General features: G+C 44.3%; 2 protein-coding genes across 8 annotated transcripts; one reads left to right on the forward strand and one right to left on the reverse strand.

The window, feature by feature from the left end:
• The first annotated feature begins 66,084 nt into the window (after nucleotides 1-66,084).
• TSPAN18 (tetraspanin 18) lies at nucleotides 66,085-193,940 on the forward strand. 6 transcript variants are annotated; one of them, XM_058829670.1, is made up of 11 exons: nucleotides 66,085-66,243; nucleotides 90,422-90,526; nucleotides 126,828-126,958; nucleotides 159,658-159,747; nucleotides 165,417-165,508; nucleotides 166,276-166,470; nucleotides 171,679-171,753; nucleotides 185,129-185,227; nucleotides 186,401-186,580; nucleotides 189,335-189,418; nucleotides 190,338-193,940. In XM_058829670.1, exons 5-11 carry the CDS (start codon nucleotides 165,446-165,448, stop codon nucleotides 190,383-190,385), a joined length of 744 nt encoding a protein of 247 aa, XP_058685653.1. In that variant the 5' UTR covers nucleotides 66,085-66,243; nucleotides 90,422-90,526; nucleotides 126,828-126,958; nucleotides 159,658-159,747; nucleotides 165,417-165,445; the 3' UTR covers nucleotides 190,386-193,940. The 6 variants fall into 6 exon arrangements, with proteins under 6 accessions (XP_058685653.1, XP_058685671.1, XP_058685637.1 ...); XM_058829688.1 differs by lacking the exon at nucleotides 90,422-90,526 and adding an exon at nucleotides 138,548-138,763; XM_058829654.1 differs by lacking the exon at nucleotides 90,422-90,526.
• TP53I11 (tumor protein p53 inducible protein 11) lies at nucleotides 193,931-218,644 on the reverse strand. 2 transcript variants are annotated; one of them, XM_058829709.1, is made up of 8 exons: nucleotides 218,514-218,624; nucleotides 205,433-205,511; nucleotides 201,035-201,391; nucleotides 200,426-200,484; nucleotides 199,801-199,849; nucleotides 199,264-199,360; nucleotides 198,625-198,726; nucleotides 193,931-197,693 (listed from the first exon to the last, which is right to left on the reverse strand). In XM_058829709.1, the coding sequence occupies exons 3-8, from the start codon at nucleotides 201,161-201,163 to the stop codon at nucleotides 197,560-197,562; spliced, it is 570 nt and encodes a 189-aa protein (XP_058685692.1). In that variant the 5' UTR covers nucleotides 201,164-201,391; nucleotides 205,433-205,511; nucleotides 218,514-218,624; the 3' UTR covers nucleotides 193,931-197,559. The 2 variants fall into 2 exon arrangements, with proteins under 2 accessions (XP_058685692.1, XP_058685700.1); XM_058829717.1 differs by lacking the exon at nucleotides 205,433-205,511 and having other exon boundaries at nucleotides 218,514-218,644.
• Nucleotides 218,645-288,358: the final 69,714 nt, after the last annotated feature.

Consider the following 288,358-nt stretch of genomic DNA (forward strand, 5'->3'; position numbering starts at 1 on the left):
AGGTCTCTATGAACCTGTGGAAGTGATTCTTCTGGAAGATGGGCTGAGGCAGTGTGGGAGCCTCTGGAAGGTGAGATGTACTCATAGGAAGAAACTGCCAAAGGAGGAGGGGGAGGCCTTGGCACATGGTCTGGAGGTGAGGGAGGTGTCTAGGACAGAGAGTGGTTGTGTGGGGTTTGGCATGACAAGGCAAGGACAGGAATGGCCCCCACAGAGCAGTGCCCTGCCCTGAGGAGCTAGCTAGTATGGCCAGGTAGATTGGTTTGCTGAGCAAATGCCAAGCTGTGGTCTGGCCATGAAGGGCAGCAGGACGAGTTGCAGCCAGCCATGGGGGCAATGCAGGAAAAAAAATTCTCTGGAGGAGTTGTTCTCGGGAGACTGGGACTTACAAGGCAGCTAGGGCAGCAGGTGGCTGTATTTCAGCTGAAGTTTACCACATTAGTTTTTGCCAACAGTGTGAAATGGATGAGCAGAACTTCCGTGCCTGAGCGTGAACACTCCAGTGCAGGGCTGCTCTTGTGGAAGTTGTCAGCAGGGAATGCAGAAACCACAGCACCTTTATCCTTAAGCGACTCCATTGCCTTTCCCATTAACTTCAGGATCAGTTTGAAACCAATTGTTTATAAAACAATCTGAGAGGTTGCCAGAGTTGCCTTTTGAGTAGTTCCAAGTATTGGCAGTCTGTCTATTTCTTTATACACTCTCACCACAGATGTTATGAAAACAATCTCCTGCCTCCTGTAACACCGAGATTGAATGTTCTTTCTCACGCTTGCTGGCTCTTCCTGGAGTCCCCAGCAATTCCTGCTTTGGCTAATGAATACCAAAACTTGATGAGAAAGTTTGGCTGCAGAATGCTGTGGGGGTCCAGGCTCTTGGCTGCAAGGAATCTCCTCACACTGGTGAGCTGTGAGCAGAAGTGAGATGATGTCCTACCAGGGACCAAGGCTCCAGAGCAGAGGTATGTCTGGGATTTGGGAGCCTTCTCTTGTTATCTCTTAGATTTCCCTCAGTATCCCTGTGGTCATTAGTGAAGAGCACTTGCACTTTGTTAGAGTAGGGAAGCTGGTTACACCAGCTTTTATGTGATGAGAAGATGCAGAGAGCACATCACAGTTCCGATGGCTATCATAAAATAAAGTTGGCAATTTCATGCCTGGCTATAGTGAAAGCTAATTAGCTCAAGTCTCTTTCATCTGAGCAAGGCAACAGCAGGATTATATTGTCTTCCTATTAGGCAATAGTCTTGCCTGACATGAAATGAGATGTCTGGCGATTCTCATAATTGCATACAGCTATTTATTTTTTACCACAGCTTGATTGTCTCACTCTAATAGGCAGCAAAATGGTAATGAGATCTTCTCCTCTCCTCTTGAATTCCTCACAAGCTATGCTGAGGATTCCTGTGCTCCAGTAGCAAATGGGTGGGTAAAGCAGCAGTAGAGGAGAAAGCAGACTCTTTGTCTCTACCCAGAAATTGGCTTGGTGCGAAAGGGTAGCCTGCTAGCTTCTGACTTAATGATGGAATCTCCTGAGTAACTGTTTCATGCTCAACCCTTTATTGTCCCAGACTAAGAGAACTTCTGTCATATCCTCCTGTTATTGCCAGCAGGACCTTATAAGAGTTTTGCTAACTGTTGTTTGCAGGAAGAGGACTACAGCAGCCCATGTAATTGGTTTGTAATATGCAGAGATGTTTCCTGTAAGGATAAAAGCTGAGGACCAGAAGGTTGAGAGTGTGGCATATTTCAGGATACTGGGAGGCTTGTAGTGCTTACAGCTGCTGTTATCAGATCCATCAGTAAAGGAAAGCCTGCCTCACTGACAGTGCAAGATTATGATCTGTGCAGGGACAAATTAAAGTTTATTAAAAGTGTAAAACTCACTTGTTTATAGCAGAATGATTGGTAGCAGAAGCAGAGAATGTCTTGATAGTCTGGTTGGGGGATTAGGAGGAGTATATTTCATAAAATTATCATAGAGTATTTTAGATTGGTGGTCCACTACCTCCAGTCCCTTTCAATGGGCAGGGACATCTTCAACCAGATCACGTTGCTCAGAGCCCCATCCAACCTGGCCTTGAATGTTTCTAGTAAAGGTATATCTACCACCCTGCTGGCCAACCTGTTCCAGTGTTTCAACACTAGAATTGTAAAAATGTTTTTTCCTTACATGTGATCGGAATCTACCCTCATTCAGTTTAAAGCCATTACTCCTGTTCTATTGCAAAGGGCTCTAGTAGAAGGTCTGTCTCCATTTTTCTCATAAGAACCTGTATTTGTGGTGTTGAGGCTAAGCCTGCCCAGACAGCAGGGCTGCTATCAGACGTGCCAAGGGGACCAGCTTGACATGCTGCATCAGGTTAGGGTTATCCAGAATTTTTAAGTGCAGAATGTACACTAATGAATACAAAGTGTGAATGCAATTCTAACAGCCCTAGGGTTTTTTCTGCAGTTACTTACAAGTACAGTGAGGGCTGGAACCAGAAATTCTGAAGCTGGTGTTTGCCCTTTACTCAGGAATAAATGAAGGCTGGTGTTGGTAGAATTCTTTGGCTTCAGTAACATCTTGCTCATTGGAATAAAATGAGACATGAGTTAAGAATGAAGGGTGAATAGCTATGCAAGAAGGTTCTAGTTTAGGAAAACTTCTGGCACCAGAAATTCTTATTAATATATGGCTAAATTTGTTAGCTGTGAGATGGAACAGATTTGAGAACACCTCTTACTGCTGTATTCTGAAAAACTAACACCGGAAAAAGAAACAATGATTGTGTGGTGAAATGTGTTGAGAAGGTCAACCTGTTGACTAGCTTAGGTTTAGACATTAAATAAACTGTAAATAAAACATTCTGGTGCCAGTTGGGCAGAAGGTTCTAGAACAGTCTTTGTGATCTTAGCACCCATGGCACAGCAGTGCTCCAGGACTGTGCCTGGAAAGCCAGCAGCTGTGGTCAGCCTGCTACCAGTATTTTGTTGCTTGGTCAGGGAGAAGTTCAGGCTGATTCCTTCCTAAGTCTAGGCTTTATCACAGCGTGGTGTTAGTGGAGTACCTGCAAGCTATAGGATCCTCCTGAACATAGTTCTCTCTACAATCCATGGAAGTCTTTTGTTATGTAAAAATGACTCACATTCTCCTCATCTTTCTTGCAAACTCTGATGCTACACCTTAACTGCTGAGACCTTATGTCATCTAAATAATGCCCTTGAATGTTGCTGTTTTCGTGTTCTATTGCAAGCTTTGAGGGCATGATAAGAACTAGTCATGGTCTGTACTTCTTTTCCAAAAGTCTAACCCCAGCTATACATCCAGTGTTCAAAAGAGTTTGGTGTTGCAAGCTCAAATAAAGCACAATTTATTTGAGGGGGCCATATCTGCCTGCCTGTACAACTTTCTGGGATTCATGAACAAAAAGAGCTTCAGTTACTTCCTATTCATAATCCTAATTTTAGCTGAAGGCTGGGAGGCGCTGGTTTCCTCGAGGTACTCATGGCTTGGGAGGAGCTTTCTGGCATGCTTACACTTACTTTTGGAGACCTGCATGTAGGAGTCCGGCTGAAACTCTTTGATGCTTATATTTCGAACAAGAATTATAAATCCAGCCTGAACCCTGGAATTCACTCAGCTCTGCAAAAGGTCTCTGTGCAAGTTCAGCCGGAGCCACCGGGTGTTTGTCACAACAGCCTCATCATGTTTGCAAGCTCTCTGGCATTGCAGTAAAAACTGTTTATTGCAACCTCCCAATGCTGGTCTTAGCAGTAGTCTGCTGAAGTCTGGAGGTCTCAGAGAAGGGGTAGTTTCTATAATGTTACTGATGGCTGCCCATTAAAATGAGTTTATGAATACAAGTTAGTGTGGAGCAACTTTATTCCTAACTCCAGCATTTGGAGAGAACACAGAGTTAGTTGTAAGGCTGCTTTGAATTTTGGCACAGGTGACAGAACTGCTTGGTGTCTTTCCACCAGAGACGCAGCCAGGATTTGGGCTGGGACTAAGATATTTATCATTCTGTTCTGCCTTCCCTTGCCTACAGGGTGAGAATGAGGGCTGGTTCCAAGAAGGGCCGTAGATTTTTAGGCACCAGTCAGGATAGCTTTAGGTGAGGCTATGTTTAGGAAGCATTCAGGAGAGCTTGGGGACTAAAAGGGGTTTTGTGGATTTATTCAGGGTTTGTAGTTTGAAAAGAGAGGTTGGTGAAGGTTTTGGTAAAGGCATGAGTCTTGATGTGGCAAGTGGTTGCAGGACTGGATTTAAAACTAAGACCAGGAAAAAAGTTTGGCCTGATCTAAGGCTTTACTTCAGCCACAAACTGATCTGATCTTGATGTGGAAATCTCACCCCAGAAGCTTATATGGGGTGCTGCAGAGTCATCAGCTGTTGGTCTTGTCACCATTATCCTACAGTTTCAAGTTGAAACTCTTTTTCTATGAGTCACACAACATATCAGAGGGCTGATTCTACTCCGTGGAAATCAAGAGTCAAGTTATGTAATAAATCAGAAATATTTGATCCTGCCTTACTCCAATGATACAATTATATTTAATTTCAGTTTTCTGTGATCTGAAATGACATTGCATTGTCCATTAGCAGTTTTTCTCCTTTCAGTACTTTTTCTCCCTCCCTCAACTCCCACTGTTCTAACCCTTTTTAAACTAGGGTCCTGAAGAAAAAGGAGTGTGAAGGCAGTGTTTTTAATGGGATAAAGTATCCCATTTTATCCCATATTTAGTTGCAGAACTAGCAGCTTGAAACATTTTGATCTCTTAAAAATCCAGGGAGTGGGACTCATTGGCAGAAATTTATCTTTTCTCATTCTTTGAAGGTTTCCAGCTCCATTAGGCCTTGGAATGGACTTTGAAGGCCCTTGAGCAAGTTGCTTTGATATGAAAAAGGCTAAAGTTCCTGTGATCTGTGTGTATGAGGAATTCTTTCTTGGAAGCAATTCCTCAGACTCGTGTTGCAGAAAGCCTTGTCATCTTAGTGCACTTTCCAAAATGCTCTGAGGGGGGTTGTTTTGTTTAAGGGAAAGAGGAGGCAGAGAACCAATTCTTGCCAAGGTAAGAGGCAAACCTCTTCCGGAGCTACTGCCATCCCTTATTACCCTCAGGGGCTTCTTCACTTGCTATTACCAGAGAGTTTGTGAACTTTCTCAACGGCTCATTTCAAACTAAAGTGTCCATGTTCCTTCTAGAGCCTGCTGCTTACCAGCTCCATCCCAAATTCATGGGCATGGGAGGGATTCTCAGAGCTTCTAACTTCTAGCTGTAAGCTCTCAGCATACTGCATTAAATGCTGCCACCAGCTTCAATCAGGGAATGCAGGGTGCCTCTCAGCGAGAGATGAGGAGCTGGTTTAATTGGGACATTCAAAGATGTGGACTTAATTAGGCAATTTTCTTCACCTTGCCTGGGGACAGGAGGAATCACTGCAAATAGCCAATGGAAAGGTTTATGAGAACAGTTAATTATCTGCTGCATCTTCTTGTTCTTTCCCATGCAGGCTGGAGCTCCTCAAACTACTTTCAACTGATGTCAGGATTTTTTATCATTTACAAGTGGTTCTCCCATCACCCTTTCAGCAGCCTTGTTCTACTTGGCTGTTTCCCCATTGGGACTGTGCATTCCCCATCTGTGATCCATAGGGGAGAGCAGCAAACCACTGTTTGGGTCAGATACTCCATCTAAGGATGAGGTGATTCCCAAACTCTTCTCATCCCAGAAAAACTCTGGTTATATCATCTTCCAAAGAGATAAAGAGGTTTGCTTTTCTTTGTTATTTCCACTTTCTGGCAAAAATCTGTGATTGCTTTTTTGTTTAAAAGAAGCTATAGGTTTTTATTCATGTTCAAAGGCCTACAGATTTTTCAGTGAAAATTAATAAAATCTGGAATTAAAACAACAAAGGGGATATGCACTGAATATTTGTTGTATTTTTCAGTAAATGAAAAATCTTTTAAAAAAATCTGTTGCACATTGCTCTTTTTGTCTAGAAAACACAATTTCTTGTCTAGCCCCTGTGTGTATGTAAAACACCTTGCCCTTTCCCCTCTCTAATTTTAAGATTTATAGTCTTCCTTTCCCACTGCTAAGCTTTCCTCCACTGAAGAAAAATAAAAACAGCAATAAATTTCCAAATTCAGTTGCCAAAACTAATCCGTCATTTGAACATTGGCACCAGCTCTGATAAGATATGGACCTGCATCATTCGGCCTATTCCATGAATTTTTGTTTAGTTATAGCTCTTACTCCACTGGGAAAAAAAGTTCTGCTGAAGCCAAAAGATGGGTGGGTATTTTCCATCTAACAATTCCATATGTTACCTGCTGGGCCCCCATGTGACAGAGTTGTGGCTATTTGGGAGTACAGTTCTGTTGTTCTGTATTTAGTTCCAGTCTCAGTACTGGGTATATAAAATTGAAATGTGTTTCTCCTTTCTGCTCCCTTTTCATTTATAGCTTTATAAAAATCCCCAGCCAATATCCCAAGTCCCACTAAATCTTTAGCTGTCTTTTAAACCAAATACATAAACCTTGGTAATAAATAAAATAACACATTTATATAAAAACTATCTAATTCTCCTAATAGATCTCCCTAAATTAACATATGTCACCCATGATATATTAGTACATACATCTGTATTCCTGATTTTCTGTAATATCTTCTCAGGAATTTTAAAGATATAAGTCTCCAAGTCTATCAAACTTATTTTTCCTAAATCCCTCTATGAAACATAGATGTATAACTTTAATTTTTAGAAGAATTGTATGAGCATGAAAATTATGTCCCACAGTAACTCTCTTGTTGTAGTTAATGTCTTTTTTTTTTTTTTTTTCTGTTTGCTAAAAACATTTAGCTTCCTTATTTCTTATCTGACGTTACCTGACATGGTATTCACTCTTCAGCAACCATCTGTCTTGGCACACTTTGCATTTAGCTAAGTGAGGAGACATTTTCTTTCATGCTCTGTGAAAATTGGTAAGCCAGTCCAGTGGTAGTGGGCAGAGAGGCAGAAGTAGAGGCAAGAAAGGAAGGAGCCATAAAATTCAAAAAACCTTCTTTCAAAGCCCGGTGCTCCCCAAAGCAGAGTTCATCTCTCTAAGGTTGGGAACACAACCTGGGTGCCAAAATTGGCAGCCTAGTCACAGCTGAAAACCTAATCTGAGCTAGGAGGTGACCCCTTCAGTGGCTGCTGAAGGGAGCCTCAGACTATAGATCAGAGCCATTACTGCAGGGCATTGGTCTCTCCCTGCCCCTTCTCTGTGGAAGCTGAGCATGGGTGACTCCCTTAAACTCGACACACACTGTTACCCTGCCCTTTGGTTAATCTCAAACTTGGCTCATTCTTTCAAGTTTCAGCTCTTGAGTAAGATCTGGAATGTCTCTTGGGCTACACTCGTGGCAAACATATGTTGGGGTGTAGGCCACGTGTGGTGGTGATGGGGCGAAAAAAATAGTATGTGGAAGCTTCTCTCTCTCCCCTCCACCCTCTTTGTCACCAATCCATTTCCATGGTTTAACATTTGTGATCTGAAGAATCTGTTCCACAGGCCCTATTTCTGGCTCACTCTGCAAGTTATTCCTTTTAACAGGCCTTGCCAAAAGTGGTTGATGATAGCATGAGGGAGAAGTCTAATGGATTTCAGCTACACTGTTCACATGAAACCCCTGCTACAGAGCTGACATTAAGTGAAATTACTGCTGAAATAGAACCTTCTCATGTCATTCAGTGGAACCTGTTCTTACTGAGGTGTGACATCCTTCTCCCAGTGGCAGTGCATGCCCTTAAACTGTTCAAGATCTGCAGATCTTCCCAATTTACAGGATTATCTGGCAAATGTTTTTGCTTTGTTGAGTGTACTAGAGATGTGCTCTTTCCACTTCACTGAACTAACTAGATCTCAGGCTTCTAGTTTGGAGGTTTTCTTGTTGTTTTTTCTTTTTTTATTGCACTGGTAGCTTGGATCTAGGAACCTTGGGTAAAGTATCACTCATATTGTCTGTGATACCTAACATGAGGTGAAAAAGACTATTTCCAGCAGCATCAAGAAAATATTGTAAGGAGACTCCAGAATTTCTTGAGGAAAGCAGGCTGTTGGCAATGCTGTGATGTTGGAAATCTGCTTAGAAGGTCATGAGAATTCATTGCTGGGAAGAAGAAAGGTAGGAATGGGGACAAGGTGACATAAGCACTGCCAATGCCTCATGCCCCTGGCTCCTGAAAGCTTAGATGCTCCTGTTGGAACTCCAAGGGGCAACCCTATGACCAAGGAGAGCAATTCTGCTGCTCTGGTAGGATCTAAATCTAATCTTCTCTCTGCTGACCCATGAAAGGGCAGAAAACTGGAGTTTTTCTTCTGAGATCCTTACCAGACTGCAATTCTGATTAGTTGTGGCTGGGAAAGAATGCCAGGCTTCATTAGAAATTTCATCCTTTTGAAATTCCCCAGGAGCCAAGCAAGGAAAAAAAGAGCATCTACTGACCAGGGACAATAATGAACATGTAGGCTGCTGGCAACAACATGCAGAGTGAGGTACATCCTGGTGTTGCTCCCTAATATTCTCCATTAACAGCCCACAGGCATCCTGGGGAAGGAAATACAGCAGACCAAAGGCCAGGGAACAGACAAAACAGGAAAGGTACAAACATTCAAGACCCCTCGCAAATGAATCTGATGTATTAAAATGTATCCCACCTTCAGTCAGAAGCTTTATCAGGTGCCCTCCTGACCCTTTGTCCTTCTGTCTCTCTGCTTCAAGCCTGTTGCCTAGCTGGGAGTTCTGCCTTGGCATTTGTAACCATCTTATTTTATCAAAATTCCTTGCTCTTTGACTAGATCTTTTTCTCATGTCCCTTCAATTTGAGCTAGTTGAATTTTGCTTGCTCTCCAGTAACTATTTCTTTTTCTGCTGTCAGTGAGTATGTGAATGGAGGAGTCTGCCTTCTTTCTGTCATTTCTGTAACTCCTTCCAAGCAGCTGGAATTTATTTTAATAAAGTTCATTTCAATGGAGCCTGGAGCCATAATACATGAGGCTGTGATCTCAGACAGGCTCATAAATTAAGCAGGGTCAGCTCTGGTCGCTGCATGCATAGGAGACCTCCAAGGACACCCTGTGTGCTGCTCAGGCTGTGCCAAGGATGCAGCGACTGCCAGACGGTGCCTGCCCAGGAGGCTGTCTCCTTTGGCATGCTGTCCCTGGCCACTGCCAAATGCTTCAGAGGGAGATACACGATCCCTGCATTGGGTGAGTTATTCTTAACTGATCTTAAGATCCTCCTAGACCTTTGTGGCATGAAGCTGCAGGTTTGCTGTCTCACGTGTGCGAGGGTAGCTGGGGACACTGGGCTTACACAGCACATGGGCCACTTGCTGACAGTCATACAAAAGGTGCTCCTGCAGGCTGCTCTGCCACCAGCCCCATCCCAAACCTCACTGTCTGTCCTGAAGGCTGAATAAACCACAGGGGTATCTGGACTTTGTGAGGAAAGGAGCCACCTTGAACATACCCTTTGCAGTTTTCCCCCTGAAGCTAGATAGTAAGTATGTGTTCTTAAAAGATAGTCTTGTCATGAAGACTCCAAAAGACAGTGACCTCTGCTGTAGTAGTCCTGACTTCCCAGGAATTAAAACTTATTTAAATAAGAAAGAACTTTTCTTGTTGTACTTAAAACTGTTGGTTCACATTATGTCTCTGACAGAAAAACTGAAACGCCTGTCTGCTTTCCTCCTCCGCTTATTAAATGCTTTTCTGTGTGTAAATTCCTATATTCAGCAATTATGTCACCTCTAAAACTTCTCTTCTGTAGGCTGAATTAATTGAATGGAATAAGCCTTACATTTGAAGTCTTGTTTTTCAGTTCTTGTGGTCCATACTACAGATAGCCCTGCTCAGTGATAAAGCCTGTGTGCTTTGATATCCAGCAGCGTGTTTTTAATTCAGATTACAATAAAATCCACTGATTAACGGTAAAATAATCCTTTAGGCTATGTTCAACACTGGTTCTTCTTCACCAGTGAACTTATTAATTTAACCTTTCCCCTCCCAAGTAGAGGAAACTCCCAAACATACTAAACATTTTTTCCTGTTAACATTTAACAGTTTTTCTAATACCCTGATCTTAGTGTTTAAAGCAACTGTGAGACGTGGTCTCTGTTTTCTGGAATAGCATGATGTGGAAAGAGAGGCCCTCAAAGAGCAGGAAGGCCTCCAGGTCAGGAACTTTCAAAAGCTGTCCTGTGACCTTCTCACTAGAGAGGGATGTACCGACCTCAGGAGAAGCCTCTTCCCTTTTTTTATAGTCTCTAGTGGTGTTGAGTGAGATAGGACTATTTGTTTTCCTTCTCTTGTTTTTCTGGCCCCCTTTCCTCTTGCCATAGTGTGCTGCTTCACCAGCCGTGGAATCAGAGTTTGCACAGAGATCTTATTCACCAAAAGTTTAAATTCGTAGCACTGCTGTGCTTCCCACTTCTCTTTCTTGATGCCTTTTCTTTTGTATAGTTTCAAGATTATCTCAAAATTTCAGAAGAAACAAACGCTGTTTGAGCAGGCATGAAGTGGGTTTTTCCACTGACAAAACTGATAACACTTCTCATTTCTGACCAGAAATTAATTTTGTGACTCCCTTCAGGTTTTTTTCTCTGCTTAGAAATCTGCTATCAGTCTGGAGTGCAGTTTTTATTGGTTTGAATGTGAAATACATCAATAACAGCCTCTATATAACAGACAGGCAGATGCTAATCTCCAAGTCTCACTTGACTTTGAGTTTGTTTGGTATCTGAATCTAAGTCTGCAGAGGGACTGTGACAAAAGAGTGTTAATGCCTGTTACTAATTAGTTTCCTCATCTTCTCAGTGTCTGACTGTGCCATCACCTGAGAAATATTGCTTGCATGGTGTTATAGGAGTGTCAGATATTCTGGATCTGGATACCAGTGCTGATGTACACTCCTGAAATTCTGTCTGGGCAATGACAAGGACTCAGCCAGATGGTTTTACTTGAGAATGACTGGGTATACTCTGTAAGAGCTGTGTTTTGTTTTCATTCTGCAGCAAAGATACTCTTCAACATCCAGCCTGCATTTAGTTATAATTTGCTCCCAGGGTTAGTGTCCAGGGTGTATTGCAATATCTCTTGTATTTTGTGGTGTCTGTATGTCCCTGATTTCAGGTATGCTACAGGTGTGCTACAGGAGTTTTCTTAGTAGCTATCAGGTATCCTGGATGAGTGGACTGAAGTGGCACAGGCTGCTTAAATGGTTGATGCAGGAGAAAGGGATACTGAGTCGAGTCAAACCAAATGGAGAGTAGAAGGAAGTTGAGTCAGAGGTTCTAAATGTGCATCAAGAAGGAAACTTCCAAAATTTTTCTCTTTTGCAGAAACAAATAGAATTCTGTAGTGACCTCAGATGTGTTGTGTGAATGGGTGTGGAGGTGGGTGACTCTGTGAGTGTCTACATAACATGCTACAGATGTTTTTTATGTTTGCTTGCTTGTTCTGGACATTTTGTTCAGTTCAGCTTTGTATTGTTTTCCAGACCTTTATAAAATAGCTCATCTCCAGGCACTGGGCACTGCTTGGTGGAGGTATAGCATCCACCGATGAAACATTTACCATCTCTTGAGATTAGGAAGAGCTGCCTTCCTTTTCCAGAGTGTGCCAACAGGCTCAGCAACATTCCCTGCCCCCAGTAAAGGTTTTGGCTGCCTGTGCCCAGGAGCAGGTCTGCTGTGTGCAGCTGTAACCTGGGGTGAGACGCTGTGAAACAAGCTGTGTGAGATCTGCGTGGAGCCTTGGCAGGGTCCCCCCTGGAGAGACCTGGGAGAGTGGTGAGAGCTGCTGCTAAGCTCAGGCCCTTTGTCCTTACTGCAGCTATGTTGCAGATATGCCTGACCATGTTCCTACCCCCTGGTCCCTGAGCCAGTGACTGGAATTCATAGCCTGGCTCGAGAGCTGCCTTGCCTTTGCGGACTTGTCTGGCAACTGCTGGACTGAGCCCAACCCTGATTAGAGTCACTGGACATGCTCTGCTCCTGCCCTGCACTCGTGGGTGGGAGCACTGCCCTGCCTCCCCTGCCCTTGCAGAGCCCTTGCAGAACCCTCAGCCCTTGCAGAGCAGCCCCCTCCTGCTGCTCTGACACCCTGCATCTGGCAAAGCTACAGCTGAGATATGCAGGGCATCCCAAGCTTGTACTAATAAAACCTTTACAACATCCCTCACCACAATGTGTTTCTGAAATTCATCCAAGAGGTTAAAGCCTTGATTTGGAATACTAATCACTACCTTTCTATTAAGCCAAGCTTTTTTTTGTGGTGTTCAAGCTTCCAGGGAAGGGAAAAGCCTACATCAGAGATGGAGTGAGACATTTGAAAGACAAGATCCGCTTTTCATACATAATTACCACAACTTCAAAGTCCACTAGCTAGCACCAGTAGCACATGATTTATTTCATAATAGTTCCATGTGATACAGTATTTTGAGAGGTGCCTTTTGTGGGGTTGTTTAAATATATTGGGTTTATGGAAAGTCAGTTAACAGCAGTTTCAGCCTCAATGCATTAATGAGTGATACAAACTGTACAATAGGTACAGCATCTCAAAGTCCTCTGCACGTGTATTCACAGGGTTCTACACACAGAGTGTTTTTAAAATAGGACCTCCTTAGAGTTTTTATTTCCAAATAACACTGACTGCACTTCAGAGATCTTGCAGTTCACATGAGAGAAGACTTCCAGCAAAAAATAGGAATTGATCTGGTTGTCTTCCATGTGGGCTGGGCTGAACTTACTTTTCCACAGCCTTTAGGAAAGTATTTTCCAGCTGCTCCTTTTTTCTGACCAAAGAAACTGAAAACAGAGGCTGAAACAACAGCGTCTTACGGGCCACTGGAGGAGACAGAAGGAGGCCATGTGAGGAGGGGTTTTCTGGCTGTGATTCCGTTTCTTGCTTCCAAAGGCCTTGTCGTATTCTGCATTCCACCTAATCCTCCAGATTTAGATGCTAGCACCACTGGGGCAATCTGTGTGTCCTTTTCCAATCAGCAAACGGAGTAGCTGGCTAGCTGGGGATGACTGACTCCTACTGCCCAGAGATTCTCTTTACTGCCAAGACTTTGCACCACCCTGACTTAATGGACTTTGCTTGGAGTAACAGGACCTGACTCCTAAGATGAAGCAGGTAAGGGAGGACAAATACAGCAACTGAACTGATTCCTGACTTTCCAACATGTAAGTATTCTAAACTGTGGGGAAAAACTCATCCACGCTTCTTGAAGTCTTCACAATCTCTTCTTTGTGTCCTCTTTCAGGGCAGAGCTGACAGGAACTGAGACAACAATCAGCCTGTATACTTAATTAGTGCACTTTCCCTTGAGTGGCCTGTTGCTTTTAGGCATAGATACAATCTGCTGTGCACGACATCCATTACATAGATATTTGGAATAAAAGGTGGGAAAATATCTCCTTTTTATGTGTGCTATCTCATCCATTCCTATTTGGTGACTGGGGGTGTCCTCTACAGTCAAAACAGGACTGGGGGAAAGTACTGGTGGGAATTCAAAGGCACAGCTTAATGTATCTTGCCAAAATAAGTACTCAGGGAAAGGCAGAGAACTACTTCTGTCTCTGTATTGCCCATTCCACGCAGCAGAATCTGGGTGAGTGGTTCTGCGTAACTGCAATTATAAGGTCCATGCCTGTATCTACAAAGAAGTTCTAAATACCAAGAACATGAGCCTGGGAGAAGTTTGAAGTTCCATACAGAAGCAGCAGGATCATCAACTCAAGAAACAGAAGTGACAATTGCATTTGTTTAACACTGCAAACAGACGCATAGTATGAAATCAGGCACTTGAGCTGCCTCCCAGTTCACCAAAACCATTACTTGTTTTAATAAATTAATTTAATTAATTAATTAAAACATTACTTGTTTTAATGTACCAAATCTGCTATAGACCCTCAGCTGTCCCCCTGGGCAGCAGTTGAACTCAGCAGTGTGTGGACATGGATGTTCCCTGCCTGGTGCCTCCTTGCTGTGGCCTTGCAACATAGGACTACATAGCAAAGGCCTTGAGTATTTCCTTGCTTTTTCCTGGTTCCTCCTGAACTTTGCCCAGTGACTGCACTACACAGCTATAACTTGTTTTCTGATAATCTCCCTCTTAGCCATTTGGACAATTTAAGAGTGGAGTTATCTACCTGTGGTCCAATATTCTACACACTTCAAGAGTGAGCTTGTTTGGATAAGGCCCTGAGCCTTATCCACAACCTGAGAGGTGTCCATGCCCATGGCAGGGTAGGTGAGACTAGATGATCTTTTATGTCCATTCCAGCCTCTCAACACTCTGTGATTCTATGATTGTTAAAATTATTTCCCCATGCCATGTTCTGGTCTCTTTCTACAGGACAATCACACCAAACTTTGTCATCTTCGAGTCTAGGGGTCTGGGATCAAAGCAGCTGAGATTGATCCTGCTCCCATAAATTAGCTCTTTTGACCAATGCTCAGGAGAGTCTAGTTGACACAATTTAGCTGCATTTAGACATGGGGAGGTGAGGAAGTAGCTCAGCTCATCCCGACTCAAATGTGAGTGCAGTTATAGTTATACATATATAGTTATATATGTTATATATATAGTTATATTTGTTATAGTTCTACACATCCAGCCACTACTGTCAGCAATGGCTAATTCTATAATATGGTATCAGTTGTTCCACTTCTTTTCTTATCTAGTTCCTTTGTTCCTAGCCATATTTCAATAACATAGTTTCTTAAACTCTGCTCCCACTTCTCAGTTATTGTCATTCCTGTTCCAGGGAGCAGCCTGTGTTGTCATAAGGAGCTGTTAAAAACTCCAGGGGAAGCTTAATCACAACATTCATTTAGAAACCAGTAAAATATGAGTGATAGCATTGCTTCCCCTGGAGATGAGGAAGAGTTAACAGTTTGTAGACAGTCAAACGCTGATTCTAAATGGGGCTGCAGCCCTTTCAGAATCAACTGTTCTTTTTTGATAGGTTTTTGAAAGGGAGGACTTAAAGAGGCTTCTAAGTAGCAATTTGGAGGGTAAGTATTAACTAATAGTTGATACTTTATTACAGTGCTAGAGGGCACTGTACTGTTGAAGGTACTGTTTATGGATCAAATATAATAGCTAGGAGCTAGACAGTTTAATGGCTTGAGATTCCTTTGCACGTTTTGTTAAAGAGACATGTTAATCCTGACAGTGTTGTAACTCATAATAATTGCCCTCCCCCTGACACAGACGTTCTCTCTGTTTAGTTCTTTGTTGTCCTGACCCTGTGGACTCTTTTCTTCTGAAGATGTGCAAGAAAATATAAAGTGCTGCCATTCTGGATAGAAAAACATTCTGCATGCAGTTTGCAGTGGTGCAAATGTCTGTGTGTGGCTCAGGCCACATGAAATCTGAATTTACTTGTCTGAAGAACAGCTGTGGGCAGCAGCCCTCCATGAAAATGGTCTTCTATCCAGTTAGATCATCTTTAGAGTTGATAGATAACAATGAAATGTACTTCTAACTGCTGTCGGTTCAGATAAACACAACTTAAAGCCCTTTCTACAGAATGCCACTCCTTGTTTTACAACACTATCAGAAAGCTGATAGTGTCCATCACTGTGACTAAACAATTATCACCTTGTGTGCTTTGGTGTTAAGTGGTTCGCTGGGGAAAACTGTTTTATCTCTGCTGCTGGACTTTTAAATTGCAAATAGGAAATAGTGACATTCTCTGAAAATTCATACCTTGTCTACAAAGTCCTTTATGGAAGTTTATTCACACTTTTTCCCCCTAAGATGTGGTTTCATACATCATTCATTCATTGGTCTAAACAAAACATTCATACATTGGTCTAAAATATTAAAATAGTTTTGTTTATAGATTAGAATTCAATATCAAAGTTAAACATGAATATTCACTTTTTAAAGTTTGTCTGTTTTTTCTCTTACTCTCACTTTAATTTTTTCTTATTAGGAAGAGAATAAAAGGAAGTGCGGATTTTACTGTTTTTTAGAAATATTTGTAAATATCAAATTTCCTACAAGTATTTATTTTCTTTATAAAGTTTTGAAAACCTAATTTCTAAGTTTTCACTTAGAAATTTCTTTTAAAGTAACTTGACTAGTTCTCTTTCTGAACTTCAGTCAGTGTTATCGTGTAAGTTCTTCCTGTATAATCAAAACATGAGGAGAAGTATGTTATTGCTGTTTCTGGCCATCACCAAAAATATCAGTCCCAGACAGTGATATCATGACAGCAAAGCAAACCTTGAATGATGAACAGTCTGTGCTTTTACATGGTCCCAAATAGAAATACACACAGCTAGCAGACCCATGAAATCTACTGTCTGGAAGATTTGTTGCAGCGGGTGAAAGTGTCTTCGGGAAGAGTTTTCTGGCGGCAAGCGTGTTGTGGGTTTGGACTTGGGTCACTGCCCAAGTGCACTGAAGGGACAGCATGCAACTGAAGGTCAGGGAGACCCAAAACTGTGAGGGTAAGCACCAAGAGGGTAGATGTTCCTATAAAAATAATAATTTTTATTGCCATTTTCTTTCACTGCAATTTTCCTTTTCTTTTCCAAATTGTGTGAATTAAGTCTGAAGAATGATCACACTGAACACCTGAATTGTCTTCAGTGGCCTTTCCTACCTTTCAGAATATGACTTCTTTCTTCACCTCGCATGGCTGTGCCTGCAAATCCCATCTTGCACATTCCCAGGCACCGGTTTCCAGAGCAATTTCTGCTTGGCAATGAACTGCTATTTTTTCTGCTTCCCCTTCCATCCCCCAGTTCGTGTTCTAAGCAGCTGTGAGGTGGGCTGATCCTTCTCAGAAAAAAATCTAACTGTTGGCCTGTCACAGGAAGAGAATTAGCTCTCTTCACTGCTTTGAATCCCATGGTCCTTTCTTCTTCTTTCCTTTCCCCTTTGCCTTTTCCCTTTCATCTCAGCTTACCTTTTTATTTCCCTGCTGCTGCCTTAGAAACTGTGGTGCTCTCTCATTTTATTCTCCCCACACTGATCTTCATGGATTGAAGACATCAGAATCACAAAGGAAATTTTTCCAAGTCCAAAGAGTTGTTTTGAGAGGTGGCTGGTAATTTTTCACATATTGCGTTTTTCTAAGGAGATACTTTACAAGTATGCTGGGTTTGATTAAAATGGAAGCTCATATCAGAAAGGTGAGAAAGACACCAGTTCTGCCTGATGTTCACCTGGAAGGTAGACAAGGAACTTGAGGGTGGATTTATAACATTTCAGGAAGTTTCTTCCAAGCCATATGCATCTCCCTCCCTAAAATACAAGAAATGTTAATGATTCCCACATACTAGAAAATGGTTTCCTTACTAGCTGTTGCACATCTGTGATTAGTTTATAAGGGTTTCATTTTGGTCTTAGCTCCTTATCCTACAGTACACTGAAGTATTTGAGTTGTTTTGTTTTGTGACACTGCCAGTGGCTATAATCTTTATCCACAAAATCTTTCTTGTAGGACTTCTCATCATTCTGTTTTGCAGTGGATGGCACAGTCTTGGGTGCTACAGGAACTTGCAAAACTACTGGACTGACACAAGGAAGATGAAGATTGGTGCTCATTAGAAGGCCTCAGGTAGCAGTGACTGCAATGCTCCTCATTAAGGAATATGTGTTCCTGGTTTTCTAGCTTACTCAGCCCCCTTACAGCACACTTATGTGCTCCTGGGTGCCATTTCAGTCCTATGACTTACCCTTTTCTCAAAATGTAGATTAATAATGGGATGCTGGCCAGCACACAGGGAAGCAGGCTAATGGCTAAGAGCGGGAAATAGCCAATTAAAGGATCAAAGTCAGGGAAATTAAGCCTTGAGAGGAAAAGACACAAATAGGGTGGGGTTGGGAAGAGCAGGGTAGTAGTAGCCCTCAGGGGACACAGCAGAGTAGGAAATGGGACCAGAATCAAAGCAGCTGAGAGCAAAATGCAACTGCTATCCCATGTAGGAATTGTCTTAGAAGGGAAAGAAGCAGCACAAGAAGAGAGAAATGGAAAAACTGTGTGGTATGTACCCCAATTTTGAGAGCTGTTTAGCCACTGCACCCTCAGGGCCGCCTCCAGTGAGCCGGGCTGAGCACACAGAGCTTCCCACGAGGTTCAGCATCTGCAGTAGGTGCCTGCAGCTTCTGCTTCCCTTCTTGGCACCTCTCCACTGCCCCTTACTCTCCTTCCTCCCTGGATCCCTCCCTCACATGGCTCCTCCCAAGTCCCTGTCATCTTGTCTCTGCTTCTGAAGCAGTGCTTACTAAGACCCTTACTGATATCCCCTGCTTTTGACAAGCTAGTTCCTTCATTTCAATGCCTTAAGTGCACATAGATGTGACCCTGCTTAACCAAATCAGCTATTTGGAACTTGGTGCAGTGTGGCAGTGAGAGCACTCCTACTTTGGAGTAGAGGGAACCTGCACTCACCCAGCTGAAGCCAGCAGGAGGTGACTTGAACAGCACTGAAATAGGACATTCCAAAGAATGTGCTCGTGTTGTGCACTGAGTGAAGTTACCCAAGAGACACTTCTGTTGTAAAAGGGTTTTTATGGCAAATTCGATGTTTACAAAACAGGGAAAGTACTGAAATATTTGTTTGGGTTGATTTTCCTCCCCTGAATCATTTAAATGGCAATATGCAAAGCAAAGTAATTTTTCTTGTATGTCACACTGTTTCATTAAGGCACTAACAGGAGACACTCGATCTAGAAATTAAGATAAGTTGCTTCAATCAGTACTAAGTAGCAGGTGCCCTTAGTGATTAAATGTAATAGAGTATTTCCATTATTCTATTAAGCTTTATGTCAGCAGTTGTCATAGTTCCTCTCATATCCTGAAATACTGTGAAAACACGTTCAGAACAACATTTCGGGATCTTGGAATGAGTGCTTTCTGAGAGTGTAGACAAATACAATTTTCTTAGCATGGAAAATTTACAAAATTTGTGTTGGGTCTATAGCAGATTAAAAACCAGGAACTGATATATTTTCCTATGAAGGATGAATTATTAGGTTTAATAATACAGTATATTTCTGACACAGTGTAGAAGTTGTTCTGCTTCTTTATTTATTATATTATTTGTGAAAAGCACAGAAGTACCTTTCTCTGAGGAATGTGCTCTGTATCTTTCTCAGGGTACTGTGCTCTTTCCCCGCTGTTTGGTGCTTCTCACATGTATTGAGGGTGTTGGGGATAAAACTAAACCTATTACACAGCAAGATACTTTATTATTTAGGTTGGAAAAGACCTCTAAGACAACCAAGTCCAACCCAGCCCTGCCAAATCCACTACTAAGCCATGTCCTTTAGTGCCACTCCTGCTAAATGCCTCCAGGGATGGAAACTCAGCCACTTCACTGGGCAGCCTGTTCCAGTGCTCGATAACCCATCAGAGAAGAAATTTTTCTTGCTGTCAATCTGTCCCCTGAGTTCAGGGGGACAACCACTGTCCTGTCCTGCTGGCCACACTGCTCCTGATACAGGCCAGGATGCCATTGGCCTTCTTGGCCACCTGGGCACTGCTGGCTCATGTTCAGCTGCTGTTGACCACCTTTCCTAGGTCCTACTCTGCTGTGCAGCTTTCCAGCCCCACTTCCCCCAGCCTGTAGCGCTACATGGGGTTGCTGTGATCCAAGGGCAGGACCTCACACTGTGACTTGTTGAGATGCACACAGCTGGCCTCAGTCCATCGATCCAGCCTACCCTGACCCCTCTGCAGAGCCTTCCTATCCTCTGGCTCACTCCCACACAACTTGGTGTGATTTGTGAACCGAGGGTACACTCAATGCCCTTATCCAGGTACTTGATAGACATTAAACATGACTGTTTCATCACTGAGCCCTGGGAACACCATTGTGACAGGCTACCAGATGGATGTAACTCCAGTCATCACCTCTTTTTGGGCCTGGCCATCCTAAGAGACTTTTACCCAGTGAACAGTGCACCCATCCCAGCCATAAGCAGCCAGTTTCTCCAGGAGAATGCTGTGTGAAATGGTGTCAAAGCTTTACTGAAGTCCAGGTAGACAACATCCACAGCCTTTCCCTCTCCTCTTAGAGGGTCACCTTAGAAGACCATGTAAAGCAGGACCTGCCTTAAAGCAGCAGATAGAGACAGAGAAAAGCAATAGAATAAATATTTGAAGGATGATTAGGTCAGTACCCTGGGCTTTTAGCTGCCATTTAAATTTAAATATGCACTGCAATGAAATAAATGGGCCAAATGAGTCTACAGAGTGCTTTGGTGATGTGCAGTCTGAGACATTCATAGCAAATGACTATGGGCTAGCTTCCTGTGGTCAGCTACTGGGGGTGAGTGGCCTCCATCACACACTCCTCTATAATGCATTGTGTGGAACAAAACACAGCTGTAAACAGTACCTTGAGCTGGGTTGTCGAGGCAACACCAAGGGGTTCGTACCTGGTGCACTGATCTCCATCAGCCCTGATTCACATCATAGCTATATTTAATGTTCACAATATCTTTTCAGGATATATATTATATTACAGAACCTGACAACTGTAGAATTCCAAGTCTGACAATCTTGTAAGTTAATAATGAGCTTTTTTTCTCAAAGTAACAGGAAGGGAGGCATATAACTTATCTACTTAATTGAAATCTGAGGACTTCTGGTTTTATTTCTGTCAGCACAATCCCAGGGAAGTCAATCATATGGAACCAAGTGTGCAATTTAATTCTAAAGTGTTTGTTATATTCAAGATGCCTGTGTCCACATGGGGTGGGATCCTACCAATCCAAACTGAAACAATTTAATTTCTTTCTCAGCTGAACTTTTATTGATTTAAGAAAACCACATATTTTCCCAAACAACTGGTGCAAGACAGGTGAGGCAGCAATTGTGTGGGAAACAGCGGCAGGATACATACACTCTCCCACAGCCTCCCTGAGAAGTGGGAGAGAAGGGGGAAAAGGCTTGTGATAACACATCAAACTCCTTTTGTTTCATCTGCTATCAAAACAGTAATGTGATTCTGTTAATTTAGATAAATATCTAAGGGCTGGTTCTACTCTGGCTTACATCAACTCTTTATTATACTAATGTGTAATATATGCGTGGCCAATTCTGAGATAACAGCTGTAGTTCAGTGTCCATTCTGGCTGCATTATTGCTTAGAGAGACATGCTATTTTCTCAGAAATGTTACTGAAAAAAGAAATCCACAGGCCAAGAAAAATGGGAATTTTTGAAAATGTTTCTCATAGCTCCATCTAGGCCCATGCTGACTGAATTCAAATAGACTGATGGGATCCTTACTGCTGTTCCACATATTCAAAACAAAAAGGCAAATTCAGCAGTCATTTGATGGCAGGAATAAGTCCAGCTCCTTATGTATTGTCTAGTTCCCTTTGAGAAGGCTTGCCCACCTGCTGTCAAGAAATGCCTGACTGGGTTAAGCAATTTGCTGGCTGTGGTCAGGACAGATATCATTGACTGAAATATAGACACCTAACTGCTGGTTTTGTGTGCGATTATATTGTATCAGCTGAAGGACTTCGAGTTTGTCTTTCTTGAAAGCCCAACAAGTTCCTCTCAATTCATTTTTTTGGCTTGCCAATGCCCCTTTGAATAATAACCCTGTCCTGTAACACTGAGATTTGGTACCATCCACAAACTAGCTGAGGTGCACTCTGTCCCAAAGTCCAGCTTATTAATACAGAAAACACTTGATATCAAAAAGCATTGTCCCCTGTATTGATCCCTAGGGAGAATCAGTCACCAGGCACAACCTTTTAAGCCCAGACATTCCTTGTTTTTTTCTTCATAGTCTACCTATTCAAACAAAATGTCATCAGTGTGACTATGAGGATACCATGGACACCATGCCAAAGATATTTCTGTACTTAAAGTAAAACAATATTCACCACTGTTCTCTCATCCACAAGTAAACCATACAATTTGCTAGAATAGTGGTCCTTTCATGACAAAATCCAGTCCTTGGGGAGAAGCAGTGCTGAGCATGTTCCCAGTGTTCCCTGGCTTCTGCCTTCCCTCCAAAGATCTTCCATGTATGAGATCAGTTCCAGCACATAACTTCATTCTTCCAGTGCCCAACGCTATACACGAGTTTCCCATGCAGAACTCTGATTCCACATGCTTTCCTTCTCTTATTAACAGAAAGGAAAGATGCCAAGAACATGGGAACGTGTGTCCCAAACCACAGTCTCACATAGGAAGTCTGCTTTTGGCCTCACTTGACAGCATTTTGTTTCCATTGAGTCTCTGTGCACAGTGTGAAGATGATAATGTTTCAGTGAGCAAAGCATAAATGCTCTGTGCCAACCTGACAATCCCATCTTATTTTGCACACTCAGCTAGGGATGTCCCTTTCCTTCCTTCCCTCCCTCCCTCCTCCTGTCTCCTAGCATCCTGTTAAGTGTCTCTCCCATTTTTCTCTAACATACTAATCAGTGTGATCTTTACAGAACACATTCAATTATTGTTATTACTATGGTGTCTGGATGTGCTGATGAAGTTCATGATGCTGCTATAGCAGGTTGTAACCAAGCATACTTTACCCAAAGGTTTTTTAGCCAAGTATGACAAAGGCAAGACAAAATCAGAGCAGTGAAGCAATTTGCATGATATTGTTTAAATCAGGAGCAGAACCAGGACCCACAGATTTAAAATCTGTTTGATCATCTGCTAAACCACAGTTTCTGTAAATCCACTGTGGTGGTTGTTCACATGCCTGGGTTGCTAGTCCTGGTGTCAGAATGCTTTTTATATTCCTTTAATCCTATGTCTGTGCTCCAAAGTTATTCAGCTCTTCCCAACATCTTCCAAACATGAGGTCATATAATTCACCTCAGAAGAACACAGGACTTGTGTAAAAAAATCTTAATCCCCGTTCCTCCAGCATTATCTAGAACCCAGGTCCTATGCATACCAAGTTTTACTTCTGAGTCCTTTTGTTACCCTTCTCAGACTTCTGTGTTATGATTCAGTGCCATGAATCTCTATGCTATAAATACCATATTTGTCCCCTGGTCTCAAGAAAAGCTGATGTGTATGGAGCCTCTGGTGTTTGGGAGACCAATTCCTCCACTACCTGCAGAAGAATGACTTCCCTTGTTGGTCTTGTCAGTACATTTTTCTTCCCTTCAGGAATTTAAATTACTGTATTCTGCCAAAATTTCCTTCAAGGAAAATTGAAACTATTCCTGGTACAGTGTGATTATTCACTGGAGCATTTTACCGAGGTATGCCCTCTGGATATCTTCCTATTTTCCCTACAAAATCACCCTGGATGTGGCAACAAATGCAGCCTGCATTCAGCCACTGAATTAGTGTCCATGGAACCCTGAGGAAGGGGAGCTGGAGTGCTGGAGGTGCATGTTTACTCTGAGTCGTGGGCTTGGCTTCTGTAGGACCTGGAGGTGGATCCCAGCTGAAGAAAAAACGACCCAAGACCATGCCTCTGCTGCTGCCACAACCTTAATGAGCAGGAAAACAAAAGCAAGCAGGAGACCAAGCTGGCCTTGAAATGCTGAGTGGGGCTTTTAGAAGGAAAGGAGAGGATAAGGTGCTTGGATTGTTTAAACAGCTGCAATGAATCAGCAGCTCTCTTTCCCCAGTCCTCCCCTTGCTGCACAGCAGCCCCCGCTGTGCCAAGGAAAACAAAGAAATCCCAAAAAGCGCAATCCACCACAGTGCAGCCGAAGCACACTGCAGGACAGAACCAGCCCTTAAACTAGGGAGTCAGAAAAGAGATGGTTTCAGATGAGGCCTAACAAGAGCTGCAAAGACTTGTTCCAGGAGCAAAGGAGAACAGGAGGAAAAATGGAGAGGAAAACACTGAAAAGGAGAGGGCCAAACTTGGCTTTGCTGTAAGCAGAGCCATCTGGGCTAATCACAATGAAAGTTCCTTTCAGCTGTGGCAGGATGAGATGTGCTGCTGCTGCTGCTGCTGCTGCTGCTGCCACCTGCAACCTGTGGCTCCTGCCACAGCTGCTCAGCACCACCAGCTAACAAAGCTGCTAACCAACGTGGCAGCTTCTGTGGCCCAAGTCAGTACAGCTCTCTGGGAACTTAGAGCCTGTGGAACCATATTCAGGCCACAGCCAAAAAGTTTGGAACCTCGTAAGAGTCACGTACCTTACGGAGAGAGCTTGGGGGGTGCTGTCACATGTGGATCAAAGCAGTGTTTTGAGGACAGCCCCTATGAGGGGTCCATAGGAAATCTGCAGAGAAACAGGTGAGTGAGGATTGCTAAGGCTCAATCTGCAGTAGCACTCAGGTTATTGGTACGAGGCCTCCAATCCTCACCCCGCTCCCTTCGGCAGCCGCTGGGCTCAGCTCTTTGCCTGGCTGCTGCTGGATCTGTTGGGCCAGTGCCTGTTTAAGGATAGTTATTGCAGGGAGTGCAGTTACAGACTTTGTAATTGCTCAGCTGATGCTGTAATGGTCTCTCTGAGGATTCAGCCCAGCAACGGTAATGATACAGCTGGCCTGTCTTGCCTGATGGGATCATTTCCACTTTATTATAGCTGTGATTTTCAGCTCAATAATTCCAGAGTATTTTTAGGCCCTTTGAGATGAAAAAAAATGTGCTGAATTTACAATGTTGGCTTTTTTGTTTTGTTTATTTTGCTTTGTTTTTTTTGTTTCCTCTTAACTGGTGACCAGAAGAAAAATAATTTTCCAAGGAATGTCAGGGAGGGGTTGCCCAATTGAGCTTTCTTCCTGTTCCCTTTCCAGAAAAGAAGGGAACACTCAGTAAGCTTTGGAAAGAGGTCAGTGGAAGGGGTCAGTATGTTTTTTGGGATGAACTGGGGGCCAAAGCATAAAATGAAGAGGACCACCTTCCTAAGCTAAGACCACCTTCTATTCTGTCATCTTATGGAAAAAATCTTCCACAGAGAAATGAGGTGAACTTCACTTGTCCATTTAAAATTGGACCATAAGACTCTCTGACCAGATAACAGTAGGAGACAACAGAGAGACAGCAAATTGTCAGCAGCAGCACCCATCCTTGTCAGCCTCCAGTTGCTAGAATCACAATTGCTGTGTCCTTCCTCCAGGCCATTTGTCTCCCGTGAGTCTCCAAAAGAAAAAGTGAGCTGTTGTCCTTTGGCAGCTCCCAGGCGACACTTCTTCCTTCTGGCACACATCAGTGCACCACAGCTCTAAATTGTTTCTGCACCTGCTCGACATGGGATAAAGCCATGCCCTGTTACATCTCGGGCAGGGGGATACAGCTGTGGAAGCTGCTTCTCCTTTGTTATGTATAGATCAGCAAGGGATATCCTGTCAATTGTCATTTCTGTGTACGTCTGCTTCATGTTCTGGTATTAAAGCCCAGAGCCTCAGGCATTTATTGGATTTTGTTTAAATGCTTTATTGGATTTTATGAACCTCAGATACACCAGACAGACCATAGGAGACATGTCGTGGTGATATCCACAATAACCAATTAAAATCCCAGCCATGTTTTAACTCCATTTTCAATAAACTATGGAGACACAACCCACTTCTCTATAGGGTGAACAGAGATCTCATTAACTACATTTAATTGAGAGTGGCAGCTAGTGGATTTTATACATTAGGGAGCACTTCTGTAGACATTGCATCTTTCAAATGCATACACTGAAAAATTATAATGAATCCCATGATCGATACAGAATCATCTTTCTTGTTTCCAGTGTGGTTTCAGTTCCAAGGTTACTTGAATAGATGAGTTTCAGTTAATAAAATTCACATTTTCTTCACCTTACAATATTTTTCACAAACTGGCTCCTATTCCTGTCTTTTGGCATCATCTTTATTAGCTGAGCCTTCAGAATAGCTGAAAAAAATTCCTCTTTCTCATCTGCTTCATTTTGAGGATTTCAAAGCTCTTAGGATCTGCAGACAAGATTCTTTTCAAGTGTCTGACATGTATGATATTGTGTCTATGTTAAAGAAAGATGAAGGAAAAGTGAGGTTAGGTGTTTCCCTGTGTGGCACACACAAGGGCAGTGGTTAAGCTGTAAACTGAGCCCCGAAGCCCCAGGATTTAAGAGTGTAGCACTAATAACGAAACATCTTTCCTACATAATTCATTAGAGATTCCAGAGAAGGTGTGTGAACTTCTTCAGATTACTGAGAACTGAGAGAACACAGCAAGAATGTCCTCTGAGGTCAATAACCCACTGAATGCAATGAAAAAGTTGCAGGAAGAGCAGCCATATGGCATGTGTGCTCATATGCAGACATACACACACACCCCATACACCCATTGAAGTGCTTCCCCCTACCTAACTGTGACTCAGACACAGTAATTCCTTGCATCACCTTCCCTTGAAAACTATGTGAATGGGAATGATATAAGAAGAGAGGATATTGGAGACTATTTAAGGTGGTGACAGCCTTTCTTCAATGGACTGTGCTAACCCTTCTGTGAGAGGCAAGCATTGCTTCGGTCACTTCATACACGGTCTTTAGAGAATATTATTCATCATTGTAGGTCAGCTTCACCCTGTGGATTATCTCTTCTTATGGATGTTAATACTCTTTTGAGGGTGATAGCTTTGTAAAGGTAGTTACACACTTCCTTCAGGACTTTCTAAGCCCCACTTAGATGTATGTGCAGAGTTTTTTAAACATCTGCTTTTTGACTGAAACGCTTCAGGCTTGGTGTCTGTTTGAAGCTTAATTGTTTTGGAAAGTTTGAAGAAATTCTTTTCTTCTGGTCTTTTTTGTTGTTGTTTTTGGTTTTGGGTTTTTTTAGGTCATGAGAAAATGAATGTCTGTTTGAGAGTCTAGTAAGAGTAATAACAGTATTCCACTGGGGTTTTGCAGGTAGTGGATTCCCTCTAGCAGGGGAAGGATTGGGAGCAGGAGAGCCAACTTACCCCTTCTGTGTCTCTCCCTGGTCTTCTGTGTCCTCACTGACTTCCCACCTCAGAGCAGTGACAGAAGGTGCAGTCTATGCTTAGGAAAGCTGGGGCCGGAGGGGCTCCCTGGCAGGAGAGAGGTGTGAAGTAGCTGCCAGGCTTTCATGCCATCAGCTCAGTGGCTAATTGCCTAGCTTTGCCTTTCCCAGTGATCTTCTCCGTGTCCTGTGTTCCTCATGTGGTTTCTATTAAGGTCAGAGTGTGGGGGAAGGGAAGCATGTGAATTACTTCAGTATTTATTCTCACTTATCATTCCAAAGCTCCGCTGTACGGAGCTATGGACAATGCACAAAGGCAGTGTTTGGGTGTTGGTAACTGCACAGATTGAAAGGCAGGAATCTCCCTCTTCCATCCCTTCAAAAGGCCCTGACCATCTCCTTTTCTTATTGCAAGCTGCACAACAATGACTCTAAAGTGCATGAGAACTAAATCCCCCATCCAGCTGAAAGGAACATGACAATCTGAACAAATAATCCATTAAGTAAGGCTACAATTTCCAGGTGGGACAAATTGAGATGCCAGCAGAACTGGCATGAATTCATCCAAAACAGCTCTGATCTCCCTGTCTCCTCTTTGTGTGTGCTCTGGGGCTGGCCCAAGGACCAAACTTCTCAGTGGACTTTTTCCTGAGATGACTTTTCTGATAGTTGGGATACCTCTCAGAGTATCTCAGTTGTCACTTGGTCCCATCTTTTGCATAATATTGAGAAGGTCTTTCAAGCCTTCTCACATAAAATTACTTTCAGGTAGCTCAAGTAGGTTTTCTTTCCCCTCCTTTTCCTCTTCTTTCTCCTTCCCATGGGTGGGTATTCCTTGCCTTTAGTGCCAGTGGAATGGGTAACTGGCAAAGCAAATTGACAGCTGGCACTGTGGGCCTGCTGACTGGTCACTGCCTTTTTGCTGGAGGTGGGAGGATAGTTCTCTCTTAGGACGGGGTCTGATGATCCTCTTCTCACATGTGGCTCCCACCCGTGTGCCTCTCCAGGTATTTTGAATACTCTTTTGCTAAGCAGAGTTCAGATTAGAAAGGGTACTGGATATAGGTCGGGGACGAAGAGCAGCTTGATACTGACTGATGTTAAGAAGACAAAAGCTTGAAAGGGAGATGGTTACAGCCTGGCAGATCCTGGCTGGGTTTGCCTAGACAAACTACCCATCCTTCTCATATTTAATCTTTACTTTGATGGATGAAGGGGCAACATTACATGTATGAAGCAATTTTCTTTCTCTTATGTGGGTAAGTTTCTTTTTGGGGGAGATTCAACAACTTGCAGGAAAGAAAAAACTGCCCAGAGTAAAGATGGCAACAAGGAGGGAGACGTAGATCAAGCTGGAGCTCTTCCCTTTGACAGAGACACCTGAAGAAGTCTCTGTGTATGTTACAAGCCTCCAACACAGAGGAGTTGTTCCTAAAGAGCAGGCATTGTGTCTTCCTCCAGCCTTCTTGGGCAGTGGTTTACAATGGAGCAATTCATAAACTGGACTACTTCTGCATAGGTCAGGAAGAAGAGGGAACAAAAATCAAGGAGTGGAAGGCAGAAAAGTTCAATTTCTAGTATCTGTACAGACTAGAAATGAATCATGAGGCAGACACAGTTCCAGCAGTGGCCGATGCATTGACTGCTTTTTATCATGAACTTCACCTTGTGGTGGCAGGAATATCATGACATTTCCTCTGGAACAGTTATGGAAGCCTTCACACTCTAGGGCTAGAGTGATGCAGTGTTCTTTGTACAAAGATTAACATAGAAACTATTCACAAAAATGGCAGCAAGCCCAGAGCAAATTGTTGCTGTGGGTCTGGAGTGCATCTGAGACTTGGCACATCAGTGCTTGTATCTGTGAAATAGTTGTGTGCCAGGGTACCACTAGTGCTGGGGTCACAAGTGGGTGCATCACTGGGACTAGATTGTACCTGTAGGTGTCAGAGCCAGCTGGAAGCTGAAATGAACTATCAGTGTTTTCAGCCTGTTCATTGTGTTAGTTTCCAACTGGACTGATTTCATGTTCTGAACATTTTCAGCAGAACTATGATCCTCAGTGCAATAGCAGCCACATGTCCTTTTATGTTCTGTGAAAATGACTGCATGTGTCAAAAACAATCAGTTGTAAATAACATTAGCTGTGAAGGAATTCAGGTGGGTCTCCCACAGGCAGAAAAGACAGTACAGGCTGCTAGAAGGGTCAAAGTGAGGATGTCTAGGTCCCAGTTTCAGATCTGGCTGTGCTATTTCTCTGGTTTTTTTCAAATAAAGATGCCTACATGCTTCTCTAATAGTCTAAGAACATCAGTCATACAAAAAAATATTGCTAAAAATACGTTGTTCAGTGAAAATCTGGTTTTAGTTAACATTACAGCTCTGCAAAAGAGTCTAATAAAAAAAACCCTAATAGCCACATTGGGCTAGTGATGCCTGGCTTTCTGCAATTCTCTCAGAATTGACAAGGTTCTCTGATGTGTGATAACAGGTAAGTAGCTTTCAAAGGTGTTCTCATGGCGGGAGCATTTACAACAATGTTCTCTCCCACGTAGTCTCTGGTATCTCCTAAGTCCCAAGCTCACACTGCAGTTTTACTTCAGCACAGGAAAGATGCACTTAGCAGGGTTTCTCTCCTATACCCAGCCAATGATTTTTTTTATCCTGAACTTCTATAAGCTACATAGTATGGGGACAAAACCCTCTCTTCAATTTGGCTTTAACTGGCCAACAGAATCAAAGTTTTGCTGGGATGGTAAATGGACAAAAGGAGAACTGTGGTTCTTAATCCTTGTTTCCTTAGCAAACCAGGCTAAAAACAACTTTGAATGAAAAATTCCAACCAGCTCCAGTCACTACTTGGCATATCATCAAAAGTTGTTCTGCTGTGGAGAAACACCATGGCTTCATGAAGCTTAAAGAATACACTGAAGCCATTACTCTTGTATAGACTATATTGTCTCAGATTCATATTTTTCAGGGTCACCAACAGTAGAATAAAAAAACAATACCTGATAACAGGCTCTTCTGGGAATATTTCTGAGTCTTTATTAGTGTGCTGGGATGAAGGTGGGAGGGGATGAAGGGTGCAATTTTATGGTTTTTAATATTCCTGGATATGTAGAAAAACACCTGCAATTTGTTAGCAAGTCAGTAAAGGTAAACTAGAAGTTTTGACATTTTCAGTAAGGTTAGGAATGAAACCCATAACTAACGACAGCTTGTGGGGAGGATGTGGTGATGGTTTGTCATGGACTGGGCCTGTGCCTTTCAGTGTGAGATTCTGCAGCAACCCCAAATTCCAGCAGCAAAGCCTTGTGTGTGTCTCACACATGCTGCATTTTCCTCTCAGGTCTCCTGATGAAGACTTGCTTGGTAAAGGAGGATCTCAGAGGTAAGATGTTTGCTTGCAGGTCCAAGCTTTCATAGGAAAGAGCTACTTGCACATCATTAGTTTGCAGTGAGCTGAGTGAGCTAAGCCTCATGGCATCCCAATCCTTCTCTGGGAACCACTTGACACAAAGATGGGATCATTTTGTTATTCACCAAAGATTTTTGTATGCCTTCTAGCAAGTGAAGGCAGACTCAATGGCCCTTAAGGGACACTCTGGCTCTATCCCAAGACTAGGCACCCTGACTAAATGCTGATTTGGCCAGGAGGGGCCCTCAGGAGGAGGTAGATGTTTTGGAGAGTGCATTGCAGCCTCTTCCCAGTATCTCTGAGCAGCACCAGACAGACTGCAGGGCAAAGAGGAGCTCTAACAGGCATGGAAGATTTCTGGCTCAATGAGAATCAATGACATGCACTCATAGTTACTGTTTGCAGGTGGTAGGCATGCTTGGAAAGATCCTACAACATATTCCTACTTAAGAAGAATAAAAAGGCTTAAAAGGCTTTATACTTAGATGATTCTGTGGCTGACCATTGATTTCTGAAGGAAACCCTTCAGTTGTTCCTCACTAAGTCTTTTGTCTGCTGTGGGTGCTGGAATTGTCAAGGGTAGTGAACCTTTCAGTGAATTTAGAGATCATCATTATAAGAGATAGATCTGTGTAGCATACTTTGCTATACAAAAGACACACAGTCTGCAAGCAGAGGAAAGGCAGGTTTCTCACAACCCAACCTTCACATGCTGCACGGAATTTTGTGTGACTTCTGTCAGGTGTTGAAAGTTGAATCAACTGCTCTGGGTCACTCAAAATTTGTGAGATTTTTCAGTATGTTTTAGTGGTAGTTTTTTAAGCTTTTAATGTTTTTATAGAATTGGGAAATCTATCCACATTTTTTGTTTAAGGGACTCCCACCTGACTATTTCATCCAGTAGGACTAAGAGTCCAATTATCCTGGGAGGAAAGGCTAACTATTTTATTCATTCCTTTTTTGGAAGAAATGAACTCTTACTGGAATTCAGTCTATATGCAATTTCTCTGAATCATGATTTGGGAATTTTCTTGTGTGAGGTGCCTGTATTATAAGTTTGCTTCAAAAAGAAACGTTTAGCCACAGAGAATTAAAGACTTTGGACACAGACAAATATTATTTTTTCTCTGAATTTCCAAGGTGTTCCTGAAAGCGTTTCTAGCATTTCAAATGCAACTTTAATCTGTCAGTCTAGGAGAAATGCAGTAGTTTGGTCAAAGCAGCCCTATACATTGTTCAGAGCAAATGTGACTGTGTCTTTCTCTGTGTTTTAGAGACATTGCATATGGGCTGAAGTGGAGTCTGAATTCACCAGCCAACAGGAAGGGAAGTTTTAAGCCTCCTGTTTCCAAACCAAAGATGCCATGAAAATTCAGCAACCAGGGAGGTAGTGGAAGTGTGAAATAGCATTTCACCTCTGCAGCTTTAGGATTAGGCTTTGACAAGTTCATGGCAGGAGAGTTTGTTTATTTGATACTCTCAAAATGTCCTGCTGGTGCAGACTCCCCTACAGACTTATTCACACTGTTTTGCTACAGTCAGTAACTTTTAGTCCACTGAGATTTGGACTGGAACAGAACCAAAAGGGCTCAGGGCTGAATCTCGAACAAGACGAGACAGGACTGGGGTAGCAGGAAATGCAGTCCAAGAGCAGGGTCAGTCTGTGAGCACTGGCTGAGCTGAGGCACAGGGCACTGTGGGCTCTGAGCTAGAGCAGGGAAAGTCATAAGGACCTAAGCTGAGCTGCAGAACAGAACTGGTCTCTGATTCAGCTGGGCATCACATTGAAATCACCTCTCATTCATTTTCAATGATGCAAGATTTTTAACCGAGTGCAGGGTGCCTCAGCTCCTGGATGGACTTAGAGCAGTCAGTGGCTCAACCTCTGCATGTGATTTACAGTACTCTGGACCAAGAAACATAGCTGGTTTTCTGTTTGGATGTTAATCTGAAGTTCTAGTCATTTGGGAGGTTCATAGTTGCCTGCAAAGCTCACAGTCTTTAAGCTATGGCCACAACTTGTGCAGTCACTGCCATCTTTCCTTGTTTCAGCTCCCTGCTGTTTCCTCCAAGCCTCCTTCAGAAATCCTGTGGGATTACCACAGGCAATTTCATTGCTCCCAGCATATTTTTCTCCATTAGAATAAATATTCCTCTAAAGGCACTTCCTTCAGAGGAGCCTTCTCCTCTGTACTTGCCCTCATCACACTTACTGACAGGACTTCCTTTTCTATAATTTCCTTTATTTTGGGGGAACAGCTGGACAACTCCAGCTGTTTTCCTCCATGAGCACTTTGGGAAATGACGATAACCTCGGCCCTTCTTGAGCCTTGAGGTTAGCTGGGGGAAGGCTGCAGATTAAGTTAACAGTTGGCAAAATATTTGAGGTTAAGGGAAGAGCTTGAGAACCAGTGACATTTTCCTTCTCACCTGGGCTGTGTCCCTTTCCCCTGTGCTGCTTGTCAAGGCTCAAGGGAGCACAGCTTGCCTACGTTTTCCAATTATTTTAATCCTTTGGAAGTGTTAAAAGGGGAAGCTTCTAATTAAAACTGGGGCCTTGCACCTGAATTATTCTTTCAGGGCCGGCAGGATGCAGTGTCTGGGGGGAAGACATTTCTGAGAGATGATCTTGCTCAAGTGCAAGGCCTCTGGATTTCTCTTAGAGCACCGGTACTAAGGGAAGGATCTGCAGGGTTACTTACTGGATAGGATATGCAAGTTAAAAAAAGCTTCCTTCCCTGTGTATGTCCAAAGTGAAAATAATGCACATCTGATCCACACTTAGAAAAGACAAAGAGCAGTCAGCAGCCCAGATTAAGGCATTGTGCCTTCTGCTTAGACTCTTCTTTTGTATGCCAAGAGGTAGGGATTAGCACAATTCAAAGACAATCATGATGAGGGTGAAATAAGTAGTTTTGGAAGACACCTTTTATATATCTAAGATGTCACCAAAAGCAGAGGAAGGTGAGTTATTGTATGCTTTGTAGTTTCTGGTAGCTGTCAGAAATGTATTTAATCTTCTGGAACTGTAAGGGGTAGCATCATCCTGCAGCTCTGCAGTATGCAATGTCATTTCTGGAGTGATGTGAGGTCTGGAAGGTGTCTTGTATGACCTAATGCTCTGCCCCCTTTTAAGGCCATGACCACTGTGCCACTGCTGTCAGGGGGCAGACACTGTGGCAGCATTTTATTATCTTTGATGCCCTGAGCAGTATCCACCCCATCTGTCCAGGCTGTTTTGGGAGCCAGCCTCCACATGACTAGTGCTGCCAAGAATCTGCCTGGAGCAACATCAGACAAGCCGAAAGTGGCCTGCTTTCTCCAGGAATAAGGACATATGTGAGGGAAGACTACTCTGGTTACTTACTTGTCAAGAAAAGGCTTAACAGGTGGCAGCATCAAATGTCCTTTATGAGTGCAGTGAAGATGTGACAGCGGTTTTCTTGTGGGCTGTCTATCATTGGGTTGTTACTTTTAAATGGTCAGTGAAAGCTAACTGAGAAAACAAACCACCTGACTGGCACTTGCTCTGTAGGGAAATTAGATAGCAGGCTGCAAATTAAAATTTCCTTTTCTTTGGCTTTCTGGATTGTTCCTCAATAAACATTAAGGGGAGAACAAGTCTGTCTGTCATGGCATCCCACTTACTCAATTTTTTGAGAATCTGGGGTAAGTATTTGTGTTCATAAAACAGAAGAAAGAGGGCTTAGGAGTGGTGCCAGCCATGATCATGTGGAACTGCAACACACTACTGCTGAATACCCCCCACAAGAATCTGAAACTGTTTATGAGAGTATGAGTTGTTAATGGCCCTATGACTAGGAGCCTGGCTTTGTGTTCAAGCATCAATTGTTTATTTGCAACTGGAAGTTCCTAAGGTGTTGGTTGCCACAGACATGAGAGAAAGATGCAGGCTGGTGAATCCAGGGCCACAAAAAACGGGAGCAGAGAGGGTTTTACTGAATCATTGAGAAAGATCCTGCCTTAACTGATGACACCACTTCTTTCAGGCCAGCATTATCATTATATGAATGCAGTCTAGTCCATATTTTTGCCATTGATATAATAATTTGTTAATAAGGCCTATCAGCAGGAGGCAGGACAGAAGAGGAGATGGGGAAGTTTTTAATCTGTAACTTGCCATTTCAAATCCAGCTCAGCTCAGCAGTGATGGGTGGTTATTACTGTCTTACCTTTCTTGGTAGGCCCTGTATGAAATAAATTAGAAAATCCTTCATTTAGTTGCCCCTCAGAAAAACATCATCCATTACTGGCACTAATTAGATGCCTCATTGGCAGTCTTGCAGGGAGAGCAAAAACTGACAGAGACCTCTCTCATTTTCCCTTGAGTTATCAGCACCTTCAGACATACAGTCCTTGCAGGTCAGGCTGGTGTAGAATGGTAGAGTAGCTTGGAAGAGTTTTTCCTGATGTAGAGTTAAATGAGATTTTGATTTCCTGCACTGCAAGGAGACTAGCATTGCTTGTAATGCACCAAAGGTTATGTTTGGCTAGAGAGCTGGCAAGAGGTGCAGCCCCCTACTACTGGTGCCAGCTCTCTGGGAGTCTGAACTCTTCATCCAAGAGTAAGTGTGTAGATGGTGAGCACCTCTTTCTTCTCCAGGAACCCAGCTGGGTCAAAGTCTCAGCCAGACCACAGGACCACTAAATATTTTTTCCATGGATGACAGTTAAGCAATTTCCAAAGGAGATGAGGAATTCCTATCAGGGCACATGAGTACTGATTCAGAGGCTGATAAGAATGTTGCCGGGTTTTGGTTCTTGGAGATTACTGGATAAAGCGTGGGAGAGTTCTCCACCTTATAACCAAAAAGATGGAAGTTTGGAATCAGCTACCAGCAAGTGAAGACCATCCTTTTTGTGTCTTATGGGCACATTCCTCCTCCTGCTTTAGCTTGGTGGCTTTCTTACTTCTTTAGTACCTTTACTATTGTAGAATCCTTTGGAAAGTGTCCCATTTACACACCTTTTCCCTAGGATATGAGTCCCTGGGGGAGGCTTCCTGTAGACTGTTTGCTTAGACACCTGTGCACTATAAAGTATGTCTAATTGAAATTGCATTAATGGTATGATTCCATTACAGCCGAGCAAGATGCTTGCTGCAAGAACACTCCCAGTGGGCCTTGAATCAGCTGCAATAGATAATTTATAAAGTGCTGTGGATCCGCTCAAAGCTCCAGTGTTAAGTACAGGAGACACAGGGCTATTCATTATTAACACGACATTATGCTTTTTGCTCAGGAAAAAGTGCTCAGTGTGGGTCTGGGTTGAGCTAGGCTCTATGAAAGGTGAGATTTGGGACTGTCAGTTTGACCAAACTATTCCTCAGACACTGCCTCTAAGTCTGTGACAGCTTTTGAACTCTCTTTGAAAGGTAACACATCTCTGTTCTGTCGTGGTACTCTAAGAATTTTGTAGGTGCTCTTTAGATTTTCTTGCTTTGCATTGTAATTTCTATGAAAAGGCTGGGGGTGAAAAGAGCTGGCAGCTTCTTTGAGGTAGGCCTGATGCACAGCAGCACATCAGGCTGTTCTGAATGCTGCAGTCTCCAGCGACCACAATCCTGAATTTCTCTCCTCACTTCCCCATTTCTGCATGTATTTCCTAGTCTGCATCTTCCAGAAGCTTTTGGTATCTCAAACATAGACTACCACTGCTCTTACTGCAAGAAAAGGGTGGAGAGAGGCATGGGTTTTTTTTGCCATGACAGTAGGGTAGTGAAAGGGTATTTACCCTAGCAGTGGCTATGCGGGCTAAACTATCGAAGTGGCCAAGTGGGAGGAGGGGAGAAGAAGAGGTGAAAGAAAGAGGGCACCATCTGCTCCTGAATCTTCAGCTTCCTGTTCCTCTTGCTGTCATTCTTTCTCCCCAGAGACTGATGTCATCCATGCCTGGACAGCGCTGCTCTCTTTGGCAGCTCCCCTCTCTGAAGCAAAGCCCCAGCTTCCCTCTGTGGGAAGTTCCAAAACACAGACACAGGCAGCACTTGCTAAAGAATCAAAGAGCGTGAAAGGAAGAGAGATGAAAAAAGAATAGTAGAGGCAAATTTGCCTCTGTGTCTTGCATCCCTTCTCTCCAGAGTTCTGTAAATGTGCCTGTTCCCCTGTATTTTCTGTATTATTCAGTCTAGCGTCCTGTTCTTCAAGACAACATTGGCAGGAGCTCCTCAAACGGATGTACTTTATTGAAGTGTATAAAGGCATATTAGCAACAAGAGCTGCTTCAATTTGGAAATTAAAGCAAAAATCTGTTAAAAAAATGAAGACTTTCCAAAAAAGCTTTGTCTTTCTTTGTAAGGATGTTCTAGGTTATTTACCCTCTTCTTGATAGACTGTAGAAAACATTACATGTTTTAATCTTCTAAAGACAAGAACATCCTTTGCAAAATTCTCACCCTCTTGACCTCTTTGTAATTAGCTGTACTAGCAAGTCATTAGCAATTGTTTTTACAAGAAGACTTGGAGTCAGAAGTGGAGAATCAAAATGACCTTCTGATTCTCCATTCATCTTTCTCCACTCCACATGTGCAGACAGAGCTACCACCAATGTTTTTAGCAATATTTTAATTTTAACTGTGTGTTTGTGTGAGGAAAAGAGGGGAGGTTCTTTTGGCACTGAATCTTCCAAGTCTACACAGAGCGTTTGGTATCTTGGCAGGGAGATGTGCATTTTTAAGGGGTCACAGATTGAAATTGTCAGCAGACAATTTGCCCTCTAAAAGGAGAAACTTAGTAAAAGTTTTGAGGCTTTTAAAATTACTTTTTCTTTATAAATAGAATGAAAGTACAGGCTTCAGAGCTTGAGAGCAGAGATCAGACACACACATGGAAGCATGGCCTTTTCAGTTATTTATTGAGTTGTGTTTTTTTCATTTGTAGTGCTTTATAGTTGCTCTTTATGAACTTCTTCCTCTCCTCCCACTGTCTCTTCTTCATCTGTCCTTTACACAGCTGGAATACTTGTGGGAGCAGCTGGATGAACAGCTCTAGAAACTTGTGCAGAGATGGGAACACATGCATTTGATGGCTCCAGCAGCTGAGAGTCCGATGCAAACTCCACTAGAGGTCATGGAAAAGAAGACAGAATTTGAGTAGGGACATAGGAGCTGCAGTTGAGCACGGTGCATACCAGGTCTATCAAGGCATACATCTGCATCCACAGAAACCCCTCTGCTGGCCTCCTGACTCCCTCAGGAGATCACTAAGGAGCATGGCTCTATTATATTGGCTGTCTGATGTTGTCTGCTGCTTACTGGCCAGTTGGCTGTTTATTGCTTTGGATTTATTTTTTTAAGGTAATTGGTGGCTTTTGACCTTCTTCTTTGGTTCTTCACATACTCTATCAACACCAGTGGACTGAGCAGGGAAAAATCTCTAAGAAGATCAATGTGGCCCTCCCTTACCACCTGTCCTTGATAAAAGCCCAGATGGACTTCTATCAGCATGAACATGTTCAGAGGTATTTTCACTCCTCCTGCTGAATTGGTCTTGTTTCCTCTCTCCCATTAAGGTGTGAACATGATCCAAGAGGGGAAGAAAGACAGAGGCTTGACTGTCTTGTCTCGTGCCTGCAGCTCAGCCTCCCACCCTGGGAAAATGTCGAACAGCAAAACTGTTTGTCTTGCATTAGATCAAAAGCTGTAACTTGCAGTGGTTCAACTTGAAAAATGCCATCCATATGCCTTTCTTTGAGTTTTTGGTTTTGGGTTTTGTTGTTGTTGTTGTTGTTTTGGTGGTTTTTTTATGAAGCGGACTTGTCCAAGCGGCTCAAAGTTGCCATGAGTTTCCTTTCAGGCCTGCTGCTACACAGCTGGAATCCTAGCAGTTCTGGTTGCTCTAGCTCAGTCAGGGGTCCTTGGCTTCCAGGCTTCCTGCCAGGAAAATCTTTAGTATCCCAGCTGGAGCTAGGTTTGCCAGGCTCTCAATTCTTCCCACTGATCAGGTAGACAAGAGAACCTGTGAGGAAACAGGCAGATTTTTGCCAGAAAATTCAATTAAGTAAGTACATTCCCATGAAATAGTTTGATTCTGTTAAACTGGCATTTTTCAAATGGAAAACTGTTCTATCTGAAAGCTTATGTCCAGCTTTGCTCATTAGTGCATCCATCCATGAACAAAAGGTAGGTTATGCTGGAGACCAATAATTGAAATGCCTAAATCCCTTCCATCAAAAGCAGAACAGACTAACACTTCAGTGTCTGGTTGCTTTTTAGCAGTTTAATTTTTTTTCTGCAGATATTAAATCTTACAAGACCCCTGTTAGATAGGGATTACTGTTCCCATTAGCAGACAGGGACAGGACTGTGATAGGGCAATAGGGCACAGAATATCTTGGTCTTTATAGAGTGTCAGTGGAAACTCCACAAAAGCATCCAGTCCTGATTGTTTTTAGAAGAAGAGCCCCTTTCCTTTAAAGGTCCTTCAGGAAGATTTGTCAGGGGACTAAAATTTTTTGGGTTTTTTTGGTAGTGATATTCAGAACGTCTTGCCTCATCCCCTTTACTCAGGGCTGAAATTGTTTGTCACACACTTTCCATGTGAATCACATTTCCGTAGTGACTCTCCCGTCCGATTCCCTCAGCTGCTTCTGTCATTGTTTGCTGTCTTTACACCCTCCAGTGGAACTGGATCACACACTTTTTTTGTGATAGGCCCAGGGCAAGAATTTGAATAGGAAACAGGAAAGATTGAGCACGTAGCTCCTGTTGACATCCCACTCAGCACTTCTATCACTGGCTGATTTAAGTGCTTCTTGTTGGTAACTGCTGCTCTACAGATTACAACTTTGAGAGATTTCTTAATCCATTTCATCCTGATTGATGGAACATTGCATGTGAAGTGGATGCAAGACATGGGAGGAAGGGCTTATGAGAAAGGCCTCAAACTAAATTGCATGTGTGTAATGAAACTGGTTTTATTCTACTATGATTTTGTGCTGCACCAGTTAACAGTGACATATTGATTCCTCACTGGTGCAGAGAACCGAGAGACTTTAGTGTTAAAAGCATCAAGACCCAGCAACGTCGAAGATATAATTTAGCAGGCTCAAAGGTAAAAGGCAAACTCCTCTCTGGCATTGCAAGCAGAGATGAAGAGTGGGACAGCTTCATGATTTAACACCTTGTGATTTTTACATCGATGCAAGCTGCTACCATTCTTACTTAGTATCATCTTACAGTCACTTTGCACCTGATGTAAATGACTGCTGACAACTGATAGTCACACCAGCCATCCAAGTATGAGGTTAGTAAGAGTGTGTAGGCAAGTAACAAAAGATGCCCTTTGTTTTCTTCTGTCTGGAGGAGTGTAGAAGATGGACAGAGACACTCAATCTGCAAATAAAATCAGCCTCACTGAATATTTGGTATCCTCCTTGAGGACAAAAATCAAAATGGATTCTGGTGAGAATGAGGTTGATTATTTCTAATTAAAATTTATTGGCTAGTTACAAACACACTACTAGAAATCAAGGCATTTAGTTTGGTACAATTGCATTTTAATTTTGCCTTGCTGCATTTTAAGTGGTCTTTAGGAGGTGTATATGTTCTGAGTTAGGTTAAATTTCCTAAATAGGATATATCAGCTCAAGGCTTTTTAGCCACAAAGCAAAGTTCCTGTTTAGGGAACAGGACTCGGCAACATTTTCATAAAGCTTTTTTATTCCTTCTAAAGAGAAGGGATAACCTTCCTTCCTACTCACTGCTGTTGTACCAAAAGCTGAACAGAAATGTTTTGCCACTTTTTCTTTTTTTTTTCCCTTTTCCTGCTTACCTTCTAGGGGACCTGCTTTATAAACAATGATATAATAGGGCTGTGAGGCCTTATACACACAGAGATTGGTCCCAGTGAAGACTATCTCCTCCATATGGCAGCATATGTTTCTGTGCATTTCCTGATAGAGCAGCCCTCTCCCTGTGGCATTTAAGCATGGTATAATTAGCTGTGTACAGAAGTAGAGTGTTGATAACATTTTGCTGGAAGAGTGCCATCAGCGTGACTGTTCGTGGTACTGCTTGCCGTAAGTAACGCTGTCTGTAGAGAACAGTCATTGCAAATCTGTGGGCTGCTCTTGCACACCCTGAGCTCTTCCACCATTTTATCATTAGTGGTGCCTAGAGAGCAGTCCTTTGAGCTTGGAATGTTTAACAGGAGAGAGGTTCTGGCCTGTTTGTTTAGCTATGTATCTTCTTGATTGCAGTTTGACAGGATTAAGCCCAACTGCAGATTGGCATCACAACTGGTCTACTCCCTGTTCCAACATACTTGCTCCCTGTTCTCTCCCAGCTTCTGTTGGCAGTACAAGAGTTGAAAAAAAAAAAGGAAAAGTGAAAAAATATCCAGGAATATTTCTCCTTAAAAGTTCAGTCCCTTTCAGGATCTTCTCCCCGCTTTCCCAATAATCAAATCTTCCTGTCTTTTTGCCATTCCATACCGACAGAAACCAGGGATTACAGAGGATCATGCAATAACTACTCAGAGTGAGATATGAAAATGAGATATACATATGTGAAAATAAGCTTGTCTCGTAGAGTACCCAAAAGCAGAGATTCAAGGAAGAATGCAAAAAATGTAGGGTCACCAATCATGACTAGGGCAGGGCAATTTCCATTTTCCTGTAAGCAATTATAGGTTAGTTTATAGGATTATAACTTCTTTATCCATTTTATGCTGTTTACAATAACCTTGCATGTCTCATTATCCATGCAAGCATCCTGTAGTCTTCTGAGTACTTTCAATCTGTTGACTTCTTTGTTAATTGTAGAAGTCAATCCCGGCAGCTAATAATATGATGGTCAAAATATTTTCTGATCATAAATGTACTGCTTTTGGCTTCTTATTTCTCAATTTGTAAAATTTCCTTCTGTGCTTACACACTGTTCAGCTTTCAGCAAAGCTGCTGAGGCATGCCTGTAGCATCTGTGGGGAAAGAGGCTAAGAGTCAGCCCTGAGTTCTGAACCCACAGGTCTCTGCAGCAGAGCACTGTGATGGTTTCCTTGTTTATTTGCTTACCAGCATCCTGGAGTGCTGTGGCTGTGCTCCTCCTGAACCCAAGCTAATTCACAGCTTTGATGCCTCAGCATGCTGTACTCTCATTTTTCAGCTCCAAGGACAAGGTGTGGGCTGGGTGTCACCATGCCCGTGGTCCACTGATATCCTGCTGGTGGCTGCTCTGTGGTCGTGACAGCCAAACAGCACCAGCTCCTCCAGCTGAATATTCTTTAGCAACAGAAATAATGCCAGTTCTTGTGTTCTGCAGATAGTAGGGATGTATTATTTCACACACAGCCACAGCAGACACCCTGTTCCACAGACATTCTCGTGCACTACGTTGTCATTGAATAACACAGATGGATTTTCAAAAGTAACAAAAGAAACAAAACTTTAGACTGGGAAAGGAGTTCTCTCTATTCCCCTGCCTTCACTTGAAATATGTCAGGGCCTCCAAAAGAAAGCTAAAGACCCACACTGGTTGCTTCAACTCAGAAAGGCTTACTGAGGCTGGAGAAAGGAAGATTGAGTCCTTGAGGACCATGTAAAATCTATGCAAAATCTGTTTCATCATGCAAAGTGGTACAGATTTTAGAACAGAGTCCTTAGATGTATTTTGCTGAAGTACTAGTGGCAAAGACAACAGCAGCTCTTGCTTCTGTATGTGTACTGGAAGAGGCTTTTTTTGTGCTATGAGTTTTCCTGCAAGTTAAAGCAACCTGTGCATGACACCAGAGCTTGAAACCCCTAATAGTCTAGATGGTGTATGGAAAGCGAGAGTGGCAGGGAGCATATGCCTACTTCTCTGTGTTTTATTTGTAGTCTGATCCCGGGAGAAGCATTTATTTTGACACCTTGCTTGGTTTGAATTTGGAGAAGTGATCGGGTCAAGTGGGTTCAGTACTTCAGTTTGTTCTCTGTTTGTTAACACCTTCTGAATAAATCAGCACCCAGGAAGAGCAAGTCTTATAGAATATTTTGTCTGTAGATGTAGATAAATTTGGCCTGACCTTTTGTGGTTTTGCAGTATTAATAATGGTTTCTTCTTTGCTGTGTGTACAAATGTGAGTCTGACTGCCTCTGTGTTCTCTGTGGTAGGTACATTTGCTGGTGTTGTGTGTTGATCCTAGAGTTTCTGCAACCTTTTTTTTCACTTTATTCCCCAGCCTTCTTGTAACTCTAGAAGCTGAGAAAATTAACTTTTAGAGAAAGTATGGCTGCAACCTCTGTAACAAAGGAACAAAAAAAAAATGATTGAAAAATATAAAATACTTCATTTTCTCAGAGATTGTCAATTCCTCAGAAAATCCCAGGGGTGCATAAAATTCTGCCTTTTGCTAGCAAAATCACTAAAGAGATGCCTGGGATTTGTGAAGCCAGAAAAAAAACCCAATGTTTTGAGGTTGTCTGCCGGGACTGGAAAGCTCAGGAAAGGCAAGGTCAAGTCCTCCATGTGTCCTGTGGCTGTGAAGCAGGAATGCTGGATTTTCTGAAGTAATTGGAAAAGCAGTCTGTGCCCCAGCTCCCACCCTCTCTTGTGTTAGTCTGGAATGCCCAGCCACACTTCACTCTCCACTTCTCCAGCACTCTCTTCCCCACACAGCCCTGCACCAGAGTGGAGGGGCACATCTCAGACACGTTCCTTGGTCACACCATGGCAGCCACAGAGGTACAAAGAGATTTCCGGCTTTTCTGGCCCGCAGTCTTGGCAGGAAATACGGTGGAGGGAAAGATATAAAACAACAAGAGAGCAAGTGAGGTTTTCTCAAGCCAGGGCTTCTCTGCCTTGAATTGGTGCAGATAGAAGAATGGGAGGAAGCAGTCTTTGAGGGCTGCTGGAGAGGCAGACTTCTATTAATAACCTTGTTTATGTGATCCCAAGGCATTGTTAGAGGAATTTCTGCAGTCTGCAAGTTTCTTCTCTTGTTGCTTAGGATTTGCCCACCTCAATTATCTACTTTACTCCAGAGACATTTTAAAGAACACTTCTTTGGAAGAGACTGTCTTTTTTCCCCCTTTCTCCTACAACCTTTGGTGTCCTCTAAATAGGCACGGAAATCCTCACATTGCCTCAAACTCAGACCTAAAAGAGCCTCCCATTTTAACCACAGTCCCAGCTGAGAAGATTCCCTCCTTTCCGCTGCAGAGCAAAGAATGTTGGCATGTAATTGCAAAAGCCTTTCCGTGCCAGTTCTTCCCTCACCTGTGCTATTTGCAACCAGTGTTTCCTTTAAGCCCTCCCTATTTGTTCCCACCATAGCAAGCATTCAGAAAGGAATTGTGGTTGTTTGTTCCACATCCTTGTGAACTGCCATTGTTTGAAGCAGCCGTGGACAAAGGCTTGGAGAGTTAAAAAAGAGAATTCAGCAGTAATTTTTTGGCAGTACAGTAGGGCTGGAAAGAGCTGCTTTTAGATAGCGATGCATATTGTTTATTGGGATATATTGTAAAGTAATGAGTTTGGGCCCTCTTTAGCCCTCTCAAAACCAAGCATCTGCGATCAACTACCCTGCTATCCCTTTATTTCCCTTTTTCTGCTCTTTCCTCTTTCAGAACAGTGATACATTCTATTATTCTGATATATTCTACCCATGATTACTCTGTATGCCAAAAAACTTCCAGTGATACAACGCAGAGATGTTCTAAGCAAGTCTAGGTGTCTCCAGATCACAGTTCCTGTGAGTGAGGGGTCTGTGGGTATCCTTTATATCTGCTGCTATCAGACCAATTCTTTCATGACAGAGTAAAAGGAGTTTTCCAGTGAGTGACTGAGGGAGATGCAGAGATGCACAGATGTACTTGAAATGAGCATCTGAGTTTGGTAAGAGGACTGCAGTCTTCAAGCTGCGGCTGAAAAACTTTGAACACTGTTGAATGAGATGGAAAAGACATTTACTGTGGTGCTGTTAGGATGGGAGAGCTTTTCTGCATGGTTTGGATTTTTTATTTTTTTTAATCTTTGCTTTATATTTTATTGAGATACTTTCTGTATTAAATTAAATGGGCAGCTGCATTAGTTCACACATGCAGCTTCCAGGAGAGGTCCCACAGTCACAGGAGTTTCTGCATTAACATATCTATGTTTAAAGATAGGTCATCTCAGCAATTTTTAGAGAAATATACTGTATAATTTAACAGAGAACAGAAATGTCACAAAGCAAAGAACTATGATATGAGAAAGGAAGGAGAGAATATTAAGAAAATCCTTTAAAATGGTACATTTCCCAGAGTGAACTAGAAGAAAAACCCTTCAGTATAGTAGGCTCATAGCCCCAGCTACTGTGTAAATTTGTAGCACTTTGAGGTGTGCTGGCAACAGCTTTTCTTCAGTTTTGAAAACCTCAGAAATCCAAAGGCTGACCCAACTGTTTGAGAATGGAGGCAGGAGCATGTTTATAAGGACAAATGTGCTATATTTAATGGCATCTGCTGTCTGGTGACCAGGCTTGTACCTGTGATTTGGTATAGTGTGAAAGGTGAAGTCCATAAAATGTGAACTGAAGCCAGACCTACAAAGTTAGGATCATCTGGTAAAGCAATTTTTTAATTTTACTTTTTTAATTTTTTTTTGCCATGTGCCTTCAGCTGCAGCCAATGTGAAAGATTTTCAAAGGAAGACAAATATGTCAGAGTGCTGCCCTTGACTTAGTGTAGTGAGTGGGTGGCAGATATCTCAGGAATTCCTCCATGGTGATACTTAAGATTACTTCAGAGTGCACCTGTAAAGATCTGGGATGCCAGAAGTCTCATGTGTGTCCTCTCAGGTGCCTCCTAGGAATCCCCCACATCCTAAAGGAATTGACTGTCTGAAAGGTTTACAAAAGAGCCCTTCCCATTCAGCCTCTGCAGACCTCAGCCAGAGCAACTGTTCTGCTGGGGGGGTGTGCTCCATGCCTGGGCCCACAGGGAACCTCTAGGAAAATCCTGCCTTTCCCCTGCCAGTAATGAGTAAGTGCTGGAGGCACTTTCCTGTATGTATTGATGCTGTCCTTTGAAGCTGCAGTTCCCACAGTGCATAAAGGCTGTATCCCTCCCTTTGATGCCAAATGAAGGCTAGGGTCACTGTATTTGACCTCAGTAACTCAAGGTTTGAAATGGAACAAAAAAGAGTCAGTAACCACTCGAAGTAGCCCATGAGGTTTGATCTTGTGTAATGTAATACTCCATGACAAGAGCTTCCACTGTTGCCAGAGGAAAGAGTGTGACACGCAACACAGGCAATCTCAGTTCGTCACAACAGAGAACTGGGCTGAGCATAACTGTAGTGAGGCTCAGCGATAAGCATCTCTTCTTATCCCATCTGTAAATCCCTTCAATGTGATGAAGTTGCCACTACTGGTCCAGTAGCAGAATGTTTAAAGCCATCTGGCAAAATTGAGTGGGATTTTCTCCTTTGTGCAAAGAAAATGCCTGTGCACTAAACTCCACAGTGTTTCCAAAATGTTTTACATGGGAGAGGGCTGTAAAGGGCTCCTTTTCCAGCTGTTGATCTACTAACTAGCAGTGCTGACTTTCATTTCTTGAATAAATCATTCTCATCTGGGTGATGATGCTTCCCTGGACTGTGGCATTATGCCATCTCATTTTCCATAAGCCAGCCTGCAAACACAAAGGCTCTGGGTTGCTGGCCAAGTGTTGAACAAGGAGAAAATCAGCATTGAAACATTCAAATTATTGATATGATTTTAAAGCAGTCTTGTAAATACAGTGGAATTAGTTCAGTCATCTCAGTCAGAGCAATCAAAAGAGTCATTAAAGTTTAATAAAGTTGAGTGATTCATCTTTTGCTGTAATATTTTCAAATAATTATCCTACTTAGGGTTTAAGCTCCTTGAGAGTGTAGAATCTAAGCAGATGTGAGAAGGGCTGAGAAAGTATGAATGCAGTGTTACCTCCTGCTACCTACTCTCTTCTAAACTTCGTACCTTTTGTTCCTACTAATACTGCTTTGCTGTACTGAGAGTTACAAACTCGTTCCAGGTGAACATGTTCAAGAACCTGCAAAACCCAGACGAGTGCTTGGCCTAAATAGTCTGGGATCTTCTCTCTGACAACCCCCCATCACACCCTGCCTCCTTGTACCCTTCTGGTGGCAAACAGCCAGTATCCAGGACTTCTGGGGAACACAGCAACCCTGTCACCTGCACAGTGCTGCTCAGAACCCTGCAGGTGTGGAAGCCAGCCCAGGCACACCTACAGCCTGGGAGAGGATATAGCTGTACCCCTCAGCTCCCTGGTACAGCAGATGATAACAGCACCGTGGTGGTGTGTCGCCCTGAAAACTCAGCTTCTGAGCTTGCTGACATGGTTTTCTAAAGACTTTCCCAGGACAGTAACTATAAACATAGATATGTGTACATTCCTTCTGTTACACGTCTTGTGATGGGCATCTCTCATGGCCAGTGCAGTGAGAAGGTGTTATCCTGACCATCCAATCCCTGGCCGTGGTCAGAAGCCTATAAATCCTGGGGGGAAAAATAAACTCTCTCTTCTTTTCACCACACCTCGACCTGTGTCCATGTGATCTATTCATCTTCAGCGGCAACAGTGGTGTGTTCAATGGTTAGATGTTTCCAAACCCTCAGGCTGCTGATTTGCTTGGCTGAATTCCTCTTCATGAACATTTGCTTCTGAAAGAGATTTATTTAGAAGAGGGAAAATATGGCACAGGTAACTGTGGTCACCAGAAGAAAGGACTTTAAAGGCAGGTTCTTATTTCTATCAACAATAAAAAGACTCATCAGCTTAGCTGTTATATCTGTGTATTAAGTAAAGGCATTTACTGTGAGTAGAGTGTGCACACTTACTTCAATTCAGCTGATAGACATTCATTAAGCTGTAGTAACTAATTTACTTACAATTGTTTCTCCAAGCAATAAATAAGAGGCTTGCAAACTGTACTAGTGCCACACCTTCCTTTCCCTGGCATAGAAGGAAGAGCTAAGACACCAATTTATCAGAGACAGGAAAAAGAGCCTTGGCTAAAACCTGAATTTAAAAGTACGCCTGAGATCACAACTAGGCATTTCAGCTTTTTCTCAACCCAAACAGGAATTGAGTTCATGCAAAATTTTGGTCATGGGATCAAAATATACTTTCTAAGTTTTTCTCTCTGTGTTAGACATAATCCTTGGTGATGGATCACTGGACAAAGTCCCCATAAGTATTTCTCTTTATTGGAGGCTTACTCCAGAAGGAATCCTATGTTCTTTTATTGTGCCCAGGCTGAAATTACATTTTTTGTAAGATGGGCTTTTTAACAGTGAAAACCTTTACTGTGTAGTAAGAAGTGGGACCAGGCAACTTGACAAAGACCAGACAGCTTATCTTGTTCCTCAGCACCCCAGAGTGGGCAAGAAACAGGCATGTGCCCAGACCTGGGAGTACAAATCAGCATTGCAGCAATGACTCCAGCTACTTTGATAATGATTGTAACACACAAGGGCTAAGAAGCGACTGAAGAGCAGGTGGAGTGGCTTGTTCAGACCCATCTCAGCCAGTCTGCTGTCACTGAGGCACCAGCCTGGCTGGGTATGATTAACCACTTACAGCTCTTTCTTTGCACTGATGGGAAGTGATTCAGAACTGCAGTTCTCCCCTTTGAGTGAAGTAGAGAAAGTGTGTGGACAAAACAGGCACCGCCTTGTTTTATTTCCTGATGACTCCACAAAAACTGAACTGCCTGTGAAAAATGTTCTACCAGGAATGAGAGAGGGTTTGGCTTCAGATCACCCTGGTAAGGTGCTTCAAATCCCTAAACTAGATGGTCAGACATACATCTTAACCATGGCAGTCGGAGATTCAAATATGAGGCATCTTTCTTTGAGAGCTGTGCATCGACTCTGCCATTCCATGATTATCTAATATTTGCTGTATTGGACTGATAATGCAGGAAAAACACCATTCTCTTACATGGACGTGAGCTTGACCCTTAGCTAGAGAATTTTGCTTTTCACCAGGGAGACGGCATCTTTCAGAGTAGAATGAAAAATCCCTTTCTGTGGAAAACTGATTCCTCAAATGTCAGACCTCTGTGTTAAGACAGAACTGAACTACATCCATGCAGCTCACACAGAAATTAAACAGCACTGAATTGCAGTTATCTAGCTTTCCAGTGGTGAATTACATTTAGTTTTGGAAAGCACTGCATTCAGTGAAAATGGAAGTCTGTTGAGGCAGCCTCTGGACATATGCATTTCTATATTCCCAGTGCCTAAATATTTGCCATTTCCCACATGGGGATGCTAACATGGCATTAACTTTCTGCAAACATTCCCTGAAATGGCAGTCTGGGGACATTCAGCAAAAGGCTTAGTCTAGGTTATGGAACTGAGTGTGCTGTGCTTTGATGCTTGAATCAGCAAGAGAAAGGTTTAGGTTCATTGTCCCCACACAATTTTTTTTTTTTTTCTACTTTGTGCAACGTGTGACTCTGCCAACTATATGCAAAGTAAAAGCTTTCCAGAGCAGTTTTAGAGTTTTCTCTTCATTTTCAAATGTAGAAAAAATCAGCAACAAGCAGCTGAAGATGGAAGTCCAAGATTAAACTTAGGATCAGCTTCTCAATTCTTATTCTGTAAGGGGATTTTCTGGGTAGCTTGTACCCTTGTACCTTGATTTTCTCCTAGCAGCTCCCATAGTTCTGACTTTGATGCTGTCTCAGCATATTTTGCTTTCTTTTCTCTCACTAGGAGGCAGAACATTTTGTCAAATGGAGTTTGGTTTTTTTTACCATTGAGGGGTGGGTAGAAAATGCAGAGTTGGAAGATTCAGCAGGAACAGCAGGCACCAAGCCTTTTCCTCCCTGATAAGCACCATGAAAAGGAAATAAACTTGACCCTGTAGAAGAGTGGCTGCATCATGAAAAGTGACTGGAAATCCTTGGCCAAGCAGCAGCAGAAAGGTAGCATGGAAACATTCCTGCTGCTCACTCAGAACTGCTCTCCATGCTTTTGACTGGCTTTTTCAAAATGCAGAGACAGCTCCGTGTGATGCTTGAGAATTTACTCATACAATTCCACAAGAACAGAGACAATTGTACTAGGAATTGCAGGCCCAGTATTTATGTTCCAGGAATAGTTGAGAAGAGCAACTTGCTTAGCAGTGCTCCCCATCCCTGCCTCTTCCTGTATCCTTAGCTTCCATATAGTGGTGTCTGTTTATTTGACACAACCCAGAAAATGTAAACAGTTAGTTTAAAATTAGATAGAAAATCTCTAGGGGAATGATGAAATAGAAACATTGTAGATGGCTGCACTTATGATACATGTTCACTTAGTAAAAGAGGCACAAAGATGAATGCAGTGGCTTGTTTATCACTCACTAAGTGTATGTGAACAACTTGATGAAGTGACATGAGGATGATGTGCCACTTGCCAGCAGCCTGCTGAGACTGCACCCTCCAGTGTCCCTGCCCAACTGAGTGGAGGTTGGAAGTAGATGATCTTCCTTAAGGTTCAGTCCTGCCCAAATGGTCGTATGATTCTGTAACTTTGGGAAATTAACTTATCTAATTAAATTTATTAACTTATTAAATTAAATTTAAATTTATTTATTGATTTGGGTAGTGGAAAACAAAAAACACCAAACATTAAAGCAACACCTTCATCTGCTCTTGCTTAGGTTCAACTCCACTCTTTCAGTTCACTCCTTTACTCTCCCCAGGCAGCACAAAGGGGATTGGATTTATGTAGTGACTTTTCCCTGTTGCTCATTTTTGTCTCATACTTTGCCTCTTAGTCCTGTCTCATAAAGTTGCATGTAAAAGGACAACTCCAGAACTGAGCAGCTGGTCCTGGGACTGAAGTGAAGTCTTGGTCATGAGGTTTTTGTGGAGGTTTTTTCTCCATCCACCCTCACTGTTTGCTGGGTGACATTTTCATTATGTGGAGTCATAATTTTGTGTGAGAAGTGGCCCGAGCAGTGAACCTCTGAGAGAAAAAGCACAGGGAGCTCTGTGCAAGATATGATAAATCCAGGGAAGCAAAGTAGGGTGGAGACAAAAGGAACATGCTAGTATCATGAAGGGAATGATGACTGGCAAACTTTTCCCAAGTTTCTTATTGGCAAATGTGTAGGATGAACATGTGTTTGGATCTACTGAGGCAGAAGATTGAAGATTTACTGACATCTGAGCCTTGGATCCCTGGTGGGTACAGTTATCCTCTCACCCTTCTTCAATCCCACTTCCTTTTAGCCTGTTTTCAGTCCACTCCTCCAAACCTATCACATCCCTGCAACCACCATGATTTCCTTGTCATGCCATATCTTTGTCACTCTTATCTCTTGGCTGGTGCTTCAGCTATAAGATAAGATCTTTGGGATCAGAGGACATTGTTTTTATCAGTGCGCTGCAGGGAAGGGTGGCACTCCACAGCTTAACACTTCCAGAGGATGCAACATTATAAAGATGAGACTGAATCCAAACTTCCTGTCATTCTGCATCCCCATATCCACTCACTGGGATCTATCACTCTAGTCCCAAAAAACTTGTCATCTTCAAGCAAAAATTCATAAAATCCAAATGTGGTTTCTAAATTGAAAGCTCGTGGAAGAGCAACACTAAGAAAGCAGCCTGCCAAGCTGTGACTGTGCAGATAATGAGGGAAGCGAACCTGGCCCCTTTGGAACTCCCTTATGCTCTTCTCTCCATCCAAACCCCAAAAACATAATGGCATGTTTGTGGCAAGGAAACAGTAAACTACTTTTTTTTCCACCCTGAGCTACAAGCTGCAGCAATCAGACCCCTGGGAATTCAGACTTCTTCTCCAGCTCAGCTGGAAGGATTAATGCAGCAGACTTGAGGGGGTTCCGCTTCAAATCCCAGCTCCCTTGCCTGCCTAATTACTTCCATGTGTATTTGTGCAAGGCTGCATGTTGTCTGGGGTCTGCAGGTGGCACAGTGACCTTTGGGCTATAGGTGCACTTTCCATACCTCGCCATATGTTGCACGAATGAGCCAAGCAGTTAGGAGGAAATTGCCAGCATCCATGGCCGAGCAATCTCCCTCTGTACAGTGACTGATGGATTCTGTTTCTCCAGCCTCACTAGGCCTTTATGCTTTCTCCAGCTGTGAAAGAAGAAGGAATTTCTGGCCTTAGTTTATAATGTTTAATTAAAAAGAAAACTTTCATGCAAAGATAGCTTGTTTCCACAGCTTTGATGTTGGTGCCTGTGGGAAATACATGAGTTGGAACTGCATTCTGGGAAACAAAATGCAAATGAGCAACTTCAAGCATTCTTGTGACTTTTTCAAATCTCAGAATCAGAAGAGCCAGATCATTATATTTTTCCAGAGAATTCTGTTGTGCTGGGCACTTGTACTACTGATAGTTCTGCTTTTTCCAGCTCCCTTAAAGGCCTTTCCAGAGGTCTCCTCAGATACATTTTAGTTTGTTCCCTGTGAGGCAGCTGCACTCTTGTGTGAGTGCTCTGAAGGGAATGTTGTGTTTGCAGGGAAAAAGAAGCAGGAGTGGGTGGAATTCTGCCCATAAGTGTTCCTAGGGAGCCCTGGGGAAGCATCTAGCTTTGCAATCGTTTCCAGTTGTTCCTTACTTATGATGGGATTGGGTAGTGTAACAGAAATTCCTCTTTGGTTTTTGCCCTTTTTCATCTTTGGGAAGTCTGACAGTAAAAAAAAAAAAAGAGTGAACACGTATTTTAGAGAATATAGAAAACCCGTCAAGGGCTTTTGGGGCACAGGAAGTGGTTCAAAAGAATGGCTCATCTAAGAAGTTTGGAGTGCTGGCTACTGGTTCCAGTGGGATAATTCACATCTACCACACAGGGATATGTATGTTATGCCTTTTAGGCAGCCTGGAATAGAAAACGTGGTAACTTCTAATTCATGTTTTTCAGCAGTTTCTTCAAATATATTCTGCTAAGATTTCTGGTCTAGCTTCATAAGATTTCTCTTTTCACAGTTTTGTTAAACTCACCTAAGGCATGTGTTATACACTGAAAAGAGATGTATAAAGGCTGTATAAAGGGAATGTGTTCACTGCTTTGACTCTTCCTGGAATTAATAGTTGCCCCTGCTTGCCTCCTTCATGCTCTTAGAGGGATAAGGCTAAATGAGAAGGGCTGCCCAGTGGGTCAAGAGAGACTGTTCATCCTGGGCATTGCCACAGGAAATGGCTCAAGTGTCCTGCTGTCTGAAAGACCACATGCAGGAAGTCTTTTGGGATGGGCTCTGCTAAGAAATACTGATTTTTTTTTTTCCCTTAGTGTCTTTGCAGCCCTAATGGATACCCAATTGCACAGCCCTGATTTTTAATGCCTATGTGTGAAAAAGGTCCTACAGCACTTCTCTGGAACATGTCCTCAGTGTAGTACACAAGAGCTCTCTTCAGGCAAGTCACCATTCCTCCAGATCTGATGGCAGTGCTGTTTGAGCCCTCTCACACACTGTCTCTGATCCTCTTCTACCAGGCTTTTCCTGGGAACCACCCAAGGGAGTCTGCCTAAGATGTGCTGCCTGACTCAAGCTGCTCTCCGTCTGTGTTCCAAAGAGAAAGGGCATCTCTGCTGGGAAGGGACAGCCCCCAGCCTCCCTCTGAGTCCATGTCCTGTGAGCTAGCAGGGATCCTGCCTGGTGTCTTCTGGCTCAGAGAAGGTAGGGCATGAGAGATGTGCCTGAACAGGTGTCAGGGGTGCCCAGGAATTTCTGACAACCTCGACTCAATGCTTGGTGCGCTGTGTTAGAGGAGGGTTCCCAAACAAGTCTGTGCTGTTTATGATGGCCAAAATAATATGTAAGGTAATAATAGTAATATGGACAGCATCTGTGTCTGTGCCAATTTGCCAGCAAAGAAAGCTCCCTTCTCCTCATCATAGCTGGGTTCTTCTTCTGGACAAGTCAGGTGGGGAATCCTTCTTTGATGTGGGATTTCTTTTTGCTGGTGTGCATTCTAGGACAGATGTAGCTGATCAGTGGGCCCCAGAAATGGGAGCACTGACAGCTTCCCTGTGGTATAAAGGAAAAATCTTCACATATGGAGTGGCTGGAGTGATTCAGAGCCTTCCAGTCAAGGTGCAGTGCCTTCTGCTCTAGTGATTTACACAAGTGCTTTAGGTAGTGGGGTTTGTCCAGACTGCATATGGCAGCATCACCACTGTGCATGGCAAAAATGGAATGAGTCAAGGTTAAAAATGGATTTAATCAAGTTAAGCTCACAAGCTTTCTTCCTAGGACTTAATCTGAGGCATTCTTCCCCTTTCCTTTAGGGCTCAGCAGTGGAGACGGTGAGAAAACTGGCCCAAAAAGCACTGTGGAGGTCTGTTTGATACTGGCCCAAATCAGAGATGCTCTCTGTTCTGCAGGGTGTCAGGCTCCCCTTACAGACCAGATGGGATCCTGATGATGGCCTGATTGTGTTTGTGGGTAGGCTGAAATGGAGGGAACATATGCAGAGGACAGTGTCTGACTAGATTAGGGCCGTTTCAATCCATTTGTTTTCAAATGCACCATGTTTGGTTTGGGCCATGTGGGGTTTGTTTGATAAAGGAAGAACCATACTAATTGAATTCACTGGGTCAATGGCAGTTCACCCGAGGGGGAGGGCAAGGACTCTGATGGAGGGATCTGCTATTAGACAGGAAACTGCACAAGCTTGGATTTTCATCCTGGAAAAACTCATGGGTGTCATCCGCTGGTGAGCCTCATGTAACACTGGGAAGCCCAAGGCCTCAGAAACTCACTGCATTATAAAGGCCTTTTCCTGATGCAGCAGGATAAAATGAGCTCAGGTTGTACCTCTGAGCCACTAGTCCAATTTTGGACATGAGGAAAGGAACAAAGCTGGCTGAAGAAAGCTCCTTAAGCATTTCAGGGCCAGTCCCTTCCCCTTGCAAATCTTAACAAAGGGAGTCTGGTGAGCAGCAGCAGCTCCCCTTCCAGACTCCCTTAGCACAAAGGCCCTGTATGCCTGCACTAGTTGTGAAGAGAGTGAGGAAGTGAATAGAAAAAAATCAAGCAAATAGGGAAGAAAAAATTATTTTGTGTCTCTACCACAGACTGGAGATGTGATTACTATGACTAAAAGCAACAAGTGATGCAAATCGTTATTTAAAAAACCCAAACAAATGGCAATAGCATCTTTCATTTATCTGCTGGAAATTGCCAGAGGCTATGTTCAAAGGCAAAATCTATAGCTCTGCGTGTGCATTCTAGTGGGGAATATTCCATCTGCCCCAGTAACCTCTCTTAATAGTCCCCACTGGCTTCAGGGGAGGCTGGCAGCATTCACTGAGCACAGCTCTTGTCTGATGTGATTGCCCTACAAATGGGAGGCGAGTGGAGAAGCAACGGGGAGTCCCTAATTACTTCCACGGAATATAAATCCATGATGGTTTTGACAGCTTCTGGAGCTGAGGGCAGTATCCCACTGCCTGGCACACCTCATGTCAGAGAACAGCTGGCTGTAGTCCCACCTTCATCACCAGCACCATCAACACCCCAGGAGGAAAGGGCAAAGCAGGAACATGTGAACAGCGTGACACTTGATGGAGAAATTGCCTATTAGCTATAGCAGTTCTGACCTTATGGATCCTGAGGCTCTGACACCACCTGATTTGCGGTGAATAGCTGTGCCTTTCCTACTTGGCCTGTGATTTGTGCTCAGTACCTAATGCTCCTGTGAAAGGCATGGCCTCACACATGTTGAGAGGATGTCTTGTTATTGTATTATCACACTAGAATGTGAAGGTGTTGATCACCCATTCCTGAGGACTCAGCCTCATTAAAGTGGTGGATTAAATTAATCTTCAGGACAAATCCTGGAAAATGGCATGCAATAAGTCTGTATTCCTTTTCCTCCTCCACAACTGCCCTTTAAAGTCATCCTGCTAAAGGAAGCAAGCTTTAATGAACATGCCTGATTGATGAGGAAACCCATTGTGAACAGAAAAGCAACATTTCCTCCTGCCTACTTTGGGAGCTGTTACATCTTCCTCAGGTACACTGACATATTCCAGTACAAATGCACAGGTAGCAATAAATTGCTTTGCTGTAGTTTTATCTTGAGTTCAAGTAATATATTATCACAAAGCATCTGTATCACCTAATGGTGTCTGCAAGGCATTGTTGAGGCAAAACTGCACTCTTATAGAATCATAGAATGGTTTGGGTTGGAAGGCATATTAAAGATCATCTTGTTCCAACCCCACTGCCATGGGGTTGCCACCACCACCCACCAGACCAGGTTGCTCGAAGCGCCATCCCACCTGGTGTTGAACACTTCAATATGTGCAGCAAATGTAGCTGCATGTAATAACCCAGTATCTATCACAGAATCACAGAATTGTTTAAGATGGAAAAGACTTCTAAAGTCAAGTCCAAACAAGGCAGCAGAACTGGGCTGGTACCTCCAGTTCGGAGGGCACTTCAGTGCTGTCTCTAGGAGCAGCAGTTATTTCCAGGTGATAGGATTAGTGGTTGCTGGAATGTGAGCTCAGGGTGCTGCAGGAAGAGGGTCTTGCTATTGTTCTGAGAAATTTATTTTAGTGACGTGTGCTCTCCAGATACAAACAAGAATTCTCATGTCATCCGTGTACGTAACTGGTTTGTTGCCTTTTTTCCTGTAATAAAAGATTATTGCAAAATTAATTGACCAAAATTAAACTGAACTACTGAATCCATGTAGCCTCTTGAACATATATATAAATCTCATTCCGAATCACACAGTTTGGGCACATCTCTAGTGTAGTGGAGTTTAGTCCTCACTGAAATGCAGCTTTCTTTGAGCAAATCACAGTAGACTGGCAAAGCAGTGTTAAATGACACTCTGGCAGGAAGTAAAGAGGATAATATTTCACTGAAGGAAAATTGCAGGAAGTCAGTAGAATGTCTGTTATCTTAGCTGGAGCTGGCATTTGGCCTGGTTACTAAAGATAACACCTTTTTTCCCTCTAAGTCTTGTCACTTGCCACTTTACGACCATGTATCTTGATTTACATCTCACTCAGAACACCTCCAGCTGCAGAGCATCACCAGTGCCTGGGGGTGACTCCAGGCTTCTCCACAGCATACAGAAAGTTGAATTTTTCAGCCCCCAAGATGAGAGACTGGTGTGAGTCTGCTGTTTCCACAGGCAAGAGAAGAGTAGCAGGAAGGACTGCAACCATAATTGCAGGCTGAAGAGGTGAGCATAAGGGAACTGGGATTGCTACAACCACTGCTGCCAGACACCTGAGAGAGAACAGGTAGGTGACTGCTGCATCTGTTCTGAATAACCCTGACTTCTGTCTGAGTAGCCACAGCCACAACCAGCCTGCCTTTGCTGAGTTCCCATGGAGACTAAGCAGGCACCATGATGTCCCTCAGCACATTGCTGTCCTAGACAACTCTCTGTTTTCATATTTCCTTGACTGGCATCATGCTCAAGTTGTGAATTCTCATCTGGCATAAAAGAAGAAAATCACATCTGACTCACAGCAGTTGCTGAGATCTAGATTTATTTTCCAAAGCCTAGACAGTTCTAGAAGCTCCTTGACTTCCAGGATTTAATGGGACTGCTATCTCCAAAGGACAAGTACAAAATGTGCACAATGATCACTTGGTTGCTTCTGATAATTTTTAGCAAGAATAGTAAATAGTTAGTTTTCTAAATTGTTGATTATGGAAGGTGGTATTTTATGAAATGCACACTGCCTGTCATGCTAAGCACTAAGCACATACTACTCTTGCTTCATAAATGGTTGATGTGGCTACCAAGAAAAGTTACTTGTCAAGGGACATGCATTTACTCTACAGCTTGGAAAGTAAAAAGGTTATATCTCCAGCCGATGTTCTTGTAAATCAATTTGTGACCAAGTCCCTGCTGACTTTGACAGGCTGTGATGTGAACCTACAACTTATCTTGGTGGCTGAGGGAAGTTGCCTCATTTCTACCACAAAAATCTCTACTGACCTTGACAGCAACTGATCTTGGATGACTGATAACAAAGAGTTTAGAACGAGATGTTTTTCTGTTTGTGTATTTTTTGTTCACACTCCTCTTCTGAACTCTTTTCCTAGTTTCCTTGAACTTCTCTCTCTCTGTGTTGCCAAAACATCATGTGTGCATCTGGGAGGCTTTCCAGCTTTCAATTGCAGAAGTGGGTCAGTCCTCATCCGTGCACATTTACAGTCTTTAGCAGATGCCCAGGCGCTCAGCACAGCACTAGGAGAACTTAAGCAGTGCTGTCATAGCCTGTTGCTCTCAGAGGTTCACAGTATTGCCAGCCAGCATTAACTCTTACATTTTTCTCTCTGACTGTCTGTCTGCAGAAAGAGATCTTGTAATGATCGCCCAACTAAGGATGAATTATTAATTTGAGATGTTGAAGGAGATTTGTGTCAGAGCCCAGCTTTGGATGGGTGACTTGCACAGAGCTTAAAAGCATCTCCAGCTCATCCCCCTGCCTCATTCTGCATTCTGTGCCACTTCTCTCACTGCCTCAGGGCAGAATGTTTCAGAAAGTTGGAGTGGGAATATTTTTTATTCATCCTGTTACATGAAGTTAATCTCGTGTAGCAAAGCAGCTGTGTAATGTTTTGTATTAAATCTCATGTCTTCCCTTGGGAATGATTAAAATTCAGGTGAAGGGTTTTTTAAATTTTATTTTATTTCCCCCCTCCCAGGGCTCTCAAGGGGCCATTAGGCTTCATTCTTAATAGCTTGCCATCCCCTTGCCTCTGCTCTTCCTGCTGCACACACAACTGCACTTGTGTGACTGATGAAGGGTGAAGGCTCTTTAGCGACTTGTGCACATGCTGCACATTAGTGAAGACATTTCTAGCTCATGTGAAGGGATGGCTGCTACCTGGCACATTGAATAAAGCCTTGGTTGGCAAATTCTCTATTTGCTTGATTATAGCCCTGGAACACAGCAAATCCCAGTTGGAAGGAGACCAGCTGCTCTACCAATACCCTGGGCTTCCCAAAACTATTGCTTCATTTTCAGTCACTGTTTCCAAGAAAGGCAGAGTTTCCATTCTCATCCTTTCTAACATGTCATTATTTTTGCTTGCAACAGAGGGATTTGCCCCCATTTTTCAGTTTAAAGAGAAAAACCTCTTCTGAATTTCTGTGACCCCTGTTCCTCTACTCACTCTCTGCTTTGTGTCCTTATCTGCAGAACCAAAATGAGATCTCCTGGAAGACAACATAGGGACCTGATAGTGAGGGAGGGACTGATTATCATGGGGATACACAGGGGAAAGTAAAGAAGTAAAGTGCTTCAGAGAGCACAACAGGGCTGGAGATAGTGAGAGAAAATGAGCCGAGAGAAGTGGAGATGAGAGCAGGAGAGTGAGATGTACTGAAAAGGAGGAAGATAGGAATGTACAGACCGGGTTGTATTCTGCACAGAAGGAGCTAACTCAAGGGTTTGTACCAGTTCTTCCCCTCTGCACCTCTTCTAGAGCAACTGAAATTATCTTAAAAGCAGTGCCACAGAAGTGGTTTGGGCAAACTCTTGTTTCCCTCTAAATTTCCTAGTCTTGACTCTGCTGTACAGGATTTCAGGAAAATCCAGTTGACAATTTCTTCTTAAAGTCTTCAACTTTCACAGCCATGTCTGCAATTTGGTATCACAGCCAGGAGGATAAGAAAGTGCCAAAACATGGTATGAAAAGTTGCACAGAGGGGCTGGTTACAACAAGAGGGAAGCGCAGGAAGTCTTAGAGCCTTTGCCAGGCTTTCCACAATTCTCAGGTTTCAGGGGCTTGGTGGATTCAACCTTTTGGTGGGCTGTAAGTCTACAGGACTAGTCTTGGGGGTCTTTCAAACAGAATCTGGGTTCTGGGTCCTTCACTGAGGGTAGCTCAGGATGAAGGAATCAAGAAGATGGTTCTTTCTTCTTGCTTTGTAAGCTTTTGTGATGTGTGTACAATAAGTTAATGGCAATAGCTGGCTACGGACTACTCAGCTAAGAGAATGTGTCCTTGGCATTGTTTCATTGACACTAGTCCAGTAAAACCAGGGGTGAAATCAGCTCCAACATTAAATAAATCCACAGTTTATCTCTTCCTGATAGGAAGCAGCAGCTAATAACTCACAATGTTGTTTAAAACATTCATAGCAGGAACCAGTCAGATAAGTGACTCTCATAGTTCCAACCTGTGTTCCATGGTGGTCTACAAAAATCCATATTTTTATGCTGAAAAATAACATAATTTGTATAGCAATTGTTCTGACTAATGAGTGTACAGCCAATGAAAGGATTTTTATCTTCAGATAAAGAAAACTCACATTTTAAGTAACTGAGAGAGGTGCAATCATGTTTCGATCACAGGTTAGGAGCCCTAAATTCTAATAAATCTAATCCTACTGCCCACTAGGCAAAATCACTGCATATTCCTGACATTCATTTGCTCTCACTTATAGAAACGGAAGGCTGATTAATTAGTGCCTGGTGAAGGGTTCACAAGGACCATTAATTTTATGACTACGTTTTTAAAAATAACTAATCTTGCCCTAGTATCAAGTCAGCCCCAATCCCACCATACAGCATTCAGGAATTTCACAGCTCCCATACCCAGCACGGCTGCTCTGCTCACTTACCAGTTCCCTTTTGTTGACAGATGAGCGGGGCTGCCTTACACACAAATGCACAAAAGGACTCCTGAGACTGAGGAAAAAAGAAGCAAAACCTGTGCAGTTTTGCTCCTGCCCTCACTGTGTGTGTGTTTGGAAGGGGTGTGAACAACAAGTGAAAAGAGGTCTGTAAAGTACTATCTTTTATTGTAGAGAGTATCATATCTGAGAAAAACAACAGGAGCCTCAGGAAACAAAAGAAAGCTGTGCAGTTTTCGACAGCTATCCCAGTGAGGTTGCATCACCATCCAACCATTGCTTTGTGGACTTGTAAGGATATGTCATCTCCATTTCTTACCAGAGACCAGTTCAGATCTGCAAAAAGCTACATCCCACTTAAGGCACTGAATTTGATAATGAAAAATCCTGGGATCATGTGTGATATCCAGCAATCTTCACACCTTGAAAATTGACTGTCACCACTCTAAGTCACTGATGCTCTGGTAACATTTTACAGCCTTCCTGAAAAATTTTACACAGCTATGCATGCTCATGCCAATGTTTAGGCACCGGACAGTTCAATTTTCTGGACATAATAACATTCTATTTTGTGTGATACTGGGAAAAGCATTAGATCCTTCTATGCCCAAGGTCATTATTTCAGCAGTCTCCCACCTGAGAGCAGCATTTCTAACCTGGTAGTGCCCATGTAAACTGAATTCTGCTGAATGGGGATTAGTTTTGCTGCAGAACCCCATGCTACCTCCTTCCACCTAAGGAGGGAGATGCCTGATTTGGAGTTCTGATGATGTGCTGTTTTATTTTTCTCCTTAACCACCATGTGGTCCAGCAGAATTTACTTGGATAGGACCTTCTCCCAGTTCCAAGGGGAGCTATCACCACTTTTCTGGCTAGGGAACCCTTTCTACATATAGACACTGGAATCCTTTTCTTCAGTTGGCTCTCTGGAGGGAGTCATTTGGGGAGAAGGGAAGCAGTGAAATAGTTTGATGAATGGCATCTAACTTACATCCCCCCAAGGAGGATTCCATATGTTTTTAGCAGATGTTTAACACGTTATGGCAACACAACTGGCTGTGTTGAAACAATTTGCAGGGTGACCATCTAACTGTTGTCAGAAGTGAAGTTTTCAACACCTCCATTTCCCCCCGGCAGTTACTGATATTTTCTGTAGATACCTGTGAACTACATACCACATTTTTGACAGAGAAATTGTGAAGAACTGTAACTGTCCAATAAGGTGTTTTTTAATTGGAACATCTCAAGGAACAACAAACCCTGAAGCTATGTTTGTTAGTTTTCCTTTTTTTTTTTCTTTTTTCTTTTTTAAAGGAGAAATGTGCTTTGTAAAATCTTATGAGAATAAAAATAGCTTCAATATTTCAGTGTCATCTAGAGTTTTAAAAATGCATTTGAGCCTCCTCCCTTTGTGTTATAAGAGAGATGCAAATGCCAAGAAGGGTCAGAACATTTGAGGATAGATATTTGGATGAGTAAGGGGTTTGTCTGTGATCCAGGACCTGCTAGCTCATGTCCTGGAGATGACACAGACCTCTAGTACTTCTTCAGCAGTCATTCTTCCTGCTTCAATTTCCTGTTTGTAAATGGGGATAATGGTTCCTCTGTGTTTGTCTCTTTTGTCATATTTAAACATGTAAGGAACTGCAAGGTTCCTGGTACAATGGGGATCTCCATTTTACTTTTTCTTAGTGAAAGCTAGTTTCCATAAGGGTTTCAAGGAGCACAGGAAAATCTCAGCTGCACATTTCAGAGGTAATATGAATGCTGAGAATTTTCTCAAAATATACATAGTTGGAAATTTTGATGTTTTGGTTTAATCTCCATTTTAGTAAACTTCTGGGGGAAAAAAAAAGCAAACAGAGGACAGGATATTTTCTGGGGTTTTTTGTGGTTTTTTTTTTCCCCACTAATATACAGCTTTACCTGCTGCTAGCTGTGGAAATGGCTGTCATCTTAAATATGTTAATTTTGTTTTTAAGGTATCCCTTCGATGCTCCATATTAAAATTATTACAAAGAATTCTCTTAATTGAGATTCTTCTGGGCAGAGTCCAAGGGTTTGTTCAGTCATTGCTGCTACGGTTTTGGGTTTAGGCACTGCTGCCAGTTCCTTTGTGTAATCTTACAACTTCAAAGATAGGAAAGAGGGAGGTGAGCATGAAAGCTTTTAGGAAAATTATGTCTACCTATTTCATGCTCACTGAGATACTATTTGAGTATCTCAGTGAGCATGAAGTGTTCTTCATAGGTTGAATAATCTTGAGAAAAGCATGTCTCTTGCCCTGGAAGCCTGCTTCCAATCTTGTGGTCTGTGGGTCAAAAAAACATGAGGAAGTGATATGTGAAATAATGACAAAACATGATTTTTCACTTCAGAAAAACATGCATGTATGTTACCATGTGATCAAGTGAATATGAAAACAAAGCTGGGAAAAATAAATCTGTAAATGAATATTCAAAATGCAGCTTAGTTCTTGATTTAAAAAACAAAAACAAAAACAAAAACAAAAAATGGCAAAGGGAGGGCCTGTGATATTTTTTTTTTCCTCCAAAATGTTAGCTGTTGCTTGGATGAAAATGATTGGGAAATGCTGATATTGACAAAGAAACCAACTCATAAACAATTTAGCTTCAGTTTTCCCAGCTGAGCCTGGGAAAGCAAAACTGGGTTGAAAAATACACTGGCAAGGTTTTAATTATGATTTTAATAATGAAGCTTGAACAAACCTCTCGCTACCAGTACATCAACTGTCCCCTCATGCTGTTTTCCCAAGCCTGATGGAGGGGCCCTGGAAAAGCAGTCTGATAGCAGATGAGAGAACATACTGATCAGTGTAACTTCAGTCAGCACTATAAGTGCTTGACATTTCGGAAAAACAAGATCTCTTACTTCTCTGTCTTTATCTGGGAGCAGGTGATGGGGTTCAGACAGTCAGTTTGTCATCCTAAGCTCTTTGTGGCTGAGACCTTGTTTGTTTTGTGCTCTCAGAAGTGCCATTCAGCTTCGTGGCAGAGTTAATAACACTGTGTGATTTCTACCGAGCACAGATTGCTCCTGGAATGTGCTATGGTTATCTGGAAATAGACTGGTATTCAGGTTCCAGCATGCAGATGCCAGAGAGTTTCCTTCTGCCCATCTGTCTAGGCAATGAGCTGGGCTGTGTGTCAGTCCAGCTCTAGGAAAAACAGCCAAGCTGGATTGGGCTTGTTCTCCTGCTTTATCTGCCTTAGCAGCAAATTGAGAAAGGTATTAGTAGAAATACTGAGAGAGAATAATCAGAAAAGAAAGAGAGCAGTCTGGAGGCAAAGGAAGCAGGAGGAAAGCTGGGGAGGCCAGGGAAGGAAGGAACAGGGAAACTGTGAACTTGAGAACTAAGATGGGAAGCACAGACAAGAAAGCGTTCATAAATAATGGGTGAGTTCTGTGGAGTTAAATTTAACTCAAAACCCATACAGTTACACCTATGAGGACCTGCCATGATTTGTTCATGGTTTCCCAATATTGCAGTTTCTGCTTCTGAAAACTCAAGCCTATCAGAAGTGTATCAGAGAGGCTATCCAGATTGTGATAGCTATGATTCAAGGGACAGGTCCTTCAGACAGTGGGAGGGCTGCAGCTCTGGGCTCTTCTGAAACGGGAGAACAGCTTTAGTGTTCTAAGCTAAACCATGGAACTTTTCTTGTTCTGATTTCAATTCAATAACCTGTTTATCAGAAAACAAGTAAGACATCCCTCTAACATGTTGATCTATCATAAAATTTGCTTTATTCAAGGCTGTTATGCTTTCAATTCACAGAGGGTATACTATATTCTTTACACATAACAAAGGAAGTAAACCCCAGCTTTAAATGCAAAACTCAGTTCAGTGCTGGCTGGGATTCACAAAGCAATTCCTTCATGACGGTGAAAGCACTATGAACTCGGGAAGCTAATTTTCAATAGTGGCCCCCTAAATTGCACAGTTGAGCATGTAAGAGCACTATTGTGTCTATGCTAGCATGTGGAAGATTTGAAAGCTGGGGTCACATATAGTTGACTTTTGTTCATTTACAAAACAGTTTCAGAGAATCGGGATGGAAAACAGAAAACACATACAAGTCTTTGGATACATCACCCTACATTTTTTTTACAAAATATCAGAATAATGATGTCACTGGAGGGGAAAGGGGTGGCAGTTGTTGGAAAAAATGCCAAGAGTGTCCCTGACAAGGAGAGGATCTTGTCTGTAGAATCTGGGGCTGTTTAAAATGGTGGTGTTTCCATCAGGACTAAGCCCAGTCAGTTTACTGGAAACCCTCCACATGAGATCTGTGCATTAGGCCCTAAGACGAGGGTAGGGTTGGGCAGCCAGACAGATACACACACACACTTTGATGGTTTATTCACTGGTACAGCAAAATTGCTTGGCATATGGGGTCCTGCAACACTCCTGGACAGTGCAGGGGTGCACGTGTGAGATTGTTATAGAAGGTGAAGGAGGAGGACCAAAGGACCCAGTTTGGCAGGTTTGTTGAGCAAAAATGTAATCTTTGCCTGAAAGAGCTATGATCTGCTGCCTAAGGGGTGTGACAAGCCAGCCTCCTGGAAAATAGCACTCTGAGTCCTTTGCAAAGGAATCAAATAAGGAACAAGGCTATTACCTCGTGTCAAACTGTGTCTAATAAAGAAATGGAAATCCCCTACTCTGCCACAAAGACCAAGCAGAACTAGGATCATGCTGTGTGACACAAATAAATGAATAGCAAAACAGAAATGGAAAAACATGGGCCCAAATATTACAAGGAAATATCAGACCCTGAAATGATTGCCTGTCTTAAGCAACAGACTATAACAAAACATACGCTTCAAATACAGTCTGGTTGTGTAATCTAGTTTTGCTATTACACAGAAATAGATTTGGGACCATAACTGTTAAATTCTATGTGTATCTCCCTATTTTTATTTCACATTAGGAAATAAAAGAAAGCCAACGCCAACAAATATCTGCACCTGGGGAGCCTTGTAACTGTTCATTACCAGATATATGAGGCATTAGCAGAGATTATGCAGAAATGCTGGCACATCTATTTTTCCTTTGCATTGCACTGTTAGACATTCCTGTTGTCTCTTGTTCTTCTACTAAGCTTTGAGGGTCCAAATCTGCATCCCCCATCTTGCAAACCATCATGAAATAAGCAGGATTCCTTATCAGCACCAGGACATATCTTTGCATCACTTGCATGATCTGGCCCTTGTAGGATTGTTCTCTCTGTTATGTGAGGATGTAATGTCCAATTTACTAAAGCCCGATTTACTAATCCTGAGCTGTTGGTTGTTAGAGTAACAGCATTACTTCTGCACTCTTTTTACTCTCTCAGTTTCTTTCGCTCCAACCCGGTAAGGACTTTGAAAGTGTTGGGAACAGTGATGAGCAGTTTTCCTAAGGGATAATTGAAATGAACCGCCTTGTGGATTCCCTTGTCAGATGCTGTTGGACTGGAAATACCATAGCCGCTCTATGTGCAAGAGCAGTAAAAAGATGACCTCTTCTACACGGTTATTTATTTTTGTGGAATCTGTAGCTGTCAAATGCTATTGAAATTTTTTAACTGGCTCAGAAGTTATTGGTACGCACACACAGCATAACGGCACAAGCCTTATTTCCTTAGGCTTTTCCCATGTCGCTAACATGGGCTCTTCCTTCGGTTTGGCATGCATTTTGGAAGGGCTTCCCAGTCCCGCAGTGTCATCCTTTGAAGTTTCGCTGGCAGATCTTCGAAGGCATTTCAGCAGCTCCCACTGAGGTACGGGTCAACCTCTCTGCCACCTCCCTGGTCTCCTCCTTTTGCGTCCCGAGGATCCCCCCGGTGCATCAGAAGCCCGTTGGATGTTACCGGGGACACCCTGCAGACGGGGAGGAGGCAGCTCTCCTTCGCATCCGCCTGCTGCGGGCTCAGGGCTGTTCTCGGGTCCCAGGTTAGGCTGTCCCCGGGCCGCCCTTGCCGCGCTGCCATTCCCGCAGCCCGAACGGCCGAGGCACGGTACGGGAGGGACGAGTAACCCCGCGCTGCCCTTGGCGGCTCCTGCAGCCGGGAAGTTTTCTGGGGAGGCGAAGGCAGCCGAGAGGCACGGGCAGAGGCGCGCCCAGCCGGAGGGGCCGGGGCCGAGCCGTGCCGGGCCGGGCGGGGGCGGAGGAGGGGGCACGGCCGGGAGGTGGAGCCGGCTGCGCTGGCGGCTCCGGCGCTCCGCGGCTGCCGGGCACGGGGCGCGCACGGCAGTGGGAGCCCAGCGCCGCCGGGAGCCGCCGCCGCTCGGTCCGCCCGGTCCGTGCCCGGGAGCCGCCGCCGCGGGAGCCGCCGCCGGAGCCGCCAGGTAACGGGAGGGTTCCCTCCGCGCAGCCCTTCCGCGGCCGGCGGTGCCGCTCCGGCTCGGCTCCCGCCGCCCTGCCGCTGCCCCGGGACGCTCGGGGGTGCGGACGGGGGCACCACGGGGGGCGGCTCGCCTACCCCTCTGCCGGGCCGTTCCCTCGGGAGAGGGCAGGGGAGGATGTGCGGGAGCGCCCTGACTCCCCCGGCTGCTGGGCGCGCAAGTTTGTGGGGCTGAGAATCTAGCCCGCCCGCCGGTAGCGCCGGCACGGGAGCTGGGGGAGGGCGCCCCGGCTGCCCGAGCCAGCTGAACTCGCCCCGCTGGTAACACCTCTCTGGGGTCGGGCCCCGGGAGCGTCTTCGGGAGCCTCAGAGCCTGTCCTCGGTATTTCTGTATTCTGTTGCCTCCGCCCCGACACCCCTCCCTCCTGGATCGCTCTCACCGTAAGACAAGCGGAGGAGCCGGGGAGCCCCGAGGCTGTGCCCGGAGCGCCCCGCACTGCGGCTGTCGCGTGTTGGGGTGCGCCACCACCCCTGACATTCGGGTGAGGAAGGTAGGAGAGTTACCCGTGCTTTTTACTTCAGCACGGGCTGGGAGGAATTTTCTCTTTCACACTTTGCTGATCTTCCATCCCGCTACCCTGGGTCAGTGCCCGCTCTTTAATAGAGATTTATAGCTGCAGAAACATGTTAGCGAGGGACCACATGGGGGTTTTGTAAGCCGAACTGGGCATTTCAAGTTTTATCGTAACTTTTGTATTTGAAGGTTATAGTGAGTGAGTAAATAGCATTTTCTTGTGTGCTGTACTTGGATGAAGTATGTTTGATAATCATAATTTCCTTTTTTCTCTAGCACTTCTCTCAGCAATTAGTAAACTCGGCCTGATTACTGCTTGTATTTCTATAATAAGAGCAAATTTGGACACAATTAATAGACTCTTGCCACATAATTCACTGAATCGCCAGTGGCTACCAAAGCTGGTTGGGCAGAAGTGTGCTGGAGGCTAATTGTGACCATAGGCTCTCCCTGGACTTTTGCTAGTGGGTGAAAAGTTGGAATTGTTAAAAGAGTTTTCTCAATTCAGCAGGATGGATGCCAGTGTTTGATGGATTCTACCAGTAAAATGCTTATTGTGATACTCAGTGGTTTTTGTAAGGAGCAGTAGTTGTTCCGTCACAAAAGTATAGAAACTGAGGGCAAATGATAGGGATGTGACTCGGAGACATAGGAACATTCTGTATTTTTTTCTTTTTTTCCTAATTTGGGGGGAATCTTTCAAATTCGAGTGTGTAACATAATGTACAGATGCGCTTCTTTATCGTCTGCTTTCACCAAAGTATTTTTATAGTATGTTATAATGATTCGAATGTTTGAGCCTCCTTGGAAGGCAGTTAATATTTCTGTATTTGTTGTGGCCGAGGTACAGCTTTTGTTGGCTCAAGCGATAATACCATGTGATACAGTTGCCACGAATTCAAGTGGAGCGGGGTGAGGAGAAAAGGAAGCGCTTTAACTTCTCTGAGATGTTGCAAAATCCGCACAAAATTTCCACCCTTTCTGCAAGGCAGACCTGTGCCACAAGCGGCTCAGCTGCCCGCGGTGTGTGTTTAAGCCGGCGGGATGCGCAGGTGAGCGGGAGTCAGTCCTTGGGCGAGGGACGGCTGTCAGCCCGCGGTGGAGCCGGGCATCAGCGGCGCCCTGAGCAGAGCCGGGGCCTGGGGCTGCTGCGAGGGGAGGGCTCGGCTGGCTGATGCTGGTGTTTTCCACGAGAGGGCTTTCTCACTGTGCCCCGAGCTGCCGAGCGCCCGCCGCTCCTCGGCTCGCTCCTCGCTGCGGAGGAGCAGGATGGGCTCGGGGGTGGTTTGCGTCCGCAGGGTGTTTCAGATTTCCTTTGTAAATTACGGGGAAATCCCTTTATTGCCCCTGAGGTGTAAGGATAAGACATCCTGGGAAGAACACCAGTCTTCAGTTTCCAGGCTCCCTCAAAACTCAGAACGATCCCCGCAACTTAATTTCCCCACAGTGGAAGCCGAGAAGAGGCAGAGTGTGTTTTTCACGAAAGAGGAGAGGGGTTAGGGTGCTTGCATTCTCGTCGCGGATGATGGCAACGAAATGCTCTATCCTGGCGTGATCTCATTTTTGGCTGCTTTAACATGTATTCTACTTCTCAGGGTGGGGCTGGGCAAAAGGGAAACAGGAATCATTGTGAGAGCACGAAAATGCTATCTCTAAGTCCTTTGCCAAGTTGTCTGTTAGTTCAAATAATTTCACACGCACAGCATTGCAGGTCTGCTTTAAAAGGCAGAAACTGTGTCTGTAACTAGTAATAATATTGCAGTTCATAAAACATGAGAAACATCTGTTACTGTGACTTCAGTTTGTTTCTCTCTCCTTGGAATAACCGAGTTGACAGCTCAGTCAGGTTTAACGTCCTGTGCTGAACCTTTGGTCGTGTGTCCCACGGCTAATTGTGACTCACAGAATCAATAAACCCAGCTCCTGCTTCTCTGCTGCGACTCAGCAGGGGAGTGGGAAGGGCTTCAAATCACAGCAGCAGACGATGGGGGACAAATTTGGGTTTCTACAAAGCTGGGCCTATCATGTGCCCCTGCCTCTTTCACTGCAGCAGAGCTGGCTGGGGTCTCACTGTTAGTTGAGTGAGGGAGGGAGATGGTCTGCTCTGCTGTAGGGGCAGTATTTTCCCTCATAGCACCTCTTGTCTTGCCTTAATCTATCCCAGGTTGAATACTGTAGGCAGTTGAAGCAGAGCCATCTCATGCTTTGATGTGTGTTTATTGGCTTTAGCATCTCATTCCTTTTTTTTTTTTTTTTTTTTTTTTTTTTTTTTTAAGTTTTTTACATTGGGTTGCTCTCTTTCCACCCCACTTCCCCAAACAAAAAGAATTAGAGCAGAGGCAAAATGTGAATGAGGTGACTTTGTATTTTTGTGAATGGGTTTTCTTGCACTGCCCCTGCCTTCCTTGCTGCCTTCTGTAAGATCCTTTCGTAATTAAAATATTATGACTATGCTTATGGTAGCCCTCCACTTGTGGCAAGGATCCTAATTTGACGTCAGTGAAAAAAATAGTAGTTTCTGGCATAAGGGCAGATGACATTTCATCAGCTAGTGCTGCCCATTTTTTTTAAGCCACAGTGCTAAGACCATATGGACAGATAATGAGTTTAAGCTGATAAACAGCTTACAGATTTGCCCAACTAAAGGACTTTCTTCCTAGAAAACACATTTTCCTTTAAAATAAATAATGAAGTTCCTGTGTTTTTATTTAATTATCTTGAGTCCTGTCTGTTCTCACCAGGCTGCAGGAAAACAGGCACAACTGCTCTGGGGACAGACGCTACTGGATTTATGGGCCTGTAGGTCTTAGAGGAGAGGAAGGACTTGGAAAGAATAGTTCAGAAGCTACAAAATTGAGGCCTAAGGGGCCTAAGGTATCTAAAAAAGTGGATGGTGGTCCAAGTTGTATTTAGAGAGTTTCCTGGGGTAGTGCATAGTTCTTGACATCTTGAAGATGAGTCATTGCATGAGGTGGTAGTAGGTCCTAGGTCTGTTTGGGAGTTTTAATTGAAACAGATGGATATCTATATTCCTTGCTAACCCTGTGAGGCTGCTGAAGCAGTCCTTCTCTGGGAATAGTGTGGCAAGACAATCCCTGCTTTTACTTTCTCATGAATTTTTGACAAATTTCAGCATGATTTGTTAATTTGTTTAATTTAAAATGACTTTTCAATAAAATGGATCCATTTTTCTTGGTTTTTATGGGGGAAAAAGAAGCCCCCACAAGTGGTACAGTGAGAGTTGAAAAGTAACTTGTTTTGGGAAGGAGTGGTCTTCAGTTGTCACTTTAAAACAATGACTCAAAACCAAGCAGTGTATTTGCATGAGAGGACAAAGCCTGTGTGTTTTTCCCTCAAGGTGCATAGAAATGAGCTCTTTCAGATCTGAAAGTGCTCATTCCCTTTTAAGATGTTTATGTGTTCTCTTCTTTTCTTTTTTTTTTTTCCCCCTGGAAATAATAATTAATTTTAATTGGAAATGGCAAATGAAGGAAGAAAACAGTACAGACAACTCCATTCTTTCTCATGCTGCTTATTCCTTCTAAAACTTTATTGTTTTGTATTGTCTCTTCACACTATCCACTTCTCAGCAGTGGGAAGATGATTGGACTTTAATTGTATTTCATGTGAGGATATATTCCAGATGGCCAGAGTTTAGCTTTCTGATGGTCGCTGCTGCCTCACTGGTAACTGATACGGCAGCCAGGCTGCATGTGGTCCTACCTCAGCTCATGACTGTGCAGTTCAGCACTCCTCTTGTGTCCATCGCTTCCCCTACACCTACATTTCTTATTTTCTTTTCACAGTTCTTTCAGTTTTGAGCTTCCAAAGTGGTGAATGAGTTAATCCATCCCCTAGTCTCAGGGGATTAGGGTGAATTCAGTGCCCACCAAACAAACAGTCCATGGTCCTCCCCACCCAACCTCTTGTCTTGGAGCATTTAACAGCTGCTTGGCTGTTTATCATTTCTGCATTGGTGAAGATCTGTCATGGTCTAATTTAGTATGAATTTTCTGAGGCTGAAAGAAGTGGCTATAGGAAGGAAGTGTGTTGATCTTTTTCTGTTATCCACACCATCTGCTAAACCAGTTTGTCAGCATGTTTGTATTTATTTTTGCACAGATATAAATTAAAGAAACAGTCTATGATAAAGATGTTTTGCTCTTACAATGGGATTTGCTTCTGCACTTCTGCCACCTTCTGTTCTTTACCAATGGGCTGTCCTTCATTGGTCTTCCTCGGAGCTAGAGACAGAGTCTCACCATCCTGGTGAGTTGTACACGTGTGGGCTGTTCTGGATTTGAATTGTCTCTGCAGGTGTCTTGATACAGGAAGCTCTGGATGACCGAGTGCCTAATCTGAATTCTTCTTTTCTGGTGGGGCAATATGCAGCAAATATTGCATGACAATTGAGAGTAGTCCTGTAGTGCCAATTTATCCCCACCAAATTAATTTAAAAGAAAACCATAACCAGTATCTTGTCATTGTCCCGAGATATGCTGGAAGCGTGGTTTTGACTGTCACAGATTTTTAGTATGGATCTTGTTTCTGCACAGGAATCTTCCTGACTGTGTAGTCCTTCCAATAAGGATTCCAATGACTGCTAAGTCTCTGGGGCTCCTTGTGCTTTGGGATTGATTGATTGATTGATTGATTGATTAAGGATCATACCTTTGCTATGTATTTACTAAATAAACCTGGTCTAAAATGGAAGTTTCATATTTCTTGAGAAATAAATTTAAAATCACTGTAGAAGAGTCCATTTTTAAATTCAAATGGAGTTCAGATTTTTTAGACCAGTCTATCACTTCAGGCAGAAAGGGACGATGCTTTTGATGAAATAAATAGTGCTGAAACTGAATCTCATCCATGTGCTTGATATTACTTGGTTATCAAAGGGCTGCATTATTATGTGAATTAGGGTTTAGGTCTGAGTTTGTTTAGTGTAGCTCAGCTTTTGATTTTAGTTCATCTCTATTCCTGTCTTTCTTGCCCTCATTTAGTTGGTGCATGGCCATGTTAGAGAAGGACTTTGTTGGGTCATCTGTAGTGCCTAGTGTGATCTGGAGTCTTCCCTGATTAGTCTTCTGGAAGCAGTATAACCAGTACCCTCTTTACTCCTGATGCTGTGGTGTTACTGTCAGGAAAAAACCTTACAGTGGTTGTTGATTCCAAGGAAGTGCAACTAAACCAAACTGCTAATGTGAAAAGTCATGCAGTAAAGCAGAGATAATAACAGCTCTTATATTTTCTCAGACTTCTCATTTGTATTGTAAACATCTTTTGCCATCCCAGATGTCAGGACAGCCCACAAGGCAGATGAGAGGAACGGGGTTTGGGACTGTATGGTGACTTGTCAACTGTGGGTCAGTGGCACAGCCTGGCAGGGGCTCAGGAGCTTAGAGGCCCTGGCTGCAGCTCGGGTTATGTATATTGTGCATTATTACTGTACTGACTGTTTCTGCTGCTCTGTGCTGCTCCTGAGGCTCAGCGCTGAAATTGTAACGCTAGCAGCTTTCTTTTCATGGCCCAGTGCCCAGTTTGAAGAAGGGTGATTTTGGTCATGTTGCTAGACATACGTATTTATGGCCCTGTTTCATCTGTTGAATTTAATTTGTTGGGGTATTTTTAACATTATTATGGAAACAGTTACTATATTTACTCCTTACAGAAAGCTTAGTGTAAGACAGTCTATGAAGAGAGCGTTCTAGAGTAATAAATATTGCACTAAATTATGGTGTCTACACTTCTTCAGGAAAAATGGTCTAAATGAACTGACTGGCAGTTTGCCTGTTCCTGAGACATGGACCTCACAGGGCACTGAACTGGAACACTCTATGCTGGGAAAGCAATGATAGAGTTTGTTCTTGGCTCGCTTGATGGCACATCTCATTTTCTTGTGGAGTGAAAATAAACCAGATCTTCTTGTACAGAGGGAGCTTGTGCCTGTACTGGACTGCTTTCTCAGGCCTGCTGAGAACCTGTTTCCCATGGAAGTCTTTGGGACTGGTGGGCACCTTTCAGATGAAGTCCCTAAAACCTGTTGCCAGCATAAATATGATAATGGGATTCCCACTGAATGGAAATTCAGTGGATTTTTGGATGGGAGTCACTGTCACTGTTGTTGATGTGCTTATTTCTGCAGCTCTTTTAAACCAGAATGTTTTAATGTCAGTCTTGCTGATAAAAATTGATGGAGCTTAATGGTGATACTGTGGTGGGTACAACATGGACATGTATGAGAAATAATGGCAAATAAAGGATTGAACGTCTCAGAATGTTATTGAGAGGGGTGAATTTTGGATATGATGTATTTTTGAACTGCTGACTGCCCTTTTTTCCTGTTAATGTCAGAGGGGATTCTCAAAGCTGCTTAGGATGAGGCGCTTATTTTGTGTTAATTAGCAAAACTTTTCCTTCTGATGGGAATGTGGCATGTAACAGGGTTCCTCTAGAGTTACACCAAGCTGTTTTTCAGAATAAGATATAGGAAAAACTGAGAGATAATTCTGGAAGTGCTTGAGGCACAATGCTGGAAGCACCAAAAGATCTCTTTGCTTTGGCAGCCTGAGAATTGACAATATAATACCTTGCTGATGTGACAAATCACTCTGGGTTCATAGGATTGAAAAAAACCCTTCAAAACTGATAAGGATTTCAGCTTACAGTGATGCTTTGTTAATTAAGAAGTGTTTTTCTTCTTTTAAATGTTAGGGGAAGCATCAGTCAGGAACAACATTCTGATGCGATTAAGAAAGAAAAAACAGAGAAGACACAAGACAAAAGAAAAAAAAGCTACTTAATCCAGCCAGTCTCTTGGAAGTCTTATTCTATCTCTTCACTGTGCTTAAGGGAGCAGAAGGTTTCAGGCTTCACATTTTGTGTGTTCATATTTTGATACTGCAGCGGGGAAGGTTTGGCAGGAGAAGAGTCGGAGTTAGTTGAAAAACATTAATTTTCTTTGTTAATGCTGCTGCAGATAGTTCCAAGTTTTCAGTTTGTAGTGGATTTCTTACAGTATTTCTGTAATGTGATGCTCTTTGGGAAGTGCTTTGAAGTTCTGCACTAGCCTTGGGGAGCAGAGGGCTTTGGGAGGGGGATTGGACTCTTACTCCCAAGTGCTATCACTGATTTTACTGCTCAGAACTGAGGTGGGTGAATGCCAGCAGTCCTAACATCAGCCTGCTGTAGACACTCCTTAGCTCTGGGAAAGTTGCATTGCTTTTCTGAGCATCTGTTTCACCAGCTGTGAAAATGAAGATAGTACCCTCAGCATGTGGGTATGATGAACGTTCTTGTTAGCTAATCTTGCTAAAGTGCCTTGGAACTGTGAAGCATTGTGCGTTGTTGTTTGAAAGTGTGAAGGTTTAAAACTGTGTAAGCCATGAGTTTGCATCTTGGTTAGGGAAGAGGAGTGTCAACTGGGAGACCTTTGGCAACAGGCACAAAGGGTTTGTGGGAAAGAGGAGAAATTTGCCTGTAATGGAGGGCCCTGAGTGAGAATCATGCCTCATTCTTTTTCCACAAAATCTAAATGGATTTATTTGGAGCTTTGTAAAGCACCTGTCCAGGGCTGGATTTTTCCCTAACACCAGTTGCATTTCCTTTTGCTGTTTTGCCAGCCCCCCCGCCCTCCTCCACACACTTGCTTTTTATGATCAAAGCTCCTTTCTTTAAAGATATTCCAATGACTTGTAATAGTGCTCAGAAGATCCCCTATGGACAACAGCTCTGATTAGACACTGAAGAATTCTTTAATTCTCTTCATACTTATTAATGTTAGGAGCATTGTGCTGATAAAAGGTGTGGGTTTTTTTCCCATTGCTGTTACTACTTTTTCTTTGGCTCCCCTCCTCCCCAGACACTGCACTTATTCTTAAAGCTTTCACGTTGTCTTGTCTTATATAAACTTGGTTCCTTGGTTCTTGCTTTCAATTCATTCTTTTATCTTCTACAGCACTCAATGAATGCTTAAAAATAATAAATATTAATAATAGGGCTTTTTGAACCAGCAGGTTCTTTGCAGCTTAAACTCACCTTTTCCTGCTGCTTATCCCCTATTAGAAGTTGCTATAATCTGCAGATTGTAGCTGTAATAACTTCTGAAGCAGTGGCTGGGTTTGTGACAAGCGTAGGATTATAGCTCCAGGTGGGGAAGCGGCAGCAGGAACAGAGAACCTCAAAGGCACAAATATGTTGTTCCAGTCGAAATATTCTTAGCAATAAAGGAAGAGAAGCCAACAAAATTTAGTGTGGGAATAGAGCTATTTATCTAGGTTTCCATGGAGTGTCAGTGACCTATATAGGGTAATCCTGTACTGCACATAAAAATTGCTGTGTTTAGAAGTAGAAAAACATTCTTTCTGGAGAACACAGTTTAAGAAGACTGAACTTTTGGAAATTCTTTCAAGACGCTTCATAGGAAGTGTCTTAAATCAGCAAGACCAGCTCTGACATACATCTGGGGTATTACTATGTTTTTGAATTCCTTGTGGAGACAGTTTTACCTCTCCTTACTACAGAAGAAAAAGATGCTGTCTGCCCCTGTGTGTAAAATTGACCACATAATGCACAGCCCAGGCTCCAAAGCTTTTGCCACACACACACATGTACACACTCTTTTGGATATCAGCAACATTTTTACTGTCCCAGACTAAGGAATGAATAAAGTAAACATGAAAGGAGAGAGTGAGGTTTTCCCACCATGCCTCCTTTCCTCTGTTTAACAATGTAAACTACTGGAATACAAGGAAAAGTCAGAATCCTGAGTTTTCAGGGCAAATTTAATGAAACCTTGTTTGTTTCTTCTATGCTGTGTTGCAGTGGCTCTACCTGGGGAAGATAAACAGTTCCTAAGCAGAACCTCTGTTGGGTGGGTTGCTTCCAGGCTTATGTCTTCAGCAGAAATCACACTAGTTGCTACTTGAGGCTAGGACTGGCTAGGAGCCTTCAAGGAAACAATATGCCTGCAGAAAATGCTGATTTATTGAAACCATTCCTGCTTTGTAAGAAAGGGTTGGTCTCCACTTCGTTCTCGTTGGGTGAATTTCTTGCACATAGGATAGAATTTCTTAATCAAAACAGATAGGATCCAAGTGGTTTGGGTTTTTCACCTATGCTGTCACAAATCCAAAACGGGGTCCTGAAAGCAGGTTTCCTAGAAATTCCTGAAATTGCCAGAAATTCCTGCCCTAACCACAGAACTGCTGTTCTAGAGCATGTGTGTTTATGTATGAAGGATTCCAAGGTGTGTTCCAGATTTTCACCCCTATGTGAGATAAAAAAAATATTTCATGTCTCGAAAAATGTGGCTCTCTCCAAAAACTGAGTTCCCATCCAGGTGTCCTTGTGTCTCCTTCAGTGTTCTTACTGTCTTTCCTCACTGGTTCTGGAAGTTTGTGTCTCCCCTGGATGTGCTCTTATGGAGTGGAGCAAAGAGTCTCTGAAGACCTTGGCAAAACAATCAGCTTGTCAGTGACAGGAGGGGAAAGACTGACCCTGAAGCACTGATGGTGTGTTTTGTCAGGGTCAAGGCTGTACAAGGATATATAATTCCTAAACCACTGCTTCCTCTGAGGAATATTATTAGAAAATCACCTTAAGCCGCCAAGGAAAATATAGCTGAACACTGCTGATATGTTTGTGCCTGGGCCATTGTTGTTGGGCAGGGTAGGAAAAATACTGCTTAGGGCAAGAGAGGAGCTGCTTGGAACAGCATGAAACACTCTTGTGCTGGTTTGACTGCAGCGAGCTCAGCATAGACAAGGCTGCCACATGGATCCAGTAATAGGCCTTTCTTCCAATTCTTCTTTTCCTGGTGTTTTATGGAGAGGAGGAGAAAGTCTTGATCCTTTCTTAATTCTCCTAGGGGAGTAAGGAGATAAGAAGAAGGAAGTCAAGAGGGGATCTCAGCTAAGCTGGGTGTGTGCTTAGTGAGGGTGTTTGTTCTCTGTGGTTGTGCTCTGCATCACCAAAGACCCTCAATCTGATTATTCCAGTGCAGCTCAGCCCCCTGAGCTGTGATGTGCTCTGTGCTGCTTGGCTACCAAGGGGACCTTTCAGAGGATCCCTCTGTTATAAAAGGTGGGATTGCAAAACTGAGGTGCTCACTCCAGTCCTGATTATATGGGAATGCCACTCTGCCTTTGCTTTGTATTTTGTTCTGCCGTTTTTAGAAAAGCGGGGGAATAGGCTGAGGGTTGAAGCTTCATCAGTGCACAGACAAAGACAATGCACTCCTTTTAAAGGCAAAAACTTCCAAGCCCTTGCTGTGTAGTTGAGGTTTAAATAAGGGGAGTTTCCTGTTTCAGGGAAGCCAAATTCATCCTCAGATGGCCTCCACTAACCTGTTCTAAGAAGACATGTGTTCATCTTGTGGTGGACAAGGAGTCTGAGCTTGCCCTTTTGGTTTCACCCCTCCTTTTCCTTCCAGTTAAATAAGGAGGCATAAGGTGTGTTTACATCACACAGAAGCAGCAGTGGGAGGCCTGACCTAGTGGAAATCGGAACCAGGATTACCATACAGCTTATTTGGATCCACAACAGCCAGGTCTGGAAATCATATAATGTCAAAGCAGTCCTGGATGTGAGATGAGCTCCACTGTGTCTGTCTGTCTGCAGAGATGCAGAGCCCAGTTACACAGTGTTGGAAAGAACAAATTAAAACATCATAAACCTTGCTTTTATGAGGTATTTTTTGTAATAAACAGGCAATACTTATCTTAAAATAAAAGATGACAGTAATATCTTAATATGTTTTTGCAAAAAATTTACCTAAGAAAATATTTCTCTTAAATTAATCAAGTCTAAGACCTCTAGCACTGAAATGACAGCAGATTTCTAGTCTTGCTTATGGTTACAGCCATCAAAGGAACCTTTAAAGGAACCTCTGGGAGGCTGATTGCTAAGGTTCCCTAGATCCCCAGGAAGACAAAAGTAAGCTGCTGCCTTTCTTCAGAGCCTTCAACTGTGCTCTCAATGATAACTGTAATTTCCGAGTTATACGAGGCCTTTTTAAAGACTTCACCTTTTGCCCTAAAAAGTAATTTTGCATCTTCTAATCACAGAATTATCTGCTTTGTGTCCATTTCATGTCTAAATTCTGCCCATTTTTAAAATATACCTACATTACTGGGAAAAGCAAGCTATTGATGTAAGAATTCACTCTTTTTCTTCTGAATCTGGAATGCTGAATTGAAAAAAAATTAATAAATTAGGTTAGTCTGAAAATAGCTTCAGCAAGCTGAGGTCTAAGATGTATGATGGAGCTGCACTCTACGTTTGTCCTGTTGAAATAAAGTCAGGCTGCACTAGGATAGTGTTGCAAAGGGTTTTCCATAACACAGAGCAGAGCTGCATGCTCCACCTGCTCCCTGAGACTGCCTTGCAGAATCCTTTTTGTGGCTGGAGCTGTATTCTCCTAGACTTCAATGTCACTGTCTAGGACTTAGGCAAAGCTGAAGGAGCCCAGGAGAAGCCATGCAGTGGATCTGTTTTCCCTTAACATCCTACATGATTACATCTGTAGACCGTGCTTTAACAAGAAGCTACAATCTTCAGCTGTAATCCTTCATTCTTTATGGAGTGTAGCAGTGTGGAGCAGGACCAAACACTGATTTTTTAAAACAGAATATGATTAAATGTTAGAGTGCCTGAGTCTGGCTGTCTTGTAGCTTCATAGGTAACTCCTCATAGACAAGATTTGTTTCTCCCTTTCACCTTTCTGCTCTACTGTCCCTGAGCTTTATTCCTTGTGATGAACTCTGCCTAAGTAAAGGCAGAATATCTTTTGTCCAAATACATTATTGCCTAGCAAGGAGGTGCAACAGATGCAGTTGTTGGAACTGATGATAAGGTAATTTTCTCACCCTTCCAATAACTGCAAATGCATTTGAAAGAGGATTTGCAGTGCTGGTAGCATTTGCTGTTGTGTGTACACCCTGAGCTAGAAATCAGAGATTGACTGATGGATAATGAAACAGTGCACTGTGCCTGAAGGAACAGATTGGGCAGGCATCTGAACTATCCCTGGACTGGCCCACCAGAATGAGTCAGTTGCTCAGAATTTTTCTGGCAGATGCAGCCTCTCTGTTTCATGTCACAGTAATTATCTACCACTTGTTTATTGAGTGTCTGTGTGGTCCATGTTATCTGAGCATCTCACAGTTGCAAATGGATTGTATCTTTGTAGCACCTTTTTTGAGGCGGAGAATTCCCATTTTACTGATGTAAGTGGAATATAAATAACTTGCTGAGGGTATCATGGAAAACTTGTAGCACACTAGAAAATAAGAGAATAACACTTACCCAAATTTTGCTCCTAGGAAAGATAGCTCAGGTTTGAAAAATGGGGAGGGAGTATTTCCTGTATCATAAGAAGATTTTTCCCAGCTAAATAAATGACATGCTTTGCTGTGCTCTTGGAGCCAAATGTCCCAAGTAACTCAATGATATGTTGCTAAGGCCTTTTCTCCTTTTGGCTGTGTTAATTGTGCATTTGTTAAATTTGGATAAGAACTTTTTCTCTGTAAATTAAGCTCTATTTGTGAGGTGTTTGGAGGTTTTTTTTTTTGCAGGGGGAGGTTAGGGGCAAGGCTTGGTTGGTTTTTTTCTCATAGAAAATAAAGATCTTCTGAAGTTTTGGAAGGAATGGGGTTGGGGGTGGCAAAATTTTTACCTCAGCCAAAATAATCAATATTTCATGGTTTGGGATATGCATTAGAGTGTGGGAGACTACAGGTGGTGACGCTGAGATCTGAGCCTTCTTTTCCTCATAGTACTGCAGTGCATTCACTGCTACTCTGTCTTCCTGTTGAATGCCAACTTCTTGCCAGATAAATTTCCTTAGACATTTAGAAGCAGAAGTTCATTTTCCTTTGAACAGACTGGTTTTTGCAAACTGCTTTCCCCCAGAAACAGTGTTTAGGAAGAACATATAATCAGGCCTAATAGCCCTTAACAAGTTAGTGACTCCTTGAGTCTTACCCTTTAGTGGTGTCTGAGAAGTGATATGGTCCTGAAGTATCTGCCTATTTCCACTGCAACAAACCTAATCAAAGCCACAAAGTGAGATGGCCTCTTCCTCTGCCCTGAGGCATTCCTGGGCGCTTCCTTGAGAAAGCAATTTGCTTTGGAGTTATTAAAACAGCACATGCTGTAAAAAAAAATAACTTCCCAGGCACAGGTGTGGAGCTGCTGAGTATTAATGCCAGTTGTGTGGTTCAAAATCACAGCTTTGTTCTCAAGATTGTAATAGTGTTAAAAAATTCAGCCTTGATCTTGATGAGAGCTCAAGTTCCTGAGCTTGAGTGGAATCAGGGTCAAGGTTTCTAATTTGTTCATTCTTCAGAAATACCGAGCACCTTCTGTGGCAGCTGAAATTAGTGGGAGCTGTGTGTACTCAGCATTTTGGAAGGAAAACAGCGTGTGCATGTGTTGTGAGCTGTGATTTACAGCAGCCAGGATCTCTAGGGGTTTGCAGTATCTAATAAGATGCCCCCTATAGTTGCTTCTTAATTAAGCCCCAGACACCTTACATGGCTTCTCTTGAACTTCAGGACTCTGCTTTTCTTGAGCATATTTGAGACTTCTAGCCTGGCATCTCCTTGGAGCTTTCTATTAAGGCATTAAGGGGAGGAAAACCAGTTGGTTGCCTCAAGCTGAGGAGGAAATGCTAGACTTGAAGGATTATCTCAGCGCAATGAATTTTAAAGACTTTTTGCTATACATGTTCGGAAAGCTATCAAAATGCTAATGGTTCTGCTGTCTTTTTTAACCCTTCCAAGGTATGGAGCTGTTGGAGGGCAAGTGAGAATGATGCTATTCAACTCTGAAAGGACAGTTTGGTCAGAAACTAAGTTTTGAGCAGCTTTTCGTCTGCTAGCCACTTCTCCCAGTGACAAGGAGGACCGATACACCCATCATTTGGATAGACCAATTCTGTATGAGCAGTTGAGCCCACCTGCAGGTGTGGAAGGCCAGGTTCTCCCTGAAACCAGCACCCTGCAGGAAAGGTTAGCACATGGCTGAAGAGGTCACATTGGTGGCCCTCCTCCCTGTGCCCCACTGTGTGGGACATGCCCGCAGTGCCAAGGGTGCCTCTGTTGTGGGGGAGGTCTGTCCCTGCCAGAGCTGCTCACCCAGATGTGTAGGTACCCGAGGGCCCTGGCATGGGATGGACTGTCCTCTCTGCACACAAGCAGCATAAGTGTCCTACAGGAGCACGGGACACCAGTGTTTCACCAAGGAGACTGATTCTCCTGGGTGCCTTGCCTGCCATCCTAAGCCAGGCAGGACATGGGCTCCATGTGGACACAGGCTGGGAATGTTTTCTCCATGGCTGCCATGAGCTGGGCAGCAAGGCTTGTCTGAGATACTGAGCAGGTACCATGTGTGCAGTGGCTGCTCTGCTGTTGCTGCCCTAAGTGGCTGCGCTGGTTAAGTCTGTGCAGGAGGCAGCCATTCCTCTGGGGATACTATCTGTATCTCTGAGGAACTGCTGTTCCATTTATTTAGGTTTTTGGCTGAAGTTTTTGATGTGTTAGGAATATCTCATTCAACTCCATAGAGATTCTGTTAATGTTCTGCTTTAGAACCAGGTAAATACTTGGCTAGCCAATGATATAAATAACTGAAATTGTGTATTATTAGACCCATGAGACTCAGTAGTTTCTTTAGCTGTCCCTGAAATATGCTAGAGCAATGGGTCTGTCTGTGCTTATCTTTTTAATCAGGACTATCCAGGCAATTTTAGCCCTCAGGAGAGCCCAAATCACTGAGCTGCAGGGCTATCTAGGCCATTAAGCTTATGGCTTCCAGGTTTCTGTGAACCTGTAATGTTGCTTATTTATTATTTTTAAGGCATATTTACTGTTAAATACGAGCTGCCAGCTTATTTGAAATCTTCAAAGCATCAGTCTTTTCCATATTGCAGCTGAAGTGTTTGGTTGCCAACATGTATCACCTGCGGGCAGGAGCTAGGGCAGGCAGTATGGAAAGGATTGCTGCAGGGATTTGTTTGGGGCTGGGACTAAGGACACTGGATTGAGCAGGGTAAAGAGGCTGGATAGCAGTGAGACACTGTGGAATAGGCTTTTCCTTTCTCATTTGACATGAGTTTGTTGAGGAGTTGTATAGCTTGGGGTAGCTAAAATGGATTTGGTAGAACATTTGGGAAGTCAACTTTAGGGAAAGCTTTTTTAACGTGGATTGTTCTAAATAAGATGAAGATATGGCTGGTGCATGGTGTACTAAGCATCATGTTGACCATGGCTTCCTGTTGGGTTTTCAGCAAATTTATTACTTTAGTTTGTGTATGTGTGAGAAAAAAATAGCTATTTACCCCACCCCCTTGTATTTTTTCCCATCATAGACAGTTTCAGTTCACTTGCCAATCTCATGTACATCTAAAGGCTGTTTTCAGTGGACTCCTTCCTCTCTAATTCTTACATTTCTCAGTGGGTTGGGTGGCTTTAGGAATTGCAAACAATACTTTTTTATGAGAAATGATTCCCCCTGATATTTTTGTGATCACTGGGAAAAAAAACAACTCTGCCTTTTTCTAATTCTTATTTTTCACAAAAAGTGCTTTTTGCTTAATCTTGAAAATTTAAGATTGCATGAATAAACAGGTGGCTCTTAATGTGTCCATAGCTGTTTTGCAGACATGAATTTTAAACTGTGTGACTTTGCATTTTCCGATTGGGTTTTTGTGTGTGCAAAGAGAAGGGAGCTTGAGCCGCATTTTTCCACCACAATCCCTCCTTCCATGCTAGAAGATGAAGGTGTTGGCAGTGGGAAAAGTAGGATTTACAGTGGGGTGTAAGTACATGACATGTCAACGTCACTTCTCTGATTAAGTATGCGGGTAATCTCTGCTAAGCACAAATGCAAAACAAAATCCTCTGTTATGCCTGAAGAAATGTGCCATGCAGTCAGGCTTTTGGATGAGCCTGTGAAGCAGGTGGGCTAGCCAAAGGGACAGTGGGATATGCAGGCATAGTCTGTAAAAGGTATTTATTAGAAGGGAATGTGTCACCCTCTTTGATAGATGGCTTCTGCCTTTTTTTTTCTTTTTTTTCTTTTTTTTCTTTTTTTTCTTTTTTTTTTCTTTTTTTTTTTTTTCTTTTTTTTTTCTTTTACATGCCTGCATAGTTTTAAAAATTAGAATTCTCCTTTTTGGCTGCATGAGGAAAGAAAGGGTGTGGGAGTGCTGGTTAACAGCAACCACAGTCTAAATCTTGCAAGTTGCCATCTTTCAGAAGTTGGCTGTGGATTCTCTGCATGCACTAGTCTGTGTTTCTGAGATGAGGAAAGCTGTAGGAGATGCAGTCATGACAGTAAACGGGCAAAGTTCCCTATTTGCTCATACTGGACATATCTGTGCTCTCCTGTCAGGGAAACTGAGGTTTAAAACATTGGAGTTGTGCTCTGAAAGATTTGAATCTTCAGTGTAGCAGTAATTATTTCCACCAAGAATCTTGGTGTTTCCAGATTCCCAAGACTGAAGATACCTTACCTCAGGACATGTAGCAGCATGATGGGTAGAACACCTTCTGGGAAAGAGAAAGTTCTCAGTTCAAATATTGGCTTGAACTTTAGGCAAAAAGTCTATATGACCCAGTTTGCAGTATTCCAGAAGCCAGGCACTCAGTCAAATTACTTGTTGGATGAGCTGTGGTTGTTGTCCATGTGTGTGGTCTTAGCCCATGGCAAAAGAAAGGTAATGCAATTTAACTAAGCTCTGTCCCTGCTAAATTAAATTACCTCACATCATCTGCAGGGGATGAGCATGCACAGGGAGTGTTACCACAGCTCAGTTGATGCTCAGCCTACTGTTAGTGCTGTGCACCACAACTTCATTGGGCTCTCCACTGGAGAGTCCCAGTGAGCAAGCAACAAGTAAAGCCAGTTCCAAGGAGAAGAAAATACAGCTGTGCCTCCATTTAGAGAAAGTAGTCCCTAAGTCTCATCACATTTTTAGTTTGGGAAGTTCAGGTGACTGACTGATGGAAATAGAGGTTTTCAGCAATTACTGTACTTACTAAAAATAAATAAATTTGCCATTTTTGCAGGAGATGTTGGCTCTCTTGCCTGTAGGGAGGTCCTTTTGCTTCTAACAGGCAGTGGTGCCAAATACATTTTTGTTCTCTTGGGAATGTGTTTCCTGAAAGATTCTTTTCATCTGCAATGAATTCTGTGCTTCAAACAAAGGAAATATAAATGTTTTTTTCCCCCAAGTATCCGTGAGAACTTCTTTATAAATGAATTGAAATTGTCTCACTTGATAGCAGACCAAGCAGCAGTCTGTCCTCACTTTCAGTTGCTTTGTCTCTGAGATCGGTATTCCTTGTCTAGGAAGAGGCAGTGAATGATCTGACCTTGCCATGGATGATGCAGAAAGCTTGGCAGCTCAGAGATGTGTCCAATTTGACTGCCATAATGGGATTTGAAAGGGAATTGGTGCAAAGAGATATTAGAAAGGACATAGGAATATCCACTTTGGCTCCTTGGCCTTTACACTAGGGAGAGACAACTTTAGAAAAAGTCTCTGTAGCCAGTCTGTGCCAGCTCAGCCTCAGGAGATCAAGAATTGCAGGTGATGCCTTTGTTCTGGTGGGCAGTGGGAGGACCTCACCTTGGTCTGACCTGATCCCCTGGAGCTTGTAGTGTGAGGGTGGCAAGGTGGGCCATGCAGCTTCAGAACCTCTGGGAGGAGAGGGGAACAAGGGCTTGCTCAGAGGAAATGCTGAGTCTCTTGTCCCCAGAAACTTATCTTGGCAGTGGCCATGAGCATGGTGATGATGGGCAGTGCTTTCTGCAGTCCCAGTGGTTGTCATCTGGGTGGTTTGGTGCTGATGGGGTGATGCTGGCAGCACCTCTGCACCGTGATGATGGAGTCGGATCACAGGTACTTCTGTGTCCTTGTGACACTGTTGTTCATCCTGTTTTCTTCCAAGCCAGGACTGAAATCTCCTGTTATTGACTGATAAAAGCTTTTGTGCTGAAAATTTCCCATTCACATAATCTCTCAGAAATCATCCCAGTGTGACAAACTCTCTTTCCAGCTCCAGTCTCTCTTTTGCTATGATTTTCTGTAAACCAGGGTTGGAATGTGTTTCTCAAACATACATGAAGTTTAGCATCTGTTGTTGGTGACACAGATCATTGCACATGGAAGAATGAACGTGTAAGTTCATGCACAGCCTGCTTTTGCTTCACAATGAAGATGTGGTTAAATGGGAATTAGGATTAATACTGGATTTAAGATTCTCGTAGTTGGCTGGTAAAAGCCTAATCTCCTCAAAGGCTGCAGCAGGCTGGCAGCATTCAGCTCAAGGCCAATGTTGTTTGCAAGACCTGAAAGAAATTGAATTTTGATTCCTAGAGCACTTTAATCGTAGCCTTTCAAGATAGGGATGGGAAGAGCATATTCTATCTGAAATGCAGCCTTTTAATTTCTTTAATGTGTGACAGTCACCTAGGCTTCTAGGTCTGATGGACGTTTGACAGTAATATTTCTCATTTCCTTTTGTAAAAGCTTAGGGATTCTGATTGATTTTAGGAATGTATAAATTGCATTCTGAAAGTTGATATACCAAAGTCTCTGTATAGGCAGAGTGAGATAAATCCAAGCAGGGCAGCAAACACTTTCCAGTTTAAAGTGTTTAGAGTGCTAAATGTCTTTCAGGTAAGCAGGCTCAGGAGGCCATAGAAGTATGGAGCTCCTGGGTGAGATGTGGTCAGTTCAGTCCAGCCTGGTTTGTTTTTTGCTGAGGTAGAGATGACTGCTGAGAAATGCATTGCTGAGTCTGCACATGTCCTAAAATGAATCACTGCATTTGACATTAAGGCCCATGTTGGAAAATAACATGTTTTAACCTGAAGTGTTGATGCTTCTCCTGTTTATCGTGGCTGCAATTTTTCTGTGTACCTAGTCTTTTCCAAAAGCCGGACATTTAGTTATCTAAATAATTTGGTTTTCAGTTAAATCTTAAGGTAGACTTTATGTAGGCTTAGTCCTGCATAGTCAAACAGGACAGAGGTGTGTAAAGATTGCCTGAATAGCTACTTCTGATTCCTTGTTTCCAGCTTTCTCCTTGGTAGCAGTTTTGATTGGCTTTGCCCAACCACTGAGAGCTGCCCTTTGCAAAATGCTTTTCTATCTGTATTGCTGCTAGTGATAGCCTGGCAAAGTGTGTCTGCTTTCCCTTTGTTTTAAATCAACAGCCCATGCTGCAGATGGGTCCCCTTTACAGGGGGTATCAGAGATCTCTACAATATGATCATGGACACCACTGTCAGTCACAGGCGCTCTGAGCCACTGAGGGTGGAAGGAGCAGAGACACATTGACTAGATTTGAGTGGAAGGCTTGTGGAATGCTGCTGATATGATTCAATATCCATGTTGCTAACAAGAATGACTTTTCTGCAGAGGTGGTGATGAAGTGCCTTTAACTAAACCTGAATCCAGCCTTATCAGTTTGTTTTTTCTCAAGCCTCCTTATTCAAACTCCACCTAGATAGATTTCTCTGGATTGCTTCTCTTTCTTTCTGTGTTGGTCCTCCTTGCTTAGGTTGCTTTTCCTCTCACTGTTGCCTTGTGTAGAACCTGTTATCAAATAATCCTATTAATCTTTTTAGTAATCTGTAAAACACTTACCATTAAGGAGGACATTTTTCTGAGGTTTGCAGTTTCCTCGCATACCTTAAGTCACCTGGCTCTCAGCATGTGAAACTGAGGAATGCACTGAAGGTTGTCCTTTCCAAGGCTCCGGGCCCACAGGATAACCTGATTAAAATTTGAAAGACAGTGGCTTTATTTAATTTAATAATGTATATCTCTGTCTCCATTGTTCTCAGAGTTAAAGGGAGCATCTCAAACATTAGGCCAACTGGAATTCAGGTCTCTGCAGGGGCTCTCAAGTCTGGCTGAGGTCATGTTGGGAAAATGTCTGTTCTGTTTTATAACAGCCATAAGCCAGGAAAGTCTTTGGTCTTTCAGCTCTATTCTCTTTACTCTTCAACAGAGATTAAAGGTAAGGAAGAGTGGATAGAGAGGAAACCTAGGCAAGCCTGGCATTGAGCAGCAAAGATTAGTAGAGATGCATGAACCATCACAAGAAGGTTTATTTTGGTTGGCAAAAAGCATCCAGCTTTCACTGACTGTAAGAGACCTTATCCCTCTGCAGGAGGATTTAAAACAGCTTGTTTTAAAGCATGCAGCAATTCATAGAAGTGCCTTGTGAGCATCTTAAAACTGCTGTTTTGTTTGGTTTTGTTTTGTTTTCACTGGTTAGAAGGTTTGGCCTGTAGTTTTTCTGGTGTATGGTGGGAGGTGGCAAAGACTGCTTAGAACAGCAGCATGTAATCAGACAGTGCCATGCTGGGCGAAGCTTGGGGATTTTTAAGCCTGTAAAAATTCAGGAGAGCATGCATTAATGCTATTGCTTGTTGTTGTAGCCTCTAGCAAGCATTAAACCCCTCTGAATAGAAATAGGGGTGAAGGGGAATATCTGATAACTTCAGCTTTTTATCAGTTGTACAAATTACTTGGAGAAGAGCAAGCACAGGCACAATGTTTAAAAAAAGAAAAAAGAAACAAACAACAATCAAACAAAAAAAAAATCATGCCAACAGGAACAATAAAATCCTCTTGACACTGTCAGGATGTGTCTACCAAGATGATACAGGTTTTTATGCTGGCTGAACTATGCAAGGGGGAAGAATGTGCCATGCTGACCTGTAGTTGCATCCTGCCACTATTTGAAGTCAAGGAATTGTTGACTGCTGTTTTGGCCAATGCCTTGGCATTATAATAAAGCAATTGCGCTGGTAGAGATGAATGGATGTGAATAAACTTGTGTCCTGCTCCTGGTACCTTAGAGGGCCCAGTGACAGAAATGCATTTTATGACTCCACAGTATCAATTTCTTATTATTCCTTCAATGAGTCCACTCTGTGCTCAGCACTGAGACTGACAGAGGCCCTTCACCAGCACTGAAGCTGCACCTCGAAGCTAAATCTGCTCAGAACAGATCTCACTGATGATGCTGTGCTTTTCAAAGCATTTGCAGCCTTGCTTGTGGAAGGCCAGCCAACATCACCACCACTTTTTCTTGCAAATTTCCCAACCGTGGCCAGGAATGTGCAGCCCCTGCACTCTGCCGTGCCCTGGCCAGCCCTGTGTTTTGTTGCAGATGAATGTGGTGGGATGTTCTGTAAACATTGCTGTGTGTCCTGGTGGTGAATGTTTGCGAGCTGTTTGAGCAGCGTTACTCATTTATCCCCCAGCCCCTCCAAGATCAGCTTCTGCCTTATCACTCCTGATAAGCTGGTGTGTGATCTGAGGCAGAGCCATCAGCCAGAAGGGAAGGCAGGCAGGAGTCCCAAGTGCATAGTTTGGGGGCAGCTCGGTTTCTTTCCTGATAAGCCTGTGCCTCTTGCGGCAGTACAGTGCACACTCCTTTTAAACTGTAATCATAATCCTCTTTGCAGCCGGCGCTGCTATCCCCACAGGAAGCATTAGCAATATCACAAAGTGTGGAGACTTCATTGTTTTCCCCTAATCTGCAAAGGGAACTGAGACAAGACAGTGGAAACTTTAACCTATTCCATGCCTCAGTGGCAAATAATTAGTTTCTTACTGAGTGAGAAAACGGGGGAAGCCTCTTAGTTGAGATAAAGTAAGCGCAAGGCTCACGGGCTTATCTTGCTCTGTGGAATTCGGGGAAGGACACGTCCTTGAATTCGCCTGTCTGGCGTGCCCAGATTTTGTGTTTGGGAGTAATGAGTCTATTAGAGCTGCCCTAAGTGATTGCTGGGTATGAGACACCTCTTGCCAGGAAATGCAGTAGCCATGCTTTTGTTTAAATGAACAAAAGGCTCTGGATGCTTAATAATGTGCAAATTTGGGTGGGTGGGATATGGAGAAGGTTAATAGGGCAGGCTAACAGAGGAGGAGCTGAGTTTGAGAGAGGAGGAGAGGAACGCCGAAGACATGGCAGCAGACAGAGGGAAGCAAAACAGGAAAAGCAGCCCCTTTTTGCCATGTTAAAGTTAACTTAGTCCCCAGTGTCATTTTGGGGTAAGTGCGAGCTGTGTCTGATGAAATAATATTTTCAGCCATGAGAGAGGTCACAGTGCAGCTCCGAGGGCTGTCGGTGTGCAAGTCTGAGTGCTGTGTAAGGGCTGTCCAGACACGGACCCAGCACAAGGTGTGACTGTGGGAGTGCTTTTGTGGTGGGAATTCACTTTGGGTCAATGCTTAACCTTTGCAGAACTCTTCTTAGCAAGCTGCCTGTCATGAAATTTTCCTTGTCATGCTTGGGTCTGAGGCTGGGCTGTGCTTTTTGTGAAAAGGAAAAGCTGCAGCGGGAGGAGTTGCCCTGGCCTGGCACGGGGGGCACAGATCTGGGATGGTGAATGGTCTGCTTGCACTGTGCTACTGTGAAAGTCCTTTAATCCAAAATATGACAAGAGCAAAGGAACAAAAGAAAACGCTCTCAAAAATAACATGAGATAAGGATCTGGAGAATTTGCTTTTTATTTTGCTCAAGAGTCCCTGGAGACTTCTTCTGTTAAGGGAAGAAATGCAGCTTTCAAGGTCGAGCTTTTTTTTTTGCTTTTTTTTTTTTAATATGCTCCCCCAACCCCTCCCACCCCTCCCTTTTTCTTCAGACTTCAAAGGCAGTCAGCTGAGATCTTCTTAGGAATGTTACATCTGTTCAGAGCAAACATGGATTGGTGGAAATTCTTCCTCCAAAGTGTCTGAAATTTGTACACGAATTTTCTCGAGATTGTGGTAAGCAAAGCACAACCTCAGTGGGCTCAGGGCTGAGTGATGCACAGTAGTGAAGGGTGGAATTCCAGCAAGTGAGAGTAGTGTTCTGCAGAGGCATTTAATTTAGACAGAAGTGTGTTGGTTTTTTTCAAACGGTTTAATGTCAGTTCCTTTCAATAAAATTGTTTCAGAAATTGAAACTGAATGGACTGAAGTGTGAACTAATGCTTGGCCGGTCCTCCTCAAACTTCTAGCTTGTGCTAGCTGTCTACCTGCTGGCATACCTGCCTTGTCATTTTGCTTTCAATCTTAATCTGTGTCTATCAAAGACTGAAATCAAAATTTTGCTTTTTGTGTCTAGTGCTTACCTCCTGGTCCTTTACCAGCTGATCCAAAACCTATCGGTGGTGGAGGGGCTTTGGATCAGGCACGTGGTATGACACAGAAAAATGTCAGTGTAAGCTTGGAGGATACAGCAGGTGGGTGTAGGAACTGGAATTATTTTAACACTGCTTTGCCCGTAATGAATGGGAATTTATTGCTGGTTTTGATGAAAGCTGATGTGTGGCTTTGCTGGGAACATTTGGAAATCCTCTCCACAGTAGGATTTATGGACATGATCAGGTCCCAGACAGCCTTGTGCATAACTGCCTCTTCACATCACAAAAGTGTAACTGAACTGTAAATGGTTTTCACACCAATTATTTCCCTCTTGTTTTTGAATAGAACCGGGAGGGGGGTTGTTTATCCCATTTCCCTGGTGCAGCTGAAACTCAGAGCAGCAAGCTTGTGCTGAAGCTGTTGTTTCCTCTGCATGTTTCCCATAAGGAGGCCAAAGAGTGTGAGATTTGTGATTCAGTGTGTGTGGCTTTGTCACATGCCTACCCAGGCTGAAGATGATAGAAATCTTGGTGCTGTCTCACTTCAGGTTGGGTGAGTATATTTTGTTTGTTGCTTTTGCAGGTTTTTCCTTTAAGTTGGGCTTCTTAAATGAAGAGCAGCAATATTTAAGCTTCTGTGTAAATAAGCAGAGAATCCTGGCTTCATCTTGTCTAATCTGTTTAACCTTCATCAACCCAAATATTTACTTACTCTAGGCATTGAATATCCAGGCAGTTTAATTCTGATGCTAAAATTCATGCTCTGAGAATGCTGTAGATTGACTAATCCTGCAGAATTCCCAAAATCCCTGTCTGTATAAATAAACTTCCTATATGAAGGATTATAACTAAATGCCATGAATTCAGATCAGCAAAGCAGAAGTACAGCAGTTGGCCCATTTCTTCTGCTGCTTACTTATGTATTTTTATAAGGTTATTCATCTTAGTCTAAATAGATGTGTAAAGAAAACTGCAAATACTGAAGCATGATGTTGTCATATACTGTATGAAGAAAGTTTAACCCTCTGCCTTTTATCAGTTTTCAAATCACCATCAGCTTGATTTACGCAGACTGTTGGAATTGTTATTCCTTTTGGGTATGGCATTTCTGGTGAATCTGTGGCGTTTTTTGTCTTTGACTTCTTCCTGCAATTGTGCAGTGTAAAGAGCTCATTAAACAGTATCAGAGATACAAAATTTGTGGCTCAGTTGCTGAAGGCATCCCCACCTCTCCACAGGCACATTCCCTCAGCTGCAGAGGAGAGCCCACAGCATCTGGATTTATCAGCAATAACGCTGACATCTCAAGACTGGTGTGCTGTGTCCACTGCAGGCAGCACTTCGAAGACCCCTGTGTAAGCCTGTTGGTGTAAGCATGGTGCAAGCAACCTTCTGAGCAGCTAGACTTCTGTCCTGTTACTGCATTATTTATCTGTCTTTGTGAAAGATTAAAGTGCAGACTTATTTGGGATCCTTGTTTTGGCGAAGTTCTGTAAATATCCCATCATGTTGCCCTGTCTGTTACTGGATGTTGTTCCAGAGTTATGAAGGCTGTAAAGCACCCAGGGGACAGGAGTTAATTTGGCTATTTTAAATGGAATAATTAAAAACAACGAGAACAAGTTACAATCAAGAAGTACAATCAAAACTGTTTACGGAGGACTTCACAGCAGCACTGGTCATTAGGTTCATGAGAGGTTAAGGTGTACTGTCTGAGAATTTTGAGAGTAGACTTTCAAAAATTAAATAACAGGATAGCCAGCATGGAATTGTTCCTTATTGGCAGAGAAGGGTCCCGGCCAATTTTGCTGTTTTTTGCTTACAAGAATTCTGTGTAGCAGTTGGATACTAGAAGGAAGAAATTGCTCAGCTGCTGCAATATCAGGAACATGTCTAGCCTGGAACATGTGCTGTTCATGGCCACTGGGTCCTGACAGATAATTCTCTTTTCTGTAAAAAGGACTAGAACTAGGGGAAGAATTGCACCTCACTTTATGTGCCAACAACCTCTGTGGGGAAATTCCTTCTCAGTTCCATGCTGGGTTAGTCAGAATTTACAGTGTATCTGGGTAAGAATCACCACAGTTAGGCTGCTAATCTCATTTCTGTCCTCAGATAAGATTGTTATCAGAGTAATTGTCTGTTTGCTCCCCCTTCTGAGTCTAATCAGAGTGGATTGTGCCAATACCTCCTGGTGCAGAGGAACTTGGATGTTGATTGCCCTCAAAAGAAAGAGAAAATCCTCAGTGTATATTTAATGTAAACTTCGGTTTTGTTACATGTTCACAGGAAAATCATCTGGAAATAACTTGCTCAGACGTGTCTTGGGCTTTTCATAGCAATATATTTGCTGTTGTTTAAAGTCTAGGTTTAGTCAGGCAAGTGCATGTAGTGCATGCTGTGGTGAGTTTTTCATAAGATAATGCTGTGCACCAGCAAAACTGGTATTTTTTCAAGCCCTGGGATAGAGCAAGTTCATGTCTGCAGAGAATGCGTACTCTTAGGTGCTCCAGCCAGCAAATAAATCTGAACAATTAATGCTTTTTTGCCTTATTTCAAAGCAAATTGCAGGAGTGGGTGGATTTTGCTGGTGGGTATAAAGGAGACGTAAAGATATTAACTTTTTGTATATCTTTCAAGCCATGACTAGAACTTGTTTCTTGATGTGCTTACCTGAGGATCTGTGCTTTTTGGTGTCTTTGTAGAAGTGAGCACAGCACAGGTAATGCAGCACTCCAGTGAGACACAGAAATGATGCGTGCTGCCCATGTTAAACCGGTGACAAGTGAGACACTGATGTACCATGGGCTGCTGTGGGAATTGCCAAAGCTGTGTGGGTAGGGTCTGTGCCAGAGCCAGCATTGCTAGTGACTTCTGGTCTGGATTACCATCACCCAGCTCCAGCCACCAGCACTGCACGAAAAGCAAGACAGAGTCCTGCCCTTAGTGGTGTTGGTGCTGTAGAGATGCTGTCTGGCATGATCAGACCTGTATCCCTGGATAGTCTGAGGGATCTCTAGGGCTTTTGAGTGTGATACCTAAAGCAAGCTGAAAGGGAAAGGGCATACAACTGAAGAGAGAGCTCAGAGCTGCTGAACTTGCATGGCTTCTGTGTGAGAGCCGCTGAGACTGTCTGATTCAATCAGGCTTGAAGGATGTCGAATGAAGCAGGTTCTTTCAGGCACAGGCAAATGTCATCTTGGGGACCTTGAATTTGGTACAGCCACAGCTGCTTCTAGCCTAATGTGTGCTTGGTGTGCTTAGTGTGGATATTCTCTAAAAGTTCTATTGCATATTTTGCTGCTTCCTGCTCCATTAGACTTCAAATCACTAATTGTAGTGGTAGTTTAATGGCTACAGTGTCCCTTTTAGCAGAAACTGGACCCACTTTCCATTTGCTGGATGACTTAACTGATGTTGCTTTCTGTACAAAGAGAGAGACTTGCAGAAAGAGAGGAAGAGAAATAGAAAAGCTGTTTTTACCTTTGCCTATATTGCGCTGAAGAGGTGCCAGAGACAGTGTTTAGAAAAGTGTTTCTGGAACTGGAAGTAATACAACGACATCAGGACAAGCAGTAAACAGAGCCTTAGATATGCAGGATGGTGTTGGCATCCCGCTGCCTGTAGAACTCGAGTTTGCATCTCCACACAAAGCTGCAATGTCGCCTTACTCAGACCTAGCTGTGGTGTGTTTGATTTGGGCCTGCTGCACGTGCCACAGATATCAGTGCCCAGCAGGAGAACTTGTGATCTTGAAGGCCCCTTCGTATGGTTTGTGGCCTCATGCAAAGGAATTTTTTTTGTTGTTTTTTTACCCTTTCTCCATTACATGTGTTGCTTCTTATGGTTTTTGTTGTGATTATGTTTTGTTTTTTTCACTTGAAGCATATTTTTGGCACCCCTTGGTCCTTTAATGGGCTCACATGTTATCAGACATCACAGCTCTACATACATTAACTGTGCTTTGTTATCTGAATTTCTTTGTGAACCATTCATATTCCAGGATCTTGTCTCCAGCTGTTCTTTTTTCTGTAATGATCCTGAGGAGAGTGTTACAATTTACTCAGCTACTTCTGCTGGCATAGCACTCCGGAGCCATCCCTGATTGGATGCACCTCTCCCCATGTTGGGGTGCTGAGGGTGAAGTTGCACATTAAGGAGCTGTTGGCTGATTTATGGAAAGCACGCTTTTGGAGGCTGGAAGCAGATTTCTCTGGAGGGGCTGGTGAGCTGTAGTCCCTGCCTGCTCCCTTTCTCCAGCGTTAGCCCTGTGCAGTGCCAGAGGTGCAGGATATCACCCTGGGTCTGCTCCCTCACCTCCCTCAGCTCATGGCTCCATCTGCCCCGTTTAATGCTACCCTCCCATCTTGCACCCACGGTTCTGCTTGTTCAGTCCACAGTAACGATTTTTTGAAGCCATAACTCTAAATATCTGTCTATAACCTTGGACTGGCCCACCAGTTTTCAGAGTGATAAGTCACAGTTACTCTTTAGCAAAACTGCAAGGCTGGTCTTTGACTCCTTTAAGGTACCTGTCCCTGTCTAATCTGGGCGTTCTCTGATGAGTGGGGTCTACCTTGAAAATTTATGGAAGTCCTTCATTAAACCAAACACTAGCAAAATAAGTATAGCATGAATCTATCACACGTTACTACTATGGCTTTCGTCAGCTACCATAAAAAGCTTTTCTAGACTCTATTAACAAGTGAGCACAAGAGATGTCACCAAGCTGTCAGGCCCAGACTGTCAGCCTGGTCTTGCCATGCTCAGGAGTACATGATGTGACTGAGGAGTTCCTCTATCAGAGTTGATCTGAGGACAACTCTCCTCTTTGACGCCTCCAACTGCTATGCTGCCTTTCAGTAGCAGTTGGAGAGGTTGAGGTAGTTGAGAATTCACCATAAACTAGTTCTGCTCAGCTATAAGAATAACCATGCATAGTGTGAACATGGGTAACAAGTCAATAGTTTTAAGAGAGATAGATACATAGACAGATGTATTGTTGAGGCCAACAACAAATCCATGTGGGAAGCATAGTATCAAAGGGCAAAAAATAAAAGAATAAGAAGAAATATTTTACTTGTAACCTCTTAGATGGGTTGCAAGATTTGTCTCAATTTTTTTATGGGTCTTCAATTATCTATGATAATGATCTTTATTTGGTTGGATTAATCCTCAGAAGCTCTGTGCAAACTATGGACAAACTTTACATACATACACACCATTTCAGTTAAGATGGCTCCAGCTTGGAAATTAGTAGAAGAACTACAGCTGATTTCAGTGAGAGATGTGGAAGGCACTAGCCTGCTTTTGAAAGAGAACTCCAGCAGAAATTATTTTGTGTAGATGGGCACTTCAGTCTTACAGGACACTTCCACCACAGAAATTGCCTTTTTCCCTTAAAGCATAAAGATCAGGAGAGAGGAAATAAGTTTTTAACTAATTAAAGGAGGCATCAACAGCACATGGGAAAACACACCTAACAGAAAATGGTTCAGGTGATCTGGGAAGTCAGGATTCCTTTGAAGTGAAGCCAAATGTAAACTTTCTGGTTAAAACGTGTCACGGTCTTTCCAGGGCAGAGTTTCTAGCCTTGCTTCCTATTAAGCACATCATGTTGTGAATATTTAAGGCTGGCTTGTGCCTTTGGGCATTTCTCAAATGACAGATGCTAGAGAGCCCTCCTTTATTCTGTTGAATACTAGAAAGGGGCCCAGTTTATCTTGTTTTTCCAGATTTATTTCTGTTCCATTGCTTGCAGTGGTTTAGGTCTGTTAGTAGTATCACACCAGTGGTGAATCACAGCACTGGCAATATTTGAAGCCCCACAGTTCACAGGTTGTTCCTAGTGAATGCCTCGTCAGCCTGAGCTCTGTTCCAAGAGAATTGTGGCAGCCAAAGTCTAAATGGAGGCCCATCTTCCTACTGTGTCCTTTTGCAGGTGGGATCATGATTGCTGCTGCTGTAATTAGTACTGAGGTCTCCATAGGTTAAAGAACATACATACAAGTTTCAAGAGAAGCCCTGGCTTCCCAGAGTTAGGAGTGCTGGTAAAATGTGGCTGTGGGTCCCAAAAGCATTCATCTTTGCCTCAGGGCAACTTCTAGGAGAATCCTTGAGTAGCAGGGAGGAAGGGAGAAGATTGATGCTCTGTTAGGCTTGTGGGTTAGAAATACTGGAGTAAAAGTTGCCCAAGAACCTTTTGGTAAGGACCCTGATTCCTCCAGTAATTTTTGTGCTCTGTCTTCAGCCCTTGCTGCCTCTGAGATTTATACCTGAACAAAGTCTTTGGTCACCCCGTTCAATAATAAAAATTGGCAGGTAGGTTCCTGATGGTTTTTTGCTTCATATTTGCTTCTGCTTCCCATCATCAACAGCAGTAAAGTGCCATGGGGTGAAAATCAGCACTAATTTGGGAGTTAGATTGCCTGTGTAATAAGCTTCTCTGTTATTCTTTGGCAGGAGCAACAACTAATATAAATTTTCTGCTGTCACTTCTGCATGGGCCATGTACCAGCATCAAAGTTAATCCCTCAAAATTATGTTCCATTATAAATCTCTCTCCACAAATGAAGTGGGTGCAATTAGGCAGAGAGGTCCAGAACCATTACCAAAGGAAAAAAGCTTTGAAGGACAAAAACAGTCTGCCTGTGCATCACAAAATGATATAACACCTTGCCAGCAACCTCCAGAATACAGAAGCTCCTTGGCCAAATTGTTCTTGGGGCTTGTTTGGCAGTGAAAATTATGTTCTGAGTTGACCAGAACCGAGTTCCACCTTTTTGTAAGTACAAGGTGCAGGATCTTAAAAGGAATTTGAAGCAATTTGTGTCCATTTTCCCTTATTTCTTTTCTTCCAAAAACACACTGAATGCTTAATGTCATTATTCCTGCCTGAGTCCTGGGAATTCAGAAAAGATCATCAAGACCTTAGTAACAGGATGAAAAAATCCCCAGCATATTTAATTAGAAACTATTCTTTTGATGTTTGGGTTGATTTTGAGGGTTGCTTTTCATCAGGTTACTCTTGGGTAACCCTCTGTATTCAGAACAACTTCCCTGCTTTCATGAATGTCAAAGACCCTCAAGGTTTAAATGTACTAGTGTGGTTAAATTACTTTCATTTTTTAAATTTCATGTTAAATTCTTTTTGGTTAGGGAAAATGAAAATACCCCTTTACTGTAACATTCTGACTACTCTGGGCATGGCTGTAAAATGATGGACTCCTTATACCCAGTTAAGAAACCCTAAGCTTAACATTTATGTCTGCTGAAAGTTCCTTCTTCCTGCTTTTTACAGGGAGATAAGTGCATTAGTTCCTGGGGGTGAGGTTTGTTGGGGTTTTTTTGTTTGTTTTTTCTTTCTTGTTTTTTGGAGTTTTGTTCATTTGTTTGTTGGTTTTTGTGTTGTTTATTCGGGCTTTTTGGTTTTTTTTCTTGTTGTTTGGGTTATTTTTATTTTGTTTGTTTTGTTTTTTTTTCCCTTCTGGAATAATCCTTAAATATATTAAGGTTTCTATTCTTGGGGAACACAAGCTGTCTTAGTTCCTGATTGTTTCCTTTGGAGCGCTGAGCAAATGTTACCAAGTTTACATTGAGAATGGCACTGGCTCTGCAGACAAGTGAGAAGTTTGTTCCTGTGTACAGTAGGGAGAGTGCCCTATTAAAAGTCCCATATGTGTGTGGCTACAAGTATTGAGTATTATCTATCCTTTTCTAAGTGTAAAGCTTTAGAGATATTGCAAATCCCCTATAAAGTCATTCAACTTAACTTTATTCAGACTTTTAAAATCAAAGACGATGATAATATTTTGCTTTGGTTTCTATTCTCTGCAAACATTCTGAAAGGTTTTACTTTGAGCAATGTTTAGTATTTCAGTTTGAGTTTGATAGAAATAATTTCAGAAAATCTGCAAAAATGTCTCTCTGCTTATATGGCAGTCAAACATGCCAGGACAAAGATGAGGTAGACATGGGAAGCTGCATCTATTTTTTGTCATAAAAAGCTCAACACAGTAATCTGGTTTGCCAGAGAAAGCCCCTTTATTTTGTTCATATCTGGCCTGTTGAGCAAAGGTGGGAAATAAATTCATAAATGAGAAGGTCTTGCACACAAAATATTTACTATTCTGCCCATCAGTGATTCATCATCTTGTTAAATTCAAGTGTACTAGAGGTCTGCTTGGCGTGCTCTTGGCTCACTTCTATCCTCTCCCATGGCAACAGGATCTGTGTGTCCTCCTCCAACTTACATAACCTTCGGTGGGCTTAAGTCTCCTTCAGGCTGCTGTGCTCTCTGAGCTGGGCATGCAATCCTCACTGGCCCTTCTTGAGAATCCAGTGGCTGCTCACTCCAAAAAAGCCTCCTTGACAGCTCTTGCTGTGTTTTGTCAAGTACCAGGGGGAGCTTGCAGCATGTGTTTACAGCCTGCATGTGTTGCTCTTCTCCACTTTTCCTATGAGTTTTTGCAAAGTGTTTTCTCCAAGCATGCTAAAATGTCTAAGGAAAGGGTCAAAGTTCTTTATATATTAGAGTAAAATTGGGTTGAAGTCCTTTCTCTTTTAGAGTAAAACAGGGCTGAGGTCACCACCCAATTCTTAGTGTTGTCAATTATGACTTACTGCATCTTTTGTCAGCTACATGTGAGAAAAGTGTAGGGAAACTAACTGAGGTTTTTGTAGTTGATAGAATCTCCAACTGTGGCACTGAACCAAGGAGTAAAAAGCCGACTAACAATGCACTGACGTCAGGCTGCCTTGATGTGACTGAGAGAGTTTTTGTCTGCAAAGACAAATACTGGAATAAATCACTCACTGGGTTTTCACAACTGTGGTGGTTTTGGCCTGGTTTCTGAACTTGGGGATAGACAAAGAATTGCAACACAGCATCTCATTTTCAAACTGATTTGACCAACCAGCAACAGGGTCCGATATGTGCTGGAGTCTACAAATCTTGACAAGGCCCAAACCAATTAATTACAGTTGATAGCTGATGCTGGAATATGGGCCATGTCAATCATAGGAATGGTTTCCTCCTGCTGCTGTACCAGAACAACTCCAGGCTGATGTTTGGGGTGACAGAGAGAGTTCAGCTCTCACACCAGACAGCTTGAGTGGTGAATAGCTTTCGTACGCAGAATCCATCGTCTCTCGTGAGGGATGTGACTGTGAAGTAGCTGACTTCTGAAAATAAGCTTTCTGCAGATACTTTTTTCCACCCAACAACAAAGGTCTTGTTTGGGAATGCTTTTTGGCTGCAGTCTTTGCGACCCCCCTGGGAAATGCACTGTGCATTTGACTTGCACTCACCAAAGGAAAAAGTGAAAGTAACACAGCTGTAGTGATTTACTACGAAGTTTTGAGGCTAATTGCCTCATATGTTTAATTAATAACTGACACATTCTGTCCCTCAAAGAGCTTGGAGAACTTCCATCTGGACCCCTAGTGATTACAGCCTGGAAGCCATCCCTGTAATTAAGGAGCAGGCTATAGGAGGCCTGTTCCCATTATGGGCAATTATTGTGCTTACTACTTTTCCCCTCCTTTCTTACAAAAAGACTGAGAAAATAGGGCTCAAAGACTAATCTGACATAAAACCCTGACTAAAGAGGTGCTTTGTGCTACCCCATGGTAGAATGATGGGTTATGTTTTGGTGCCAGCACTCTTTTTTCAACAGGCTGTCAGGGGACAGGTTCTCCGAAGAGCAAAATGTGCATTACACCACACTGAAGGACTTCTTGGTCAATATTAACTGCCCGTGCAAGAAGAGGATTTTTGCAAAGAACCAGGCAACTGAGTATTCCTACTGTTACTTCTCTATCTCTCCCTCCCAACTTTAGACTTCCACTAGGTTTGACAGCTGCTCATCTGCAAAGACTCTGGCTAGCTCAGGAGCCCTCAGAGTAGAGGATGCTGTGTCTTTAAGCCTTCCATACAGTGCTGAAATGTTATGACAGAGCATCTCACAGGGGGATGCGGTTTCCATGGCAACCCCACACTGTAAGATAAGCAAACTGGATTATTTTTTTTCCTGAGAGGTTCAAGAGCAAGGAAGGAATGAGGCGATCTGTCAGCAGGCAAGACTTGAAAAGAGGAAACCATGTCCATTAATCCTGTAGCCCTGGCTGCTTTGTGTTTTAATTAGAGAATGTTATTATGGCAGAAAGCATGGGCGCCTCACCCTGTTATGGGTTTTTGAGGACTTTTTTGTTTGTTTCTCTTTTTATATCTCCAATTAATAAAAGGGGGTGGGGGGTGGTGGTGGCTGGGGGGAAGGAGGAGGAAAGAAGCTTTACTAAGGCATAAAATGAAGGTCTGAAATAAAGAGCCTCAGGATCCCTGTTCCAGAGCTTGTATCCCAAGACAGATATAGGAGGTAGTGGAAATGAATCTGCCATTCTCAAATTGAGAGTACATCTTCAATTATTATTTTTTTTTTTCTGTCTTGCTGCTCTGTTTAGCAAAACTGGAAATCCCCCATACCCCCTTGCATCCTGCAAGTGTAACCGTGAGAGTGTGGAGTAAAGCAGGGGAGTTGTGACTTGTTGTTGTCTTCCACAGCCTGCCTAGAGGCATTATACATCAGCCTTTATTACAGAGCTATACTGCCTTGCCCTGCCTTGGTTTTGGGCTAGTTGATAACTTTGGGATCACTAGTAACCCTTACATAAGAAATCCTCCTGTTCCCCAATGCCACCACCAGTGAGAATGCAGGACACTGTGCATGCTGAGAGATGGAAGGACAAGGAGGGGCAAGGCTGCAGCCCAGCGTGAGAAGGCAAGCTCCCACACAGGCTGCAATGGCATCTTAGTAATCAGATAATATCTTGGTAGCAGCTAGTGCACCAGCTGGGTAGGAAACTGTGCTGGTCTTGTACATGTGCTGTGCGTAGGAGTTTATTATGGAAAATATTTTGACAACCTTTATTATTTTCCAACACTTGTATGTGTCACCAGAAAATTAGAGTTAAAGTAAACGTTAACCTAACAGCAGTCTTGTCTGCATAGTTTCCATGTCCATCCTTTATGGAGAACTCCCTGCTCCTTTGCAGGGGATTAGAGCCCACCATAAATCTTCATGTGGAATGAAAAGAAAGTTACTCTAATCCTTTGAGAAAGAAATATACTAAATCATTAATTTCTACTTTCCTATACGCAGCAGTATCCCAATCTGTTTTTCAGGGGCTGATGCTTACAAGGAATTCTTGTAAATGTAGTTCTCCCTACTTTCCTGTCAATGTCTTCTTCAATGTCCATGAAGAGTTCAGCAAAGCAAGGTGCAGAATGAAGAGGGCCAAACAGCCTCAGAACCATTGTTCTGGATTTGAGTACCTCCCACCCAAAATAATTTCCTCCTATGGATACAATCCATGCAGCAGGAACAGCTGTTAGCAAAGTTTGAAGTTTTGGGCCAAGCACATGTGATACTTTGTGTGGGAATTTAAGGTTAGGGCAGAACGATACTTAGACCTTTGTTGAATGAGCCATCAAATGCTGTAATTGGCAATAAACAGGGTTACAGGCAACTTAATTTCTTTGGAGACTGCTCTCTTTATTCCTTTTTTTCTGGTTGCATAGACAAATTCAACACTTTGGTGTTGATATCAGCTTTATTTGATGTTTTGAGTTAGGCTGCCTAGAGCTGACTTTTTGGTTGTACTAATAAAGAAACTGCTTTTGTCAGCTTAGATAGTTGTACTTCACTGCCAGCACCAAGCGGATGTGTGGCAGGATGGCTTTGTGATGCTGGTGGCTGGGGCAGAGTTGGCCAGCACAGTTTTCTCTGTCCCTCACTCTCCTCTCAGGACCTGCTGTGCCTGCCTGTGCCCTACCAGGAGAACCCCTCACACATCTGCTGCCTAATGGGGGCCTCTCAATTCACGCCTCTCTGTGGTCTTCATAATTTGCCTAGAACTGTGTGTTGTTAAAGCCTTGAGTATTACTCGGGTTTATTGTCCCTTGAGGCACTGCCAGATCTGAATCACTGCCAAACAAAATTATTCCACCTGCTTCTTGGCTCTAAGCATCTAATCACCCAAGCCCAGCAGAGTTTTGTTTAGAGAACAGAAATAATTGCGGTGCTGCGCTGGTTCCCAGCAGAGCCAGCGGTGTCCATGTCACTCGGTGAGCTGGGGAATGAAGGAGTAGCTGCAGGCCTTGTTCGGCTTGTTTCTCATGGGAATATTTCTAGGACTTTCATAGGACTCTCCCGGGTCTGCCCCAGCCCTTTTGGTCAAAATTAGTGCCCCTGAATTTATGGTGGAAGGGAGCAGCTGGAGAGTATTAGGCTCTGCTCCAAGTGTGATTTTGAGCAGGCCAGTGCCTCACAGCTAAAGCTAGATGTTTTAACCGATTATTTGCTGACTCATCACTTCTCCTGGTTTCTTTCCCACACCATTTTTAATGCCACACCCCTCTTCCTGGAGATAATGCATTACTTGTGCATCTCAGTAGTTCATTCTTGGATAATTCTTCTAGCTAGTTCTGTTTCACACTCATTTCTTCTCTCAGTTTTGCCCAGCACCCCAGAGGTACCCCGAAATTGGACTTTTGATGATCCAGAGGTACCCCTTCCTCCTACTCAGTATATTCTATGATTCTATAGTATGATTCTGATTGGTTTCTGACCATGACTGAAAAACAAAATCTTTTAAATCAACTAATGTTATCCGTCCGAAGTTTTTTTTCCTTCACCTGCTTGCCAGCCAAAATCCCTTAAAAAACTCTTTAGGAGAAATTCAGGTCCTTAGGTTCTGTAGCCCTTCTCACCTTCTTGGTTCAGGTGGTCCTGAATTAAGTCTGTGTACCCGTACACACTAAAGAACATAATACTCTTTTAAGGTCGATAACAGCTGACGTGGAGAAATTTTGCTTACTACTATTTTCATACTATCTTAGCATGGAAGTCATTTATACTTAGAATCACAGAGTTCTGCTTCCCCTAATAAAGAACTGCCTTCAAGAGGCTGGTTAGTAGGGCTGCTGGCAGGTGCTGCCCTGGGTACACAGAGACCAAGCCTTGCAGAATGGAAATGGAGGGATTTCTGGGCAGCCAGAGAACTCTGAGCTCTCTGTTCTGATGCTCTCTGTACTTACTGTCTTCAGTTTCCCTGGCTCATGGAAGCATTACAAAGAGAGAATACACATAAAATACTGTAATCCTGGTGCAGTAAAGCAGTGCACAGTCTTGAAGCAAACTTTCCTTTCATGTGTTTGTATTTAATTTCAACACATGCCATACTGGTGCATCCTATTTACATTCAGGTCTGTTTTAGACATCCGGCATAATTCAAGAGCACTGTAGCTCTGAATGCATGCAATAAAAATATTTTCATACTCTTTTCTACAAAATAATCCTTGGGTCTGCAGTTTGCCAGTTTGTGGTAGCTTCAAAGCTTTTCCTAGAGTACAGAATTTTTTGAAAAAGGAAAAATGTCTGGGAGCTGTATTCATGTTCTACGATTCCTAATAATAAAAGAGCACTAATTTCTTTTAAACCTTTCCAAGCCATTTCCCCAAAAACTTCCCTGTCCACAATAGTTAGTTGAAGCTCGTTTGAATGTATCTATGCTCTTTAAAAACACACTGAAGAAATATTTTGGTGCTAGGATAAGCCAGGACCCTAAATTAAATTAGATGAAAAAAACTAGCTTGATATGTTTCATGACATAAATGAAAGATGCTTTGGGAAAAACAGAGAGACAGTATTCCTTCTGGATAAGGCCTCAGCATGAAAACATGAACAGCAAATGAGTTTATTATTGAAGACAAGTACATCAAAGCCAAGTTGACTGAGAAACTTTTTGGCCTAACCTACAGTTGTTGACTTTGTTATTATTAAATGTCAAGTGTTGGTGAGCAGCTAGGAGATCTAGATTTCCCATCTAGAGTTTTTTGAAATCTGATGTAAATGGTCTTGGTTTCAAAACCCCCTTGATCTTTGCATTAAGCCTGTTTGACTTAAGTGAACTCCAAACCTCAGGCTGGCCTCTGTCTAGGATGACTTTCACTCTTACAGAGTGATGGTATAGAGCCACAGAAAGTGGGGAGGCACCAGCTGGAGGAGAAAATGACCTCAGGGACTTTGAATTGAAGGTTAGAGAAAAAGAAATAGAGCATTTCTCTAAGACAAATATTTTCTTTTGACTGTTCCAGTTGATGACATTTGTAGGGGGAAAAGGCTTTCTTCAGACAGAGCAGAGACCATGTTTTGCCTCTATTGACTTCTTACTAACATCAGACCATAGAAGTCTTTGAGATAAGTTTATTTTTTGCAATTAAAAACAATTAAATGAAGCTGGGAACTGGTCCTGATTTCCCTGCTGCTCAAGCCTGTCTATGACCAGGGCAGAGTTTTTAGATTCAGAAAAATTCTGAGACTTTTTTTGACAAAAACCATTCAACTTGAATTTCTATGTCTTTGGGAGGTGGAGTGAGGAAGGGAGCCTGCCCAGTTTCACGCACATTCATTGATTACAACGCTGTAGTGCTCAGCTCTTCCCAGACATCTAAAATCATTGTAAATAATTGGGTTAAAGTCAGAATTTATCATACTTAGTTAGCCCAGATCTAATCGTTCTTTCCAGAACTGTTTGCTGAATCGCTTGGCATGTCTAACCTTATTGGCCCCGTTAACTTCTTATCCCCATTTGACAAATCTAATCTCTGTCTACTTCTGCAAGGAGAGAGACAGAACTCCTTAGAGACTTCTGTGGCTTGCTGTGCAGCCTGCCAACAGGCATCCCAGAAACTATTGGGAAGATGCTTGCAGCTGCTGGAGAAGATTTGGAAAGGTTTCAGGTTTAATGGGCATGGAAAGCAGGGTTTCTTGTCAAGACAGTTTACTCATTTACTCATTTTTATCTGTTTAAAAGACAAAAAGTCTGCTAAGGTTAACAGATGTCAGCAGTCAGAGATTGCAACATAGAGCCTAGGGCGAAGGGTATAGATGGTGTTTTGTGCCTTTCACAACCCACGCCATTGTATCTTGCTTGAGACATTTTCCTCTAAGCTTATAAAATCACTCTCGGCTCTAGTTATTTTCTGAGAGTATGACTGAAGCACTTTACAGGAAAACACTTAGTGTTGTGCCTGAGTTGCACACTGGGGACCTGAGATTTCCCTCCCTCATAAAGCAGAAGTGACACCACCAAAGCAAACGGAGCCACAGGGTTGTGAAACTGAAGTCAGCCAGCAGAAATCCAGCCTGTATTCTGTAGTGTATGCTCATTGTTGGCTATTTTTGCTATGAGAAATTTTTGTGAAAAGGAGGACAGGGAGGACATAGGAATATGCAAGGCCAGAAAGATATTATTTGAGGATTTTAAGGAGTTTGCAAGCACATGCTGAAGAGCTAATATCTGCCACAACTGGGAGAAGAAGTTGGATGTCCCCCTCCCCTGTATGTTTGTGTGCATAATTTTACATAATTCATGTTCTGATGCATAATGCTGTCATTTACCACCCTGGCTTCTGGTGTGCTTGGCTCAGCTCAGTGAGTTGGAGGATGTTGTTATCCTCAGATGGGAAGAGGCTCATCTTGTGCGCACATTCAGTTCAAGGCACCTTCAGAGGGTAGCTGTCCTTGCATTGGGCATGATGATCAATAAGTGCTTGATTTGCTGCACTGCCAGTTGAGACTCTAACTTTCTGGGTACTTCAGCCCGCTCAGAAAGGCAAGAGCTTAATAGTTGGTTCGGATTTTCAAAAGGGATGTTTGCCCGGATGTGAGCATTTCCCCTGAGATCTCTCATTCACAATGGAGCTCTGCGTCAGAGCTGGGGCTTGAGGCCCCAGGGATGGAGCCTGGCCAGCAGCGCTCAGCCCTTCCCTCCGCCGCCTCCCTGCTTGACTTGGCACCCTGAGATCGCCTGTGTGTTTGCTGTCCAGAGTGCGTGAACCCAAATGTAAACCTGAAACCACAGTTTCAGTGTAGCCTCAAATCCAGCTCTGTCCTGGGCTGCTGGCTCTGCTGATGGCTGTCCTCTCTCCAGCAGCACCCACGGGTGTTCCCTCTCCAGGTATGGCTGGGGCAGAGGCCCAGAAGTCTCTTCTTCTGCCTAGAGGAGGGCAGAAATAGGGAATAAATACAGTGTGTATCTGCCTATGTCCCCTTTGACTGTGCCTGTGGAGCGTTCCAGAGCTGGGCTATGTCTCTTTTTAACTTTTAAATCAACAATTTCTCACTGCTGCGATGTCACATTGATGTGGCTGCCCACAGGCTCCAAAGGTCATACTCCTCTTCCAGAAGATGCTGATGGGAATAACAGCCACTGTCCCTAGCCTCTCTAAAGTGCCTGGAAGCCCCCATGGTGCTTGTGCTAGGAGAGGATGCATCAAACTCAACTCAGTTCTGCCTAAGCTGGCTAGGGTGAAGCGGCATAAAGCTACAGGAGGGGCTGAGCAGTCTTTCAAATTCAGAGGCAACATGTGGGATGAAAGAGAGGAGAGAAAGAAGGAATTGCCCGTGGAGCAAATCCAGTGTCTTGTGAGAGAGCAAAAACTTCAGACTTTCCAGTGAACTTCATACAGACCTATGTCTGTCCCTTTTCTTTGATCTGGCTCTCCTTTATACTACATACTTTTGAACAAAGACCATAGGGGAATAGAGATCTCCTTGCATTGCAGGATACTCTGCTATCCTTTTCTGCTCTCCATGAAATAAAGTCATTAGATGTTTTGCCTCAGAAACTGAGGAATTTAAAAATGTGGGGTTTACAGCCATGTTGATTCAGTGTAGCTGTTAGCTACACCTGAATGGTTCCCACAGGATGGGAAAAATTGCTGGCGAAAAGAGACTTTATGTTCAGGGGCAACAGGAGGTTTTTTATATTCTGACAGCACCGTGCTGATGGATATCTGTAGCTGTGGTCTGGGCATCCAAAAATTATATCCATAAAGGATAGATCTGATTGTTAGAACCAAGGGAGCTCTGGAGAAAATTGTAGCAATGTAGTCAGTTGCTGTGGCTGCATACATGGATGGCTCTCTGCTTCCTCCAGCTCCCTTAAGTGGGAATTGAGGCAGGTTTCCTCTCAGTAATGTTTAAAACACTTCCCTTGGGATAGATTTCCCCTTGCGTTCATTCTGGTGTGCGCATTATCACGGATTTAACATCTTGGAGAAGAAAACCCCAGGTTTGTTTATTCCTATCTACCCTATCAGACAAAGGCATTAGCTCATGCTCATCTGTGGCCAAGAAGTGTGAAGTTTGCTTTTGCAGCATGGCTTGGCACTGGTGTGGCCCATGAAGTGGAGCGAGTCCCTGCAGTTTCTGGCTGCCCTGGGGGACCGAGCTGGCACATGGGTGTCATCAGGTGTGAGGCTGCAGCTCAGCATGGCACAGCCTTGGTACATCAAGGTCACCACCTTGGCTAAGTCAGCACAGAGTTTCTTTCCATTTACCTAGTCCTATTGCCATAAGTTATGATACATTTGCAGCTAAATCTACCAAGTTTGGAGTGCCTCATGGCAGCCCTGCAAAGGTTTTCCTGTCTCTGCTTTTGTAGCAATCACATTAAAACCAGCTCCTCCTGACCAAGTGAGAATCAGAATGCTTCGAGCTCTGCCGGCTCCTCATAAGCTGTGCTCTGTTAGCTCCAAATATTCTTTGAACATGATCTTCTTCAAAGCTGCTTTTCAGGTAGAGTGAGTTGAAAACCAGGAGAGATTACCACGGGGTGGTTTTTTCCTCTCTCATTTTGAGAGGAAGTTTGAATTCAAAATGTTTTGACCAGCTTTGTTTTCATAAAAGAGTCACCAAATGTAGCTGTGTTCTCTTTAGTATAAGAAAGGTAAAAAGGATGCAGTGCTTTGACAGTTATCTATCTGCTGATTGCCACATGTACCAAGTGTCAGGATGAGATTGATGGCCTTAGAAAATAAATCCACCGAGGCAGGAAGAGTACCTTCCTTTGCTTTTTTACAATGCTAAGTGTGTGTATTGTCTGTGCTGAGCCAGTGCTGAATAATAATGAGTGACTGTAGTTAGTGTCTAAGCTAGGGGAAGCCAGGACTCCAGCCAGCCTGAGGTTAGGAGCTCTGCTGATTATTCAGTTTAGTTTGAGCCAGCAATACACATTTTGCCTAAATGCCTGAGTCTTTTCTTCCCAATTATTTTGAGGTCTAGTAGGATCCACTCTTTTCTGTGGAATTTCTATGAAGTCAAAATATTAAAATCTAAATCCTGTAAGATTAGAATTTTAATGTTTTTAGCATGTTTGTTTGTTTTAATCTGAAAATAACTTTTGGCTAGAAAATAAGTTAGGCTTGTGATTGGAAAAAAAAAAGACAATCACTAAAACAAATAACCTCTCCTCCTTCCAACTTGCTTTGTTTTGAGGGGGATAGAGTGTGACAGGATTTCGAGTCTGTTCAACATCTGAAAATCAGAAAGTGAAGGTTTCTTGCAAAGCCTTCTCTCCTGTTTAGCTAGACCTCTTTTTCTAGTCCGCACAAATCCTGCTGTTGTGCCTGTGTCAGACAACAGTGCTCATCTGGTCTATCTCCAGGGTGCCAGTGAATTTGCCTCCTGTCATCTGAGGAGGTGACTAGGGTAGGGAAGTTCTAATTCCTCTCAGATCTCATTTTAAACATCCTTGAAAATGGATCTCTGGCAGTCTAGGATCTGACTGGAGTGGATGGAGGAAAAGGATTAAGGATTCTAATCCAGCTCAAAACTCCTGACAGCACCCAATAAAAATGATACCCTGGCTGCTTTTGCAGTCTATTCACTACTCAAAGCAAGGATTTGTCCTTGGTGGCCACTGCCAAGCAGAGAGCTGGAAGTCTGACTCTGTATCCCCAAGTGGCTCTGTGTTTCATGGCTGTTTGGGGTTTTGTTTATCATCAGCTGTTTATTATCAGTGTTTCGTTTTGGACACAGGATTGACTCCCTGAAATAGAAGACTCCAGTTTTCTTTGGGGAGGAGCTATTGATAGCTCTACATGTGGTGGCAGGTACGTTTTGGCAGCATGCTTTCAATTCAGATGCTTATGATTTTGAGCAGGTTCATAGCTGCAGTTAGAAAAATCCTCTTCTCATTAGGTTAAAGCACTTCAGACTTTCAGGACCTGCTGCCTTCTTCTCTTTATTTCTTTTCCTTCCCAACCACCTCCTGATGTCCCTGCACTGTGCTGAGTGAGCCCTGTTGCTCTTGCCTGCACCTGGATGTCGCATGTGTTATCAGCACAAAAGCCTCTGGACAGAAGAGCCCCGAGGAGAACAAGCTGGAGCCAAGATGTGATGGGAATGTTGTGCTGGACAGTCCAGCTGGCTCACTTGGCTTATCCTTGCCTGGGGAAGTGATGTGGCTGCTTCTATTCCTTACCTTGATACCTAATGAGAATTTTTGCTGCTTTGGTTCAAAGGGGATACCACCGCTCTGAGGGTTTCCTGGCTTGGGCAGAACAAGCTGTGCTTGCATGTCTGCTGGCTGTTGTTTCAGGATGGAGAAACAGGAGAGAAAAAACACCTACCATTTGTTAAGAATGCAAAGTTATATTTAGAGTTTCTTCTTCCATCTTATATTGAGGTTTTTATTAGCTTATAGGAGTTCTGGTGCCTGTTGAAGTTTGGAAATAGGGTATTATGTTCTGAAAAGTTGGTATTTTGCACTAAAGTCAGTGTGGATAAAACACAGAACTTAGAAATAAATTTTTGAGAGTTGAATTTCTAGTGGAAAAGGGGGAAAATTTCTATTTTTGTTTGCTTGTGAGCTGTTTCTGCTGGACTAGGAAGACAAATTAAAGTGAGACTACACCAGCAGAGCTGCAGTGGGAGGAAATGAGAAGACCCTCTTTGATCCCAAATGCTCAGTCAAGAAGCATTTGCTGGCAATGTCAAATAAGATTTGTCAAGCCCTAGATAGAGGCCAGCAGGGTCTAGAACTGAACAAAAGGAGGAGGTATCATACTATTAATTTGGTTTCAACATATTCAGAGTTAATCTTCCTTTACCTGCATAATATGAAGTATAGTATGATGGTTATTAACCTGACTGCAAATGGACCTACTGGGGAGTTAAATGTCACGTGGACAGGTTTACTACATTTTGAAAAGAATTTGTGCTGGTGACTGTAACATAATAAATGTAATAAGTGCCTCTTTAGATGTTCTATAAGTGGTAAAGAATCATTGATCACCCTCTGGGATGGGGGCTGGGGAGCTTGTTTTTGATGTTTTAATATCAAGTCAGAAATGGGAGCTCAGAGTTACTGATGAATAGAGTACATAAATTTGTTATTATTATCATTATTATTATTCATTTTTCTGTCTTAAAGAGACTGAGAAGGGAGTTGGTGCTGTGGGGTGAGAAATCATTAGCATCTTCACGTTTGCACTGCAGATTAATCTGGGGAAATGAGGCTGGTAGTTTTTAAGCCTCTTGCATATTTGCCAGGTGAACTATTTAACTTGATCTCTCCTTTCACTTTTTTTTCTAACCAGGGAGTTTTCCACTTACAGATTTAAAAGGTTACAAGGTTAAGCAGAAATCAGAAGCTGATTAATTGCATAAGCACCCTTAGCAGGCACTTTGGCCAATGGTGTATTAAAGTTTGTTTTCTATTGTGCTGGTTTTTTTTCCTTCCACTGAAAGATGTGATTTGGTTTTTTTTAATGTTCCTGCTCCACTTGCCTTGTGCTCGCTTTGCTGAATCTTACAATGTTGTCAGTGCGAGAATGATTTTCTGTTTCCAAGCGAATGTCCAGCTTGGAGGGCTGGCAGTGGCAATTCTGACATTATTTTATGCTGCCCTCAGTATTCACACTTGATTTCTCCTGCTGGTCAGTACATAACAGGTAAATCTTAGAGCTGCTAGGAGCGGATGGCAGCTGTGAGCAAGGCTGTGCTGTGCAAAGGAAAGTGATGTCTGTAGCAATCCAAAACAGAGTGAAAGCTCTGGCTGAGGGAGCTGTGTATTTAGAAATGGTATTTAGAAATGCATCTTAGTGGAGACATGAAACAGAGATCCTGACTGCTTGTGAGCACTAGAGATCCCCTAACACGTGTTCCAACAGCAAGCGCCGTAGCCAGCGTGTTGGAGGTAATTAGTCAGTCTGCCTGCATTCCTTCTGCAGCCTCAATTAATTATGAGGCTCTCACTAACTTCTGCATGAAACAGTTCTGTAGTGGTGTTAGAGGATGTTAACCAGCTGCCACCTTCGGTTTCCATTGATACTTTATAAATACTGTACAAAGGACTTGAAAGCAAGGCCTCTTGCTTGTGAGTGCAAGCTCAGCTCGTGCTGATCTCTTCCTCCCTGAACACTTGGCCTGAGAGAAGGAAGGCACAATCCTACCTATACTGGTAGCAAATACAAAGCAAGAAAATGCTTTGGTATGCTTCAAGGGGGAAGCTGTTGCTTTTTGTGTTTCATCCTCTCTTGACTGAAATATGAACACAGGCCGGCAGAGACACGCAAGCAGATTCAGTGGGAAGAGATGTACTGCAACACAGCTATCAGTGTCAGTTTCTTGGATAACTTTGACAGGGAAAGTAGGTTGGATCTTTTATTAGGTCTATTGATACTGTTGGGAGAGGCAGTCTTTTAAACATGTAAATGTGGTTTCTCATATCTGAAATAGAAGCATCAGCCTTTGAAACTAAATAAATACATGTTGAGAACACTTTTCCCAAGTTTAGCAAAGTTATGTTAATCACTTAGACCATCTGTTGGAGAAAATGTAGTTGTGAAGCTGGGATAGGTTAGGGGCACATTAGTGAGAGAAGAGATAATAAAATTGTTTCTCTAGGACACAGTAAAGTTTTTGAGAATTACTTGCTTTTCCTGGTGGTGTTACTGTTCCTTTTTAGAAGTAAGGAAAATGTTTTATTCATTTTTAAAAGATCCATTTTCTGCGAGGCTCCAAAACTGTGGTGTATTGGCTTGGTGTTCTCATGACAGCAAAGTTCCTCAGTTTAGCAGGAGGATGAGGTTAGGATCTTCCTTGCCTGTAGCCCTGCCTGGGCTGGGAGAGCTCCAAGGGTTCTGTTGGACTCTGCCCAGCCTCTGCAGCTGTGGGGTGAGAAACAGCTACACTGCTGCTTTATCCTGAGAGGTAGGAGGGCAAGAACTGTACAGAAAAGAGTTGAAGTCCCTCACCCCAAGAAGTGTGGCTGGTTCCTAATGGCCTGCTGCCTGAGCCTTTCAGCCTGACAGCATCTCTCCTCCTTAAACACATTGTGAAATGTTGAAAAATGGTTTGGATGTCTTTATGATAGTGGCATTTGTTCAGGAGGAGCTGTCTGTTTGTTTAAATACAGCCCCAAAGGAGGTGCTTGTTTTCCTAAGATTTCCTCTAACTGCTGACCCAAACAGGAGAAGAGAGTGTCCAGGGAAGGGACATCACAGGAGCCTGGCTGAGTGCTGGCAGAAGTGTGATTAATCTTGACTAGACAGCTGTGCCAGAGCCACTTCCAAAATGCTGGACACCAAACCAAAGTATACTTGTGACAGCTCTCTTGTCCTTTTCAATTGCTTTGTGTTGCTCTCAATTCCAAATACATCAGTCTTGTTTGAAGGCTTCGTTAAACCCCGCTGATGTGCTAATGCAAAGTGTAATCTGTCCTTGTTACAGCATTTACTGCCAGTAAAGCTCATGTGGACAAGGAGAGGTAGATTGCAGGGAAAAGCAGTATTTAGCTAAAAATAACCATTTACTTAGGTTGCCCTCCTGCTTTTTTGGGAGATATCCAGAAAAACCTGAGAGCAAGTTCTTTGTGTGGTCTAGCACCTGACTTGAAGGAAACAGTACGAATGTTTGAGACCACTCGTAAAACATTCAGGAAATGCAACGAGTCTCATGGTTGTTGGCATTTCCCCAAATGTGTAATTAATGAAAGGCTGTGGAGATACATTGCACTGTTGAGGTGTAACAAGTAGGGATCTAAACTTTTTAGGAGGGGCAAGTGGTAGAACCCCAAAGAAATGAAGATACGTGACCCAATGTAGAATCACAAAACCCTCGAATTCTGTGCGAGGGAGGTTGCTTCTGCCCTTCTGCTGCTCTGGTTTCTGTGATTTAGCAAACTGGGTTGTTTAGTCGATGTGATTCATTCCTCTCAGACCATCCACTGCAGTGCTCCTAATTTCAGGTCAAGAGGAAGGAAGCAAAGGCTCCTGTGTGAAACAAAGGATGTCACGTACTGATCTCCATTGTTACAGCAGTAGAGGAACTGGTGTAATAACCAAATGAAGATCAAATTAAATGCAAAATTGATAAGAGAAGCAGAATGATAAAATAACTTTAAAATGTTGCAAAATTTCTACAGCAATGTTGGCTCCTGCCATTTTATAAGTGAGGTTAAGGAAACCTAGTGTTTTTACAAGATCTGTAGCTCCAGGAATTTTCCTTCAGAATAAGACCCTTCTAAACATGTATTTCCTTTTGCTCCCAGAGTAGATCTCATTAAGTTGAACAGGGCCAGCTTTCCTTGTATTCCATAACCTGCTGTTTTCCTCACGAACTGGGAGGCTCATGAATTTTCCATCCAGAACTACTGCCATGAACCTGAGGGATTGAGGCTTGTTGGTGACTGCTTGCTGCCTCTCCGCACACTGTTGTGGATAATTCAACAAATAATTGATTTAGCAGTGCAGGAAGGTCACCAGTCTTCCTTTTATAGCTGTCATGTACAGCTTGAGACCCCTGTCCTGCAGCTCTTAGCCCTTGGACAGTACATCTCTAGGAGGGCTTGTGGTCTATTTTTCTCCCAACTGCACAATGGTGGCAAGTCAGGTGCTTTAAATTTTTAAAGGATTAAAGAGGGCTGTGCTGTGTCACACTCCTCTCCAAATCAAGAGAATTAAATTGTTATCTGGTATGGTCACCTGCAGGAATGAGATTGAATAATGACATTAGTACATTCAAGTACAGATTCATTGACGTCAGATTTTGCTTCAGATTTGGTGAGAACGAATCAGGTTACTCAGCCATCAAGTTTCATCATCATGCCTCCATCACACGCTAATGGCTTATGCCTTGGGGATCAGCAGAATTAAACTAAAAGTCTTATTCTAATGCACCTGATTGGTTACCGAATATAATACCAGAAAGAAAATGCCTTTTCAACCCCTGGTATAATTACTTATGTCTTTTCATGATGAATCATAAATTCTCTTTTGATATCTACATGATAATTTGTAGAAATTTTAAAATACATTTTTATGTGAGTTCTTCTATTGACAAACTGTCTACAAATAACTTACTGACTTTTCAACTGCATGAGTTACTTGAAATTATTCATAGATTGCTTCTTGGTTTGCTGATTGTTTACAAGCAATTCCTTTTTAGTATTCAGTGGCTGGTATTCAAGTGTTCAGCTTCCAGCTGCACGATTCAGTTCGTATTTTGACATATAGGTCACACAATAGTATTTCTGCTCCCTGACTAAATGCATATAATTCATAGGATCTAGCTTCTTGCACGAATATTTGCATTGAATTACAAAATTCTTATTCTGAAGCCATTCTTTAGCACTTGATTATCAGCAGAAACTGAAACAATCCTTTTTAATCTTATTTGCTGAGTATTTATGGAAATGCTAATGCACAGTGGACATTACCATAAATGAGCAAATTTGCTGTAAAGCTTCAGCTATGCACTCAGCTGCATTTTTATTAGTTTCTCTGTGTTTGCCCATCTTCTTTCTGTGATCTCAAAATATTAATAATTTAAATATTTTTTGGCATCTGTGAATTTAAGTAATTTTATGAAAAATGCATACATATATATGGTTGAGTTATAAGCATTTCCTGTGGAAATTGCGTATAGTGACCTCTACCCTCAGTGATGGTTGCAGAGTGCCTTACATGTGTCCTTTCATCTGATTTTGCATACTTTTCCTGTTATATGTTGCTAGAACTCCACAGTTCTGTTTAAAACCACAGTACCATGAACATAAAATCAATAGACAAATAAAATCCAACACTAACTGGACAAGCCAGAGCCATTAAATGAGCAATAGCCAGCTGCTCTCATGAGTCCCACTCTTTGGTTTGTGGTCTCACAGATCCCTTTTCCCCTGCTGTCCCCAACTGCCCCTTGCTCTGTAGAGATAAAATGATTGCAAGTGTGGAGACATTTCAGTCCAAGGATTGCACTGGAAAGCAGAGAGCATGTTTGAAATTCTTGTACACATTTCTAAAATAACAGTGAGAACCATGCTCTCTTGCTGTTCAGAAATAAGGGAAAACTGCCCTTGAAGAGCTAAGGTGTCCAAAATACCAAAAATATCATTGCTGTTTCTTAGTACATGGATAATTTTGAAAACACTTCTATTATTTTTCTTCACATATCCAAATAACCACAGTGCAAGGCATCTGGCCTCTCTGAATTCTGTTTGCTGTGTTTCCCTACACCTCTCACTGGTCCCTGGGGCTCAGGAGGGTGTTTATTACAAATGAATGTTTAATGTCTGCCTTGAAAAGCTTCTTGTTCAGCTTGGAATTTCTGGTTGCAGTGCTCTGGAAAGACCTGCACGTGGAGAAGGGCCCTGTGGAGCACTAACTGGGCACTGAGAGTAGTTCCTGCATACTGTGATTGCTTTTAGTGAGGGTTTTCTTCTCTTACAGGTAGGCAGCTCACTTGGCAGAGCTGACACTGATTATTTTGTTTGACCTTCGTTAACCCCTGGTACAGGAGTCCACTGCACTGAGAGTGAGCTGTGGAGACAGGACAGTCAAAGGAGATTCCTGACTCAGCTGGCCCTGGGTTCCAGCAGGACACTGTGGCAGCTGTTCAGAGGAGACACTGAGGAAGCTAAGCCCAAAGTGATCCAAATGCTTTCTCCACCTGTCTTGTTCCCGAGGTGAGGCCCAAGAGGGAAAGAAACCTGTAGTTGTGGACACTTGTCTGTAGCATTGCTCTGACTGCTTTTACCTGGGATGGCAGCTGGTGCCTGAACCACAGTTTTCTTTCCCACCTTTAATTTAAATGCAGCTGGTTTCTGTTGTGGCTAGGAGATGGAGTATTCTGAGTGCTTTAGCAGCATGTAAAAACTCTGGCAAGCTCACTCTGAGGTGTACTTAGGTGAGGGATACACATGCTGCATCTCTCATTACTGTCCTGAGACTGATGTGCCTGTGCCTTGGAAGAGGTGTCTGATAATTTGCCCTGATGGGCTGGAGCTGTGCAAGTGTTGAGAAACCTTTCAAAGGCTGTAAATCTTGATTGCACCATCAGTGTGAAAGAGCAAGGTTTCACAGCCTCCCAAGGCTTTGTCCTTTCTCCCAGTTGCTGGGTTCACTTTCCATGTGCCAAAAAAGCGTTTCTCTGATAGAAAGCTCCTCCATGGTCCTAGCTTGAGCTCTGTGCAGACTGCTGTATCTTGCCAGCTGGTAGCCAGACATTAGAGCTGACTTCGGTAACCATTGATTATATGCAGCAGCTTTCCCCAGGTGAATCAAAGGGAACAAAAATTTCCCCTTGCAGGAGCTCTCTTTGGCATCTTGCAGCTACGAGCAGCTTTCTGAGGGCCTTTAAACACCTAACTCCACCCAAAATGAAATACAGCTGTCTGTCCAGAGCAGCTGTCATAGGAGCTATGCCACAGCTCATCTGGAAGTCTTTTTGTGTGCTTGTGTGGCCCAAGAGACCAAGACAAATAATGCAGCAGAGAGATTTTGTGCAGTTGTTTCCTTGTCATGTTTTCCTGATGGCAGTGCCTACCTAATTAGTTGGGATGTTGCCTCTGCTACATTCTTGTGGAATGCTGTAGTTAAAAGCTAAGTACTAGTAAAAGCTCTTGTTGCCAATTGTAAGGCCAACAGGCTTATATTAGTTCACACTGTCCTTGCCAAACTGTTTTATAAGTAGTGTTGGTCTTTTCTTTTTCCCTGTCTCTCAGTTTCACTGTTTCTAGGCTTGTGCAAAATGCTGAATTGCAGATGTGCCCTTTGTTTAAATGCTGAAAAGAAAAACTGAAGCTGAAATTACAGGAAAGAAGCATGGGGGAAGGTCAGGCAAAAGATAAGGCCATGGTTGTTTTCAAGACATATCTTTGCAAGCAGCTCTGTAATAGAAAAACAGAATGCAGAGTCTTGGAAGGAATAGCCTTGGGTCCCACTTGTCAAGAAGAAACCCGAGAGTCAGAACCCTTCTTTATTATTCAGGCCGGTAAAAATTTGCATTTTGGCTTCTACAGGCTATTACGGGCTTGGAAAGACAGGCACATCAGCATGTGTGGACTTTTGGGAGCATTTCTAACCTTGTGGGCTAATGAGCAGGGCAGAAGTCCCATCGTTTGTGTCAGTGACATGTAAAGTTTTGAGAGTGGGACAGATTGTTTTGGTTTCATTTGAAACACTTCCAGAAGGCCAGGATTTTCAGAAACAGCTAAGTATTTCTTGCCTCAGGAGGCTTGAACACCCAGACTGAGACATTTGTACTGATGCATCCCCAAACCACTGACCACTTCTAAAACTTTGTGAAGCTGGCCTCTATAGATCTGTTTGGGATATGTTTATGGTCCTATTGCAGACACAGTTTTGCCCTCAATTTCCATGGAATTGTAGTTTCCCTTGGCATCCCTCCTTCTCTTGTACTCAAGGCTCAGAATTGCTCCTTCTCTAATTGCGTGAGTCCTCTGAAAGGGTATTCTCTCACAATACAGTGTTTTTACAACAGAAAACATTGTCTCACATTTTAATAACTGTATTAATAATTGGGAAAGCTAGAGAGAGATGTTTCTTTGCTGACACAGTGTGACAGTGAGCCAAAGAGCTTGATTTCTGCAGCTTTCAGAGGGGTGGCATCCCATTTCTCTAGTTCTGGGAGATCTTTTGGGATTCATCCAGCGTTGTAGCAGAATCTCCAGAGTATTGTACCATATAATAACAACAATTGTCCTTGATCAAAACTGCATGAGCATCTCCATACTTGCAACTTCCATTATGCTACACTGGTTTTGATTACTAGCTCTTTAAACAGCTGAATGAGAGGACAGAAGAGAAAAAGAGTGGGATGGGTTGGGGGGAAAGCTGCTGATGAAAAACATTTGCAAATAGGGAAGATGCCCTAGTAATGAAAGCTGGTATGAGTCCTTAAAAGCACCATCACCAGAAAATCCCAGCAAGAAATTAATCCCTGCCTTCTCCCTAATCAACCCATTCTGAAGTGCTGTAATTCTGCTGAATGCCATGCATCGCAAAAAAGGCTATAAGGTGCTCATACAACTGAGCCTTAGCTAAAGAAACAATTACCTCATCCCTATGTTTCTAACATGTACTGGAGTTGCTAATATATGCACTGATGGTCATGTTTCTTTTGGACCATTGAAAAGTTTTGAAGTTTTGAACATTTTTAACACTGAATTCCAGGAAAGAATTCTGCCAGATTTGTTCTTTCCTGAAAGAGTGGCGGTCAGAAAGTTTTTTGTGTTTGTTTGGGTTTTTGGGGTTTTTTTTAATGTACATAGAGTAGAAGGGAAAAAAGAAAAAACATAGCTCTTATGACAATTTTTTATTTTTGTTTTCTGGGAGAGGAATAAGATGGATGGATGTCTTTGCCTGGTGCTAACTTAGAGCTCTTTATCTTGTGCTGCTCTTTGTTTGGCTGATTCTGTATGTTCTTAATTCCTTCCAGTTACAGGCTTTCTGTCATTAATAGGTGCCTTTCTGTTGTGCAGTCAGAGGAAACCCTTTTGAGGCCTTCAAGATTTAAGTTGTTAATAGTATTTAAGTTTTGGCATCTGATTCCTGGCACTTGAAAATCTAGTAGCTATTTCTGTAAGGCTCAGCTCTGCCTTTACTCAGTTTTCTACTATGGAAAACCCTATTGCTCAATGACAGCATGATTTCCATCCAAGCCAATTAAACTGTACTTCCACGTGTGGTGTGTGACTTTGCTGGCTTACATGCTCCCAAGAAGTTTACTCACAGATAATTTTTAAAGTGGCTCTAATTTGACTTAGACAAGTGGTGTACTTGTCCTGTACTCTTCCATGATAGCCTTTATTCAGAGGTTAAGCTCAGTAATTTGCAAAAATTGAAACTCCATTGTGGCTTACTTGTACCTGTGCACTGCCAGAGCTACCTCAGACTCTAGAAAGAAGCAGTTCAGAACAGCAGAAGGTTGGACACAGAGGTGATGCAGAAATGATGCAACACGTGGGCAAGGAGACCTGACCCACTCAGTGGGGAATATAGGGAAGGATTTGAAGGGAGAGGGTGGTTTCCTCCATGTCTTGGAAAATCAATTTTCTGTTCTCTTTGCACTTAGCAATTTGATTTCATGTGCTCATCACAACTTTCATTACTTTGGAGGACCAAATCTTTGATCCATGTGCTAGATGTTCAGAACATGATGAAAATGCCAAGATGTGTGCTATATAATGGCTTTGTTGCTGTGGTCAGGAGGATTTAGGTGGAGTAGTAGGCACTGGAATGGAATTTTGTAAGATTTAACTCTTCATTTCAAGAGGATAATGGAACAACATTGCATGTCCTTTTCCATAACTGACTGTGGCTTTCTCTTTGGCCTTTATCACTTGAATATTGGGTTTTGTGTGCTCTTTCCTCTTGAAATACTCCTGCTAAGCCCTTTAAAATTATTGTGTGTTTCAAGAAAAACAATCAGGACTTAAGAGACATTTTTTGGGGAGTGAGGGAATCTCGAGTTTGTTTAAAGAAAGGGGATCTGAAGAAGATAAAACAGAGATATCAGTTATGCAGAACTAATGATGCATTCCAAAGGAGAGTTGAAGAGCTATCCAACTCCATGAAGTCCTCCATTCTGTATTAGCTTTTTCACTGGGAAATCTTTTGAAGGGCCAGAATCACACATGCATGTATTATACATAAAACTCTGTAATACATGAAAGTATATTTGGTTCTAACACTGCATGAAGAAGCCCATGGCATCCTCATGGAGCAAGAAAACAACACTAAATTCCCTTGGCAGGAATCAAAGCCTTTCCAAACTAACCTCATTACCAGCAGATGTTTGAATTGCTGTAATAGACGTACACCCTTGCTGCACATACAGTGTGTGTTGCCTTGAATTCCTGGCTTTTTTCCTCCCCTTAGATGCTCCTGTAATTCTGGGAACATCCTGCCCAAAATTGTCAATTTGCCTTCTCAGGTGAATCTGAGGAAAAAGCTACAAGAAATAGATGAGAGCCTTTAAAACGTAGGATAGAAAACTGCCAGATTGTCAGAGCTAATAGAGTGACAGCTTGAGTGTGAAAACCCAAGTGCTGTGCTGCAGTATCCCAGGGATCAGCCAGCCCTTTATTCAAGGAAAGAGGAGAGAGCAGCAATAACAAACCTAAATTAACAATTCAGGCTGACAGAAAGCATCATTTCTGAGTCAAACAAGAAAAAATAACTTGAAAATCAGCTAGATTGACTATTGTTTATTCACTACAGATATTTCAAACTCAAGAAAAACTGAGGAAGTAGTGATGGTGCTTAAATGATGATTTAAAATTATTTGAAGTAGCTATTAATATTGCAAATGCTTCTGTTAGGCAACCTGCTTCCTTGGGGCAGGTAATTTAATCCTATTGCTCAGAAGTGCACTTGGTTTCTTCTTCCAATAGGTTTAGGGCACAGAGGGCATTTGAATTAATGAGAGGCAGACATAGTGGGGAAATACTCCATTATCCTTAGCCTTTGGTAAGTCTGGCTAATTAGTGAAACATTTTAAAGAGACATCTTTCATTTCCATGCAATTTCAAAATAATTTTTTCATCTGGTAGGGTTGTCCCGTGTATTGACTGATGACACACGGGTAATATATGAAACATCTGCCTTGGAAATTCCTGCACTAGAGTGGCTCTGGGTTGGTGAGTTGCAGGCCCCATGATTAGGTATATTAAAAAACTTCACTAAACAGCAGCTGCCAGCACTTGTTCATTAAACAGGGGCCATTTGGCCTCTTTGGGGCAATATTTGGGTGCCAGCTAAGAATTCCTTGCACTTATTTACCTCAGAATCCCTAAATCTCCTCCCCATGAAAATGAGAAGCATCAGTAGCCTGTCAGCTTTGCTTTTAAGGATGAACTTTACAAGCTGTAAAATGAAAAAAAAATCAGGGAAAAACAGGACAACAAGAAAGGAAGAAACAGTGATCTCCACAGTGAAGGAATAAGCTTGAGATTGAAGATGTTCTCCTCCCAGTTAATTCACTGGCTTCTTGCCTGATCTTTACCACCAATAACTTTCTGGATTTCTGCTTCCCATCTGTAACAAGGGAAATACTATTATTTTTTTCCTGCTTTTTATTTGTTTAGTCAGCTAGCTTTTAGGGCAGGGAGCTCTTTTATGCTGCACACAGTAAGAAGCTTCTTTCTATGAGACCTCAAGGGACTCTTGTGATATGAACAGTAACAAAGGGGCAGGAAGATGTGCGAAGGCATGTTTGGGAAAGATGGCCAGTAGTTAACCTTTTTTTTTCTTTCTTTCTTTTATTGGGGGGGAGAGGACAAATTCCTTCGCCTTAGTTGCCAAGGAAGTTAAAGTATTTCTAAAATGTAGCTTTGAATAGTTTGTCACAGTTCAGCATGGTGCTCAGTAGGCCACATGACTTCTTTGTGGTAGGATTCCCTATTGCAGTGGTTACCATGAACATGATTGACATTCTTGCCTTTGGTCCCTGATCAGGTAGTTTCTTTCATTTCAGGACATGGGAAAAAAAAAAAATCTAAATTATTTTGTTAGCATTAAATAGTAATTGTGATTGTTAACAGTTAAGCAGCCAGCAGTGTTGGTGGGGAAACTCCTGGAGGACAACGCAGTCACTGGTCACAGCCAGCACAGCTTCATGAGGGAAAAGTGGTGCTTGTCAAACCTCATTTCCATGTAGGACACGGTAACCAACCCAGCTGATCTAGGAAAGCCAGTAGATGTCATCTTTTTGGACTTCAGCAAAGCGTTTGACTCTGCCTCTCACAATATCCTTCTGGACAAAATACCCAGCCCACAGCTGGATAAACACATCATGTGATGGGTGAGCAACTGGCTCTCACGGGTCAGGCACAAAGGGTTATAGGGAATGGGATGGCATCAGACTGGCATTTGGTCACTGGTGGGGTTCTGCAGGGCTCCATCCCTGGCCCCGTCCTCCTCAACATCTTCATTAACAGCTTGCACCCAGGACTTGAAGGAATACTGATTAAGTCTACCAACAACATTCAACTGGGAGGAGCTGTCGACTCCCTTGAAGGCAGAGAGGCCCTGCAGAGAGACCTGGCAGATTAGAGAGATGGGCATTCACCAACCATATGAAGTTTAACAAGGGCAGGTGCCAGATTCTGCACCTGAGATGAGGCAAGCCTGGCTGTGTGGACAGACTGGGGAACAAAAGGCTGGAGAGCAGTGCCACAGGAAAGGGACATGAGGGTCCTGGTGGACAGAAAGTGGATTATGAGTCAGCAGTGCCCTGACAGCCAGGAGGGGCAAGCATGTCCAGAAGTGCATCAGGCACAGCATCACCAGGCAGGCAAGGGAGGGGATTGTTCCGCTCTGCTCTGCACTGGGGCGGCCTCACCTCGAGCCCTGTGTGCAGTTTTGGGTGCCACAATATAAGAAAGACATGAAACTATTACAGATTGTTCAAAGGAGGCCAGTGAAGATGGTGAAGGGTCTGGAGGGGAAACTGTATGAGGAGTGGCTGAGGCCACTTGCTCTGTTCAGCCTGGAGAAGATTGAGGGGAGACCTCATTACTCACAAGGAGAAGTGGAGGGGCAGGCACTGATCTCTTTTCCCTTGTGGCCAGGGGCAGGACCCGAGGACACAGCATGAAGCTGAGTCAGGGGAGGTTTAGGCTGGATATTAGGAAAAGGGTTCTTCACCCAGCGGGTGTTTGGGCACTTTAACAGGCTCCTCAGGGAAATGAACACAGCACAAACCTGACAGAGTTCAAGAAGCATTTGGACAATGCTCTCAGGCACAGGATCAGACTCTTGAGATGTCCTGCATGGGGCCAGGAGTTGAACTCCATGATTCTGATGGGTCCCTGCTGACTGAGCATATTCTGTGAATTCAATAGGGTAGAGATGATGGATTTGGCCAGTGTCTGATCACATCATTTGATGTGCACCCAGATGTGTGCTGGCTGCTCCCCACAGCGTGTTGAAGAACTCTCACACACACACACACTTATATATCTAAACTCAGGTTTCAGAGGTGGGTCAGATCAGCCTGAGGCATTGGTCGTTGTGACCTACATTCTCCCTGGGCATAATTTCTGTGGGAAAAAAAATGTTGTGTAGATATGTACCTTTGATTTTCATACATTGTGACAAGACTGTTTTCAACAGGCTGAAATGAATTTTGCCCCGGTCTGTAACTGGAGTTGCATCTGGTGCTCCTGGGAATGCCAAATCTCACATCTGATCTGAAATGCCAATGAGCCCATATGAAGCTGTTAATGTTGTGTGAGGTTTTTTAGTCCTCATTACCAACCTGATAGAAAGATAATTCCTCAGCTGCTGTTCCAACCTGTGGGATTTTACCCACTTAATTAATTTTCCTTCTTGCTAAAAAAGATCTCCTTTTATGCACAAGGAACTGTGCTTGACTTGCTTTTCAGAGCCTCTTCTCATGTCTGTATCAAAGGCATAGAGGCCCCAGAAAATGGAGGGTGAGCCCTAGGGGCAACATGCTTGTGGAAGCTGAGCTTGGATAAGCTGCCTTGTGAGCTAAGGGCAAGCTCCTGGAGGGGAGTCTGCCCAGTGGAGGGGGTCCTGGTTCCTTCCCTGCTCCCCCCTTTTGCTACCGCTCAGCAATAAAATGGAAGCCTGTGACATGACCAAAGGATAACAAACCACTTGCTGAATGCCTGCTGAGAGTTTAAAATGCCAGCCTACACCACTCTCCCCAGCCTTTCAGCATGTCAGCAAGCTGTCTATGTAAATAAGTACATATATCAAACAATAAGCAGGCGCCTTTTTAGCATGCACTGTTTCAGGCTGAGATGCTCAGTTCTGGTGCAGCTCATCTCAACATCTGTCAAGCTAATGCCAGCTCCACAGCTCCCTTTCTCTTGTATTTAATGCACAAAGATTTGTGTTAAGTAATGAGGAACTGCCTTGCTTTACATCTGTTTTGGTGTTATTTCTGATGCATAAAATGTTAAATGGGAATGCTTTGTGTTCCTCCTGATGTCTCTGTCAGTATGTAGTGCAAACTCTTGTTGCTTATGCTTGATTAAGTAGCTTTATACAACCACGTATACAAAAAGTGTCATTTGCAAAATATACCACCACAGGAGCCCCAAAGCATAGAAACATTGAGCTGGGGAGAAGGCTGTGATGAGGGTTGGATTTAAAAGAAAAATTTTTTTTTTAGAAACTTAATTCCAGTAGAGTCAGTTGTGCCCCTTAAATCAAACTCAGGAGCCACAGAGTCTAAAGCCCCAAGGGTGTGGGGCTGTTGCGGGAGCAGCACCCCTGAGCTGCTAGTCCAGGTCAGGTCATGGCTAATCCAGGGTCTTGTCTCTGATAGCAGCCAGCACTGATTAGACAATGTCAGACCGGGGCAACAACCGGGAGAAATTCCACATTAAGCTTTTGTTTATTTTTGTTTTCATATTAAAAATGTATTGAGCCCAGATGATCCATAGTCCACTGGGCCTACTCCTCCACTGAATATTCACCTGCAGGCTAGAGGAGTGTTGGATCCTCTAGTGCTGCTGTCCATCTCTGTCCCCATGCATCAACCCTGGAGAAGAAACCTGCTTTTTATTGTCTTTATTCACATTCCTCACACGCTACTGCTTTTGCTCTGGTGAGATACTAAGGAATCACATTTCTTAAAAAAACAAACCAAACAGATTCTTTATGCATGCAACAAGTCTTTAAGACAGCTTTCTGTCAGACTTTTCTGGAGTCTGCTGAGGGAAAGGAGAATATTCCTGCTGCCTGAAACACTTTCAGTTAGATTACATATAAACAAAGCAGGGGGGAGCAGAGAGTCATAATCCTCCACTGGAGAGGAGGATTTATATGACCTGATATATCTTGTGTTTCTTAATGTTCCTTGAATGGAGATGATTGAAATCTCTCATCTGAGCAAGCACACACAGAAGACAAAATAAATTATTAGTGATCTTAAATATGTTAGAGCCCCCTGCTTCTGATCACAGTAGTGCATCAGCTGGAATAGCAGCAGGCACTTTATCCTGTGCAGAAGTATGTGGATGTGCATTTTCTACATACAAACACTTGCACCTCTCAAATATTCACCTTCAAAGAAACCAGGATGTGTTTGGTATGTGTGTCTTTGAAATGTCAGGTTGTACAGAGCAGAGTCTTGTAGACACCCATGGGAGGATGAGCCACCGCTGAAAGTGCTGAAAGAGTCCAATGGACACAGGCATGGAGAACATCTACCCAAGTACCATTTGGTGGGCCCTTGCTCTGCCCACTAGACCACGCTGCCCTTCTATATGCCTGTAAGATGAATGTCCAGGGCGCAGAGCACTCCTCACCGATGCCCCTGTGTTCCCACTAATCCCTCCCTCTCATCCTGGCGAGGTGTGAAATAACACCTCTGTGCTGGGGAGCAGGGAGCTGCTGACAGAGGGCTGATACTCTGTGCGTGGGAGGAATTTCCTTTCATGTGGTCTGCTGTGACATTAGCACTTTCCAGCTGGCTTGTAGGTGGCTTTGTAATCCCTGGATTGACAAATGGCAGTTCAGCTCAGTATGGCTGTCATCTTCAGACAGCATGACAGAGAAGGGGAGCTTGACATGTCCTGCTTGCAGCCCTGTCACAGTGTCTTATGGAGCTGCTCAGTGGAGTTGCTGTGACAAGACCTCTCCCAGCTTTTCATCTTGATCCAGAAGGAGGTGCTAAGCATTGTGTGTTGCAGAGGGGTCAGAGATGCTACCTGATGTTTCATATGGGCAGTTGGTATTGGCCCTGAGATCTGGAGTGGCTGGCCAGGGCAGGGGAGTTGGCTTCAAAAGAAAGCAAAGCAACAAGGTAGACTAGAGAGGAGAGAATTAATATCATGAAATGGATTTACATGGCGCCATCTTCATATCTGAACTGGGGCTGTCAGGGAGAATGAGATCCAGACTCGCTGCTGTTCTCCAGAGAGGAGTTGTTATGGAATGATTGCTCAGTTAAAGTGATGGCTGCACCTCTGTGCCCCGTGTCTGGCTGATTTCTGCAAGTAGAAAACAGACACAACCTGGCATGATCCCTTCTCCTGTCCCCCTGGCTTTTTGTGCCTTTCTGCAGCCTCTGATTTACCTTCTTTTGCTTGCCTTATTGCTTGCACCCCTTGAGCACCTGTTGGTGTCTCCCTCCCACCTTTACCTGCCTCTTAGCTCCATCACCTTGCCTTCTTTTTCATCCTCAATCATTTCTGGCTCCCTCCATTCAGAATAAGTGTTTAACATCAATCCAGTAGGTGATCAGATGGGTGCATGTTTGTTGCCTACAATGCAGAAAGAGAGTGTGCGTGTGTTAAACGCTTACCTACCTATCTTTATCACACACTACTCCATCCTCTGTTCTGGAACTCGCCCTCTGGGGACTCACAGCACCTCTTCCTGGGCATGACTCTCCTCTGCTGTGCAGAGGAGCAAGAGGGGAGATACAGAGCAACTCTGTTGTTTCTATCTTATTCTGCTGGAAATAGTCCTGTCCTCCTCCTGCCTTCTGGTCAAAGCCCTTTCCTGGTCAGCCTGATGAACTGGAAAGTAAGGAAGAAGATTTTGCCGTTAGTCCTGACCTTGACAGGGTCTTCAGGACCACTGAGAGATGCTTCCCCTCCTTTCCTTCAGGTGCACAAGAAAGAGTTGGTCTTTACCCAAGCAGGAGGAAGTAAAACAAGGTGGCAATCTTCTCCTCAGGTTCAGGATGTGTCTTATGTATTTTCCTTGCTGTTTCTGACAGGTTGACCAGCCTCGATCACAGTCCTAGAGACCTGGAGCAAGGATCCTGACCGATGCATATTCACTACAGCCTGACTTCTTGAGGACAACAAGTATTTCCCTGAAAGCCTGTCCCCTCAAAGCAGTGCACAGGTAAGGCAGACAGTGCTTCTGATGGTCAGGCTCACCTGCACTGGATTGAGCAAATGACTTTTTCCATTAATTTTGGCTCAAGAGGGGCTTTGTTACCACTGCCTGCCATGTCTGTAGGGATGAAACCATGCAACGCAGTTACAGCATGGGGAAGGTTTCTCAGCAAAAATGTACTTTCAGAGGATCAAGACTGCCCATATGGTTGAGATAAATATAGGTTAAAAGCGTGGGAGTATGCTGAAAAAAGAAGAATGTTACATACGAGGTATTAATAAAACAATACTTAGATCTTCTGTTCTAAAATAATTTTGTATTGGAAATAGCTTAATTTAAACAGAATTTTTTTTAAGAAAAGGAAATAAAAGAATGTATGTTGTGAAGAAGGGGTTTAGTAAATTAATTCAATAATGTTGTTTTCAACTCAGAAAGATGTATCAGGTCATCTATAAGTGAAAAAAAAACAAACACAAAAGCCTTGCAGTTCCAATTGCTATGACTCATGGAAACCAGATCTAGAAAAAATGAGGCCCTTTAGTCCAAACTCTTAATCCCCTACTAGTATGTAACATCGTTCCCAGCAGCGTCTACCAGTCCTGATTTAAATGATGGGATTTTCCCTCGTCCCCTTGGGATACTATTGCACAGACTAATAGAATTAATCTGCTTACTTCTCTTTCAACCCCTGACCGCTGCAGATGCAATTAGTAGTAGGTGATGGGAGGATTCTGTTTCCTATGCTGTATTATGAAGGCTTAGGGCTGTATTGTGTTAAACCAGACATCAGTTGCAAGCATGTTTGCATGAGTGTGGCTTATCTGTCAGTACTCATTACAGCCCCATAAACGTCTCTGAACTACATTTGTCAGACTTAGGAGCTTTTCTACAATCATAATTTGAGATTTGATAAGGCACAGACTAATGTATTTGAATGCCTATGAGAAAGATAGTGGGACTGGGAACTAAGGCGAAATACAAAGTCATATGCTGCCAGTGCTAGAGACCCAAAGAGGCAATTCACTACTGTGCTTCTGGAGCATTCTCTGATCTCATTGGCTTTTCTACCAGGCAATTTGGTAGGATGAAATACATTTTTGTGTGGTGCTGCTGGGCTTATCACTGAACCTTTCCATCTGTGAATTGCAGACTCATCTTAGATGAATGGTGTGGGCTTCTAATGTTTACTGAAAGACTCCAGGTAAATAATCAGATAAAGTCAAATGAATCTGAGCTGGAAAATCATAGCAGGTTGTATTCACTTAATACAAAGTAGAGCATCTTTCTGTGACATTTTACATGTTTTTTTCCTCAAATTTGGTAATGTTTTTTTAGGGGGAACAGTTAGTTTCTGAAGCAGGTGAATGCCGGAATGCAGATGACCGGGTTACACCTGGAGAGTACAGCAACAGCTGATTCCTTGTGTGGACATATAGATTCATCCACTTCCAACGTGAATTAAAAACAACATCCTAATACAGAAAGCAACTGCAATATAATTGCCATTGGATGTTTGAATGAGACTTCAATGTGAAATGGAGAGTGGGGGTCCTGAAAAACTGGGCATGTGCCAGCCTTCCACATGGGCGCTGTCCTCTGGCACTAAACGAGGAGGTTACAATCCTGTTCCTCCTCCCTCTCAATAAAGCCTGCCTCTAACATGCCATAACTTTTCTTGAGTATTTCTTCAAACAGAAAGCCTTAATATAATCTTAGCCACTGGTCCATTATTATTATTTATTATTATTTCATTATCAAGATAAGTTAATTAAGCTTACTAAAATTTGACTAAGTTACCTATGTTTGTCAGATACAAAATTCTTTAACGCTGAAGATTGCAAAGCTTTGATATGCTCAAAGAGTCTTGTGCTAATTTTCCCATTGTTTTTAATCACTTGAAACTCTTTTCCAGTTTGGTGCTTGGCTGCTTCATGCAGTTTTGTAATGTACTTTAAAGGATGGGGAAGTGGACACTAAAGGGTAATGATCCATAGCACTCTGGATCATCTGCAGCTCATGTTCCCTGTCCCTGCTTTGCCAGGCAAGCTTTATTCCAGTGAAAGGTTCAGTAAACCCAAGGCAGATAGGCACTGTTTCTCCTCTCCTCTTCGCTTTTTCTTTACCCTGAAAGTTTATCTTGCTGCTTGCTTTTTAAAAGCTTTGCATTAGCTGGGGGGCTGTGAAGTGAAAGGCATGCTTTAAATACAGATGCTGGTGATAGTCCTTTTAAAAGCTGCATTTCTCAAGCTGGGAGCTATTGACCCCTTTCAGTGCAGTCACAAAGAAATCCAAGAGGAAATGGAGGGTGAGGGCCAGCAGGGACTATATATATATATATATATATATATATATATAAATTTTTTCCCCCCAATTTATCTTCTTACTCCACCCCCTGCCAAGCTGTCTATTGTGTGTGCCTCCACATGGGATACCGGTGGCCATATAAGGAAAATGGCATAATGTTGCATTCTTTCTAAAAACTGATTTCTTGCAGTTGCTTTTTCTTCCCTGCCTTGCTGAAAGTTATTCTGTTTTGGTGCAAGATCCAGGCAAAAGGAAAGTGGTAGCCCATGGTATCCATGGTATAGCATCTTGGGCTGTGCAGAAGACTTGCTTTGTCTCTGTTATCTCAGTTCAGGTGATCAGGCAAAGAAGCTAAATAGCAAATGATGAGGTCTAGCTACTATGACAGGAGGAGAGGATGTTGCATTTCCCTGCATCTTGAACTCAGTAATAATGAGTAATAATGATGTTTGTTTTCTCACCTTTTTTTTTTCTTGCTTAAGAGGATGCTCAGGCCATGGGACAGAGGCACAAAGCACCCCTGTGTGTCCCTTTTCATTCACAATCTACCTTTTACTCATATATGTTTGCAGCTGAGGTGCTGAGTGAGTGGCATGCACCGGTTTGGGCCAGCAGCTCCCTGTGCTCTGTGGGATGACCAAGCCCACTGCTGGGGGTGGCCACAGCCCCATTATCCCAGCAGGCAGATGAAATGTTTGAGGCTGAGAGCAGCAGTGCTTCGGGGGCTGAAGTCCTGCAGGTAGCAGGGGTCAGTCTAAACATGCACCAGCTCAGGAAAAGGACTCCTGAAGTTTGGGATTTTTTCCTGGTGCAACTGTCCCTTGCTGATGAACAGAAACTGCTGGCTTATTTGAAGTCTGAACTTCAAACGCATCCACTTAGAAACTTCTACAAAGGAACAGCTGGAGCAACATGAGCACAAAAAAGGCTGAATCCCCTGGCTTCAAAAAGCAGAGGCAGATCCTGGAGTGGGAAAAACATAGAATTGGGAGCTGGGAAAAAGATAACTATTGGAGAGGAACGAGTGTGTGCTTGTGCATGTGAGCATAAGATTTGGGCACTCTTCCTTTTGTATCCTCTTGTAGCCTCTTGAATTGGGATGCAGCTTTTAGTTGTGCTTTCTATGGTTGCTATCACTTCTGATTCCTTGTGATGCTCTGCTGATTGTCCCCATAAAATCCTGTTCAACAACTGATAATGTTGCAAGCTTGTTAAAAATTAAAGTAGAAAAAACCCAATTCCTTCTTAGAAAGAAGAAGCAACAATTTTTGAGGTCCATTTACCACAATCATGTTATAATACTCAATCTGTGTTATGCTGAGGTGTGATTACAGAAGTGGAAAAAGGGAAAGTACTTTATATAAACACGTTTTTGGGCAGAATACTAATCGTTCAATATTATTATGATGATTATCTGTGTGTGCATTGACAATATACAGTCTTTTTCTTATTAAAATGTTGAACAGTTTGACAACTTTTAAAGAAACTGCAATTTTGTGAAAATGGAGTAAGGACTTTTTGAAGGTTCAGTGTTTTTTATATAAGCCTGTAAATGGAGGCTGCATTGACCAAAATAATCGGATATCATACTGAGGAGGTTCTAATTTTCTTTAATTTTTTCTTTTGACTGTGAATTAAATTGTTTGGAGAAGCTGTGCTACTCTCAAATACCTACAAAATTAGTCTTCAAGAGAATCTTCCTCTATGATAAACTGTACTTATACTAGAGACAAAATTGGGGAAGCCTTCTGGGCTTTGCTTTACTCTGGGCTTGAGCTGGCACCAGTACAGCAGGGGAATGAGCTCACATAGCTTTTTCTTCACAAAAGGTAATTTGGTGCCTCCTAAATGCTGTCCACTGTGGTATCAAGAGGAGATATCACAGCGAGGGGTGTGGGACGATGCGATGCCCCATGTGCTCGGTTCTCAAATTACCAGTGAAGCGGCAAATGACTTTTGACATGAACATGGCTGGCATGGGACGTCTGAGTTAGCACTGCACAGATAAATGGGAAGCTCCTGGCCCAGAGCTGTTGTTCCAAGCTCCCTGCAAACTCCCAGGCCACATGTTTTGGGCACAGCCTGCTGGCACCGTGACTGTCCCAGGAGCTGCAGTGGCCAACGTTTGTTGTGCGCGCTACCAAGGGAGAGAGCAGCGCCAAGGGTGAGTGCCAGGTCAGCCGTGCATCCCCAGCGCCTTCTCTGAGGAGCAGTGCTTGGCACCTCAGCTGGGGTAGCAGCAGGCTTCAGCTCTTCTGCTGCAGGAGGGGCTCAGCATGCTGTAAGTGGCTGCTGACAGTGGGACACGTGTTTGCCACTTCTGTCTCTAAGGGCTCTAGAGCACTCAGATGTCACTAGAGCTGGTTCTGCCAGCAGTGGATTGGCCTTGTCAGAGGTATTGCCCCAGAAACCTGGAGCTAATCCTTCTGATGTTAACCATGCTGCGTGTGGGGACTGGTTTGGGCTGTGCCTGTCTCCCTGTGAAGCTGGGAGCTTGTGTAACATGGAAACGTTCATGATGGAGGAGGAAAGAAATTGTCATTAGAAATATAACAGCTCCTGTCACTTAGATCTAATGCTGCAGAATAATTTAAAGCTTTTTTGACTAACTCTATCATGGGTAAAGTGCTTTGTCAACAGAAAATGAGGTTTGCCCACTGTGACAGGACAGGAAAGCAGAGCTGCCTTTCATTGCCGTGCCACGTCCTGGGTGGAGTGGCTGAGATAGGGTGCCACTGAGAATGGCAGTGAAGGCTTTGCATCTCTTATTTTGAGACCTACAAAAGTACATTCGCTTTTGATTTGTGCATTTTGAAAACTATTGAGTGAAGCTGGGGACTTAGTTTAAAAGCTGCTAGAACTATTGTCTCACTGTAGAGATTTCTCAGGAAACAAATACATGAGAGGGGTATATGTGCTTGTATTTGAAGCTTTTATTCCTGGGCTTATGAGTAAGAGCTAGGCTCAGTGAAAGGTGATAACTACTAAAATCAGTCATAAGGATAGTATTACCCTCTAAGTAGTGAAGTGGGTTTGGGGAATTTTGCATTCAATTATTAGCTCTGTGCCTAGACTGCATACTGACAGTGAGATGTAGCTTGATTCCTCTCTGCCTTCCTTCCTCATCTATATAAATATGCTAAAACAGCTGATAAGCTTTTTCTTGTAGGAAATGTATTTTATTTTGTGTAGAAACTAGCTTTGTGGCACTTTGCATTCCTTTTCAGAGAAATCTGATGATGGAAAAGTTTTAATTCTGGAGGGTTTATCTTCATATTTTTCCCTGTTGTTCCTCCTTTCTGTGACAAAACAGGAACAGGGAAGGGAAGAAAAAATGAAAGAAGAGTTCCCTTGCCTCACTTGTAAAACTGGATATCAAAAAATTTCTATGTGTCTTACATTAAAAAAGAAGATAAACTGAAAACTAGTTGATTTTTAAACTCACAGAGCATGAAAAAGTTTATTATTACTATTGAGTAATAATGACCCATTTTAAAGCTGAGGCTTCTTGCTTGCTTGCTTTGATGCAAAATTTATTCATTTAGTGCAAAATCTCGGGAGCTATTTTGAGAGAGGAACCTACACATAGGTCAGCTGCTGGCCAGGCTTGTGCCCAGTAAAGATGATGATAATCTAATGTCTGGCTTGTCCTTTGTAAGATGACTCATGCTCCGGTTACCTTCTAATGGATGGGACTCGCATCCTTGGCAGACATTGCATTTGTTGACAGTTGCTGGCAGATAAGGAAGTAGGAGCAGCCTTGGATGTGCTTGTGCTGGACATCCAGGGCTGTTCTCCTCTGAAGCAAGTGTCAGGAGAGCTGAGGTGGCGGGGACATGCAGGCAGTTTGTGGCTGGATGAGATGGAGGGGTTATAATGACAGTGCTCTGCCGCTATTTTAGCTTCCAGTGCCCAGCATATGGAGGTCTTGAGCCGAACATGTGACTGCAGCTGTTCCTTCCCCAAAAACGTGGAGTACAGCACGTGTATGTGTGGACTAACACCCTCAGCAGCATGTGCAAATATAATTCAAAGAAGTATGTTCAAGCAACACAAAATTCCTTTTTAATCATCTGTAAAAGGTTTATTTTCAAATGCCCAATTACTAACGAGGTGCTAGCTTTCAGATGGACTGGTAGCACTGTCTTGACATTTTTAAGAATCTAGGAGGTTTAACAGGCTTAGTCCCTCCCTGCAGCTAGGCAGGGTCCAGCCCCTGAGCCCAGGAGGTTAGGAGGAAGATTTTTCTGTGAGCTGCCTTGGTGTAATTGCCACCTTGAACAGTTTCTGGCACTTTTTGCTCGTGACTGTTAATGACATTAAATTTATCAATGATAATTTATACATTAAGATGCTAAAGTTTGTGGCTATCCAGCCCACTGGTTTCCCCATGTTCTGCAGCAGGGTTATCAGGCTTGGACATTCTTGCTGCTGTCTGGGTAACCCTTGCTGGCGCTAGAGGGAGAAAGATGGACACCCAGTGCAGTACAGAGGATGTTTGGCAAGGCAGAATTTGACTCCTCAAACTGACCTGGACCATTTATAACATTTCTGACTGCAGAGTATATCCAAGAGTACATTCCAAGAAAGCTAAAAATAATATCCTCAACTTTAACTTATTTCTCCCACAAGGATTCCATTAACAAGAAGGAAAGAGCTTGTTCTCTTCCCTCCCCCTGCTAAAGTGTTCAGCTCTCAGAATGGAGCTATAAGTTTATCACAAGTTATTGGCCTGTGAGTTGGATTCATGTATGGATCACGTTACTGGAAAGTGTAACTATTTGCCAGGACTGCCTTTGCTTTTCCATTTCCCTTTCCATCTCCCAGTTCTGTATGTTATCTGGTAGCAGCACTGAAGGCCAAAGTCTCTCTGAACTGATTGGAACCAGGAGTTGGCATTCTGCTATTCTGGGTCCTCCTGCCAAAAGCCAATGTTCAAAGTAAAGACTGTAAGTACAGACTATTCACATGAGCACAATTTATGGTTGTTTAAAATACCTGAAGATCAGTACAGCAAAGCTCTGATTCTCCTGGAGACTTAGTGTGACCACATGGTGGATAAAGCTGTATATATTCCACAAGTCATCTCAGGAAACGGGGATAAGTGATGGTGACTTCTAAAAAGCAGTGATGAAATGGATTCTGGTTTTGTGTTTTTTTCAAGATGTAGTTAGAAAGAACTCATTTGGAAAACTCCAACCTAGCTAAATGTAAATCCAGACACTTAGAACTAGCAATATAAATCCCCTGGGATATTCAATAGTCCTGAGTGTTAGGTGTACAAAACTAATCCCAAGATGCAGCCTGAGCTGCTTGGGGTCTTTGCTGTGTGTTTTTTCTATTGATCAGTAGTAATGACAATTGATGAAAAGTCTGGTGTTCTCATGGTTCTTTTCCTGTGACTAGAAAATCATCTGTGCGTATCAAGTCTGTGAATCACATCTCTGTAGTAGACAATTTTTATGAAAGACAAGAATGACACAAACTTTGATATCCAAGAATCTTCACAGACTGTACATCTTCATAAAATCAAGTTAAAATGAAGTAAAAGTTTCAATCAACAGTAGAGCTACATATATATATAGTATGTATGTATATAAACATTAAAATATTTACTTTCAGATTTACTTATACATATATATTTACTTTCAGAAGCTGATTTTTTTGATATCTAAAAATGAAACCTACATTTTCAGATTAAAATTAGATCCAAACATTTTATCAAAAGAAGGTTTGTGTTGTTTTGTATGGTATTTTGTTTGGGGTAGTTGGTGTATTTTAAGTCAGAAAATGTAAAAAAATAAAATCTCAGATTAAACTAAGCTTTGGGGAATTAATGTGAAGATTTAATTATAATACAGTATCATTTAATTTTCTTTTTTTTTTTTTAATGTTAGAATAAATCTCTACCAGTTCAAACTGAAGCAATACTTCCCATCTGGTTTGGTTTTTTTATTTCTTTATTTTTTCCATCCAAACAACAGAATATTTTGATCATCTTGCAATGTTCTCTCTGGGTATACTGATGCAGAGTAATTTTTGTTTGTTTATTTTTTGTTAATATAAAATTCCTTTTTGTGCCCCATTTCTGAAAGAGCTTGGGGCTTGTCTGGCAGGGAAATGATGATTAGGACATTACTCTTCCTTCTGCTGATGAGTTGCTTTTGCCACACTTAGTGGCAGGGAGACTGCTCTGGGTTTTCCTTGTTCCTATTTTCTCATCCACCTCTGAATTACTGAATACTCTCAGCTGCAAGTCAAGGAATAAGGAATGAATGCTCATTGTTATCACTAAATGTTTTCTTTGCTAATTCTCTTTTATTGTGTCCCAGTGACATGCAGCTGAGGATTAAAATTACTGCCTTCAGCCCCAGCAGTAGGCTCTGTTTGAAACCTCCGAAGGGCATTGTTTATCTTCTCTGCATCCCTTGTACTGTGCCCGCCCAGGATGAGCAGCACTCTCCTCTCCATCCCAAGCAATTCTGTTACTGAGGAATGTTGGACAGATACCATTATACACAGAGTAGAGGTGCTCCCAGATTTGAGGTTTGAGCTTGATTTAAAGGGGAGGAGAATGGAAGGGAAGGGAATGTTTGTTTTTTTCAGGAGAGACCCTGGCTGTAGTGCTTTGCAGAACTGTTTTAAATACGCTGCTCAGGCAGGGAGGTCTGTGGGTGCAGGCGAGCTGTTCAAATGTTTCCACACAGCACTCAGGGCTTTGGTCCCAGGCACGTACTTCATTATTGCTTTGGGGAAAGGCATTCTGGGAGTAATCAATCAGCATCGCTCCGGGCTTCGTCTCAATCAGAGCTCCTCTGATGTGTCTTTCAGTGCTGCTCATTTTGGTTTTAATTTCTGAATGAGGGATCGATTTGCACAAAATAGCACCAGGCAGAAGAGTTGGTTTTGCAGTGGGTGAAAGCATCTGGCCTATTTTCTCCAAAGCACTTAAATGGGCATTTTAAGTTGTAGGTCCTGAAGAAGACAGTGGTGGTAGTGCTTTGCTGAAGCATGCTTTGAAGATCTCAGTGGTTTCCTAATGCAAGATTAAGTTGTCCCCTTGGATCTTTGCTGTCGGCTCTAATCTGGAGCACACCTTATCTCAGACAGGACCCCAGTGCTTCAGCTTTACGGTGGTGCCATATCACTGTCCTGCCCCTTCATCTATCCTTCATCTGTCCTTCCACTTACCATACCTCCAGATTCTTTGCTGAGACAAAAGTGCTGCAAAATGAACATGTTGTGAAGGGAAAAGTTGTAAAAAATATTTACGTGATTCAAGACAGTCTTTATGTGCATAAGAATTTGGTGGGGGGGGGGGGGAGGAAAGCTGGTCTGATTTAAAAGATAGAAAGCTTTGCCCTTCCTCTGTCAGTGGAAGGTCAGATTGAAATCCAGGACACCTGGTACACAGGTCCCACCTCACCCTTCCAGCTTAAGCAAATTGCTGTAAAATTGGTGTAGCTGGCTGGGAAGACACACCCTGTACTGCAAAGGATGGGAATTGCATGCCCTGAGTTAATCTCCTTGAGGACATCTGTACAATGTGCACTTAGGCCAGTATTTTCTGATGTTCCATGTCATTGCTCACAAAGGAGAAAAGAAGGACTGTACTTATTTTTTCCCCAGAGTTCAACTGGAGTTGAAGGGAGATAGTTCTTTACATCCCTTAATAAGTAACTTTATACTATGCTGTCTCCTACAATAACAGCTGTCAGTGCTAGAAGAAGAACAAGCTATTTGCCAAGACAGGGAGGCTGTAAAAGTTGGTAAGAGAGAGGGAAAGGTATGGGCAGGGAGCAGAGATTGCAGCAGGAATTGTGAGAATTCTCAAGCTCTGAAGAGTGTTCCTGATTTTATCTTTTCACACAGCTCTGGGGGTAGTGTTTGTTTAATGAAGGTAAAAATCCTGACTGGGTGGTGTATTAGTACTGTGATGATGAGGAAGATTAGGCTACCTGTTGTTTGCTGTGCAGTGTTATTGTGTCACAAATTATGTTTCTGGCTAAGAACCTCAAATGCTGACACAGCATCAAGTAAGGTAAGAAAGGGCCATTGTGACCCCTTTTTCATCCTAGACACAAAGTTTCTTTGAATTAAGCCTGGTTTGGATGAGAGCATTTTCAGGCAGAAAGTTGTCATACTTTTTTTCTATTCATGACCGTTCTTCCCTGTATATCTTGAAATTACATAATGTCCATATGGCAGCTTGAAGGATTGTTTGGAAGGCAGCTGAACACTACAGAAGCTTTATAAGCATATTTCCAGTTCTTTGTCAAATAACTTTTTCCTCTGCAGTTCATGTTTTGAATATCAGTGGCCTGTAGATTATCTGAAAATTGAAGATGCTTGGGGACCAGGTTTGTGTCTATAGCTTTCCCAGCTCATGGTGTTCTTTGGTCTTTCCTCAAATATGAAATCTCCATCAGACTGTCCCAGTCTCTGTCAACATCAGCTGAAGCTGGAAACTGGGTGGAACAGTGCATCATGAGTAAACCTGCCCAAGGCACTGTGTATGAAATCTGAATGCCACTGGAATCGGTGTACATGCTCCCACATATCCCCGGCCCTAGGAGTTTATCCCTTTACCAGTGAAGAACTTCTTGTGAATATAAGGAGTGATAATTCACCTGTTCTCAACTGATATTTTCCTCCCACAAACCATCTCTGAAGCCTGGTGATGTGAGTGCATGTCCATTAATCACGGCACTGATAAGTTTTGCCTGGCTGAAACATGGGTCCAGGAATTGAGACTGCTGCTTCTAGGTGGCTAGTAAATCTGGAAAATTCCTGCAGTAGGAAGAGGTATACCTACGTGAGAACATACAGAGCACTGAGAAAGTAAAGGGAAGGTCACAGTAAGTTTTGTGCCTTTTCAGTGAGCAGTGCTGGGAAAGCAGGCAGCCCCATGGAGACCTTGGAACATGCTTTCATTGACAGGAAATAGTTTGACAGCTTGTTTTACTCTCTGCCTTTATTCTTTACAACTGGAAAAGCTCCTTCTATCCCACACTCCAAGAAGTCTGGGGAGGTACCTGTCCTAGCTTCTCCTCTTGTGCATTGCAGAGGTTTGCAGAGCCTCAGGGATGCCTGTTGCCTGGATACAGGGTAGTCCTGCATCTCAGCCCCCCAGGCAGCCCTGCGAAAACAGAGGTTGGGGAGGGGGAGGTGGGTGAAGTAATCCCTGTGCACTTGGAAGCAGGAGCACAAAGTCCACCTGATGCAGCCTGTAAGCTCAGAGCCTCCTTTGACTTTGCTACTGTTATTATTATTTATCATTATTATTGATAGGAGAAAAGTGCAACCCAGCTGCTCAGCGCAGAGATCTGAGGGCTCCTGCAGGGTGAAGCGCTTCGTGCCACTTAGCAAACCAACCATTGTGCTGTCCCTGGCGTATGCACTTTATTTCACACGCTTGTTCTGAGCCTCCTGCTGCTGCTCACACTACAGCTGCTGACAAGTAGCCTTCCTGGCAACACGGAATCACAGCCTGTGACTTGAGACCTTGTGAGTACAATATGAAGAAGGCACTGACTGCTGAATATTTAAAAATAAATTATTTCATCTTAAACATGAAAATGCTCTTTGCAGTTCATACACATCACTGCTTGGTGACAGTGACTGGCCAAGTCATGCATTATTCTTGTGTGCAGAGGGGACTATGCTGAGTGTAGGGCAAAATCCTTCTCCTCTCTCCTTTGCTGAGCACATGAAAGCTCATCGTTAGGAGAATGCCCTGTTGTACTGCACACGTGTAAATGTCTGTAAGCTTCACTTGCTGAAAGTAGTCAAAATAATTTTTAAGCTCAGCTAGTTTAAATTTGGGCTATTTCATATTGAAATGCTATGGGTTTTTCTGTATACATCTGTAGCATATTGTGCTATTTCAAACAGCACTTAGGAACTGTATCAGTAGTGGTAATTAAGTTTTAGACTGAGAGAGCATGAAAGATCTCAAAGAATGGATCAGGATCCTCCTGCTCAAAGCACAGTCAATTTTCATGACAGAAATACTACCTGATCTAAGAATATGTACATTCAACTTTAATATGTGAAAACAAATTAGTATAATGAAGTGTGTGGGGCAGGGAGATGAACCCCTGAGCTAAGTCACATTGAAGATTGGCTCGTCTTCATTGCTGAAGGAGGACAGCACCAATCTTTGAACTAATATTAGAAACAAAACTTAGAAGTCTGAAAACCTGAGGGGTTTCAGGACAAACAGTAGAAGGTCAGGAAATATAGTGCAGTTTTTCCTAGGTCTTTAGAAAATCTTATTTATGAAGGTATTTGCATCTCTGCAAAACAAGTGCAAATGACTGACGACACAACTTATTGTTCTGATGTTGCAGTCCACGCTTTGTGTTTCTATTTACACGTGTATGGAAAGTGTCAGAGGATGAGAGATGGAGCTCACTGAGACTCCTGAGACAGCCACTGTTGAAAGGCTGGGCTGAAGGTGAATCTGCTTTGTCTTGGCTCTGTGTGTGTGTGTGTGTATCAATATATATATATACATACATATGTATGAAAATATGCACACAAAGCCACTGATTGTCAGTAAATAACTATTCACAGAAGCCTAGTATCTATTGTAAGTAGAAATGAGAAACCCTTTTCTCTCTACTGAAGGTGAAGTTAGACATTAAATTGCTATACTTTGGTACAGAGGTTTTGTCATATAAATTGTTTATTGCCCTCTTCTTCCTGTCTTCATAAATAAATTTGTTAGGTGTTTTACCAGACTATTTACTTAGAGAAACCAAATATGTGCTAACTAGGGGTATCAATAAAATTCCATCTTCTAATCAAGTTTTAGTAATAATATCCCAACAACCTGTTGGATTAAGCACTTTACACCACATAAATTTTCGTGTTTAAAATGGAGACCACACCCTTTTCTCTTCCTTTATTTCTTTTTTTAGTAGTAAAGAAAATATGTGAAAGGCCTGTGTAATTTCTGGAAAATTGAAATGGGAGGAGTGAATGTTCAGCAGGAATGATTCCTGCTGAAATGGAGTGTGGAGTAACATTTTTGGGAATTATATTAGTATCAATGAACTTGAAAAGACAGTGACCAGAATGGAGATTGAAATTCTTACCTCTGTACACAGAGATGCGTGAATGATGAGGCTGGGCTGAACACCAGTTTTGTTGAGAGTGTAAGGAATTATCACTACTCAACTACCTCTACTGGGGATTAAAATACCCATAGCTCACAACAATATAGGAGGACAAATAGTTACAGAACTGCAAAAAATTCTGATTGAAAAATTGTTTGAAAGTTCTAAATCAGACTTAGCTATGCCACACAACCTCTTCTTCCAGCCAAGTGACAGTAGCAGCTGGAATAGAAATTAAATTGAACATGTATTGAAACACTGGATTAAAAATAAACAAAACAAAACAGAAATAAAAAAAAACCCAAACCTGATTTCAAGTTTTGTTTTAAGTAAATGTTGGGAGGTTTCTTCCCACAGCACAAGCAGGTAGGTCCAAAATCTATAAAACCCTGGTCTAGTCCCAGACTTTTGTTTAGTGAATCCACAGGTATAGTCTCCACTAAAGGGTTTACCATTGCATTGAACTTTAAATCCTTTGGGCAACTGAAAATATGAATTTTTTTTAAGGCAGTGCCAAAAGAAGTGTAAGTATTTTTCTAAGGTTAAACAATTAACCCTTCCTTCTAAATTTAGCACTATCCAGAACTGGAAACTTAAACTAATGAAAGAGAAATGGTACAGGATTAGTAAACTGCTGTCTTTCCCTCCAGCTGTGGGACATCAAAGATGCATAAATCTTCATGTTCTGTTGCTTTATTGAAAATTCCCTTGTATCCTTCTGAGTGATGTGGAATGGATGGGATGTTACAGCTGTGTTTCGACAGAATGTCAGTGCATTTTGCTGGTCTTTCATGACATTGCAGAAGTTTCCTTTGTCCCTTATTGATTTTTATTGTTCTCTTGGGACAATTTTCCTGAAAACAAAAGGTCTTACTTGCCTTCATCATGACTTACGTGATGGTGATGAGTTTGCAGCAGAGATATCATGTGCATACATTTGGAGTTGGCTTAACTGAATTAATTTTTTTTAATGAGTATGACAATGTATCAGCTTATCAGAACCAAAGTCACCCTCAAACCACTGATTAGAGGAAAATAATTAGGATTGAATGATAAATTTAGATTCAGCTGCAATTTACAGGAGTGTTTGTTTAAAGAAGAGCCAGCAAAAAGAATCTTGGCTCTGAGGATGGCCAGGAAAAAGCCTCTTTATGTATTACAGCCATGGAGCAACCAACTCCAGAGATGAATTGCTGAAAGTGACATGTCTGATTTATTGCCCTCTGCAGCTTTGAGAGTGTTTGCAAACTGAAGTGTTATGGTTAGGATGATTGTAATTTGGGTTTATTTTATTTTAGACAGAGGAAGAAAATAAATATATTTTTGTGGCTGCTGGGTGTAGATGATTTTGGTGGTTGCTTTGGTTCTTAAGCCAGCCTGGGCTGTTGGCTGCCATGTGCCCTTACCCTGCCAAGGGAGCTGAGGCTGGGCAGTGGGAGGAGAGCCCCAGCACTCAGCCCATTGCACTGGGACAGCCACGGAGCTTTGCAGAGACAGGTAGATCTGGTAGGGCAAAAAAAATTACACGAAGTTCTGAGGGGATAGTTGGGCTCCATACCCCTGGAGAAATTTTCGAATTTTTCTGGTTTTGTTTCTTCCTCTTATAGCATGGATTTTTCAGTGCATTGGAGTTGGAGAATAACTCTCAATGTCTGTTCAGACTGGTCTGGAGAAGATGTTAAGTTCTAACTAGTTAGTTCTTTTATATACTATTACTAATGCTCGTCCTAAATTTCCCAAGTGCTTCCTAACTCATACACAGTGGAATTCCAAGTGGCCTTTAGAGCAAGGACAATGCCAGACTCGAAAGACAAGGAACTTCAATCTGTGTAGTACACTGCAACATCTTTAAGTTAGGGTTGTGTAGAAAAGGTGTGTTCTGTTTAATCTAATTTTAGGTCAATACCCTGGCTAGTAGGTTGCTTGTGTTCCTTGGTGAGAACTGGGAAGACCAGGAATGTCACCCTGAATCTTCTGTGTCCCACGTTAATGACCCACTGAACACACCTCTGGCTAGTTCAAACAGTCTATATTGTTTAGATTAAAAGTTCCATCCTAGACTCACAAAAATATCACAAAATTACCTGGGTTTCACTTTTAAAACAAATTCAAGCAGTAATGTCTCTTCCCAAACTGAAAGAAATTCTCAGCTCAGGCTTCATCTGGAAGATGCAACATGCTCTTAGGAAGTCCATGATATTCCATCATGCAGAATGATAGATGAAAGTGAGTCGGCATCAGAATGCAAAAAGAGAAAAAATTCAAGTTAGAAAATATATCTCAGAGCTCATGTTTTCAGCTTCTGGCTAAGCTGTCTTACAGAAAATATTCAGTTCAAACCTTTTTCTGTTGTTTCTGTTTATGCTGAGAAAAAAGAAAAAAATCCAGTGAGAGCAAATTCCTTCAGACATGATTGATCTCTTTGTGCTACCTGTATTGCCAACATGGGTCTGTGCTTTGTGGAGACCTGGATAAAATTAACTGGATGCCAACACAATCAGAGAATATTCTCACTAAGTAAAGTAATAATGAAGAGGAGATGAACTATCCTATCACTGTTCTTGGCTGATCCCCTCCTGCTCCTGAGTTTAATATCCTTCTCATCCTGCTGGCAAGATGCTGAAGCAGCCCCAACCATCCAGTTAAAATACAGAGTATTCAGATGTTTCAATCAACTCAGATTTCCTTGAACGCTTACTCAACATTCATTGCAACTCTTATAAAAGTGTCTAGATAAGTGATTGCTTAGGATTTCAGCTCATTTTGTAGCTGCTGCTTTACAACGCCCTGATTTTAAAATACAATTTTACAAGTGTTACTTTTACTGACTACATTTTCTTTTTCACTGTGCATTTCTACATGCCAAGAGTGTGAGCAGGCTGGAAAAGGGACCAGTCTTGTAACAGGTAATACAGAGCTCTGGCCATTCGTGGTTCAGCTACTGTTAAATATATTTCTTCTGTTTTGGGTGATTATGAGAAAGAGCATATAATGAATATTCAAAATTTATTGAAAGCAACTCATTATTTGGGAAGAAATGTTCTGTGTTTGGTCAGATTGTCTATAGCTAAAATATTTGCTGGTCCTATAGCTCTGAAAGAGAATATTCTATGTTCCTTTTCCAAGAAAATTGTGTGGATACAGCAAAGTACCTCTGATAAATCAGACCTGGCCAAAAAAATGGGAAGGTTTTTACCCTACAGAAACTTTCTTTTTTCACATAGTCTCTTAGTCTGAGGATCAAGCAGTGAAGTGAGTGCTTCAATGCAAGTTATGGATGTATTGTCAGGGGAGACTGGGTGAAATGTGGAACCAGAAGAGGAAGGATGTGGTACAGGGACTGAGTGCCACAAAAAGAGCAATGGGAGGGTGCCCAGAGTGGGAGCTGCCCTGTGTAAAATCCTCCCCCTTGTTAGAAGGGCTGAGAAAGGAATGGCAAAGCGGGGGTGCATCAGAAGGGAAGCTGGCTCTGACCCCATTGCAGAGAGCCAGCATGCCTCAGATAGTGCCTTCTGTGCTTCATATCCCTTGCTTTCCTGAACAGTAACTTCCCCATGCTCCCTCCACAAACTTATGAAGAAAAATTGAGGGGGAAAATTGTTTATTTAAAGTCTAGTACTGACTGGAGCTGCATTAATCAGCCTGCATGCCTAGTAGAAGAAAACCTTCCTTAAACATGATGAAAAATAAATCCCCCTGAGTCCTCAGCATCCTGCTTGAGTCACTAATTCCCTAGGGCAGAAAACAAAGCAGGCAAAAAAAAGTTTGTTTTCACACAGCAAAGCCAAAACATCTCCAGTTCTGATTTAAGCCGAGTCGTGGGAGCTGTCTCCTCTTTAATGTAACATGGGGTCAGTATAGGTGAGCTGATAAATATACAAATTGATTTTTTTTCCTCACCCTACAGAGAGCACCTATTCCTTTCTGTGTGACTCGTGTCTGCATGTGTTTTGTTCCTGGAGCTCACGAGGACCAGTGACTGCCAGCACTCAGATGCCTGAGTCACATTTTCCACAAGCACAGCTCCTTGTCTAGCTCCAACAGCCAGCTCCAGTGGGACATTGTCCTGGTCCTTCCTCCCTTCCTGGCTGCCTGCACAGGCTGTCCCACCACTCCTCTTCTGATGGTTTTTTGCTGCTTTGAAACATCCCTGGCAAAGGCTTCAATGTCCTAAGGTTTCTACAAATAGTATCTGCAGCTCCTGAGGGAAACAGCAGAGTGCTCCTCTGGTTCCCTGAGGCTTTATAAAAACATTCCCATCTAAAGGCAGTTTATAAATCTACTCAGCCACAGAATTGCATGTGTTTGATGAATATTCTCCTCTTATGATGGGATAGGGGAGCAGAGAGTGAGACCTTGTGCTAGCAAATGACCCCTGGCTGGAGACAGTCTAACACTTTTTCCATGAACTACTGCTCAGGGCTTGACTCAGAAGCACAATAGCAGGTGAGTTATTATAGCTGTTCTGATTATGGCTGATAATTGTTCTGTTCTCATTCACAAACCTAATGGTTTGTTAATAACATCTGATTTGGGAGTGTAGTATAGTCTATCAACTAAAGGTGGCATAATGGCATTAATAAGGGTAATTGAGGTGCTTCTATGATCTGTTTGCTCTTTGGTTTGACAATTAAAAATTACTTATCTTAATATATGATAGAAATAATATTGCTTCCCTGTGCAGCCTTGAAGGAAGAAGGGATGTGTCAATCTGTACTGTTGGAATACAACACTCACTGTACAGCAGTGAGTATATGGACATGAACCAGCCTAATACGTGTCAGGTATTGTGTGTCTGTGTTTATATTTTGTATAAATAAAGCATGTGCTGTTACTTATGGCTGCACGTGTCTCCTGTTGCAAGACTGGGTGTGTAAGGCTGTCTGGGCTCCGAGCGATTGATTAAAGAGCTGTTACAGGAGGAAATGGAAATGAGAGACAGGCTGCTGAGTATTTAACCCTGGAGAAGAACCTTAGCATTTCATCTTCTATCAACATTTGTCTGCAACAACTATTAGCATTAATTATTGAGATACTTACTGAACACCCTGTTAGCCCTAATTAGAGCTAATGGAAGATATGTGTGGATGTTAACAGGACAAGAGACAACCAAGCTTCCATTTCTAAGGTTAAATATTCAGTAGTTCCCTCTTAGACATAACCAACATCCTATAATCATGCAGTCAGATTGATCCTAAAGCAGAACAGTTTCTCCTGTCTTTTTTTTCCCCTCACTCCAATTATAGCCACCTTACACTATTTTTGCTTAAATTAAAGAGTGAGCAACAATGTGGCAGTGACCTCAGTTACCTTTACTAATGTAATTATGCTACCTCTCCTTTATTCATAGTGCACTTCAGAATCAGTCTTTATTAGCAAACTGTTTGCTGTCCCTTTTACTGTCCTTTTAATGAACACTAGTAAAGTCACTTAAGTGGAGCTGAAAGGACTTGGCTTTGTTCTGAACAGAGACCTTGTGACAGAGCTCAGGGTCTGAGTGCTTGAGTAGGTCATGTAATATCCAAGGTCTGTAAAGCTCCTATCATTGTGCTGTTGTTTGGAGCTGTAAACACAAAAAAAAAAAGAGACCTTTCCTTTGCACCTGGCACCTTTGCTACTTTGAAAACCAGTGTTGCTGAAGAATTGAGGCTGCAAAATGTAGAGGTTGTCTTATTAGCCTGCTGTTGTGAATGATGTCACTTCCCTGCCGCTAACCTCTGCCCAGCAGGTCAGTGTCCTCATGGAAACTGTCTTTTCAGGACTGACTCTGAGACCTGTAACCCTCCCTGAGAGCCCCGAGCCTGCCTTGGGTGGTGTCACACTCGCTAGGGTAGGTTGTGCTCCTCTGTGGTCCATTTGCTTTGCCATGGACAAATGTGGAGGTCTCAGGTAGAGTACTGGGCAAATGGACTTTTTTTCCCCCAGACAATCTATTACATAATTTGGGGCTGCCAGTGCAGTGCCCTTTTGAATACTACATAGTTGCAATCTTATTAGCTACAACCTGTAGCTCCCTGGTGCTTGTTGGCTGGAGCCATCTAGGAAGTTCTATCACTAGAGTGACTGAATGTGCTGTCAACTGATTTGGAAAATAACATTAGAGCTTTGAGAAGAGAAAGGATAAGTTGTGGTCTGTCCTTGACAAAAAAAATCCCATACTTCCCTGGTGTATTGCATAATACTAAAAATAAACATGAAAGTATGTACATATTTTTCTCCTTGTGAACTACAGTTAACATTTCTCTGTTAAGAAGTAAAAATGCCTGTGGCTGCCTTCCTGCAGGATGGTGCCCTGAAAAATTGGATAGATGCCAGTATAAGGCATCTTGCACATGCTTTGGGAGTTTCTTTGCTCATTCTCTACAACGCCACTTGGGTTTCAGTAGAGCTTCATGTTCTAAGGAAACATGTCACAGGTGTTAATGGGTGCAGTGTGTTCTTAAGAGAAAAGCCATAAAAGAGTTACCCCAGCTTTCCAGCTTGGTGGATTTCTCATTTTCCCTGAAGCAGTTCCAAGCATGAGCACATCAGTGTTTGTCCCAGGTGTCACATTTGCCCTTTTGCAGAAAGTGCCCACTGTGGGTGCCTGCCGAGGATCCTACACTCACACCTGGGGGTGGCACAAGGCACTTGACACTGGGGCTGACTGGAAGTCGTTCTCCACTCATCTTTACCTGGATGGTGAAGTGGGGAAAGGTTGGTAGACTTTGATTTTAGGCTGTTGTTTGGGTTATTTTCTTAGTATTTCTATCTATTTTTCCAATTGTGTTATTACAAGAGCCTTTTTCATTTTGTGGTGGTCACAGAATCTGCTCAGCTTTGTAATGAATACTACTTTCTTTAATATGGAAAGTAATGTGTTCACAGTTCAGACCTACGTGCACCTTTTTTTAGTAGCCATGTAAAGCCTAAAATGCCTGTATTTAAAACAGTGGAACAAAAAGGCTTTGGTAAAAGGCTAATGATAGTTTTCTTCAGAGTTTGGAGTATGCTTATTGATTTAGGAGCTCTTGTACATAGTATGAAGTAGACATGCTAAGAAACCTTGTCTTTTGTTATGCAGGGCTGCTAATTGAACTCTTAGCTGCACAGTTAAAGTAGCAATATCTCCTACTGCAATATGGCTTACTCCAGTTTTTGGGAAAGAAGAAATTTTTTCTGGTGTCTCTCCATTTATATATTTTAACAAAAAAGATCGATACATCATCTTTAAAAAGGAAAAAAGCACCCACATTATCAAGTTTCTATTCAATTGCTCACTAAGCCTTCAGGTACAGCAGGAAAGACACTGATGCTGTAAAGGGAAGAGAGTCATGACAAATCATTTTATTTCAGCTAGAAAAATGTGTCCTTGCTTGGAGCAGAAGCTGCTTCCCTGATGAGGCCATGGTCTGCTTGTGTGGTTGGGAAAATGAAACAGTCTGTCTGGAGATATTGTCAAACCCATAGAGGTTAAGCACCCTTTGCCCCAGGCAAATTCCCTGGTTTATATGAGTCACTGCAGCTAGGCTGTAAAATGCAGGTCTCCAAGCAAAGCTGGGGTAATAACCACAGGTGGTAACTTAAAGCTGCCTTCATGAACTAAATCTTGTATTTTCAGTCCTTAAGAAATGAATGTGTAAAGTACATTCCTCCCTATCTTGCCTATGACTCATATAAATGTATCATACTTCTTGAAGCAGATATTGAAAGTCTTCAGCCAAAACCTTGCACATCTGTGCCTTTAATTAAAATCAGTTTATTTTGTAGGTTAATAATTTATACCATACCCACTAGTGTAATTTATTTTTTTTTTTATTAAATGGCTGAATGAGATCTGACATTACAGGAATATCCCATCCTAGAATGATTTTTTTTTAAATCTCTGGACCAAATAATGGTCCAGTTGAAAGGACTAATTTCAGATTCACTGAACCAATAGCAAAGTTTAAGTAGTGAGAAAATCATTATTCTGGATGTTTGGTATAGATTTAGCAGTATTTCATTGATTTTCAGAAATTAATTCCCTGGGCTGGTACTGATAGGCTGTAGTTATCTGGTCACCTCTGACTACAATTTTTTATCAGAAGGATATCCTGGGAATTTATTTTACTCCAAAATGCTTTGGAGTCACTTAATTCATTTGTAATCTTCCCAGGATAGCAGGGAAAGCAGCAGATAAGTATTAGCTGAGATACCTGAGCAGTGTGACCCTGGGATAATGGAAAGATAGCATATTATATGGGATGTCATGTCACTAAAAAATGAATTTTAGGAGCTGGTATTTCATACAGGGTATGTAAAGTGCTTAAATGCGAGCTTACTTGGCACTCGCTTTTGTTCTCTCCTTCTTTTTGACTCACAGATTTGTTTGGATGCTTCTGAGCAAAATCAGATTTTCTAAATGACAGCTCCTATGCAAAAATCAGATGACAAAAAAGATTAATATGGTATGAGATATATGGCGCAGCTAACAGTGTCAACACTGTGCATTGCAGACAAGAGGGAAACTTAGGAAATAAAAAGTAAAATAGAGCCTCTCAAAATTTGAAGCAGGATGGTGAAGAGAAATACAGACAAGCCCTACTTGGAGGAGAGGAGAGGGCAGAGGAGGTTCAGTCAGGGCAAGGTGAGCCCATGTTTGTTTCAGCAGCAGTTTGTTTCAACTTTGGGGAGAGGGTGCACATCTCTGTGTGCTCAGTCTTCTGGCATTCAAGGGGCTGAAAGGGGAGAACTTGGCTCTGCTGATGAGGTGTGCCCAGCTCCAGTGAACAGCAGCATTTAAACAACAAAACTGGTGAAGGACAAACCAAGTCAAAGCTATTCTGCAGGGTTTTCCACAGTGGGCCAGCATCATCACCTGCTTTCCCCTCGCCCACGGGGAGTGTGCAGGCTCAGAGAGGGAGCGCAGCCTATCGAAATGGTAGATCCCTATGCACATCTCCTGCCTCTCATATTTCTCTGTGCATCTCTGGTACTTCATCTTCCATCTCATCAGAGCCATGCTGCACTCACCTCTAGAGCACCTGGGTGCACAGCATGAAAGGATGGAGGTTAATGATGGGCTCTGAGCTGGAGCAGGCTGGTGCAAATAAACAGCAACAGAAATACTGGAAGGTAAATTTACATGAATGCATCCTGTGTCCAGATTAATGTGCTTCATCCAAAAGATGTAAGAACAAACCTGTTTTTCCAAGCCATGCATGTTGGAGATCCCTTACTGGGGAAAGTTCTGCATTGCAGCTTTTCTGCTACAAGTATGAGATTATTGGAAGTGCCTGCTTCAAATTCCTGTTTGACACTGTGCTGATTGGAAAACTTTAGTTCCTGAAGTACTTCTGAAGGAACTACATTTTCCAAAAATATCCCTACATCCAGTCCCTTGCCTTGTTAGCAGCTGGGGCCTCCAGGATGCTGATCCTTGATCCCAAATGCCCTGAAGACTCTCATGTCTCTGCTGGGCCCCTACAAGAGCTGGTTCACACTGTTGTCAGTGGGGAACAGCAGGGAGGGCGGTGTTGTGGGCTGTGGTGCTGAGCATGGAGTTTCAGAGTGCACTGAGTTGGCAGTGGCCCTTTTGCAGCCAGGATGCTCTTCCCCTCCCAAGCACAGTCCCTGTGATCCAGCCTCTCCCTGTCTGGGGCCCTGGTTGGTGTGGGACCTCAGCTGTGTTGTGGACAGTGCCCACTTTTAAGATTACAAAGCTTGCTGTGTCTTCATCAGAAGATCACTGACTTGGGATTCTCCTAGTGAGAAATTTCCTGGTGTGAACCTGTAGAGGAAACTTAAAGGGGTTGTTTGTTTGACGACTGCAGGAGTGCATTTTTGGAGACATCAGCTCTAAATGGATATTTCTATGGTTTTGAGCACATTGTTGAGAGGAATGTGGAGTACAAACCATCTGACATTTTTTGGCCCATATGAAGGACCCCACCTGGGGTTTTTGTACTTGAACAGTTTTAAAAAATACTGGCAGTCACTCAAAATACTTGTTTTCATCTAAAAATGACAATATTTTGAATACTGTCTTCTGGGTAAGTTTTTCCCTGTTTTCAGCACAAGCAGCCTGGCACTCATAGGATACCAAACTAAATCTCTGGAACTCCATGGGTGGCACATAAGTGTTGCTGTTAATTATATTAAATACAGAGGGTGGGGGAGGATGATGAACACCAGCTTGAAATGACTTGCTAATGTCTGTGAGTTTCTGTGAGAGATATTAGCAGAACTGGAACTATAAAAGTGGTTTGAGCACTAGGCAGGAGACCACAAAAGCTACCCAGAACACTTCCTGGGTATCCTGGAGCAAAGCCACATCAGCTTTATAAAGGTCACAGCTTCATAAAGGGCTTTTAGACTAATGTGGAAAGCAATCTAAAGCTCAAATGGTATTAATGTTCTGATGCAAGGTGGTTTGTGCATCAGACATAAGGAATGGTAACCACAAATCTTGTAATGAAATTTGTCATAAAATTTATTGTCAAATGTATTTTCATGGCAAGACTCCACAATGTTTTCAGAAAGATTATTCTCCCCGTGCTGACAGCAGGGATGGGAGAAGAAGCTGTTAAATGTTGTGTTCCTTGAGACAACTTTTCTTGTCCTTTATGCAGAGCAGCTCTGCAGCCTAACTGGGAGATTGTCCCCAAAGTGTTGTCTCTCCATGCTCAGGATAGCTTGAACATCCTGTTGTTTGCTCTATTTTCTCAGCCTTAATCTGGACTGCCTTGGCTCTTTGCTCTGCAAACCTAATTTTGTTACTTTTAAAATATGGGAGTTTTAGCTGAAATGCAACATTTCTTTCAAATTGCATGCTGACCAAGAAAAGAGACATAGAAAAGAGACATAGCATGTGGATATAATGACCTCCAACCACTGAAAACTGGTGTGATTTTGCATTCAGAATTCAGCCCCATCAGAACTGTTAGCCTGCGCAGTTCTGTTCCTCACAAGGGGTCTGGTTTTGTTGTCCTCCCTAAGAAGGTTGCCTAGACTTTCAAAATCAGAATTGCCAGGTTAGGTCAGACTGTGTTTGTGCTTCTGTTGGGTGGGAAGAGGAAAGTGCTCATCAGTCCATCTACAAATTGGTTTCTGTACTGATTTAAGGCCATGGCATCAGCTTGTGCCTTCATCATTTGCTGATGCATTTGTAATTATTCCAGCCCTTCTGATTTGAATTAGAAAAGGTTTCATGTCTTCAGTTTGTAACTCCTGACTTCCAGTGAGTAAAATAGAAGTGAAGGCTGAGTAAAGCGACCAGAGTATTTCCATAGTTAAATTTGCTGCTTTAGTTTTGAGAGAGTCCTTAGGATGCCCTGTGAGTGCATGCCAGTTTTTATGTGCATATATGATTGATGGTGCTCCAGGTTTTGCCCCAGGCTATACCCAGGCCTCTTGCAAGCTATGCTGGCAGTGAAGTTTCCAGTGCTGCTCTAATGTGTTATTTAGATTACAATAGAGCTGAAAACCTACTTCACAATCAGAGACACAATCCTTTCCCCCCAAAAGCTCACAAACCTTAAAACAAAGACTGCCTGGGGAGACTCTCTGGCACTGTATTAAATATCCTTGACGAGAAAAGGTTTCTTACATTGTGGCCTTCCTAATAGGCACCGTGGGTAGTATCAACACAAAGATATCTGTATTACATGGTTTGACCTGCTTTAACCTCAGCCAGTCTCCTGGAGATTTAGAAAATATCTGTTCCATACAAAGGTCTTGGCTTTCAGGCAAAGTAGAAGCGGTTTGTTTAGAGTCCCAGCTTTGTGAGAGGAGATGTTATACTTCTTGTGGGTGAAAGTCACCCCACTGAGGCTGTCTGAAAGCCTCTGGATCCATGTCATCCGCACGTAAGCTGCTGATTTTGTTTGCAAAAATAAATTACTCCCCAAGTCTCTCCACTTAAGACTTCTACTTCTGCAGTGTACTCAGGGAATAGGGATATTTTGGGAAAGAGGGTATATTGTTCATAGTGTTTCCTTTAGGGGAAAAAAGGTACGGTCTTTTAACTTTTAGCTGTTGTGAAATGCTTGATCAAATCTTAATGAAAACTAGAACCCAAATTTTGCAGGTTTTCACATCCTTTAATTCCCCCTCCCCTCCCCTCCCTTGGAGAAGTTTAAGTCTGTCAGCAATATAAGTGGGATTTAGATCAACCCCCGAGCAGTGAAGTGCTAAGGAGATTTCCGTAAGGTTATTTGGTTCCCCTCCCACATGTGGAAGGCTGAGGTTATGCAGAGCGTTATAGGTGGCGTGAAAGCGAGTTCTCCCCCAGTGGCACCTCAGCAATGTAAAGCTCCTGCCTTCTCAGGTCTCCCCAACATTGGGTCCCCTTGTTTCCCAGTTTCCCTGGCGTGTGAAGCCTCCAGGCCCCAGGGCGGGGTGTGCAGCCGTGTCTCGGGGGCTGTGTGAGCCACGCCGTGCTCGTGGCAGGGCCCTGCTGGGTGCAGCAAGGACGGCTCCTCCATGAGAGCCGCACACGGGGCTGTCCGTGCTGCTGCGGGAACGCAGCTGGGGCGGCAGCGGAGGAAATTTAATCAGGCACCTTTTAGTTCTTAATTTCTGCAAGAGCTGAGGCTGCTTGCCTGGGCTGAAGGGCTGCCAGGCTCCCTGTGTGTGATGCTGGGAGAGGTGGCTGTGTTGCTATGGCACTGGAGGTGTCTCCAAACCCCGCTGCTCTGGCAGCTGAGCCGGCTCCCAGCAGCATGTCCTAATTGCGGCTGTGCAGCAACAAAACAAATATTCGGAGATTTCCATAAAGGCTGTAATCAAAGGAGCATCCCTTGCTTTTTAATATGTGCTGAATGGGTTCATTTGTAAGCTTATTACGACTTCAGAGAGAGAAGCTATTAGGATGATCATTAGCTGCCTGTGCAAATAACAAGGGAAACCGTGGCATGTTCCAGAAGAACCCCTTTTTAAAGGTCTGCACTTTCAAATGCATTAACAATAACCAGCCACGCTGTCTTTCATGTTTCTCTTGCCGTGAGTAAGGACAAAAGAGAAAGGAGAAGGGGACAGTGAACTGCATGCTTTCAAAACAAGTTCAGATGGAGAGAAAAATGAGGTGTTAGGAGAACAGCAAACTCACTAGCATGACATTGTGTGTATTGATGCAGTAGCTGTTATCCACTGGGAAAGCAAAAGCAGCTGGGAGCCAGCCTTGGAGTCTTGGCTCATATCTCACTTAGTCCCTCTACTCCTGTCATCTATGTATGAATTGTGCTTGGGGTCTTTTGTCTGCCTGGAACCCGACGGTCGCCATAACACTTAGATTAAATGTCTTACAGAGGAAGAGAGAACATTTAGAAACATGGGTGCCAAGATTATGGGAAGTCATTAACTTTCATTTATTTTCCTGCAGAACATCTGAAGCCCTCTTGTGCACTGTGGCCATGGATCTCTCTCTTAATCTGAAATCAAAAATACATGTAGCAAAAGATGCTGAATGGTTGCGTGTTCATACCTTAATTGGGACAGGTGTGGTTTAGATCAGCCACATTTACCTTTCAGACAACATTAGCTGCAATTTTATGTGTTCGAGTAAGTTAAAGGTGCTGATTACAGTGAAACTCAGTTTAGATTTGCACATGAAATATTTATGAGATGTGCATCAGTTTGACTATAAGCAGGGTAACTTGGAAGAGAGGTCTGCCTCTCTTCCCTAGGCCATTTGTCACACCTTTTGCTGCATTCAAGCTTTCCTGCACATATCACACCTATAGCTTGTGAAATGTGTGTATTTCCTATCATATCCTATTGAGTTTTGAATCCCTAATGCTTTGGGATACATTGTTATTCTTCTCTTAAAAACATTTAACACAGAACCAGAAACAGATAAATAATGTCATTTCTCAGATTTCTAGAAATATTATTTTCTGGGTTATTTAGTATTACTGAGATCCCTCATTTAAGATCTGCTTTTCTTACAGGCTCTTTTTCCTAACCTTTGCTTTTCTAGACTGACTAAACCTGACTAAACTGTTTTGTGTTTATATCTGTGTAGGCTGTTACCTTGAACAGAGAATTTGATAGTTTTCTGGGGTTTTGGAGGGGTTCTGTCTGGTTTTGATCTGGTGGGGGAGTTTGTGTCTTTTTGTTGTTGTTATTTGCTTTTTTTTTTTCTTTTTTTGGTACAATAGTCAATGCATTCAAAGTTCTGTTTGGGATTTCTTTTTATAAAGGAATTCTAGTTATTAGTCCCCCAATTAAATGATCCTAAATAGTGGGTTAGTTTTTCCACACCTCTGCCTTATGAGAAAACACTGAGAATAAGCACAATAAAAAGAAGTTAACCTATCGATCTGCAGCAACATTCTGCATTGGAACAGATGACACAAGCAGAGATTTCAAATTTCCTTGCCCATGGCCCCTTGCCTCTGCCTCTGCTCAGGCAGTCATGGCTTCTTTTCCTTGCTAAGGACATCAACGTCATCACCTTTTTGATAAGACAAAGCCCTGTGGCTTATAGTAACCCCTTTGGTAACATCCTCACCTTAAAATAATTTTTATTTTAAAATAATATAATAAATTTTAAAATAATATTATAATAATAATTTTAAAATATTTTTTTTCCTCTGCCTTGTTTCCCTGAAGCCCGCAAAGTACCAGGAAAATTCTTAAAATATTGTAAATGGTGGTCTGAGGAGGACAAGGTTGCCACAGCAACTGCCCAATGTTCCTGAGATTCATTCCTGCATCTCTCAAAACCATCACGAATGCCACAAACTGCTGAGGCGCTTGCTGCAAGCAAAGCAGGGCCATAGGAAAAGAGAACAGAGAAAAGCACCAAGGCTGTGGTAAAGGTGAGATGTGTCAGGCTCAGGGAGAGAGTGGCAGGCATTTAAGGCTTCGTGTTAAATCCCCTCAGCGTCTGGAATGCCGTGCGAGCGTATGGAGTGTTTCAACACGTGACAGTGTCTGACATGACACTGGATAATGTCACTTGGCTTGTGCTGCAACTCCACCATCCACTCAGGAGGGTGACATTTATTCCATCCGGAAGGGAAATACTGTCAGAAATGGGAGGCCGAAGTTAGCTGCCTCCCTTTTGGTTTGCTAAATAACAGCTTTCTGGGACGGAAGGTGTCTGGCAAAGACTGCAACTTGTCAGCCAGAAGTGATCAGCTTTTTCATGGGTTTGGGACTGGTCTCAGTACTGACTAGTGAGCAGAGAGCTATATTGGGGGTTAGGAGGTTTAGCACATCCATTCCCCTTTTGGCCCTGGTTTTCTCATCTAATAAACAAAATTAATGTTGTTATATTATCAGTGCACATGATCTCTGGGTCATCTGTTTAGAATGGCAGACAATCGGTACCATATGGCTCCGTTGTACTGCAGTTAACACATGGGAAAATACACCTGTGAGCTATCTGAGGGCTTTTTTTTTATATAAAAAAACCCCAGAACTTAAAAGAATTGCAGGCTATAAGATGTTCTGGTTCTGTAAGCAGGATCTTCTTTTCTGAGACAGACAGCTTGTGCCTGTGTGTGAGAAGCTGTACGAAAGAGCCAGATGTGATTACCTATGGAACTTTCCTTGGGAAGGGGCCAAAGTGAGCAAGCAGTTCATGTTTCCAACAGTGCAGTGTGCACATTTGCACCAGCTGAAACAGAGTGCTTCGTGGCCTGAAGCCATGCTGGCACTTCAAACACATAATCTAGCACTTTTCAAAACGTTACAGCATGTAGAATTGGTTCTGCTCTGGGACTTCTGAATTTCCATTCTGAATGTCTGTGCACGTGTGGGAGATTTTACCTCCATATGATCTCATGTATTCTATGCACACATTGTGCAAAGTTGCAAATATAAAACAGAGGGTAAGAGTATTTATATGAAAATTTAGGAGGTTCAGTCCAGCCCTCTTTTTCCTCCTGTGTCAGACTGATGTGCTCTAACACACACAGACTTTTGGTGGCAGAAATGTGTTCTTAAAAGCAATCAGGATGGGATGGGACCCAGTTGCTCTGCTTGTGTAGGAAACTTAGGGGAGTTTTGGAGGCATTTAAACACTATCACAAGCCTCATATGCTTTTAGTGTTACAAAAGCCAATCAGGTTACTGTTTGAAGGTATAAGATGCCCCTAAGGGCTTTGCTCACTCAACTGTACCGAGGAATTAAATGCTGGGAGGCAGTGCAACAGCCTCATGCAAGACCAGGCAGTCATCGCTGGTAAATGGGCCCGTGTTACAGTGATATTAGCATTTTAATGCAACTAAAGAGGAGGTAGATTGACTGTAATTTAGTATCCAGTTGCATGGCCTTGTGCAGGTCCCCTCCTGGCTGCTCCACAGGGGCCGATTACAGATACCCAGTGCACTTTGGGATCTAATTGGATTTATGTGCAGTAATGTAGTTGTGTCATCGCAGCGATTCTGCTGCACAAGTGCTACGAAATTCCAGAACAGTTAGTTATTTATGTAGGAGCAATAGTTACAGGATAACACATGGGGCTGACAGCTTGTGCCAAGGTCCAGTTCTAAATCAAAAAGTGTTTCACCTTTTTTCTGAAGCCACTGCAAGGGGATGAAATTATTCTGATCCAGCTTCCACAGAGATGTTTCTCCTCGCTCTTCACTGTGAAAGCACTGACCTGGCATAGAGATCCAGCAGGACATGGCTTTCGTCTTCAGCTGCTCCTTTGTTTGAACATATGGGCTGGCATGTGCTGAAGTGTCTCTCGACCCTGCAAATGTGGTGAGCAGAGGGACTGGCAGTAGCTAGAAGCCCTTGTGAAACATGACAGTTTTAAGGGGTTCATCTGGTGGCCCTTCCTGTTCTATTCAACAGGCTGGATTTCTCACAAAGACAGGCCTCGCTTCTCCATCCTGCACACTCCATTAATTTCTTGTTTCACTTGCTGCCTGTTGCCTGTTTCAGCCCCTCTCTGTCCCATCCCTCTTTGCTCTGGAGCTCCAGCTGCCTTTCTTGCAGCATGATACCAGCAGGAGACACATGTTTAGCTGCTTCTCCTCCATCAAAGCCGGCTCCTCAACGGGCAGCAATGTCAGTGTGAAGAGAAGCCAATGCCCAGCGAGCAGAGTTGATGTGGTGGCTGTGGACAATGTGCCAGCCACAGCTGGCCAGCCCAAGGATGAGGCTTAGCCTCAGCTGCTGCTCCAGCTCCCACGGTGTTTCCCCAGAGACTGTAATTAAAGACATCAGCTTGCTGGAGTCACAATTGGGCATGGTGGGTTTGCACTTTGTGCAGTTCGCACTAATGACAAAATCATAGCTATTAACCAAAGAGAATCTGTTTGGCAGGGACTTCCTCCCCTTTAAGGCAACAGTCAGGTGGAACATTGCTGCTGTTGGGCACTAAATGCAGCCTTTCATCCCTTCTGACACAGTACCTGCTGGTACCTACTGAAGCATTTGAACTTTTCTTCTCTGGGTGCTGTAATTTCTTTAAAATATTGTGACTTTTGGTGGATAAAAAAAATAAAATTCCTCTCCCACACAGACCTCTGAGGGCTTGTAGGAATGTAATTATATGCACACACAGTAGGAGCAGGAATCCTATCATTCTGGTTATTTTCTTAATGATAGGTTTATACAGCACAGTGTCATATCTGCTTGAAAGTTAGAACCATCTTCTCTTGGCAGCATCTATCCCAAGACAGTGGCGTCACAGGGCAGGACAACCAGAGAAATTGTCTCAATCACTCTTGCAAAACACAGGATGAAGCATGTGAAGCCAGAGCACTGGGCTCTGACTGCCAAACAGGGGCTCTCTGCTGTGAGGCACTGTCCCACGTCCTAGATGTCTTCAGTGCTGCTGAACCCGCTGCAGCCATCTCCCAGGCAGTCACACAGCACCTCTGAACTTTGGCACTGGTGGAAGAGCTCTACTGACCCGCAGCAGCCCTTGTACCCAGCGCTGTAAAGCAGGGCAGTTCAGCCGCTGCTCGGCTCATGCCTTCAGCACTTCACAGCAGAGACACGTGGATTGGCAAGAGATTTTGTACCCTCCAGATTGCAAAGGGGAACTCACCTCTGTTCTTCATCTAGAGGTGTAGGTTTACAGTGGCAGAGGAAGGACATTAAATGTGAGGGATTAATGCAAAACAAAAGGTCTATGAATATTCATTGTATGTTTTATATTGTAACAGTTTCAGCCACCTTGAAACTCCTTCTTTGCTGCCTGCCAACAGCAACCGATAGTCTTTTATTCACATAAGTCCTAATGGTAGGCAATTTTCAAAGGTACATTAACAAATGTTTGTGGGAAACATGTTAAATGTACCCACCCCAGAAATCATGCTGAAATGTTGGCAGTGAGAAAGCAGGGAGAGACCCAGGTGACTTATCTGGTGCCTCACAGGGAAGCAGCGGCTCCATCAAAGCTGTGAGTGTGCCAAAACCATTTTTGAAGGGTGAGTGAGTGAGTGAGTTACAGTGCTGAGCCCTATGTGGATATTGGACTCTTATGGCGTGGGGTGCTCTTTGGGGGGTTAAAGGCCCCCACAGGCCCTGCAATATGGGGTTGGGGCTGTGTCAGATAGGTGGAAAAAGCAACCTAAGAGTGGGTGCCCTGAGAAAGCAAGTCAAACATGCATGCCTTGCACATTAGTCTGTAGTCTCACCTCCCCTTTGCCTAGTCAAAGCTGTCATTAGCATTGTGTGGGCAGAAATTAAAACTTACTGAGAAAATTGTGATTGTTACCTTGAGGACAGGGGCAGTCTGCACCTGCATCCCTCTGCCTGCACCCATATATCTCATGCTTTTGGGTGGACAGGGCTGTGGCTTTGCTGTCCCTCTCTGTTGTTGCTTCCCAGGCAGCAACAATGAGACAGAGGGAGAGGAAATAGTTTGCTCAACTTGGTGTGACAGCTGGCTGGAAGAACGAGGGACAGCACCCAACATTTCACGCTGCTGCTCCTAATGGCTGGGCTTCCCAAAGATGAATTCCATCTTCCTTCCTGCCTTTTCCATTTTCCCAGTAAATGGGCTGTAAAGTCACAGCAGATTAAAGTTTGTCTAAACCTCCTATAAAATATTGAAGGTGCAGCTGGTATTAATCTAGTCCTCCTGTGGTATGAAGTGCATGTGTAATGGGACTATAGATTTACGTGTGGTCTGTGGGCATTTAAAACACCCCAAAGATTGTTAAAGAGATTCTGAATTGAATCCCTCACTGGGTATTAAAAGCTCTTCATTAGTGCTAATGTACACTGAATTAAGGTGGCAATTAGATTGAGCACGTACATCAGGGTGGTGTGTTTTAATAAATTGTGTATTTAACATAATTGCATTTTATTGACTTCTTCAGTAATTGCGTATTTTTCTCTTACAGGACAAGCTTGGATAGAAGGAGATACATGGGACACAGAGACAATTAAACACTGGAAGAGACACTGTGCTTCAAGTCCCAAGATTAGTAAAGGTGAGTGCTGTTCCTGGCTTGCTCTTTCTGTGTGCCAGGTACTTTCTCTGTATCTCTGTTGGGGCAGCTTAAGGGTAGCTATGGTGTGCTGGAGGTGGTGAGAAATACACAGCTCATCTGCCACTGTGTCATCAGTAAGGCACTGCAGAAAGTCATCCTTCCTTATGAAACTCCTTATGAAACTGCCCCTAATCTGTGTTGTATCTAGAGGAGCAGACTGTGCAAAAATAATGCTCCGAGAGGATTTTCTGGAAGGCCCTTCCTGTTAAATAAGTTCTCTTAGGAGATCCCACCACTTTGGTGTTGAGTTGAGTACTGTTGGCAGGTAGTGAGCACAGAAATCCCCTTATGGGAGGTGTACCTGGGAAGGAAGGCAAGCGTGCTGAGCCAGGTCTCCATGCCTGCAGGCAAGAGGCTGGCCTGCCACATTGCTGGGGAGGGCACACAATGGAGCAGTGCCAAGTGGTGGGGATCCTCTGCCACTGGTGCCGCTTAGAGCTTCAGGGATGCTTCCAGTGACATCTTATCTGGGACAGCCTCTAGAAATCAACATATTTACTTGAAAGAGAATCTAGTCCATATTTTCTAATGCCTTTAAAGGCTACCTGGCACTGGTTCTGGAGAACTTCAAACACATGTTCTGCTTTTACTTGGTACATTGTGTATGGCTATGAAGGTAGTTGTGAGTTGGCATCATTTCCTGCTCAAGCCACAGGCTAATATTTTGTAGGAAGTACTGCAGAACTGGTTCTTATGTTTTAGAGGAAACAACAGTTCAGGATCAGTTCAGTGGACAAGTTCTTCATGCATGTTGACAGCAAGGAGATATTTATGTTGAAAGAAGATCGTGTGATAGAAGAGCAGTGACTGAAAAAGTGATTTGCATGAGGGCAAAATGTCCTTTAGACATCTCTCTCAATCTCAGTTTTTCTGTGTTTTCTATCAAGTATTTAAGATGGGGAGACTGTGATGAGCAATCACCCAGTCTGTCTGAGTTTCTAGAGTGAAACACGAATTGTCTGCAGTGACCTGTTAGGGATGGGCAAGGAAAATGGGTCACACACTTGTTTTCAGTAGAGGGTAGGAGTGATAAAATACAGAAGCTGTGAGGATTGAGACTGGTGAAGATAAGGTGCTCCTGACAGTTCTGATAGACTGGCACATCCGTGAGATGTTCTTGTTTCATTTGCCACCAGGTAACTCGGAGACACCTTGGGCAGCTGTTTTGAAAAGTGTTTTTACCAAGTGGAGTTGTCAAACGCTGGAAGAGGTGTCCAGGGACACTGAGGAATCTCAGTCCTTGGAGATATTCAAAACTTAACTAATGTGACCCTAAGCAGCATGCTCTAACTTTGAAGTTGGATCAGATTTGGAATTGGCCCAGGTTGGAGGCAGTGGGTGCTTGTACTCAGTGACATCCAGAGGTCCTGTCCAACCTAAGTTTTTCAGTGATTCCTTCTTCAAAGCAAAGGTAAAGAAGTAATCTAAGTGAATCCATGGGTTTCAATCCAGTGTTAAACAGATATGGGGGTTGAGGGAAATGTCAATGGCAGCAAAGAAAAAATTGGAGGCCTTTTGGAGGGGTGCGGTTGGGCAGCTGCCTTTAGAAATGCGAAGTTCAAGGCAGCTGCAAGGCATGCAAAGCAAATGACAGAAGGAAGGAAGTAGCTGGAGAACAAAATAATGCATTGCCTTAAAAAAATAGACTGTATTCCTAACTGATTACAGCAGCTGGGCTGTGTTTCCTGGCTACATTGCTGGTGACTTTTACCCTCCCCATCCCTTTGCAAGATAAAATTCATGGGGGATACAGAGGAGAGAGAAATGTAGAATAATATGCCTAAGAAGAAGCTGAACATTTATAGCTATGTTTGAGACAAAAACAAATGCATCTCATATGTCTCACAGGTCTGAGATGGGACAAGACAGGGAGAGCATCTGTCAGCCGCTGTCTTTGCAGTTCTGACTGTTAATGTTTGCTTAGCATTAAATGTCTCCTGCAGAGAAGAATTTAATCTCTCACAGATTTGGGGCCTGGAGGAGGGGAGTGAAGGTATTTTTAAAAGGTAGATTAAGACATATGCATTCAGTTTTTATCACGCTTGTATCAGTGTGTAGTAGGAGTAACTCAGATAATTTGCTCTTTGTGTGTATGGCTTAAAAAGAAAAGTAGAAGGAAAGCCCATCTCTGTGGGCCAGGATGTCCTTTATTGTCAGTTATTAGCTGTGGAGCCTGTCATCGGGGACTCCAGGTACATTCAGCTAATTAGCAAGGCAGGAGTTGGCACAAATGCATTCATAATTACATTATTTGTAAGTCATATTATTTGCATTTTGCTTGCCTTGTCTGTAAACAGCATGACTTACATACTCTTCAAAGTCTGGAGCAGCACTGCAAATATGAACTAGATGGTGTTATCTGCTAGGGTGCTCAAGCTCTGACACCAAACAGTTTTAAGTGCCTCATAAGAGGTCAGATCATGCTTTTGGATGATTTCCCACTTGAATCAGTGCAATCACATGATCCATATGGTGGCCTTGCATGAGGTGTTTGGAAATCTGGGTACCCAGCAGAAAATAGAAAGTGTGTGTTGTGCCTATGTGTCTCTACAAGTTTTAAGTTCCACCAGTGCAACAGCTGCTCAGAGCTCCTGTTTCTCAGATCAGGTCAGTGGGTTGGCATTTTCTGGAAGCTTGCATTGACTTCTTCTGGTGTGGAAACTCTGATATGGTTTGTTCTTGGCTTTACCAGCCCAGACCTCACATTATTGCCCCTGAGTTCCATTTGCACATCCTGAGTGGAAGAAGTTTGGAATCTGATTGCCCCAGCAGGTGTGGTCTCAATCTGAAGCACAGCACTATGAGTAAGGTTGTATTTAGTTATTGCTTTGCTGTGTGAAGTGTAGGGGGTTTAGAAATTACAAATCTGAGCCCTGTACCACTGCTGGGGACAGTTTCTTGCCCAAGCAAAGGGAGCCCTTGTTTGTCAAAGGTGAGTGTGCATGTGTTTGTGTTACTCCCTGCTTATTGTGACTGGCTGGTTCTTCCAGACAGTGAAGTTTTCAGATCTGATTGCTCAATGGATTTACGGTCTCCTTTCCCTACTTATGCCTGGAAAACATTTTAACATCCTGAGTAGATGGGCAGGCAGGAGAGATGCAAAGAATCATAGCCTTTGTTTGTCTTTGAAAATAAAAGTAGACCTGTATTCAGCTGATGTAAATCGGAGCAGTTCCAAGGGAGCTTGCTCACCTTACAGGAAAAGCAGTCCCAGATATGGAAAGGAAAGTAAGGCAGGAATGTAATCCATCAACACTACAAAGCAGCAAGACAGTGTTAGGCTTAGGAGCTGCTGCTTCTTGGACCACAGGCACTGTTTGTCATGCAGGTGACTTTAGTGGGGTGTGTGAATTATATATAGTGTCACGACAAGGGTAAACTGGTTTGGGTTTTGTTATTTTTGGTTTGGTTTTTTTTACAAAGTCTACTATAATTGGATCACACAGGTGGGTACTCAAGGCACCAGGACTTCGAAATTTCTGAGATAACTTTAAGGCTTTGGCTAATATACTAGATTTAGCCATCCTTTGTTTCATTTGAGCATGAATTTTTAGTGTGATGATGGGAACATCTAGGTGACACTAACTCTGGGACTCTTTGAAATCCCAGTACCCTATTGATTTGTCTGTATTTTCATATCCCTCTCTAGTGTCCAATTCATGTGTTAGTGGAGCTAACCTCACCTTTCACCTTTTCCATGAAACTGAAGAATTCCCTGCCCATCTCCTTAGCCTTCTGGACTTCAAGATCCTTTTTCTCTGTCAGATTTGCAGACATGGCTTTAAAACAGTGTCAGGAAGCTGTGGGCATTTCCTGCAGGCCCACATCAGAGCTCTGCACCCTTCCCCATCTCCTGCAGTCACCCTCTTGTCTTTGAATCTATCTGGGCAGAAAAATTATGTATCAGGGGTATAAGAAAATAAACTTCGTAAAGGAAAGATATTGCCCTCGTTCTCAGGTTTGTGTTTCTCCAGAAGCAAGGTGGATCTTCTCAGGATTCCTTTGGCAAAGGGGGGTTCCCTGGGCAGTACCCAGCCAGCAGAGGCACACTGTTATCCTGCCCCAGGTACAGACAGCTGCAGGGGGAAAGCAATTGATTGTCCACACGAGCTTCTGTGTCACACCATTTGTGTGTTTTGTCACAAAGAAGGAATTGATTTGATTTTAAATCAAGTGAAAGCAGTAGACCAAACAAACCCTGTGTAACAAAAATCTGGCTCTTACCTCAGGCAGCCCCATGCTGGGAGCTCTGCCTGCCATGGGTTTCCTCAGCTCCTTGGATAAAGCAGAGCAGTTCCTATGATCACAGAGGAAAACACCTCGTGAGGCTCTGGAGCACTCACAGATTTTGTGGTTTAACAAAAACAATGGAGTGAAAGGCAGTTCTATTTCTGGCCTGGTGAAAATCTTGGATAATTCCAGGGCTTTTTCTTTTAAGTGAATTAAATGGACTTTGCTAACATAGCATATCATTAGACACATGCCTGTTAGGGAATGACAATTGCAGTTGAGAAAGGGAACGAGGTGCATTAAGGAGCTTGTGGGCTTTGGGAAGGCTCCTCTGGGGAGCCAAGCAAACCTGTGCCTCTGTGTTTGCAAATTTACAGCTCCATCTGTGCACAGTGCCATGACTGCATTGTTTCAGTGGAAGTTTTACTATTTCATGTATTTATTTGTCTGTCCCTCTAGGGTACTTGATGATATAGTGGCATATTTGGACGTATAGTCACTTCATTAAACAGAAAGCAGGAACTTTCCTCCAGTGTAGCCTAACCTGGTCAGGATTTATTGCTGCTCTTCCTAGAATCACTGGCCAGGCAGTTTGTTGTCTAATTCAGACACTGAGTTTCAGAACTGGTTAAGATTCCTTAGCATTTTTTCCTGGCCTCAGAAACTTTACAACGTTGATCCAAGGGTTCTTCTTGCAAAAGAGCTATGCAGGGTGGGACGTAGAGCAGCAGGATTTCACTGGCACAGGAACCTCTCCCACTGCATGGCAGGCAGGTGCTGTGCCCCAGGCTGAGTAAATATGTGAGGATGTCCCTCTTGGGCCCTGCCATATCCACGCACTGCTGTCATTCCAAGCCCAAATGTCTACAAGTTTCCCTGAAGCTGTTGTCCATGTTTGTGTGGTGTTCATTCTGTAGAGGAAGCTTGTATGAAGATAACTGTCCCAAATGCTTTTTGTGTGTCTTCCAACTGGGCACAGCTTGTTCTGGCTCCTGTTTCAATATGACCTTTTCTCAGCATGAAATAGACAGGTACATTCAGTGATTCTTAGACTTGACAAGCTTTAAGGAGTGGGGAAAGAAAATTCCTTCGTGTGCAGAGGGATATTTTTTCCTCAGTATCTCACTCTGCAAGTAAAGCTAGACCTTTCCTCTCCTGCAACCTTCCCCTTCACTTCTGTGTTCACCTTCAGACCTTAAAGAACGCAAAGGGACCAAGCAGCAATCATTATCTCTTAGCAGCCTCTGCTATGTTCCCTGTTCAGGTAAGACAATTTAATGAACTCCACAGGGTCTTGGGGGAAATACAAATAGATTGGAGACAGGATTGTGTCATTCCAATAAAAATGAGTGTACTAAGAATGTGCTGTTGTTTTGCAGGAGGAATTGGACAAAGGACCCTGAAGACCATGGAGGGAGACTGTTTGAGCTGCATGAAATACCTGATGTTTCTTTTCAATTTCTTTATATTTGTAAGTATTTGGAATTCACTTTCTTTTCTGGATCTCCCTGTTTCCAGCAGCCTGCTGTTGCCCAGCAGGGTAGGCTATAGTGTGGTAAAGCTGCCACAATACAGCATATCTCCTCTGCTCTGCAATAGCAATCACTGAGCATTTTGCAGCATCCAAAGATGCTCAGACATTCAGCAAGGCAGCACAGTGGTCACTGTTGTCTGAGTTATTGCTGTCCTTGACAGAGGAAACCACAGGGAAAGATGTAACTAATGGTGCACCTGGTTCATCCTTGAACCAGGCAGAAGGAATTGTTTTCTAGTCCTGGGTGCCCTGCTGAGGTTTTCACTCAGAAGCAGTCATTTTCCAGCCACACGTGGAGTCATTCTCAGCTGGTTCTGTTTTTGAAAGGAAGCGTGGGAGTGCCCAGCCACCCTGGTCTCTGTGGCAGGTATGGTTCATGTGAGCCCCTTCACTGGGCTGTCCCCTACAGATGTGGCAGCAGATCAACACTGTCTTTCAGCAGTACGGAGGGAGTACACAGTTGGTAGAGCGATGTGTCAGGAAAGAAAGGTGCTTTTGTTGCAAATGATTCATTTATTGAACAAGAGATACTAAGAGCAGCATGTCAGAAGTCACCTGCAGAGCAGAGAATTCATACCTTGGAGAAACACAAATTCTCCAAATTAACATCTTTGATCGAAAGATAGCAATGCATTCAGTTTTTCTGCAGCAGTTGTTCTGTGCTGACCTGTCTCCCTCTCTCTCCTGTCCTTGTGCTGTGACAGCTGGGAGGAGCCTGCCTGCTGGGACTTGGAATCTGGGTCATTGTGGATCCCACAGGTTTTCGAGAGATAGTGGCTGCCAACCCCCTGCTCTTCACGGGAGCCTACATCATGCTGGCCATGGGAGCAATGCTCTTCCTGCTGGGCTTCCTCGGCTGCTGTGGTGCCATCCGTGAGAACAAATGCCTCCTGCTATTTGTAAGTGCCCTTGCAATTTCTGCTGGCCTCTTGGTGCTTCCTGTATGGGTGACTGCAGAGGTGATAATTACAGGAATGAGTGTCTGTTGTTGTAGCTGTTATTCCTTCAGATGATAGGTAGGTTTAGGATACTTTCACAGACTGCTAGAAATACAGATAATTTGCTTTTTCACCTATATAGATTTGAGTCCAGTCTAAGAGTGTATTTTGACCTTTTTAAGTTTTCATTCTCATTGACCCCTTTTGGCTGTTTGATCTTTTTCTACATTTATAAAGTGACCAAAAATGGTCCTTTCTTGGCTACTCAAAACCCACTGTTCCACTTGTAGATTCATTTATTGGGGGCTCACAACAAAGGAGGGAACACTGGAGCACAGCCCCTGTGCAAGGGAGCCCCTCCATGCCAGCAGAAATGCCCAGCCCAGAGCTGCATCATAGCACAGCTTAGTCACTGCTGTCACTGCTGCTCTCAGCAGCTGGTCACTCCCTGACACAGCCCACTCTGCTCCTAAAATGAACCAGACTTGTTACCTTTGGACAAATTTCCCCCTGAATGACGGGTTAAACTTCAGCCCATGGTGGTCATCAATAATTACAAGGAGCTAAAATAAATCACTTTTCCCCTTGCCCCCCACTCCTCCCAAGTTCAGATACTAAAGGATGTCCAGCCATTATCTCCTCCTGGAAGGCGTTGCCAATTATGTATTGAAAGACAAAGACCATTGCTTTTATTTTTCTTTTTTATTTTGTGAAATGTGATCTTCTGCTTCTCCTCATGGGCCTGGTGGTACTTTGGGTTCTGCTTTGGTTTTTGTTGTTTTTTTTTTTTTCTTTATTTTAAATCTCTATCTTACTGTATTTTGTTAGGATAGTGTCTTGCACAGATGCTTCATGGTTCAAAAAAGGCTAGTCTCTAACTTTAAATAGGACAGGAAAGTCCTCTTTCTTGAATGCAAACCCATCTTTTCCTAGAGAAGAGTGTGGCTTCACTGAGATAAATTCGCTCCAGCCCCTGGCTCCTGTATGCCAGGATCACATATATGCCCACATATTGAGTTCACAGCCTGCAAATGAGAGCCCCTTTGGGGAAGCCACTGGGTTTGATTTTTAGTGATTCATGCCAGAAGTAAATCAGAAAAACAAATGTATCACCTGTGAAGTCTGTAGAGATCTGCCCAGAGGAACCTAATAAAAGGGAAATGATGAGACCCAATGAGCCTGAAGTTACTTCAAAGCCTGTCCTTGTCAGATTACAAAACTAAAAGTGAAGTTTGTTGAGAAATGTTATTATAAGTGAATGGGAGAATAATATTTTCACTCTGCTGCATACAAACTGGTGACCTGGCTGGAGAAAGGGAGCTGTGGGCCATGCTCTTTCCTAATTTAACATCATTTTTAGCTTTGAATGTTTCTCCATGTGTTTTAATTATGCTCCAGTACACTCAATTTTGTGGTTATTACTTTTCTTACTCCTAGAGATAGTTCTGCTGCTGTATTTATTTACCTTTATTATTATTTTATTTTGAATAAAATCTCAGAAAAAGATGAGCTGGAAGTAATGCCCTAGACTAGGGGAAACTCTAAAAGTAATTACAGGATAATGAATTATTGTTCATTTTGGTCAGTCAGATCTTCAAGGGATTTTGGTATCAACACCAGCTTGTGTGTGAACATCCAGCCATCTCATGTTCAGCAGTGTGAATCACTTGGATGAAGACCTGTGCTGATACCAAGGAAGAAGAAATATGTTTCTAACTTCTTTTTTTGGGGCCACACCAGCTGATGTTAAAATCAGCTTATCTTAAAACATCTGTGAAACCCGAAGTCTGATAGGAGTAAGTTTTAGACATTGAACAGGCAAAAGATTCATGACTGCATGCCAGAGAGACTGGGAACACTTGCAAAACAGAGAGTGTAAGTCTTCGTGGAGGTGGTACCTGGGGAGACGTTGCTAGATCAAATCAAGTCCACTTACAAAGTTGTTAAAGAATTGATGAGCCAGAGAGCTGCTTGAGTGAGATTCCACCGTGATGCATAATGTATGCCTGAAGCTTTTAGTCCAAATGTAAACAGAAGATAGAAAGGACAAGACAGATGCATGTTCTCTAGGCTCTGGTTTCAGTGTTTGCAAGCATTTTTATTTTTCATTAATCTGCTTGTCTTTTTGGTAAAAAATAACCCTGCCACTATAGAATCTAACATGTTGCATTAAGCACAGGGCTGTGAAGCAGTTCTAGATTTCCTGGCATTTGGACCTGGCTCACAAAAAAAAAGAACAAATGGTGGCCTGCAAATGAGACATTGAATAACTTGTCCTGAGGGTCCTCTGACTGCAAAACACCACTGTAAAAATCAGAACCCAAAGTACTGTTGAACATACAACATTGCACCAGGGGACTGAATTCAGCTTTGTTAAAAGAGCCCATGTTACCTTCATTTGGCTTAGTTTCAAATGCAGACATCCTGTTTTGCACTCCTGCAAAATGGATGTAGTAGCCCCTCAAACTTCACAGCATGAAAATGCAGGTCCTTTGAGTAAAAGTCAGTTGATGGTCTTTTTGGAACGGCAGTTCTGAAACCAGAATATTGGATGAGTTATGAAAAATAAACACAGAGCATTAATTTGTGTAAATTTCTGATAAACCAGTTCTGTGAAAATTCCTGTAACCATCACCTGGAGCTGAGGCAAGATTTTTCACCACTGTGAGAGAGCCTATTTCTCAGGATGTTCACCTTGGATGTGGGGAATATCTGTGTTCAAATGTCAAGTATCAAGCTTGAATTTGAATGTGAGATTACTGTGTCCCATGCATTTTCCAGCTAGCTCCTTTCTGCTCTCACATATCAGTAATCAATTTAATTTTTGGAAGGAAAACACATTAAGCAGATTTTGACTCTCCTTCAAATGCAGAATGGGAGCAAGTTCTGAAACACTGATGATCCATCTTTTTCTCATCAACCCTAATGGCTGCTTGTGGGTTTTTTCCTACTGTAACTTACAAATCTGTAATGCAGAGTGCTCAGTGTAAGTGTAAATCAGTTTGGGAATGATAATGAAGCTTATCACAGATAATCTGGGAATGACTGCTTCCACTTCTGCACAGACCTGTGCTGGAGCTCGGGTGAACATGTGCCCCCCAGTAATCAGTAAATGAAATGCAATTAGCAGGGTGATGGGATTAATCACTTGATCACCACCTTAGACCTCAGTGACTATGCTGAGATCCCTTGATGGATGATGATGTGAATTTGCAAAGCGTAGTTCATTCTCATCACTTGTTCTTTGCCCTCCTGTGGTGAAATTAAAACAGTCTCTGAACAGGAAAAAAAGAAGCCACACAGAATACTCCAGCAGTAAGAATAAATTAGAGTTAACTTGTTCAGCGGAATCAAGCAACAGCATGCTGTTAAAAACCAAAATCCCTGCTCATCTGACTTGTTTTGTTATTGGAGCCCAGGCTCCTTTTCTTTTGTTTCCACTGCAGAAGTAGGAAGACAAATGTGATAGGGGGGTGCATGTGCTTTTCCAGTGGGGAGAAATCACTTACAGCTCTGATAATTGACAACAAAACAACATTTTGCCCATTATAAGCAGATAGTTTGAATTCTCTCTCCATCATTGAAGTGCACAATGCACAGCCTTTCAGACACTGTTTTTAAATTGCTGCTTGGGGATCACAATAATACTTCTGGCCCTGTCTGCCTGTTTTCTGTTTCAGAAAGACCTATAAACTTCTCACACACACAAAAAAAAAAAAAAAATCCAGACTTCTCTTGTGTTTATTTTTACTTGTTGCTTCATCTACCTTCATTGGTAACATATACCAAGTTTATTACCCTCTGCATGATGTAGTCTTACAGGGTTCCCTATTCACTTTTGCCTGTCTCACACAATGCCAAAATCTGAGTTAATGTCTTAACATTTACTAAGTTCTGTAAAATAATCTCAAAGTCCGTGGGCAAATTTTTGGGCTGTTTGAATTTTAGCCAGGCTGATTGAAATGGTATTTTCTCTTTATGGCAATAAGAATGTAAAAAATGACCACCTAGTTCAGATTTATGGTTACTCAAATCCATGATTTTGTCTACAAGAATGGAAGTAAATGCCATTTTGAGAGAGAGTGTAAATCTAGCCACTTCATGCTCCATTCCTATAGCTATTCCTCAGCACCAACATTTGTTGTTTTAAGGATGTTAAAGGGTATATCCCTGTCTGTTCTTTTTACTGTTTCATAATGACTGAAGCAGCACCAAATTAGCATGAGGCATCAGTGTCACTGAGAACTGGTCACAAGAACAGGCAGAATTTGAAGTGAAGCCTGGAGGAGTCCCGTCACCCATCCTGGGCTGCAAACACTCCTGCGTACCTGAGCGCTCTGGGTGGACAAGGTCTCAGGAACAGCACCCTCACAGCAGGATGTCAGTCCCTGGGGATGAGACCTCTTAAGTGCATCTGATTTACTTCTGTGGGGTGGGGAATGAAGGCACAGTGGATCACTCAGGCTTGGTAACCTCACCAAAACAAATTGGTAAGACTGAAAACCAAACTTTCAGACTGAAGCAGCAGAAGGTTGCAAAGGCAACAGGATATAGTTCCAGCTTAGATTGAACAGCCATGTACGTCTCTGTTTTGCTTTCCTTCCCTTTTCCTAAAATTATGATGACGTAAGTGTAAGAGTTTTACTTCAACATGGAGGTCAGTCCATTTTAGGTCACAGGTATAAATATTTGAGGGTATATCCCACTTCCTCTTTCCACAAAAAATAAGCTGTGATTATATTACTGTAAAATTGTGTTGTTTGTATTGTGCTCAGGGCTGTGTGTGCATTTACATGTGATACCTATACTTGTGTCTGGACAGTTTAACCTGTGTGAACATGTCCACAGTTCTATAACTTTTCCACCAAAGCAGGCTTTACTGTTTTCATCTGGTTTATCAGGGGATACTAGGGGTTCTGTAACCTTTTATGCTTTTACTCATGAGAACCAGGCAAAAGTGTCACAAACTCCCATGTCCTGTTACGAGGTCAGAGAGGGAATGTGTGCTTCAACTGACTCTCTCATACGGTTTCTTAATTGTCAGGGGGAAAGAAAAGTCTCCTTAGTTATTTCTTTCCGTGTCTTTGGTGATTAGCAAAACCCTGTATTCCTGCTACCTATTGCACACATTTAATGCTATGTTTGTGGTTTTTATCTTCTCTCTTCCAGTTCTTCATGTTTATTTTGTTAATCTTCCTGGCAGAGCTTTCAGCTGCAATCCTGGCGTTTATATTCAGAGAAAACGTAAGTATCTGATGGGGGGCAAACTCTGGACCCCAGTGGGGTTATACAGAGCTGGAGCAGGGTGTTAGACGGTGGCTGAATTGTCTGTACAGTGACTGTTTCAAATATCAGCAAACCTCGTTCATTACTGGCCTGCCTGCAGAACTGCCAGCATGTCACGGAATGCTAACTAACCTGGCTAGTGCAGGATGGAGAGTTTATGGGGACACACTTATTCCTGAAGTTTTTAGAGTCTTTTAAAGTCTTCCTGACTCTCTTGCAGCCAAACCAGCTGCACATTCCATCAGAGAGAAGTTTTATAACAAAATCACACTATGATTAAAAGCAACTATGTTCCTTTTTCAATATAACATGTGTTTAATATTAATAGTTGAAAACTCCTGTTTTCCAGACAGAGACAATGCTTGCTCTGCAGTGCAAAAAATCTCTTATGAATCTTCTAATCATATTCATTCTTGATCTTCTGCCGCGGCGGTGGAAAGCCCGGAGCACCGCGACTTCTCCAGAAGCAGCCTTGAAAAAGGCTGGCCCGAAGCGCATGCGAGCAGCTTCGAGCAGTCGAGTGATTCTAGCTCAGCTCAGTAATAGTATAGTGATTTCAGCTCAGCTCAGCTCGGCAGCGGCGGCGGCAGGCAACACAGGAAGCAGGGACGAGACAGCTGGTCCAGCGTTCCACCAAGGCACAAGCCTTTATTCAGGCAAAGCTTCGGCGAAGGGTGCTGGTAACAGCGAATCTCTCGAACAGAGGAAAACCCGGGATATTTATGGGGAAGGAGAGGGGCGGGGGCAAGCCCGAGATACCTGTATCGGGGTGGGACAGCAGGGGGGAACACCAATGAAACACAACAGTTTAACATAACTAACTCAAAGACCCCTGGGAGCGACATTGTGTCACTCTTACAGAGAAGTATCTCCTCTCCAGGGGAGGGCCAGTATCTCGGGCCCAGCGGGCTCCTCCGCACCCACAACTCCCACTTCTTTATTTATTAAAAAGGCATCCCCTAGAGAGTTAGCTGATAGCTTCTTAAAACATGAAAACATACTTAGGAAGATAATAACAATCAAGAAAACCCAACAAATGTTCTTGAGAACGGAGGCAACCCATCTCTCGAGTCCCCAGCTCACAAAAAGGTCTTCAAGCCACTGGGGCTCCTTTTCAGCCTGGAGTTTTTTGACTGCATGTTGGAGTCTCTGGATGCGGGCGTGGATGCCTTCGCTGGGGCTGGAGAGGTCAAAGCAGCACAGCCCGTTAAATTCCTCGCAGCCATGTCCATGGGCCAGGAGCAAAGGGTCTAGAGGGTTGGTGGCACTGCCCATGGACAAGCACATGTGTTCTTGTTGGAGTGTCTTTGCGAGGGTGATCCACACATTCTCCTGGGACTGTGCTACTAGCCAGGCATCCACAGCTGATGTTTTCAGGAGCATCCAGATAATCAGGGACATCAGGAACTCAAGGATGGTTTTGCTCTCCATTTTCTACAACAGGACATAGAAGATTAGCTCTAATTTTTGGAGGGGGGGGGGAGCTATTTTCTTTCTCCCTTTCCTCTCCCGTCTCCCCCCTCTTTAAAAAAAAAACAAAAACAAAAAAACTAAACAATTATAAGCAAGGTTATTCTGTGTATTGGGGACACAAGACTCGACACCAGCAGCAGCAGAGGTGCACTTGGGTGTAAGCTGGCAATTTGGGCTAGGGAGCGAGGGCAAGAAGGGGAAGGGGGAGGGGGTTAAGAAGACTTGTGTACTGTCACGGTGTCAGGCGTGACGTTGGCAGTCGTCTCGTTGCAGCTCTGGTAGCATGGTTTGGCCTCTGTCTGGTTGTTGGTCTGGTGGCAGGTCGGTTCTGTGGACTCCGACGACGTCTCCGTTTCCAGGCTGCAGTGGGCTGCTGTTTTTCTGGACCTGTGTGGGTCTCAGGAGACTTTGAAAGTTCTGAATCTGGTGCAGGGTTTGTAGGGCCTAAGTAAGGTTTTACATTTTCCCTGGGAGCCACTTAGGTCCTGATGGTGTGGACACACACGCATACCCTCTCCCCCAGGTAATCAGTGGGAAGGGTCCTGATGTCCGTTGTGATTCAGGATCCTTGATCAGCACTGGCGGCTTCTCTGTGAGTTTGGCATGAGTTGAGTTAGAGAAGTGCCGTATTACAGGGGGGTCAGGCTCTGTAGGTGAGCAATTTAGAAAGTTCATGACATATAGAGCCTTACAGAGCCTCTCAATGGGAGGAATGATCTCTGTTCCTCCCCGCTGGTGATCAAGGACTCTTTTTAGGTTTTGGTGGGTTCTCTCTACTATTGATTGCCCTGTAGGGGAATGAGGAATGCCCGTGGTGTGTTTCACCCCCCACTCATTGAAAAAGTCTCTTAATTTGTGAGAGGTGTAAGCAGGTCCATTGTCTGTTTTAATTTGTTCTGGGACTCCCAGGGTAGCAAAAGCAAGGAGAAAATGTCGGATGGTGTGCTTGGCATTTTCTCCTGCATGGGCTGAGGCAAACACTGCACCAGAGAAGGTGTCTACAGAGACATGTACGTATTTGACTCTCCCGAAGGATGGGACGTGAGTGACACCAGTTTGCCATATCTGGCAGCTGTTAAGTCCTCGGGGGTTAACCCCGGAGTTAACGACAGGTATTTGGAATGATTGGCAATTAGGACAGGTGGCAACTATTGCCCTAGCCTGGTCTCTGGGTAGTCTGAACATTCTCATCAGTGCAGGCACATTTTGGTGGAAGAACTGGTGGGACAATTTCGCTTGTGCGAAAATGTCAGGGACATTGGCTGCTCCAGCAGGCATGGCTAAGGCGTCTGCCCTCCTGTTTCCTTCGGCAATGGCACCTGGGAGGTCAGTGTGCGCCCTCACATGCATGACATAGTAAGGTTGCTTTCTGTGAGAGATAAGATATACTAATTCAGAAAGCAATTTGTATAAATTTGGGTTAGAGACTTCTTTCAGAAATGCATGTTCTGCTCTCATAGCTATTCCAGCTACATAAGCCGAATCAGTCACCAGGTTGAAAGGTTCTTGGAATTTCTCAAAAGCTCTGACAACAGCTGCTAATTCAGCAATTTGTGGTGATCCCTCGACCACTTGGACATCAGACTCCCATTTCTGTGTCCTGGGGTCCTTCCAAGTCATGACTGACTTGTGGGATTTCCCTGAGCCATCTGTGAAAACTGTCAGGGCCTGGAGCGGTGTTTTGCTCTGTAATGATTTGGGGACCAAATTAAATGTGGTTTTGAAAAGTCTGTGGCCAGGTGGGTGTATAGAGATTTGGCCTGAATAGCTATCGAGAGCAAACTGAAGGCTCTCATTGGTTTGGAGCAAAGGCTCCAAACTTCCAGTTGCCAATGGGAGGAAGATGCAGGTGAACTCACAGGCTGCAAGAGTGCGGAGACGGACTCTAGCTCTTTTAATGAGTTCAGCCATGATTTCTTGTGGAGTGGTGATAGTCTTAGTGGGCTGGTTATGTGTAAAGATCCACTCAATGATAAGGAGAGGATCCTTCAATGCAGTGTCCCATTGAAAGATGAGTGCGTGTAAGCGCGGGGCCTTACCCAGGACAACCAGCTGGAAGGGCAGGCCGGGCTCATAGCGGTGGGCTTGCCGTGAAGACAGGGCCTCCTGGACCTTGGTGATGGATTCTCGAGCCTCTGGCGTGAGGGAGCGTGGTGAATCGAGGGCTTCACTGCCACGGAGCAGGTTGAAGAGGGGTGCAAGGACTTCTGTTGTTACTCCAAGCAGAGGGCGTATCCAGTTGATGGACCCACAGAGCTGATGTAGGTCCCGCAGGGTCTTGGGATCATCTTTGATGCTCAGCTGCTGGGGCACGATGGTCCGCTCACGGATCTGGAGTCCCAGGTAGGTCCACGGGCAGGTGTGCTGGATCTTGTCCTCACGGATCTCAAATCCAGCGTCCTCGATCGTCTGGATAGTTTTTTGTAAAGTCCGGTGCAGATAGTCATCGTCAGCAGCACAAACCAGGATGTCATCCATGTAGTGGAGGATGACAGCATCTGGGAACAGGGTCCTCACAGGTGACAGGATGCGGGCCACGTACCATTGGCAGATGGTAGGAGAATTTTTCATCCCTTGAGGAAGGACTAGCCAATGGTATCTTTTTAAAGGTGCTTGTCTGTTTGGAGAGGGAACCGAGAATGCAAATCTGGGGGCGTCCCGGGGATGGAGGGGTATGTTGAAAAAACAGTCCTTTATGTCAATGACAGCCAGCTTCCAATCTCGGGGGAGCATTGAAGGGGAGGGCATGCCAGGCTGGAGGGGGCCCATGTCTTCAATAACATCATTGATTTTCCTGAGGTCCTGAAGGAGTCTCCACCTGTCTTTGCCTGGTTTGCGTAGGACAAAGACAGGGGAGTTCCAAGGGCTATTGGTCTCAGTGATGTGGCCTTTGGCAAGCTGCTCTTCTACGAGGGCTTCCAGTGCGCGCAGTTTGGTCTCAGATAGGGGCCACTGATCAACCCACACTGGATGGTGCTGTTTCCAGGTGAGTTGGGGGGTGGTAGGCATGGCGCGCTTCTCAGTGACCCCCACTAAAAATCCCTGCTGGGAATCCTCAGAGAAGCTCCCCATTGGGACAGGAGATCCCATCCCCAGAGGGTGATTGGTGCTCTCACCACAAATGGCCTGATGGTTGCCATTTGTCCTTCAGGTCCTTCGATAACAACATTCCGTTTGCTCCTCATGGAAGCTGTCATCCCTCCAATTCCTGAAATCATGCCTGCTACAGGCTGTAATTCCCAATTGTCTGGCCACTCGGAGCGAGCGATGATGGTAACATCTGCTCCAGTGTCTAGCATTCCTGGGCGCTGAATCCTTTCCCCATAACAAAACATGCTACAGTCCACAATGGGTTTGCAGGAGCCCACAACCTGTGTCCACATAGCACTGGGGTTGAGGGGAACATGATCTGGGCAGTCACTAGGAAGTAAAAAGGCCTGTGCCACAGGGGTCTGTTCCTTTAAATAATAAGGAGGGTCTATGCAGGCCAAAGAGATGGAAATTTCATCTCCAGGGTATACAGTCTGGACTTCAGGAACAGTCTGAATTTGTCCTGGACAGTTAGTTGGATCCCCAAGTATTAAGATGTTAGAGGGACCACCTGGTGGTCCACGTTTCCCTGTGGGGACTTTGTAAACACAGTCACCTTTCATATGTAAAGAGAGTCTAGTTACCAGTTGACGCCGGGTTCCCATCTGAAGCGCTCCACCTGCTGGGCTTAAAATTGGGGCCCCCGTGGAGGCAGGATGGTGGGTTTGGCAGGAGGGGTGGAGTGGTGCGGCATTTGATTTGATGTCGAAGCGCGGGGCCGTCCCGCGCTCTGCTTGAAGTTTCCCGAATGCCAGTTCTGTCTGGGGAATCGTTGGTGGGCTGGCGGTTGTATAGAATGTCTCTCCGGACAGTCTTTGAAGAAGTGTCCAGGCTCACCACAATTAAAACAACAATTTCCATTGGGGTTTGCAGCATAAGCTCCAGATATCGCCTCTGCCACTCCTTTAGCCACTGCAAGTGCCACTGTATTCTCACTTGAGGCAGAGGAGTGTTTGGTGCAGGCTTCAACCATCTGATCTATGGTTGGTTCGGGGTCCAGAGGGAGGGCTCGCAAAACTGCTTTGCACTCCTGATTAGCATTGGCCATTGCTATTTTTACTAATAATTCCTTTTGTGCCTGAGGGCTCTCTATCTGCTTTTCAATGGCTATTTTTAACTTATCAATATACTTAATAAAAGACTCAGTTGCCCCCTGCTTAATATTGGTGAAGCACTGTGTTGGCACTTTATCATCAGGGGTAGTAAAAAGAGATATCTTGGCAGCATTAGCTATATCCTGTAAAGCTGCTTCAGGCAGATCCCTGGCCTGATCTCGGGGCTTTTGGAAATCTCCTTCTCCTGCTAATTGCTCTAAAGTAAAATTGGGTCTGTTAGCATCTCTTGCATAAACATCTGCCAATTGCTTTAAATGTTTTTTCCACTGCCTCTCCCACAACATGTATTCTGCTGGAGAGAGGAGGCAGTTCATAATATTTTTGATGTCATGAGGGACCATGACGTGGGCAGAGAAGGAGGCTTCCAACAAGTGTTTAAAAAAATGTGAACTCCTGCCATGTTCCTCGGCAGCTTTACAAAGTTCCTGCAGTTCCCTGTAGTGAAGGGACTCCCATGCAGCAACCTGTGCCCCTGTCCTGTCTCTCCTCATTATTACAGGAAAGGCAAGTATTTTCTGGGACAGAGCTGAGTTCCCCGCCCGTGTGGCTTCCCTCTGCACCTCGGCCCAGTGATCTTCATACTCAGAATCTGAATAAGAAGATTCACTGCTCTCATCTCCTAGTGGAGATGGGGGGTGCTTGGTGGCAGCGCGGGGCCGGCTCAGGTGTCTAGAGCTGGCCCTTTTGTGGCAGCGTGGGGAAGCGGGGGTGGCCCCGCTCCGGCCGGAGCCGTCCCGACCTCCGGGGCACTGGGACCCTGGAGCGGGCGCGCCGCTGGGGACGGGGCCCCGGCACAAAGGGACAGGAGCGGGGCCCGCGACGGGGAGGGGGTTCCCGATGGATGGGGGAGGGCCCGACGCGGTTACACCCAACGACGCAGTGGGGGGGGAGGGGGAACAGGACACGGCAGGAAGAGAAGGGGTGAAGGCGGGAAAGTGGCCATTTTGGGCATCGAGGGCGGGAAAACCGGGGTGGGAGTGGGACAAAATGGCGGGGCTGGCCACGCTGCCGGCGCCATCTGTGCTAACGCTAGGAACTGGGGGGGACACAACCGGGTGTGAGGGCATAGGAGAAAGGGTAGGGGAAAGACCCAGAGCGGCATGGCCACTGCCACCCTGGTGCGGGTAGAGAGACGGTAGGAGGGTGTCAGGGAGACGGCAGCAGCCCTGTGCCCGGGGGCAATGTCCACCCGCCGACTGGCTCTCAGGCAGGGAAAGGGGTTCAGGGACACCTGGAGGGGCTGACGGGGTTGGGGGTTTTAACTGGGGACTCAAAACTCCCTCTTCTTTTTTTCCCTCTTTTTCCAATGAGAAAATAATATTTTGAAACACAGGAAAGAATTTTGCAACAGAAAAATCCCCTTTAGCTTGAACTGTATATAACTTTCTCCCCACATTATCCCAAAAAATTCCTGATTTAGCAGAGTCCGAATTAATCTTAAAATGTTTAAAAACCCAATGAATAAATCTTTTTAAATCCCCTTTAGAAAACTTAAAATTTCCCGCTTTTAAGGTAGTTACAACTTGGATATAAAAGTCCCTCTCAGGTGGGGTCAGCCTCAATACAGAGGACTCATTCCCCATCCTTTTTCACTCCCCACCCAGCAGTAAAACAGCAAAAAAAAAAAAGAAAAAAAGCCCGAATAAAAAACCTTTCACAGGATACACTTACAATTTCTCTTCGGCAGATGCCGGCGGGCGAAAACAAAGCTGCTGGGTGGGTGGTCACCTGGGCGGCCGGTCCTCAGGGCTTTCCCTTGCCCCAGATGGTCAGCGAGGGTCCCGGTCGCAGCCTCTTGGATCGCTTCTTGCTAGAACGCAAGCAAGCTTCCTCGAGGGGCGGCGGCTCCAACGGCGGCTCGCCTCACAGCTGAAGGTGCAGGCGGACGCTTCTTCAGGGCTTCTTCAAAGCCCCCACGTTGGTCGCCACTTGCCGCGGCGGTGGAAAGCCCGGAGCACCGCGACTTCTCCAGAAGCAGCCTTGAAAAAGGCTGGCCCGAAGCGCATGCGAGCAGCTTCGAGCAGTCGAGTGATTCTAGCTCAGCTCAGTAATAGTATAGTGATTTCAGCTCAGCTCAGCTCGGCAGCGGCGGCGGCAGGCAACACAGGAAGCAGGGACGAGAAAGCTGGTCCAGCGTTCCACCAAGGCACAAGCCTTTATTCAGGCAAAGCTTCGGCGAAGGGTGCTGGTAACAGCGAATCTCTCGAACAGAGGAAAACCCGGGATATTTATGGGGAAGGAGAGGGGCGGGGGCAAGCCCGAGATACCTGTATCGGGGTGGGACAGCAGGGGGGAACACCAATGAAACACAACAGTTTAACATAACTAACTCAAAGACCCCTGGGAGCGACATTGTGTCACTCTTACAGAGAAGTATCTCCTCTCCAGGGGAGGGCCAGTATCTCGGGCCCAGCGGGCTCCTCCGCACCCACAATCTTCCATGTTCTGCTGCTCACCAGACTCCTACCAGTGCTTGTAAGATATCCCCCCTGACCCACCCTAAGCAAATCTCCTCCCACTTATTGCCCTGCTTAGTTTCATCCTTCTGTCCAAAGCTTCATATGATGTAGCCTTTCTCTATTCTTCTGCAATGAATATTATATGGCCATCATCCCTCCCGTGACCTAGTTGTAAACTTTTACCACAGTAGTAGTAACCACAGTCTCATTTCTTTCTCTAAACAGCAAAGGTCTGGGCATTTTTTTTTTCATGTTCACACATGTACAAAGGAGAGCCTGACTGAAGTAGGTCCATCCTTCTTTGAACGATGTCTGTGAGAAAACATTGGCTGGTAGAGGTGGTCACTAGTGACTATTAGTATTTATTTTGCTTATTTTGCCTCTGCCAGTAGCTAGAGAACATACACACATTTGCTGTACTGAATGTGAGAGAAGTGTGGCATGAGCAAAAAAGGGGCACGTACAATGATGAATTTCTTAAGCAGTATATACTTTTAATTGTATTCATTTAAAAAAGCTTTTGATAGAAAAGAATCAAAACTTAGGAAGCTCACAGTGAGAGAGTGTGGTGTTTTTATAGTAGAATGGGCTTGGGGAAAGGTAATGAGAGGACTTTTTTTTCTATTTATGAGTTGGTGGTCTTTTGTCTTTGCCTCAGATCTGAGGGCAATGAGGAAGGGATGGCACTCTGCACACAGAATGGGTGCCCCATTCCAGTTTAGGCTTTGAGACCATGCCCTTATGGAAACACCTATAAACATATTGCAGCATGGGGAGTTCTGGTGTCTTCCAGTCATTACAGCTCTGCTGATAGGAATTTTTAGAGAATTCCTTTGGTTCAGCACAAGGGCCAGACCACACACATAGAAACAGGTATGTGCTTTGTGACAGAGACAAAACATGGTCCCTGGGGAGCGGGGCCTGGGCAAGCAGCTGTCAGCTGATGGCTCCCACCTTCCCCCTTCTCTCTGGGAAACCTGTAAAAGGTACAAGAAACTGCCCAGGCTTGCTGTGAGTGCTGGGTGCGGGGTGGCTGCACTTTTGATGTGTCCTCTTCGCTTACAGCTTGCTTCTGGGCAAAGCATGGACATGTAAGGTCATGTTACCTTGTAAGATAAGGTCACAGTGGTTATTCTAGACTTCTGTGGCAACTGGCAGTGTTTTGTGAGATAAAACTTGAAGGGGAACAAACTTATATCTTTCTTGAGCTTGTCTCCTTGTTTGTATCACCATCTTCCCACTCTGTCAGAATGATTGACAGGAAGGGCTTAAATGGGAAGGAATGAAGAATGTCAGATCCCAGCATAGCTGGAGTTGGCTCTGTGCAGAAGTCAAACTTGATCTGCGAGTTCTTGTGGTTTGTTCACTCCTCAGGTTTCTTCTGAAAAAAATAGCTCTTGTTTTGGTGTTGCTGTATATTGTGGTAACTTGTGGAGAGCTACTTGTGGCCAATTTTGCTGTCACCTTGGGTTAGGGTGAGCTACGTGGGTGGACAGAGTTGTTCTTTCATTGATCCTATGGCGGGTAGAATTCTTCACAGTAGCAATTTAAGGTCAAGATCAGATGTGCTTTTCTCTTCCTTGCAAAACAAATTACTTTCAGGGCATGTGGTAGCAAATGCACACAACCAATTTAAATTTCTTCGAAGCTTACCAAGTGGGATTCTATGATGGTTGTTGCACCAGTTCATGTGGCGGTGGTATGTAAAAATGAGACAAGAGATACACTTTATCTGTTTGTTTTACATTTGTATACATTTGTATACATTTGTATAGTTTTCCATCCAAACCAGCTCCCAAACACTCAATGGGATTAAATTATCAACATTAATTACCTAAGGGAGTGAGAGAAATCAGGAGACAAAAATAAGGGAGAAAAGTGATGTTTTCTGTTGAGATTTGGCATGAGAAGAAGAGTCAGTGAAGCAAAGCAAGGTGGTGAGATAAGTGAAGGTGGTGCTCATGAAGGTGAGCTGTCATGACCTGCAAGTCCAGCTGCACTTCCAAAGAGCTATCTAAAAGCAGTCTCTGAAGAGGAAGGCTGCTATTAATCAGCTATGGGATTACCAGAGTGTCTCTTCCTTTAAAGAGGAGGTTTTGGGGATGGAAAACCCTTTTTCATCTAGAAGATGCCCCACAAAATAATGGCTTTCATGAACACTAGAGAGAGACTGTGAAAGAGCAATAGGAGTGGCTCTTTATATGCCATTCAGAGGTCTGGGTGGAAAAAACCCTGGAGGGATATTTGATTCTTAGTGAACTTTCTTAGCAAGCAGGAAAGCAGGATGGTAGGGAACAGAAGAGTCCAGTGGCAGGGCTTTGGATGGAGTCTGGATGTTTGAATTTTTAGCCCCAGTTCTAACACTTAATAAGCAAGCCACCATGGTTGCTGGTGTCTCTATTTCCTCAGACACAAGGCAAAAGCTAATGAACCTTTCTCAGCTGAGTGGACAGAGGTCTCTCAGATGGAGGGCACTGCAGGAGTGGGAAGTGCAGCACTGATGACTGCTCCTCCATGCCCTGCACTTTGCCAGACACTTCAGAATGCTCCAGGCTGATGTAGATGGGTAGCAGTGTGTCCTGTTTCCCAAGCAGGCACCATGAAAGCAGCTTCTTGCACAGCATTCAGTATCCTTGAGCACAGCATGGCATGAGAAGGCTGTGACCTTCCTGGGCAGTGCCAGCATGCCTGTGTTGGGCAGAAATGCCCTCCTTCTTCCAAACCCCTTTTATCTGGCTGCAGTAATCCCAGCAAAGCTATTTTTTGAACCAGTCTGACAAAATAACAGCCTCACTTCATTCTCTGCCATGTAAATGTATGCATGCATGTGCTGCACTGGAGGTGCCCCACCCAAAACACAGCTGAACAGCTCCTTATTGTTCATGGCTGTGGCTGCCACAACTGTCCTGTCAAAGTGTGTGTGAAGCTCTAGTTTTATCAGTAGGTCCTTTGCTCCCTTCTGAATAGTTATTGCCATAAAAATCCAATGTGCACCAATCTCATCAGGGCTGGTACTTGTTTCAGCTAGAGGAGAGCCATAGGCAAGGCAGTAGGACTGTCTTATTTCAATCTCCTTTGTCAGCAATTTTTTTAAAAGAAGAATTTTTTTTTTGTTTTTTTTTTGGTCCCATTATTCTGAACTTGAGATGCTCAGGATAAGCAGTTTAAGACCAACGAAATGGAATCAGTTATTTTCCTGGCAAATATACTCTTCCAGCACTAGGCTTTGTTTTAGGCCAAGTGTTGTAAAAATCACACACAAACTCTGAACAATTTCCTCTGGGATTGTGGCTGTCAAAATAAAGGTTTCACTTTATATTTAAATTACTCTTTTGTTTTAGACCCCAACAAAGGCAGCCGGCTGGGATTATTACCAGCGGTAATATCAGTTTCAAAGTCTGTGCTTCAGACAAGCATCAAAAAAATGTGCTGCTATCTGCAGGGTTGGATGCTGCATGGATAAATTAAGCAGAGAAAGGGAAGGAAAGGAGAACATTGAGGACATATTTCAGCATCTTCTAACCTCACCTTCCCTCAGTACACAAAATTCCCAAAGGAAAAATGCCATGTCCTCTGCTATTTTAATATTCAAATGCAAAAAGAAAAAAGAATGAGTATCTGTCCCAAAAAAGTAATTTAGGAATTTAACAGCATAACTAATTAAAGGTAGTGAGATTGAGCTAACTGCCTGATTCATGTATTTGTGACAAAGTTTTACCCAGTACTGATGTAGTAATTACATCTGACCTTTGTTTGTATTTGTAAAAGAGAAGCCAATATTAGCTGGTATTCAGGGTCTTTTTAAAAGTCACTACAGCTTTTTTTTTTTTCCCCTTAAATTCTGTGATACAAACAAAACAAACAGTTTTGTGCTTGTGCTTTTGTGCCCACCCATAGAGCTCATACATATGTATGTGTATGTGAGATATTTCACGTTGCATATCAAGAACCTGAAACCAGCTTGTAGCAGTCTCTGTTACTGCGTCAGCAGTGCTGTATGAACAACAGGGGGGAATAAAAAGGGTATTTTTCAGGCAGCTTAATTCCTGATCCTACAAATATGCAACATCACAGCAGTGCTGTAGCCAGCCAAGTCCAGCCCCCTTCACTGTGCCTTTTGCAGCAGCAGAAGATTTTGCCAGTGTGGATCACAAATCACAAGACATTTTGGAGAAGGGACCACACAAGTCCAGACCTACTGGGGACATGAAAGAGGATTTCTTGAAGTTTTTGTCCTGAAGTGACAGAAAGGCAGCAAGATTGAACTGGGATGTTCAGTTTAACAAGATTATTAGGATTGTATGTTTACTATTCCTCCAGAGAGCCATCCTAAGTAAATGTAATTTCAAGGTGTCTAGCTTCTCGAGAAGCTAGAAACAAGTTGTTTGTGCATTTATTCTGTTTTACTGTAAGTATAAGTAGGGTGAATGAAATTCCAATAATTTATATTGTTGACCTTTGGAAAAGTTTACATTATCTAAACACATATATAAAGAGGATTTTTTTTCTTCATGTATGCAGGTTAGTTTAGATAATCAAAAGCATTGTTAAGAAAATGGTGGTTTTTTCTGATTCATAAGCTGATTTGACTAGTTCTTATTCATTTATTTTTTTTACTTCTTTTTGATTTCCAGAAAATTTCATGTTAAGGCTTCATTCTGCTTTCTCACACATTGAAGTAAATTCAGAGCAGTTCCCCTGTTGTTAGTAGGAAGTTAACTGGTTTGACTTAAAAATGGAGGGGAAAATCAAGCTTTGCTTGCAGAGCTCATGAAGCACAGCAAGTAAAAATAGTCTGGGTGTGGATTTGACAATCTTTCTAAAATCTGGTTTAAGCCTGTTTCAATTTATTAAATACTTTCAAATAGTGCTGAAAATTTTTCAAAAATACTACCCCAAAACAACAAAAACTAATACCAACCAACACTGAAGTGTAAACATTATTTTAGAAGTATAGATATAGTTTAGTCCTTGATTTTAATGAGTGACCATTTTATTCAACAGGTACCCTTCACCCTCTACATAGATATGGCTCAGCCAATGGCTTTTCACATGTTTCTCCTCTGAGGTTTGCAAAAAAAAAGAACAAGCTCAAAAACCAAAGAACTCCCAGCATTCACAGAAGGGAGCTTTGGGAAATGTTTGGGAAAGATGTTGGTAATAGTCTTTACATTTCCATATGTGTGTGCATTTCAGTTGACCAGAGAGTTTTTCACCAAGGAGCTGAAGAAGCATTACCAGAGGAACAACGACACAGACGTCTTCTCTTCCACCTGGAACTCTGTTATGATCACAGTAAGTCTCAGACCATGCCAATCCCATTCTGCCCGTGGTCAGTGGCCACCAACACGTTGCTCAGCCCACACCCTCAGCTTTCCCAGGGTCAGCCTGCTTCAACCATGCTGTTGTGTCCAGCCTAGCACCAGAGCTTGTGGCTGAAGGGAGGTGAGACTTTGGCTGGCATTCAGTCTTTCTCAAATGGAGAGAGACACTCCCTGTCACCACCTCAGGGTCACCTGATCTGCCAAAGCCTGAGGCATTGGAGTACCCTCAGCTAGGCACAGAGTGCAGTGGAGGTGTCTGTAGCTGCATACCACCGCATTTTCTCCGGGCCTTTCACCTTGCAGACTGTTTCAGAATTATTCTCAGCCAACAGCAGCCAAAAGCTGGCATTAGCTAATGTTTTGTTGTTAACAGCAGCTTAGGCAGGAGTGTGCCTAATGATTTATTTTCAAATTGACTTTGTTATTACAGCCCTAATTGGGCAGGTTACAGGTTGACAGTCATTGGAACTGCAGTTGTTATTACCTGCCACAAGAAGTTCAGTCTCTGTGTGTGTGTACACATGTTAGTGCTTCATACACCCCACGGTGTATCCCTTCAGGAGTGGAAAGCAGGACGTCAGCCTCTGCAGATGAAAAGTCAATTTTAATCTTAAAAGGAAAGGATGATTGCTGCCCTTCATGCTGATTCAGGACTTTAATAAAGACATTTCCTTTTGCTGACTGAAAGGAGACGGAGTCAGAGTATGACTTGAATCCTTAAAAAGCCTCTGACTGGAATCCTAAAGAGGGACCTTACTCAAATCACCTAGCAGTGCCTTTGAGCAGCAACAATCCTGGCCATTAGCTGTGGGTAGACAGGGTGGTTGGGAGCCTGGATTGTACTGCTGGGTGATCTCAAGTAAGTCATTCTGGATATGCCCCAAAGCCCTGTTTGGTTTGCAGCAATATTCCCAGTAGTACCTTAGAATGTACAGTATGACATAGAAACAGTGGGACTTCATAAAGACTTCAGTGAAACAGAAGCTCCAAGGTACAAGCACAACCCATTTCTTTGGAAAAAATGGTGGTTTTGTCTCTGCTTTGACTAAAGCTTCCATCCTTATAAGAATAGGTCTTAGATTTCTCATGTCTGCTTTCAGGGAAAGGTGTCAATTCTGTCTTTCTTCTCTGTGCCTCTCCCCAGTTTGCCTGCTGTGGAGTGAATGGACCAGAAGATTTTGAAGCTATTCCTCATCTTCCATACTCCTCTTCGGAAAAGGTGACACCGGAGGCTTGTTGCCAGCGAGAGCTCCAGAGCCGGGAAGGGATGTTTGTCAACAAGGAGGCTTGTCTAGCAGGCAATGAGAGGTTTCAGAACCGGCAGGTAAGGGAGGCCCAATGCTGGGAAAAGGAGCTTCACAGTGGGCAGAGAGATGGCTGCAGTGGTCACGGGTAGCTAGTGAATCTGGCAGGTCCTGACTGTACCTCACATCCTAATTACACTCCTGCTGACAGCTTTTCAAGTGATGGCATGTGGCTGATTTTGAAAATCTCCTTTCATTACATACACTGCTAAGTCCATGTTGTGCTGTATCATCAGAAATATGAAGATTTTCCTAAGGGACTGAGAGGTAAAGTGGAAATTTAGGTCAAGTTCTGCTGTGTTTATGGAGGTTAGAACTACTTCTGAGAAGTTAATTAGCAAGCCAGCACAGGTCAGGTAGGATTGGATGGAGTTGACTCTTACTGGCTGCAGGAGTGGTTCCAATTTAGTTCACAAAGACTCCTAATCAATATATACAATCAAAATATCAAGGGTTAAACAGTCACAGAAAACCATGTCTGTTTTCTAAGGAAGAGAAGTATTGGAAAGCTGCATTTCTTTGCTTCTTTACTCTTTACTGTAGAAAAAGGGCATTTCTTACAGCTGTCTTTCTGTACCTACAGGGAGCCTACAAGAAAGCTGGAAAGGGACTTTTTACAAGGGCATGTAATGTTAGGAGAAGGAGGAATAGCCTTAAAATGAGAGTGTAGTTTTAGTCTAGATATTACAGAAAAAAATATTGACTGTGAGGGTGGTGAGAGGCTGAAAAAGGTAGACCAGAGAAGTTGTGGATGCCTCATCACTAGAAATGTTCATGGCCAGGTTGGATGGGGCTTTGAGTGTCCTGGTGGTAGGTTTGACTGTAGCAGAGAGGTTGGAACTAGGTGATCTTTAAACTCCTGCCCAACCCATTCCATGGTTCTATTCTATGATTCTTTTGCCAGGCCTCTCAACTTGGCAATTTTTTGCAATACTGGACAAGAGAGTTCATCCCATTGATGCTGGGTCAAGTTTCCTTCCAATGTCACCAAGACATAATTTTTAAGAAACTTTCCAGCAAACCTCCTGATTCTGTTCACCTCAGCATTAGTTAAACCAACTGAACTCCATACTGACTATTATGTGCAAACCTCCTTGTCCCTCCAGACTAGGCAGTGGTCCTCTTTTCAGCACTTAAGAGCAGATTGAGAAAGAGAGGAAAGGATTTTGGAAGCAGCATGTGAACTGTTCCCTGACTGGCAGCTGGAAATGGCTGGCAAAGGCACTCTGGGTGAGAGATCATAGCAGACAGCACTATGCTGCTTCTGCCAGGTCTGATTGCTGGGATGAGAGGTGGGGATGAGAGACATGACAGACAGCAGGGAGGGAAAGAGAAATGCATTGTGAGAAAGAGGGTTAAAGTTTTGCCTGAGTGGTAATGCTGAAAACCACTCCCATAGAAAGGGAAGGCTTCCTGCAAGCCCATGTCACCAGAGTGTTGGTGGAAGAAGCTGTGTGCACAACAAGTGTCTTCAAGCACAGAGTGGTGCACTTAGGTAAAACAGGAGAGACACTGACAGCTGAATTGAGGCATTGCTGGAGCAAAGTCAAGTTCTTGGGCCACCATGCTGGTAGGACAGTGCAGACCACACTTGTGCTCATTCCTGTCTGTAGCCAGCTAAGCAGAGCATGCTGCAGGCTGGGTTAAGGTTGGAAGTCTGGCAAGCACACAAATCTTTGTTGCTGGGCTGGATTACTTTTCTCTGAAAATTTGGCTGAAACATGAGAGCTGATGCTGAGCGGTCTCATGTTGACAAGAGCATGGTTTAAACAGCTCAGTTACTGCCCCAGCAGTCTGGGTCCCCTGGGGTGGCCTCATGAGTGGACCTTCTCCATGCCCTCCCTCACTCTCCACCAGTTGTGCCTCACTCACAGTGAGCAGGGTCTGGCATGGACACAGGTACATCACTATTGTCCTGTCTTTGCAGTTCCAACACTTTTATTATTGGTAGAAGGAAAAAAACAAGGTGATCGAAACATCCTAGCAGCATGGATAGGATTAAAATGTATGTGTGAAGTATATTCTCAGTGGAGAGGAAGCTACTTTTCATATTGGACAAACTCCAATCTACTTTTCTCTTTATGTGAAATTTCCCAGTGGGTTGAAATTAGACTGGGAAAGCTGAGGCCAGGATAAGCTGGTGATTTCCAGAAATACCATGAAACCTTTGCAGGAAGATCTACTTGCTGTTAATTGTATTAGCAATAATAAATTTAATTAAGGGTGATGGTGGCTATGCTTCATAAATGGAACAATTGCCACAGTGCATGGCCCCGAGTTCTTAATGAAATTCTTCTATAGCGAGATCAGCAGGTGTTCAGCCAGCCACTTTTTGGGGGAACCACAGAGAAAAGGTCCTGGGCTGCTAAAGAGCTGCTGGCTGTGAGAGATGAATCAAGAATCTCCTGCCTTGGCTTTAAATAAATCATCCCTTTCTCTAGCCAGTATGGGATGTCTGTCACCTTCAGTGAGTGTCCTTCCCTCTGTGCTTAGTCTCTGCCCTTTGCAGATGGAGTTCCTCTCTGTGCTGCTCCTCTCTGCCCTGCAGGAACTCAGTGACTCGTGGTCAGGGAGGGGTGGGAGCTACTCCCACCACCCTCCAGCCATACCTTCCCCTCCCCAGCACTGTCCCATGGAGCTGTGTCCTGTGCCGTGGGGCTGGGTGAGAGGGAGCCGTGCTTGTGTGCCTGGGGCTGAGGGCACCTCGTGTCCTAGCGAGGGCTCTGCTGTGAGAACAACACAATGTGCTGCTCACCATGTTTTGTCTTTCCTAGGGCTGCTACACCGTGATCCTGAACTCATTTGAGACGTACGTGTACCTGGCAGGAGCTCTTGCCATCGGAGTGTTGGCTATTGAGGTACTTACTGTTGTCCGAGGGGAACAAAAGCAGTGTCAGTAATGTGCCAGCAGCAAGGCAAAAGGGCAGGTGCTCCCCCTCACCAGGGAAAGGTGCTCTGGCCAAGTGCAAGCAGGCTATCAGCTCGTGCTTCTAATTGCCTGGAAAGAGACTCCTTGATCCCTTGATCAAAGGGCAGGGAAATAAGCCATGCCACACACCTGCAGTGCCACCTCGTGCTGGGCCTGCACAGAGCTTGAGCCCTGCCACATTGCCACGCTGGCCACAGGGGCTTTGGGGACCCACCGCTCTCCATGGGGCCGGGCACAGTCACTGCCCCCACTGCCACAGTGCCCCAGCAAGCTGACTAATCTGTCACTTGGTTAACACGTTCAAACCCTGCCATGTGCTTTAAAACCTTCTGTCTAGAGAGTCAAAAACTAAGGCTTGCAGAGCATTTTCATTGTCCTGCCATTAGTAGCCACTCCTTTGGTGATGCCTCTGAGGAACAGACATCCACCAGACATGGTTTTAGCCCAGAAATGATGTCCCTGTGGCATTGCAGGAGAGAGATCTGGGCAGAGAGGCCCAGCAGCCGCCCACAAAGGCTGTGCTGTGCCCATACCAGGCAGTAGCAGTGATGTACAGAACAGGGATTGTGGATCCTGCACCCTGTGACACCAAGGGCAGTTTGGGAATGAAGTCAGGCTGCTGCTGTAGCCACTGACAGTTTGGGGGAGAGCGAGGGGCAGAGGAAAGGGTTTTGCCACAGCCTCCCATGGTGGTAAGGGTCCTCTCTCTGCATCACTGCTGGGCAGAAGGAAGCAATGGGGGTGGTTCCAGAGCCAGGGAGGGCTTTGCCAATCTTCTGGAAGATGAAGCTGACATTTATGGTTCTCTGTTTTGGTTTTTCCCTTTTCTTCCCCACTCCTCTTCCCAGCTGTTTGCCATGATCTTTGCTATGTGTCTCTTTCGAGGGATCCAATAAGAAGTGGCCCACGAACCACCATGTTCCCCACGTGCTCAGAAGAAAGAAGGAAAATCTGAAGAAACAAAACCTGAAAACACCCAAAAAACTTTATTTTTTTTAACAAAATGGGACAGGGAGAAAAAAATAAAAAGAAAAAAAAGAGGGTTGTAATATATGAATGACCAAAAGGATTGTACTTCAGGGGCTGGAACTTTGAGGTGATGTGCACTACACTGTACACCGGACCCTTGCCCAGAGCCACCCGCAGCAACCATGGAGCAGGAGCGCAGCACAGCCCATTGCACTAGAGATGGATGGAGCTGGTGGGGGTGCGGGAGGATGAGCACAGCTGCCTCTCACACCAGGCTGAGCCTACCATTCACCACTTCATCGTGCTTTAGACAACAAAGGACTCAAGAACAGACATGCAGGGGCTGCATAAAGCAACAGGTTGGCCTTCACTGTCCAGGTGGGTTTGAAAGAAGCAGTGGTGGCTTGTCTAAGCAGGTGTAGTCAACGTTTGCGCAATTCTGGCTTTCATTTCCAGCCACAGGATGAAAACACTCCTTCTTCAGTGGAAGCTTTGCCCCTGTCACGTGAAACTTGTCAGAAATGTCAAGCACTTCAGTGAGGCTGGCTTTTCTCTGGAACTCCAAGCAGGGGCAGTGTGATCTAACTTAGCAATGGGACCCAGCTAAGGCTGGCTGAGGGTCAAGAGTTTGGTGCCTACCTTTCAGTTTTTACTAAAATTTATCGTTCATTGTTGTGAAAGAGACCAAATGGTTCCCTGCTGTGTTCTCATCTCCTGGGAAAAATAATGGCTCTGATCAAGCATTATTGATACTGCTGCCTTCCTGAGAAGGGGAGGATATAATATTTAAATCTTGTCAGCCTTTGCCTTTCCTCTGATACTTGCAAAAAAATGGTTTGTGGTGCTCTGTTAGCATAAATATTTGCAGTGGTTTCTGCATGCTTTTCCAGCCCTAAGGGGAGGTCCACCCATGGTGCTGGATTGAAGAGGCTGAAGTTTGTCAACCACTCCCATGCTATTTTCCTGGACCAGTCTGGTGGAATCATTTCTGGTCAAAGAATTTCCCTTGAGATTCTCCCATGGCCTCATGATGAAAGTAATCAAGTCAGAATTGTTTTAGTTGATAGTGTTTCCTCCCTCGGGATAGTTTGGTATTTAACTAACATGTCATCTGCTCAATCATTTGGAAGTAAACTTGAGAAAGATGCCTGGGACTGGACCTTGATCAGAGATTAAGCTGGAGCTACTGAGACCCCAGGCAGGATCCAAGAACACCCTGTGTGCAGCCAAACTGCTCCAGCTGCTGTTTCTATGGTCATGGATGTTGACTTGGACAGGTGACTGGTTTCTCTCATCTGGAATCATCAATTCCTGTTGCCTTAATTGTTCATCCGGTCATTTATTCCCTGACTCCAAACTTATTTTACCTGAGGAATGACAAAAGGGGCTGTGGTTTCTTGTTTAGATTAGGTATTTTTACAGATTTTATAGGCTCAGATTATGGGAGCACTTTTATATAGGCTCAAGACAGCTCCTCTGAAAGCTGTAATCTCTGGCAAGGAACGAGCAGAGCATTAAACTGTGCCCAGGTTTTGCAGCAGCAGCACATTCATCCTCTGGCTGTTCCCTTAGACCCCTGGGGCTGCCTCCCTTGAGTTCTCCCAGTGGCACTGCACAGGCTACAGGCAAGGAAGGGAAGCAGCAGAAGGCCTGGGCCACAATAGACAAAGATCATGGCTAAGTATCTAGGTTGGGGAACCAGGATACTAGGGAACAGGAAGGAGGCATTAGCTTTTCCAAGCTTCATTTGAGAAGAACACTTTATTCATTGGAAGGAGAGGGCTGGGCAGGTAGAGCTGCAGCCCCCCCATGCTGCAGTCAGCATATTCCAGCAACAAAATATGTGGCCAGGGCTGCTGAGCAGCATCAGATGTTGCATTAAACCTTGTGGGAGGCTGTTCTGAACTATTTCCCTCCAGACCTCCTTGTAATGAGGCATTTTAGCATTAAACTCTGGTCTGTTGTTTAATAAAGACAGTTTTGTTAGCCAAAACCCAGCAGTATTTGTACTGGACAGCAGGTGCTGCACTTAAGATAAGAAAAATCTGTTCCATCTACTAGTCTTGTAGGGAATGGGCTGAGCAGAAAGCGAGCTTATCTGTTCTCCTTCTGCCTCAGGAGCTGGTGTCAGTGACTGTTTTGGGAGACCAATTCCCAGGGAAGGAACAAAACTGTCAGCAGAGCTGGTAATTTGGCTGGAGGTGATCGAAAGAAGCAGAACTGCCTCCCCCAGTCTCCAGTTTCTTCCTTTTCCCTCAGTTTATTATGCAGAGTTCTCAGGTCAGAGCCTGGCTGGCAAATATCCTCATTTGTGCATGGTGGGTGGCTGAAGGGGAAAAAAAGGCTTAAAACCTTTGTCTGACACTACTGGCATGGGGGAAAAAAACTAGTTAAAAAAACCTAACCCCAGTTAGAGCTGGGGGAACTCAACCAAAGCAGCCAGAGCACAAAGTACTAAATATACATGCCTGAAGTATGATCTCTGCTGGCTTGTTTCTCCTTGGCTTTCCTAATTCTGTACTCATTGCTTTGTCTGTTTTCAGCTTTTTTGCTTTCCTTCTCTCCCTAATGGTAGTCCCTGTATCTTCAAAAGGATCTCTTCTTCATCTGTTATTCTGGGCTGTGCACAGCTGTTTCTCCTCTTCTACCTTTTCTGATCCCCCACTGCTCTTTCCTGTGCGAAGATTTCAAATCCTCTCTGCAGGCTGGCTCACATGCCACTGGGAACACAGCTCAAAAGGCCAGGCAGCAATTCCAAACAAGAGCTGGAGATAGCTGTAAAGATATGTGCAAGTCTGAGAGGATCTGTAGCAGTTGGTAACATGCAGAAGGAATTTTTCTTGGGGAAATTTAATGAACAAGCAAGCCCAGAAAGCAGACTCCCACTGTATGGCAAAGCATGTAAATTTGTTGGTTTTGTCCCTTGGTTTTGTGGCTGCCCCCTCTGTGGTACAGTAGTTTTCAGAACTGTAGGCAGGAGAAGCAATTGTATTTTTGTATTTGTTTTTAAAAGATCTGGTGAGTATTTTGGGGTCAGGGGCTCAAGCTGAAGTCACTGCTGGCTGGAGAACTCTGGGCAGGCTGGAGAGCAGAAGGAGCTGCTGTCTCCTTTGCTGTAGCACTGTGACCACAGCCCAAGCACCTTGTAGGGAGTAGTGGAGAGAAGCCTGGGCAAGCCCCAGCCCCTCTCAGCATCCCTGCCTCCTGGTTGCTATTTAATGCTCCAATGACTGTCACAAATGCCTGGGAAAAGGGCTGCGTGTGAAATAATGTTTGAAATCTATTTTAAAAAAATGTAGATGTTCTTTTTATTAGATAGTGGAGCTAATTTATCCTGTATTCCCTAATGTAATGCTTTTTTATAATGAAAGGAAATTTTTTTGGTAATATAAACCAGAACACAAGCCTGAAGCACTCTCTGCACGGTTTTTGTGTGCATTTCTTAAAAAAAACCTCAAAAATAAAAGAAAGATATTGTGACAGTGAAGTGAAACAGCTTTAATTTTCGCTATTTGCTTGGTGTTAAGTACAGTCACTTTCTTACCAGAGGAGAAATAAACTCAGGTACAGCAGCTAAAATGAGGTATAAATTGAAGTGTCCCATTCTCCCCTGCACCACCACCCGCCACCCACACCCTCCCAAGTAAAAACCCTTGACCAGAAAAGAGGCCAGCTTAGGACAGACAGAGCCTCTCCTGCATCACCAGCTCCAGTTTGCCAGATATTGGTTAGATGCAAATAAGATGATGTAGGGATTTACGTGAATGATGAGTTTTCTTCACCCTCCAAAGTGAGGGCTCTATGAATTCAATGGTTTGAGTTCATCCCTGGCAGAGAAAGGGGGTCAGCTTTAAGTCCTGCCCTGTGCCTGCTTGGAGCACAATTCTCTGGGGAACAGAACCCCAGTCCTGCACAGCATTGTACAAATGCAGGAAGTTCACTGCAATCTCCCTTGGGAGATGACATTGGTCCGAGGCCTCTCTTACAATGTAACAGATAAGCTGAGGCCTGTGGAGATGGAGTTTTATGTCAGCAGATCAGTAGCCAAGCCTGAAGTGACACCTCAGGCTTTTAATCCCAAATTATGTTCTCAACTGCCACCTGCAGCTGTGATGTCAGCACTTCCATCCTTGGGGACACAGTTCTGTACAAAGGTTTGGCATCCTCCTCCCTTCCTCCCCATTGACAACAGAGTGAAGACAACCAGGTGCAGTTGGTTTCTGGCAGTGCTGCAGCTGCTGCGCCTGAGCTCCATCCTCAAGCCACCCTGAGAAACTCCCTCCTAGGTCTCACCTGCTACGCATTCACCATCCCCAGTGGGCCTGGCAATGTATCTCTTCCAGCACCCTGCTGCTGAGAAGGAACATGTCAGGAACCACAGTTTAGTTGTAGAGGAGGTGTAGAGCTCTGCATTTTCTACATGGTCCACTTATAACAAGATGGAGCAAGAAGCATCAAAATAACTTCATCTCTCTGCTTTCAGGACTAGGTACCAAGTAGCATGAAATCTTTTAAGTGGCCATTCTCCCAGGCTTTGCTCTATTGTTGGAGCAGAAAAAGCCATTGACAGGCAAACCTAGAAGTGGCTGTTTCAAGTTTTGCCAAGGCAGCTGCTAGTCAGGGAGGGGACCAGAGAAATCTGATCTCACCTTATTTAGCTTTGAAGCTACCCTGGAGAGCTGTAACTGCTTCCCCCACCCTCCCACCTGATCTAACCATCAACAAGTCTTTGGATACTGCTCTCACATAGAGCAGTAACACGTCTCTCACCTACCGGACGACATTTTAAGGTATGCTAATCAGACCCAAGCCATAACTAAGTTCATAGGACCTGTGGCCAACACAGATGGGAGGCAGCATGAAGAAGACCCTCCGTTTCCTTCTTCTGTAAGATTGCTTTTGCTGTGGTAGGTTTTACTTGTCTGTCCTAGAAACATAATTTCCCACCCCTACCCCCCAAAAAAACCAACCATCAACCTGTGTATACATTCACGTGATGCCCCAAAACACAAAGAATCAAGTTTCACGTACCTATACCCAAAACTACAGCCAAAGTGCCACACTGAGGCCATTGCAGCTGCCCATGCAGGTGATGCACAGGGGGAGAGCAACAGCCACAGCATGCCACACTCCAGCTCCTGCATGCTGCAGCACTTGGTCTAATTTCTGATCCTCTCCAGCCTGCATTTGATCATTACTTGCCTCACAAGAAAAGGTTTCTCTCTTAGAACCCAATTCTTCCATCTGAACAGGAACACTCCTCTTAATTAAAAGTTTTAGTTGCTCAGTATCATTTTTGGACATGCTGAAAGCAGCTTGACAAGCGTGTGTTGTTGTGAGGCTCCAGAATTTAGCCTGCTGTTGGATGTTGCCTCTCCATTTGATTTACTTATTAGGCAAAAAACTAAGTTACAGTTGTGATGTTTCCTGATTCAACAATTTCCAATATTCTTACATGACAGACATTTTGCATGGCCAGTAAGTACAATGCACACAGTGTCCCAAACTTATGCAGCTGCTTCTAAATGCCAAAAGCACTAACACGACATACAATAACTACCCACTACCTTCTTCTAACTCTACTAAGATATTAAATAGCAATAGCTGTAGATCCCAGTCTTACCAGTGGCTTGAGACTGTTGTTCACACAAGCAGCTCTGTTTATGTAGGAATCTTTCTACTGGGATTTTGGAATGTCAGCTATATTCCAGGGCATGCTTTGATCCAGTCAACAGTAGTGCATGAGTAACAAGTCTATATCCTGTACACAGACCTTCTGGCTTTAGTCCCATGGAGAATAAAAAATGCTGCCTCAAGCTGTGGACAGGGATAATCCACAAGGAAAGCACTAGGAAGCAGAGCAGTCAACGCTGTAAGCCCAGGAGGTGTTGGAGAAACTGGCTAGTGAGTACTAAAACACATTTAGTCTGTCCTTGCCATCATACACTCCTCTCTTTGCTGTTCTACATCCCAGTTAAATATTAAATATCTTAATGCTACAAACTTTGGTCCTCTCTTCTCAAGGTCAGAAGAGATGTGATGCAGATATTAGCAGAGTTGGAACACCATCTCCCAGAGCCCATGTGTCTAGAGGCTGCTCACTGACCTCAGCATCTGTGCAGATGCTCTTACTGTTACAGTCCTCTGCTCTTACCAGTGCTAACAGCAACAGCACTCCAGCCCCTGCTCAACTAAAGCATCAGATAAAGCTACTGCACACCCACCACTGCTACTACCATCAGTAAAGCTTCAACTGTAGGAAGTGCTCTGGGGTGATGGGGACAGGACCCCAGCCTAGAAACTTCGTGAAACACCCCAAACAAGGGGATGTCTTTGACAGCTCAATGGACTATTTCCAATAGCTTCCTTCACTTCTCATATTTTGTAATTTAAGTTGTTCCACTGTTCCCAGTGCTGTCCCTACAGAGGGAACAAGCAATGGTTCTCCCTCTTCTTTTGCTGAATCTCCTGCCAAGTTCTGCAGCGTCTGTGCAAAACTATGAACTACACAAAAATGCACTCTGGCAGCAAGGAAAGAAGAGCTGTTTGCAAGCACTGAATTTAACCCAATTCAGCTCTTGGCTACCTAGACAGTCAGTACTTGCTAAAAGGGGAAGGGGCTGTAAACCAGGGGAGGTACAAGGCTTACCAAGTAGAGTAGCTGAGTCCTTTGTTGGTTGTCTTACTGTCCTGTCTCCTCAGGGATTTGGTTTCAATATGCTGGCCTTATTTTGTGCTTTGTTCCAGTGGTTTCAGAGCCTGTGATCCCATCAGCCAGTTCCCTCTAGAAAACTGGCTTTTTTCCCTGAGCCTGCCAGGCCCACACACTTCCCTGAGCCTTCCTCCTGCTGCTTCTCACCTCCTGCAGAGGGGCTGGGGGGTCCTGCTGATGTTGCTCTCCCCATTTCACCTGGCAATGCCACCAGCACTGGGTTACACACTGATTCATGCCGGTAAAGAAGGAAACTACTTTAGAACCAAAAGGGACTAAAAAAAAAACAAAACAAAAAAAACCAAAACCAAACAACAAAAAAATTATAATGCAAAATTACCGACACAAACTCCCCCCTCCCACCTTTCCCATAACAAAAAGCCAAGGGATTAGACTTTCTTGGGACGACGTCCAACTTGGTAATAATAATAAATGCTGACGAGGATGAAGAGGGCTCGGCTGACCAGGAGGAGCACAGCACCTGTGGCTATCCGGCTACTCTCAACCAGGGAGACAGTGGTAACTGGAGAAGAAGGAAGGAGACAAGGCAGAGGTTGGTGATGCAAAACCAAAAGGAGACAAATAGTTGTTTTCTGCTGCCCTCTAACGCAGAGCTTTAGCAGGAACTGCTGAGCCTTGCGAGTGCAAGAGCTTTCAGCACAGGCTCGTTCACACGCACAGTGAACCCATGGCAGAGGCTCTTCACGAGCCTCTTTTCACAGCCTTGAAGCTTGCCATGGGCCCCAGAGCTCTCCCTTACAGAAACCCTGCTTTCAAGGCAGCCTCACATTCAGGCTGCCTGAAACAGTCACTCAAGCAGATGTGAGTTTCCACTATGCTGAGGTGTTAATCTGGGAGTCACATCCTCCTGAGTTTGCTTTGTGGCTTGAACACTTCAGTACTAATAAACATTTCTCAACTTTAGGAGCATCTACAAAATATGCACGGTCCACACACATCACCTCCATTGAACACCACTCTTTTCTGGCCACCAACACGTATCTAACTCATATCTAAACCAGCTACACACTGAGCTACCAAGATACACATAAAAGAAATCCCTTCATTGTTAAATATAGATAAGCTCCCTAGAAACAAGCAAAAGTGTCATGCTCTGTTTTGGTAACACTGAGCATCCACCTGTTTAGTGTACGTTGCTAAAATCTTTTCTTGTTAGACCCTGCATCTAGGCAGCCTGTTCCAGCAATGACCTGTGCTGCCTATAAAGCCCAGGACATTTTCAGGGAAAAAAAAATAAAAAATGAATTGTCAGAGGACGATGTCCAAGGAGCAGTTCAGGGCAGAGGCTATTCCATGGGGGAGAAAAAAGGCAAGCAGCTGGCAGGGGAGATGCTCCACTACTGCCCTGCCCATCGCTGATCCCCGCTTCCCACCACGCACAGTCTTCGCACCCTCCTCCTCTTCCTCGTCCTGGCCGGCCCGCGGGCACTCACCCAGGAACTGCACGGCGAAGTAGCAGGCCTCGGCCAGCAGGCTCCAGCGGATGATGGCCTTCTCGGCGGTGTACAGGGCGTTCCACATGATGAGCGCGATGCCTGCGGGGACAGCGGGGCGCTGCCCGAGGGCCGGACAGCGGCCAGGGCCGCGCTTCCCTCCCGCCCCGCGCGGTGCCGCTGCAGGACGCGGGCCGGGGCCCTTTCCCTCCCCACACCATCGCTGCCAGCTCCCCGCACCTCCTTGTCCTTCTTCCCCTCCTCCTGGGCCCCTCCGGGATGCCGCCGCCTGCCCCACCTCCCCTGCCGCTGCCACGGAGCCCCAGCTGCGGCCTAGCGGCCCTCACGGGCGGCCCTGCAGGCTCCCTTTGCTGGGGTGAGCCCCCGGGGAGTCAGAGCACGCACAGCCCTTCTTACCCTACTGCAGCACGCCTGAGTCCCTGCTAGAAAAGAGCAGCAGTAGCCACGCTTTTGAAAATACCCCTCAGCCATTTCTTTGCTAACAGCAGATGTTCTGCTCTCCAGCTGCAGGTGTCCGGCTGGGCCTGGACTTTGTCCCCTGCTGCCATTTTGGCCGCCTGCCTGTGCCCTTGCTCTGTGGGGCAGCAGTGGGCCCGGGTGCAGCGGTACGGCACTCACTGAGGAGGGCTCCTCCATAGAGCCGGATGGGAGTCTTGCTGCTCACCGATTCCTCCTCAAAGATGGCATCAAAGAGCTGGTCAGGGAAAGCGAGGGCCTGGCAGAGGCGAGAGAGAAACTCAGCAACCTGAACTGGCTGGGGCCACCAAAACATGTCCTCTTGGGCACCAGCGCTCCAGCATCACACCTTGGGGGATCAGAGCTGCTGGCCAGGAAACTGGAAATTAAGGAGGCACAGAAATATCACCATGTCAGCTATCAGCTGCATGGCTGGTTTCTGTGGCCAAGGCTGCCATTCCTTGGTTTATGGGCCCTGCTAATGAAAACAGACTGGGGTGATGGGAACAATCTGCCAAGGACGCTGTTGGCAAAGCCCATTACTGAGACACAGGGAGGGCAAAGGCCTCGCAGGAGGAAGCAGTAGGAGCTGCTGGAGGCAGGGGAGGAAGACAAATGCCGGGGACTGAAGGGCCATGCTGGGGCATCCCTTTGGCAGTCCAGGAGCTGGTTGTTGCCAGGACCACATCCCTCACTCACCATGATGGCGACCCCGGAAAACATGATGGCGGAAACCAGCTGCCAGACCCTGCATGAGAGGAAAGACAGAGGACCCAGCATGAGCTTGGAGGTGACCCCATCACTCATGCTTCACAAAGCATTTCTGGCTGCCTGCTCCTTCATCAGCCTTCAGCCTTCCCCCATGCAGAAGCGAGACAGCCAGAAACTTCCTATGGAAGGACTCTGCTTTCCACATGCCGCTAGCTCCAGCCTCAACACACAGACCAGGCCTTGCTGATGAGACAGAGCCAGACTCCCCACTTACCCAAGCAAAGGAGGGAAGTGACCCTGTCAAGAGGATGGTGCAGAGCAGGGTCCCCACAGGACACACCACCCTGTCACACAGTAGAACAGGAGCTCCTCCAGCCCCATGTAGCCCTTGCAGTTCTCTGCACATGCAATGAGACAAGAACTTGAGCGCCTCAGGCTCATTTATGGGGGAAGAATGCAGAGTTGGTCTGGCTCCACAGCCTGCAAAAAAGCCCCTGCCGGGAGCAGTGATGCTGGCACAGCAGCAGAGTTGGTGTCAGAAACCAGAACTGGCAGGGATGCTGGGGCCAAAGGGTCTCAGATGACCTAGTTCCAAGGTGATCCAGTACCTTACCTGAGTCCCAGTGGTTCCCGGACTGCAAACTTGATTTCATTTCCCAGTACTTGGCTAATCTGAAATTCAAATAAAAGGCACAAGCTAAGCAGATCGTCCCCCAGTCTTTAGGCAGTACTCACCAGACCAAAATCGTATCTCTAACCCAATGTGGAAGTTTATCTCTGAGAGGGCTGCAAGAAGGAGGAGGACAAATGATTCACCTGTGACTCTTCAGTCCCAACACCTGCCTTGATTTCCATCAGGAGCTGCAGCCTCTACTCCTCCCTGACTGGGATCAGCCACCTGCAGCATGTGGCTGGGGAAGGGTCCACACTAACTCCCGTTTCCTCTTACCTATGGAAGAAGGGAACTGACTCCTCACACCCATCACCTGCATGTCACATCCTGATGGAGCACAGGCTCCTGCAGAACCTTCAGACTGTCACAGTATCTGTCTTGCTGCCATGCGCACACTGCCCAGAGCTGCTCATGTTCACAATTGTTCATGTTCACAATGCCTGGCTGTGACTACCCCAAACCACATGGATGGGCAAACCCTGGTTTGCTGAGCAGAAAATCCCTTTTTTGTCATTACTGCACACAGGATTCCCTCTCTGCTGCCCTCACCTTTGAGCGATGGACCTCGCCGTCATCGTCCTCCCCGCCGACGCCCAGGATCTTGCGTGTCTTCAACCTGCTCACCAGGTCGGTCTGGCTGTGCTTCTTCATCAGCGGTGGGGGCTGCTTCGCCGCCATGGTGGTGGCCCTGCCCCACCGAGCCCTTGGCTGCGAGGTGGCACAAGGAGGGTGCTGGAAGCGGCTCCGCTGTCACATGAAATCTCACGGTGTTTGGGAAAATAAAACAACCACCACCACAAAATCTTTCTGTTAGGCCAGCAGACGGCTCCTCATCCTCGTGGGGCAGGGAGCCCTGGCCCCAGTTACAGGTGGCTCATCTCAGAATGATCCTGCCGTCTCCAGGATCTGCCATGGAGGGGGGGAAAAAAAAAAAACTCAGAGCAGAGAAGCTTTAGCATGGACATTTAGTTATAAATGCTTTTGACCTACAAACCATAATCTTGTCTATCCCAGCATGAGGCAATGCCCAATAGCACCTCTTTGCTGTTTGTCAGATTAGGGGAATTAAGTGCATCTCAGACTGGGGAATTAAAATCATTAACTAATCCTTGGCCTTTTTTCTTTTCCCCATGCAATACATCACATTCTTCAGCTGCCATTTCAGATCAAACCCCAAACAAGTGTCAATTATTTATTTGTGTGTCCCCTCCCCAGAGATGCTGCAGTCCCCCAGGCTGTGCCAGAACATATCAGCCCCTGAAAAACAAGTCAGAGGTATGATTTTCCCTGAAGGCATTCACTTTGCTTTCTGGGAAATGATGGCAATTAGAAACTACAAATACTATCTGTGATAAGTAAATACAGGCAACGAGAATTGAAAAAGATAACTTCTGCCCTGGCATGCATCTAAAGGTACAGGTATTGAGTCCCATTAATTCACTCTGTCTCATCCCACTATCATAAAACCCTGGAAACCCTCAGTTCGGAAAGCCTTTTCTTCCAATTTGTCTTCATTTCCTCTTGGCTCAGCTGAACACGAACACTTTTTTCCATTTGCCATTTCAGTCTTCCAGAGACCCACAGAAATTCCCCACAGGCACCAAGCATAGCTAATCCAGCCCAAGCAGTGTGAGGCTCAAGCACCAGCAGCCCCATGCCCCAGTCGAGCCTTCCCAGAGCTGCCCCAGGAGAATATATGCTGATGCCTAAATATTCCACAAGTCTTTGGAGAGTAGTAAAATGAAGCACAATTATTTTGGCATTGTGCATGCAAATGTTGTCCCAGAGCTTTGTGAGGGATTTCCCTCCCAAAGGAAAACCCTTCCCTGTGGTGGTTCAGACAAGAACAATCAGTCCTGTCTGCAAACGCCCTACATAACTCTTTAAGGCAAAGTTAAGAGATCTTGCTGGGATGGTGCAAAAGGTGAACCCCATCATCAAGGGTTTAATAAGATCCTTTCAGCAGACCAGGCAAAATGCTTTTCATTGAGCCAGTTGAGCTACTCAGTACTCTGGAGGTACTTCTTCTGGATTGTAGCAGGGCTTCTTTGGTCATGGGCTTTTTGCTCTTATTCCACTGAATAACTAAGCCCAGATTCCTGGAAAGGCGGCAAGAAGCCAGATGCAGCAGTCAGGGTCTAAAATATTTCAGAATTGGGACAGCGGAGAACAAGCACACAGGAGGAAGGTAGAAGCTGTATACTCAGGCCTACCTTTGAGCACAAGGCAGGAAGCTCAGTGGTACCTGACAGTTGAAAAGTTTGAAAGATTCATCATGTCTGGGAATCGCCAACCTAAACTGTCACAATAAATTGTGTATTCAAATCTAGATAATTTGCACACAAAATCCACCCTAAAGCCAAAGTGATGTATCAAAAAGAAAAGCTTGACCTCTTTAACTAGCTACAGTTTTTGCAATTTTTTCTGCTCCTGGCTGACCCAGACTTACAACGTTGGATGCTCAGTGGTTTCCCACCAGAACTGCTGAAAACAGAGAAGACATGTTGCTGTGGTATTTCTAGTCCAGTATTTTCTGATCAAAGCTGACCATTCCAATCGTGAAAAAAACAGTCCTGTGGTGAATGCTACTCTCTCTCACTCTGAGGCCATCCCACATCTCTAAAGTTAGGGAAAAGTCTGGCAGAGGGCCTGAGCAGGAGCATCCTACTGGCTCTCCTCAGGCATAAGAGACCTGAGGCTTGGTGGTCTTGACAGGACTCAGGGTGCTAGCCATGCCATCCTGGCACTTCTGGATCTTTCCTGGTTTCTTGCTAGGGAAAGTCTGATGCCCACACTCCTGCTCTGGCCTCATGGTCAGAAATGTCAGAGGAAGGGAAGATGGGATAGGGGAAAAAAAAAAGGAGGAGGAGGAAGAAAAAGGAGGAGGAGGAAGAAAAAGGAGGAGGAGGAAGAAAAAGGAGGAGGAGGAAGAAAAAGGAGGAGGAGGAAGAAAAAGGAGGAGGAGGAAGAAAAAGGAGGAGGAGGAAGAAAAAGGAGGAGGAGGAAGAAAAAGGAGGAGGAGGAAGAAAAAGGAGGAGGAGGAAGAAAAAGGAGGAGGAGGAAGAAAAAGGAGGAGGAGGAAGAAAAAGGAGGAGGAGGAAGAAAAAGGAGGAGGAGGAAGAAAAAGGAGGAGGAGGAAGAAAAAGGAGGAGGAGGAAGAAAAAGGAGGAGGAGGAAGAAAAAGGAGGAGGAGGAAGAAAAAGGAGGAGGAGGAAGAAAAAGGAGGAGGAGGAAGAAAAAGGAGGAGGAGGAAGAAAAAGGAGGAGGAGGAAGAAAAAGGAGGAGGAGGAAGAAAAAGGAGGAGGAGGAAGAAAAAGGAGGAGGAGGAAGAAAAAGGAGGAGGAGGAAGAAAAAGGAGGAGGAGGAAGAAAAAGGAGGAGGAGGAAGAAAAAGGAGGAGGAGGAAGAAAAAGGAGGAGGAGGAAGAAAAAGGAGGAGGAGGAAGAAAAAGGAGGAGGAGGAAGAAAAAGGAGGAGGAGGAAGAAAAAGGAGGAGGAGGAAGAAAAAGGAGGAGGAGGAAGAAAAAGGAGGAGGAGGAAGAAAAAGGAGGAGGAGGAAGAAAAAGGAGGAGGAGGAAGAAAAAGGAGGAGGAGGAAGAAAAAGGAGGAGGAGGAAGAAAAAGGAGGAGGAGGAAGAAAAAGGAGGAGGAGGAAGAAAAAGGAGGAGGAGGAAGAAAAAGAAAGAAAAGAAAAAAAGAAGGAAGAAAAAAAAAAAAAAGGAGGGAAGAAAAAAGTAATAGAGAATTATTTCTCCTGCGAGCGAGAAGCAAAGAAAGGTGGGACTCCATGACTCACCAATGATGACTGCACTGAATAGCTTTGTGATTACAGAGGCAGTTTAACAACTGGCTTAAGGCCAAAAGATCAAAATTTGCCTTCATCATTTGTCTCGCCAGTTGCTTTCAGGGCAGGAGTTGGTGGAAATTTATCCACATCATCATTAACACTGCTCTCCCATTAAGAGTTTCCACTAATTTGTGGTAAGCCACTGGCCAAGAGCCGGGACAACACAGGCCAGACACAAATGCCAATAAAACAATCTGGTGCATAAAGCCACGGTCCTACAGCACAGCTATGGCATGGCCCCGCAGCCAGTCCCACATCTCATTACCCCCATCGGCCAGAGACAGAGCCAGCCTAACGAATGCTGAATATTAATGGCTAACGAGCTAATGAATGCAATTAGCGCTAATTCAGTGACATTCAGATAGAAGATGCTGAGGATTTGAAAACATTATACTTACATTAATGTATCCTGACACACTGACAATTTAGAGGATGGTTTCTATTAGCCTGTGAGTTTGCAAAGGGAAACCTCCACCTCCTCTTTCTCCTGCGATTCTCTCCTCTTTAATCCTTTTTCCAAGCATCCCAGGGACTGTGAAGATCAACCACCATAAACAGGCAATTCCTACTCCCTGCCACAGCTCTCTGTGATGGGCAGTGCCTATGTGCAGCTGAAAGAGGGTTTTTTCCTCACAGATCCCTTTTCTTTGCAGGCTCTTTTCAGTGTCTGCTCCCTTGCTCAGCTGCTCAGCATACTGCATTCAATTTTGATAGCTACTGCTTAGTGGTGCAAAGAAACCTCACTGGTGCCACGCCAATGATAGCTCAATCTCTCCCACCTCCACAGCTCTTCCCCCAATGTCTCTGCTTCCCTCCCAGCGTCTGGAAAGGAGAGCTCTGCAGCGTGGGAGAGAGGAGACTCGACTGCACACGCCACGGCGCTGCAGCAGCCAGAGCTGCGCACCCACCGCGGTGGTGCAGAACCAGACCCTGCTCTGGCAGCACCTGGAGCTGACTGCCTGCAGCTCCCACAAGCCAGAGCCTAATGACTCGTGGGTGGCAAGCTGCCTTCCTGGGAGGACATGGCTCCCCAGGGCCTGGGGACAGGGATGCTGCCTACTCCTAAGCTGGAAGGCACTGCTGTCCACAGTGCAGCCTTTTACCTGACACAGCAGTGGTGCTTGAATTAAAGAGGTGGCACTACAGAACCTCTTGCTCCGAGGGTTTGATGGCACTTCCAATCTGCAAGCAGGGGAAGAGAGTATGAAACTGGAGTCAAGCTGGGACAATGAAACATTTATACATTTAAGCTAGACACAAATCTGTTCAGCCCTATCACATTCAGGCTAGTGGGAGGATTCTTGCCCTCCTGTTTTAGATTTCCCAAGTCAGTATGTCCAAGACAATTCAACATCTTGAGCCCACTTTGACTTTTTACACCTAGGAGTTACCCAAGAAGGTGCAGTGGATATGTCCTTTTTAACAGCCTAACAGGGCACTTGCCATGCCTAAAGCATTTTTTACAGAGCATAGGTAGAGAATCAATACTAAGTATGAAACAGATGAAGCAGAGGCAGTGTCCCTTTCCAATACTGGAGTTCTCTTGGAGCAATCTGGTAGAGCCCAGGGGAGTTCTCCAGCACTGCAGCTGCACAAGGAAGTGTGCACATGAGAGGGGCATCCACTGTGGCAGCTGTGCTGTACCTGGCCTTTATAGATGGGCCAATGCGCACAGCATTTCTCTTGCAAGGGCCCAGCAGCTGTAGTGGATTTGTCCAGCCGTTCTGACGTTCCTCCAGGCTGTGGCACTTCTGTCTCTTTGCTGCTGAGGACAGTACCAGGTCCATAGCAGCTGCTCTGGACCCTATACCTCATCAGCCACAGAGCTGTCGAGAAAGCCTGGGCTCAAACACATGTGTACGGCAAAGAGGAGAGGCAGTGAAACACAGGTGGATTAAGGACAGGATCCACAGAGCTATCAAGTACCTTGTCCTTGCAAACATTACACTGTTGCCTAATTGCATGGGACCCAAGGCTCCTTTTTTTCTCACCACACATGAAGGCTCAGTCTGCTCACTTTTATATGCTTAAAATCTGTTCATAAACAAGCTCAGACACTTCAGGACTCTGAAATCCAGAGGGATGAGGTAAATTCCCTGCATCTAACCCAAAAACACACCTGAGAGTCACAAAACGTCTTTGTGCATCCTATCTAAATGACCTATCAAGAGTTTCTCCAAGCACGTGGTGCAGCAGACCTTGAGCCAGAACTCCCCATGTCCCATGTAACTACCAAAATATAGCTGTTTCCATCCTGTATTTCTGCAACTGCACATCCCAAACCCACCGTGACCAAACCAGCTCCCTGCCTAGATTTCTATCAAGTGTGGAGATTTAGATGATTAGGACCTCTACCACCAGCCAGCTGGGAACGAAACATGATCAAGCCAAAAATAACCTGATGCTCAGGCAGTAAAAACAATTAGCACTCAGCCACCACAGCAGCAAAATGCGGCGGCTGCTCCCGCTCCGTCTGGCACAGTCTGTACCCCTAAGCAACAGGGAGACTTCAGATTTCTCACCTGTAACAAGCCAGGTACACAGGACTCCGTTCCCACATAAACACCAGCCCTTTTAGCACAGAAGGCTCTTTGAAATACCAGCAGGAAGCATGTCTTGACAAAGGTTCATCCCCAGCCCTGCCACGGCTCCTTAAGCAACTCTAAAAGTCACAGAGAGCTGCTTCCTTAAGCAACTCTAAAAAGGCACAGGGAGACTGTGTCATCCCTAGGGAACACCTACAAACCGAGGCAGCAGATTTCCTGCCCCTACACACAATGAAAATGCAAAGCAAGATCCTTAGGTCAAAGGACATCTTCACTGGGTACCTCCAGATCATCTCCCAGATCATCTGCAATGCACCAAGAGCCTCAAGCACATCTAAAACTCACTGTTCAGGCTGAGCACATCTCATGACCAACCTCCAGTGCTGCTTGTGAGAGGTGCAAAGCTGCCCATGACCACAAAGCCTCCATGCGCAATGCAGTGGCACCCAGTGCCTACAGCAGCTCAGGCAACTTCAAATGTAATGGATGGGACCAGCATCACTCCTCAACAGGGGACAGTGAGTCCTCTGCAGATTGCTGGGGAGGAAGAAGTTAACTTGTGTTGCCTATTCAGTCACCACTTCTCGCAAAAAAGGACATCCAAAGTCTGCTCAGCCTTTTCCATGCATCCTCTCCTCCATCTGCTTCAGGGTTGCTTTAGCCCAAGCAGGCTCAGCCCCTGCACCTTCCTCCCCACTCCTCCTCTCCTGCCCCCAAGCTCCCCGTGGCTGTACAAACATCCTGCCCCAAGAAGAACCACTGTTGGCTATATCCCATAGCATCTGGGAGGTACGGCCCATCTCCAGAATTTTATTGCCCATAGGTTTCAAATTTCCTTTCGCAGAGACCACAGGAAAGTTTTCTGTCTGTGTCACAGGATGTGTTATACAGCAATCAAAACCTGTAAAGTGCTTAGTTTCCGCAGAACACGATAAAAAAGCTCTGTTGCTCTGCTAGTTTCTCAAATGGGAGCTATAATTAAACACAGCAACTTCACTCCTGCTGGCCTGCCAAGCACCACCTGCAGCAACTCGCTGACCCCTCCACGCGAGCCTGGGCAGCACCTGAGGGGAGAAATGCTTGTTTGGCTCTTGCAGCAGCTGGCAGGGCAGCCTGTGACGTGCTGCATGTGCTTGGGCAGGCGTCCTGCACAGCTGCGGTGTCCAGCACGGTACACAGGGCTCCCCACGGTGCCCAGCCGGACACCTGACCCCAGCGTGGCCCCGCTGTGGGGGCTCAGGGGGCTGCTGCCACTGGGGACAGACTTCACCCTTCATGTACCACACACGTGCACTCACACCCCGCCTGTAAGCCTGGCCACGCTACCCTGTCTCCTCAAGTAGCCCATCCCTGGCTGCTGAGGTGTGTTTTGGCTACAAATACAAAGGATGCAAGGTACAAGCACAACGATGTGCAACAGCTGCTCCAGCAGCTCTCATCTATGTCAATTACATGAAAGTCCACCCCCTGCATCATCCTCCTCTCTGCCACCGAGGCTCTCAGCACAGCCAGCCACAGCAATCCATTGCCCCAAAGCTGCCCTTGTTCTCCTCCTCAAAGGCTCTGGCTGCCACCTCCCCACCCAGTCCCTCGCTTTCGCAACAGATGGTCACAACCAAGCAGTTAAGATTCCCAGGAAGCTGGGAGGATGGAGAGAGAGGGAGGGAAGCAGGAGATATTAGGATCGGGTGCTGTTTTTCTTTTAGGGCATTAAAAGAGGAGAATTCCTCTTTGATTCCCAGCTGCCTTAGACAGGTGTTTGTGAGAGACAGCCCCAGAAGCTTAACAGGCCATCTGTCCTGCAGATGATTTCTACAGGGAAATATTAGAAGGAAAAATAAAACCCATACGCACACACACAGAAACACAAAAGAAAAAAACCAAACCAAGTAAATCAACCCTTGCTACTGAAAAAGAGCAGCTTGAAAAGCTAGGAAAGCCCTTCAACCAAACAGGGTAATACAGGTCAGTTTTACAGAAAACATGATGCAACTGCATTTCATCTCCTTTGCCTTGCACCTGAGGCATAATAGAGGCTCAAGCAAACTCTATGGGAGGAGCAGGGAGGAGTTCATGCACATGCTGCTCATCCACCACATCGCTGGACACTGAACCTTCACAATGACGTGGGCCTTCTTGGCACCTCTTTCCTGGACAACCTCAAACCCCCCCCCAATTTTCTTTCAACTGTGCGTCCAAGCACCTGACAAGACACTTCCATAAATGTTCCAGGAAGCCAATGCTCTTTATTCTCAACAATTCCCTGCACTTCTGTCCTTTTCCAGAACACAAAAGAAAATCGTTAAGAAACTACAATTTGGGACATTAAGTCCCTTGAGCCACATACAGGCACATCATCCATCCGTATACTGTCACTGAAATAGTGATTTCAAAGCCATTCTCGATGGATTCTCTCCCCAAAGACAATAATCTACACCTCCAGCAACATTAGTTCTCTATTTGCAATCCTGGAACTTACTCAGCACAATGCAACCACTGGGATTTATACACTCTCAACATGTCTATAGCCATGAAATGGAAGATGAAATGAGTCTGTTCCACTCCAGAACCGCAAAAGCAGATTTCCAACCAGTTTCATGGGCCAATTTGCAATCCCAGCCTGAGAACAACTCCTGCAGGACACCCCAGTAGCATCAGAGTATTTTCTTCCATTTGTGTACAAAACAAAGAGTTTCTCATCTCCATAGTATGTCATGATATGACCAGATGTGCAGTCTAGGCAAACACAATAGGGAGGAAAAAGGGCAGACGAATAAATTTGCATTAAGCAGGAAGATTGTTTTTTGGTCTAGCCAGGATATTTCCTGAGTCCCAGGCAGATAGGCACTCACAGGACTCACACCTCTCATTGTACAAGCAATAAAATTTCCTTCTATGACACAGAAGTTCTGTAAATCAGGCCCAATATGAAATGGCCCAAGTAACTATCAGTAAACAGCTGAGTTGTTAACAACCCTGTTATAGAGCATTTCCCATATGGATGGTTATATCCACATCCGGGATAAAATAATAAAAGTTTATTATTTAGGTAAATACATTTAATTTATAAATAGTAATTATATATTAATAAATTAAACAAACATAAATATACATATATACATGTAAATATATGTATTTGTACATGAATATATGTATATAAATATATATATATATACACACACACACACAAATGAGAGACATGGGCTGATTTGGGTGGACTAGCTTTGGGTCCCACTGCACAATCTCAACTGGCTAGTAAAGAGAATTCAGACTACCAGACCAACCAAGTATGCTGGCATTCACCCATATTTTGGTCTCAAGGGTGAGAGAAGCAGCTTGTCCCAGACTCCTTCCTGGATGATGACATTTAGGGCCCAACTCCGGCTTCTAGGTCAACCATTTACTGCCCTAAAGACTGATACCACCTGAGATGTCTCAGCCCTGGACTACCACCTACACACCACTCAGACCCATCACTGCAGCTTGGGAACACCTTCTCCCATCTTCCCTAAACAATTTGCCAATATTTCCTGTTCATTCATACACAATTAGAAAGAACTCTGGGTTTATCGCTCCCTCATGGCTCCTTAGACATGAAATAAGCCCAGACATGTAGATAGGCTCAGGAAGTTGCTTAGCAAAAACATGATGGAGAAGGCCTCCCAACAAAACACATACTTCAAATACTTGGTAGCCTATCCCAACATGGCAAAAATCTCCCTCTGACACCTTAGCAGTTTCTATAGCAACAGGTTACTGCTAAAAATGTCAAATGCAAAATTCCTCATGTTGGGCAAACAGGAGCTAGGAGGACAGATTTAGAAGAGGAAAACTTCTAAATAGCTGCTGCCAGAGCTAGCAGACTCTGCTAATTCACAAGTCAGTGGTGAAACAACTTGAAAGAAACTTCTAGCAACCCACTAGAGGGGGAACACATGGAGCACAGGGACATGTCCGTGGAGCACTGTTCCACAGCATCCCTCAGAATGAGGAGGAGCCACAAGTATCCCCCTCTCCTGCAACGAGGCACTTGAAAATGAAACCAGCTTCTTTTTAGTAACAGAACTGCAGTACAGCACGCAGAGTAGGAAGTCTGAAAGCCAAACTATTAGATTATAGGTTTGGCAGTACTGCTGCTCCTTTCATAAAATCAAGACTGGGTCATTAAACCTCTGAGACCTTAGTTTTCCCAGATGTATGTGAAAAGTAAATCTACCACGGAAGTTGACACAGCTCATGTGCAGCAGGTGAGAGACATCTTACAAGCAGTGGCCCAGCCACTGTACCCACCAGTGCCAGGTCGTGACACCTCAGCCTGCTCTGTGGACTCCTGTGCAGCACTTAGTTCATTACACACTACGTGTCAGAGGCAGAAATGCCCTTCCTGGCCTGACTAACAACCAGCTTAGCATGACATCGTTTTTTTCCTGTCTTTCTTCATTCACTGCTGGTGAGAGAAAGCACTGTGGAAACCTTGGGGTGAACCTCACATGGATACTACTGCCCTCACACACCAGAAACTCTCGGAAGGCTCTCGTTGTCAGATTAAACCCAGATGCAGAAAAACAAAGCAGCCACAGCTCAGCAGAGAGCTGCACAGGGGAGGAAGGCGGAAGGAAGCCCACCACACCAACAGCAAGTGACTGCATTTGCCAGTGTGATTCTTAAGTCAGAGTCCTGAAGGACCCACAGGCTTTCCCCACGAACACAGCACCCACCCCTCGGGAACTCACCCACCTGACTCTGCTTTTATGCGCTGCTGAGTCAGGGGAAAACTGCACTCACCCATGTATGTGGATGTGCACATGTTTGTTTATGCATGAGCTGTCAAGCCCCAAATTATGCACAGATCAACAAGGCTCTCTGAATTCCCCGACTGTGAAGTGTGTGACATTTAATCTGAGCCTTCCTTTTGGATTTCATATCGTGCATTATCAACAATGGCTATTCAGCACACAAGTACCCTTTAGAAAGCTTTCATCAGAAAAAGGAACTCATATAAAGGATATTGAAAGAGACAATGTCTCTGATGCATGACAGGTTCTCCAGCTTCCACAAAAGACCAGTGTATGTGTACTGTGAGGAGCATGCACAGTGTCAGTCTGCCTGCAGCCCAGAGTAAAAGCGCTTCATGGGTGGAGAAAATGGAGTTTGGAAGCATCGACTATAACTTGAATCTGTACATCTCCTCACCTCCCTCTTTTAGGCTCCCTCGGAAAATAGACAGGGTGAGCCAACCCCCAGCAGTGTCCATTTTAGGACAAGATGCATCATCCCCTGCAGTGGTTCACCTCTTTTCATACACCACAGGAGGAGCCTAGATGATGAGCAAGACTAGGCTTTTGATTGCTTTTATATGGATGGCAGTGAACTTTTCCCTACCTGTTCCCAGACAAACCCTGTATCACTTTTGCCCAACTCACGGCAGGGAGATGATGAAAAAATGGGGATTATGAACAAACTAGACAATGACATGCAAGGAAAGGGGATGGAGATACTATGTCCTATAGTCACAGCCACAGAGGACTCACCCACATCATCCTAAGGAAATAAAGCAAGATTTCTCTTTTTCATAGCAGAGAGGAGATAAAGGGATGGACACCAGTATGTGGCATAAACAGCCCTGGTGACAAAGGATATCTGCGAGCTGAGAGGTCCCACAGGAGCTCTCTTTCTGTGTTGCCTGGCACGTGCAAGAGAAGTCTTGGGAAAAAAAATGATAAAGGTAGTTCTTCCTCCTACTTTTGTTTGATTCCTCTACCCAGGGAAAAGGAGGCAACAGAGAGATTCAGGCAGCCAAATGATAGCAGCATCAGTGCTGACAAATCAAGGTCTCAAGTAACCATGGAAAACGCAACATTGCCAGATGTCCCATCTCTACTATCAAGGGTTGTTTAAGGACCTTCCCTTCTTTTTCAGTTTTAAGTCTCAGACACTTGGGTACAACAAGTCCCAGTAATATCAGGATCATCCATCAGGACTCTGTGTGTGTATACACACACATGGTGCTTTGCTACTGTGCCTGTGTATATATACATCCATCCTCAAACATACAGCACTGCCTCCTGCTTGGAAGAGCTCATGACATAGAAGTGTTGGGTTTTAGTCAACACCTTCCCCATTACTTTTAACTGTAAGGTTATTCCCATGCAGCCAGGGCTCTGGGGTTTTCAGGTTGGCCTCTTCTCCTCCATGTTCTTTGATTAATGACAGGCAGTCAGTTTGCATGGTGATGTGATGCAGGGAATAAACTGGCTGGAGGGGATAAGCTCAACCGCATTATTATTCCTCCATCCATCAACCCTCAATGCATCCTACTTGTCCAGAGATTTAAACAGCGGACGTTGTCACAGTTCATGGAAGGGATTGGAAGAATTCCTGATGGGTTTTTGCCAGCAGACAAGACAAGAACATATTCATACACCCCAAGGAGAAAATGGTTGCACTGGGCAGAGCAGTAGAGCTGGAGGGTAGAAGGATGCACCAGAGGTGCCTGCTGTTCAGAAGCATACCAGATCTCTGGTCAGCACTCAGAGATACTCCAGCAGCAATGCTGACATTAAAGTCAGCTAACATTTACTCTCACTTTACCATGAAAACAACCTGGGAAAACACAGATGGATGGTCTAAATCTTTGGTCCTGTTCAGTGCAACCTTTCACTTCTGGCAGATTTCTGCTTTCTGTGGAGATGTTTGGATGCTATTTATTGCTATTAAGCAGCTTGTTCAAGAAACTTTTCTTCCTAGGCCACAAATAAAACACTGGTGAAAAGCTAGCACCACCCAGCTCCCCTGGATTCAGTATTGTGGTTTTTGAATTTCTCTCTCCCCTCTACAAGGAGGCAGCTCATGTTTGCATGTACTTGGAACATGCCAAATAACTACCATGAATGGCATGCCAGGCAGCTAAAATAAATGTCCATCAGAAAGACTAAGAGGGACTTAAAACCATGGACCTCTAAGACATCTTGTTTCTTCAGGAAATAGCCTGCTTCCTGGAGCTCTGGCTAAGACTGGCAGTACAGCCCTCCATTTCCACAGCACATGCCTTCCTGAGGACTCCATACAACACAGCAGAGTGTCTGCACCCAGGCTGTGCTCCAGCATTGCCCCCACATCTCTCACAGCTTTGCAGCAGCACAGTACAGGGCGCTAGTGAGGCTGCTGCCTGGCTGGGTGCATGCCACGCTCAGCAAGGCAGGGACAGCCAGCCAGGAAGGCTGAACTAAAGGCACCTTCTTGGCTCTCAGGAAGGATAGGAAGCACAGATGTCCTTGGGAAACTGCTCTTTGTCACTTCTATCTCCATCTACAGCAGCCCTAGCTGGAAGCCCAAAAAGAAACTGAAGCACCCAACAAGGGCTGGGATTATTTTAAGGCGCAGCAGTGGAATTCCTGGAACAACATCTGCTGGCTAAAAGAGCTTCTCAAGTCTTTATATGACCATAAACATCTGAGACCACAGGTTTGTGTTTCACTCATAAGGAGGCACTGCTACAAAAAGTGCTTCTGCTGCCATCATGGGTTACTGAATGAATGGGTACTCAGACAAAAACACCGTCTGAGCTGCCCATGGAGTTTCCTGAAGACTTGTGGGTTTTCTCTGTAGGTCTCTTTTTTGGCTGCTGACACAGACTCGAACTGTTTACTTTCTCAACCCAGGCAGGATACAGCTAAAAACAAGTGGGTTGCAAGCCTTTGTGCTTCTCTGCCTGCACCTGCCTCTCTGGGCCACACAGTCAAAGTGCTGCTGCCCCATTTTATTACGAAAAGGAGGGATTCCTCTCTGGTTTGCAGCAGCAGGCAGTTCCAAAGGGGACTGCACACTAATCTTCCTCTAAAATACAGAATCCCTTCAAACAAATAATTAGGTGGCCAGTGTTATCTGACACTCCTCTGTGTGCATCTCCCGCTACACCAACTTATCCTGTAATACCACTCCTCAGGAGACCGGACTGCTGAACCATGGATTTATTCCAAACTGCTTTTCTCCCCATGCTCTCCTCTGGGCCTTTGACTTAATTTATGTTAATCCAAATCCCTAACAAAAACATCTAGGAAACTCTGTATCAATGGAGCCAGCTACCAGTCCCTATGCTTAGGCTTCTGATTGTGGCCCCTTAGGTTCAGAAAGTGAGCACACGGTTCCTGACCACCAGCATCAGCAGAAGCTGCTCAGCCTTCAGCACTAAACCCAACTACGATGGTTTTGATAATTTCCCTGTTTTGGTGATGGATCCCTCCTCCCCATAATGGCAACAGCAGTCATATCAATCTGGAGTATAACTTTTTTACAGACACTGGTGCTTGATTTTGCCCTGTAAGATGACCTGGGTAAGGGTCCAACCAAATTACGGCATAAATGAGTCAGGTATAGCCTAGGCAAGGGCTGGCCCATCAAAATCAATGTGCAAATATGCTCAAGAACATCCTACTTTGCATACAGAGGGACAGAAGGACATTTACAGATTTAGGTAATTGGAACATATACCCACTGCACAGAATGAGGGTGGTAGACTTATGCACATTGTGAAACCCAGAAGGAAAGTTTGCTGCTGGGGTTTCACTAGGGCCCTGGGAGGCAGAGCTGAGGGGCCAGCACTGTGTGGTGAGCCTTCCAGTAAAAACGTGTGCATCTCCAAGCCTCTTCCTCTCCAAAGGTCATCCGGGGTCAGCCACACTCATCAGCACCACAGATGGGCACTGAAACACACGGAGATGCATTAAGCCTTGCAGATGACACAGAGCTTCACAAACGGAAGAAGCCCAAGAAGACCAGAGAGCCATTTATCACTTGTCGACTATTGAGAGTATCTTTGGTTATAGCTGGGTTTCTTTTTTAACATCTTTTAGCATCTTGAACAAGAACTTTTTGAACGTGGAGTGAACTCATGCTAGCCTGCGATCTCCAGGACAGCACCAAACCCGTATTTTCCAAGGGAAGGCAGAAAGCAGCGTGAACAGGGAACACCTGGTCACCCCTCAAGTGTTGTTTTTCCTGCTCTGGAAAAAATCCAAATCTATTTTGTGGCCGGCACTGGGTCTTTTCCTCCTGAGACTTATTTTCACATTCCTACATCAAAAATACAAAACCCAGAAGATCTACGTTCCATAAATAATGTCCCAATAGTGCCAAGGTCACCAAGCCGTTCCCTCTGGCGTCAGGCCAGAAGTCAAATATAAACAAATCTCAACATCTTTCTGGTTCACGTGTGCTTTTATCCTGTGCCAAGGGAAAGCTTGTAGCCAAAAACATAGCACTCAGAGGACAGACCCCCACCTCAGGCACAGTTCCACCCAGGTTAACATGCAGCCTCCTGGGCAGCCTGGAGGGAAGGCAGCCAATCCTGTCTGCATCAGAGGGAGATACTCTTCGTGTTCTAATGGCATTTAGCAGTTTTCATTAGAGATTTGGGGGCTTACTGCGTGAGGACCAAGCACAAGCATGACACAGAAAATTTCACAATCCAAACATCCCAAAGTTATATTTGCAATCAGCGTGTGGTACCATCCGTCCCAGCCCCTACTATTCAACATGTTGACCTTCAGAGAGCTGCAGGACAAGTGAGCACCAGCTGCAGATGTACTCCTGGCATTTTGCATGCTTCAGCACTCAATGCTCAGTGAGAACAATAGAAAAACATTTCCCTTTGGATCACACCCCAGCATCCAAGCAGCTCCAAATGGACTGAAAACCTCAGGGGAGGGCATGTCTGTGGCTTATTCTCCAAGAGATCAATGGCCACCCCAAGCCAAGCCTTGCCTTGCTGTGTGTCTCTGGAGATGCTCTTGTGTTCACATCTCTACGATAAAACCTCACTACAGGCCCATGAGCAGGAAGGACCAACTTCTCTTCAGACTGCAGAGGAGACCTCACCCTCTCAGCCTCCTGGCTGGGACAACCACCTACCCAGGGAAGAGCTCCCTTCACCTTGCTCCGCACCGCAGTCAAAGAACAAGAACACACACATACTAAGGGAACCAAGCCCCCCTTCTCCTAGATGCCATCAGTATCCAGCCCCTCACTGCTGAGAGCACCAGGACACCACAGGTTCATGGTGTCCCTCACACTCTGCTGTGCACACATCAGGTCTGTATTTATGCAACCTAGCTGAGAGAGGGCTAGGGATAGTTGAGGTGCTTTCATGCTGAGTCTTAAGACGGTGTATATTTTGGGGTTTTGCCAAAACCTTTCTAAGAAAATTTCCTCCCTGGGCAGACACCCCTGCTTGAACTGCAACTACTATTTATTTGTTTAAAAAGCACTTTCCTCATCCACAGGCCCTGAACGCCATTCTTCAGCAGACTGCTCTACTGAGATAGAGTTACTGAACAAGTTATTTATGCCAAGTCCAGAACAGCCAGTGCTCTTGCATACTCTGTAGTTTCTCATGGCTCAGCTGTGTTAGCGGTACCCTAATGTCAACAAGGCTTTGGTTGCTGCCGGCATTTGTAACTCACAGCCTTTGCAGACAGAGGAGAATAAATGGTACTCATTTAATCACTTGCAGCCCTGATTCTCAGGCAGCTGCAAGAGGGTCAGGTTCTCAGGTAAGAAAAAGGCGCACTGAACTCCAACTCCAAGCAGCACTGAGGCAGGACAAGGAGCAGGCGCTGAATAAGATGCTGCTTCTTGCTCAGCCTGGCTTGCTCAGTCGGAGCTGATCTCAACAGAGAAGCCTAGTAGCTGCTGCTGCTGCTGCTCTAGACAGAGCAGTGCACCTGCTCAGATGGGACAGCCAGACCCTGCAAGAGGCAGAGCAGACCGCTCAGCACGCAGGAATGTGCAAGCTCTGGCGGGGATGCAGAGCCCGCTGAGAGCTGGCTTTCCTCACCTTCCCCTCTGTGATGGCAGGGGGTCTGTCGCGGCTCCCGCCCCCTGTCTCCCCAAGCACCTCCCCGTCCACCACGGCCAAGCCCTCCTTGTAGCCAGGGTTCCCCAGCACACCTACAGGACTGCATCCCATGGGGAGCACAGCTGTGCTACCTTCCCTTATCCCAACCCGACGCAACGCTCAGCCACCGAGGCTGACCCCGTAGCCTGTGCACTGGTCAGGACTCAGCCTCCCTTTTCGGGCACCTGAAGTACTCATCTGGGGACCGTGGTCCTCCTGTGACGCTTCCCGAGCACAGGGAAAAGGATGGAGCACTTCCAGGAAAGAAGTGACATCGGACCTCTCTCTGCTTTTGAGTCGTGTAACAGCCAGGAGAAAGCCGTCGCCACAAAGCCACGGAACCGCCTGCGCATCACCTCGCAAGGCGGCACGGCTGCTGTCCCTCCAACGCTCGGAGTAACCTGCCACGCTCCCACCAGGATACAACGCTCCACCTCCTCCTCCTCCACCCATCCCACCCGGATCGGGCACGGCCGGGACGAAGACGGTCCCACCGCAGCCATGCGCAGCTAGCGCAAGGGCTGATCCCTCTCCTAAAGCCCCTGTCCGTCCGTCCGTCCGTCAGTCCATCCATCCCTCCCCCGTCCGCGCTGACTGCGAGGGGACAGCGAGGGCCGGCTGCCAGCACGCACCGGTCTCCCGAGGGGCGCACGGCCGCGTTGGGGTCCGCGCCCCCGACCCCCGGGACCCCGGAGGAGCGGCGGGGAAAGTCCGCGGTGCGGGGGGACCGCGCACAGCACTCACCGCCCTAGCGCAGCTCCCGGCGACGGGGGACAGTCCCGAGGGCTCGGCGCGGTTGCCCCATGGGCAGAGCGGTCCGGGGGCGGGCGCGGCGCCGCGCAGCCCGCAGGCGGCCAGACTGAGCCCGGCCCCCGCGCGGCGCCGCCTTTACCGCGCCCGCCCGCCCCGCCCGCGCCGGCCCACGGCGGGCGGGACCCGCCACCGCCACCGCCCGACGGGCCGGCCCCGCCGCCCGGCCCGGCCAGGAGCGCTGCCTTACCTGCGGGGGTCCCGTGTGGCTGCCGTGCGGGTCACGCGTGGGCCGCCTGCCACCGCGTCTTGGCGAGTGGGAACAAAGAGCGGCGTCCCGGAGCCGGGCTCCTGCGAGGGAAGGAGGGGCGGGGGCATCCATGGAAATAAACCCATGGGAGAAACAAAAGGCTCCTGTCCCAGCCGGCTCGTCGGGGAGCTGCCGAAGGGGGTCTCGTCGCTTCGTGTCCGACGGATTTGAGCTGCCGAGGGTCGGCAGCGAGACTGTCCCAGTCCTTCGCTGCGATACAAATGGGGCCTCGATGGTGCTGGTCACGGCCGCGTGGTTGCGAGGACTTGCTTTACGATTCCCTGAGAAAGGCAAAAGGGAATAAACGTGGGCGCAGGGGAACACGCTTAGTTTTTCCAGGTGGAGTGGTGCAGGGGAAGAGCCTGGCTGCACAGAGCCTGGCCAGAGCCTGCCCTGGAGCGAGGCTCACATCACCGGGTCCCTCCGGAAGGATGCTCGGACACCAAGTCGGGCGTGCCGGCATTTTCATGTTGCGCTTGTCTCGGAGCAGATAAGATTGTAACGAAAGAGAATGACAGCATGGTAAAGGGCAAACATCAGGGACTATTAGACACAGAAGGGTGGCAGACGAGCTGGCGGCGGCTCTGCCCCTATCCCGATGCAACTCCTTTTGCCATGGGAGGTTTCTGGTGTGTTCATTTGACGCAGCTCGTTTCACGGGTCCAGTTTGAAGGTACTGAAGAGGACGATGCCTGCGTGAGGAAAAGGGAGAGGGAAGTACAGAGAGTGGGATCAGGTGGGAACCTTTGAACTCAGTTTAGCCCAATGGATAAACCCTAATGGAGAACCATATCCTCAGACGTGATGAGGTCATTGCAAACACAAGGGTATCCTTTGAGAAACTGAAGGCTTATCCACTGGGAACTGGGCTGAAATGTATCATTTCACAGAGGCCAAGTAATGAATCTTTGGGAAACAGAACATTTCTTCAGAGGGAATATCTGACATTTCACTAGCTGGTTTTGCTGCATAATGGGGGGAGGAAATGCTGGTTTTTAATTTTTTTTGTTTGTTTTGTTTTTTGTTTTGTTTTAAATCCAAGTTCTGAAACAAATTCAATCCTGCTTTGGAGCTAGTCAAACCTTTTACTGTGATAAAGTTCAAAATTTTGAGTATGATTGTGCCAGAACATGTACAAGAGATGAACTATTATACATACTCCATCTGGGCTTTGTGGCATTGAAATATGATAATGAAATACAAAAGCACACAGAACAAAATGAGAAGGCACAGCCGAAACAATCATGTTTTACATTATTGAGATGAAATAACTATGATATTGTCAAACAAGGAAAGTCAAAATATGTCATGCTGGCTTTTTTTAAAGAGAAATTTACATTCAAGGAGATTTTTCAAAATTGTTTCAAAGATGTAAGAGCAGTTTTCCAAGGATAGCTCAGGCTGCTGCACCAGGGTAAGAGTTTCAGAAGTAGTAAACGTTTCTTTTGAATGTTCGTCATTCAAACAGTTGTGTCGTCTGATGTCACAAGGGACTCTGGGGTTATTTCTGGCACGTATAAATGTGCTTTTAAAAATATTACCCTCAGCCAAGATTTGAATTCATAAACAAGAGCCAGAGGCCTTCTGCAGCAGCTGCATTGTTTGAGACTGCCTAGATCACCCACCCACCCACCTTTTATTAATTCAGAAGCCTGGGTCAAGCTTTTGTCCTCCCTGCTGAGTGTTTCAATGGGAAGACAACTGCCACAGGATGTGTTTTCAGCTCTGCCCCTTTCCCCTTTCTCTTTGATGCTGTTTGGTCAGAGCAGATCGTCACAGCATTAATACTGGTCGGTGTGACCACGTTTGATAAGTAACCTCAGGCTTTCAGGCACATTTTTTTCCCAGCTCCCCCAGCAACAGGCAGATGGATGGGTGCAGGCAGATCTCTCCTGGCTCCTTGCAGGCAGGCATGGGGTGCGACACAGCTCACAAGGGGGATCAGCAGGAGGCACAAGAAGATGTACAAAAGGCAGCAGCTGCTCTGCGGGAGGCTTTCACCTGCACCACGCTGCTGTATTACACAGACCCAAGCAGGCTTTAGTTTCCTTCACAGCAGCTTTAGTAAGCGTGCAGTGAAACCCTCGCTGAAGCGTCTCTAGCAGGCACCAGTGGCCTGGGGCTGACATTGACGTGCAGCGTTGCTCCGCAGCACCAAGGAAATCAAGTGGCTCAGGTCACCAGCTCTCTCTGCCCCAGGAGCTTTGGCTGAGGCACTTAATCAGGCAGGACAGAGGGAAGGGTGGAAAACAAGCTCCAAACTTCCTCCTGGACCTGGAGGAAGAGGTGTTACAAACCAGAGTTGAGAGGGATGTAGGGAGGGGGCTGCACCTGCCCCTGGAATCCACACAATCCAGCCAGAGCCTGGTGTCTGAATGAAAGGGAAAAAGGAAAGGGAAAATTTGTGAACCATCCCTAAGGAATGTCCTGTGCTTGATAAGAGTCCATGGACAGAGACAGTGACTCACAGAGAGTGGGACACAGGGAGGTGGGGGCTCAAAGGCCCCAGGCAGCAGTGGGGAAGCGAGAGGTTGGTCCAGAGTCCCTCCCGAGCAGCGCTCATGAATATCTGGTGGAGGAGCATCTGTAAAGGAGAAGGGTCTAGCAGCCTCCCCCGCTGCGGGGGAGAGAGCCTTTTGTGTAGATCAAAGGCACAGCAGAGCCCTGTTTTTCATAGTCCTTAGCTGGAGAAACACCAGCCTTCTTTCTGCATCTCCAAATAGGACAGTTTGTTAAACACGATGCCTCTGAAATGTGCTAAGGCAGCTACATCAGTAGGATTTGTTATATGCAGTGCTGAACACATTAAAATACATTCTGAGAGGCTGCAAGGCAGGCTAGAGCACAGAGACTCCGTTCTGTTAGACTGTGTGGAGCAAGCCCCCGCAATGCTGACGGGGAAGATTTGGTTTTTCCTCAAGTAATGCTGAGTCTTAATTTTTCTCCCAGGTCAGCTGGAACCTTGGAGAGGGCAGATAAAGCCGGTGGGTGGCACTGCCCCCTGCTCCTCCCTGGAGGCCTGGCCCCTTCTGTCATCTGTGGGAGAGCCAAGTCTGGGAATACCCATGGGGGGTGTGAGTGGCTGTGTCCTGTTTGTGAGGCAATGCACGGAGAGGCAAGAGGGGGAACAGGCTGCCGTGAGGGGCCAGAGCTGGCAGTGGGGTGTGCTCCTTCCTCAGATACCCCCTCCTGGGCCCCAGCAAGTGAAGGTGGTCCCTGTCCAAGAGGCTGGAGGCTGGAGCCATCTCCAAGCAAGACCTTTGCCTACACAGCACCTGATGGGTGCAGACCTACTTTATATAGTTATGTTGCCAGGGGTCGGGTGGAAAGGACTTGGAGAGGAAAGCGCGTCCCTCTGAGCCCAGGAAAGGGAGGCAGCAGGCTGGCATAGAGCAGCCTGCCCTTGAAACAGCCAAAGTTATCGATACCCTGTAGATGTCTCTGGTTTTTTATTGGCTTCTCTCGCAGCTCTGGCTACCTGTCCCCTGGTGTCTGCCAGGTGTGACCCCAGCTCTGCAGGTCCTGCAATATAGCATGTCCCATTTGGGCTGGGATCACTTCTCATGAGGGGAACTAATTCTGCCCTTGAGGTTGGGCTGAGGCATGAAGGTGATGACAGGACACTTTATTTACCAGGAGCAGGACACAAGCTGCTTTGAGAGCAAGGCAGCCTTTTTGTTTTGGAAGGGTAACACAAAGATCTGTGCAGGGTCTATATCCCCAGGCTGCTCTTTGAAGGTGCTGCACAGTCAGATGGCAGGCTTTCCAGGAAAAAAAATGGAACATGTTGTGAAAACTGTACTTTCTGATCTGTGAAAAGTGGCAAGGCCTAGAAAGAGGAAAAAGTAGGTTCTGTATTGGCACAAACTTTTTGCGCTTCTTTCAAGGAAATCTCAAAAACTTTTTTCTGGTCAAGGCATTTTGATTTGGGGCCTGTAAAGGGTTGCATTTGAATTTCCATCTTTTAAATAATTTTGTGTATACATAATTAAGCAGAAAAATTGTCATTGGAATAAAAACTTTAAAAACAATCTCTGCAAATTTTTTTCTGAAAAAGAGTGAGACATACTCAATATCTTTGATGAAATAGGATTTTTTTACACCAAAACCCCAAAACAAACTAAAACACAAAAATTAAAGTGAAAAAACTACTCCCAGAGTGTCATCTGAAGGATCCAGCGGGAGTCTTGTATGTACCCAGTGTCACTGAAAGGGGCTCCAGCACATGCACAAGACTTCTGCAGAAGCTTTGCTATCTCAACAGCTTTGGCACAGACTCCATCCCTGTAAAAGAAGGTCACATTGGAACAGAGCAATATTTTTCCCTCTTTTTTGTGCCCCTCAGTGGCTTCCCACACCCCTTTGGCTTGCCACACTTATTTTTCAAAATTCTGCAAAACTCTTTTTCTGTTACCCTATAGCTGCTTTTATCCAGCTGCTCACCTCAGCAACTGGGCTCCTTTGAGAGTCTTCTTTTCAGTCCTTTTATGCTGTGCATTTGAGATTGCCTTGTTGTCCCTACAGTGTGTTGAGATAGTTGCTGACTTAAATTTTCACCCTTTGGGTTGTCATTTTCTCACACTCGAAAATACTTCCTACAGTTTCCTTTGAAAGATGCTACAGAAAATGTGCTGAGTGGCATATTTATAAGCTATAAGATCTGGGAGAATGGTTAGACTATGTAATCCAAGCTCATCCAACCCATCACAGCTTCTTGGGTTTCATAGCCATAGCACACTTTCCAGAAGGGCAGTCAGGACTAGGTTTTACCCTAAAGCTGCTTTGCAGAAGTTTTCTTCCTGAATGCTGAAGGACTACAGTCAATACACTGACCTTGTGTCTCAACCCACAGGTCACCTTGCTTTCCCCCACACAGCCTTCCAGAAGGCATGTGGCTGGCAGGGGTAAAAGCCATCCTGTTGTGCATGTTCTACAGGCAGCATCTTGAAACCAGCAGCAGGTCTGCAGGGTGGGCACAGCCTCCCTCTGGGCACAAAAACTTGGTGTGACAGACAGTCTAGTGCCCTTCCCCTTCCAGAAATATGTTGTGATGTTTGATCTGCCTTGTGGGAGAAACATACCTAGCTTTGAAATTGGAGTTTGCTTGGCATCCATCTCTGGTGACCAGAGGTTTCTGTACCCTATACTGATGGCTTTAAGGACGTGGCACATCTGGAAGCAAAGGATAACAGTGACAGGATCTCCTCAGCAGTGCTGGGCTTGTGGTGGTGAAGCAAATATGTGGAGCAGTTGTGTTGGACAATGTATAATTTGAAGCTGTTGCACCTCAAAGTTTCTCCATGTGTTTTGTTCCTCATGGACATCTCTTTTTTTGTCAGCAAACATCTTCCTTAACCCCTGGAGTAGCAGCTTTATGGCTTCTGTATCTGAAGGTCTTACATTCAGTTTTCACAGGGAGCTGCATTGGAAGCATATGTATTTTACATCTCCTATTAATAGATGAGACACCACAGGGTCATCTCCTGGATTAACATTCTGCATTTGTCTCAAGCCTCCCACCATGGGTAATTTACCTCCCAAACCCTCCTTGGTGCTCAGCATATGCAAAGCAGCCTGATTTACTGCAAGATAAATGAACAAGCCATGTGTGGATATGAGAGAAGTGTGAATCTTGAATGGAGAGAGTGGTTTTTGAGACTTGGCTGTCGAAGTGTGGCAATGTTAAGAGTCAGCAGATATCATCCCAGCAGGCTTTGTTGCCTGCTGGCAATCCCAGGTGTTGTGCCAGTGACAGCACTGCAGTGATTATACCTGGGATTAGATTTCCACATGACTGCCACTTGTAAATGGTCCATGATTATACCTTGAGCTGTGGTTCTGCTCCCTTGTGCGGGTGAGCAGTGTGGGCAGGTGGGCGGTGGGCTATGCTGTGGGGGCTGCAGCTCCTGTCCTTGCCATTTCCCTCACATCCAGAGCCCTGCAGCCACTGCAGCCACTGGTCTGACTCCTCATGGGTTCCTCACCCTGCTGGAAACCACAGTGGCTTTATCGCAGGGATTGTGGCTGCTGCAAGGCAGGAAAAGGCATCTGCCATCCTCTCTCCCCGGCAGGGAACAGCAGCAGGGAGGGACGTGAGCTGCACTCAGGGGAGGCCACTGCAGCCCCCTGCCATTTTTGGCACCTGCTGTGGCATTTCCTTGGCCACAGGAGAAGAGCTGCTTTGTTTTGCGGGTAGAGGAAAGGTGAGTCAGATGACACAGGCAAGTTGCCCGTCCTCTGATACCTGAGAGGAGCCTGTCTTACACTCTAATGGATGGTCTTCTGGCCAAAAACAGGAGGGATGGAACAGTGGGAAATGGGAAGAAGGCTGTGAATACCAGTGTTGCAAAAGTGTCAGAACTAATGGGGCAAAGTGGGATTTCCCCTAAACCTAGGCACCACAGTGGGGTCTGGTAATGCTCTTGCCCCCATCTGGAAGTCTGTGAATGTTTCTGAGAGACTGCAACAATAGAAGCTATAGAAGGAACATGTAGAAACAAGGACAGAGCTCCCTCCCAGCCCTGCCCTCTTTGATTTGAGCTGGAAAATTAGTGACTAAGCCTTGTTTGGAGCCCTTTCTTCCAAGGTCAGCTGTGCTGTCAGTTGAAGCCATTGCATTCTCTCACTGCAGAGTGGCTGTACTGCCAAGCCAATGAAACCAGGAGTAAGGAGCTTCTCTCCCTGCCTGGACACCCCCAGCCATCTCCCAGCCATTTGCTGCTGGGTGTTTCTAGCAGGGAGAGAAAGCTCAGGTGTCAGCTCAGTGGTGCTGTTTCCAAACTGCAGAGGTAGGGAAGAGGTGGCCAGGCTGCCAGCAACCACATACCCAAGCTGCAGCCCAGGCCAGCCCCAGTGCTCCCCACCCAGCAGCCTGTGCCCTTCATCCTGGATACTCCCAGTCCCTTTTCCACATTAAAGTCAGCAGATTTAGCTAATGATAACAAAATGCTGTGAGAAGGATGTGTAGGTAATCAGCACCAGATGTTGGGGTAGGCACTGCAGCAGTTTTCCACCAACAAATATGAGGCTGCATGAGCTTTTTCCTTTTGACTTCTTGCTTCTGGTTGTTTGTTGCTTTTATTTTCTCACCTTGTGTGGTGAGATTTCCTTGTCTTAATCTCTGACAAAATGTGAGATGCTCCTCCTTTGTGCTAATTGATTTCCACTGCCAAACTTCCAGGTCAGAAGGTTGGGTGAAAGAAAGGAGATGCCTTCTCCCTCCTGAAAAGGACATTGCCTGGCTCTTTTTGTAAAGCAGGGAAGCAAGGTGCTGCTGGGGCCCCTCATGAGCCTGGTCTGGGGGCAGGCATGGCCCTGATATGTACACATAGTACAGATGGGATGTCTGTTCCCACATCCCAGCAACAGCTAAGCAGCAATTTAAGATGCAAGGTAAAGACTTCAGAGCTTGTTGGTATAAGGCTGAGAACAAAAGAATGCAAGAAGACTGAACCAAGTGCCACTGCCAAGCATTTTCCCAGGGTACATTTCCCAAAACACATGCAGGACACCAGCTCAGGTCCTGATGACCAGCTCTCTAACGAGTGACCCCTTTACAGCCTCCGTGTAACTCTGCATGGCCCCTTTCTGGAACAGCTCCCAGATCTTCTAGTTTTCTTTTCATCTTTTTCTTAAAAAGTAAGTTTATCCCCAGGATCCAGACCAAGTTCATGCCTCATCTTTGAATCCCAGGGTGCTGGTGACTGAGGAGGGGGCTCTGTGCCTCCCACTGGGGTTGACAAGGATGGAGGGAAACACCCATGTGCTCTAACCCCAGGTCTCCAGAGGAGCTGTGATGCCCAGGGTGTCCTCCCAAAGAGGGAGGAGGCAAAGCCCCTTGGCAGAGCCTCACAACAGGATTTCCCCCTGCGACCTTAAATGACTGTGCGCAGTGTTTATAGTGCTGCCCGCTGTTCTCTGCATGCACGACGAGGTCTTTGTAATTAATTTATACGAGATGCACAGCCAACCGTACTTGCACAGCATACTACGGATTAAATTTAACATCAAAGAACAGCTGTGAATGTTTCTTGGCATATATAGGCCACCTAGTTTAATATTTCAGCTGTTTCTGTAGTTAACTGCTTCAGCCCCTGGACAAAGCCAGGCAGCTCCCAACAGCTGGAAGACTCCAGCAGAATGGGCAGAGCATCCACCAGAGACCTCTTTGCCTATGAGGCACTATCAGAGCCACAGCCGTGCAGGACAGCAGCCTGCGTGACCACGAAGGTGAATATTCAAAGCAGTTGAATTCCTCACTAGAGCTCACTAGGGGCTGGTGGTTTGCTGCAGGTGTGGCTTCCCTGGTCAACAGCTGTGCCCTTCTCAGAGGTACTCATGTCACTGGTTGTGATCTCTGCCACGGCAGTGCTGCTGCTGAGCAAGTTCCTGCACTCTGCTGAGTTTTTGGTTGGTCACACACAGCCGACCATAGCTTTCTGCCTCTAGTTTCTCCTGGCCTGGATACCAGTGCAGCCAAAGCACGATTTGCAAACCCTCACCCAGAGCATGCCCACCTTGTTGCCTCATCCTTAAAGCTCAAATTCAGGGCTTCCTGCTGGTGACACTAAAGTTTTCAGTGGGGTCACTTCCAGGGCAGTCACTGCTCTACCACTGCCACTGCAGCACACCTCAGAGGAGCCGTCTCTGCCAAGGGTGGCTGTCCCCTCCTCAGCCATCAGGGTGTGCACCTCCCTGGCCTATAGCCATTTGCTCTGGGCTGTGTAGCTCCTCTCTCCCAGGTCCTTGCTGACACCAAACTCACAAAGAACCCAGAAGAAACCAGGATGTGTTCATACACCGCTGACAGATTTCCTCCTGATGGCTTATTTGACAAAAACATAGAAAAAAATCATAAACAATGAACTAAACCCAATGCTGCTTCAGTAACTTCACTGTGGGAAAGGGAGCACCTTTGCTTGTTGGAAGCCAAGGTTTACATAAAAAAGTAAATTTCTCTTCAGTGTCCTCTGTATCCAGTGTTTGCAGTGCACTGGAGCACCTCCCTGCAAGCAAAATGGTGCTTGTTAGGGGCAGGCTGCAACAGGCTGTCCTGCACCTGACTGTAGTATCATCAGGAAAGATTCTTTTAGGAAAAACACGATGAGTTCCTAAGAAATAACCTGTCCCTGCACCCTGCCATGCCCTACTGAGTCAATGTGAGCTGGGCAGTGAGGAACCACAGGCACCCACAGAATGCTGCCTGCCAGGAGTCTGATGCAGGAGGAGCCAAAAGAAAGGAAAAGCATGTGGTAAGAAAAGTTGGAGTTAGCAGGAGCTGCTCAGGCTTGGCCCCAGGATCCAGGGCCAGTCTTGTGCAGTGCCAGCCTGAGAGTCTGCCATGTGTGGGGTATGTGATGGGGACAGCACAATGGCATTCAACCAGTCCCTTGTGTGACCTGCTGCCCACAGTCAGGTGCCAGGATTTACAGGGTCCCACACCCCTGCTTTGCGTCAGGCTGAGGTCAGGCAGTACTGGCTGAGGCTTCCCTCTTTCTCTGCTGACTGGGAATGTTCAACACTATGGCAGAGAACGTTGTAGCTTAGCATGTGGTGGTCACCAAAATAAGGGTGAGTAAGTGCTATGAGCTCTGTCAGGGTAAACAAAGGAAAGCTTAAAAGAGACAAGACATTTGTGAACATTTTCCCTGGTGACAGATCAGGGATAAAATTAAATTCCTCAACCCTGGTTGATGGGGTTGGCATTGGATGAGAGGCAGGATCTGATCTTCACACCAAAGGGAGAGAGTGCTTGGTTCTTTTTCAGTCACTTCTGCATCTTTCACTGGTAGCCTGGGGGGCCACTTGGGTTTTTTTGTCACCAGGCAGCTAGCCTGCCCTCTGCCCTGGCCATGGGACATCCTGCCTGACCTGCTGGACACTGATGTGTAGCTGAGAGCACTTGGTAGCTCATAGTGGGACGCTGAGGACACCTTTCCCTTGGAAAGCAGGGCTTGGTGACCATCTAGCAGGATGGGAATATTCCACTGCCTGCTGTTATATAAATATAATGCTTGGCATCTTTGCATATATAGTTTTAATGCCATGAATGCCTTTGCCAACTCCCACATTTTCCAGTGTGCTGAGTTCTGTTCTCAGTATATTTTGCCAATTTATTAAACATGTTTTCAGTCCAATTAGGGTAAATAGAAAGCTTCCTGCATCTGGCCTCTTCGTGTCTCTGGGCACTCTGACAGCTCCCCTCATGCCAGAAGTGAGGCCAGTTCCCAATGCAGATGTTCCTGGAGCTGTTCTCCTCTCAGGGAGCAAGGATAAATAGCAGCATTTCACAGAAGCAAGGCTGAAGGGAAATGCACCCCTTAAAAGTGGGATTCAAAGTCATGGATAGTTTTGGGGAGAAGAAACTTTGAAGGAAGGAACAAGAATTAATCTAGATTCTTCATCTATAAGTGACACAGACTTTGTCCCATCTCTGATCGTCCCTGTGTCAGTGATGTGCAGACACCTGTGAAGCAGCAGGTGTTAACAGTAAGTGAAACTGTCCATCATAGCTCTGGACCAGAGCTGCAGTTTCCCTCTGTCCAAATGAACCTCTTCCATGCTAACTAGGGACACCGTAGGGTGCTGTCTCTAGCAAGCGCTTCTGCCGAGTAAGTTTTAACCTGAAGTGAGATAGAAAGTAAACAAGCAGCACAAATGGCGACAAGTCACCTTGCTTTCTAATAATAAAAATAAGCTTTAAATGCGAATCAATAGTAACAACAATAGGCAGGCTTGAAATAAAGCTTAGATGTCACCATGTTCCTATCAGGCTCTTCCTGAAATTTCTATCCATAGCCAGAAAGAGTCAGTTTTATCACTGGAGGTACTTCACCACAAAAGGCCAATTCTCTGACGATGTCTGTTGTTCAGGATGAGGTCCAGTTCTCACTCCTAGCCTTGACCTAGTGCAGACTTGGCCTGAGTTTTAAACAACATATTTTTATTCCCCACACAAAGAGCCAGAGAAGTTAAATCCTCTATCAGCTGGCAGCAGGCTAGCAGCAAACAGCTTTTCTTTTCAGATCTGGGTCAGCCCCTAGGCCAGGCAGAGCTTGGACATAGTCATGGGGTAGCCAGATCTGCAGGGGTCCAGGCAGGGCAAGGGACCAGCTTCACACACTGCTCTAGTGTACTCTTGTCATCAGAGATGCCTGCGACTCTTCTCCAATGTTCACCTTGAGAATGAGATGCCATCTGGCCACAGCCCACACTTCCTAATAAAATTACAATGATATTTTTCCAAAGAAGTGTAAAATATTATTTCCCTGGGCACTGGGAGGTGAATAGGACTAGGTAACCAAGGAGACAAATGGCATGATATTTAAAAAAATCCCAGTGCTGAGAGGTGAGAGCCTACTCTACAGGAAATACTGGGAGCTCCTTTGAGTGCAGTTAGAAGTTTAGAACTTTACCTTTGTGGGAAGGACATATGGGGAAAAAGATGTTCATCACTTCAATTCAACTTCGCTTATTACAAGTGTGAATTCCAGCATGTGTTTGGGCATGGATCTACCCAGGCTGTGCACATCCAAACAACATTTTAAGTAAGTAGGAGCCAATAGCCAGTAGAAGTAGATTTTCTAGGGTTACATCTGACAAATCTCATTCATTTTATTAAGCAAAGTCTTTCTGGGGAAATAAAGAAGTCCACAATGTTCACACACTGTTCCTGAAGCCCAAAGTTACTTGCTCTGGTAACTTCAGCACAGAGTAGTGGAAGCACATTAGCTTTGTGTCAAGGAACCTAAACCCCATGCAAGGTTCCCCCTTATCTTTTTAACCCTTGTACTGTCTAAGGTACTTTTCAGAGAGCTTCATTCCCTACTCTCTGCATTCATGCAGAGTTCTTTTTGTTTATACAAATCATTTCCTTGGCGTGCTTTATTACAGCGAAGCAGCCTTGCACTTCCTTATTCAGCAGAAACAGCTCTTGCAAACAGCCCAAACACCTTCACTTGGCAAAACTCCCCATCTGCGTAGCTCAGGCTTATCAACAGAGATTTCCTTTGCCCTTTTTGGGTAACAGCATGTCAGCAGGCATTCAGCCAGGTCTGCACTGTGGCAGCTCTGCAATGAGTGGTGCCCAGGGCTGTGGTGCCCTCTTCCAGCATTATTGGTGCTGTGTGGTCTGAGCACAGCCACGCGCCTCCAGCGCCGGCTGCAGAGCATCCCCCTCCCCACTGAAAGGCTGTTGCAGGGTATGCAGGGCAGTAAGGTAGTCTTAAAAAAAATACCCACAGCAAGAGCCCCTGTCTGGAGAGCTCAGCCTGAGACATCCCCAGATCTAAACAGGACAGGCTTTGGGATAATTGTACCGACTCTTCATCCACTTGAGTGAGAAGAGTTTTGGAGACAGGAGCCCGGCAACAGCACTAACATTGAGGCTGCTGCTCAGGGCAACTCCTGAGAGACATTCCTGCTCTCACTGAAGGCTGATTTAAGAAGGAGTATACAAGTGCATACAGAGGGCACAGAAGGACATGTGCCCCTCCCAAAACTCTACATTCAGTTTTGCAGTTTTGTTTCCCCCATGTCTTTTAGTGGGTTTTTATAATACCTCTACATAGGCCTTTAGGTGGACTTGCACCAGTGAAATGACCCCTGGTTACAAAAGATCTTTGCTTAATTGGCCAAAAAGCCTCTAGGCTCTCAAGAGAGCCTTTGTCTGTGTTTTAACAAACAGCAGTCACCATGGCATTTTAAGCTATCTAAGGAAATGTGTATCTTAAGGTAAAAAATGAGTGTTTGAACTGGCTTTGTGAGCATTTGTGAGCATTTGCTAAGTCTCACATTCTTCTGCACAATGTGCCCAGCATAAACGGTGGGCTCCTATTTTGCAGCCATGAGCTCATTAGGGCTGATCTAAGCCTCCTGGGGCAAGTGCCTGCCAGGTTCCCCAAGGGGACAGCCAGGAGACTGACAATGAGTTGGCTAAAGCCTACCTACTTTAATCCTAAAAAAGGAATCTGGGAGGAGTTTAATGAGATCTAAACCCACACATATTGTTTCTCCGTGGTGTGTTGCTTTTGGGGGTGTGGTATCCCAGCATGACAGACCCCCACTGCTGTATAGGGTTATACCCCAACCCTGGTATAGGGTTGTCCCCTGGGACAAACCACCAAAAAGAGCCCTTTGCTCAAACTAACCTGGGGACAAAGTGCCATTGTATGGACTGGATGGCTCCAGCACGCCAGGAGCTGGGCTCATCCTTGGAGTCAAACCATGCAAGGAAGTGGCCTGAGCACATGTCTGGAGCTAGAGCAGAAAGGAGGGGAATGGAGACATGGCAGAGGAGCGAGGAGGGACTTTCTTCTCAGGGTGGAACAGCAGGATTTTCTCTGCTGCACCTGAAACTGTGTCCTAGAGAAACCAGGGCTTGTGGCAAAACCCAGGTGGTGCAGCTGGGCTTGGGTGTGCTCCAGGATGTTTGCTTTGGGGGAAAAGCAAAAAACTTTCTGTTTTTTTCTGAGGAAACAGAAAGTGGGAGACCGGAAAAACAATATAAAACAGCTTGAATTCCAATGGGTCCTTGACTTTTAGAAACAACGTAGGTTGCATCAGATTTTTTCACATAATACAAGAGAGAAAACCAATTTCATTCCACTTGTAGTGAGGCATAAGATTATATGAGACTAAATATGTGTGTGGGCAGTTTATTAGCGAATGGAACAGAGCAGAGAAGGTAAACAAACAAGCTTGTTTTAGGGAGACTTTGTCATTATATCACCGGTCACAGGCTCCCCAAGGAAAGCAGGCAAGCCTCTAATTGGACTTATGCTGCAATCAGCAGCTGGCAAAGATCCCTAGTCAAGTGTAGGAGAATTGTGAAGTTTGGCTTGGTTGGAAAAATCATGCCATTTCCCCTAGGGATGCCAACATCTATGTGTTTTGCAAGTTTTTGTTGAGAATTTGTTATCTTGTGGTCAGCGGGACTGCTGCCACAGCCGGGTGGGTCATTGGTACAGAGGGTTTGGAGAACTGAGCTGGGCAGAATCCCACCCCCATAAAGTTAAAAAAATGATGACTTTGTTTCCAGGCAGTTCAGTTGCTGGCAAAAGAGTACAAAGGAAACACTTATTTTTGCAGGGCTGGTGCTTCAGCCACTTGGGCTACATGATCACCAAGTGATTCCGCCCCAGGGGCTGCATCACTGTGTAGAAGTGAGAAGGATGGAGGAAGGCAGCCTTAATTTTACACAGTTTAGGCTGCTGGGGAGGTTTACTTTTGGGATGTTTTCAGGCATTTAGCCATTGGCTAAAGTGCTCTGACTGGGAGAATGACTTCCCCAGACATTTCCTCCTCCAATCCTTTGCAGAGCAGCCATGTGGTGACAAGGACACCAATGTGCCTCATGAGCCACTTCTGAGCATCAATGCCTTGCTCCAGCAAAGTAGACTCACTTTCTTTGTCTTAAAAAGTGTATTCATACATCACAATATGATTTTGATTTTTTCCACCAAAATGTAGCTATGGTCAAAATTCTGCACATGTGACGCTTTATGAGCCCTATTCCTCCAGCAGACCCACTACCCTTCCCACCATCTCCATCTTACATTTAGGAATCTGATTATTCCTTCCTGAGGATACTACTTTGTACTTGTCTTTATTAAAGTGTCTCCCATTATTTTCAGACTATTTCTTAAACTTATCAAGAGCGTTTTGAATTCTAATCTTATCAAATGTGCCTGCAGTCTCTCCCAGATTAATGCCACCTGCAAATTTAATAAGCTTGTTCTCATTCCATCATCTGAGCCATTAATGAAAACATTGAATAACATCTGCTACAGGAATGATCACTGCAAAATCTCAGCTGATGAATCATTCCAACTTGACAATTAAATGTGAGCAGTTTTAAGCTACCCTTATACTCAGTCTATAGAAGCTGCCTTTGGGCCATGCTACCCTAAATTGTCTAGAAGTGTGTCGTATAAGCCCAGTGTCATAGACCTTACTGAAGACACCTGACACTGACTGCTCCTGCCTCATCCACAAACCCTATTAACCTGTCAGGAAAGAAATTGGATCGTGTTGACACAATCTATTCTTGACATATTCCTATTCACTTAAAATTTTCTTGGCCTTATTATCTAGGTGCTTAAAAAAAAAAAAATCTTCAGTTATTTGTTTTAGGATTTTTTCCAGAAATAGTTCAGCTCATGGCTTTATAATTTTCTAACTTCAGTCACTCCCTCCCTTTATTCAAATGAAACTCTTTTTCTCTGCCTGGGAGCAGGATTTGCAAAAGCTCTCCACGGTGGCCGTTATCTTCAGAGAGTAGCCTTAGGTCAATGTTTGCTTTGGGCTTTTGAAAAATCTCTTCTCCATCTGCACAAAAGACTATGAAAACCAGGGGAGATGTTGTTCCTGCACTGCCTTTCTTTAATGCTACTCATTTTTGGGATACAGGAGGACTTTACCCCTTCTCTGTGAGCACCAGGTAAAGCCTATTGCTCTGCTGCAAGCGTAGCAAGCCCACTCATTCACCCACCGCTGTGTTCGGAATGTGTGAGCACATCAGCAGGCTCACCAGCTGCGCTCAGGTTCCGCAGAAGCCCATTAGGCTGATTTTAGAATTACTTTCTTATCAGCTGGCTTCTTCTAAAGAGAACTCCGATGCTGAGAATTAGTAATGGAAGATGCCATTTGCATCTTTCAGGAGGACAATGAGAGAAGAATTAACAGCACAGCGATACTGCCAGGTATTATGATGGTAATTTTTCAAATAAAGGGTCAGAGGGCTTCAGGCAGTTATGAAAGGAAGTCTCTCTGTTCTCTCTCGACCTCCCACTCCCCACTGCATTTTAATTGGCAGTGGAAGCAGAGCACATGTCGCTGCTGGGAATACTGGGAAGAAGCAACAGGAAGATGTGCACAGTGGAGAGGTAAGCCTGCTATGTGCACGTGTCCAACCAAAACCTTTTCACGACAGATGTACCTTGAGGAAACCCAGTCGGCTTGAGGAGCTTCAGTTGGTGCAGTCAGTGGCATATGTGAGCAATTGTCCAGACGCCCGGCTGAAATGAAAGCGTTATCAGTCAGCGCTGCTGAGGCGCAGCAGCTGGGCAGCTCCGCGGTGGGACACTGGAAAGCCCCTGGCATATGGGGAGGCCAGCCTCTCCCTTTAACCCCTCCCCAGCCCGACAGATTGGGACGTGCAAGGGAGCTGCTGCTGCAGCCTGAATTGCCAGAGTAGGCGGGGACTGCAGGCAGCTGTGGGAAGGGATAATCCCTCGGGAGACTTTGCTCCTTGCTGCCGGTGACACTTCAGGTGGTATGGTGGGATGAAGGTACCAGCTCACTGCCCAGCATTCCTGCTGCAGTGCCCATAGGGATAGGCCCTTCTCCCCTTCTTCTCCAGGTGTGCTTCTTTGGCTTGGCATAAATGATTTTTAAGTAGATAAAAGAAGGAATTCTAGTGTCCAAAACTACATTGTAGCAGAATTCTACCGCATTCCCCAAATTCCTGGGGGCAGCAAGGAGAGCAGCAGGCATGGGATTGTGTGAACGGTGGGCATTTATTTTTCATGGCAGAGCTCAATACCCACTCTTCACCGGGTAGCGAGGGTGTGTCCCCCTCAAGGCTGGTATAGGTCATTTGGGAGGGCTGGATACAGATTGACAAAGGGCTATGCCGGCAGTGAAGTGGGGATGGAAGACTGAGTTTGGAGGGGCGGGATGGGTTCAGGGGAAGGTCTGACAAGGTGCACAACTGGGCAAAGCTGGGGTGTCAATATGGAACTGAGAAGCAGGAGCTGGAGGAGAAACCTACTAAGAAGTGGACAACAGAGGTCAGCAGGATGTGGGGAGGGTGGAATGATGGCGGGGCAAACATTGTGTTGTTTGGAATTTAGCCTTTGGGATACCTTTGTATTATCCTATTTAATTTACATTGATGCCCATGAAAGCCTCACCCTGTGGCATTGTCCCCATCAGTGTCTGCTGGAGGGGGTCACCTTCTAACATCATTTGCAATTACTGCTGGTGAAAAATGGATTTTCTGCACTCAACTAAAGCCTTATTAAGTTGATATGAATCCGATCCAATAAATTATTCCAAATTAAGTTGGGCAACAGCCTCTGAATGAAAAGTCCAGTTAATGAGGGAGCATTGTATCCAGAGGGTGAGGGGTGGGTGGAGGAGGGGGCTGTGCCATGCACAACGGTCTCTCAGTGTCATATTCTGCACAGAGGGGATTTTTATTTATTTGTCTCCTTTTCACTCTGGGATGACACAAAGGAGGAGAAAATAACTCCTTTTCTACTCCAAACTGGAAATCAATGTTGCAGCTGTGCAAGCAGCACCCACCCTGATTTGCCTGAGAGAAAAACCCCAGTTAAATGAGGGGAGGCTCCCAGCAGCCAACAAATTATATTACAGGGGAAGAAAGATTCAAGCCTCTCTTGTTTGATGACGGTTCATTTATTGAGCAGCATTAACCCTTCTGTCTGCTGCTTTGTTGGCTGGCTTGAAGATATGCCCAAGCAGGCTCCCTGCATGAGCCCGTGGTGACCCACCCCCAGGAGAGCTTCCCCTCATGGGCTGGAGGGTCACCCATAACCTCTGAATAACCCCAGCATCTGCCACTCTGCCTCATTAGGCTCTGAGTTAATGCTGTATGGCCAGCTCCCGTGTGCCCTACACTGGTAATTAGCTTTCCAAGGGGAGGACTGGGACCAGCTGAGAAGGAAAGAAGATTCATTACTAGCAGTAGCGAGGGAAGGGCTTTCTTTCCATTGCTAACCACACTGGCTTCCCATAGGATCTGCCTTTAAAATCTTCTTTTTGATTTTCTTTTTCTAAGCGGTAAGCTGAGCTACGGAGATAATCTGTCTCCGGATGCTTTCAGCTCTGCTTTTGCCGTACAATGGGGTATGAGATGCTTAAGTATTTTTTGGATGAATCTGTGGACCCTGGTATTTCTGCAGGGGTAAGTGTAAGCAAGGTGAATGTTTCTGACAGGTAGGTAGCAGCTTCAAGCTGAGGACACAGAGAGATGTTGGCTCCTGGGCTAGACAGCCTCCCACATCTCAGAAAACAAACTCCAAGAACTGGACAAGGAAAAAAGAAAATAGTTTTAAAAAGTGGACTAAAAACAGAAACAACAGAAGTGCTTACAAATGAAAATAAGTGAGGATATTCTGCAGTTTAAAAAGATGAATGAGGGTACTGAGAAGTAAAGCGCAGAGAGGCACACATTATGGAAATAAACAAAATGAGTCAGGGTTAAAAATAGGTAAATACTGAGAGCAAGCAATGTTTAACATTTACTGACTGTAAGACCAGGAAGGAATTGAGACCCAAGCAGCAATAAAATAAGAGCATTTCAGGCAGAACAATCTCCTGCCTCCCCCCCGCCTCCCAGCTAAGCAGCTTTAGCTGCAGAATGAAACAATCAATGACTTGAAAACATGCAAGGAGGAGGAAATGAAAGCAGCCAAATGAGATGAAGGATCAAACATTCAAGCCTTTTGGACTTGAACTTAAATGTTATTTGAATTAATAAGATACATCCAACTTCTATGTCAGACCATAACACTTTTATTCTCCATTTTATTCTCCTTGGAGAGTAGTTACACAAATTAGTGTAAGGGTAATGGATTACAAGTCCGAAGGAGGCATCCACAGGCCTCCAGTGGCTGAGATGCTGTGCTGCTCCCTCCTTCCCCCCAGCCTGCCTCTAAGCTGGTTGTGTCCCAAGAGGTTCTCCCGGACTATGAGTCTTTCAGAGCTCTTCCTATTTGTCTGTGCAGTCTCCAAACTGCAAGTGGAACAGCAAATCATAAGAATTTTTGAAACAAGCAAACTCGTCCTCTTGGATTGGGGAATGCAATTACATAGCTGCATAAAATGAAGAAGATTAATGCTCATATTTGAAACAGGGAAAACCACAATAACAGGACTGAATTCAAGAAAATTGCTCTGATTTTTGACTTATGAAAGGAAGAACAGCATTTTTCATCTGCCACTAGCTTCAGAGATCCTGAGCCTTCTATTCTGTACTGTCTGTGAGGGATTAAAAAGCCTTTCCATTATACTGAAGATTATTTTCCTTCTTTAAATAGAATTGAAAAAGCAATAAAATCCAGGTGCACTTTTTCTTACACGAATGGAGTGGGACACATTGAGGTAGTCTCTGCTATGATTTGTAGACAACAGTCATGTCTGAGGGGGTGTATGAATAATAATTGTTATTATTATTATCTCTTGTTATTATTGACCCCAAGGACAGAAAGGTTTTTTGTTTCTTTAGTATCATAATCTCTGGCTCAAGGACTGGCTTCAGGTAGGGACAGGGCAAGATAAGGCTATGATCCGTAGAGGAGGGACCTCTATGGTCATCCCAAGCCACTCATCCAGCTGGGTCCGGAAAAAATCCACTGAGGGTCCTCTCAATGCATCACAAGCCTCCAAATCCCCTGTGACAGATTAGGACCTTCATTCTACAGGACCTACTTCTTTGTGTGAGACAGACTGATTATTTTATTGGTAGGAAGCATATAGAGAGCCCCAAAAGAGGGACCCCTTATCACCAGTAGACCATTTTAACACACCAGAGGAGATTGCTTGCTCCTTCTGATTACCACCAGTTTAAGCACTTTGTGAAACAGTGAATCAAACAAAAACTTGATGACTACCTCTGGCCTAAACCTTCTAAGGATGTGGAAGTGAAGGATCAGATGAAAATCAGAGTTTGGTCCTGGATGTCATGGTTAGGGATCCAATAGCCCAGCAAGGACTGGGGAAACTCAGCTGTGCCAGCTCCTTAGCGAGCTCATGGTATGCAGCATTTTCCCACCATACTGCCAAACAGGGTCCATGCCCCCAAAATAACACCAACATCACAGGCAGGTGCATGAGTGTTCTAGTGTCGTGGTTTTGAACCAGTAATTAACAAAAAGGGGAAAAAAGAATTATTTTTCTTTTGCTGTGAGATATGGATTAAAACAAGAGCAAACCAGGCATAAAACTTAAAAGGAGTAAAGAAAGTTTATTGACAAACTATAAGAACACCAGAATAAACCTTTAGAAAAAACCTTTTCATTTTTCACTGTTCACCATTCTTTTGTTCACATGACAACAGAGACAAAAACTTTATAATTTTGATGGTTTAAATAATCTCAATTCTCTTTACAGTCTTTCCATCAGTTTCTGTAAAGAAACAGAAGTTCCTTTCTGTTAATTTATGGAGTTTGTCACAAGAAAACTATTTTTGTTATAGTTTCTCGTTTCTCTGATATCAGCTGCCCAGAGCTGCTGTTATCAGAGCCCACCCCTCCCATTCCACATCACTCTGAAATGTGTTATGGGCCATAAGTTTGAGGATAGCATTTTTAAGGATAAGTTAGTCAAAGGCAAAAAAGTATTTTTCATCTGTTTCGGTATGCTTCACTAGAAAACAGTTTTCTCATTGCCTCTCAAGGCTTCAAATCTCCCAGCACTTCACTATACCACAATTACTCCACTTTTTACTCAAATTTACACTTTGAACACTCTATTCCTCCCCATACTCTATTATGAATTAAAGGAGTTCTTTTCAGGACTTCATTGTCCATCTCCATAGTTTTAACAGAAAGACATTTCAGCTTAATTAAAGCATCTTCTTAATTCTCTACCTTTCTTGAAGCTTCTTTTCTTTCTTGCCACTAGTAGTTTATAAAGTCTCTTTTCATGTTGATCACTCTCCTTTTCTCTCTCTGGATAAAAAGATTAATCCGCAAGTCTCATCTGGATAAGAAAGAGTTAAAATCTTGCCCAAGCTTTTGTAGATGGTTCGGTGATCTCTGCTGAACAGGAGCTAGAGCTGTTTGCGATGAAAAGTTCTTCATAGCTGCTTTAGAGCGTGGTCTCCGTCTCTGCTTGCAGCAGGCTCAGAGCTCTTCTCCTTCTTCACTTGGCAGTTTTCTAGTGAATGTAGTTACAGCAAAACCTTGCAGCTGAACCAGAGATCGGGCCGAGCCCGGCCCAGCCCAACCTGGCCCGGGGCAAGCCTCATCTCCCGGCCGGGAGACGAGAGACGCGGCGGGCCCGGCCCGGCCCCCGCCCAGCCGCATGGCCTGGGCAAGGAACCGGAGGCCAGCCGGAGCTCCGCCACTCTTCACAGTCAGGAAACAAAGAACACCACAGTCTTCTGGTTGTACACTTTAAGGTGGGGTTCACAAGTTGATTTTACTTTTCAATGGCTAAAACTGCTGTCAATTCTCAGCAATGACCGATAATTGGTCAGGAGAAAAGACTCCCAGGAGTCCCCAGCAACTTTAACTTCCTTAAAGGTAAACTTGATGACATTCCATGACATTCCACCCCTTAGAAACACCAAAAAAAGTACATCTAGAGCATCAATACCTCTTGTTTCTATCCATCCAACCCTTTATACCAGTGCTTTCCCCAAAAAACTAGAGTGAGGGGAAAGAGGTGTTCAGGCAAGGCTCCTCTTAATTTCCCCCCAACCTGCACTGAAGGACACATTTTTGGTTTAAGAGGTCTAGATTCTTCTGACGATGACAGGTGCAGCACAATATATGCTCCAATCATAGAGGGGCGCCGTAGTTCTCCAGCACAAGAAGATGAGATTGATTATCTGCCAGGAATATTATGTGAGCTTTCTTAAAGTGACAGAAGAATCCCCATTTTCCACTCATTTAGTCACAAGCTATTGAACATTTTCACCTGAGTCCAGGCCATGGTGCCAGGCCAGGTGCTGACTGTCCTTCCTGCATCCAGCAAGGTGATTACTGAGTGATGCCCTGAGCTGCCTGGTCTTGCTCATGGTAATAAGCTCCCCGGGGCACAGAACACCTTGATGGGTACAGCCCCTCATGGCCAATGAGTGCTTCCAAGCTATCTGTTAAAAAGGTTAAAATCCTGCAAATCTGATGGCATGGTTCCCTTCGCAAGAAATGTTTGATGGCACAAAGTCATTATTCTCATTGCATGTCATCACATTGCTCTTTTTTAACCCTACAGTGGCCGTGGTCCTAGCCCTGTGTTTGTAACATCCCAGCTGGAAGCCAAAGAGATGGCTATTTTGTCACAAGACAGAGAAGTCCAATAAGGAGGTGGAGAGAAAGTGAAAGAGGAGCTGAATGCTGTAGAAACGTGGGTCCAGTTTGTTTTGAGATCCATGCTGCCCTACGAAAGAGCAACACATTGTGTGCTGTACTGGGGTGACGTGTTTTCCACAAATTGCTGTTCTTCTCTGACTTATGCTTTTGGGGTCATCCAGAAACCCTGCTAGGGACAACAAAACAGAAGGCCCATAGAAAAATAAAAGGTTAGACAAGACTGTGTGACCCCATTAAGATGTGTTGTTCCCTTCTTCCCAGACTCTAGATGATCCTAACTCCACTCTCACGCAGTGTGAGAAAACAGCTTGTTCCCAGGCCTCTGGAGAATATGGGCTTGGAAAGAAAACAAAGTGTAAGTAAGGGTATCTTTGCACAGGCTGGTTAGGATTCAAAAGCTGATGTCAATGTTTGTCTTGAATTTGGCTACATCTCCCACACTGCTGGTGAGTAGTCCGGCATGGTCTCTGCCTTGGCAGGGTGTTTCAGAGGGAAGGAGATGATCTGTTTTTGTTTCCACAGAAATACGATCCAGGCCACCTGGCTCAGCCATTCTGAGGCTCTTTTGCACCCTGTACTAAACATGCAGAGACTTTCTCAGGCCAAGAATGTGGCTCCACCATCCAGCCACAGCACTGCTGCTGCAATCCCTGCAGAGTGTTCAGTCCTGGGGATGCATCCCCACTGTATCTGAGGAGAAGGAACATCAGGAGCCTTCTCATGGCTGCTTCCACTCTGGTAACCAGGCAGTGCCAGTCTGAAACCAATGCTTCTGTTAGAGAAAGGAATAGAGAGAATGTGGTCAAATACTTGAATAGGGCAGAGGAAACAGACCTAGTAGATTTGGGGTTCAGTATCACCTTAGCCAAAAAATTTGCCATGCAACATGTTGTCAATTGCATAATAGGTAGGCATGAGGTTCAAACAGTGCCTTTGCTATTTCCCATTGTCCTAGTTTAGGGCAAATTAGGAAGGAAAACTCTAAATGGGGATTTCCCCAGGGAAATGCCCCTCCTCACTTTCTGGTCTGGGAAAAGGAAAAAAAATTCTTTGGAGAGAAGTGGAAAAAGCTGTTTATTTAACAGAAATTGAGTAATATGAAATAATAAAACCTCTTGTTGTTTGATGGGATGGCAAATCTAGGAAGAAAAGTCTTTTTCATGTGGTGAACGGCTCGCTCAGTTTCTTATCAGTCCCTCCGGCGCTGGATAGTGCCGAGGCCCAGGCCCTGGTGGGCCACAGGTGTCAGCTCCCGGGGTTTGGCTGGGTGTTCAGTTCAGAGCAGGCTTGAACAGATCCAGGAAAAAAGGGAAAAAACAAAGGTCCAGGGAACTCCTCTGCCTCAGCTAGCTAAAACTAACTAAAATCCAGAGAGAAGCTCTGTCCCGCTGTCTGTCCGTGCTGCAGACACCACAGTCCAGGAGCGAGATGTGTGGGAGTGATGTTTTTCTTTAACACAAACTGCAGCTTCTTCTTCCCCCTCTCTTGCTCTCAGAGCCAGTCTTAAAGGTGCAGAACTTAATATATAACATAAACCAGACGATTGGGGATACCAGTATCATAAAGTCACCCCAGGACACCCATCTTTGCAAAAGGCCCTCACCAGAACCATGCCCTAAGCCGATCATCACTTCCTGTGCTGGCCATTTGCTGCCCTCACAGCATTTCATGATTCCAGGGCCAAGAAAGGGGTATTTTTCCCATCTTCCCTCCCAAGCTGAGGGATGTGATGTGCAGCTGGCTTGCATTTGATTGTTTGAGTCAGTTTGATAGTTCATCTCCTATCCCTGCCTAGAATCATGTTGTTGCTGTGCCTCTTACATTTGTGTTTGTTTTCCTGGAGCCGCTGCCTTCATTGCCAGTTTCTGTTGGCTACACAAATCTGCTCTGTTGGCTGCCAGATCCTGTGTTGGTCCCCACACAAATGCTAGGGAAGAAGTCTGTGCAGCTGCTGTCCCTGTGGACTCACCTGCCACCCCCTGGAGACACAGCCACACCTGGAATGGGGGCAGCCAGCCAGCCTCTGCCCGGGCACGGTACCCACCACACACGGTGGGAAACCCCACTCCTGGTGGCTTCATCCATCAACACCTGCACAAGAGCTTAAAACAACCAGCCATAGTCAGAACCAGAGATAAAGATGATTCAGCCTTTTGCAGACATCTGAAGTGTGAAACTGGGATGATCTTTTCCCATATGTGAAGCAATGAGCAAGAGCATTTGTGGAGGGAGAGGTAGTACCTGTCACGAGCATCACTCCTACAGATGGGAGAAAACAGCAATCTTTTGCAGGGAGTCTTAAAATTTGAACTCAGATAGAAAAGGCATGTTCATGAGTATCTATTTCTATTACTAATGAAGATGTCAGGGGATGACAATAAATTTTGATGGGTCAGGCTTTTTTCAGGGGGGGAGGTACAGATTGGAAAATTATTATAACCTGTCCTTTCTGTCATTGTCAATGTGCCAAACTACATTGTGTCTGGGTAGCTCCACATAAACACTGCTGAGTCAAACCAGAGATCATATTTGGTCTCTAACAAGTCTGTCTCATTTTCTAATTTTATGACATAAGCTGGAGTGATGCATAAGTGGGAAGCAAATATGATGAGTATATAAACAAAATAGGGAATATGAGTCAGTTCCAGAACTCAAGGCACTGAAAACAAACCGCTTACTCTCAGGACTGTGATATAGGGTTGGGCAAGCTTTGGTGGGCCCTGTGCTGGGGATATGGCTGGTAGACAAGAACACCTGGGAACCTGCATGTTGGTTCAAAGAGCAGTAGGCTCAGGCTAATGCAAGCTTTGCCCTACAGTTGTTTGTGCCTACTGTATGGAAAGAAGGACAAGAATTTCATCACCTTTTCAAAATCTAACACTGTCTTTTCTTTTTGTCTCCTCCCACAAAATACTCTTTGTGGAACATGTAGTCATGAGCCTCACTAATTGGCTTCATCTCGAGGATAAAGATTTCCTTTCTGGAACCAGTCAGCAAATATACTCCTGATTTGCTTTTTTGATTTGGAGAAATGACCCTTCCCTTTTCTCAAATTTTTGTGGATGAAAGTTCTCCTGCCTAGTCTTAAAATTTAACAGCTTTCAAAGGCTCTTTCTTCTAAAGGAGAAATCATGTTATAGAGTCTTTTAATTAAGTGGAGATAATAATCCAGTAAGAACTAAAGCCGGATCCCACTCTTGTCTTCAGACCAGTTAATGACCAGCCACCACCTTTTGTTCATGCCTGCAGGAAGGAAGTCCCAGTGTCTGGAAGCTGGCAGACTGGGGGCCATGAGTTCACAGTAGTGAGAACATCCTTGGCAAATTAATCTCATTTTCTTGGTTTCCTACTGAAAATTGCAATCAAAACTTTTAAATATTGTTGCTACTTGGCTGGTTCTTATCTCTGACACTCATCCCTGTCCTTTTCTTCTTATGGCGATCTTTGGTTATGTCTTTTTTTTTCAGGGAAAAATTCTCTCTTGGCAGTTGTTACTATTGTGATAACTCATCAATAACAATTTTTTCTCTAGAGAACTGACTAGGGCAGGTTAATTGATGTTATTTGTGTAGGCCTGCATATAAAATTCTTGCCATGCCTTCACCCTTTTGAATGATTACTGCTAGAGGTGCACAGATGATTCTTTAACAACTGCACACAAATTCAAATTAGATTAGATAAAGATGATTCCAGGCATTTTTCTCTTATTCAGACACTGGTGATAGTCCCCTAATTTTTTCAAGAAATGGGATAATTTTCTATTAATTTGCTGGTTCTTAATGATATAAAGCTGAAGTCTGCTATCAGATATAAACCACAAAGCTGAGTGTGTCAGAAGCGTAAATCTGTTGATTGTGCAGGGAAACAGCATATTTAATGGATTGTAGACAAATAACTAGCATGTCCAAATCCCAGCGTGGCTATCAAACATGAGCCCTTCAATAAAGGAACATTTTGTCTCCTCACTACCTTGAGGTATGTGAAAAGGCATTTGAATGAGTCTTCATTCCATCCCAAAGCCAAGAGCTGCCCTCTGGTTTTCTGGGTTCAGGACAGCAAATCTCATGCAGTGCAAGGAGAAAGCAAAGTTGAATATTATCTATCATTTCAATGCCTGTATGCTTTGTGGCCTCAATGTCAGAAAGCCCATTTAAAGAAGCACATGGGGATCTCTTGCCCATCACTGCCACACTTGAGACATTGTTGAGCTTTATTGCAGAGGAGTCTAAGCAGACATTGAGCCCATCAGCTGCTTCGCCTGGCTCAGTGTACAATTCCTTCATACTGTTCTTTTATTAGTTTGTGGCTGATCCCATCTCTCCCCTGAACAGTGCTGCTTTGGTATGAAATTGCTGTCAGTGCTGACAGTTATGATTACCATCCTCCTTTGTTTTGATTATTTGTATTACTCCACAATTTATTCACCTGTCACGGTTTTCTGATAGTGTATTCATCTCTGTTTTTGGTAAGTCTGCCTATCTTCAGTCCTTTTCCATGATCATCATGACTTATCTTAAACCAGACTTGAAATGTGTAATAGAACTTAAAATACTTATTTGAAGTCACTTTAATTGTGTTGGTCTGATTCCAAAGGGAAAAAAAATAGAAATAAAAATCCCCACACCAAACCCCAGAGCTCACGCAATTCCTCTGGTGATTAGAATTTGAATGCTAATCAATCAGAATAACTAACACAGGTGTCTCTGACAAAAGTGTAGGCCTACAACACAAAAGGTTAAAAACACACCTTCTTCAGTCCAGTGCAAAGGGTTCTAGGCAGGGACAGTACTCTGTACACACTGTAGAGCCCGTGCTGTGGTGTTACACAGGGATATGGAGACTACCAGAGCTATCCAGGGATGAGGGTGATGAACAGTGGGAGCTCTTGCAGACAAGGGTGCTCCATGATACTACTCTTCTGTTGCTCTCTCTCTTTACAAAGCTGTGTGAAAAATTAGTTAAAAAGTGCTAAGAGAGGCAAAAAGAAAATTACCCAGGCAATAAGGCAGAAACACAAGGAGAAGAAAAAGCTAGACATGCAAAACCTGAATTCTGCACTGTAGAATGATTACTCAGGCTGAGAAGAGGGACTTGATGGGAGAGATGGGATAGTATAAACACTTCACAGCAGCAGCAATGAAGGAGGCAATTAGTGACACCTACAGAAGACAGTAAAACAAAATGAAAGAACTGATGCTAAAGAGATTGATTTTGCATCTCTCCACCTCCAGACTCCCGAGGAACAGGACAGCAGGACAGCAGGACATGTCTCACCAGCCTGTCATGGTGTGAAGTGCAAAGGGCCCGCATTGCCCTGAGAAGCTCCTGGCAATTCTCCTTGCTGGCAGCACCTGTGGCTCAGTTGCTGACTGGGAGCCATTGGAAGCACAGGGACAATCTCGCAGTAATTGCATTCTGAGTCGCAGGGAAAGCTGCTTTCCTCCCAATAAACCTGTGAGCAGCTGAGTGTAAACAAAGATAAAGGAGATTATCTGCCTCCAATTTAGGGAATACAGAGTAAATGGGCTCCTCATATATACTCAACAGGTCAGTTTATCCACGTTTTATTTACTACTACACCCTTTAATACAGAGTTGTGGGGCTCCCTAGGACATGCCCTGGCACTCTGCCCAGGCAAGACCAATCCATCTATCATTTATCTGCAGCACCACATGGGGATTTTGCCTTGGCCTGACTTGGTGCATCAGCCTCAAACAAATCCAGCAGCAGCCCAAGTAATTACTTTCTTTTCCTTTGTCAAATAAATATGCTCCAACATCCATGCTGCAAGTAAACTCCAAGCCACAAAGATTGTATCAGCACCATAATCTGCACCAGAGAACAGCCTTTTGTGTAAATCAGCTTGACAATTCTATTAAACCCTTGCTTGCAGTCAGAGATGTTTCCTAGAAAATCATGGGAGCATCAGTAGCTGACCATTGTCTGTACCCTGCTAACGTGCTGAGATGGCCCCTTAGTGTGGCTGGAGATTGGGTGCAATAAAGGCAGAGCTCAGAGTAGCAGCTGACACTTGCCATGGGGAACAGAGGGAAGGCGAGGGGTGAAGCCCTTTGAGCCACGTTCACTGCTTCACTGGAGAGCTCCCAGCTGAGCCATGGAACAAAGGGATACCTATAAGTCACAGCATGACAGAAAACACCCTGTGCCAGCCCAAAACAATGATAAAGTGCTTCAATAATCTCTTGGCATCTTCTGTGAATAAGGAAGTGTCAATACAAGACACAAACCACTCTCAATCCCCGCTGGCATGGTTTTATTAACGTTTATTGCATACATAGAAAAATGCAATTGAGTTCATCAGAGAAAAAAGGATGATGTTGATGGGATGGGTTTATGATTGGAATTAGTCAGATAGTTACTTGTAGGCAACAAATATTTTATTGTTTATACATGAATATTAGTGCTTTAGGTTTGATTTTGTTTTGAGGGGGTAAAAAAGTCACCCTTTGTTTTCTGCTCTGGTGAGATCCCCACCTGGAGTGCTGTATCCAGCTCTAGGGTCCTCAGTACAGAAACAACTTAGATCTGTTGGACTGAATCCAGAGGAGGGCTACGAAGATGATCAGAGGGATGGAACAACTTTGCTGTGAGGACAAGTTGAGAGAGCTGGGATTGTTCAGCCAACAGAGGAGAGGGCTCCAGTTAGACCTTTTCCAAGCTTTCCAGTACCTAATAAGAACAACAAGAAAGAAGAGAACAAACATTATTTGCACAGCCTGTTGTGGTAGGACAAGGGGAAATGGTTTTAAATTTAAAGAGAATCAATTTAGATTGGATATAAGGATGAAGTTTTTACAATTAGGGTTGTGAAACATTAGAACAAGTTGGTCATAGAGGTGGTGAGTGACCTCTCCCTGGAAACATTCAAAGCCAGGTTGGATGGGGCTCTGAGCCACCTGATTTTAGCTGATGTCCCTGCTCATTGCACAGAAGTTGGACTAGATGACCTTTAAAGGTCCCTGCTAACCCAAATCATTCCCATGATTCTATGATTCCCATAAATACCAAAACCACTATTTTCCCCTGGAAGTGGATCCCTTCTCTCTACACCTTTGATATTTGAAAAATGTCTACCAAATTCTGTATGTCAAACACTGTCCACATCTTCATCCACTAAATGGGGAATTTTGTCCCTGGAAAATGAAGAAGTCTTTCCATTCAGCTGGCAGAACAGCTCAGCTCCACAGCTGCTCACAGGAGAGCAAAGGCAGGTCTGCAAGCAAGACCATGGCCCCTCCTTTTTCAGCATATCTATTAATGGCAGTGCAGAGCTGCTCTTGATAATAACAAAAATTTCTGAAACTTCAGAGCAAGGTTTATACCATATAAAACATCCCAAGTGATTTTTCGTGGCAGTTTCGAGATGTTGCTGCATCAGATACATCCTATTACCAGACAAGCATGCAGGTAGGAAGAAGACAGGGTTTTTGTGCCTTTCCTTGCTTTTTCTTCATAATTTCTAAGTGGTCAGCGACATATGTGTGCTCAAGCTGTATTTAATGAGACTGATCTTTGACTCATCTTGCTTCCCTGGAAGATTCCTTCCCCATCCCCAAAGCTCTAGGGGTGAGAGGTAACAAACTGTAACCAATCTGCTACTAAACGGCGGTCTGATTTCTACCAGACAGTTCTATTCATACCCCTGATTGTATGGGGTTTTTTATCCTTTGAATTAGAGTCTGGTCTGAATAAGCAATGGAAAATGTTCCAAGAATAGACCATTTACTGTTTCCCCTTTGTCAAAAAGTGCCACATGGGGGACAGAGAAGTTGAAAGCAGCAGCAAATTACTCAAAATGTTTGAACAAGAATTACAAGATGTGCCCAGATAATGATATATTTTTTGGTTTGCAGTCTTATTCATCTCTAGAGCATTAAAATGAGCCTTCTGTGGTGCTTTCCATTTTGGGATAGGCCTCTGTCGGCATGCTGATGAGCCCAGCCGTGCTGTGCTCCAACACAAGGGCCATGATCATCCTTGCCCTGATCTAAGCATCTTAGCTCTGGCTGGGGCCACAGGGCATAGAGAAAGAGCCTGGAGATTGTTTTGGTTGGACCAAAGAAGATGTGCAATATGTTCTCTCATGATTATTATTATTATTATTCTCAATCACGTGTTAGAGATCTGACAGACAGATCTGATGTTATCTAGTCTAAACCACTTGCACAAAGAACAGATTTCTCCCCTATTAGACATGAATGAATTTTTCACCCCTGAGGGATTTGGAATTGGCTAAAAAAGAAAGGATCATTCTCAGGGCAGGTGCCACTACAATTAAAATGAATCTTCAGTGGGATAGAGGAAGATTATCCACTCCTACAGATAGGGAATGGGATAAGGACTTTTATAGAAATTTAAGGCAGATAAAAAAAATGAGCTCACAGGCCCATGTTACTGCTTTAAGCAGAGATTCAGACTGGTCCTTCTCCCCAGATGTTTGGAATAAATTAAATTCGTTTGACAATAAATTTGTATGCCTGTGTGCACATTCATGTGTGTCCACATCTGTGTGTACATGTTTGTGTGTACACAGAGACAGAGTTTCAGCTCTGTTCACCTCCAGATCAGCCCCTTCGTGCCTAAACCACATCCTCTGCCTGTGCTTCCAGAGCCTTGAAAGGTCTGTGATAAATGATGGACAGTCACACAAGGGCTCTAACACTAAAGCATTTACCTTCCAATGAATCATCTGGCAATTACTGTTCCTTTGCTGCTCAACAAAGTTCCAGGTGTCAACACATCAGAGGCAAGTGCATTAATGTGCAAAAAGAGACCCTCTCTCAACAGCTTTCATGACCACCAGGAAGGCAGCAAGCTTGCAGAGCTTTCCAGAACAGAAAAGGTTTGGGCTTCCCCTCATGCCCAGGAGCTGTTTCACCCTTAGGGAGTGGCTGTACCCCTTTCCATCTTGTGCAGCACTTTTTCATGGCTATTCTAAGCAGATACCATACAATCCTTCCAAAGACACAGAGCACTGGTCCTCTATAGCAATAGTGACTTGATTGGTTTGTTTTGTTTTCTCTAATGGACTCATGAGGCTGCTAGCCCTTCCTTCACTGTACATGGCGTCTGACAGGACCAGACTCTGAACTAAGAGCTCTCTCCAGCTGAGACTTTCAGCTTGCCTTGCCTGAATCCTGCTTGTCCTTGAGCTGATGTTGGTTTCTGTTCACATCTTGTTCAGGAAACAGAGGAGTTGTTTCCTATGCAGGAGACCCTAGTGGCAGCCCTGTAGTTCTGTGTATCCCCCCTTTTTTTTTTATTATCTCTGAACTTCTGATCTGTATGTTCCAAGCCTGGAACTTTCAATGACTGAAATAATCCACTGTCAGGCTAAACTGTACCAGATGTATTAGATGGACTGTACCAGTGCATCTAACACAACGCATCACCCACCCTTACAGTTCTGGCCTTGTTCTACTGATGACCCCCTTTTTGTGGGGGAAAGGAAAAAAGGACTATACAAATGGTACCAGCACAGAGCAACCATTTTGCATTTCACATGTATTTCACAGCTTTATTTTGCTTTCACTTTTCAGCTGTTATCACAGCATTTATAGAGGAAAGGAAATGTGTGGATGATTTGTGGAGGAACAAAATGTGCCTTGAATAGTTATATGGGTTTCCAGTGACTGGGGAGCTGTCAAGAAGTCTGTTATGTGCTACATGTGAAGTTCTGTAGGGCAGTCAGGTACAACTATTGCCACTTAGGTACAGGCTAGGAGGGCTTGGTACACTGCCAAGGTGTGCTGGGTTTGTATGGCAAGGTTTGGGTAGTGGCACAGCTTCAGGCTGTCTTCTGCTGCCAGAAGCTTCCCTTATGTCCAAAAGATGCACCACCAGCTGGCCAAGGCTGAGCCTATCAGTGGTGGTAGTACCTCTGGATAACAGAGTTAAAAAGGGAACAAAAACCTGTGCTGTGGGGACTGATAAGCTTGCTACAGCTTTCCCCTGGAGGGATGTCCCTTGAACAGGCTGTGATAAGCTTATCTCAACCCTCTCCTGGAGAGATATCCCTTAGATGGGACCATCCTTCCTTGTCATGTGGAGTGCTCCAGCTATCCCACCATGCCTTGATGCCTGTGTTGATTTTTTTTGTAGCCCATTGTTTTTTCTCCCTTGGTACCACCCTTGCTTTCCCCCATAAAAACTCCAGCTTCTGCCCAGTTCAGAAGGGAGCTGTCATTCCTGGCCACCCTTTGCAGAACTGCTGGACAATAAAGTCTACCTCTGTGGAATGGCCACATGACACTCTATCTCTGAGTCGGCCTGGGGTAACCTCGCAAACAGAGCAGAAATCACTGAACTGATCACTGCAGCCACAGGCTGCACCTTGCTGAGGTTACCCACTGACCAAGGATTGCCAGAGACACCCCAAAGGCTGTGTCCTGGGAGACCTCTCTCCAGGAAGCTTATGGCATCCAGGGTCACACCAATGGATCTGCCTGGCTGCCACACAGTGCAATTGAAACAACAGCAGGGGAGAGGAGTGAGACTATGTGAGAGGAGCAGCCCTGCAAACACCAAGGCCAGTGCAGAAGGAGAGGCAGGAGATGCTCCAGGCACTGGGCAGAGATTCCCCTGCAGCCCATGGTGCAGCATGGTGAAGCAGCTGGGTCCCTGCAGCCCATGAATGATGATGGTGGAGCACAGATCCACCTGCAGCCCATGGAAGAGACCCACACCAGAGCACTGGGTGTGATCAAAGCAGACTGGGAAGCCTGTGATGGAGCAAACTCCTGTCAGGACCTGTGAATCCATGAAGAGAGGAATCCATGTTGAAGCAGGTTTGTTGACAGAACTGTTACTGAAGGATTGCAACCCATGGAAAGAGACCCATGGTGGAGCAGTTAGTAAAGAATTGGACTGTCTCCCATGGGAGAGACTCCACACTGGAGCAAAGGAAGAGGAGGAAAGAGCTGCAGAGATCTGTGATGAACTGACCACAGCCCCCAGTCCCTATCTTCCTGTGCTGCTGGTGAGTGGTGCAGGAAAGGAGGGGGTTGTGGGGAAGGGAGAGAGAGAATCAGGAATAAAGTTAATCTCTGAAAGAAAGAAGGGGTTGGGGTGAAGGTGTTTTAAGGTGTTTTTTTTTAAAAAAAATTCTCATTACCCCACTCTGATTTCACTGGTGATAAATTCAATTAATTTCCCCAAGCTGAGTCAGTTTTGCCTGTGATGGTAACTGGTGAGTGATTTCTCCCCATCCTTATCTTCACCCACAAGCCTTTTGTTGTATTTTCTCTCTCTTGTCCAGGTGAGGAGGGGAATGATAGAGCAGTTGTGGTGAGAATCTGAAATCCAGCTGGGGTCAATCCACCACAAAAGGCTCTTTGAGCTTTGTCATTTAAGAAAAGATATATGGGACCTTATGATTCTGGTTTATTTGGAATGAAGCAGCCTGACACTGTAGGCAGAATGGTGTAAGGAAGCAAACATGTCAAGGCTACATTTAAAACACAGGGTTTCCAATGCTATTCTGGTTACTTTGCGTGTCTCAGTTCTGGGAACATATCTCTCCACGTCAGCACTTCTGACCCACATGGGCCAACTCATGGACTTTCTGCAGGGATGTTCAAGAAGGCTGGGAAGAAGTGAATGCATGAACTAGGAAAAGTGTGAGACTGCAGGTTTCAGTCACTACACAACCTCTTGTTTTCCAAAATATGTGATGGTTTATGAGAAAGGTACAGTCCAACGCAGTGGGGAAAATACGTGCAAATGATTTGTAATGAATAAGGCTTACTTGGGTTGTTTAGTCTTCTTTCACTTGACTGTGTAGTTTCATGTATTTTTTAATTTTGTTTGGTTTTGAAGCCAAACAGTATTCCTGGCTTTCTCTTTTAAAATCCCCTTGGGCCAATAACAATTCTCTGGAAAGTAGTTTTACTGAGGCTGCTCAAAAAATCCTGCACTGCTCCAGTGCATTGCTTCTGATATCAACGTTTTGTGAATAAATCAAAAGCTTCTGTTCACAAACAACTGGGCACACAACTGACAGTCCCATTCGCAGCCCTCCATGGCAGAGAACCATCCTGTGTGAGTGCTCAGAGAAAGCAAATCCCATCAGGACAAAACCAGGCCAGGGGAAGTTAATTTAAATGAATATTCAAGAGGCATTTTTTGGCAGTAACAGTCTGTCTTTATTCAAAGGTGAAAGGCTAATTGAAGATGATTAGCTTCAAAAAGCCTTGCCTCACACTGATATTGCTGCTGCCTTGCTTACCACCCCTGCACCACTTCGTGCACCATTCACTTTCATCACTTTTGTACAAAGAAGCAGCTACACTAGTCAGGATAAAAGCCCACTTAATGCTGCCACCCTTCCAGCAACTCTAGCAGGAATTCAGAGGAAGTGTGTGCAGGAGAAGCCCAAGCTCACAAGACTGAGCTGTCTGAGGTAAAAGCTTTTATTTTCATGTAATTTAAACTGCAGGGACTTCCAGTGCTAGAGGTTGAACACAAATTATTACATTTAATTTTCATTGGTATTTAATTGCTATTGGTGTTCCCACAATTGAGATGGCTTTTATCTTTAAAATAATTTCTGTTTTTTATCAGAATGGTGTCCAGTGGCAATGGATTTTGAAGTTTAGCTATTATTTGGCATTCATGTATTTTTCCCATCATTGAGAGAACATAGAATCAGAGAATTATTTAGGTGAGAAGGGATGTGTGAAGATTGTCTATCCAATTGCCCACTGGAAGCAAAGCCATCTTGGACCAGGGCGCTTGGGCTGCCTGGATCCAGATGAGCTTTGAACAGCTCTAGGGTGAGGATGGATTTTAGCAGTTCCCAAGGTAAGTCTTTCCTCTGCAAAAGCCGTGGTTGTTCCTCCTTTTTGTACCGTTTATATCTAATGGGATGAACAACAGAAATGTTGGTTTGTAGTTCTCAGATCACCCCATCAGTTCTGGTTTTGGAAATGGTGCCCTGGTTCCCACACTCAGTTCTTTTGTCATCAAAGCAGTAATTCTTCCTGCCTTAATATGGCAGGAAAATAAACAGCCTCTTTTCACATAGTAACAAGAATATAAATAGATAATTTATTAAATAAAGTGTTTTGAAAAGCAGATCTAGACCTCTGTCACACCATAATCAAGGTGTTTATCACACTATTAAAGCATACCTGAGTGGCAAACTCATTATCATTAGGTTACACTGGGTAGAGCAATGTGTACATCTACAGCATAACGAATTAACAGAGGCACTGCCAGGTTTCTGAGCAGTGAATTCCATGTGATTGTACCCAAAGAACTCCATCAACATCAGATGTGTTATAGGAATGCACATGAGCACCAGAGAACTGAATCAAAAAGGATCAAAAAATGGGGATAATTGCTGCCTTTTTTGTGAGGCAGATTGCATTTCAGAAAGAGTACAGAGAAAAAAGAAGAGCTCTATTTAGTTAAGACTAATAATACTCTTCCTGGATTTTGGGCAGGAATGCAAGCATGCACCCTGTTCCATAGATCATAACCGTTTTTGTTATTAATAATGCATCCCAAATTTTTTTGAAAAGACTTCGCTGAGCTTGTGTGTACATAAAAGACTAACTAGATACAAGGAATATATTGTCCTGGGGATGACATGTCCAACTGTGCAAAAATAATAAGTGTAGGGAGGAAACCTGTTTTTTGTCATCTTGATGGATGTTATATGACCAGGGTGTTGGATCTGCTCCATGCTACTCACCAGTGCTGGGTGACATTGTAGCTTTTTATGTTTCAGAGTTTGGATTATTTCCTCATGAGCAATGACACTGTAGGGGTACAGAAAGATTCATTTGGGTTCTTCTGTAACTGATCTGAGCATCAGAAGAAATTAAATGTGCTGTACTGGAATGGCATCACCAAAGTGCTTCTGCTAACTGGATGCAGTATCTTCAAAAGGTAGTCATCCCTGAATGGCTTATTTTATTATAAGGACTCTCTGGGAATGTGTCTTGGACAATTGTCCATAAGTGCTGGACAGAAATCTCACATTTTCATGCATGAAATGCACTTAGGGCAGATAAAACCAGCAGAAGTATTCATTCCCCTGCCCCCAAGGGTAGAGTGGCTAAGCTAGAAGGAAGGGTGAGATCATTGCTCTGGGTAAAATCAGGCAAGGAAACTTGTCACGGTGGATGGCCATCTCCAGCTCGCTCCCTCCAACTCATGCAGTGCCTGCTGTTCCTTCCCCCACTTCCACGTCACCGCCACTTGTGGATTGCAGTCCAGAAGTGACAAGCTGGTAACACAGAGGCAGGTGTGGATGCTCTGAAAGCTGTAGCTGAAAAACTGTGCCAATATGGCTCAGGGCCCAGAGCTGTTTTCTCCTGAGCTGAAGTGCAGAGAAATCTGTCGGCCCTCCCAGCGACTGAGAATTTCATTATGAGCAAGGATGTGGAAACTCTCCCATAAAGGAGTCTGTTTCATCTTTCCCAGAGGTGACATGAACCTCACATAAATGGGAAGAATCAAACTTTACAACAAGTATAGCATAAGCACCCCTGAGGACAGTGGATCATTCAGGAGGTACCTGATGAGTCCCCCCTTGGTGAGGAGTCACCCTCAGTGCCTCCCAGTGCTGCTGCTCTCACTGAGCACACTGTGGTGCACTCACAGCTGGCAGAGTGCACAGGGGACTCTACAAAGCCATCAGTGGTCCCTGAAAGCTTTGGGCAGAGCTGGGGGAGAAAAGAGGTGCTGAACTTGCAGTGAAATGCAGAGCAACTCAGAAGGTCACAGCTGTACCCGCTCCACCTTGTGCTTGTGATTGCAGCTAACAAATACCTGCTTTGGAAAGAACCCATACACCCAAGAGATTCAGGGGGACATCTCCCTCCTCTTGGTGTTCTTAACCCCAATGACCACAGCTGCATGGCTAAGTATAAAATCAATGGGTGTCCCAGTGTATAAAGTTGACAGGACTAAAGACAAGGTAGTTTACATCAATTTTTATGGGGTGGGTGACCAAACCCACAGACAAGTATACTACAAGGTAGAGCAGTGGTTGAGGAGAGTAGGGCCATCTGACCAGTGAAAGTCTGATGTTAGATTATTAGTATTAAGTAGTGACAGCTCTTGTACAAGAAGAAGACTGTATAAGAAAGTTCAGCCCCCAAAATGCCAAATTTCCACTGTCTCACTGGGACCTGTTGCACAGGTAATGTAGATAAAAGACAAGATATGATGACCAGATTGCATTACAAAATACTCCTATCTAGCCCCTAAGAGAAAAAAAAAAAGCCCACAAGGCCATCCTGGTTCCCCTGGTTCTGTGCAAGTGAGAACTTTCATCACTATGTCTGAGCTTCATATTAGAAGTCATCATGAAAATGAATGTGGAGAAGGAATTGCTGGTTGTCATTGCTGACAAAGACAGACAACTGCTAAAGCTATTATTTGTATCAAATACCATCAGTGGTTAATAATGTTGGCTTTTTTCTCTCTGAGACGATGAGTAGCAGACTGCAATATTTAATGAGTGCAGCTAATTTAGCAGCATAGCCCATATAAAGCTTAAAAGCTTTCAGAAACAAAAATTGGCATCTAAATTTGGCTTAATTACCTTATCATTAGCTAATATTAGCCATGGTGCTTCTAATATATAAAATCCTATATTAATACCAGGAAATAACATCATCTTGTGACTGAGTCTGTACTGCAGTGTATGTTTTCACTGTGGTGCAAGACTTACTGCTGCCACCAAGATATAATAACAAGAGTTTTGTTCACTTACAGCAAAGAGAAGTCTGGCTCACAGAAATATATATAGATGAAATAGAAACAACATGGAAAATTAACCATGAACAAACAGGAGAAAAGGGGTTTTAATTCAATTATTCAGAAGAAGTCTGGTTGCTTTTCTAAAACTTATATTTTACTTAAGCAGGAGTTATTACCCTCACTATGATCATAAATGAATAAAAGTCTGTGACCTTCTTATGGAAGTCAAACTGGGCAATGGTACAAATTTAGAGATTCTAAAACATGCTTCATTTTAATACTGTTGGATCAGAGGTCATGCCTGCGTTATTGAAGTCTCTTGGTTTTGCAAGTTGCACTCATCTCTCACTTGCCTTGTGGGATGGTTTTATGTTGGGAACTGCTGAAATCCATGCTGTGTGTGGGATGATGCTCCACAGCTGCACTACCATTCCCAGCAATGGATGTATGGAGTCCACAGAGTACTACGGCTCCGAGAGAACACAGCTCCTGCTGGTGTAGCTCTGGCTGCCTCTGGCTCTCAGTAATGCTTCAGTGGACAGCACATACAAGCTGCGGCAAACTGTTGTAAAATAAATGGCCCCAAGTGAACCTTCTGCCTTTACTCTCTATTAGTGAGTATCTTATGTCCTGGAACAAGGCAGTTTATGTCCCTCTCAAATTCTTGTAGTTTTCCAGCTGCAAATTCAATCTTTGCCATAGTACTTGAAAGTATCTTCCTCTGTACACACCATGAATTCCTTCCTTGGGTTCTGCTGAGCTCCTGGATTAAATCCTGAGTCTCACGAGCTGACTGTGTGCTGTGTGAAAATTACACTTTTTTCCTGGGTTTTGCATTTACTGAGTATCAGCTTCATTGAACATATTTTTTCTTCTAGAAGAAAGCATTAAGGATTTACTGTTCATAGCCTGTTCATATTTTATGTGGAACGTCCCTCTTACTCATTTTCTCTACAATCTAGACAGGTTCTCTCTTTTCAATCTGTCTTCATATGAAAGTTTCCCCATGTCTCTAACCACTTTTCATTCTGCTCTTTCAATACTCTACATCACAGCAGAAAACAGCTTTATCCCAATTAAAGTTGAAAGTGCTCTTTTAATTCTTAGCTAAACTTTTCAAGGGCCCAGAAATACATGTTTATGAATGCAGCCCCACAGATTTGTCATGAATCACAGAGACACGGGACAGTGCTGGAAGTCCAAGTGTACAGTCATTAGAGACAGGGGTCATGAGTTTTAGCCCCTCTCTGATAAAGGATTCTGATATCCTAAAAAAAAAAAAGAGAGATAAGACCTTTATCTCTTTTCCTCCAAAAATCTCAGGAATTCAAAATATATGGTAGATCATCTTCCCCTGGAGGCATTTCTGGAAGGATGCACCTGGTGTTTCCAAGACCTGGTTGCTGCCACATGGAAGGGAAAGGGCACCACTGTGATGCAGGGTCAAGTGCACGAGGAAGAGCAGTGTTTTCCTGGTGCTGACTTCACTCTCTAGTGCTTCACAGAGACCAGGCATTGAGGTGGCACAGGCAGGTTTCTGCTGGGGGAGAGCAGAGAGCAGCAGACACCAGGAGTGTGTCTCAGTGCCCACCCAGGGCACTCAGCACCCACCAGCTGCCTGCAGAACTGCCCACAACAGCCCTCCCTCTCCTCTTCTCCTCTGGGTGTGCCAGGACATGGTCTGGAGCGGGATGAGATGTGCTCTCAGCCTTCCTAGCAGGAGGGGTTTTGGACAGGGCTGTGTTGAGCAGCAACCATGTAATGCAGTGAAGCAAGACTGGAGGAACTTGATTTTAAAAAGCCCACAGATCAGCCCTTGGCAGGGGATCTGCATGCCAGTGCTCATCTCAGCGGGGCACAGGACTGCAGTGTGATGTTCACTTGTGCAAAAAGTGGTTCACACCAGCACAGAGCTGACATCAGGTGTTAGGAAAGCCAGAGGCAGCCTGCTGTTTTGGGAGCTGCACCCATCTCCCATTGCCATCACGGTGAGCGGGAGGTGGTGCTCTGGCACAGCCATTGAGGTGCCAGTCTGTTGTTGAAGACTTCAGGAGGCTTTTTTACCTTCTGCTACTCAAACCATTACAAAAAAACATTTTTAACTGGCTTTGTTGGAAGTGCAGAACTGGAAATACAACCTGCCTTCAGCAGATGCTGGTGTGAAAATGTGGAATTTATGAGATGTCAAAGCAGGAGTGAGGAGATGTTGGGAGTATCTGTGGTTTAAACTAACCTCCATAAAAATTAAGTTAGTCTGGTAAGTCAGAAAAGAACATGTTGAAGTCCTTGCCTCTTTTTTCATTTGCTCAAATAGAAAATCTCTCCTCACTCCTGCATGAAATTGTTTAAGTGTTTTCTGTGATGTGACATTTCTACTCAAGTTGTAAAGGACATTCGTTAATAGCCAGTCTTTGTTGCTTTTGATACATACCGCTTGCAGGGGAACTATTCATTGATTTATTTAGGTTTTTTTTTCTCTGAACAACAGGAGGAAGAATGGCAAATTTTCCCTTTCTCTCCCTCTCTCTGTTTTCAGCCACGATAATGGCAAACCCTAAGGTACCAGGAAACTCATTAAGACCCACTCAGCTAATATTTGTGTTTATTCTTTGACTTAGGGTGAAAGGCTTTCATTTAAAAATAATTTCCTATAATGGTACTGAATAAAGAGAACTTCTCACTTCTGCCCTTTGCTGGAATGGTTTCTTTGTGCTGGGATGCTTTGGTTTGTACTTTCTTGCAAAAGCTGGGGTATATTGTCTCTCAGAGCAAAAGACTATAACATTTGTTGTGGTGAGAAAGTGAAAAGCAGCACTTTTTAGCTGATGGGCCCTTTAGCAGAAGAAGCTGTAGTAGTTGTACATGTGTGTGTACATGTTATACAGTGGGTATCTAAAAAAATAGCAGTGCACAAAATAGGGCCCTGTTGGGTCGCTCATCAAGGAAATACTAAAAACGTGAGGATATTTCTTCTCCGTGTCCCTTGTCACACTGAACCCAGGTTGCCACATGCTTGTGTCTGCAAGCTTGGAGGCTGCCAGCTCTATTGGGACCTACTGAGTAGGGGAACAATGAATAAGAACTCAGAAATAGGAACTTGCTGCCTGTTCCTGCAAGTTGGAAGGATTTTCATAGTTACCCTAGTTGAATAAGACAAGTAGACCTGTACTGAGTTATGCCACTTCTTTCACTGTTAAGAAAGAATAACAATGGCAAATTTTAATCATATATATAAATTTCTGCTGGGTTTCTCCCACCACCCTGGGGCAGATGCTTTCTGATCAAAGGTGCTTTTTCCAATGAAGTGGGGAGTTTTGCTGCGGTTTGTTGTGGCTGTGGGAGTTTTTAACAACCTTGTGTAACCTGGTGTGTTTCTGGGCATAAAAGCACATTCTCTGTCACAGGAGCTGTACTTCAGGAAGCCTGAAGGGTCGCCTATTTCAAGGTGTATGGATTTCTGCTATCACTCCATTCACCTACCTTCTGTGCCTAGATGCAGTACTGCCTAGCTAGATCGTGTCCACCAAATTATTCAATCTCCCTTCTACTTTCTGCAGTTAGACAGGAAGATATTTAGCTCAAGACCTGTTTCCTATGCTTTCATAGAGTATCTTGAATACCTGCAGAGAAAATTACAATCAAGAATATATACTAAATAAGAGATAAAATGCCTCCCCTCTCACACAGATTTGGATAGTATAGTTGTAAAACGAGATCCTGGAAACAGTTAATTCTGTTATAGGGAATAACTGCCTTCACTTTAGTGTTGATCTCTTTTATACCTGAGGCTTAGGAATTATTTTTCCTTTCTTGCAAGATTTATTGTATTCTGTCCTCTTCCACATGAAAAGGTGAAGTGTCTCCAGCCTCAGAGAGAAAGGCTGTGGAGCCATGGCCCTTTCCAGCTGTGCCCATGCACAGCAGGCTGTTCTGTCCTCTTTGCTCCAGTTGACAACCTTCCCCATTCTTCTTCTCCAGCATCTGCTGTCTATTTTGATCAAACCAAGCCTGCCTCTTCCTTTTCCTTTAATTGTGCTGAAAAAAATGAAAAGCATTTGGCTGGGAAATGCTTCCTCAGAAAGTCAAAAATATGTTTCATAAGCAATACTGAGCTTTTGGCTTCCTGCAGAAAGATCCTGGACAAGATCTTTTTCTCTTCTCCTGTCTGTTCCCCTAGAGGTGACCTGAGGGTAAGGCGCTGCAAATGATTTTTCCAAAAGGGAACCACTTCACTCTTCTCTCACCTAGTGGCTGATTCACAAGAAGAATTTGAGAAAGGATCATTTTACACAGCACATGTCTAGCACCATGGGTCAGCACCACATTTGACAAATTCTCGTCTTCTCCATTCTTTATACCTTCAAACAAATTTCATTTTAAGATTTTCTATAATCAGCACATTGCTGCCTAGTGAAGGGAGGTAGAGTTGTCTCTTTAGGACATTTTCAGGTTTCTTCACTGTCACTGGAACTGTGTCCATGTGAAGATCAAGAAAGGGTGTCTTGATGTCCAGTGTTAGTGTGTCCCAAGGGTGTTTTTTTTTTTTTTTAAGTTGCTTGCTTCTGAGATTATTTTACTGGTGAACTGACACCATAATATTGAAAATGTATTCCTGAATGAGTAGTTAGAATAAAATTAGGAGATGAAGTTCTTGCCATCATAGTCACCCACTTCACTCTAGTCCAGGCTCTCCATTGGCTTTCTTTGCCCTAGTGGATGTCACAGGATGCTTTTTGTTGGTGGGGACCTTGAAAGGTCATCTGAGCTGAGCTCCCACATGAAGGCACAGCTGTCTTCACAGCTAGATCAGGCCATCAGGGCTGCGTCCAGCTCAGCTGTGGGTCTCTCCAAGGGTGGAGATGCAGGCTCCTGGGACACCCCTTTCCAGTGAGTGAACATTTTTACAGGGCAATCAAAAGACACTTTGAGCCTTTGGGATGGTTGGTAAGGGAATCTGGAGCACAGGTTATTTTTTCCTCTCTCCTTCCAGCTGTGGGCAGTGACATTGGAAAAAGCAGATGGACACAGTCTATTAATACATTTCTCTGTGGCTGATGTTGCTGCCAAAGAGCTTGTAAAACCTCCTGGGACCCCACCTGGAGTGCTGCATCCAGGCACAGGAAAGACATAGGACAGTTGGAGGGTGGACAGAGTAGGGTCAAGAAGATGATTCAAGGACTGGACCACTCTTCCTGTAAAGACAGGCTGAAAGAGCTGGGGTGGCTCACCTTTGAGAAGAGTAGGCTCCAGCGAGACTTTATTGCAGCCTTCCAGTACCTAAAGTGGACTCAAGAAAGATGGGGACAGACTCTCTGCAGGGTGTGTACTCATAGGACAAGAGGTAATGGTTTTAAACTAAAAGAGACTAAGTTTAGGTTAGATATAAGGAAAACTTTTTTTAACAATAAGGGTGGTGAAACACTGTCAGAGGTTGCTCAGAGAGGTGCCACATCCTTGGAAACATTCAAGGCAAGGTTGGATGGGGCTCTGATCAACCTGATCTAGTTGAAGATGTGCCTCCTCATTGCAGCAGGGTTGGACTAGATGACCTTTAGATGTCCCTTCCCACCCAAACTATTCTATTATTGTATGGTACTATGATACAGGGAGAGATATTTTTCCTTATATGCAATCAAAATTTCCCTTTCAGCAGTTTGTCTTCCTTGTTTCTTATCTTCTTCCTACCTTGAGAAGAGGTTGGCTCTGTCTTGCCGCATGAGTTAGCTACAGTCAGCAGTGAGAAACTGAGGCTACAGCAGCCCAGCTTCCTTAGTCTTTTCTTGCACACCATGCATGGCAGCCTGCCAGTCTCCCCTCAGATGGATCTGCTTTAGCTCAAACACACAGCATCTGTGTGGTTTGGGATTCCTGATTTGGGAGTAGCTGTTCACACTTCACCTGATATGGAAGCCCAGCTAGAGAACGATGCAAATCTGTCCCTCTGGGTCTGTTTTCCTAACTTGCAATTGTAAGAGAGTACCTGTGACCCGTGAATATCTGTGCCAGTATTTGAGAATTTTTGCCTGGAGCGCCTGAGATTTGTTCAAGGACCTGAGTTTATCCTCAGTTATTTACAGAAAAACCAGATATTACCTCCCTCTGGAAGTGTGGTGTCAGGACAATAACAAGTTAACCGTGTTCCAGGGATGACACTGGGCTACATTGTTTTTGACAGTGCTAGAAGGTGGATGACAGTTGGATATGAGTAAAATAACCAGAGAAAATGTTAAAGCATAAACTTGCAATACTTTTCTCTGATCTTTGTGCTCCTGGACATTTTTGCCTGAAGAACTATTCTTCAGTGCTTGGATTACTGTCTAGAAAATGCTTCCATCACGTGCTGTCAGTATAGCCACCCAGGCAATGGCAGTAATACCTGGCAGATGGTGAGATCCACTGAAAAAATGGTTTTCCACATGCAAGAGGGAATAAACAGAAGAGTGTGACGACTCGCTGAAATGGAAACTAGCTGGAGAAGACAAACCAGGAGGAAAGGCTAACCTGCCTATGAACCGAGAGCTAAAGGAGAAGCACCAGAGCAGGATGGCTTAGAGAGAAAGCACACACCTGAACAGCCAGAATGAGCAAGGTGCCTCTCTCTTCTCTGTTGTAATCAAGTGATTTGAGAAAGTCCAGACTGTGTGTTGGGCTTCAGCCACCCTCCACAGCCAGTGCAATGGTAGTAAGGGACAGGAGTGAGGCAAGAGGAGATGGAGGGAAGGAGAGCTCTGCCTGCCCTGGCTGACAGCAGTGCTCTCAGAAAGCAGGCAGAGCCCCTGTTGCTAAAAACAAGTCAAAGGAGGAGAAGGAAATTCCCCAAGGGCTGTTCCAATCCACTGGTGACCCTCTGATATGATATGGTATCATGACTTGATAGCCATGCTAGGTAAGGTGTACCTTGCCAGAACTGTAAAACTAGGGAAAAGAATCATAGAATCATCATCACAGAATCATAAAATGGTTTGGGTGGGGAGGGGACCTTGAAGATCATCTAGTTCCAACCCCCCTGCCATGGGCTGGGAGACCTTCAACAGACCAGCTTACTCAGAGCCCCATCCAGTCTGGCCTTCAAAAGTGGAGATGAATGAAAGTTTCTCTATGGTTTATGAAACAGTCAAAATGAAAACCAAGCACATATTTCTGTTTTGTCATCCTGTGTCTCTTCACCCTCACCAACACTGTATATTATTATTTATATATTATTATATTAACTATATAATATATTATATATATTATTTCCCTGTAATATAACCTTGGGGATATATTTTGCCTTGAATTAGGTGACATAATGAAGGAATCATCTCACTAGCACAGCCTATTTCCCTTCATGCATCTGAGGATTTCCTGCTGGCTGGGGTTGCATTTCCCTGTTTTGTTTGTTCTGTATAAATATGCAGTTTTATGGCATAGGGGTATTTCAGGCAGACCAAGACATCTCCTCTGCACGTCAGCATTTGTAGCTGTCATTCGGGAGAGCCTTTGTGGGCCTTCATTAGGGCTCATGAAGTACTGTAAAGCTACATGGCACTAAACACACATTATCAGTTATGCTGCTTCTGGATCTTCCCCTCCCTTCCCCAGATTGTTCCCTGTCTTCTGCACACAGGTTTTATATAAACTGCATTTCCATCTGTTTGGCTTTGTGAACATGTGTCAGATTCCCTTTCCCATGGTGAGTTACAGTAGCTCTCCATTTAGCCCATACACACATCCTACCTCTTTGTTCTCCCTAAGTAAGCCAAAAATAGAAGAGGCTTCTGATCCATTGACACACCCTCAAATATTTTAAAATTTTTCATTGAAACAAACCCCTGAAATTTCCAAACATTTTCTGCAAATCCAAAAATGCCTCCACAAATATTGCTTCATCTACATAGAAATGCTATGACAACATCAAATAGGAATAGATTTGATCTTTCCCAGACCAGGAAAGTGAGTGATGGCCCATTTGGCTTCTTTCTTTCTTCTACAATTTGCAGGCAAAGGAGACAGAGGGGCCTGGAGATGCTGTTTGCTCATTCTGAGATGTGTTTATTCACTTTTAGTTGATAGATAATTAAGTTAGCTCTGTTTCTGTTTCTTCCCTGGAAACTGCCCTGGGAGGTGCTGAGAAAGCTCATATGTTTCAGAGATACAGACAGCCTTGCTAGCAAGAAATTTATCTCCCAGCAAGACTATTCAAGTCAAACAAAAATTACCATGCAGACTGGACAAACTCCACTGACTGATGTACCAACAAGCAGTCAAAACCAGAGCACTGTGCTTTGGGAGAGCAGCACCAAACCCTGGTGCCACAGAGCTGAAAGAAGCACAGCTCCATCCATACTGTGACTCAGTTCTGGTGGCACAAGATCCACTTGGTTGTCTCCCTGTGAGCTAGGAAGTAGCCTGATGCCATAAAAACCCCTTCCAGTACTTCCCAGTGTCTTCCAAACAGGCACAGGGTGCACTGGTGGGTATGACGTCAGTAGACACTATTGCAAGATACATGTGCTTTTCTGAGAGTCACCTTCCCCTACTGCTGTGCTGAGAGGGCTGTGAGGATGACACAGCTGTCTACCCCTTTCCTTCTCTCCCACAAATATTCTTTATTTAAAACATCTCCCACATATACATTTATTTTAACAATTCTTGTATTAGCAATCACGTGTTTACACTGCACTCCTGTTTTACTGGAACTTGAAGAAACATTAACCATTGCTTCTACCACCAGCTTGTGGAGGGGTCAGTTCTAATACAGGCTTTTACAAATTTTTCCTCCCTGGGGAGCACTGCACAGCTCTCCTCACCTGCCCCAGGCTCTCACACAGAAACCAGGTGTTGGCCAGCTGACAGTAAGTGGGAGAAATCTCAGCACACAGTGACGCTGAGCACAAGCCCCACACAAACAGGAACTCAGTGCTGAGCGTAACCACTGTGACACCAGAGGAGGAGAGTGGCAGATAAACTGTTGTGTGTCTCCCTCCAACAATTCATCCAGGATTATATCACCTTCCAAATCTGATCCAAAGAAAGCACATTGCTGATAGCAGGATATTAGTTCTGTGGATATGCACATTATGAGCTGGCCATATGTGGTGTGAAACCACCTGCCATTTCTTGCTCTGGGAATGAGATCATTAAAAAAGGGGTGGAGGGAGAGGAAAAGAGTATTTCCTGCAAACATAGCATGCCTTTCTAAGCATACCAGATGCGTATATCCTGCAAAGAGCCTACAACAGACACCTAACTAAGCCTCCTAACATGAGGTTAAAGAACACAAAGTCCAGCTTTCCCCACTTTTAGGATCAAAGAGGCAGGGAGGGTTTCTCTGCTCACTCCCTTACAAATAGCTTCACAGTCATGTCACTGGGAGAGCCACAGCCATGTGAGTGAAGAAGCATGCTGAGGAAAAATGAGGGATATGGTCATCACTGAGATTATCAGATAACAAGGCTATTGAAGCCTTGCTCATATCCCCTGCCTATGTCATCCCTTCTCTCAGTGCTCCAGTTTGTGTTGACAGTGACCAGGTGTTTTTGATAATAAACCCAGTAGATTTTTCTGTATTATTTGGCATTAAAGAGTGGGCAGCAGCAGCAGCCTTCCTGGGAAGAGCTGCTCCATGCTCTGCCCCTATGGCATCCCCCCAGATAGTGGGCAGAACCACCCTGAGCACAAGGATCCCCTTGTCCCCAACAGAGCCTTTAGTTGTTCCTCACTGCCATTCCTGCTCCCGTCTTGCATCCCATTGCTGTGGGTGCTCTGAACAAACCTGGTCACTTTCTCCAGTCACCAGGACTGCCTGTGTCTCTTCCAGCTGATTTATTTTTGCTTCCTTTATCCCTGCCAAGAGGAGGGAGCCTGTGGTGCTTTTGAGCTGTGCTCCAAGAAACTGCTGAACACCAGGCATCTGGTCTCTTGGGGCTGCCTTGGGAAGGCATTTCTCAGGGCTACAGGCAGCATGACTCAGGTAGGCACCTCCAGGCACCTCACCCTTCTCCGGAGCATGGAGTCACTTGTGGCAAAGGAATCACTCCTGCAGCCTCTGCAGGGGGGCAACTCAGCCTTGGCTGCCCGTGCCATCACTGTCACTGCTCCAATGTACTTTATGTCTCATTGAAGGGCTAAAGGATGGTGTTTAGCTACTTCCTTCCTTGTTCACAAACACCTGTCCTCTGCTGGCTGGCATCTAGCTGTGCTTTGCTGATCCCATAGAAGCAAGATGGTAGCCTGTATTCAGCTTCTAAAGCATCATACAAGGGATAAGTCTGCTCTGTCTTGTTAGTTAATTGATGGCAGTGAGAACTTATGCACTCCCATTCTTCTGAGTTTGCAGTGTGGGCCCCTTTGAGGCAGCTACAGACAGCCTCCAGGTCTTTATCACCCACACACATCTGTCTCACAAGCCTGCTTTGCAATGGACAAACTAAAGGACAGACTGGAAGCCACCACCACAATGTTCTGCCTGACTGAGAGCAGCTTACTTGTCACAACAGAACAAGAGCTGAGCTTTTCCAGTCTGAGTCAAGTGCCAACACTTCGTGCATGTCATCAAAGGCATGCTGGAGATCTGCAAACCTGCACCTGCATGATATGGTCTGCAGCTCTAAGGATGCTGGTCCTGCATCCAGATTCCTGCTTCCCGTGCAGCAGTCACTGCTGCAAAACCAGCCTGGTACAAGCTGGGAGAGCTGGGGGCTGTGCTGGATTGTGCAGGAGCTGCCTGGTGAGAAAGGGTGGTGAGCAAAGTGGGTTTTTCCACTGCCAGCCTACATGGAAAATATTTAAAATAGAGAAAGAAAACCCCAAACCACAAACCAGACTGAAAGGAAACAACATGCCCAACAGGGTGGGCTGTTTTGTTTTTGTTTTTTTTAGAAATTGAAACTGCACAAATTTAAGAAGGTTGTGCTCTACACATTTTTTCAGTGTAAACTGGCTACGTCAGCTAACAATTCCTTGCGTGTGACTTGTCACATTTTCCTGCCTTTCCCTTTATGCTGAACAATGCCACTTCCAATTGCTCATACCACATCTCAGCCATGTGAAGAAAAATGGCATACTTTATTTTCAGTAGGTTTGTATTTCTTGTGTATTTGATGGATCCCAGTTTCTTTCCTGTTCTAGGGGGAAATATTTTGTTTAAATGTCGGCAGTATGAAATAATCCATTGTGTGGTAGAGGAGATTGCCTCCCAACTGCATTTAGATGATTCTATAATGTGCAAGCAAAAGCCTCACCCTGACATAATCTGCTTTACCAATCCTGTGCCTATAGGCTGCAGAAATGAAGAAACATAAATATTTGGAGGATGTGGATACAGAACCTTGGGCTAGAGGTGCAGTTTTCCCAAGGGAAAACTTGGGAAAAGTTTCCTTCTACATCTTCCCTCTCCGAGAGTGGGAAGCATTCGGTCTCTGGCCACGTTCCCACCCCTCTGGCTCACCCAGATGCACTCACGTTGCCGGGGAAGGGCGGCTCACAGGGCTCCTTATGGCAGTGGCAGCAGAGCCCAGGGCTGCTGGACAGATCTGCCCTTGGCTTTCCTCCACGCTTTGGGCCGAGCCTGGCCACTGCCCGTGGGCCACACAGCCCTGAGGCCTGCCCTGCCCCGCAGCCCCGCGGCCCCCGGCCCTCAGCACTGCCAATCCCTGCAAAACCCAGGCTTCACCCTGCTCCTGTGCCGTGCCTGCCTCTCAGAGCGAGCAGAAACAGCCTGTGGGATGGGCTGTTCCCCAAACACCGAGCTTGCATGGCTGTGTTTGCTTCAGCTGCTGCCCCTTGGCGAGGCCACCCCAGGGCAGCTTCTCCAGAGAGAACAATTTCAGTCCATCGTGGATATACTCAGCTTCACTCTCAGGTGAACAGGGGTCCCCGGGGGATCACTGGGGGCTGCTTGGAAAGGAAAGCAAGCAGGCAGCATTCCCCCTCCAGGCTGGTCTGGACACCCTTCCTCTTTTCCAGCTGAGCCAATCTTTCCATGCTGAGGAGGCCCTGCCATGCGTCACTTTCCCGGGTTTGGCCATCACCTCTCCAAAGAGCAGAGCCCTCCTCCAGGATGCTGAGGATGGCTGTACTACTCCAGTGGTGCCTGACAGCCTTACTAAGGAGCCAGCAGTGCTGGCAGCTCTGAGGGAAGCTGATTATGCTCTTATTTATTTAGATAAATGTAAAGTAGGCTTGCAGCTGGGGAGAAATGGATGCTGCCTACTGCACAGGCAGCGTCTCTTGCCTCTGATTTAAGCAAAGCCCCAAAGGACTGAAGGGATAAATATATTTCTTTGACCTAACTCTTCCTCCAAGAACATCATGACAAGTGGGTGGTGATTTGGCCATGACTTATTGTGGGACATTTGTGCACAGGACTTGGATACATCTACCAATAAACTGAGCTGGTTCATCATCATTTTGACCTTAGGACTTTCCTAAATAGTTCCCTCATTGATAGACCCTATTACAGGTAGAAAACCCTGTGCAGGTAGACAGCAGTGTTTTTAAAAATTGCTTGTCTAATCAGACCCAAATGATGTCATGGCAATAACAGCAGCAATCCTGGACATGGATTCAGACCTGAAATATTAAATCCATTTGATGCTCACGGTTCAGCAGTCAGCACAGTGAATAAATGTTTGTGCCCAAAGCAATGGAAAAGGACGGGGCTGTGATTCATCATGTCAGCACAGAAGTCTCTGGGAAGCACCATTTGGCCTCCTTATCCCCCCCACCCAAATCTTTCTGGTCTAGGCACTGACGCTGTCAACACAGTTTAAGTTCAAAATGCTTCTGTGCTTCTTTTCATGAAAGTAAGGGGCCACATGTGCTACAGGCTGGCAGGCAGCTCATAAAAGGCAACCTGGGAAGGAAAGGGTGAAGGAGAGGAAGTGTGGCAGGCTCTGTGGATGTAACTTCTTGGGCAGCTCTGTCTCCTGCCAATGTCTTGCAGCAGGTGAGAGTCCAAAAGAAGCTGAAGGAAGAACATAAACAGGTGAGTCAGTAGGCACATGGACCCTTGGACACAAAGATAGTAAAAGCACAGTGTGCTTAACCAACCTCTCTCCTCTTGCTCTCTCAGCCTGTGTCTCTGACACAGCAGTACAGCATTACTGGAGAGTATTTTTCTCCTGTACTGTTAAACACCTGCTGTGGATTGTTTGATTCACATCATCTATGGGTTACTGGAAGAGGCCTGATTATCACGGGAGCAAATAGGCAGCTATTCACAGTAGGACATTCTCAAGCAAATTGAAGTGTTGACATGGCATTCACTGAGGAATTGCTCAGGAGCCTCAGGAGAGGAACCAAAACCAGATAAGATTTACCATGAAAATGCAAGGACCTTGTACAGCTTTGTGCATGGTGAGGTCATGTTCAGTGACTACACGTGTCTTCACCAGCCTGGTTAGTAGTTTAGCTTCAAGATGTCACCTGTTACTAATACAGAGGGTTCTTCTACATTATGGCTTGATGTAATTTTGATAACTGGGAACCAGGGGTACTCTGACTCTCAAAGGCAGTCTGAATCAGACAGCTTGATCTGTTCTTCTCCTTCTTACCTCTTTTACTTCTGGATCCTCAGATTTGACATGGACAAGTGTCAAGTCTCTTCTGTGGACATAGGGTGTTAGGAAAGTAAATTATCAGTTTCCTCATCTTTCACCACAGACTGACAACGCTGTGTGTCATCCTGGGGGGTGGAGATATGTGGAACAACAGGAGATTGCCTCCTATCATGTGTATGAAGTCATGAACAAAAACATGAGGGTTTTTTTCTAAATGAAAAGTTCCTCCAGAAAGGGAAATGCTGGCAAATGCATTTGTTTCTAGCATGGCAAGTTGGACATGTCCAAACTCTGATCTTGGGGTGTGATCTGGGAGTGAATGAATGTATGTCAGAGCAGGATGTGTGATGTGCCAGGTTTACAGGTCATGAATTGTGGCTGTAGGGTTCCTGTGGGCTAAATTCCCCAGGTGAGGCTATGAATATGAATGAGTCAGTCTCTGAAGCCCTGGAAAAAGTTGAAGGTGACCTTGCAGGCACAAAGGACACAGTGTATTGACTGCCTTTCTGGAGTCTGCTGTTTTGGTACTCCTAGCTTAGTTTAAAGCACAGACTGCCAGAAAGCTGGCAAGAACTTCTCACATAGCATTTCCCAGAGTCACTTTTAGACTCAGAAGAAGTGAAATAAAAATGATTAGATCTGCTGTCTGCCCTGTTGAGGATCAAAGTCCAACCATGTTCCAACAAGCCTTTCTAATTTTCACAGTTCTGCAGTATCAGAGATGCTTTTCTAAAGCAAACTTCTGAACTGTGCCCAGTGCAACCCTGATGTGCAAAGTGGATGAAGTAAATGCATATTACATTTCATTCTGTTTGTAATTAACATGACATTTTATGGTGAGTGAAACTAATTGTCTCCAAAGATATTAGATATGGGAAACATAGTTGACAATTTAATGTGGTAGGACATAATATTGGTGCATTAGAGCAGGTTATAGAGGTTTTGATGAACTGATGTCCTTATCCAGTCTGGCAACAGCTAGGACATTTAACCATATAAACAAATACCTTGCTCTTGTGGGCAGATGCTCCCTTCTGAGGACACAATTTGCCACTGACAATATTATACAACTAGGCAGAGATGCTACATGCCAGGGATTTGCAGCCAAATTTTGCTACCTAGAGCTAGCTGCACATATTTTTGCCCTTTCTCACCTGTTTCACAAACCAATACAGTCATTCGTTACCTGAATTATTACCTGAATTACCTGTACCTCCCCTCTACACCAGTGCAGCCTGCTCCTGCTCTAATGCATCCTGTACTGCAGTGTTAAATGTACTGAAATGGTGAATCTCAATGTCCCACTTATGACTTCTTCCACTACAGCAAGCAATACTGAAAAGTTGTTTAAGATCCACTAGACACTCTATATTTAGCTTTTTTAAAATTATTGTTAAGATCTGTGACAGAAGAACAAATTGTGTCATTCACATAAATAAGGGAACGTCCCACAAAGGGAGTTCTTTGAACAATGGAGATACGATGAGTGCTATAATTATATAAACTGCAAACAATCAAATCACAACATATCATTAAATAAAAAAATCAGGGCTAAATGACAAAGAGTTGTGTACAGGTGCATATACCTCAGCATCTACTGAGCACATCTTTTCCAGAGTTGTTTGAGGTGTTGAATTCCTGCCTCACACAGCTTGCACCAAATATGTTACATTCACCTCAGATCCCATAAATTGAGATTTACAGGGTCTGTCCAGCATAAAGATCAACACAAGATAATCATGCAGAGATTTATCATCCTTCTTAGTTGGATTTTACTGGCTGATAAGAACTTAGAACAAACACGGTGCTGCTGTTATTTGGGTCCAATTATATAATTTCAGTTAAATTATAATTTCAAACTGGAGTAGGTGTATCAATGTGTGCTGTCTCGACACCTTGGCCATATATTTTAGTTATGCCAGATAACTCTGGCAAGTTCTTTTTAAGAACTTTCTCTACCTAACAGCCCCAAACCCATGTCACCTTGTTTATATCAGGCATTGGGATGTCCATTGTCTCCTTATATATATTTGTTTCCAAAGTAAACTGATAAATTATAAGAAGTAAGGAACAGAAGCTCCCATCCATTTAGAGATACTAAATTTGATGCTACCCATCTGTTTGCTCAGAAGAAGCAGGTTTCATGGATTATTTGCAGCCCATGAGGAGACAGAATTTGCTGAGACCTGGGACAGGCATTATTTTTACTTGAAAATTGCAGAACTGTGACAGGCAGAGTACCATGAGCAGAGCAGAGGATTAAGCAGTTCATTTATCAGGACCAGGGATTGCAGGAAATCCCAAGGTTATGAATATACTCAGCAGAAAGCTTGATGGAATATGTTTAGGGGATATTTCATGCTGCACAACCAGCATTTTAGGTGGGGGCAAGTAAGTAGGAAAAGCTTGGCACAGGAATAGGACTCAGCTTTGGGAAGCTACTTGTATAAAATGTTTTATTCTGAAGCTTTTTTGAGTTGGAGTAACTAGCTACAAAACTGAGGAGCCTTGCAGTGAGACCACAGTCATAGGAGTCTATCTCTAAATATAGTAACTGTTGTATCAGGCCTTTCATTGCAGTAAGGGCAATTTTTTAATTTTTTTTTTTTTTTTTTTTTTTTTAGTTTGTTTCTGGTTAGTTTGTTTTTTTTTTCTCCTTTGGTTTGGTTTGGTTTTTTTTTGTTCAAGACCTGCCTATTGCTAAGGGTGACTCAGGGGATTGGTGAGTTATCATATTTCCTTTCTGCTGGGAGCAATAGGCTGAAAGGGGGCTAATGCTCCTCTCCCACTGCTCAGGGCTCTCATGCAAGACCAGAGATCCCCAGGGGCCTGCAGGCTGCTCTCCCACTAATCAGCGAGACCATTTTCTGAGGCATAAATCCCACGGCAAGGTCATCATAAAGCATCTCTAGATTGTAAAGTAGCCAGTTTCCAGTACTGAGGATGATCAATTTTGCATTTATGGTCGGCCTCATAGGACCTCAGGGTACTCTCTGGGCTGGCTGCTCCTGTTGAAAATCTCTGGGGTTTGAATGCGTGCTTCATACATATGTACAAAGATAACAGCTGCTTTTCCCAGGCGTTCTTTCTCTCCTTTGTCTATGTAAAATTATCTATCTTCCTGAAGAACTGCAACAAGGAAGAAAATGGCAAATTTAAGTTTCCTTCACATTTTTTAACCCCAGCATAATATAACTTCCACCAGTGCCTGCTGTGCACTTGTGATTCTCCTTAATGTGCATCCTCTGAGTCATGTTAGTTGTTTTGGGATGAATAGAGTAGAATACAGAATTCATACTCATGTGGCCAGGAAATGGGAGAATAATCAGTTTTATCTCTAGTTCTCAGATTTTTCTCTGCTCCCTACACAATCAGGAAGGGCTGTCATTTAGACCACACGTTGAGGTTCATGGGGTGTGAATGCTGCTCAGATACAGGCAACAGGGAGAGGCAGAGATAACAGCAGTGGGAGAAAAGCCAGCCCAGCAATGGCCTCAGAAAGAGTAGATTTATTTGCAGCATTAGTGTAACATTAGTGGGGAAGATAACTTTTTCTGCAGTTCTTAAATCTGTTCACCTCCTACCTTGAAAGAAACACCTCAAAGCAGAGGATATGTCCTACCTTTTCTCACAAACCCAGACAGAAATGCCTGTTCTGGTTTGACAAGGCAGGATGTGTCCCTGCTTTGCAAGCAGGGCCATTAAGAGTTGGATTGCTGGCCACCAAACTGTCTCTACCTGGGTTAACAGATGGGGCTCTGAGAATCATTTATTGCTGTTATTTATTCTGAGCTAAATCTGAATGGACCATCTTTACATCAAAACAAAACTTTGTACTTTGTCCTCTCAACTGCTGCTCTTTAGCATAAAGCCAGGCAATAACATTGCAGTGAGTAGATCTCAGTCATGCTTTAACTTTGCAAAATCAACAAATCTACAAGGGCCAGGGCTGGCAGCAGACCCAAGGTTTCCCAATATGTGGGTCTATTTTGCCATTTCCTGCCATTTGGAAAACCTTTTAGCTTTTTCCCTGGTTACAGATATCTCACAGATTTGAGTTCTGGCTCCAGCAAACTGTTCCTTTCTCCCAGCTCCTGTTGGAAGTGAAGGATTCCTCAGCAGCAGCCAGCACAAGAGCTTGTTTTATAATCCAGCATTAACTCCAGCAGTCACAGTGCTGTGCAAGAAGACATCCAGCCTGGAGCAGCTCATGTCTCTTAAATTAACTTGCCTCCTGGCTCTGCTCCTTGCTTGCTTGGTCTCTGTGCTTTGCTTTCTGTGTTTTTGTATTCCTGTCCCCAGTCCAAGATACTCTTTCTTGTCAATCTGTATGTTTTGGTTTCAATTCAGCATTAGGCACGCTCTATTTGTCACTGGGGAAGCCTTTGCAGGATGGGTTGCTTCATTTTAGAGAAGTCTCCTGGGAGACAGAGATGAGATTTATTTTGCTTTTGATATCGAAACTAGCACCACTTGTGCTTTAATTATGTGAAAGCAACCTGGTGAAGAATTTGATGCTGATAGATCACAGTTGAAGGCTGCCAGTTCGGGGCAGGCTCCCATACCAGGCAGAGAAAGCAGTTCTCCTCAGGTATTTGCCTTTTCTCACCTTTCTCAGTGAGCTCAGAGTGCAGTTGTGAAATGTATATATTAAATTCATGTATATGATAGAGTCATATATATAGATATATATACATATATATTTGACAGTGAACCAACACAAGAGTTATCAGCCAAAAGAACATGAATATCTAGACACAGGTGGTACTAAACACATTAAAATTCTGATTTATGGAAGACAGGTTTGGGGCACTGGGTTGTCTAAATTTAAATTTTATTTAAATTTTATTTAAAGTTTTTTACAGCTTTTGAATTCATCTCCTTGATAGTGGATAGAAAGCTGCAAACAGCCCTTGAAGAGTGCCTTTCTTTACTTCTCTCTCCACAACATCCACAGCAGACCACCAGGACATCCCCTACACGATCATGGGCTTTGGCCCAGATGTTGCTCTCATCTTGGGCCTCTCAGCTAGAGGCTTCTGAAGACCAGTAATGTTCCTACTCAAATTTCTTTTTTACTCCTTTTCTGCTTCACAGTGACACAAGGAAGAGGGTGATGACATAAATAATGCATGAAAAAAAAAGTGGGTCTCCTCAGAACATCCCAAATAATTCTTCAAGAACATCCCAGATAGGGATGGGGACAACAATTAGTGAAGGATATAAATAGTTTTCCTGTGGGAAGGCCCAGCCTGGACAAGGATGGCATACAGAATGTCTGCAGAGGGTTCTGTGCTAGCCCTGTGCTAAGCCAAGGTTAGCATGGGCTGGCAACGGGCATCTCTCGGCCTGACCCATGTTAGCCTTTCTCTCACACATATCAGGGACACTTTTCAGTTCCCCAGGCACCCTGGCTATATTTACACAGCTGCATTTTGCCTCCTGAATGGGCTTGTTTGGAGAAAATCTTGTTTTATAAACACCCCATTGATAGCAAATGCCTGCAGAGAGCAGCTTGCCCGGTACCCTGGCAGCTTTGGCTGTACCTGCAGCAGAGCCCAAAGCTCCTGGCAAGGCTTCCTGCAGTATGCAGGCAGATGAGACCAGCGGGTGCTGAAACCACCACACTGCCTGAGGACACTGTGCAGTGTCACCACAGCAGGAAATTATAGACCCAGTCACTTATTCAGAATTTTTAAAAGGATTAAATTTTTGCACTGATGGGATTTGCATGTGAAATGATACTCACTAGGAAATAATTATGAGATAAGGCCATCATTGTGCTTCAAGGCAAGGCTGATTTCCATCTGCATCAGAAATCACTGCCTTCCCACTCTTGGAAACCCACTCTGATGGTTAAGGTGGTGCTTTTGTCCCTGGTCATTGAGCCAGAGACAGGTGTCCTGATCCAGTAAGACATTTGGCCTGTCTTTAAATAGAAGATATACAATGTGAGGGACCAGTACTTTCCTCTAGTTTGGGGGTGAGTACAGTGTTAGGTAGTGTTTCATGGCCTCCAGGTTCCCATGCTTAGCAGGACATGTATCCCCCTACCATAGACAGTTGGTGCACAAAGAGATAACCCAGGCTGGAAAGCCCAGCAAGGGGTCATCTCTGGTGCCAAAAGGCTCAGGCCTCAGCTAAGAATCAACATATAAGTCTGGAGAGCAGATGTGGGAAGAGATAAAAGAAATATTCTTGACTAAGAGACACTGTTTTACAAACTGTAAAAGACACACGAGTTATCACAGATGTAAACGCCTTCTACACACACACCCTGAAACGGTTGGAAACCTCTCCCTGGAGTTTGGATGCAAATCCATGGTTACTTCCCTGAAGATTGAGGGAAGGGATCTTGATGTGTGCTCCACCAACAATTAGATGATAAGATACATTGAATCCTCAATTATATTATTTCTTCACAAGCTGTAACATTAATAGGTACCATTAACACCATGTTATATATACCTACTAGTAGTCTCTTTTTGTCCTTACTCCTGTGTAGTATTAGTTTAAGTCTTATGCCTGTTAGCTTTGTGTCTATTAAATAAATAATTCATTCTATAACAGACTGAATCAGCCATTATTAATGAACTTGTGAACGAAAGTAGGTTTTGGGGTGCTGGCCACCTCAGCTGCTGCCTGCAGTCAGAGGCCTGGGAAAAAGGCAAGAACCTCTCTAAACCACCACATCCATTTGTAGCACCATGTCTGTAGCCAGGATCAGCTGGAATTGGGTTGGTGCAACCTGGCGAAGCAGTGCCTTGCCTGCAGCTTTTCTCTCCGCAGGAGCACCTCAGCTGTGCCTGGGGACTCTGCACAGCTCAGGGGTTCTCACCAGCCTCATCTTTCATTACTTACTTCTGTCCAAGTACTTCTGTGATGGGCTTGTGTATCAGCAAGGCCTTTGCTTGGGGACAGGGAGACAGGGAGCCTGTGCAGTCTTCCCAGACACACAGAAAGCCTGCTCTAGAGACAGCAGTGAGCCACAGACCCCTTGGCTGTGCCAGTAAAGCCCAGCCTGCTGGAACCTGGCTTTTTCTCTACCCCATCATGAAAACTTTCAGGAGGGGTTGTACAACATAAAATTTCTTCTATTACAGAACACCCAAGTTTCCTCATATTTTTCCAGCAAGCAGAACAAAAAAGAAAGGGTAAGAAGAACATAACCCTGGCTGTGAGTATATTTAGAGGTGGCAAAGAGCTTCTCTGCAAGATGTGGACATGGAAACATTACTCAGCCTGCTGGGAAGAGCACTTCAGCATTGTTACCTTGTTTGCACACTGAGCTCCTGGCAGGGTTTTTAGGACAGGGCTTTAAAGAAAACAAGAAAACCTCATAGTGTCTCAGCCAAAGTGTAACAACAGCTTTAATAGAACAGTGAAAATTGTTTTGATCTAGCTGGTTTCCTGTAAACCCAGAAGATCTGGAGATTTTTCTGAAAAGTAATTGCGTGGAAGCAAAGGAGTAATTATATATGTATATCTATGTACCTATCTAGGGGAGATTGGAGAACTAGTGTGCATACAGGTGCACCACCCCTCCACAGTGGCACTTGTACATAGGTATGAGAAGCCTCAGGTGACTCGCAGACACCTTGGCTGGCTCTGCATCCCAGCCCTGCACCTCACAGTCGGTTTCACCGGGGAGAGGGCTGTCACAGCTCACCCTGGCTATTGAAAGAGCTCATAATGCTTTTTACAGGCTGGTGGTGTTTGCAAAATTCCAAGAAAGGCTCTGCAGAAACAGTAATAGGTAGGAAATTAGAAAGTAGACATACTTACATCCTCCTGCAGGGGAAATGGCATAAAAACACATGTAAAGGTAATATTGCCATAGTTCATTACCATATCAGTGAGATATTGATACCTGAACTGTCACAGCAGTGTGATTAAGAATCACTTTGTCTCCTACAGCTGGCAAAAATGTATTAGCAAAGGAAGCACACAGGTAATGTCATTATGCAGCAAAGTAATTAAATAACACCCTTCAAGAGCAGAGCGGTGCCTCCTGGCACGCAGACTCCTGCTCCAAGCCACCATCTCCTCCAGAGCAGCAGGAACCTGCAGGCTCTGCTTTCCCTTGGGAAATGCCTGGCACTTGGGAGCTTTCACGTTCCCTCCAGAGGGCAACCAGGAGAGGCAAGGCCCCCTCTCCACAGCCTGACTCCACTGTTTCAGAGGGCAGAGACATTGGAATGCAGCAAGCCAGACCCTCTGGATCCACTTTAGCAAATGCATTCACACTTCTGGCACTGAGGTGCCACCAGGGACTTTGCAATGCCCACCCTGGGGCAGACCCAGCTGCCGAGAATGACTGATCTCTTGCCTGTCCTTGCTAATGATGGAAATGATAGCCAGCTCAATGACTGAATTGATTAGCATTCCCACTTTGATCCCCTTTAGGATCAGAGTCCTGGGTGTCTTGGGAAGACATGGCTTTTACCTGCACCTCTTAATGATGTGCCTTTCCTTTCAGACTCCAGTATCATGCTGGAAGAAAATAAGAATCCTCATGCTTCTCCCTGGCAGAGGGCTATTGCCTGCCTCTCTCTTGATTCCTAAGATAGCAGCTACCAATGGCTCCCGGAACAAAGATCTCCACATGTGCTTGCAACAAGCTCTCAAAACAGCACAGATGACGGGGACATGGGACCAAAGAAACAAAACCTTTTTAGTTCCCCTTGTGTGTTTGCAAATGATTGAAAAAACAGACTCAAAAGAATGCCCAATTCAGCAAAACTTTGAATGGCATGGAATGAGCAATTCCTGGCACAGGCTCTGAATTCCAGGTCTGATTCATGCAAACTTGGATAACACTATGCAATGAGAACTAGGGAAGGCAAGAGAACATCACACTGGACAGTGAGCTGAACAGCAGGGCTGGTTTGTTCAGATGCTTCACCTCTGCTTTTCAGAAATATCAGCTCAGAAATGCTGCCTAAATGTGAGTGGTGCCTGCCCTGCTCTTCTATTGCAGATCTGATCTGTGCCTTTTCCACAAGGTGCAATTTAGGTAAAAAATGTTTCCATTTTTTTTGTGCTAGTGGCAATATGAGAAGCAAAGCAATATGGAATGTGGTCCAAATAATTCATTTAGTAATAATAATAATAATAAAAAAAGAGTATAGTTTCTTGTTTGAAGCAGACCCATTACCATGACAATGCAGTGAGAGAGGCAGAGGGGTAGAACAGTTCTCTTATGCAAAGAGGATCTCTCTCCTGGAGGAGCTTCCCAGCCAGTGATGGAGCCTGCAGATGTGGCTCCCAGCAGGGTGGTTTGGACCATGGTGTCAGCACCCCTACTCCTCTGCCACTTCTTTTTGATGAGCCTAAGCTGCAAGGATTGGATCCCTGATCTGCCAAGGGGTGAGTGGCAGGGTTTGTGTGGTCAATCTTGTCATCAAGATGGTCACATTTTTCTCCAAGCATATTGTTCCTGCTCAGAGACAATCAGAACAAGGCCAGGCAAAATTTGCATTCCTCTTAATGAGAGGAAAAGACTTTAGGGAGAGCTGGCTCAGGACCTCATGCCAGAGAGGGAATTACCTTGTAGCACTCGGAGCAAAGTGCCACGTGTGACTTCTTCACATACTTAAGATTTTGCTGTCAATAGAGATCTGCAAACAAGCAGTCTGAAAAGAAGTAAAATGGTTAGGATGTCTTTAAAAGAAGAGCAGATCACAGCTTGGCAAGAAGCTACTTTTGTTGGCAGTGCATAATTGATGTGAAATAAATTATAAGCCAAAAAACAGAGAAATCAGCCTGTTCTTTAGGGCACTGCCTCTAATGGGGGTTGAACGTTTTCTATTTCTGGCTGAATTATTCTGATGTGTGAAGCATGACAGATTGAATTGCTGCCCAGCATCTTATTAGGTTTATTTACTAAAAGGCAAAAAGCATGGGAAGACAAGATAATCATACCAGAAGTCTGCCTACCCCTCCCCACTGTCTCCCTCACCTGACAGTGCAGAGGAAAGATTAATTTTATTACAGATCCACGAGAGAGGTGTCAGTGTCATGCTGTGCCACTGTGGCATGGCCAGCAGATTCCCTGTGGCTGTCCCAGAGGCTGGTGGCCCTCGCACAGGGCTCGGGACAGGAAAAGCCCCGTACCCTGTGGTGTGATCCAGGAGGCACAGCCATGACTTGATGCTCTGCCCTGCTCAGCAACTGGGTCTTGCACACTCCTGGGTAGAACTTGCAGTCATCTTTGGGGGAGGCAGACAACAGGGAGGGGGCTGGGAGATTGCCATATTTTCTGGTTTTTTCTCATCTTTGAGAGACAATTCAGATAAAATCCCTTCTAACAGAGCCTGTTCCTCTACATACCTACATCTCCTCATCTGGAGAGTTCCCATGCATTTCAGATGCATCCTCACAGCCACATTTTGTGTATGAAATTACATCTGTATGTGAACCCAGAGATGCCAAAATGGGGAAATATACTTATTAAAAACATATTTATTACTTTAAAGGAGTCCTCAAGCAGCATTGTTATAAGGCTGTGATATTGCTATTTGCTCCCTCTTGCCTGTAGTTCTCTTTCAGAAGTTTAAAAAGAACATTTCTTTCCCTGCCAATTTTTTCTTTTGGTTTCAGTAAGCATTTAATGGTTAGTATGTTTCTATTCATGACTCCATTATTTTTGAGGAATTCAGCACTGTGACAGGAAAGGTACTTGTGCAAGCTCTCAAGTGATGCTCTCAGAGAGTTTTGTTCCAGGCTGTACCAAAATGAGTTCCTTAAACTGAAAAGAAGGGATGGTGTTTTTTCTGCTCCATTTACAGCAGCTCTAACAGGTTCCCAAGAGACACTCTTAGTAAGGCAGGTGACCCAACCTATGCTTTAATCCACAGATGGATTGCAGCAGGACCTGCTGCGTGTGTGTCACCTGTCATTAGAGTGGCAGCCCCAGTCTCAGCTTCACCTCCCCACCAGAGACGGAAGCAGAAATCAGGACTGTGCATCTGTGCAACCTGCAGCAGAGCAGAAAAGAGCAAAAAAAAATCTGAGCCAAAGGAAAATGTTGGATGTTTTTTGAAAATATTGAAAAATGCTTTAAAAGAATTCATCTCCACTGAAGGCTTTCACTTTTGTGTTGTTTTGACTCCGCCTCTATCACAGTTAATAGAATTCTGTTGTCAGCCTGTGTCCCCATTTCAGGGAGACTAATGAATTACCAGCGTAACTGAGTTTTCTTCAGTGCTCGACGTTATGGGCTCAGATCTGTCATTTCACTCCAACTATACCTGGTACAGAATTCAAGCCAGCATGATTTTGGATGAAAGCTAGAGAACAAAGCTGGCTTTTTCCTCTAGCTGTCCTTCAGCCCCTGATCCCTTAGCAGAGCTCAGGTTGCACTCACTCTATCCTAAGCCAAAACAAATATAATTAAAAACATTGACCACATAATGAACCAGAAAGAGTAAAGATCTTAACTCTGGCTTGTCCATACCTAAGAAAAATGCTTTAAAAACTGGGCTGTCTGGATGCTTCTGTAGAATTTACAATTCCTGGCTGTTGGTGGTGTGTTTGGGGGAGCAAGTGGTGTTATGGTTTTGTTTTTTTGTTTCTTTTGGTTTTGGATTTTGTTTTGGTTTTTTTCTTTCTGTTGGGTTTTTTTGGTGTTTTTTGGTTGGTTGGTTGGTTTTGGTTTTGTCTTTTTTTTTTAATCTTTAAACAGCTCTGCATTTGATCCTTTGTAGAAATCTTTTCTTTCTGGTCAGCTCTAGCAAATAAACTGGATTCCTTCACTATTTAGTTGCAAGAAAACCACAAAAAAACAAAACAAAGGAAAGGCTAAGGTGAGCTAAGACAAGTAACAATGTTTTTTGTTTAAAGAACCCATCTACATCAGTGGATTTGGCACTTTTGGTGACTTTTATTAACCCAAAAGTTTAGAAATTTAAATTTAGATGAGTATGTTCTAACATTTTGCCCAGCCTGTGTTGGGAACATTCACAGTTGTTTCAAAAGCCATGTCACCCTGACGTGACATCAGAGTGCCAGAGAATAATTTAGGAGGAAACGTATTTCTGAGGATCATCTCATCCAAAGCAGGGCAAACGCATGTGGGGTTACTTGCCCTTTGTTCTGCCAAGTTGTGACTGTTTCCAGGGATGGAGATTTCCCAGCTATTTCAACCTGCTCCAGTGCCAGACTGCTTACCACTCTCCTGAAATGACACAACAAAAGTTGGGTATTCGTCTTAAAAATTCAGCTCCTGTGCTCTATACGGAAGCCCTCTGTTGAGGATCCAGCTGACTGCTTCCTCCTGTAGCACTCGGGAGGATCAGATTCCAGGGGACTGACATTTAAGTGCCACCACCAAGCAAATATCTCAGGTGGGTACAGAAGAGAATGTCCAGGCCCATCGGTGGCATCTCAAGAGATGTATGGGGTGGATCTGCTGTGTCTGGTTCCTTCCCTCCCTGCCCATCCCCAGAGCTGAGGGAGCTGATTCAGAAGCAGGGACTGTGTGTGTCCCACTGGCACAGGGGCTCTGTGTTTGGCAGCCACAGAGAGATCTTTGCCTACAGCCAGTTCCACCAGCAGATTTCTGGTTGTTTAAAATTTCCTGTGACCCTTCCTGCATTCACATCAGCCTCCTCTCTCAGCAGGGAGTGAAAGCAGCTAATGGACACCATTACAAATTAACCAGAAGAAAAGTGGGGTGCTGCCAAGTGTTCAGGGCAAACCTGCCTTGATTACACCTATAGCCAGCCCATTCCATCTCCCAAGAATTTATGGAAGAATTTACTGCAGGATACAGTCAGTGCCAACCACTTCAGTATGTGTAGCACAAGTCAGGCCTCCAGCACAATGAAGAAGTAAACAAAAGTTGCTTAAAATACCGTGCTCTGGGTGGTCTTCATCTGTTCAGACAGAAGGCATCCAGCTAAACAACCAAGAAAATGCCATGCAAATGGTGTTTTGCATTGTTCTCCATTTATAGCTAAATATAAGGTCTGAGGGAGGAAATTCCCAAGAAATCAGCACTCGCTGCAATGGGCTTAGCAGTAGCAGCCCTCGTGTCTCATTTTAGTACTGTTACAGGCAAAGGCAGCTGATGAACAAACCAGGATCTCAGGATCATCAGGGTTCTTGAGCTGTGTCTACAGGCATTTGGGCAGAACAAGGGGAGGAGGTGATGCTTTGTGCCTCTAGCACAGGACAAGGTCTTCCTTCCTCACTAACTGAAACTTCTGAGACCTTCAAAATCTGAAGCTGGGCATAATATATTCAATGTATTCATATTGTATCTACCATATATCTATATGTATATATATGGTATGCATACCATGTATCTACCATACCAGTAGCCTACCTCAGAATCTGATTTTTTGAGCAATTGAGCAATTGATTTGGGAACAGAAAGGGATGCTTGAGTGTCATTTTCCCTGCTCTGAGTTTCCACAGAATTCTAAATTCATGCATACTGCCTGCAGAGCATCCCACTGAGCACTGTTTGTGAAGAGAGAAAATAAACTGCTCTCTGTAGTTGTTGTCATACAGCTTTGTCTGTAAAGCTAGAGAGGCAAATCTTGAATCCTTTGAACAGATTTTTTTGCTTAAACTTTCATTTCTATTACATGTTATTTTACCCAGATGGTGGATGACAAGGCAGTGTTGATAATGCAATTTAGACCTGCCATCTATCTCATCATTAATGTCTCCTAGTCTTTCTGATATATTTTAAGAGTGAAAGAGATCAAATACATGCATGAAACTAAAAGCACACAGAAGAAAAAAGTTCCGCAAAATTATTCTACAACATTTCTGCAGAATCTGAATTAGTTCTGAGTGGAACTGCCATACAAGCAGTTTCATTCACTGGATTTATTGGCTGCATGTGCAAAACAGTGGGGCAGCAAGAAGAAGAGGACCACCCTATCTAGTTTGACTCTGTGAAAGGCAAAATGTCTGTGGCTATTTGTCTAGATGTCTTTAATTTGGACAAAGTAAGATCAGGACACAAACCTGACTCCTTTTATACTGATGTGCCATCACGTGGGCAGCCAGCACTTGAGGGACTACTGTGCCACCACTTCCGAAAGCTCAGGGTCCAGGCCCTGAATTCAAGTTTTGAGGCTTTTCCCCCCCATTCTGGTACATGTAGGCTTAAAATTATGTTTCAAGCTTGAGAGCTACCTAAGAGGCTAAGTAGAGACAGCCAAAGCTATTTCTCCAATGAGGACCTATGCTGCATTTTCATATGCTTTTTATGAGCCTGGAGAATTCCCCTTGTCCCAGAACAGCTGCCACTTCATACACCAGGAAATATTTCTTAATAATTTAACTCAGTTAATGCAGCTTTTGTAATAATTGAATGGTATGGCATAGGTATCCACCTGAAAATTATATCCACCATGGGTCCACCATTGTACAGGATAATTGCTCATTAAAGGAACTAACTGAAGAAAAGCAAGCACCAGTGATTAGTGATTGTGAGCAGTCAGCACACAGAGTAAAAAAAGATTGCTGTCACTGCAGATTAACAACATTAGTAATATCTTATTTCACACAACACGTGGTGAAGTCTGCTAGCAAATACAATTAAAGCCCACTCTCATCCTCCTTTACAATTTACCAACAGCACGTATTCTGGTCCTCAATACCTACCTACACTGGTTATATTGATTGTCCCATTAACCCTTGTGGGAGAGGCAGATTTACCACTGACTGAAACTAAGGGTTGTGCATCTTGCAAGTGCCACTGAAATCAGGGGGCAGTTTTGCCTCCCGTTTCAGAGGGGAACAAGATTTCACCCTCTCTCTCTAAATTCCTGGTGGATGAATGGATGGAAGGGCTTATCCCCACCACAGGTCAGCCTTTCAGACACTTCAATGACATATTATAAACTTAAGAGTTTCCTGAGTCTTCCTGCAAGACCAAAATGCCTTATCCTCTTTGGACATGGAGGTGGGAACAGAAAGTCTGTAGAAAGCTTCAGAGTATAACGTGGAAGGCATCTGTGCCATTAGCAGCACGGCATCCAGCCCCCTCCCAAAATGATTCCTGCCCAAGATCACAAGGATGGCTTCATCATCTATGTGTTGAAGCAATCTTACCAGATAAACACCTTGCAATGACAATATTGTTTCCTGAGCACTTTGTTACTGCAATCCTGAGTGTATTTAGAAAAGGTTTCCTGTCACCTGACAGCTTGAACAGGCTCTAATCTGCACCTGAATGTTGGAACAGTTCTTGCAACGGACCAAGGACTGGGAAAAAGAAAGCAATCAGAGGTGGTGGATCTTAAACGGATGCTACCCATCTGAAGCTGAAATTGTTGGTAAGACAGTCTGGCCAGCTTGCTAAAACAGGTGGTCAGGCTGAATTGCCCTGTTCCTGCTGGGTTTAAAAGCTCGGACTCTGTAAATATAAAGCAGAAAACAGTGTCTGTTTCAGAATCAACAACAGTCTGTTTCAAAATCATGTGATAAAATGAATTATCCTTTTTATTCTTTTCTGCCACAGTCTAATAAGATTACTTGCCTAAGAAACTGCACAATAAAATGGCACAGGCATGCAGGACCCCACATCTTATCGCACAACATGCACTCCAGTGGGCATTAGGGCTAGAGCCAAACACTGTGATTGGTAATGCTGCCTTAACTTTTGCTGGACCTAAGAACTGCTCCAGCTCCAAGAAAAGCAGACATGTCAGGGTTCATTTGAGCTGAGGTAAGATACTACTTTGATCTGCACTGGTCTATTTTCTGAAGCAAGTGCCAGCAGTTTCCAAAGAGATTTTCTTTGTCTGGTCTTGGTTCAGTCCTGTTCAGTCATCTCTGCCTTGAGAAACCTCTTGCTGTGAAGCACTTCTTGCTGTATCACCTCAATCTGTTTCTGTTGCTATGGCTCTCCCAAGGCCCATTGCGCTGCTTCAGCCAGCACGTTCTCTCTCCTCCTTCCTTATGCACTATAACGTGCCATGGCACAATTCTCCTTCTACTTTCCTCGAGGTCAATGTTGTATTATGTTAATTTCTTTCATCTTTCTTTCAACTTACCTGGATCACTGATCTTTGCCATTGCTCCTCTCCAAGGAACATGAGAATTAATGTGTTTGCTAATGGTGCTATTATGGGCTACTGTGAAATTTATTATCTTTTTCAAATCAAGAAATAATTTTAATGATCAATTTTTTTTATCAAAGCACCTTCCAAAATTAATGGTTGCAATCCCCTTGTCCATGCTCAGAGCAACCCAGACAGGGAGGAATTTCCTAAAGCTAAGCAAGCAGCAAGCTGACAAATGGTACCAATTTTTAAAGTTGCCTCCTTGCAACTCCACCCCAGCTCACTGATTTGTGTCCCTTCCCACGCCTTGGCAGAATGCTCAGCACAGCCGAGCTGAGGCCTCATTAATCACCTGCTCAGCTGTTGCATCTCCCTGGATTTTAAGGAGCTGCTTCAGCACATCTGATCTGCCTGGATTTAAAAATTATGTAGATGATCTCCTCATGCCCCTCCTTTCCTCCCACACACATTTATTCCATGGACTATTGTATCATCCTTCCTGATGGATGTTGTTAGGACTTACAGGGTAGCCTTGTTCCTAATACACTGGAAGAGTTGTGCAGCTCTGGAAAGAACAAGAAAAAAATACTTGTTATTGTGGGTGCTGTTTTGCAAAAGCCCCTGAAATTGTTGCTCCTTCTGTGTATGCAGCCAAGATCCCAGGGTCTCCTGAAGTTCAGCAAAACACTTACCCCATCTGCAACCCACAGATGTGTCCAGATGATCCATCCTCCATGTTCACAGGCTGCCAGAAACTGTTCATCATGAAGCAGTTCAGTATCTACTGGCAATTTTAAGAAGAGTCTTGCTTACTGCAACTGCTATCTTTGACAGGGAACTTAAAAATGTCATCTTAGATCTCTTTCTCTCTGACTCTAGTGGTAGTGCTCTTCTGTTGCTCTAGTGCCAAAGATAAGAATGGGCTGCTTCTCTTCCCTAAAGGGCTTCTCTACCCTTTAGGCAGCCATGCAATAAACCCTTTCTTCATGTCCTCTCTAGGTCCAAGCAGAAGTTTGGCTGCTGGTGGCGTGAGGAGAAGGATCTGGCCCCAGAGTATTTCTGGAGCCCAGCACAGAATTTATTTCAAGTTCTCCCCCTCTTCTCTCCTTCCATCACTAGTTCTTAAAAGCTCTCAAATGCTCCAGGGGTGGAAACAGAATTTAAAGAAAATTTAAATTAAGAAACTAAAGAAAACAGTGCTCCTTAGTGGTAACACACATTGAAGGTACAGGCGGTCTTTTTTCTTTCTAACTGCAGTGAGTGCTAGTCCTGTAATTATTTTATTCACATTAAATACAGCATTTGCTGAGCCTGGAGGCTGTGCCTAGGTTGCTGTGATTATCCAGAGCCAGGCCCTGCTGAGCTCTCCAGCTGAAGCAGGGCCAGCATTGCATTGCTCCAGGTCGACAGGCTTGTGCGTAGCTAATGCCTCCCTGTGCAGGGCTCCTGGGCCAGGGAGAGCTGGCAGCAGCTGCTGGGCTGCCAGGACTGCACCAGGGAGCCTGGCCTGCTGTGATGCTGTGCTCCATGGGGCTGGGCAGCCTGCTGGGGTGATCCAGGGCTGCCCAGCCCCATGGGGCTCTCCTGGTTTAAGAGAGCAGAAACGTGAAGAAGAGCACTGTGATGGGAGGGTGAGACCGACATCTGAATGAAACCTTCTCTGTACAGCACAGAAAAACACAGGTAAACTCATGGGAATAGGGGTCCAAAAAGACAAACACATGCCAGAAAAGAGATGGACCAGAAGCAGCCTCTGTTAGTGTTTCCTCAAAAAGAGTGGGAGGATGGGTTCCCAGGGTAGGTTGGAGTTTCCTTTCTCCAGGGAGATGCATTACTGCCTTCCAAAGCCACCAAATCCAAGCGTGCTGCCCACCCACCCATGGCTCACACTCTGCTCTGCATGGGTGGAAAAATTCCTCTGCTTTTCCTTAAATTTCCTGGGGCCTAGTAAGTGCCTGTGTCAGGAAACTTTGCCATTAGACAGGAGATTTCATTAAACAAGTCCTCTCGGATCAGGGCACCCAGTGGGAAGGGCACTAAGCTGCTGAATACAAAAAAGGAGAAGCCTTAACTGCCAGAGGCTGCATATGGGAAAGGATGCCAGCCCCACCAAGATGGTACTTCATAACCTTAATCAAACAAGAGAGAACAGAAATTCATG

This window comes from Poecile atricapillus, chromosome 1 (genome assembly GCF_030490865.1).
Source record: "Poecile atricapillus isolate bPoeAtr1 chromosome 1, bPoeAtr1.hap1, whole genome shotgun sequence".
NCBI lineage: Eukaryota > Metazoa > Chordata > Aves > Passeriformes > Paridae > Poecile > Poecile atricapillus.

Excerpts from the sequence above, each read along its gene's own strand:
- TSPAN18 (XM_058829670.1), top strand. The coding sequence starts at position 165,446 with ATGGAGGGAGACTGTTTGAGCTGCATGAAATACCTGATGTTTCTTTTC. Across the intron at positions 166,471-171,678 it reads ACAAATGCCTCCTGCTATTT|TTCTTCATGTTTATTTTGTT; the intron begins GTAAGTGCCCTT and ends TCTCTCTTCCAG. Across the intron at positions 171,754-185,128 it reads CGTTTATATTCAGAGAAAAC|TTGACCAGAGAGTTTTTCAC; the intron begins GTAAGTATCTGA and ends TGTGCATTTCAG.
- TP53I11 (XM_058829717.1), bottom strand. The coding sequence starts at position 201,163 with ATGGCGGCGAAGCAGCCCCCACCGCTGATGAAGAAGCACAGCCAGACC. Across the intron at positions 199,850-200,425 it reads CGGGAACCACTGGGACTCAG|GGTCTGGCAGCTGGTTTCCG; the intron begins GTAAGGTACTGG and ends CCTCTCATGCAG. Across the intron at positions 197,694-198,624 it reads CTTCGCCGTGCAGTTCCTGG|TTACCACTGTCTCCCTGGTT; the intron begins GTGAGTGCCCGC and ends CTTCTTCTCCAG.